General features: G+C 53.5%; 10 protein-coding genes across 20 annotated transcripts; 5 read left to right on the top strand and 5 right to left on the bottom strand.

Annotated features, from left to right (window-relative positions):
* Window positions 1-23404: 23404 nt before the first annotated feature.
* LOC128848902 (D(4) dopamine receptor-like) lies at window positions 23405-35884 on the top strand. The gene is made up of 2 exons (XM_054049165.1): window positions 23405-31027; window positions 33458-35884. The coding sequence occupies exons 1-2, from the start codon at window positions 30112-30114 to the stop codon at window positions 33766-33768; spliced, it is 1227 nt and encodes a 408-aa protein (XP_053905140.1). The 5' UTR covers window positions 23405-30111; the 3' UTR covers window positions 33769-35884.
* A 2315-nt stretch (window positions 35885-38199) lies between these two features.
* On the bottom strand, window positions 38200-43887 carry LOC128848986 (sulfotransferase 2B1-like). Its single transcript, XM_054049294.1, has 6 exons — window positions 43716-43887; window positions 42247-42455; window positions 41442-41568; window positions 40665-40759; window positions 39956-40136; window positions 38200-39361 (listed from the first exon to the last, which is right to left on the bottom strand). Exons 1-6 carry the CDS (start codon window positions 43852-43854, stop codon window positions 39246-39248), a joined length of 867 nt encoding a protein of 288 aa, XP_053905269.1. The 5' UTR covers window positions 43855-43887; the 3' UTR covers window positions 38200-39245.
* Window positions 43888-54663: 10776 nt separating this feature from the next.
* On the top strand, window positions 54664-80525 carry DPEP1 (dipeptidase 1). Its single transcript, XM_054049043.1, is given in 11 exon segments — window positions 54664-54776; window positions 64113-64245; window positions 64926-65058; window positions 73584-73734; window positions 74011-74080; window positions 75869-76045; window positions 77679-77766; window positions 77850-77925; window positions 79486-79621; window positions 79971-80060; window positions 80062-80525. Coding segments are annotated over 11 exon segments (1248 nt in total). The 3' UTR covers window positions 80143-80525.
* A 2350-nt stretch (window positions 80526-82875) lies between these two features.
* Window positions 82876-96264, bottom strand: CHMP1A (charged multivesicular body protein 1A). The gene is made up of 7 exons (XM_054048761.1): window positions 96194-96264; window positions 93668-93687; window positions 91848-91925; window positions 90571-90717; window positions 89245-89373; window positions 87096-87283; window positions 82876-85543 (listed from the first exon to the last, which is right to left on the bottom strand). Exons 1-7 carry the CDS (start codon window positions 96198-96200, stop codon window positions 85522-85524), a joined length of 591 nt encoding a protein of 196 aa, XP_053904736.1. The 5' UTR covers window positions 96201-96264; the 3' UTR covers window positions 82876-85521.
* Window positions 96265-114178: 17914 nt separating this feature from the next.
* On the top strand, window positions 114179-121428 carry CDK10 (cyclin dependent kinase 10). Of its 3 annotated transcripts, none has more exons than XM_054048888.1 (14): window positions 114179-114303; window positions 116069-116141; window positions 116507-116578; window positions 116761-116863; window positions 117026-117107; window positions 117718-117785; window positions 118016-118068; window positions 118194-118263; window positions 118420-118479; window positions 118766-118889; window positions 118962-119101; window positions 119729-119781; window positions 119861-119982; window positions 120826-121428. In XM_054048888.1, the coding sequence occupies exons 1-13, from the start codon at window positions 114208-114210 to the stop codon at window positions 119962-119964; spliced, it is 1098 nt and encodes a 365-aa protein (XP_053904863.1). In that variant the 5' UTR covers window positions 114179-114207; the 3' UTR covers window positions 119965-119982; window positions 120826-121428. The 3 variants fall into 3 exon arrangements, with proteins under 3 accessions (XP_053904863.1, XP_053904864.1, XP_053904865.1); XM_054048889.1 differs by having other exon boundaries at window positions 119861-119984; window positions 120811-121428; XM_054048890.1 differs by lacking the exon at window positions 116069-116141.
* A 649-nt stretch (window positions 121429-122077) lies between these two features.
* On the bottom strand, window positions 122078-130164 carry SPATA2L (spermatogenesis associated 2 like). 2 transcript variants are annotated; one of them, XM_054048887.1, is made up of 3 exons: window positions 129890-130164; window positions 127589-127895; window positions 122078-124891 (listed from the first exon to the last, which is right to left on the bottom strand). In XM_054048887.1, the coding sequence occupies exons 2-3, from the start codon at window positions 127892-127894 to the stop codon at window positions 123767-123769; spliced, it is 1431 nt and encodes a 476-aa protein (XP_053904862.1). In that variant the 5' UTR covers window position 127895; window positions 129890-130164; the 3' UTR covers window positions 122078-123766. The 2 variants fall into 2 exon arrangements, with proteins under 2 accessions (XP_053904862.1, XP_053904860.1); XM_054048885.1 differs by lacking the exon at window positions 129890-130164 and adding an exon at window positions 128561-128671.
* A 1108-nt stretch (window positions 130165-131272) lies between these two features.
* LOC128848838 (uncharacterized) lies at window positions 131273-135881 on the top strand. 2 transcript variants are annotated; one of them, XM_054049052.1, is made up of 6 exons: window positions 131273-131455; window positions 133010-133117; window positions 133621-133760; window positions 134193-134289; window positions 134429-134553; window positions 134892-135881. In XM_054049052.1, exons 1-6 carry the CDS (start codon window positions 131371-131373, stop codon window positions 135066-135068), a joined length of 732 nt encoding a protein of 243 aa, XP_053905027.1. In that variant the 5' UTR covers window positions 131273-131370; the 3' UTR covers window positions 135069-135881. The 2 variants fall into 2 exon arrangements, with proteins under 2 accessions (XP_053905027.1, XP_053905026.1); XM_054049051.1 differs by having other exon boundaries at window positions 131362-133117.
* A 3586-nt stretch (window positions 135882-139467) lies between these two features.
* VPS9D1 (VPS9 domain containing 1) lies at window positions 139468-165632 on the bottom strand. Of its 3 annotated transcripts, none has more exons than XM_054049117.1 (16): window positions 165444-165528; window positions 164476-164598; window positions 164174-164249; window positions 162443-162535; window positions 161655-161811; window positions 160729-160840; window positions 160224-160286; window positions 159339-159391; window positions 158340-158427; window positions 157771-157856; window positions 156865-157349; window positions 155922-156051; window positions 155049-155257; window positions 153367-153451; window positions 148767-148871; window positions 139468-143604 (listed from the first exon to the last, which is right to left on the bottom strand). In XM_054049117.1, exons 4-16 carry the CDS (start codon window positions 162498-162500, stop codon window positions 143511-143513), a joined length of 1725 nt encoding a protein of 574 aa, XP_053905092.1. In that variant the 5' UTR covers window positions 162501-162535; window positions 164174-164249; window positions 164476-164598; window positions 165444-165528; the 3' UTR covers window positions 139468-143510. The 3 variants fall into 3 exon arrangements, with proteins under 3 accessions (XP_053905092.1, XP_053905091.1, XP_053905090.1); XM_054049116.1 differs by having other exon boundaries at window positions 164476-164659; window positions 165444-165521; XM_054049115.1 differs by lacking the exon at window positions 164476-164598 and having other exon boundaries at window positions 165444-165632.
* A 1163-nt stretch (window positions 165633-166795) lies between these two features.
* ZNF276 (zinc finger protein 276) lies at window positions 166796-178938 on the top strand. Of its 3 annotated transcripts, none has more exons than XM_054049119.1 (11): window positions 166796-166992; window positions 170015-170324; window positions 170630-170676; window positions 171420-171914; window positions 173090-173168; window positions 174460-174540; window positions 175009-175119; window positions 175197-175272; window positions 175929-176046; window positions 176400-176499; window positions 178151-178938. In XM_054049119.1, the coding sequence occupies exons 1-11, from the start codon at window positions 166818-166820 to the stop codon at window positions 178434-178436; spliced, it is 1878 nt and encodes a 625-aa protein (XP_053905094.1). In that variant the 5' UTR covers window positions 166796-166817; the 3' UTR covers window positions 178437-178938. The 3 variants fall into 3 exon arrangements, with proteins under 3 accessions (XP_053905094.1, XP_053905093.1, XP_053905095.1); XM_054049118.1 differs by having other exon boundaries at window positions 171417-171914; XM_054049120.1 differs by having other exon boundaries at window positions 171417-171914; window positions 176383-176499; window positions 178151-178303.
* On the bottom strand, window positions 178859-236330 carry FANCA (FA complementation group A). 3 transcript variants are annotated; one of them, XM_054049111.1, is made up of 43 exons: window positions 236177-236330; window positions 234913-235022; window positions 233127-233199; window positions 231161-231303; window positions 230246-230341; window positions 227228-227301; window positions 225958-226070; window positions 224003-224085; window positions 223395-223428; window positions 221151-221217; window positions 220375-220487; window positions 219055-219131; window positions 218240-218381; window positions 217409-217542; window positions 216279-216389; window positions 215755-215850; window positions 215606-215665; window positions 214604-214692; window positions 213971-214031; window positions 213838-213887; window positions 212373-212449; window positions 203348-203455; window positions 201809-201951; window positions 200085-200155; window positions 198758-198857; window positions 197123-197313; window positions 196225-196321; window positions 195326-195502; window positions 193828-193901; window positions 193147-193275; window positions 191480-191570; window positions 190181-190347; window positions 189482-189587; window positions 187835-187894; window positions 187236-187340; window positions 185910-186022; window positions 184808-184949; window positions 182678-182740; window positions 181519-181624; window positions 180914-180989; window positions 180130-180286; window positions 179581-179673; window positions 178859-179217 (listed from the first exon to the last, which is right to left on the bottom strand). In XM_054049111.1, exons 1-43 carry the CDS (start codon window positions 236328-236330, stop codon window positions 179110-179112), a joined length of 4434 nt encoding a protein of 1477 aa, XP_053905086.1. In that variant the 3' UTR covers window positions 178859-179109. The 3 variants fall into 3 exon arrangements, with proteins under 3 accessions (XP_053905086.1, XP_053905088.1, XP_053905089.1); XM_054049113.1 differs by having other exon boundaries at window positions 234913-235019; window positions 236177-236245; XM_054049114.1 differs by lacking the exons at window positions 178859-179217; window positions 179581-179673; window positions 180130-180286 and having other exon boundaries at window positions 180917-181624; window positions 236177-236252.
* Window positions 236331-242380: the final 6050 nt, after the last annotated feature.

Below are 242380 nucleotides of genomic sequence, written 5' to 3'. Positions count from 1 at the left end.
CTTTACTGAAACACCATGTCCAGCTCAGGTGTCCACACTTTTAAAAGGCTGTTGAAAAATTAGTGCTCAGCGAAGAGCTCCATGAAGGAGATGCACCTTCCCATGAGAGACTAAAGGAGCTCCAGCTGTTAGCTATCAAGGAAAAGTTTAAGTGGTGACTTGGCCACAGTCCATAAGCACCTACGCACCGAGAAGGCATCTGAAAGCAGAGGGCTCTTTCCTCTAGCAGATCAAGGCAGAACAAGATTCAATGGCTGGGAGGTGAAGTCAGCAAAGTTCAGCCTAGAAATAAGATGCACGTTTTGAAAGTGAAGGGAATTCACCCTTGGAGCTGCCGGCAGAGTCTCCATCTCTTGGACTCTTTAAATCAAGGCTGGACATTTTTCTAAACCGCATGGTGCAGCCCGACCACCGATTAGGATGCAGGAGTGAGCGGGTGGGACTGGCTGGCCTGGCTTATAGAGGAGTCAGACGAGATGCTCTTAATGGTCCCCTCTGGCCTTAAGATCTATGAACATGCCCCACAGATCTTTGCAGCGCTGAAATGGAGACTCCCTCCGCATAGGCCACCTGTGGCTTCCCATCAATGGGCATTAGGTACCCAAATCCCATTCAGGATCTGGGCCTATGGCCCTGCCAGGCAGGATTCCTTCGTATTTTACCGTGACAACTTCAAATCCTGCATCCAACTGGGACACAGATTCAATCTGATTTCATTTGTTATTGCACCGAGATCCCCGTGTTCCGCATGGTAGAAATGCCCCATGTCTAATTGTTTCCTGAGACTTGTTAAACTCAATAATATCCCGCAGCAATGCGTTCCGCTGGTTAATTATACAGTGCAGAAAAGCAGGCTCCGCCAGGCTCCTACTCATTGATTTTGCTGCATGGAGCCCAGCGACCCCAATTAGGAATGAGACTGGTGTTCGTGCATAGCAGGATGAGGACAGCATGTATATTTAACGTGGATTAGTCACATTAAAGCAGCGAGACCTTTGAATTTAAAGCTGCTGCACTTTGTAGCTGTTGCACTTTGTAGCAGCACTGGCTTTAAAGTCACCTCCAAGCTGAGTATCTCTGGCTTTTTCATTTCTCTCTGCCCTGCTTTGCAGCCTGACAAAGGGACCAGGTGGGGTTTGCTCCCGGGGAATCACGGGGTTAATGACCCTGCAAATTCAGGTCAGAGCGGTAGAGCCCCGCCCACAAGCCTTTAAAGTGATGGCTAGGGTCAGAAAAGGGCCCCTGGTTCGTGCCTGTCTCTGCCTCCCCATCCCATCCCTTCTGCCTCCATTACCGACAAACCCAGGAGTCCGGTGCTGCCCATCCGAGGTGACCTGCCATAGAACCAGCTGCATTCACCTCTCCTTCCTGCCTCAGCAACAGCACTTCTGGGTGGTCCCTCTGCCGGGCTCTTTCTTCGTGGTGCTGCGTGGCACAGACAGCGCCCGGCATGCGGATGGATTGCATGAGGTGTCGGATCATGACTGGGACGCAGGCGACTGCCATGCTGAGCCAGCCGAGGGCTACAGGAGTCATTATCCCAGAGCGTGGCATGGGGACCTGCCCATCTACTGCAGAGCTGCTCTAGAGACCAGAGAATGGCCTTGTCAAAGCCCTCTCCTCCCCACTGGAGCTCTGTGTGTGTCTCCCCCTCAGCAGTGAGGTTGGGGCAGGACCCAGCTGTCACAGAGTGTGGGGGAGTCAGGGCCCTGCACCCCCCACTTCCTGCGATTCACCGTGGCTCTCAGCCAGCCAGTAACACAAAAGGTTTATTAGTCAACAGGAACTAGGGTGACCAGATGTCCCGATTTTATAGGGACAGTCCCGATTTTTGGGTCTTTTTCTTATATAGGCTATTACCCCCCACCCCCTGTCCCGATTTTTCACATTTGCTGTCTGGTCACCCTAACAGGAACACAGTCCCAAGCAGGGCTTGTAGGTACAACCAGGACCCCTCAGCCAGGTCCCTTTGGGGGGCAAGGATCTTAGACCCCAGACTTGGGTTCCCTGCCTCTTCCCAGCCAGTCCAAAACTGAAACCAAAAACCCCTCCCGCCGGCTCTCCCCCCTCTCCCTTTGTCCAGTTTCCCGGGCAAAGGTGTCGACTCGCCCCACCCCCATTCCTGGCTCAGGTACCCTCCCTCACCTAAAGTCATCCCCTGCTCTCCCATCCCCCATGCAGACAGTCCAGTAAAACTAACCGATGTTCCCAGGTCAATCCACCCCGCTCCCTACTGCGTCACATCAGCACAGGGCCTTTGGGTGCCACTGCAGGACAACCAGTGACTTCCAGAGCAGAGCTGCTCCCCTGGAATGGGCCACCCCCAAGCTAGCAGGAGCATTGGGGACCACAGCCACCAGGACACGGCTATAATCGGGGATCCCCCCAGGAACAAGTTGGTACTCAGGAGACCCCCCCCCCCCCCCCCGGTATTACATACGCTCTGGGGCTGGAGCTGGGGAGGAGCAGGATTCTGACTGGCCCGGAGGCTGCTCTACTTCCTGGCATTGCCAAAGCTACAGAACAAGTGGCCCAGGAGGAAATGCCCCCCCCCCCCCCCACGAACCCTGCTTGACCCATTTGGCCTCCTGTTTGCTCCAAAGTGCAACCTGCAGCCGTGTGCTCTCCTGGTCCTCTGCAGGGCAGTGGGGTGGGTTTGTACAGCAGGTGTCTGTGAAATGGGGGGGTTTCCCTAGCACGTGCCCAGAGCATTGGGGAACCATCCTGCATGCAGTGGCAGCAGCAAATCCATATCCCTGCACGCCGACCTGCTGCCCGTCTGCCTCACCTGTGCTCTCACCCGCTGTGTGGCCATCCTCCCCCTGCCCCTGCTCCCTTCTGCAGCCTCACTCCCGTGATCTTCCCAGACTGCCCTTCCGGTGCACCCTCCACGCCTGGAATTCAGCCCCCGGTCACTCTCTGCACAACGTGTCACTCCCCACTGCCCTGAGTGCCACCGCGCTGGAGACAGACCCTACCCCCCCGCTGCTGGCATGGGCTCAACACTGCTCTGAGAGCAGCGACAGCTGCTGCGGAAAGGGACAGCATCCCTTTTCCAAGCCCAGCCCCAGAGCTGGGCAAAAAATGTTTGCTTCAAATGCCATTTCTTGGGCCCAGGATGGAATTTCTGGGCACAGAGAAGAGCCAGTGGCCCAGTGCGTAGGGCCTGCATCGGGGCTGGGAGAAAGCCAGGTTCAGTGCCTTGTTCTGGGGCGGGGAACTTGAACGTGGGGCTCTCACATCCCGCATGAGTGGCCTGGCCCCCAGGCTCCAGCTATTCTGGGTGGGGCTTGGCCGCTTGTGCTTTTTTACAAAAAAATTCCAAAGGTCTCGGGTTTGTCCCAGGGGGAAATTTAACAAATTTCACAACCTCCATCATTTTTACAAACCAGAAATCTGGCTTTCTGGCCAGCCCCACCCTCCTGGCTTGGGTTGGAATGGGGCAGGAGGGGGTAAAGCTGGGCTGTGAGGCCATGAACCTTGGCGAACACTTCTCTGCGCTGTCCTGCCACAAGGAGCAACTTTCACCTCTGCAAAAATCCTCACACACCGAGCCCAGCTGGCTAAAATGGCATGTTCTTGGAATGGCTGTGTGTGTCTGTGAGCTTTTGTGTGTCCATCCTTGCCCTCTGCTGGATGGAATCAGGAATCAGCGGTGTGTCATAGGCCCTATACTACCAGCAGCTAACAGAGATTTCCTTTTAGTGATGCAGCTCTGTACTTGAGCAGCAGGACGGCCAGCATTCTCTCTCTGATGTCGGTGAGGGGTTCTGCTGAGCGTGGCGTGCAGAAGTTGCAGTACTGACCCGTCTCCTTTGCTCTGGTTGCAGTTTATTGGGGCTCCTCCCCCCCCCAGCATCCGCCCTCTGTGGGATTCTACTGTGATGGCAGACTCCTGTGTGTCTGGCATCCAAATCTGTTGCCATGGAGATTATTCTGATGCCACAAATTCAACATCTTGCTTCCACAGCAGGGTCGGCAGGAGGAGCCAGGCTGGGAGGCAGCAAACCTTGGGGTAGAGCCCTGAAGGGCCAGTGGAAGGGAGCGCAGCCCTGGCCCCAAAGAGCTTCCGTGTCTGACTCATGGGGTGAGCAAATGCAATGGCTTGCGGGTGAGGCTGATGGATGTGAAACCCTCTCTGCAAACAGTGTGGGCTGAACAGCCTGGCGCTCTGGTGAGCTCTGCACAGGAATCCAGGCTGCCCCGTGCAGCTCGGAGCCAGCGCCTTGCGGGCTGATGGAACACGCTGCTAATCACAAGGGACAGGAGTATTTCCGGTTATGGTAGAGATGGGCACAGCAGCATTGGCCGTGGCAGGCGTGCCATGGGGCAGCTGGAGGGCCAGGCACAAGGGGCAGGCAGGAAGAAGCCCTCCAGCCAGTGGTGGTACTCAGAGGAAGACTGATGGGACATGGGTAGAGGCCCAGGACAGGCAGGGATAGCGGTACCTTGTCTGTGCTCTGTGCAATGTGGGATGGATTCTGATTCCGATGACCAGACTCCTCATCTCCTCCTCGTTACCTGTGGCTTCGAGACGCCGCGCAGGAGAGAGACTCAGCCCCCCATAAATCTCTCCAGCACTCGGGGCTTGGAGGGAAGCTTTTTGAGGAAATTCTATCGGCTCAGCATTCACGAGCCTGCACGCTAAGGGGCTCTGCAGCCTGCAAACCCGAGGGCAGCCGCTCCCGTGCCAGGCCGTGCTCTGCGCGCTCCCCGGGGTCAGCCGGCTCCTGACCGCACTCAGTCCCCGGCATGAGGCTACAGGCCCTGATTCAAGCAAAGCACTTTAGCCCGTTCTTGACGCTGTGGACAGAGCAGCCAGTCGTCGCTTCTCTGGACTAAACAAACCCACATTTTTCAATCTTCCCCCATAGGTCAGGTTTTCTAGCCCTTTAATCGTTGTTGTTGCTCTTCTCTGGACTTTCTCCCATTTGACCACATCTTTCCTGAAATGTGGCATCCAGAACTGGACGCAGTGCTTCAGTTGAGGCCTAATCAGTGCAGAGTAGAGCCGGAGAATTACTTCTCGTGTCTTGCTTACAGCACTCCTGCTAATACAGTAGGGTTACCATTCGTCCGGATTTACCCGGACATGTCCTCCTTTTGTGTGCTAAAAATAGCGTCCGGGGGGAATTTGTAAAGCACTCACAATGTCCGGGATTTCCCCCTCCCCTGGCAGAGCAGAGCGAGCGGCTGGGAGGGCTGCAGGAAAGTCCCGGGCTGGACTCCGGAGCAGCTTCCTCCTCCCACCCCCCCCTCCCTGCATTCTGAGCCGGCCGGCAGCTCCTCCTCCTGCAGCCCGCTCCGGCAGCCCTGTGCAGGGCCAGGGACCGGGTTTTGTGTTGTGCAGGGGAGCTCAGCCATGTGTCCGGCTGGCACAGAGCCCAACACCCTGTTCTGAGCAGCAGGGTAAGGGGGGGCAGGAGAAGGGACAGGGAGGTTCTGGAGGGGGCAGTCAAGAAACGGGGGGGGGCTTTTGGAGGGGAGTGGAGAAAGTTTTGGGCAGTCAGGGTACAGGTAGGGGGTAGGGTCCTGGGGGGCAGTTGGGGGGGGTCTTAGGAGGGGGCAGTTAGGGGACAAGGAACAGGGAGTCTTAGGTAGGGGGTGGGGTTCTGGAGGGCAGTTAGGAGCAGGGGTCCCAGGAGGGGGCAGTCAGGGGACAAGGAGCGGGGGGTAGGGGGCTGGGAGTTCTGGGGGGGAGCTGTCAGGGGGCAGGAGTGGGGAGAGGGATCGGAGCAGTCAGGGGACAGGGAGCAGAGGGGTTTAGATGGGTTGGGAGTTCTGGGGGGGCTGTCAGGGGGCAGGAGTGTGGAGAGGGATCGGAGCAGTCAGGGGACAGGGAGCAGAGGGGTTTAGATGGGTTGGGAGTTCTGGGGGGGGCTGTCAGGGGGTGGGGAGTGGTTGGATGGGGCGTGGGAGTCCCAGGGGTCTGTCTGGGGGTGGGGGTGTGGATAAGGGTTGGGGCAGTCAGGGGACAAGAGGCAAGGAGGCTTAGATAGGGAGTGGAGTCCCGGGGGGCAGTTAGGGGCAGGCGTCCCAGGAGGGGGCAGTCAGGGGACAAGGAACGGGGGGAGGGTTGGGGGTTCTGGGGGGGCGGGAAGTGGGAGGGGCAGGGGCGGGGCTAGGGCGGGGCTCCTCCCGTCCTCTTTTTTGCTTGTTGAAATATGGTAACCCTGTAATACAGCCCAGAATGATGTTCGCTTTTTTTGCAACAGCGTTACACTGTTGACTCATATTTAGCTTGTGATCCGCTATGACCCCAGATCCCTTTCCACACTAATGTTCCAGGCTAGGCTGTCTGGGGTCAATGGGCCTGCCCTATTGGACATACCGGTAACACCTTCTGCACTTCACACTGGTTACTGTCTCCCGCCTGCCTGGGGAGTTACACGGTTGCAAAGGCTTGCAAAGCAAATGCTCAAATATTACTTTACAATATGGGCTACAGCTCTTATAAGCGTGATTAATGCTACAGCAACTCCCAAGCATTCACTAAAGTCTAAGCCCTAAACCCATTCTTAGATCTCAAATACCTATTTTACCCAGCACTAGCGCACAGCGATTCCAGCCGTGTGTTTGTCAGTACCCGGCTGAGCCAGGGGATCTTGGCCTGAGCCGGCACCTGGTCTGCCAGCGGCACAAATGGCTGGAGTTCTTCTGGAGACTTCTCTGTGGCTTTTAAAGAGTGGATTCACACACCAGCTTTTTGCCACTGGCGCCCTGGTTTCACGTAATGATTGGGGCAAGCGGGCCATTGGTTTGCTGAGTCGCAGTTGGGTCACTAGCGAAGCTGCGCTCACTCACAGACACGCCGGGCCGGTGGGGGGACTGGGAAGCGCTGGAATAGTAGAGAGGGATCTGCAGAGCAGGACAGAGGTGCAGTGCAACCTGCAGGTCGGGCTTCAAGCTGGAAGAGCAGGGGCTGCTGCATCTCCACTCTGAGGTGTGAGAGCCCAGGATCACTGCATTAGGACTGAGGTGCAGTGGGAGAATTGGAGAGGGGCAACCCAGGGCTGGAGAGAGAGAGAGAGAGAGAGAGAGAGAGAGAGAGAGTGTGTGTGTGTGTGTGTGTGTGTGTGTGTGTGTGTGTGTGTGTGTGTGTGTGTGTGTGTGTGTGTGTGTGTGTGTGTGTGTGTGTGTGTGTGTGTGTGTGTGTGTGTGTGTGTGTGTGTCCAGGACCCGGGGATGCATGTAGGACTCACACAGCTCTAGCCATGGCTGTTAGCCTGTCACTCACCAAACTCAGCTCCCCTCCAACCCAGGACTAAACGGGGGGCTTTCGCCTGTGGTGAATTCCAAGCAGACGACTGAGAAACCCCCAGGGCCGTACGCGGTGCAGCATGTGAACTATTGGGCTGGGCCAGGTGCCAGGGGAGCCTTTCGACTGGCAAAGTGAGCTTCCTTTTGTTCCACCAGCCGCACCGCTTCGGACGGAGGCTGCTCGGGAGTGGCAGGAAGTAACTAGGCCTGTCAAGGCTGCTTCCCCACTTTGAACTTTAGGGTACAAATGTGGGGGCCTGCATGAAGACTTCTAAGCTTAACTACCAGCTTAGATCTGGTCCACTGCCACCATTCCCAAGTGGATTCCCTTCCCTGGGTAGCCTTGAGAAACTCTTCACCAATTCCCTGGTGAATACAGATCCAAACCCCTTGGATCTTAAAACAAGGAGAAATTAACCATCCCCCTCCTTCCTCCCACCAACTCCTGGTGAATACAGATCAAAACCCCTTGGATCTAAAAACAAGGAAAAATCAATCAGGTTCTTAAAAAGAAGGCTTTTAATTAAAGAAAAAGGTAAAAATCATCTCTGTAAAATCAGGATGGAAAATAACTTTACAGGGTAATCAAACTTAAAGAGCTCAGAGGACTCCCCTCTAGCCTCAGGTTCAAAGTACAGCAAACAAAGATAAACACTCTAGTAAAAGATACATTTACAAGTTGAGAAAACAAAGGAAAACTAACACGCCTTGCCTGGCTATTTACTTACAAGTTTGAAATAGGAGAGACTTGTTTAGAAAGATGTGGAGAACCTGGATTGATGTCTGGTCCCACTCAGTCCCGAGAGCGAACACACTCCCAAAAACAAAGAGCACAAACAAAAAAACCTCCCCCCCGCAAGATTTGAAAGTATCTTGTCCCCTTATTGGTCCTTTGGGTCAGATGCCAGCCAGGTTACCTGAGCTTCTTACCCCTTTACAGGGAAAAGGATTTTGGAGTCTCTGGCCAGGAGGAATTTTATAGTACTGTACACAGGACAGCTGTTCCCCTTCCCTTTATAGCTATGACAAGGCCTTTGGGACAATTGGTGGAGGGAGTGTATGTGGGCGGGGGGTGGGGGGAGGGGTACCCGTGCACATGTGTGTACGTGTGTAGAGACAGATGCTCTGCGCTTGGCCCAGTCTAGCAGCCCGCGTAGAATGAACTGCTCCTGGTAGCTGACAGGCTGCAGCGCGGCTGGAAAGGGTCACACTCCTCAGCCCAAAGGCGAGCTGCTTTGGTTTTTAAGGCCCTCTGTCTTCTAGCAATGGCTCTCCTGTGCCTGGCTGCGCAGACACGGCAGACGAGGCTGTCGGAGCACAGCGGCCGGCCTTGCTGACTGGCAGGAGGAACAGGCGCTAGCCTCGCTAATGAGCTCAGACGCGCTGCAGACAACTTCATTGTCAGGAGTTAATTATTTTGGACAAAACACAACAAATCAGTCAAAGCCGAGCTGCCAGGGGCCCATGCCTGCTCCCAGCTAATTGGCCTGAGGGGGCGCTGGGGGCTGCTGACTGGGAGTGGGCTGGCGAGGACAGGTTCAGCAAATCCACCCAAACGTGGCAGATTCACCCTCTCGGCTTGACGGGAACTGCACCGCCTCTGGGGTGTGTCACATGCCGCGCTCTCAACCCGAGAGCACGCAGGGAGCGGCCCCCGTGCCCCGGTGGGCATGGAACCATCCTGGGCATGGTGCCAGGAGAGGGAGCAGGGAGGTGACATAGAGTAGGACTGTACCAGGTTAAACATATCATGATTTGTGTCTATAACAATACACCTCAGAGCCCCAGCCCTGGACCAGGACCCCACTGCGCTAGGCGCTGTGCAAATACAGACGTCACAACACCAAAGCGCTGACAATCCAAGACACGAGCCACCAGCTGGAGCCGGATCAAGCGGGGAGCACAAGGAGCCGATACCTCGGCAGGTCGCAGCACACCGGCAGCCAAAGCGCTGTCGTTCCTTCGTGGGCGTCCCGGCACAGGAGAGTTTCAGAGCAAGCTTTGAAGGAGGAGGAGTTCGTCCTGCAGAGGCTGGTGTGAGCAGCGGGCAGCACTGGAGAGAGCACAAAGGGGCCGGTCTGAGAATGTAGCAAGGGAGGGATGGAGGCAGGTAGCATGGGCGGATTGGCAGGAGAGATGACAGGGTGGGTCGGGACAGGCTGGGCAAGGCCTTGAGAGGGCAGACAAGCAGCTGCTGTTTGATAGGGCAGAGAAGAGGGAGGCAGGGAGGGACGAGTCTGATGATTACTGTGGCAGAGCCAGCCCCACATGTTCCCCTGCACCCCCCAGCGGAAGAGCCCCCCACAGCTTGTTATAAAGCCACGGGGATAGCAGGGCTCTCGGGGGTGGCTTCCCATCCCAAGAGAGGTGACGCCGAGCCCGTGGGAACCAGAGCGTGGTGTCCCTGGCTTTGCTCCTCCACAGTGATTGGAAGGGTGCAGGTGGGAGGGGCATTCCGGTGACTCTAGGAAGAGAGGCCAGTGCTGGGGTGTCAAAGGGGAGATGTCCTCCACATCCCTGACAGTGCCCTCAGGTTCCCCCCACGACAGCTGTCCTTTGGCATTGCCAGCTCTGCTCCAGCAACGCAACGCGAGTCTCTCCTTCCCCCCAGGAGCTCCAGCTGCCTCCATGGCCCTCCACCCCCCACTGGCCCTGGCAGTGGGCCCCTGGGCCCCTGTGGCACAGCCAGTGCTGGGGGTTATCAGACCGGTTCCCTCTGGGGAGGAGCAGGCAGGGTTTGGGGACCAGGCTGGTGACACCCCAGAGGGTCAGGGCACGGGGTGAACAGCCAGGAGGTGCTCTGCCAACTGACGTCCCACGGACCTCACTGGGTTTGGATCCCTGCTCCCAGAGCTCCCCACTGCCCCCGCCTGCCGTCTAATTCCTGCCAGCTGGGAGCAGGGAGGGAGTTGCCCTGGTGCTGTTGGGAGCAGCCAGGCCATTCCTGACGAGGTGGCAGAGGCAGCTCTGGCCCAGACACCCCTTCGCCCATCCCTTTCCTCCCACTTCACTCTCCTCTCTGCCCAGACAGCACTAGCCGTACCCTCCCTGGGGCTGCAGGAATCCGTCCTGAAGCTGTGCCCACAGGCCCGGGTGGATGGGGAACCAGAGGTAGCAGGCTGCCCTCCTGAAACATCCCCTCGGCAGGATGGGCTGAGCCCGTCCGCCCGCTGCCCTGGCCTGGCCCGAGAACAGGTGATCGGGCTGCACACCAGAGCGGGGAGGCCAGGGCTCCGTGTCTAGATCATGCAGAGTCTGGAAGGGATTCGGAGAAAAGCAGCCAAAGCCCTGGAAGCGCTGGAGGGGAAAGAGCTGGACTGAGCTAGCGTAGCCTGCGGGCGATGCAGGGGGGCCAGGCCCCAGCTAGCAGGTGGATGGGTTCAGACCCAGGAAGGGGAGGTGAGTGTTGGGGGTGGCAGACCCAGGAAGCGATGGGAGGAAACTGAGCACAGGAAGATGCGTGCAGGGAAACCTTTCTAGCCCTGCGTGCGGTTAGGCCGGGGCACTGCCTCCACGGGGCTGGGGCAGGGGCGCTCCCTGCAGTTCCCACCCCTGGCTATAGCTTCGGCCGTGCTCCCAGGGCTGATTGGCCAAGGCTGCGTGTGCGCGGAGGAGACACTCAGGGTTCATTAGAGCATTTCCTCACTCAATGTCCCTGGTAGGGGGCCAGAGTTCCCGATATTATTGGAGCTGTCCTGATATTAGGGGCTTTGTCTTATACAGGACCCTGTTTCCTCCCCCCCATAGGACCCTATTATCCCCCCTCCTGATTTTTCACACCTGCTCTCGGCTCACCCTCCTCCCTGGGCGTGACGGAACGCGCCGCAAACAGGACGCTCAGTCTAATCTAAGCTGTGATTAAAAGGCCATTTTGTAGCCCTGGCAATAAATCCAGCGTAGAATCCCGGCAAGATGGGGGGCAGGTTTAGTGAGTTGTGAGCAGCGAGCGAGCCGAGCCTTCGCGGCACAGAACAACAGCCCACAGAGAGCGAGAGCACTTCGCTGCTGCTCTGCCAAGCGCTTTAGAAATGCCAACGGCTGGATTCCTAACGCGGGCTCAGCTGGGCTCCCATGCCTGGCACCAGCCCCACCCGCCAGGGCCCGGCTGTCAGTTTCAGCACGCGGGACAGCACCATGCAGGCTGCTCTGGGGAGGGAATTTCACAGCATTTCTGCACCCTGGAGAGGAGATTTAGCCTCCCCCTCCCCCCACACACACCATGTGGCCCTATGGAGCAGCTGGCACCTTGTTTCTCTTTTACTTTGGCCTCACCCTGCGAGGCCGGCCGGCCCAGGCTCTCTGTGCAGGGCGGTGACCGCTCCCTGGCTTGGGCCTGGGGCTGTTTGCCTCACTCCGTCCCCAGGGCGCTGGAACAATTTGTATAGAGTGGGGGGGGGAGGTGCTGAGAGCCAGTGAACCAAACTGCAAACGCTGTATATGATGGAAACCACTTCAAGCCGGGGGGTGCGGCAGCCCCCCACTCCCCTCATTCGAGCTCCTGTGTACGCCCTACCCTGCGAAAGCCAATCGCCACCCTAGGAAATCAGCTTCCTGGCCAGTGGCTGACCCAGCTCGCTGCAGATCCCTGGCCGGGCTGCACGTCCATCACGAGTCTGTGCACCGCTCCCCCCGCCCGCCCGGCTCCGGCAGCGCCACTCACCGGGAACAGAGCGATTATTTCTGGCTGTCGGGGTAATTGTTCCAATTGTGCTAACGCTGAATGGGGCTGACGCACGGCGGGCGAGCCTGACAAGGCTGGCGGTTGAGGGGGCAGCACCTGCGGCAGAAAGCCGGCGCTGGGACCAGAGACGGCTGCGCGTTGCTGGAGTCAGCCCTGGCCAGGGCCTGCGGTTAGCTGCTAATGTGGATGGGCCCTGTCGGTGCTCAGGGCACGCTCAGCAGGAGAGAACGGCTCACCCAGCGCTGCCAGCCAGACGCCTGTTTAGACAAGCTGGGCTCTGCCAACGCCTTTATAAACATCACCCCAGCCCCTGCCAGTCTCCCCCCTGGCTGCACCACACCCGGGTGGGGCACCAGGCTGCATGTGCAGTGGCAGAGCCGGGGTGCCAGGCCCGCACCTCAGCGCTCAGCTCACACGTGCTGGGATTTACAATTCCAAAGGGGACTTTCCTCACTGCTGCCAACCCCACCTGGCGGGAGGGGAAACTCCAGGCCGGCTCCTTCTGCCTCCGATGCCAGCTCTGCTCTCCAGGCCCACGGAGCTCAGTGGGGACTCCGGGGCAGGGGGCAGCATGAGGCCTTGCTCACCTCCTGCAGCAGGACTGAGAGCCTGGCTCTGTACAGCCAGACGGGACCCTCCCAGGGGCCGCCTTTCCATGCAGTCGCTGCCCAGAAACAGCCGCACTTCCTAGTGGGCGGGAACACACTTGAGGGCAAGGCCAGCTGCAGAGGAGAAGTTCAGATGTGCACAGCTCAAGGCCAGAAGGGACCGTTGTTCTCCTCCAGTGTGAACCCCCTGGACAGCACAGGCCAGAGGCCGGCCTCAGATCACTCCTAGGGCCGCTTGTTAGAAAACAGCCAGCCTTGCACAGCACAGTATGGACAGGACGGGGGCTGGCCTCTGACCGGGGGAGTGGGGCAGCCAGTCTCCGCAACGCCCCTAGCGAGACCCAGGGGAGAGGTGGCCAGATCCCTTGGCAGCTGCAGGAGCAGCACCCTGCATCGAGCAATAATTGTCTCCTAAACACTTATTGTCTGTCTGTCTATCCAGCTGTCCCATACACCCCCTGAATCTACCTATCCCCCTGAATCTACCTATCCCCCTGAATCTACCTATCCCATACACCTATCCCCCTGAATCTATCCCCCTGAATCTACCTATCCCCCTGAATCTATCTATCCCATACACCTATCCCCCTGAATCTATCCCCCTGAATCTACCTATCCCCCTGAATCTATCTATCCCCCTGAATCTACCTATCCCATACAGCCCCTGAATCTACCTATCCCCCTGAATCTATCTATCCCCCTGAATCTATCTATCCCATACACCTATCCCCCTGAATCTACCTATCCCCCTGAATCTGTCTATCCCATACACCTATCCCCCTGAATCTATCCCCCTGAATCTACCTATCCCCCTGAATCTACCTATCCCATACACCTATCCCCCTGAATCTACCTATCCCCCTGAATCTATCTATCCCATACACCTATCCCCCTGAATCTATCCCCCTGAATCTACCTATCCCCCTGAATCTATCTATCCCCCTGAATCTACCTATCCCATACAGCCCCTGAATCTACCTATCCCCCTGAATCTACCTATCCCCCTGAATCTATCTATCCCATACACCTATCCCCCTGAATCTATCCCCCTGAATCTACCTATCCCCCTGAATCTATCTATCCCCCTGAATCTACCTATCCCATACAGCCCCTGAATCTACCTATCCCCCTGAATCTACCTATCCCCCTGAATCTGTCTATCCCATACACCTATCCCCCTGAATCTATCCCCCTGAATCTATCTATCCCCCTGAATCTACCTATCCCATACAGCCCCTGAATCTACCTATCCCCCTGAATCTATCTATCCCCCTGAATCTATCTATCCCATACACCTATCCCCCTGAATCTACCTATCCCCCTGAATCTACCTATCCCATACAGCCCCTGAATCTATCCCCCTGAATCTACCTATCCCATACACCTATCCCCCTGAATCTATCTATCCCCCTGAATCTATCTATCCCATACACCTATCCCCCTGAATCTATCCCCCTGAATCTACCTATCCCCCTGAATCTATCTATCCCCCTGAATCTACCTATCCCATACAGCCCCTGAATCTACCTATCCCCCTGAATCTATCTATCCCCCTGAATCTATCTATCCCATACACCTATCCCCCTGAATCTACCTATCCCCCTGAATCTAACTATCCCCCTGAATCTATCTATCCCATACACCTATCCCCCTGAATCTACCTATCCCCCTGAATCTACCTATCCCATACAGCCCCTGAATCTATCCCCCTGAATCTACCTATCCCATACACCCCCTGAATCTATCCCCCTGAATCTATCTATCCCATACACCTATCCCCCTGAATCTACCTATCCCCCTGAATCTATCTATCCCATACACCTATCCCCCTGAATCTACCTATCCCCCTGAATCTATCTATCCCATACACCTATCCCCCTGAATCTACCTATCCCCCTGAATCTATCTATCCCATACACCTATCCCCCTGAATCTACCTATCCCCCTGAATCTATCTATCCCATACAGCCCCTGAATCTATCCCCCTGAATCTATCTATCCCATACAGCCCCTGAATCTACCTATCCCCCTGAATCTACCTATCCCATACAGCCCCTGAATCTATCCCCCTGAATCTACCTATCCCATACACCCCCTGAATCTATCCCCCTGAATCTAACTATCCCATACACCCCCTGAATCTATCCCCCTGAATCTAACTATCCCATACACCCCCTGAATCTATCTATCCCATATACCTATCCCCCTGAATCTACCTATCCCCCTGAATCTATCTATCCCATACAGTCCCTGAATCTACCTATCCCATACACCTATCCCCCTGAATCTACCTATCCCCCTGAATCTATCTATCCCATACAGTCCCTGAATCTACCTATCCCATACACCTATCCCCCTGAATCTACCTATCCCCCTGAATCTATCTATCCCATACACCTATCCCCCTGAATCTACCTATCCCCCTGAATCTATCTATCCCATACACCTATCCCCCTGAATCTACCTATCCCCCTGAATCTATCTATCCCATACACCTATCCCCCTGAATCTACCTATCCCTCTGAATCTATCTATCCCATACAGCCCCTGAATCTACCTATTCCCCTGAATCTACCTATCCCATACAGCCCCTGAATCTATCCCCCTGAATCTATCTATCCCATACAGCCCCTGAATCTACCTATCCCCCTGAATCTATCTATCCCATACAGCCCCTGAATCTAACTATCCCCCTGAATCTAACTATCCCATACAGCCCCTGAATCTACCTATCCCCCTGAATCTACCTATCCCCATACACTACATCTATCTATCTATCTATCCCCACACACCCTATCTATCTATCTATCTATCTATCTATCCCCATATACTACATCTATCTATCCCCACACACCCTATCTATCTATCTATCTATCTATCCCCACACACCACATCTATCTATCTATCTATCTATCCCCACACACTACCTCTATCTATCTATCCCCATACACCCTATCTATCTATCTATCTATCTATCTATCTATCTATCTATCTATCCCCACACACCACATCTATCTATCTATCTATCCCCACACACTACCTCTATCTATCTATCCCCATACACCCTATCTATCTATCTATCTATCTATCTATCTATCTATCTATCTATCCCCACACACCACATCTATCTATCTATCTATCTATCTATTTATCCCCACACACCACATCTATCTATCTATCCCCACACACTACCTCTATCTATCTATCCCCATACACCCTATCTATCTATCTATCTATCTATCTATCTATCCCCACACACCACATCTATCTATCTATCTATCTATCTATCTATCTATCTATCTATCTATCTATCTATCCCCACACACCACATCTATCTATCTATCTATCTATCTATCTATCTATCTATCTATCTATCTATCCCCACACACCACATCTATCTATCTATCTATCTAGCCCATATGCACCCTGCATCCACCTGTCTATCCATTTTGCTGAAGGCAGAGGGAAATGGCACCTGCACATTGCAAGCCCTGTAATTAATTTCACCACAAACAAGTGGTACGCGGCGCCTCTGGCTCCCCGGATCAATCCGCGTATTTATAGCTCCTGATTCATCTCCCTATAACGAGGGATAATAGACGTTGCCATAGTAACCCCGTGCCTGATGAATTTCACGCTGGAGCCTGTCCCTCTGATCCCCTCAACGGAGCCGGCGCTGGGGAGGAGCCGCTCCCAGGCCAGGAAGGAACCGGAGATTCCCTCCGAGGCCAGTCCACACCAGAGTCACTTGCATCTCCAGAGAGAGGCCTGAGCTCTCTCCTCCCTGCCCTGAGGCAGCTCTCTCCCTCCCCCCCTGCCAGGAGGAGCCCTCCCTTCCCCCCACCCCGATAAAAATGGTAATAATGGGGCTTTGCCCTGCAATGGCACCTGGCCTCCAGGATCTCAGCGCCCCCTGGGAGGCAGGGCAGTGTTCTTATCCCCTTTCCCAGGTGGGGAAACTGAGCTATAGACAGGGACAGGATCTACCTAAGGTCACACAGTGAGTCAGGCGCAGAGCTGAGCCTCAGAACCCAGGCGTCCTGACTCCCGGCCCGCTGCTCTCACCAGTCTGTTTGATGCCCCGTAACGGAGCAGGGGTGCACCCCACCCTAGCGAGCTCAGTTAGGGCCCCTGCTTGCAGCTGTGCAAGCTCTGCCAGTACCCCTGAGGCCTGCCCCCCGGCCCCTCCTGCTAGCCCGGCCTTGGACTCCCCAACCACCATCTCTGCTGATGCCCCTCAACCCCGACCTGCAGCCCCTCTGCTAGTCCGGCCCTGGGCTCCCATGTGCTCCTGCCCTGGATCTGCCGTGGGCTGCTGGGAGTCAGGGCTTGCCGGGCGGGCAAGGTGTCTGGCACAGGCAGAACCTCAGCCCCTGGGCAGAGTCACTGCAAAGACCAGGCCCAGCCAGCCAGCTGCAGCCCTCAGTCCCCAGCCTGGGGAGGGCCCAGAGACAGGGCCCAGCTCCACAGCCCGGGTAGCTGAGGGTCCCCAATTTACCCACCAAACAGCTGCAGCCCAGGCCCGGGCAGGGCGAGCTGCCCATGGCCACGCTGCTCTGGGGACGCTAGGCTGGGGCAGAGCTGACAGCTATTGTCCCATGGCACAGAGCTCACGGCATGGCCAGCCCGGGCACTCCTGCCTGCAGTACCAGCGGCCTCTGGGGACGGCTCTCACGCTGTCGCCAGCTCATGCCAAGATCTGATTAGGGGCAAGTGGAAAATCAATGCTAAATGGATCCGGCTCAGGCCACGGAGCAGCTTCCTGCTAATAACCTTCACACAGTCACCAGGGGAGCGCGTGGCACCAGCCCAGACGGCGGTGCTCCCAGCATGTAGCACCAAAGGCTCCAGGTGCAGAGAGGAGCGTGGTGAGCAGCAGCGGGTGAGGGGCTCCAGCGGGGAGAAACTGGGGAGCTAATCTGGGGGCCAGCCCTGTGCCTGCAGGGCCGAGAGATTCCATCTCCAGTGCTGGGATACCTGGGGGGGAGCAGCCGGGCGTGAGGGCAATGGGGCTGCCTGCTAAAACTGGCCCCCCCGTGTGGGGGCATGGCTGGCAGAGCAGCTGTCCCAGCCAGGGCCTCACCCTCCAACCGTCCCCCGGGGGCAGAAAGCTGTGGGGAGCGTGAGCCGAGTCAGGGCTCCCTGTGCAGCAGCCTGCGAGGGCCGGCAGCCGTGCCAGACAGCTGGGTTTGGAGAGACTGAGTGTCGCTAATCACAGCGCCTTGCAGAGTTGTTAGAGCCGCGCGGGCGAGAGCGGAGCAGGAACGTTTCTCCCGCCCGCTCGCTGGGGCTCAGCCTCCTTCCCTGCACCAGCCCCCTCTTCCCCAGCGAGCGCGGCCTGTGCATGGGGAAGGAAAACACCTTCCAACGGACCCTCCGCTGCCCCTTCCTCTCCGGCCATCCCGATGCCTCCACCCTCCCCTGGCCCTCCACAGCCAGCCAGCTCCCGTCAGACCGTCACGGCTACCGCGCACCAGCAGCTGCAGAGCCCTGGGCCCCCAGGGACGTCCCCCGCGGGATTCCCCTGCCAGCCCCCCTGCAGCCTGTTCGCCAGGGCACGGGCAGCCCTGCCTGACATGAGCCCAGAGCGACACATCCCTGGCCTGGCCCATATCACTGCCACTATTGGCAGTCTGGCCCCTTCGTTCAGTAGGCCCCAAGCCTGTCCATTGGCTTCCCCTTCCCACATGGCCCGAGCTCAGGCCCTGCCCCAGAGACCATGTCCCCCCCAGACCCTCCCCACTGTCCCTGCCATGGCCCCAACATGCCCTTCCTTCCCCATCCTCCACCTCCTGGGCCCTTTTCTATGCTGGCCTCTCTGCTTGGACCCCCTCCAATGCCGCCACCCTGCCAAACAGGGGTAATGCCCTGTGCCACCCGGCCCCGCCGCCTGTCCCAGGGTGGGCGTCAGCTCGGAGAGCCTGGGAGTGGCTGTGATCTGGGCACTGAGGCCCCAGGGAAGACGCGCTCACTCGCCAGGCTGGATAAATCCCTCTCCAGCAGGCCAGCCCCTCCCGTGGCCCCAGTGCTTGGCCAGGCCCAACGGGCTCACAGGGAGAGGGGCGAGCCAGCCCCAGGGCTGCACAGGCTGGGCTGAAGGAGGCAGCACTGACCTTTGGAAGAGGTCTGTGGGGTTTGGCAGTGCCAGGTCAGCAGGAGCCTGGTGAGGAGAGCTACGGCTGCTACCCCTCGTCCTGTCCCTGGGAGCTGGGCCTGGCCTCGAACACACAACGCAGGAGCCCGTACCCAGTGGCCTCCAGCTAGGGCTGGAGCATAAGAACGGCCAGACTGGGTCAGACCAAAGGTCCATCTCGCCCAGTGTCCTGTATTCCGACAGTGGCCAATGCCAGGTGCCCCAGAGGGAATGAACAGAACAGGGAATCATCGAGTGATCCATCTGTCGCCCATTCCCAGCTTCTGGCAAACAGAGGCTCGGGACACCTCTGTTTGCGGGACAGCGCAGGGCCCTAGGAAGCACTATTCTGAGGCTACCCAGCCTGCCCCCACACACCCTGCATGCAGCTGGCAGGTCTGACCCCTTGCCAGCAATAGCGCCAGCAGGCATGCCCACCATGGGGGGAGGGCGCTGGACTGGGTGAGCTGCTGTGGGGAGACGCGAGGCAGAGCCACAGGCTAGGGAGGTGCAGCTGTACCGTCCTAGGGCCCGGCTGCCACTTCTCAGCCGGAGGGCGGTGCAGAGAGATGGCCTCGCCCGCCACTTGGGCCGGCTCCCCGGGGCTCCAGCCCAAGCACTTTGCAGGCTGCAGCCTCAATAAATAACCAGGATGTTTAATTCACTCGCCGGGTTAATTATTCACTTTGCCTGCATTTAGCAGCCATCTTTTTTTAATGGGCTGTCTTCCTGTGGCTGCAGAGCGACTGGAGGGAAATGAGGGCGTGTGTGTCAGGAGGGCCATGGGCGTGGGTGGCTGCCAGGGGGACGGGACGGACTGTGACAGTACAAAGCATGTCGGTGTTCAGACCGGGACGTGTGTGCATGTTCCAAGTGTGCCAGTGGCTGGGGGCTGAGTCACAGGCTGCACTGATTTGCACACGCACCCCGGTAATGTTGGGTCCCTGACCTACCCCTCTGGGCACCCCTTTCCCTGGACTGTGCATGCACCAGCTGTGCCTTGCACCCCCCGACAGCGCGGGAGCAGGGCCTGACAGTCCTTTTGTATTGAGAGAGCAGCCAGCAGGCCCGGAGGGCTTTACAAAGCGGAATCCAAGCAGATTGCCTCCCCCATCCCGGGCTCGAATGCAGCCCCCAGGGCGGGCAGCCCCTGAGCTGGCCCCGTGACGAGACTGCCAGTGAGCGGAGGGCGGCGGAGTGGAATCGCTTGGCCCGAGGGCAGCACTAACACCCCCACGGCTGCAGGAAGTGCCACAGGTCCTCTGGGCACTGCCAGGGATGGCACCTCTAGCAGCACAGCCCCTCTGGGTCGGCCTTCAGCGGGGACTCAGACTGCAGTGCTCCTCTGGGAGCTCGCCCCACCCAGTGCTGCTGAGCGTGGGCAGAGCCCTGGGGGAAGGTAAGTGTTTGCCCTGGGCCTGTAGCCCCCCTGCAGCCCCTGCGTATTTCAGACCCAGGCAGGAGAGCAAAGCCCCGGCTGGGAGCTGGCTGAGCGGAGGCAGGGCAACGCCGCTGAGCAGGATGTCAGTGCACTCAGCAATCAGTGCAGCAGTGGGAGGCAGGGGCGGTAAATGCTCTGTCTGAGCCTCGCCGAGACTCATGCAATATTTGGTTGAACAAATGTGCCGGCATTTAGGAGGCACTGCCGGGGGGCAAACGCCGCAGGGAACCAGGAATGAAAGATGACGGGGAAGCACCCAGCAGAGCCACAAAGCTGCCTATCAAATATCCATGCCAGGGCCAAGCCGGCAGTGAGCAGCACCAGAGAACGGAGCCAGAGCCCATGGTCTCAGGGTCCCCAGTGGGCAGCACTTGTGTCTGTGCTGAGCCGGCCCTGTACGGGGTCCTCACCCACCCCCCACTCCCAGCGCTGTCTCCACGGCCAGCACACACACCACCAGAGACAGTGTCCCAGGCAGGAGGAGGTGCACCCAGGCCACCGCTAGGGTCCTGGAGGGAGGCAATCAGGGCTGCTCTAGAGGGGGTGCAACCGAGTCCCCAGGAGACGAGGAACCTATCCCACTGTGGCAGGGAAAGCACTGAGCCCCCAGCACTGGCAGCCTGAGAGACAGGGGCTCTGACCCAGGGCCCACCGCCCTGAGAGCTGGCTGGGTGCAGGTCCCATCACCCACCTCTCCACCCAGCAGTGTGGCGCTCACTGCCCCAGGGGCCTCTCGCTGGACACTCAGCTGGGGGGGGGGGGAGTGCAGCTGTTCTCAGCCTGGGAAGCCCTGTGAGATGTTCAGCAATTTACTCCAAGCTGGGGGTCTCTTCTCCCTTCCAGTCACTCCGCCCACCCCCTGCAAGCCCCTGGGGTCAGGCGCGAGTGCTGGGAGCGCGGGGGAGAGGGGGGATTCAGCAGGACAGGGGCATGGGCCAGCAGGGCCGAGTGAGTGGCAGGCACTGAGGGGGCTCTCACGTTCACACCAAGCCCAGGGCTCCACATTCAGACCATCTCCCAAGCGGCTGGGGGCTGGGAGGTCTGGCAGAGTGGGAGCAGGCGCCCCGGTGCCTGGCAGGGTAGGAGGACGGTGCTGAGCGCTGGCTGCTGGCTAGCGTGGGAGGCAAGTGCAGGCTCAGGCCAGCCCACTCGCTGGTGCCCCGCGGGGCAGGCTGCGTTCGCTGCACAGCTGACTGGCAGGCCCGTAATTAAGGCGCTCACCAGAAAGCAATTGCAGCAAGTAATCAGCCCCACGTCTGGGGGCTGAGCCGCTCCGAACAAACAGGAATGATTTCTGTCAAATTGCTGCAATTGCAGGGTTTGCAAAACAAAATGTAGCAGAAAAGGCAGGAAGTGTCCGGGCCACGTTCTGGGGGGGGAGGGCCAGATGTGTGCAGTAGGGTGGGTGTTAGCATCTGGCCTATCCCCAGTGGAGGATTCCCTGACCCCCTGCAAAACCACAGGCTGCAGGCAGGAGGGAGCACAATGGAAGGAAACCGGACCAAGTCACCGGTTCTGGGCCCATCTCTGTCCCTTACTCCCTGGGCTGGGAGCAGTGCGGTAAGCAGCTCCCAGCCCTCCACTGGGAATCAGCCCCATCCCCCCTCTATGGGGAACCAACCCCACCTCCCAAAGAAGAACCAGCACCAACCCCCAAGGGGGAGCTGTCTCAGCCCTGCCCCCAATGGGGCTCCAGCACCCCAGCCCCAGCCCAGCACACACACCCAGTGGGAGCCAGTGAATGTCACAGACAGATGGGGCCAGCAGGGGGCACCCTACTGCACTGGGAGCTGCTTGGCTTCCCTTGTATCCTGTGCCTTCCCGTGCCATTTCCCCCTGGTTCCCCCTTCTATTCCCCCTGAAATCTCAGCCCCCTGTAGGGCAGGAGGTACTTCCCAGGGACCCCAGAACTTGGGGGTCACTGTGGTTCCAGATGGGATGTGATTGGATCATCACCCCCTTTAACAGCTGGTGCTTCACCTGCCGGGAGGGTGCCCCTGCCCATTCCTTCCCCAGTCAGAGACAGGGCACAGTTCCCAGCCTTGCCCTCAGCCACAGGAACAGAGGCGAGGGCAGGGCAGAAAGAAGCATAGCGATGAAGCAGGGGGTGCATGGACTGCAGCCAAGGGATGAAAGAGGGGCAGGAAGCCAGGCTACCAGAAAGGGACAGGGAGACAGTGGAGAGCAGTTGGGCCCCAGCCCCGGGCCGCACAGGGCTGGAAGAGCAGTCGTTAACACAGGTGGGCCTGTGACATTTGGAAGCCGATGGCTTGGCGAGAGAATCGAGCCTGGGAGAGAATTACGTGCAGCCAGCTTCAGGCAGGGCGTGGCTGGACTGGCCCAGACCTCTTGGGGAAGATGGGAATCACACTCAGGAGCAGGTGTGAGGACGAGGGCTACCGGCGCGTTATGCTGCCTGACTGGCACCCCACTGACCAGGGAGCAACCACAAGGAGGGGCCCTGAGCTTTCTAGGTATTCCCAGCTGCTGGAGGTGGGAATGGCTGGTCCACATGGCAGGCCTCCCCAGAGCAGCTCCCGGGCTAGGCCAGGCCAGCTCCCTGCAGGGCACAGGGCTCGCTCCCGGACTCCATCGCTCTCCACTCACCAGCCAGACAGATATCAATAGAGCGCTCGAAAGCCGGCCGTGTCGTTCGGCTGCCACCTGCTGCTTCCAAGCAGCAACATCAGGCTGCTACCGACCCCCTTCAGCTCCAGTGTCAGCTTCGGGGCTGCGTTCCATTAGCTGGGGGAGCAGGGGGCTGTCCTCTAGGTCCCCCCATTTGCCCTCCCTGGCCTCCTGCTCCATTCCAGCCCCCAGAGGATACCTGCTTTTGTCTGCATTCAGGACCCACCTAGGAAAGTCCTTTTCCCTTTCGCACACACACGTGGACTCACCTTAAAGCAACTGAGCAAACAGCTCCCAGTTTAAATGGGAGGAGGTTGGGAGCAGGCTAGTTCAAGGGACAGATATTCAGCGCTGGATCTTGTATCCCAGTGGATCTGGGAAATCCTCCAGTGACAGAGCCCCTCTTTCTTCTCAGTAGGGGGCCCTGTGAGCTGTGCTGGAGGAGGCCTCAGTTCCTGGGTGTGTGGGTGGATCTCAAATATTGGACACTAATCCTGCATCTGTTCTATTGGACAGCTTTTTTGCACACACCTTCTGAGCATCCACAGGGTCCATTTTAAAGTAAACCCAAGCTCTCACCATTCAGGGAGGGAGGAACCCTGACCATTAAAAAGCAACTGATTCAACCTTTAACCAAATCTGGATTCATTTTCATTTATAAACTGCTGGGACTTGACCTCCCAGTTAAGGGAAGATCTTATACATAGAGGTGAGGATAAAACTCAGGTGCAAATACATGCAAGCATGTGCTTTGGTGGGCTGAGAAGGGAAACACTAATGAACAATTTCCAGCTTTGATACATCTGAGAGGTCTGGTGCTGAAAGCAGCGTATTAAGGATGGATCCCTGGCTTTGCAGGATCTCCAGGAGAACTCTTCACCCTGGCGCTTATTAATCATCAATAACTCTCAGCAAGGCAGAGTTTCAAAAGACACACATGGTCAACCCTGAAATGTGACTGGTGGATTTCACCTCAAGGGCAGCATTCAGATGCTAGACCTGCTAACTCTCGTGTGGTGGAACCTGCTCCAAGTCCTCATTCAGTGTAGTGCTCTGACTGTGCACATACAGGAATGCGAGGAGGGACTGCCGCTAATTATTAGACATTGTGAGAGACGGCTCATCAAACAGCAATGAGAAAACACTGTGCCTGACCTGGAACGAAAGGCAGAAGACGCAGAGACGGTAGGCATCACATGATGAAGCTACCTGCCCCGGGATCAGTAATGGACATGGGACCAAACCCCAACACAATCTATAGCTCTGTCCTGGATGGATCGGGCCTCTCTGCCAGAGACGCGAGGGGACCAACTCTTTTTACATTTTGGCAACACTTGCCCTGCTTGTCGTGCCAAGAAAGTCTCATTCAGTTGAGCTGAGTTTGCAATTCCAGAGTCAGAGCCCTCCCTCGGTTTCTCCATCTGTCTCGTGCCTCTTCACTAGAAATGCTTTGCTCCCACGGGTGCTCCATAGTTGAGTGGGGACAGCATTGCAACCTCACCTCCTCTCAAGGAAGTTTTTAAGTGGAGGCAGATTCCCCTGAGGTCAACCCAACAGTGGAAAAGGGACATTCTGGACCCTCTCCCATACAGTTCTTACTCCTGGTTGTATTAAAGGGCAATGACGCTAAGAAAAGTGTCCATGTAAAAGCCGCCTCTTCTTGCTTATCGGTTAACTCCCCGCATGCCTGCTCATCTGCCAACTCCACTGACGGTGGACTCTACTGCCAGTGACAGGCCTGAGTCAGAAGGAACCCAGATTCATTTGGGGATCCCGTGGCAAGTCTGCTCTGTAACGTGAGCAGATCGGTCCTGGGTGCTATCAAGGCAGTCTCAGCATGGAATCCTTTAATGTCATTTTTACAGTCACTTTCCAGCGGATAACCACAACATAAGGATCTAGCTGCACAACTAATAAGGATTATTCCTACAATGTAAGTCTCCTGTGACCCAATCTGCCCCCAAGGAGAAGGATTCAGCATCAGAAACAGAGATATTTACAAACTAGAACTAGAGAGCCTATTTTCTAGGTGCTAACTTGACTCATTATAGACAACTTAACCTTTGGCTGCTGCCGTGTAAACCAAAAGGCGAGCAAATTAGATAGCAGGATAAAAGGGACCAGCTGTGCCGATGAATGTTCAAAAACCAGACAAATCATCCAGCCAGACTTTAAAAGAAACATTTCTCCCATTAGATCAGAGGCCCAGTTCAGACAGACCCAGAAAACTTCAAGCACACATCACACAGGGGACTCTAGCTCTACAGAACAAGGACAGGTGGCTTTTTTTTCATCCTAAGGCAAGTGGAAATCCACACTTGCTATGGAGATTTTTGGAGCTGGTCTGAAAGAAATCTTTGGGGCACTTCAACAGGGTATTGGGAGCAGCAGGGACTCCTTCAGGGACACGGCCCACATCCTTTCTGGTATAACCACCACCAACAAACCAGGCAGAGCGAGTGAGCACTCAGCACTGATGCAGAATGGTCTAGACAAGGGCTGAGGACCAGCCCCATTACCCTGGATTCCTTTGCTAGAGACCATGAGAAACTTTTACATCAAATCAGAACAGAGAGGGTCCTCCAGGGGGTTTTCTTCTTGTTACTGAGCGGAGAAGTGAGCCCTCCTGGAAGCTGGTAGTGGGGACAGGAGGAGCTTTTTCTACAGGCCACGTACACTCCTATTTCAGTACCCACCTGTTGAACTGTACTGGGTCCTGAGCACCTCTCTCCCCCACTGCAATTGCACCTCCGAAGTGCCAGCCCCGTGAACCAAGAAATGTTCTCAGTTCAGACTTGCCTAGAGCCATTTTTTCCATTGGAGGTGTTTGAAGGAACTTAAACAATAGGACTGTCTTTGCAGAGACATAGCTAAGGAAGTGGACGTGGAATTGGAAGCTGATGATAGCCGAACAGCAAGGCTCTCAGGCTGTGCTCAATTGTGCTTCAATAGGAAAGACTCTGATTCAAAGACATCTCTTATGTTATAGGGAACGAGCTTTAAAGAGACTTTAATGAAAGCACCTTTTCAAAATAATGAGTCTAATCTCTCTGCCTAGAGAAGCTAGAGAGAAAAGCAAACAGCCAGGGAATTGTAGCCTATCATAATCACTGCATGGATCACACTCCACAAATCCCTGATAAATTGGGGCTGTCAGACATGTTCCTGTTAATAGGCAATTCCTGCCCCCACACTACTCAGTTAATATTGCACAAGGAATGACAATGCTCACCAAGAATACATGCTTCTCAGACACGGTTGTACAGATTGTCTGGTTCCAAAGCTCCACTGTCCCAGGTTCTCCTGCACCCCAAACAAAGGACCCGAGATAATAAGACTGCATGGGACATGTTTGGCCACATATTCGGCACCATCTCTAGCTGGTTCATGTCAACGGCAGCTTCTCAGACTCATTTCTAGAGAGCACTTCCATTTCTTCTGTTCTTGTTTACTCCACTGATACCCTCACCTATCCATAAAAGAGCTCTCCATAGGTCTTAGTGGGACCCTGCTGGCTGGTAATTCACAGGACAACCCAAATGCTCCTTCCAGTAGCAGGATTGAAGAGGCACACACCATGCAGCCCACTACTCAGATGCTTTTGGAACATCTCAGATGGAAAGGCTGACAATGCCCCAAACCCACACTGCTGCTAACAGGGAATACCCCCTCTGCTCCATCGTATCAGCCATCCTTTCCCATGATGGGCAAACTCCAGGCAAAGAAATCAACCGGGCCATGATGTCTGGATTTGGTAATGGGGGGGGGGAGGGGACACTCCCCTAAACATTTAAGGCTTTAATATAATACATTGCCCTTCCCTAGCATCTGTAATATGGGAATCTGAAAGAGCTTCACAGACACTGGCTGAGCTCCACAACTTCTCAGTGGGGTGGATTACTCTCCCTTTGCAGCTGGGGAATCAGAAGCGAGAGAGATTAGGTGACTTACCCCTCATCACGTGGGAAGTCTGCACCAATGCAGGAAACCAAATCCAAATCTGTTGCAGCAGGTTTCCTGCCTTACCCACAAGACTTTCCGTCCTCCTATACATGTCCTTACACCTGTACCTGTGCCCGCGTGCCTTGTCACTCCAGCTATCCTCTGGCCAGGACGGATCATATTCAGAATTTCCGACCACTCAGCAGCCCTGTTTGGCTAACCAGGCTCAATGTTTGCCTCCTGCGGCATGTCACCTCTGCAGCACTACCAGCCTGGCAACCATCTTTAGGAACCCTACCCTTGCTCTCAATATCACTTACTGCCTCTTCAATTCTGCTGCCAGAACACTGGGAATGAAACCCGCCCAGCGTTGCGCTCTCTTGGCTGCATCTGGTCCAGTTTAATTTCCACTGAATCCTAACAGCAAATTCACACGGAGGTGATAATTGACAGACTCCTTGTGCCAACATAACCAACCACTTTCAGCATCCAAACATTAACCACGCAGGGACTCTTTCCAAGCTTTGTTTGTTACAAAACATGACTGGCATTTTATGGGCACTGGCACATCTGTCTGGAAAATCAGAGCACATTGAGTCAGGCAAAGGGTTAGAAAACAAACAGATATAGGAGCAAGCTCACAACACACTTCGGCTTGACTTAAAACAGCAGTTCTCTTCCACCCAGTGCCAAGGATCCTCAAGGCAAAACTCCATGCCCTCTCTCAGTCACCCAGGTTGTGTCACATATCCAGGGGATACAGCCCAAGTGGCAGTGCTTCCTGTGAGCAGTTTGAAGAGGAGAGGAGGTAAAAACCTTTGTAGGGGAGTTAGAGTACCTTTCCCCGGGGAAAACTCGCTTGAAAACTGTCAATCAGGGGAGTGTGTGTAAAATTCTGGGCTGCAGTGCCATCCACTTATCATCTAGGTTCTCACATTCCCCTTTGCATTGTAGTGTCTTCATACAGGATCAGAGGGTTGATTTGCATTAGAGTGCCTAGAGGCCCCAGTCAAGACCAGAACTCTGCTGTTCTGGGCACAGCACATAGCAAGAGATAGTTCCTGGCTCAAAGAGCTTACAAACTAATTAGACAAAGGATGGGAAGGGAAACAGGGTAAGTTATTTGCCCAAGATCATACAAAATAGGCCTGCTGCAGCCATTGAAATAGAACCCAGGCCTCCTGACTCCCCATCCAAAGTCCTAGCCACTAGACTGTGCTGCCTCTCAGCTCATCTTCTTTCATGGATGCAGACAATGCATTTTCTCTGCTTCCTAGTCTCTTACCAGGATAGGGACTTGTATGACAGGAAACTGTCTCCAATCTCTCCCTAATACCTGGGACCAATACAACTACAACATTGCACACAACAAATGGTCTGAAATTCAACCCGAAAAGGCAGAGGTGACAGGGGAAAGCAGTACGTGAATCTGAGAGGGTGCAATCCGCCCTCTCTCGAGCAAGAGTGCCTCCTTTTAACAGTGGGATGTACCGTCTCCTGGTTCTTTTGGACTCCCAACAGCCTATGGAAGCTGAGGTAGTGGTGATGGACACTAGCATTTTGCACTGGGCTAGGAGGTTATGATTTTTCTTCTTTAATACAACCCCACCACAATGATCCATGCCTTTGTCTCTGCCATGCGAGACTGCTCCAAAGTGGTCTGCATTGGGGGTTACTGAAGCTTCAGCTGGTGCAGAACGCATAACATATTTGCTTGCTGTTAGTCGTATGCACATAATCATCCTGGGCTGGTAGGGAGAACTGGCTTCCTATCCCCTTCAAGATCCAATTCAGAGCATTGATTCTGTTCCAGATCCTGGCTATAAGACAACAGCTTTCTATGAACCATGCCTGTAACTGAGATCAGCTGAAGGACTTCTTGCTGATACAGACCCAGTAATATTGTATGATGGGACCTTTAGTCTCTAAACTCTGTAGTCTCTAAACTCTGTACCCTAAAAGACAAGGGTGGTTACAATCTGTTCCGTTTTAGATAAGAGACATAGCCCTTGGGCTTCGGACACATTGCCAGCATAGCTCTTGGTTGAGCAGACTGGTCAAACCAACGAACATGAACAGGGTTTTTCTGCACAGACATCCATCGCCACAGGGGATACATCGGGGCATGATGATGATGAACCAGCTCAGTGAGTACTGGGCCTTACTAGAGCAGGGTGAAGGAAGCCCATGGATGGGCAGTTGGAGCTGCCTTCAATGCTCCAGTCAAGAGAGGTGGCAAATCTTCAGTGGAAGCTTTTCTCCAATAAATTCTTTCCTTCGGCTGCTACTGATACTGAACAGTTTTTGCCTCAAATATCAAAGGGAAGGATCTTGTGCAGAGATAAGAAGCAGTTACTCCACTCTCACAATTGCTTCCTAGCTAAATCAACTTGGATAAAGACCCAAAAGAGAGCAAACTGCAGAAATTCTTGATTTCATCCCTATTGTTATCCCACATGTGAGAAATCAGCAGTCCATTTCCTGCTGCCTCTTCTGTTCCGGAGTATCTTCACTTATACGAAAGCAACACTGCCTTCAGTTTAATTCACCCGCCAGCTGGGCAAATTCCTGGAAACTCCGATTGCTCTATCAGATAGTCTAACTGAAGAAAAGCATCAAGAATGCAAACAGCTTGATGGGCATCACACTTTCATTTCATCAGCTCAAAGTAAGAGTACATGACCAGCGAGGAAGCATGGGAGTCAGGCTTCGGGTTCTCTTCCCAGCTCCGCCACTTAAATGTGTGACCCGCGGAAGATGACATAGAAAGGAATTTTCAAAAGTGCCTGTATGGCTTAGTCCTGCTGACTTTCAATGGGACTTGTGCTGATAAACTATGCCGGCATTTTTGACAATCCCATTCTTAATCTATAGGTGCCTCAGTTTCCCCATCTGTACAAAAATGGATGATGCTGAGAAATCCACAGAAAGGCAAACTGTTTACACTGAACAGTCAACACACGTTTCAGCGATGTGTTTTATTTAGGGATAATGGCACAATAGGGAGTGACTGTGTCATAGACAGGCATGACTCCAAGGACTCATACTCAGTGTTGAACAGGGCTGGCTGAATTCCTTGCTTCGTATTTAATCTAAAGATGTGCATTTATGTAGTAAGCTCCCTTCCTTGTGGTGTTTCCCTTTAAATCTTCCAGTGGAAGCTGACAGCTGGAGAAGATGTTTGGGGACTGGGACAAAACCTGTCCAAAGTTGCGTGACTTACGTTTTGCTCCGAGGACGCCCTATAGCCCCTCTCTGATACCACTGGGATACTGGTGGACCCCATTTCTACCCACACCCCCAGGCGCCGCTCCAGACAGCGCCCACCTTTCCCTGGGAGCCCAGTCCCCCCGCCCCCAACCCGGCCGGCTATATAACGCCCGGCCCCGGGCGCTAGGCCCCCGGGCGGGAAAGGAGCATGCTCAGGATGGGAACCCGCTTCCCCCTCCTCCTCCTGCTGCTCGCCAGCGTCCCCGCCTCCCGCTCGCGGGGCTGCTGCGGGGGGAGCGGGGCGCCCGGGCCGGCGGGGGCCCCGAGGGGGGAGCCGCCGCCGCCGGAAGCGGGGCCCGGCGACGCCCGGAGCGGCAGCCGGCGGCTGAAGCTCGGCCTCATCTGCGCGCTGGGGGCGCTGGTGATGGTGAGCAACGGGGCGGTGCTCGCGGTGCTCGCCTCGGCCGTGGCGGGCTGGAGCCGCAGCAGCCGCCTCACGCTGCTCTCGCTGGCGGCGGCCGACGCGGCGCTGGCGCTGCTGGTGGTGCCGCTCAACCTGTACGGCGGCCTGGCGCGCGGCGCCCCGCCCGAGCCCTACTGCCGGGCCGCGGCCTTCCTCAACGCCAGCGTCTTCGGCGCCTCGCTCTACTCGCTGGCCGGCGTCTCGCTCGAGCGCTACGTCGCCGTCTTCTTCCCGCTCCGCCACGCGCGCCTGCTGGGCCGGCGCCGCCTCGCGCTGCTGCTGGCGGCCGCCTGGCTGGGCCCCGCCCTGCTGCTGCTGCCCGTCGCCCTGCCCGGCCGCGCCGCCGTCCTGCGCGTGCGCTTCTCGGCCGCCGCGCTGCTCTGCGAGCCGGACTACGGCTCCAACGCCGCCTACGCCGGCCTGCTGGCCGCCGCCATCTTCTGTCCCGCCGCGGCCACCGTCACCTTCGCCAACCTGCGCCTCTGGCAGGCGGCGCGCGCCCAGCGCCGGCGCGGCGACGGGGCGGGGCCGCCCGGCAAAGGGGCGGGGCTGAGGCGGCTCCGCCTGCTGCAGCTGGACGCCGCCTCCCGGGTCCTAGTGCCCGTCGTCGTCGCCTTCTACGTGTGCTGGGCGCCCTGCATGGCCACCATCCTGTACAACGGTGAGAGTCGGCGGGGGACTATGGGAAAGGGGGGAGCGGTAGGGTGGGGCGGGGGGATGGGATGGGGAAGAGGGCGGTGGGGATGGAGGAAGGGGGCGGGGGCAGTGGGGAAGGGGGAGGGAGGAAGGAAGGGCAGGGGGATGGGATGGGGAAGAGGGCGGTGGGGATGGAGGAAGGGGGCGGGGGCAGGGAGGAAGGGGGAGGGAGGAAGGGCAGGGGGATGGGATGGGGAAGAGGGCGGTGGGGATGGAGGAAGGGGGCGGGGGCAGGGAGGAAGGGGGAGGGAGGGAGGAAGGAAGGGCAGGGGGATGGGGATGGAGGAAGGGGGCAGGGAGGAAGGGGGAGGGAGGGAGGAAGGGCAGGGGGATGGGATGGGGAAGAGGGCGGTGGGGATGGAGGAAGGGGGCGGGGGCAGGGAGGAAGGGGGAGGGAGGGAGGAAGGGCAGGGGGATGGGATGGGGAAGAGGGCGGTGGGGATGGAGGAAGGGGGCGGGGACAGTGGGGAAGGGGGAGGGAGGAAGGAAGGGCAGGGGGATGGGGATGGAGGAAGGGGGCGGGGACAGTGGGGAAGGGGGAGGGAGGGAGGAAGGAAGGGGGAGGGAGGGAGGAAGGGCAGGGGGATGGGGATGGAGGAAGGGGGCGGGGGCAGGGAGGAAGGGGGAGGGAGGGAGGAAGGGCAGGGGGATGGGATGGGGAAGAGGGCGGTGGGGATGGAGGAAGGGGGCGGGGACAGTGGGGAAGGGGGAGGGAGGGAGGAAGGGCAGGGGGATGGGATGGGGAAGAGGGCGGTGGGGATGGAGGAAGGGGGCAGGGAGGAAGGGGGAGGGAGGGAGGAAGGGCAGGGGGATGGGATGGGGAAGAGGGCGGTGGGGATGGAGGAAGGGGGCGGGGACAGTGGGGAAGGGGGAGGGAGGGAGGAAGGGCAGGGGGATGGGATGGGGAAGAGGGCGGTGGGGATGGAGGAAGGGGGCAGGGAGGAAGGGGGAGGGAGGGAGGAAGGGCAGGGGGATGGGATGGGGAAGAGGGCGGTGGGGATGGAGGAAGGGGGCGGGGACAGTGGGGAAGGGGGAGGGAGGGAGGAAGGGCAGGGGGATGGGATGGGGAAGAGGGCGGTGGGGATGGAGGAAGGGGGCAGGGGCAGGGGGGAAGGGGGAGGGAGGAAGGAAGGGCAGGGGGATGGGGGCAGTAGGGTGCAGCAGGGGGATGGGGATGGAGGAAGGGGGTGGGGGAGGGAGCAGTGGGGAAGGGGGAGGAAGGAAGGACAGTGGGGGGGCAGGGGGAAGTGGAGTGGGGCAGGGAGCAAGGGGAGGGGATGGGATGGGGCAGGGGACAGTGGGGAGGGGAAGCGAGATGGTGTGTGTGGGGTGAGGTAGGTGGGTGGGGGAGACATGGGGTATAGGTAATGGAAACAGGATGAGCTGCGGTGGGTACTACACTCTTACAAGCCTATGCCCAGGGTTTGTGCTGGGCTCCCTTGGCGAGCAGGGAATGGGACCCTTACACAATAAGGATGGAAGAGGTTAAGTGGAGCTCCCTCGGGTGTGTGGGGGTGTGCGTGTGTTTGTGTCACGCCCAGGTTGGCGCAAACAAACTGCCCATGCTTTTATGATCTCTGAGCTTTTTAAGCCAACCTCCTCGTGTCTTTGGGGATCTGACTTCTGTGTGTAACCTGTGGGGCTGGCAATACTAGGATCAGCCCCTGCTGGGGAGGGGCACCTATTATTAGGTGCACTTGCCCTGCCCTTGGGGGGGGGGGGGAGGGGAGGGGAGAGGAGAGGAAGGGGTAGCTCAGTGGTTTGAGCATTGGCCAGCTAAAACCCAGGGTTGTGAGCTCAATCCTTGAGGGGGGCTGCTTAGGGATCTGGGGCAAAATCAGTACTTGGTCCTGCTAGTGAAGGCAGGAGGCTGGACTCAATGACCTTTTGGGGTCCCTTCTAGTTCTGAGATAGGTATGGCTCCATTTAAAAAAAAAAAAAAAAAAGACCCCAAACCAAGGGGTGGTTGGGAGCCCCGCTTGAAGTGGCCTGGCTTTGAGTGCTTGCCTGGGAGAGGCGAGGGGTGAGGAATCCTTTGCATTGCTTTTGGGGATGGGGATGCTGCAGCAAAAGGGGGCCAGTAAATACCTAGATCTTGCCCCCTAATACGAGGGCCAGGGATTCCTTCTCTTGACCGTTCCCCCTTCCTGTAGTCAATTGGTGCAGCAATTGGGAGACTTGGTTTCCCTTCACCTCTGCCCATGTTACAGGTGAGTCGTGGGCTCAGCTGGGGCAAGTGAGGGTCTAGAATGGGAGCATCACACTAGTGAGCCTGGGTTGGTGTGGTGCAGAGGCTGCCCGCAATGAGTGGGGAAGGACCACCGGGTCTCACCCCTGGGCATGAAGAGCCCTGTGTAATGTGGGGAACGCTCACCTGGTGCTCTCCTCCTTGCAGCAATCACAAAGGACCGAGTCCACGAGTGGCTGGAGTTTGTGGCCCTGTGGCTGCCTAGCGGCAGTGGCTTCCTCAACTGCTTTGTCTACTTCTGGACCAACCGGAACTTCAGGCACAAGTTCCAGAAGATTGGGCACAAGCTCTGGGGGCCCTGCAGCCGAGCCAAGTGGGAGCAGGACGTGCACAGGATGGTCACCATCAGTGCAGCGGTGGAGAGGAGCAGCAGCCAGCCTGCTCTCCCCCCGGACCGCTCCTGCAGTGGGTCGTCCACCAGCACCTTACTGCCCAGAGAAGCACAAACTAGCCTATAAGCTACTTGGACGCTTTCTGTCAGCTGCAGTGTCTACAAAAGGCCGTTGCTGTGCTGGGTTCTAGACAGCGCGTCAGGCTCTTTGTGGCCTGCAAGATGTGCGACCGCCTGGCTTTGTCAAGAGCCTGGACACTGCTGCCTCCTGCTGGGGCTCGGGCTCTGGGGAAGGAAATGGTCAAACCTCACCAGAGGAGACCAAGCATCTTTCCGTGAGCTTCACCAAATGGTGTCGGAGAAATATACAGAGTGTTTGGGTTAAGGAGCCCTTCCTGGGAAGGGGTTTTGTGTGGGGAAACTGGTCACAGCATGGACGTGAGCTTCTGCTGTGAAAGAAACAGGACATTCACTCGGAGCAAAGTGCCCTGAACCATCCCAGCTAGGGGCAGAGAAGGTATAAAGTCCCTGCTGCCCGACAGCCCTACTCTTGGATACTGTAGATCACAGGCAACTCCCTCTCTGATCAGTGCAGTGTGACAAGGTCTCCCTCTAAGCCAAAGGGGACATGGTTCTCTCCCCGGCAAGCCAGGTCACTCCAGAGTACCTGATGGGTTGGCAGTAATGGCTAGTGCCAGGTGTGCAGGAGAAGGCTGGGTGAAGTTTAAGGGCTGAGGGGAAGGGGTGAGATCCTGACTGCAAAAGGGACTGTCAAGCAGGCATTACAGTTCATGCCCCATGGCGATTACACCTGCCGCGTGATCACTTCTGGAACCTGCCCAAGGGCCTGCTGCTCTGCCTGCAGACTTCATACCTCCACTCACTAGGTTCGGATTCTGCCTCCTGCTCTGTTTGCCATCCCAGCTGGGTGATCCTCCTTCCCCTCCCCTCTCACTTCACGGGGACCCTGGACATAGAAGGACACAAACTCACTTGGGGGGGGAAATACTTTTATATAATTTAAAAGAGAAAACTGCAGCTTCTGGTGCGACAGTCTGTCTGGTTTTAACACCGTTTTACCTCTGCCAGCCAGATGTTGGGGGGGGGGGGGGGGGGTGTGGTTTAGAGTAGGTTTTAGTTAAATTGGATAAATTCTCATCGTCTGTGTGTTTGATCAATCTGGACAAAGGACTCAGGTCACGGGGTGGAACTTCAGGGAGCCCCTTGCTGACAGCATTGGGTGCTCTCCGAAACTGTGTCCTGTGTAAAGGAAGAAGCAGCAGGCTGATGGGTAGCCTCACTCCTCCACTGTATGGCTGGGGTTTTGCTAGGCTGAATGTCCCATCCTAATTGAAGTATCCCCTCCTGAAGCTCCCTCTCTTGCACTTTGCTGGCCCACTCCCCAGAAACAGGTGAGGAAATTAACGTTTTGTAATTAGTTAACCAGACTTTTAGTGACTTGGGCTGGTAATGGAGACAGGTCAGGAGATGGAGCTCATCCTCCATTCTCCTCTCACACTTCTAGCCAGACCAGAGGATTAAATGAACAAACCCAGAAAGATGAAGTGAGCAAAAAGAACATGTAGCAATCTGGGAAGTGCAGCTGTGGTTAAGGCCCTGGGCAGTTTCTTTGCTGTTTTGCAAGGTGAATTCTTCCAGCCCCTGAAACCTCCCCATCCAGGGAAAGGCTGGCTTTTCCCCCATTGTCAAAAAATATTAAGTCTTAAAGTGAATGTGTGATGTCACAAGGAAAGCAGTAGTGTAGTAATGCTGTGTTAGAGCAAAACGGCCTCTGCTCTCCACTGTGACTTCAATTAGAGAATTTTTCTCTTAATGTTGGATTGTAAATAGCCATTTTATCTGTTCTCCCTCCCCAGTGTTCCTGCTGCTTGTTCAGGGCAGGTTCTGACCTTCTTCTCCCCCCACTCCCAGTGATTTATACATCAGGGACCAGTGGAAACTGCATCAAATTGAAATAGTATTTGTAACTGACTTGATCAAGTGTGTATTGTAGTGGATTTGGAAAAAGCTGTACTGTGGAGTCTCTTCTGTCCTGTATGCACCAAACCCTCTTTAAATGCACAGTGTTTTTTATTACTGTCTAAGGTATATTTTTATCTCTTGGGTTTGGAGCTGTATGTAGGTAGATTCCCCCCCCCCCCTTTAAATGTTATATTTCTGGGGAAAAAAAATTATTTAAAAGGACTGTAAATACAAAATAAAGATTTAGTTATTTAACTTCAGGCTGAATGTGTTTCCTTGGCTGGCTGCGGACTGCAAAGGCAGCAAATCTGACAAGCCAAAGAGGTCTGGAATAGGAGAGGTGTGTTCTGGCAAGCACCAGTTTTTGGCAGGGGTTGTGGAGTTCTCAGGACTCTGAAGTAGGCCTGGGGAGAAAAGCACCAGAGGTGCTTGCAGTGTAATGTAAAGGACAATAGCACTGCCGGATCTAGAGTACACTTGGCTGGAATTACAATAAATGAAAAGTTATTTGGAGGGGGGAAGCCTCCATGGTCTAGAATAGGATGGAGACAGTTCTGCTCGTGCTTTCAAGCTTGCATGAGCAAATATGGGTATTTTACCACACAAATTAGGTGCACAAAATGCATGTGCTGTTGGGTACCCATCTTGCTCTTAAAAAATCTGGTCCCTAAAACCTCCTTGACGCTTTGAATTCCTGGGCGGGTAAAACAGCCCTGACACTCATGGAACTGAGTGAGTTCCAAACTCTCTGGGAAGAGAACTGACGTTCTAGTAACATCAACCTGGCCACCCTGTGCACGTGCCTCAAGGCTTCATTCTTATTTTTAAATGACCAGCTGTCTTCAGAGAAGGCAAGGCAGCAGCCAAGTTCTGTGCAGCTTCATGTGACATTTTATGTAGAGCATTTAATCAGCTAGTTTGCATAGCCATCAACTTCAGCTTCCTGTACATCAGGGCTCTAGGGCTGATAGGGCAGCTTGGCTGCATTGAGGCCTCTGTTACTCCTGAGGCCATTCTGCGCTTAAACAAATAGTGTGCACAGAATTTTTTAAATTCTGCAAAATTTATTTGTCAAATAAATAAGTGGCGGGGGGAGCACAGGCCACTGGCTGCACAGAGGTGGGAGATCACTGTGTGGCTCCCCCACCATGGGACATGGATTGAGTGATGAGGCAGCACCCAACCCTGACACAGCATAAGGACATGGCCTGCCCCTCCATGCCAGGTGTGGACGGGCAGGCTCAGCAAGGCAGGATCCAAGTGTGTGTGTGGGGGGGGGGGTGTCCAGGTGTAGGTTGAGAGGGTTCTGTGTGGGGCAATCTGGACTGGGTAGGTGGCTCAGTGGGGAATCTGGATGCACAGGGGCTTGGGGGGGGGCAATGGGTCTCTGCAGGGGGTCCAGGTGAAGGTGGTTCGGGCTCAGTGGTGGGGGTCTGGGTGTGGGGGGAGATAGAGCTCATCAGGGGGTCTTGGTGTGTGGGGATCAATGGGGGGGGTGTCCAGATGCTGGAGGAGTGGGGCTCAGTGAGGTGGGGCTCCAGGTGCAGCTGGTTGGAGCAAGGTAGGGTGGGGATCCAGGTGCGGGTGGCTTGTTGGGGTGGTGCAGGGGGAGTGGGGCTTGTCGGGGGGTTCGGGGTGTCGGGAGGGGTGAGGCTCAGCGAGGGGGTCTGGATGCACAGGGGTTGTGTGGATGGGGAGCAGCTTACTGTACAGTGATCTGTCCTCCTGCAGCTGAGGAGCGATGGGTGCAGGAACCTGGGGAGGGGGAAAGGGATTTGCAGAACTTCCTACAGCTGGGGGTGGGTCTGACCTGGCTCTGGATGCCATGCGGGGGTTAGCCCTGCTTTTAGCAGGGGTTTGGAGTAGATGACCTCCTGAGGTCTCTTCCAAACCATATCTTCTATGAAAAGGAAGTCCTATCCTCCCCAGCCCAGCCGGGACTAGCAGGGTAGGAGCCACCAGCCATGTCTTCCCCGGTCCCGCCCCCTCCCCCGCAGTAATTTATCTCTCTCCTGGCTGCTCTGGGCACCCGAAACAGACTGCTGGGGAGGGTCTCATGACTGCTCTTGGGGCTTCCCTTTGCTTCCCTATCAAAATTACTTTTCTGCGGGGAAGCAAAGAAATCGGTGGGGAACATAAATTCTGCACATGCTCAGTGGCACAGAATTTCCCCTAAGAGTTCTGTTTGTCAAAGGCGCAGCCATAGAGCAAACTCCCTTCACCCTGATCTCAGGGGAATAGGGGAAAGCAGCTTCCTTTAGGGCAAAGGGGGGGGGGGCAGTTCAGCTGCCATGGGGTGCCTTGCCTAGGTCTTCCAGAGGTGGGTCTGGCATTGCTTCACATTTCCCCAAGCCTCCCTGCCTTGTTTTTTTCAGTGGGAGGCCATGGCCCCTTGCCCTGGATATGGGTTTGTGTTTCAATGCTGTACTAAGCTCACCTGTGTGTGCTGGGCAGTGCCTGCTGGCCCATGTGAATGCGGTGTCATGTCTCTCCCACCCAAGACCCAGTGGGAGACACTGGCATACCTGTTTGGGCAGTTTGATGGTTCTCCAAAGAATTCACAAGACACTTTCCATAAACAAAACCATTCAATAATTAAACCTAACACTCCAATACAAAAGCCAGCCCTGGCTCTGATGGGGCGAGTGACACCCCTTGCCTCCCGCGTGTGCTCAGCACTGTCACCATAATATACAACTGTGTCAGTTAGACAAATCTTAAACCTCGGGTGACCAGACAGCAAGTGTGAAAAATTGGGATGGGGTAGGGGGGTAATAGGAGCCTAAGTAAGAAAAAGACCCAAAAATCAGGATTGTCCCTATAAAATTGGGACCTCCGGTCACCCTACTTAAACCTGCTGGCTAGGCAGGGCCTGCAGGCTGCCCCTTGAGCCAATGGGGAAAAGCCTGAGGGGAAATCTGCTGCCTTCCTATATATAAATACAGCTTATCTTAAACGCTCTGGTGAGAGTCAGTCTGAAGCTTATCTTGCTTGAAGACGAGAGAATCTTGTGATGATTCACAGGAATTGCACGCTGGCCACCAAAGCTGTGTCCCTCCCCATCCCCTGGGGACGGTTCTTCCTTTTTTGGTCACAGTGGGTGTTTTGCAAAGTCTGAGGAGGGAGGGAGTGACTCCGCCGAATCAACGTCCCCCATCAGGGCCTCCAGCAAGGCTGCTGCCCTGGCTCCCCTCTAGGGGAGTGGCACAGCCTAGGTCGGGGCAGAGATGGGCAGCCCAGTGGGCACTCACTTTTGAGAAGGGCTGGGGAATGGTGCTTGTTGCTGTGTGCGGGGTAACATTCAGCAGGGCGGGGGCTTGTGACCCTGGTTGTGACCAATGCATTGCCCCCATGATGTTCCATCCAATCTTCCTGTGTGCCTTCCCCCCACACACACGCTCCCGGTACCTGCAGGAGAAGCCAGGGGCCTTGGTCACCTCCCTAGGGCTGTGACTGGCACAGCCTTCTCCACTGTCCAGGACTGGCTGGTGGGGGCCCCAGCACACGTTGCCCAACAAAGTACATAGCTTAGAGTTTTGTTCCCCCCATCCCAACGGTGGACAAAGCCCCTGCCCTGCCTGCTTAGCCACACCCCTTGCCAGCTCAGCCCCCCCCCCCCCATCAGTCCAGGAACCAGCGGAAGCGTATACTGGAGTCCTGCATCTCCTTCTGGTAGATCTTGTGGAAGAGCATGTTCTGCAGCGGGGTGAAGTGGTCTCTCCAGTCTCCAACTGTCCCTAAAACAGAGAAGATGCAGAGTGAAGCTGGGTACCGGCCCAGAGCCAGGCGTGCCAGCCTTTCCCTGTCAGGGCCCAGATACCATGGTGATGGGCGCAAAAAGCCTCTCGCGAGGACACGCAGCTGTGGGATTCACTCTGCTCCTCAGCAGCCCACTGGGGATCAGCTCGGGGTGCAGAACACCTGCCCCCAGGAGCACGGCATCCTGTCCCTCCCCGCCCCAGCCGGAACGCTGCCGGGCAGCCCTGTGACGGTTTGCTAGCAGTCCATGGTGGGAGGCGTTACCAGGAGTTCCTTCAGCCAAGCCTAGGTTACATCAGCCCCTACCCATTGTCATGACAGCAAGTGTTGTGGGCACACAAGCGAGCAGGGCTTGCCTGGCTCCTTCTGACTCAGCCCGTCTGCCCGAAGGGGCGGCTCACGCCCATCCTTGGCTCCCATCCAGGGGCACCCACAGAGCAGCGAGCTGGTTCCATCCTGCCGCAGGGGTTGGAGGCTCAAACAGTCGGCAGAGGGGCAGAGGCCAGGGGATGAGCCAAGGCCCTTTACTGCCGTCACTCCCCCGAGGGGAGGCGGCGGGGCTGGGACCGTACCTTTCCTCATGAACCTGCCCTGGCTGTGGTCCATGATCTCGCAGGGGACGAGCGTGTAGTTCACCATCGCATTCTCGCGCATGGAGGAGAAGCTGCAGTGCTGCTGGATTTCTTGGATCTCCTCCGGCTGCAGTGGGCAGCCCAGCCAATCAGCAAGCCGCTCGACCGAGCGCCCCAGCTCCTGCAAAGCCGCAGCGACCAGCACCGTTAGTAAGGGGCACCCCCAGGGCAGGACGGGTGAGCAGCCAGCGACTGGGGGGGGCTGGACCCTTGCTCTGGGGGCTCTGGCTCAGCCAGGAGGTGTCGTGTGAGTGGGTCCAGGTCACAGGTGGGGGAGGTTCATGTGCCGTTGGCTTTGCCCCACAAGTGCCCCATCTGCCCGGTGCTGTGCTGGGCACCAGCCCGTCGCCAGGGGATGGGGCAGCACCCCTGATCACCCCGGGATTCCTGTCAATTGCTGCCACCCAGACAGCTGGGATGCCACAGGCGGTGTCAGGGCGAAGCAGAGGCTGCTGGGCCTTGTGGGGCCTGCGACAGATGTGGAGCCATGTGGGAGTTGGCGGCTGTCGCTGTCCCTCATGCCAAGGCCACCCGTGGCCTCCCGGAGCCCAGACAGAGCTCAGCTCCCAAAGCGCACACCGAGGGAGCGGCTCCTTCAGCCGGGCCATTCGGCTGCCACCCAGCAGACGGAGCCCTCGGGCTAACTCACCTTGTGCACATCCTCGTAGGTGATGTAGAAGAGCTCCAGCTCGGCCTGCTGGCTGAGCCAGCCCTTGACGTGGTCGAACCAGGAGCCGTATTGCACTGCGGGGAGGAGAGAGGGTCGGGATCGAGAGGCGACTCTGGCCGTGGTGCAAACGGCCCTGGGAAAGCTCCTGCTCCCCCCCCGCGGGGCCCTCCTCCAACCCCACGCTGAGAGTACCCTTGGTTCTGACGGCAGGGCCCTGGCAGCCTGGATCTGTCCCTCACCCCCTCTGGCTCAGCTGCGCCATAGCCCCTCCCCAGAGCACTTCCTGGGGTGCTGCTAGGCTCAGGCAAACCCCCAGGAGTGTGCCCAACAGGACCGTGGAGGGAGGGGCAGCCACATCCCTGTAGGGGCCAGCACTAAAAGCAAGCCTGCCTTTGCACAGCAGAAAGCTGGCTGCCCTGGGCTCGCCACTGCCTGTGACTGGGCGGTAGCTAATTCTCAGGCTCCCGCGGACTGCCTGAGCCTCTGAGCCGACCCCCTAGTCACCCTTTGTGTGGTCTGGGCAGGGCCTAGCACAGGGACTACAGAGCCAGGCCTCCTAAGCTCTGAGCCCAGCCACCCCCTTTCCCCCCCCCCCCATTAGAGCTTGGGTGAGTCACGCCCTTCCCCTGACTCGGTTTCTCCAGCTGTAAATGGGGGAGGTGGCACTGGCGAGAGGCGGCGAAGCCTAGGGCGTTTGCAAAGTGCCCGGAGCTCTCTAGGGATGGTGATGGAGAAGGGCAGGGGATGCCCACTCACCTGTGCCATCCAGGAAGCTGATGAGGAAGTCCTCAAAGGAGCCAGGGTCTGGCAGGAACTTGGCCATCTTGTGGAAGTGATAGAAGGAAACCGCGACGTCCTTGGGGTTCCGGGCCATGTAGATCACCTGGGATCAGGAGCAGACAAAGGACATCGGCGTCAGACAGACACGCAGACAGGAGGAGCAATGGCCACGTGCTCTGCCCTGCCCCTAGCGGGGTGGTTCCTCCCAGCTGCTCTGAGCCGTCAGGATTCGACCCCCTTTCCAAGACACCAGCTCCGGGATTGTGTCCTGAACAAGGTGGTGGGGCCCAACAGTGAAGCCTTTGGAGCAGAGAGGCTCCTTACACCACCCCAGGGGCTCAGCATGCAGCCCCCCCCCCCCAGTCCACGCCGTGGGCCCTATGCATGGCAGTAGGGTGATTCCTCACTTGTAAATTACCTGAGTCCACAGAAAGCCCCAGGGCAAGCCCGCTGGCTTGGGGGAAGCCCCTTTCAGCCACAGGCTCACTCAGCCAGGGCAGACCAACCTAATCTAATGCAATCGCCTTGGGGCTCAGACCGAACTGAGGGAAACGCAGCCATGGGGGGTCCAGGCAAGCTCTGGCAGCCATTCGAGTTGTCTCCGTCTAGCCCCACTGCTGGGCAGGCTCTGGGCGCATGGGCAGAGCACTCGGCCACGTCCTCGCCCCACGCTGGAGATACAAGCCACAATAGAGCTGCCCCCAGCAGAGCAGGGTGAAGAGCTTGTATCCCCCTGCCTGGCCCTTCCCTACCCAGCCCGTGTCAGGACGCGGGCACTCACTTTGGCCTTGGATTTCCTGAGCGCGGGGGCCAGGACCTGGCAGGGGAGGTGTGTGGTGATGAGGCGGGGCCCGCTGGTCTCTTGCAGCAGGTCCTTGGAGTACGTGTGCTCCAGCCAGGGGGCTCTGTCCCAGTTCGGGATGGTCTTGGCTGCCTCAAGGTCCCCCTTGCTGTGGATCAGGGTCAGGATCTCCTGCATCCAGGTGGTGCCTGGAGAAGAAAGGCAGAGGTCTGTCCGTGAGCTTCCCCAGGGCTCCTCCCCTGCCCAGAGACAGAGCAGGAGGGATAACCTCGGTCAGTGGGCCTGCCTGGAGCCCGCCCGCCCCTCAGCACCAACACTCCCAGCATATTCCGCTTAGCAGCCCCCAGCCCCTGCGGCATTCCCCCTTCAGAGCAGGGCTGGGTGCTCCAAGAGCCGCCTACATAACGGAGAATTCCAAAGAAGTGGCGCGATGTGAAGGTCAGACACAGGCAGTCATAACACAGCTGGGTTTATTGACATCTGCTGGCCGCCGGCCCAGAGCCTGGAGTGTTTAGTCAGCAGGGGTGGGCTGGCGTCGGCTTAGCGCTGGTGAGGTCCTAGTGGTGCATTCCTGAGCAGCATTCCTCCCAAGTGAGTTGATCCAGGCCAGGCCTGGGCCGAGGAATGCCCAAGCCAAGCGAGGGGCCCGTGGTCCTGGGCTAACCCAGCCAGTTACTGGCCAGCTGGAGCCTCACAGCCTGGGAAGTCAGGTGAATGTGGGGTCCCCACAGCCAGCCCCCTCCCCAGGCGTCTCAGTGCTCTGAGCGGAGCGTGACCTTGGCTGGAGTGGGACAGCGACTGCAGAGCCAGCTCTGTGCCAGGGGCGTGTCTGCACTTGGCTTCGACCCAGGAGTCATTGCAACGGTCTGGAGACCACCCCACTGCCCGTGCTTGCTGGGAGCCCCCCTGCACAGAGCTGGGGGGGCCCAGCCTTAGACACTCTCCTCCCGCCAGGCACCATCCAGCACGCTGCAATGGGCCCCCGGGCTGGACACAGCTGGCACTGGGGGCGGTTAGGGTGGGAATGCCTGGGGCTGGGGGGAGGGGAACTTTGCCAGCCCTGCTGCTCACAGCAGGCGTCGGCAGCGCAGCCGGTGGCAGGGGTCCTGTTACCTGGGCGCTCCCAGATGCTGCTAAACCTGTGGGGAGCAGAGCCTGCAGCCCGTCCGGCTGGCGGCAGAGAGCTCTTCTCCGAGCTCCGGGGCCAGCCGCAGACAGAGCCCTCTTCCCGGAGGCTCTGGCAGGCAGCTTCTGCCCCGTTCACAAGCGGGGCCAGGGGCCGGATCGGTGCCCATACGCCAGCCGCGCTGCCCGGGGGACAGTTCAATGCGAACAGGGTGAGACGCGGAGGGCGATCCAGCCCCTGCCCTGCCCGCCTGGGGGGCAAGTGCCGCCCTGCCCGCCTCCTAGCGCCGGCCCCTGCCCGTCAGCGGGGCGCCGGCTCTTACCAGACTTGGGGTAGGTGACAATGAGCACATCGGTGTCTCGGAACTGGAAGCTGCTGGCGAAGCGCAGGGACTCCTGCGTGTGCAGGTGGCCAGGCAAGGCGATGCCAGCGAAGGTCTCCGTCACCTCCAGCCTGGCCATGGTGAGGGCGGGCGGGGGCGTCTGAGCGCTCCCAGGCGCCAGCGGCTTAAATAGCTGGAGAAAGAGGAACCCTCCCTTCCTCCCCCCCCTCTGACGGGCTGGGGGCGGGGGTGGGGCTGGGGCAGTGTCTCCGGCTCTTCTGTTTTGACTCGGGGCTTGTCTCAGAGGTGAAAGTAAGCGGGTCGGGTCCGGACTGGACCGGCTTCCCCAGCGGCGATTTAAAGGGCCCAGGGCCGGGCTCCCCGCAGGGGTCGGAGCTCCAGGCCCTTTAAATCCCCGCCCGAGCCCGCCGGCCGGAGCCCTCCCGTCCTCTTAATAACCCCGCTCGGCGAGAGGCAGGAGCTGTGTCGGTGGGAGACGCTCTCCCGCCGACAGCACTGTCCGCACCAGCGCTCAGGTCAGTGTAACTACGTCGCCCGGGGGTGGATTACCTCGGAGCGACAACGTTATACCAAAGGAATTCTGCAGTGTAGACCAGGGCTTAGGGTGTGAATACTGACCTCAGGGCAGACTGCTGGACCCTAAATTGCCTGTGAGCTCTATAGGTCCATTTCACCAACCAATTCTCCAGTGTAAACCCCTCAGGCACTAGAACAAGGAGTCAGCCAGTCCCCTTGGGTGCGCTGCTCTGTCTTGCCACCCAGGTGAGCTGCCTTTGTGACAGATGGGCCTTTACACCAAGAATCAGCAATATTCAGGTCAAGGCTAGTCACTTACCGCCCCTCAATTGCACGTCAGATCTCACACCAAAGACAACACTTGTGGCCAGTCCTATAAAAATCCGTCTCAAGATTGATTATGTAGGACAAGGAAACAAGACAGGTATTTACAAGGCTACAGCAGCTAACCATATACACACAAATGAGTTCCAGTTGTAAATTGCAAAAGGTAATAGAAGCTCCTATGCTCAGCAAGGTCTCTATGTTCTCTGGGGCTAACCCTGGCCAACCACTGGGGAGCTTTTCTTACGCTCGGGGATCCTTGCCTCTCACAGTCCAAGCAGCATACACAGGTCCTTCTTCCTATCCCGTCTCACCCTCTGCTTGGAGTTGCAAACTCAGTTGTTGGGAGGAATTCACTTGCAAGACGGCTTCATGGGGGGGTGGGGGAAGAGCAATCAGCAAAGTCTTTTGTCCTCTTTGATGTTCCACAATAGTTCGTCTGGTGTCCACGGCGAGGACATAACCCCGTCTGCTGCGGGTCAGCACTTGACACTAATGTCTCTCTCCTGGCTGGTGAGTTGCACACGGAGGCTTATAGTACAAACACTTAACTATTACCGTACCATATGGGACATGGCTATTATACGTGAGATTACTGTAGGCAGCAACGTACCAACATCCAATAAAATCTAAGCACTAAGCACATAGTTATAAGTCTAAGACCTATTTTAACAATACTGACAGGCCGGTGAGCCAGACTGATTCCAACTGTGTTTGTTGGCGTTCAAGAGAGTCCTGGGGACCTTGGCAGAAGCAGGCACCTGGTCAGCCAGCATCACAGAGCAGCTCACACTACGCTGTCCCATAGACCAGTCACCCCATCAAGATCTGGGCCCCCTTGTGCTGGGGCTGCCCCTGCCCAGCCCCCTGTAACTGGCTGATTCCTCACAGGCCCCATGGCAGAGCTGGGTTGGAGGGAGTGATGGGGGCTCTCCAGGCAGGGGGCTAAGGGAGGCAGGATGACCTGTGGTGGGAGAGCAGGCAGTGCTGGTCGGGTAATGGGAACTTTGGAGGGAAGCTGAGCCCAGAGCAGTGCGGGGGCTCAGTCTGCCCAGGCTGGGAGCCCCAGGTTCCAGCTGGCAATGCTGGGGGAATGCCCTGGGGATGTGCAGGGTCCACCCTGACTGCCCCCGGAGGGCTGTACCCTTCCTGTGAGCCCCCCCCCCCCCCGCCTGGTTCTTGCATTGGCTTCCAGGCCACGCATTCCCCTATGAGGCCCCCTACATCTCTGCTTCCCTTCCCCTGCTCCACATGTTCCCTTTGCCCACTCAGCATGGGACCCCTACACCTGGAACAGTCGCCTGGCCTGTCCCATCCCCGGCACCCCCCAGACCAGCCCTACAGCCAAATCCTCCTGCATTCCTCCCCAATAGCCCCCACCCCTCCCTGGATTGGTGCCAGAGCCCACTCCCCAGAGCGGCGAGGGAGGTGCCGGAGCCCACTCCCCAGTGCGGCGGGGGAGGTGCCGGAGCCCACTCCCCAGAGCGGCGAGGGAGGTGCCGGAGCCCACTCCCCAGTGCGGCGGGGGAGGTGCTCCGGAGCCCATTCCCCAGAGCGGCTGAACAATCACATTCACCACCGTTAGCATAAGTGTCTGGTTTAATTTCACAAACTGCCAGCAGACCAGGCACCGTCCGCCCCCAAAGCCAGGGGTGGGTCCAGGTCAGCAGACCCAGTGCGCCTGCTCCGGAGGCCTGAGCCCAGCCTTGGCAGGGCGAGGGCTGGGTGCACTCGTCTCCCAGAGTCAGGCTGACATTCAGCGCCCATCCCCAGGGAAGGGAGGGTGGAGCAGGGCAGGAAACATGCTGTCCACAGCACAGCCTGGGAAGCACTCGGGGCCTTCAGCAATTCCCAGCCCAGACCAGGGTGGAGAACGAAGCGACGTGTCAGCCTCGGCTTCCCCCACCCATCACCCCCGCCTTGGCCCGGCTCTGCAAGCCACACGGGCCAGGCCCGATACCTCCCCGTCACGTTCCCCCAGCAGCCAACCACTGCCCAGGAACTGCACCTCTGCCCCAACCCGCACCCCCCACAGCAGCCACCCAGTGGTTCTGGGCCTCCCAGCCAGCCAGAGGCAGCGGGTCCCCTTTGCAAGGCAGGCTGCCCTTTGTGCCGTAGGCCCTGTCGAAGGTGGCTCCCTCACTCCCCCACGCTGGGAACATTGTTCACCATTTACAGCAGCGATAACAGTGATTTACGACGGCCCCAAGGTCACAGCCTGCGCGCCTGAGATGCTCTCGGGGCACCAGGCCAGGAGACAGCAGCGTCACCTCAAAGATCCGAGAACTGCTGACACCACCCGGAGCAATGGGACCTTCGGCTCCCTCCAGTGACTGCCATGCTCCCCTCAGCAACCTCCCGCCCCTGCGCTGCTCTGCTCATCGGCCAGTGGTGCCACGGGGCGAGGGCCAGGACTCTCCTGAACAAGCCCGGTGGGTCTGCCAGCCTGGAGGGTGCCAAGGAGTGGCAGCTACAGCAGACACTGGCCATGCTGAGACTGGGTGCCGGGAGCGAGAGCCCATGGCTAGAGAGGGAGCCGGGCAGGATGGAAAGGGCCTAGAATCAAGCCAGTGGGACGGCAGCCCCTGGCTGGGACCAGCACGGGAAAGTGCTGGCCGAGCATTGAGAGTCTGGCAGGAGCACACAGCTGCCTACGGCTTTGCAGTCTGCCCAGCGCCCAGGCACCCAGGAGGGAGCCAGGTACCTAAAGACGCTCCCATGCGGAGGGTGGTAAATTGACATCCCGCGTGCTGGTGGCATCTCCACACACCGCAGCAGGCCCCACCGCGTCTGCCCTGGCCTCGCTCGCACAGCGCCAGGCGCCACCCCGGAGAAATGGATTTCCATCGAGCACGGTGCATGGCCCCTTCGCGGGAACACACAGGTAGCTGCACTGTGTGTGGCACAGACCAGAGCGTAGCCGTCCAACTGCCCTGCGCCCCAGCCAACCGGCAAGCCCTGCACTGACTTTAACCCAGCGAATCTTCACACGCCCCTGCAGCTCCACTAGCCTGCATGAGGTGTGAGAACGGGGCGTTGGCCAGACCACTTGGCAAGCCCCCCGCCACACACACACACAGACCCAGCCCTGGAGTCCCTGGCGGCTGGATTCGATCAGTGCTTGGAGCCGACCACTCCCCGTTGGTGGGGGCAGCTGGTGACAGGCCAGCACTAGCCTGAACAAAGCCTAATGGGATTAAGATAAATGTTATTGGATTAAGTTAAACCTTACTGAATTGGGGTTAAGGCCTTTGGGGTCCATTGGATTAGCCATGCAGTTGTGTGTGCCATTGCAGAATTGCACGTACCTGCTCTCGTAGGAGTGGGGGCTAACGTAATTCCTCCTTTAGCAGCCCCTGGGGGGACGCGCATGTACTGCTCAGACTGGATCCTCCAGGGCCCAACACACCAAGGAAGGGTTTGGGGATAAATAGCCTGGTTTTAAACAGGCTCCAGGCTTTCAGTTCTGCTCTAGCAAACAGCCAGGACCCCTGGTCCAGCGAGGGTCCCAATCCTTAGGGTAGGGTTGGCAGGACTGGGCCGATGGGGCCCCATATGACCGGGTGCTAGTTCTCAGCTGACGCTGTGATGCACTTGTAACCACAAGGAAAGTCTGCGGGAGGCACGTTGAGGACGGCTCCTGGCAGAGTCGGGGTGATCCCTGGGAGGGTTATTAGCATGGGTTTCTTGCTGGTTTGAATATGTTTTCTCTGTAATGTTTTTTACCTGAAGAACAAAGCTGGCTTGCCTGGGTACCATGACCTGTAGCAATGCAAGGCGGCTCTGAAGAGAAAGCTAGCAGGTGTCCTAGGACAGCCTGTCTGTGCTGGGAAGAGCACAGGGAAGGCAGGGAGCTGGCAGTCTGGAAATACCCTGCTCCCAAGGGAGACACAGGTCTCCACCCCAGAGAGGTGTCGGCCAGGGGAGCCGGAAGCCTGGGCCATGGAGGGGAAGTACAGGTGCACTTGCACAGAACTGGGACCAGCGGCTGGAACAGCTTCTTTGTATCAGACACTTCCCAGTGCCAGGCTAGAAAGCAGAAGTGGCTGGTAACGAACGAGTGTCAATGTGCCCCCTCACACATCCCGCACAGGGCAAATAGCACAGCCCTGGCCCTGCCAAAGAGCAAGTGGATGGAGCGTCGGCCGCAGATCTAGGGCCGCACAGCGAGTGCTGGCTGTTTAAAACATTGATTGACTGGGATTCAAACCCTGGGGCCCCGCATTCCCGGGCCCAGCGACGTGGCAGGCAGGGCCTTGCAGGGCATTCCAGGCCGAGCAGCGCCCAAGGCAGCAAAGAATCTCTCTTCTCAGGCCCCAGCCACAGATACATTTCTCCCTGGTGCTCCTCAATTTCCCTGCTATTGTCTGTGGCTAACCCCGTCTCTGCCACACATTTTAATTCAGATTCAGCTGGTTGCTGTTGTGACCATGTGGCAAGTTCTCCAGCTGGGAGCGGGCCCCGCGGAGGAGAAAATCCAGAGCGGAGAGGGCGGCTTTCGTTTTCTCACTGACGTCTGTGCATTTCGCTGTCTGGTTATTTACACTGCGCCCATCACCTTGACATGTCCCCTAGAAACACGCTGCACTTTAGACCTGTGTCTTCCACACGCCCCCGCATCAGCTGACACAGCCGACAAGCCAGCTTGGAGATCAGGAAAGGTGCCATCAGCTGAGGACGGGCGTATGCCCCCACTAGATCCCCGGCAGGAGTAGGTCCTGACTGGAACATGGCACCAGGCCCAGAAGGGAACGCTCTCTGTGTAAACCCGAAACCAAACGAACCTGCAAAGTCTGTGCAAACCCCGGGGGGCTTTAGATCATTAGTGAGGGAGCCCAGACAGTGCAGCCATTAGTACATGGGCTCTGCTGGTTTGCAATCCCTGCCTATGCCCTGGGCGGACTCTGTCTCACACTTATTCTAAGGGGAAGCCCTCCAACTTCCCCTCTCCCTAGCCAAGGTCCCCTAGACACCGGGGTCACCGAGGGAACTTAAGGGCCCTGGTCTCTGCTGGAAGGAGACTGACCAGGTTGGGCTGAAGAAGAGCTCTGTGAAGCTCGGAAGCTGGTCTCTCTCACCAACAGAAGTTGGTCCAATAAAAGCGATTCCCTTGTCTCACTAATGTCCTGGGACCAACACGGCAAACGGCAGCTGGGCCTGAAATGTGTGGAATTAAAGGGACCCTTGAAAGCAGCGGCAGGCCCTGCCCCAGCCGATTTTTCATGGTTTCACCACAACATTTTCCTCTTTCAAAGACTCCTTCCCTCCCCAGCTGATGTTCCGGGAAGAGAGAGTCTCTGACAAGCGACAGTCGCCTGGTGTCACGGAGTATTGGGGGACTCAGGGCCCTGCACCCCCGGCTTCCTGCGATTCACCATGACTCTCAGCCAGCCAGTAAAGCAGAAGGTTTATTTGGATGACAGGAATACAGTCCAAGACAGGTCTTGCAGGCACAGACAACAGGACCCCCTCAGTTAGGTCCAGCTTGGGGTCCCAGGGCATCCCAGCCCACCCCCCTTTGGGGGGTGGGAGCCATCTCTGCCTCCCAGCCCGCTTCCAGCACTCTGCCTTCAGCGACCCCTCCCACCGCCTTTGTTCAGTTTCCCGGGCCAAGGTGTCACCTGGCCTCCACCCCTTCCTGGGTTCTCATGTTACACGCTCAGGTATTCGCCTTCGGGCAGACTCCCATCCTCCAATGCAGACTATCCTAGCCACACTCCCCTGTCAGCATTCACAGACCACAGTAAGAACAGGCCCAGTTCGTCACATCTCCCCCCTTCGAGACCGAACTGAGCAGGGTCACTTTAGCCAGTGACCCGGGGAAGTTCGAACCTACCCCCGTTCCCCTGGATGCCCCCACATCCCTCCCATTCCTTGGTGAGAATTACACCAGGCCCCTCCAGTTTCACGCCCCCCCTTAGGTCGGGGGTGCTTGATGGCCCTCGCAGTTCGCATGTGGGAAGGTTTATGCGGCCTGTGCCCTTTTCCCACCCCCATACCTCTGGGGTTCCAACTGGGCTGTGGTCTTCTCCCAGTGCTCCAGTCTGGAGGTCTGTGCTTTGGGCTCTCTTGGTTTAAAGCCGCCCTTTTAACCTTGGCCACCCTCCGGAAAGGATCCTTTATGCTGGGCAAGGGTCCTAAAGCTGTTTTCCCCTTGTCCCAGGCCTTCCTCCCCCTCTGACAGGGGTCACAGGATCCGCAGTACTGTCGGACAGTAACAAAGACCCCAGGCCAGTAAAAGCTCCGTAGCAGCCTCTGCTGGGTACGCCAGGTTCCCTGGTGCCCTGAGAGGGGAATGTCATGGGCCCGGCACAGCAGCTGGCGGCGATACTTCTGGGGTACCACCAGCTGCCTCCTGATCCCCCCGACTCCATTTTCCCTGGGGGAGCCCATTCTCGGTACAGGAACCCCTTCTCCCACAGGAACCTTTTCCGGCCACCTCGTCCCATGGTCTGTACCGCATTGAGGTCGGCCAGGTCCCTTATCTTCCGCAAGGAGGGATCTCTCTGTAACTCGGCCTGGAACTCAGCAGCTGGGACAGGGATGGCCACCTGCTCTTTCTCGCCCGCTGGGTCTGAAGCTGCAGCCTCCCTGAGCCGTGTCCCTGGGCGTTCCCTCCCCACCAGGTTAGGGTCCTGCGCCTCAGGCAAGGCACCCCCCCCAAGGCCAGGGCGCAGTACCCCTCGCCGGCTCTGACTGCGGGTCACAACCAGTGCCCTTTGGGGGTTGCTTGGCCAGTTCTCCAGGTCCCCCCCCATCAATACCTCAGTGGGCAAATACGGGTGTACCCCCACATCCTTGGGGCCCTCCTTGGCCCCCCACTTCAGGTGTACCCTTGCCACGGGCACTTTGACTGGTGTTCCGCCCACCCCCGTCAGGGTCAGGTAGGTGTTGGGCACCACCTGATCTGGGGCCACCACCTCGGGCCGGGCCAGCGTCACCTCTGCACCCGTATCCCAGTATCCATTGACCTTCCTCCCATCCACCTCCAGGGGAACAAGGTACTCTCTCCGGAGGGACAGCCCCGCGCCCACCGTATAAACCAAAAACCCTGAGTCTGGAGCATCCAGCCCCCTAGAGGAGCTGGCCTGGAGCTCTCCTCCCTCCTTAGCAGGTGGTACTCTGCCAGCCCCCCTTCCCTGGGAATGCTGCCCCTCGCCGGGCTGGGTCTCTACCCAGTCAACCCTCTGTGGGTTTGGTCTGTTCAGTCTGTCCCTGAGCCTGGGGCACTGGGCCCGTATGTGGCCCTTTTGGCCACAGTGGTAGCAGCCCATGTCCCATGGGTCCCCTTGAGTGGGTCGGATGGTCCTGACGCCGGATGTTCCCCTTTGATGGGGTTTTTCTGTATTTTCCCACGGGGAGATCCAATGGTGACTCTCTCCCTGCGTTGTGGTGGGACTGTTCCTTTGGGACTCCTCCCTGTTATCTCCTGACCGGCTCTTTACAAACTCATCGGCCAGCCGGCCTGCATGTCGCGGGTTCTCTGGCTTTCTGTCCACAAACCACAGCCTCAGGTCAGATGGGCACCGCTCATACAGTTGCTCCAGTACCAGCAGTTTGACCAGGTCCTCCTTCGTCTGGGTCCCATCAGCCCACTTGCTGGCGTATCTTTCCATGCGGACGGCTAGTTGCAGATATGAGATCTCAGGGGTTTTATCCTGACTCCGGAACCTTTCCCGGTACATCTCAGGAGTCAGCCCAAACTCTCGTAGCAGGGCCTTTTTGAATAGTTCGTAGTCCCCTTTCTCTGCCTCTTCCAGTTGGCGGTACAATGCCACGGCTTTGGGGTCCAGTAAGGGGGTAAGGACCCGGAGTCTGTCCGCGAGATCAACCCGGTGCAGCTCGCAGGCCGTCTCAAAGGCCTCCAGGAAGTCATCCATGTCCTCCCCCTCCTTGTGTGGGGCCAGGATGCACTTATCAAAGCTCCGTGCAGTCCTGGGTCCCCCCTCACTCACCGCAGCCGGGGGTTCGCTGCCCTTCAATCTCGCCAGTTCCAGTTCATGCTGACGCTGTCTCTCTTCATGCTGTCTCTGTTTCTCTTCCTGCTGTCTCTGTCTCTCTTCATGCTGTCTCTGTTGTTCACGATCCTCCAGCTCTCTCAGTTTTAGCTCTTTCTCCCATTCCAGCCAATTCCGCTCCACGGATGCCGAACGTCACCGGGAGGATCCTCTGCTGGCCGGGGGGGTCACGGCGCCCTCGGTATTTGCTGGGCGCCTCCCCACCCTTCCCCTAGGCATAGGAAGGAGGGGTCTCGGGAAGCCCTCAGCAGCCGGCTGACCACTCCCAGCTGGGACAGACACTGGTGCCTGCGCTGCATTTGCCAGGCTGCTTCCCTGAGACACAGGGATCAGTTCATTCGCGCGATCTTCCGCCTCCAGCCAGGCAATGAGCTGTTCTTTGGTAAGCCTCCCAGTGTGCAGCCCCCTCTGCTTGCACAGCTCCACCAGGTCGCTCTTAAGCCGCTTGGCATACATCTTCCTGCTGGCCACTCACCGGCCTGTGTGCTCACAGCTCCCCACAGTTCCCAGGGGGCCCCCTAGTGTGCCAGCCCTTCTCGAGGTCACCACCTCTCTGCCAGGGTCGAGCTGCAGACTCCTCCGCCCCTGGGACCACTCGCTGCAGTCCCCCCGGGGGACCCTGTTACCGCAAAAGTCCTTCTCGCTGGTCACACACTCCCAGGGGTAATAACCGTCTCTCTCTCACTCTTCAGCACGCCTGGTCCCCGTCAATCCCCCTTCGTTTTACTGCTCCCCAGTCACTTACTGCAGGAAGCGCCGTCCACGGGGTGCAGTAGATCCCGCCGCTGCCACCAGTTGTCACGGAGTATTGGGGGAGTCAGGGCCCTGCACCCCCGGCTTCCTGCGATTCACCATGACTCTCAGCCAGCCAGTAAAGCAGAAGGTTTATTTGGATGACAGGAATACAGTCCAAGACAGGTCTTGCAGGCACAGACAACAGGGCCCCCCTCAGTTAGGTCCAGCTTGGGGTCCCAGGGCATCCCAGCCCACCCCCCTTTGGGGGGTGGGAGCCATCTCTGCCTCCCAGCCCGCTTCCAGCACTCTGCCTTCAGCGACCCCTCCCACCGCCTTTGTTCAGTTTCCCGGGCCAAGGTGTCACCTGGCCTCCACCCTTCCTGGGTTCTCATGTTACACGCGCAGGTATTCGCCTTCGGGCAGACTCCCATCCTCCAATGCAGACTATCCTAGCCACACTCCCCTGTCAGCATTCACAGACCACAGTAAGAACAGGCCCAGTTCGTCACACCTGGCCTGGCCTGGCCGCACACAGTGAGGTCTGCAGCCCGGCTGCACTCAGCTCTTCTAGATGCCTTGCAAATAAGGGATTGTGGAGGCATCTCCCACTTCCAGTCTCCCACCTGGCCCCTTGTGTCCTCAGACTTGCCTCTCTTGGACCGAGCTAATCAGGCCTAGCAGATTGATGCAGCTTGCTCTCCGCCCCGCACCTGAGCAGCTACACGCCTAACAACACCATCCATGGTGACATTCTAAACAGACAGCAGCCATGGCAGCACAGCACGGGCTAGCTCCCAAGAGCACCAACCCGCCTGGACCCCGTAGGCACGGACTCGGGGCAGCTGGCCCATGCTAACACTCGACACTGCCTGCACTGCTTCTGGTGCCCTACTTCACCGAGAGCTCGCACACGTGTGTCGCCTCCCCAGCTCCAAGTGGAGACGTGGCCTTTGCAGGACTGCTGCTTGCGCATGACATTTCTGAGCGGGATGGGCTTCGAGCTTCAAGACCATGTGTGGGGGTTGCCCCATGGGTGCCCTGAACACTTTGTACAGGGCGCTTTTGTGAAGAGCTCATGTATGGCAAGGCTAAGGTGCAGCTGGCTAGAGATGGCTCCGGATTGCTTTATGGTCCTGCATGGTTACTTATTGACTCTGGGCTGTTACCTAAGCCAGGTTCCATGGAACGTGACCTCCCAATCAAAGGAACATCTCTGAGACCTTGGTCTTGGACTAGACAGTCTCACTTACGCAGAGAAGTCTCTGTGCCCAGCCGGAGGGACCCCTCTAGAGCGCGGTGGGAGGTGGAGGAATCAGAAGCCCTGTCTGGCCACCATGAAGCCAATGCTGTGCAGCTACTTGCTTGTATCCATTTTCCCATTCTGCTCAGCGGAGCTTTACCGGGCGGAGGCAGAGAGAATCATGACCGGGACTCCTCTAATAGACGGGTAAGTACCAGCCCCTGCTGCTCCCTGCCTCCTCTCAGCAAGTTGGGAAACTCTCCCCATCGGGAACAACCCTCCCGCCCATAGCTGAGCTCTGCAGGAGAGGAGGGGGGCGAGAGGTTTCACCCTGGAGCTGGGCAGGGGATAGATTCTCAGCACTGCGCGGCACGAGGCCAGGCCCGCCTGAGCACACAGCAGCTCCCGAACTCAGGCAGTGGAAATGCAGGCTCAGGAGTGAGTCCCCACTGGGCGCTGAGGCTCTCCATGGCAGGGGCAGTGTGCCTGCCACCCTGGCACCACGCGGCCCCTGAAGGAGCGCTCGGCCTTTCCAGGAGCTTTTCCTTGCCAATGGGAGAGTCGTCCCTACTGAGCAGCCCCCAGTCAGGGGACGCCAGGGTGCACCAGCTTTATCCAGTAGGAAAGTTTCCCACCCGCTCAAGGATTCTCAGTTCCCTGAGAAACCCCCCAGTGATGAAAGCCCTGCGCGGCTCCATTCCCAGCACGCCCCAGCCCTGGGGAAGCCCCGCGGCTCAGAACTGCACGGGGGCCTGCTCAGTGTGCCACCCGGGAAGCGCTGGGGTTTCTGGCATGCCCCAGGGGAATGGGAAGGCAGGTGGATTTGCATGTGGTGGGTTATCAGGGCCAGGCCATGTTACATTATACCATCAGTTCACTGCAAAACACAAAGGGGAAACCCAGCCCTGCAGGCACATCACAGCCAGGGGAACATGGCTGCTCCCAGCCGGGGGAGGTCAGGCAGGGAGCACCTTGGATAGACCCCGTGGCAGGTGGGAGCGTCGGTCCAAGGACCACGTCCATTCCGTTGGGTGACAGGCACAAAGCTGCCGGGCTGTCAAGGACCAGGAGGAGAAACCCCAGCACTGAGTCATTTTACCAGCATGGGGGGGGTTGGCTGCAGGGACCCTGGGCTGGGCAAAGCCCTGGGAACTGGCCTGCCCCAGAGGAGCTGCTGTCCCCAGAGCGTGCCAGGAGGTCACCACCATCCATTTCCCTTGGCCTCGTTGGCTGGGTCCCTGGAGGTGCTGCAGACAGCAAGCCAGAGCCCAGAGGGGGACGAAGCGCAGGGTCTAGCCTGGCTGGGCAGGTGGGTGTGCGGCATGGGGGGGAGGGGGCTGCTGCAGTTACTGGCTTCAGGGGTAGGAGGGGTAAATGTGATGCTGATCTGCGAGCGGCGCTAGAGGCAAAGGTCAGAGGCGCCGGAACTGAGACGGTTACTGGGATTGGGGGCTCCAGACTCGGGCTCTGGGCTTGCCAAAGATTCAGAGCAGGCAAAAGGCCTGCACACCTAGGGGAAGTCACTGAGGTAGGGGGCTCTTCCACCCATGTCGCTCTGCCAGTGACCAGTGCCGCCCCTCCCCTGCTGGTCTGTTAGTGGGCTCCTGTCCCCAGCTCGGTCACTGCCCCCCAGGCCTGCCTTGGGCCCCTCCAGCAGGTGCACCAAACCGCGTATGCATCGGTTCAGTGGAGCTGGTCCTGCTCACAGGGCTGGCGTTGCCCATATCCATGGGAGACTGACCTGAGCCTGCAGCGGTGAGGAGCCAGGCACGGTCCTGCCCAGCCCTGGGGGGCTGGACTGCAGGGTGAGCCCCTGGTCACCCCCTTCCCTTGGGCTCTTCACCCCATTCAGAGAGGCTGAGGGCTGCCAAATTGGGCACTGTCGCCCCGGGCCCCCCACTCCCTGAGGAGCCTGAGCAGGGCCCTCAGCCCTTCCACACCCTGTCCCCAGGTTACACCAGAAAGAAGGGGTAGGACCCCCCCAGCTATACAGAAAGGGAGGAGGGTCCCCCCCGACTGAGACCCCGCAGGCTGGTGCTTGACAGAGCCAGAGGAAGCCCTGGTGCTAGGCAACAGCACAGAGGGAGCCGTCATCCCGGGTGAGCTCCCAGGCCGAGGCGCAGTGACCAGGGACAGAAATAGCGGCCGAGGGCCGCCTGGTGCTGAGTGACGTGGGGAGGGAGCCGTCTGCGGACTGAAAGGGGAAGACGCCCCCGCCGTCGTGGCACACACCTTGCTTCCCCCGGCCGCGTGACACTTCCTTAAATGACGGCAGCGGCAGACGCATACGTCAGCAAGCTGATGCCGTGCCGCCGGGCAGCTCTCAGGGGCCTGACAGGAGCCAGTTTGAGGTGAAGAGAGACCGCCCCTGAAACCTCACCACGGGCGCATCCTGCGCTGGCCCGCGGAGCGGATGAGCTGTGTCTGAGCCCACGTACCAAGCCGGCCTCAAATGCAGCTAGCCGGGGTGCCGGAGCAGGGCCAAAGGAGAGGAAACTCACAGGCAGCCAGTGCAGTAACTAACACCCCCCAGCCCCAGGAGAGCACCAATGGCAAACGGCAGCTGCCTCCCTCCGAGCAGGAGCCCGCTGCCAACCACCCCACTGTGCCGCGCGGCTCCCAGGCACCTGCCCAGGGCTCCCCAAGCCTTGGAGCAGGTCGGTGTTGCCAGGAGCAGTGCCTGGAGTCGTGGCCTGCGGAGTTCCCTGCGGGGTTTTCCATTGGCTCTCGAAACCCCTCTGCCTTCCTTCTTGTGATTAGTTTCTTACCCAGGAAAGAGAAACACTCAAAACTCCTGGAAAGAAAAACTCCTCCAGCCTCTCAGCTCATCGTGGGCTCGCTGGGGAATTCCCCTCTGGCTCCAGAGGGGCGCAGGGAGACTGTGGCTTGGGTGGAATTTTGGGCGGTAACAAGGGAACGTCTGGCACCCCTGGCTGCTCTCTGTCCAGGGCCGAATGGTGGCTTGGCCTGGTCTCTCTCGCACACTGAGCAGGGGCAGGGGCAGGGGCAGGGGCAGGGGCAGGGGTAGGGGTCTCTGCATACATGTCTGGGACCATCACAGCTACCTCCTAGCTGCTCTACAACAACCCCGAGCAAAGGTCCTGGATCAACCCTTCCCGTGCCAGGGCCACATGCACCTCCCAGGCTGGGCACTGCCCTCTCTCCACGGAGCGATACACAGCCCTGCCTGTACCCGCCTGTGCTCCGGCAGTGAGCGAGTTAATTCAGCGCCCTTGAGCACTGAGCTAGGAAGTCCCCAATCCATTTCCCTGGGGTCAGCTGCTCCCAGGAGCCCCCTGCAGCTCTCCTGGGGCTTCGTTTCCCACTGTGGCTCATGCCGCCCAGTGACCCATTACAGAGCAGCCCGGGGCCGTGGCCTCTGTCACTAGCACACAGCCCCCGCTATTATCCCGCCGGCTCTGGAACGCAGGCCAGGTAACAGCCGGGGCCATCTCTGCTGCCTACGCCTGGGGATTAGGCAGCAGCCAAAGAACATTGGGTTGCCAACGCTCCAGGATGTCCTGGCATTTCCAGGAAGTAATAGTTAATCTTTAATTAAAGTTTATGTCATGTGATGAAACCTCCAGGACCAGGACCAGCCGAAACTGGCAGCCCTAAGGAAGTGAATTGTGGGAAAGCCTGAGAGGGTGAAGGGGGTGTCAGTTCCTGGCAGCTGAGATGTGGGCACATTCCGCGGGCCAGGCAAGGACGGAGCCGCCACCCAAGTGTACAAACGCAGACCCAACCAACTGCCGCGCAACGGCAGCAAACTCTCCCCTAATGCCCTCGTCACACGGCAGCCAGCCAGTCACAGAACAGCCTCCAGTGGTTCCCTGCCAGGAAATGCTTCACGGACCACAGCGTCGCCCTGCAGAGGGAAACAGCCAGCAGGGGAGGGTACGTGTCGGCTGCATCACCTTCCTGACCCTTTTTGTTCAGCAGGGAAGCTTAAATTGCTGCAGAAATGGAACTGGAGGGAACACGTGCGACCTCAGTAAATCCACGTGCCGAGCCGTCCAATGCGAGAGAAAAAACAACCAGCCGGCAAAGAGGCCTCCAAGCGCAGGACTGTAGAGAAGCCTGTACCTCATCTAGAAACCTCCTGCCAGAGCTGGGAAAGACAGCCAGCAGGAGTTTTCAGAGAAAGCCCCTAAATAACCCAATGAGAGTCAAATGTTACTACAGAGATTGACCCGGACGCACGTTACAATCAGTCAGCCTCAGCCACAGTCTTCCAGGGAGTTTCAGCCTGGCTAGTAAAGCACCATGAGAAAATCTCTAGGGGCCTTGTGACATGTAGGGTTGCCACCTTTCTCATCGCACAAAGTAAACACCCTTGCCCCGCCCCTTCCTGAGATCCCACTCCCACTCACTCTCCTTGACCCTCACTCACTTTCACTGGGATGGGGCAGGGGGTTGGGGTGCAGGAAGGTTGTGAGGGTTCCGACTGGGGGTGTGGGCTCTGGGATGGGGCTGGGGATGAGGGGTTTGGGCTGCAGGAAGAGGCTCTGGGCTGGGGCAAGGAGTTGCAGTGCGGGAGCGGGGGGTGGCATGAGGGCTCCGGGAGGGAGTTTGGGTGCAGGAGGGGGCTCAAGGCTGGGGATTGGGGTGTAGGAGGGGGTTTGGGGTGTGGGCTCTGGGAGGGAGTTTGGGTGTGGGAGGGGGCTCAGGGCTGGGGATTGGGGTGTAGGAGGGGGTTTGGGGTGCGGGCTCTGGGAGGGAGTTTGGGTGCCGGAGGGGGCTCAAGGCTGGGGATTGGGGTGTAGGAGGGGGTTTGGGGTGTGGGCTCTGGGAGGGAGTTTGGGTGCGGGAAGGGGCTCAAGGCTGGGGATTGGGGTGTAGGAGGGGGCTTGGGGTGCGGGCTCTGGGAGGGAGTTTAGGTACGGGAGGGGGCTCAAGGCTGGGGCAGGGGTTCGGGCATGGGACGGGGTGAAGGGTGTGTGCTCCAGCTGGGGGGCACTTACCTCAGGCAGCTCCCGGAAGCAACCGGCATGTCTGGCTCCCAGGTGGAGGCGCGGCCAGGCGGCTCTGCGTGCTGCCTGTGCCCGCAGGTGCCACCCCGCAGCTCCCATTGACCATGGTTCCTGGCCAATGGGAGCTGAGGAGTCTGCACTTGGGGTGGGGGCAGCGCGTGGAGACCTCCTGGCCACGCCTCCGCCTGGGAGCTGGACATGCTGGTCCCTTCTGGGAACCACACGGAGCCAGGGCAGGTAGGGACCCTACCTTAGCCCCGCTGCGCCACCAACCGGACTTTTAGCGGCCTATTAATATCTCCCGGATTGCTTTCAATAGTCACCAGGAGATCGATGCCAATTCCAGGAGACTCCTGGTCAATCCGGGAGGGTTGGCAACCCCGTGTACAGGAGGAACCACTACCTTGGCACAACCCCCAGGAGAATTCCTGACGAAGGACAGCATCATCCAACCCTCTGTGCTGGATGGGGGTGGGGTGGGGAATCCAGGCCCACCTACACTAACTAGATAAAACCCTATGGATGCTCCACTGATATCACTGGCAAAACTCCCCTGGGCTTCACTGGGGCAGGATTTCACCCCCCATCTGCAGTTCTGCAAACAACCAGAAACCAAGGCTGCAGAGCAGACCTGGGCTGATCCCCACCCACCCCTAAGCAGCGCCCAGACAGGAGCATTCACCTCCTGGGACTGTCTGCCCCACCAGCAAACACGCCCGGGCCCTTGTGCAGCAAGCACGGTGCACTCCTCCGTCATGGCTCCCCGGGACACAACCAAAGGGGAAAGCGCCGGAATGAGAGTCACAGGGCAGAATGATGGCCAGACTGCTGAGCCCTGTCGCTACGGGGACTTGCCCAGAACTACATCCAGCTCTCACCAGATGGTGCCTCCTGGCTGCAAGCAAGGCTGGCGAGTGGGCGGCAGGGAGCCCAGTCCATGCCCGGGGGCGTGACTGTGCAGCTGGCGGGCTGAGGAGAGATGGAGACACAATTTCTGTTCCAGTGCCCCAAGCCAAGAGAAGAGACTTCCCCAGCCCCAGAATTGGCATCTCATCAAAGAGCAAGGGCAGCAACCTGCTGCCCTGGGCAGGGCTGGTGCAAGGAAGTTTCGCGCCTTAGGCGCCTTGCGCCTCCCACCTCTGCCCTAAGCCCCCCCCCCCCCCCCCCCCCCCATGGCAGTTCCCCACCCCCCACTCAGGGGAGGGATAGCTCAGTGGTTTGAGCATTGGCCTGCTAAACCCAGGGTTGTGAGTTCAATCCTTGACGGGGCCACTTGGGGATCTAGGGTAAAATCAGTACTTGGTCCTGCTAGTGAAGGCAGGGGGCTGGACTCGATGACCTTTCAAGGTCCCTTCCAGCTCTAGGAGATGGGATATCTCCATTAATTATTATAATTATAAATGGAGCAGTGATGGCGTGCTCGGGGAGGGGGCGTAGCAGAGGTGAGCTGGGGTGGGAAGCCCTGCGGCTTCTCTCCCCGCCCCGTGGCAGCTCCCCACCCTCCCAGCCCGGGGAGCTGTGCGGCAGCTCCCCACCTCTGCGCCGCCTCCTCCCTGAGCACGTCGCCCACGCTCTAATTCTCCTCCCCTCCCAGGCTTGCAGCGCCAAACAGCTGATTGGTGCTGCAAGCCTGGGAGGCAGGAGAAGTGGAGCGGCGACCACGCGTTCGGGGAGGGAGCGTAGGAACGCTGTAAAAAAAAATTGGGGGCACCGCTTTTTGGCGCCCCCAAATCTTGGCGCCCTAGGCAACCGCCTAGTTTGCCGAAATGGTAGCACCGGCCCTGGCCCTGGGGGATGGAGCAGCGGAGATGCCGCCGGCCACCGGCTCAGGCTGGGAATGACAAAGGCCCAGCATGTGACCCATCCTCAAGGCACCCCCGCCGCCCCACCAGGGGTCTGGCTCTTCCTGAAACTGGGGCAGGGCTTGTCTAGCTGGTCCTGTAGCGGCGCCTCACTGGAGTGATTGTGATCCTCCAGCACCTTCTGACTCCAGCCACCACCAGCATCCTCCCTCCTGCAGCCCTTGCCTCGCTGGGCTCCTTGGGCACGAGGCAGCTGCCTGCTGTCTATCATGCTCCCTAATCTGCCTGCAGCCAAGCCCTGCTCCCCTCCTGGCCTCCTCCAAGCCACCAGCAACCTTAACAGCTCTTTGTGCCCACCCCCCTCGTTCCAGACACCACCACAAACAGGGCTGGGAGCCTGCAGAAAAAGCCATTCAGCCTTAGGCTAACGATTCCTCGTCCCTGGGCAGCCCTTCCCATGGCTGATCCCCGCCATGCAGGACGCCGGTCTTGTTTGCTAGGCTTCAACGGCCAGACACTGGGAAGAGACGCAAGCCTAGCGGGGCTGGAGACGGCACTGCGAGGGTTAATCAGCCTCAGCTGGGCTGCTGGGACCCTCTGCCCGGCCTCTGCCCAGGCTGGGTTAGTGTAAGGAGGGGAGAGAAGCCCCAGGGAGGAGGCAGAGGGTCGTTGGCTCCTGCGTCTCCGCTCACATGCAGAGAGCAGGGCAGGGTCCCAGAGGTGGGGGAGGCAGATGTTGCCATGCTCGGGACTGGAGCGGTGGCTGGAGGGTTCTACTGAGGGCAGGCAGGTTCCAGGCACCCACCAGCTGGGAGCTGAGGCAGGGGCAGGTCAGCGGGCAAAGGGCACAAACCAGGGAGCCGGTGCCAGCCCTGGGCACTCAGCAGCTGAAGGGATAAGAAAACAACAAGGAGTCTGGTGGCACCTTAAAGACTAACAGATTTATTTGGGCATCAGCTTTCGTGGGTAAAAACCTCACTTCTTCGGATGCATAGAGTGAAAGTTACAGATGCAGGCATTATATACTGACACATGGAGAGCAGGGAGTTACTTCGCAAGTGGAGAACCAGTGTTGATGGGGCCAATTCAATCAGGGTGGATGTAGTCCACTCCCAATAATAGATGAGGAGGTGTCAATTCCAGGAGAGGAAAAGCTGCTTCTGTAGTGAGCCAGACACTCCCAGTCCCTATTCAAGCCCAGATTAATGGTGTTAAATTTGCAAATGAATTTTAGTTCTGCTGTTTCTCTTTGAAGTCTGTTTCTGAAGTTTTTTTGTTCAATGATAGTGACTTTTAAATCTGTAATAGAATGACCAGGGAGATTGAAGTGTTCACTTACTGGCTTATGTATGTTACCATTCCTGATGTCCGATTTGTGTCCATTTATTCTTTTGAGGAGGGACTGTCCGGTTTGGCCAATGTACATGGCAGAGGGGCATTGCTGGCACATGATGGGATTTATAACATTAGTGGATGTGCAGGTGAATGAGCCCTTGATGGTGTGGCTGATGTGGTTGGGTCCTCTGAGATACTTCAAGGGCTAAGGTGTGTCTGCTGCATGGGCTACGGCTCAGGTCTCACTGGCCGCAGGGGGCCAGCCAGCTCCAGGCACTGGGCCTGGAAGTGCTGCTGGCCCCGGCGATCTCCGGGTGCTTTGCTGAGCAGGTTCGGGAACAGTGGGGGTGGCCGTTCTCAGGCTGTGTAGAAGCCAGCTGACACCCGGGCATCGCTAATGCCACAGTGCAGAGACGGACCCGTCTCCGCCGCGCAGAGATGGGAGAAGAGCACGCGGGCGGGTAGGCGTGTGCCAAGCCATCCCTTGCTTCAAAACTCACGTAACAGCAACAAAACCGGGCGTCTGGGTGGGCAGCAGCAATGGCGCTAGCCCAGAGGAGTTGGTTACAGTTGTGGCCCCTGTTCCAAACGCTGGCTGCAGCCGGCTGTGGGGCTTCAGTGGCTGAAAACCCAGAGCTGGGGCGATGCTCAGCAGAGAAGGGGGCCGAGATGCAGGGGAAGGGGTGGGTATCAGGTGCCTCCCAGGCCGATACAGCTCTCCAGCCTGCATGTGTAAGAGCTAAATCTCACCAGGCCTCGTCTACAAATGCAGGTTGTGCTGCTTCAACTGTCCGGGCAGAATGGAAAAGGTACAAGCCCCGAGCATGTGTAACCCACACACCTCCTGGGTGTGGGGTTCTGTCCCATTGGGTGGCACCAAGACCACTGAGCGAGCAATTAATGAGTCTGCTCTACCGCCTTAGCTAACAGCCAGTTGGCTTTTAGCCCATGCAATAGAGGCTCATGCACTAAGCTCCAGACGTCCCCGGTTCGATCCTGTCCGCTGAGGACCGGGGTCTGTTGGCGTTACCCGTGGATGCAGCTACCCTGGGATAAATGTGCTTAGAGGAGTGTGGTTAGTCCTGTCCCGGCAGCGGAATAAAGCTCTGTTACCCTGCATCCACGCCAGGGGGTGACCCGGTGCAACTGTTGGTACCTGGCCCCCCTGCAAACATGGGGCGCAGCCCAGCCCTAGTATCTGTCCCACAAGGAGCTGCCCCTCACACCAGCGTACCCTTTTGGGTAGTGCTACCCGCCAGCCTTGCCTGGTGCCAGTCCATGCCCAGGCTTCCCCTGGGCTGAGGGCTCTTGCCAGCCACTCAGATCCCCTGCCCCGAGGGGTCAGGCAGGGTGGGTGGGGCTTCCCCCCCCTATGTGGGGGGTGCAGGAGCATGGCTCCCACGCTCCCTCACTTTCATCCCTTTTTTTTCCAGACACAACGACCTCCCCTGGCAGCTGCTGAAAAAGTTTAACAACAGGCTAAGCGTGGCACCGGCAAACCTCACCCTGCTGAACGACACCCACACCAACATCCCCAAGCTGCAGAGCGGGCACGTGGGGGGGCAGGTAGGCTGCAGATCCCGCAGGCACGGCCCACACAGCCACGCTCACAGCAAGGCCCCGGCACACACAGATTCAGCCCCCCACATGCACCGACCGGGGGTACACTGACGCCAGCAGCGTGCTGCAGAATGGACTAGGCAGGGCTTTCCAATGCAATCCAGCCGAGGGGTCTCTCTGACTCAGCCCGTCCCTGGAAAGTCCTGGTGGCAGGGGAGCTGGCCCTGGCTCTCGGCTGAGCGAGCGCTGGAGTTTTCCTGGGGCCAGAGGAAGCCAGCCCCTGTCACCCACCTACTGCCTGCACTTCCCCAGCACTGCCGCTTTCACTTCCACCATGCTCAGGCTCCCTGGTGCCAGCTCAGCCCCCAGGCAAAGCAGGGCCTCCCTCGCCACCTTCACAGCAGGTCCCAGAGGCTCTGAGCCCAGGGATGGAGCCAGGAGCTACCGACGCTCTGTGGCCGTCAGCAGCCGCCTGACCTCTCTGGGTCTGTGCCCACCCGGGGGGAGACGCCTGTGGCAGCAGCTGGTTGCTTGTGCATGTCCCCCGCCCCCCCAGGCCCAGGTACCGAGTGAGCCCCACAGCTGGCTTGGGATGGGTGTGGGCTGAAGGGGGCAATGAATGAAGCAAAGCAGCCGTCTGCCCTGCCCCACGGGCGCCTTAACTCCCCCCTTGTCTCCCCGCTCAGTTCTGGGCGGCCTACGTGCCCTGCGATACCCAGAACAAAGACGCAGTGAAGCGAACGCTGGAGCAGATCGACGTCATTCACCGCATGTGCGACAAGTACCCCGAGGCCTTTGCATGTGTCACCAGCAGCACAGGTGAGCGATGGTGCGCGGCCCCTGCCCGGCTCCTTGCGGGGGCTGGGAGCTGCAGGAGCTGAGCAAGGACAGCCAAGGTTGTGTCCCAGAACGGAATGAGCTGAGTGAGGGGGACCTCCCTACCCAGCAGCCGCTGCCATTCTGCACCCAGCGCCCTGCCAGGGCATGGTCCTTGCCAGCCCCTTGTATAGGGGAGTGTAGGGTGTTCGGGCAGGGCTCATCCCCCCTCCGGGGTGGCGGGGAACCAGACGACCTCGCTACTTTGCTCAGGTGCATCGGGGAACTAGCCTGGCTGTGCGGCAGACCGTCAGTAGCTCAGACCCTCAGGCAGGGCTGAGCAAACGGTTGAACAGCAAACCCCAGGCTCCGAGTGGCCTGGGAGAGAGGAGATGGCCACCCGCAAGGTGGGTGGCAGGGGGGACGCAGGCCCACCCACTCCACCGCCCTAGCAGCGGCAGAAGACCCGCTGCATAGTCAGTAAAAACAACAAAGAGTCTGGTGGCACCTTAAAGACTAACAGATTTATTTGGGCATAAGCTTTCGTGAGTAAAAACCTCACTTCTTCGGATGCATAGAGTGAAAGCTACAGATGCAGGCATTATATACAGACACATGGAGAGCAGGGAGTTACTTTGCAAGTGGAGAACCAGTGTTGACGGGGCCAATTCAATCAGGGTGGATGTAGTCCACTCCCAATAATAGATGAGGAGGTGTCAATTCCAGAAGAGGAAAAGCTGCTTCTGTAGTGAGCCAGCCACTCCCAATCCCTATTCAAGCCCAGATTAATGGTGTTGAATTTGCAAATGAATTTTAGTTCTGCTGTTTCTCTTTGAAGTCTGTTTCTGAAGTTTTTTTGTTCAATGACAGTGACTTTTAAATCTGTGATAGAATGACCAGGGAGATTGAAGTGTTCACTTACTGGCTTGTGTATGTTACCATTCCTGATGTCCGATTTGTGTCCATTTATTCTTTTGCGGAGGGACTGTCCGGTTTGGCCAATGTACATGGCAGAGGGGCATTGCTGGCCAGTCAGTGGGGATCCTGGCCACAACACACTGACATGGGCTCTGGCGGTGCTGCTGTCAGACTCGGGTCGGCTGCCCCCGGGCTACTTCCTAACTTCCCGTCTAGAGGTACTTGGTGTGACGGAGCAGGGAGCAGGGCAGATTTGACCTGGGAATGTTGCAGGGGGGTTGCAGTGGGGATGTGGGACTTCCCTTGAAGGAAGCTACCTGAGCTGTAACCTGAGCCAGGAACGGGGGTGGGGAGAATTAACACCTTCTGCCCGGGAGACTGAACAAAGGAGAGGAGCAGCGGGAGGGGCTTGGAGTTTAGTTTCGGTTGGGGCTGGGTGGTGCAACGCAGGGAACCCCAAGCTGGGGTCCAAGCTCCCTGAACCTCCCCGAGGGACCTAATTGAGGGGGTCTGGTCGTACCTACACGCTCTGCTTGAGACTGTGTTCCTGTCCTTAAATAAACCTTCTGCTTTACTGGCTGGCTGAGAGTCACAGTGAATCTCGGGAAGAGGGGTGCAGGGCCCTAACTCCCCCACAATCCGCAACAACTGGTGGCAGCGGTGGGATCTACTGCACCCCGTGGACGGCGCTTCCTGCAGTAAGTGACTGGGGAGCAGTAAAACGAAGGGGGATTGACGGGGACCAGGCGCGCTGAAGAGTGAGAGAGAGACGGTTATTACCCCTGGGAGTGTGTGACCAGCGAGAAGGACTTTTGCAGTAACAGGGTCCCCCGAGGGGATCGCAGCGAGTGGTCCCAGGGGCGGAGGAGTCTGCAGCTCGACCCTGGCAGAGAGGTGGTGACCTCGAGAAGGGCTGGCACACTAGGGGGCCCCCTGGGAACTGTGGGGAGCTGTGAGCACACAGGCCGGTGAGTGGCCAGCAGGAAGATGTATGCCAAGCGGCTTAAGAGCGACCTGGTGGAGCTGTGCAAGCAGAGGCAGCTGCGCATTGGGAGGCTCACCAAAGAACAGCTCATTGCCCAGCTGGAGGCAGAAGATCGCGCGAATGAACTGATCCCTGTGTCTCAGGGAAGCAGCCTGGCAAATGCAGCGCAGGCCCCAGTGTCTGTCCCAGCTGGGAGTGGTCAGCCGGCTGCTGAGGGCGTCCCGAGACCCCTCCTTCCTATGCCTAGGGGAAGGGTGGGGAGGAGCCCAGCAAATACCGAAGGCGCCGTGGCCCCCCCGGCCAGCAGGGGGTCCCCCCGGCGAAGCTCGCCGGCCAGCAGAGGATCCTCCCGGCGACGTTCGGCATCCGGGGAGCGGAATTGGCTGGAATGGGAGAAAGAGCTAAAACTGAGAGAGCTGGAGGATCGTGAACAACAGAGACAGCATGAACGGGAGGAGAAAGAGAGACAGAGACAGCATGAACGGGAGGAGAAAGAGAGACAGAGACAGGAGAATGAGAGACAGCGTCAGCATGACCTGGAACTGGCGAGATTGAAGGGCAGCGAACCCCCGGCTGCGGTGAGTGAGGGAGGACCCAGGACTGCACGGAGCTTTGATAAGTGCATCATGGCCCCATACAAGGAGGGGGAGGACATGGATGACTTCCTGGAGGCCTTTGAGACGGCCTGCGAGCTGCACCGGGTGGATCCCGCGGACAGACTCCGGGTCCTTACCCCCTTACTGGACCCCAAATCCGTGGCATTGTACCGCCAACTGGGAGAGGCAGAGAAAGGGGACTACGAACTATTCAAAAAGGCCCTGCTACGAGAGTTTGGGCTGACTCCTGAGATGTACCGGGAAAGGTTCCGGAGTCAAGATAAAACCCCTGAGATCTCATATCTGCAACTAGCCGTCCGCATGGAAAGATACGCCAGCAAGTGGGCTGGTGGGGCCCAGACGAAGGAGGACCTGATTAAACTGCTGGTACTGGAGCAACTGTATGAGCGGTGCCCATCCGACCTGAGGCTGTGGTTGGTGGACAGAAAGCCAGAGAACCCGCGACACGCCGGGCAGCTGGCTGATGAGTTTGTAAAGAGCCGGTCAGGGGGTGGCAGGGAGGAGCCCCAAAGGAACAGGCCCGCCGCGATGCAGAGAGAGAGTCACCCTGGGACCTCCCAAAGGGGGAATATGGGGAATCCCCTCCCACGGGGAAGGCCCAGCATCAGGGACAACCGACCGGCTCGAGGGGACCCACGGGACCTGAGCTGCTATTACTGCGGCCGAAGAGGCCACGTTCGGGCCCAGTGCCCCAAGCTCAAGGACAGACTGAGCAGACCGAACCCGCACCGGGTTAACTTGGTAGAGGCCCAGACGGACGAGGGGCCGGCTTCCCACGCAAGAGGGGCTGGCAGCTTATCAACTGCTCAAGAGAGAGAAGGGCCCCCGGCCAGCTTCTCTGGGGGGCCAGATGCTCCGGATTCAAAGTTCTCCGTTTACAGGGTGGGCGCGGGGCTGTCCCTGCGGAGCGAGTGCCTTGTTCCCCTGGAGGTGGATGGGAAGAAAGTTTATGGATACTGGGACACGGGCGCAGAGGTGACACTGGCCCGGCCCGAGGTGGTGGCCCCAGATCGGGTGGTGCCCAACACCTTCCTGACCCTGACCGGGGTGGGCGGGACCCCATTCAAGGTTCCCGTAGCGAGGGTACACCTGAAATGGGGGGCCAAGGAGGGCCCCAAGGACGTGGGAGTGCACCACCATTTGCCCACTGAGGTGTTGATGGGGGGGGACCTAGAGGACTGGCCAAGCAGCCCCCAGACCGCCTTAGTCGTGACCCGTAGCCAGAGCCGGCGAGGGGCACTACGCCCTGACCTTGGGAAGGATGTCCCACCGGAGGCACCGAACCCTTCCCGGGTGGGGAGGGAACACCCAAGGACAGGCCACGGGGTGGCTGGGGCTTCCGACCCAGCCGACGAGAGGGAGCAGGTCCCCATCCCTTCCCCAGCCGCCGAGTTCCAGGCCGAGTTGCAGAAGGACCCCTCCCTGCGGAAGCTAAGGGGCCTGGCTGACCTCAGTGTGGTACAGACCATGAGGAGAGGATGCAAGGAGAGGTTCCTGTGGGAGAAGGGGTTCCTGTACCGAGAGTGGGCTCCCCCGGGGGAAGTGGAGTCGTGGGGGATCAGGAGGCAGCTGGTGGTTCCCCAGAAGTTTCGCCACAAGCTACTGTACCTGGCCCATGACATCCCTCTCGCAGGGCACCAGGGGATCCGGCGCACCAGGCAGAGGCTGCTACAGAACTTTTACTGGCCCGGGGTCTTCACCAACGTCCGGCAGTACTGCCGATCCTGTGACCCCTGCCAGAGGGTGGGGAAGGCCCGGGACAAGGGGAAGGCAGCATTGAGACCTTTGCCCATCATAGAGGAGCCTTTCCAGAAGGTGGCCATGGACATAGTGGGACCTCTCAGCAAGACGACCCGGTCTGGGAAGAAATACATCCTGGTGGTGGTAGATTTCGCCACCCGCTACCCCGAGGCAGTGCCCTTATCGTCCATTGAAGCAGACACTGTGGCGGATGCGCTGCTGACCATTTTCAGCCGAGTGGGGTTCCCCAAGGAAGTCTTGACGGACCAAGGGTCCAACTTCATGTCGGCCCTACTCCGGTGCTTGTGGGAGAGATGTGGGGTCCGGCACAACTGGGCCTCAGCATATCACCCCCAATCCAACGGGCTGGTGGAAAGGTTCAATGGGACGCTAAAAATGATGCTGAAAACATTTATGAATCAGCACCCGCAGGACTGGGACAAGTACTTACCTCACCTGCTGTTTGCGTACAGGGAGGTACCCCAGGAGTCTACCGGGTTTTCGCCTTTCGAACTGCTATATGGAAGGCGGGTAAGGGGGCCCCTGGACCTGATGAGAGACGAATGGGAGGGGAAGGCCACTCCTGACGGAGAGTCGGTGGTGGAGTATGTCCTGACCTTCCGGGAACGACTTGCCGAGCTCATGGGCCTGGCCAGGGAGAATCTGGCCAGAGCCCAGAGGAAGCAGAAGGTCTGGTATGACCGCACAGCACGGGCCCGCACCTTCGCCACTGGGGATCAGGTGATGGTCCTCATCCCCGTGAGGAAAAACAAACTCCAGGCCGCCTGGGAAGGGCCCTTCAAGGTTGTCAAGCAACTAAACGAGGTAAACTATGTGGTGGAGCTGTCGAACCGGGCACACCACCACCGGGTGTACCATGTGAATATGATGAAGCCATATTATGACAGGGGGAATATGGTGTTGGCCGTGTGTGGACAGTGGGAGGGGCAGGGAGATGACCCTTTAGTAGATCTATTCCCTGGGACAAGAGTTGGCTTCCCCCTGGAAGCAATTCCCCTCTCTGATCGGCTAACCCCTGCCCAGCGAGCTGAGATCGGAGGGGTGCTGCATCTGTACCAGCAGCTGTTTTCCAACCAGCCTGGACGCACTAATCTGACTGTCCACCGGGTGCAGACAGGATCGCACCCGCCTATAAAATGCTCCCCCTTCCGAGCCACAGGGAAAACTGCTCAGGACCTGGAAAGAGAGGTCAATGACATGCTGGCTTTGGGGGTGATCCAGCCGTCTTCCAGCCCTTGGGCCTCGCCGGTGGTGCTGGTCCCCAAAAAGGACGGGTCGATCCGGTTCTGTGTGGACTATCGGAAGCTCAATGCCATCACTGTAGCCGATGCCTACCCCATGCCCAGGCCGGACGAGCTCCTAGACAAGCTGGGAGGTGCTCGGTACCTTACCACCATGGATCTTACAAAGGGCTATTGGCAAGTGCCGCTGGATGCAGATGCCAGGCTGAAATCGGCCTTTGTCACCCCTCTGGGGCTCTATGAGTTCCTGACCCTGCCCTTCGGCCTCAAGGGAGCGCCGGCCACCTTCCAGCGCCTGGTGGATCAGCTACTGAGGGGGATGGAGAGTTTTGCCGTGGCGTATATCGATGACATCTGTGTCTTTAGCCAGACCTGGGAGGACCACATATCCCAGGTTAGACAAGTGCTGGACCGACTCCAGAAGGCTGGGCTGACCGTAAAACCGGAGAAGTGCAAGGTGGGGATGGCTGAGGTATCCTACCTAGGCCACCGGGTGGGAAGCGGCTGCCTAAAGCCGGAACCAGCCAAAGTGGAGGTGATCAGAGACTGGCCCGCTCCTCAAACCAAAAAGCAGGTCCAAGCCTTTATTGGGATGGCAGGGTACTATCGGAGGTTCGTGCCCCACTTTAGCGCCATAGCCGCCCCCATCACTGAGCTGTGCAAGAAGGGGAAGCCAGACAAAGTGGTCTGGACCGAGGAGTGCCAGGAGGCTCTCCGGGCGCTGAAGGAGGCTCTGGTCAGTGGCCCAGTTCTGGCAAACCCAGACTTTGACAAGCCCTTTATGGTGTTCACCGACGCCTCAGACACAGGACTGGGGGCGGTGTTAATGCAGGAGGATGAAAAGGGGGAGAGACACCCCATCGTGTACCTGAGCAAGAAGTTGCTACCCCGGGAGCAGAACTACGCGGCCATCGAGAAGGAATGCCTGGCCATGGTGTGGGCCCTCAAGAAACTAGAGCCATATCTCTTTGGGCGTCACTTCACCGTGCACACCGACCACTCTCCCCTGACCTGGCTGCACCAGATGAAAGGAGCCAACGCCAAGCTCCTGAGGTGGAGCCTGCTCCTGCAGGATTATGACATGGACGTGGTCCATGTGAAGGGACGTGACAACGTGATAGCGGACGCGTTGTCCCGGAGAGGGAGCCCTGAACTTCCCCAGGTCACTGGTCAGAGTGACCCCGCTCAGTTCAGTCTCGAAGGGGGGAGAGATGTGACGGAGCAGGGAGCAGGGCAGATTTGACCTGGGAATGTTGCAGGGGGGTTGCAGTGGGGATGTGGGACTTCCCTTGAAGGAAGCTACCTGAGCTGTAACCTGAGCCAGGAACGGGGGTGGGGAGAATTAACACCTTCTGCCCGGGAGACTGAACAAAGGAGAGGAGCAGCGGGAGGGGCTTGGAGTTTAGTTTCGGTTGGGGCTGGGTGGTGCAACGCAGGGAACCCCAAGCTGGGGTCCAAGCTCCCTGAACCTCCCCGAGGGACCTAATTGAGGGGGTCTGGTCGTACCTACACGCTCTGCTTGAGACTGTGTTCCTGTCCTTAAATAAACCTTCTGCTTTACTGGCTGGCTGAGAGTCACAGTGAATCTCGGGAAGAGGGGTGCAGGGCCCTAACTCCCCCACAATCCGCAACACTTGGGTCCGGACAGCGTCCTCCACGGGGTCACACACCATGGACTCCTCGGGGTAACTGGCGAGTGGCAGGCTTGGCAGCGTCTCTGGGCTCGGGCTAGCATCAGGCATTGGTTAGTCTGGCCAGTCCTCAGTTTGGCCGCCGATTGCCGTGGTCTCCCCACTGGGAGCTACGCGAGAGGCGTCTGGCCTCTCCGGTGGCTGTGTTCCAAGTGAGCTCTAGGGTTGGGCTTTTATACTTCTGTGACAAAGTGGGAATGTTCATAATGTTTTCTTTGAATACTGTGTGGGTGCCTCAGTTTCCCCTATGCAGTTCTTAAGTATCTAGGTGGTGGGAGAAGGGGGTGTGATTGTTGCAGAGCCCTAGAGGGCAGATGTGATGCTGGCTGGACAGAAAATGGCCAACACCCTGTCTCCTGGCAACTAATGACCTAGGCCCCTCCTCTACAAAGATGCCAACTGAAGGTGTTGGAGAACAAAGAGATCAGGTGACCTCCTGGCCCGGGAAAGGAACAAAGGCCAGAGAGAAGGGGCTGGGGGGGGGGGGTTCAGTTTGAAGCTGGCTGGGGACGGGAAGTGTGGGCAGACGTGGGTGTCTGGCACACTGGGCCCCAGAATGGACCCGGCTGAGGGGTCCAGTTCGCTGTACCTACAAGCTCTGTTTTAGACCGTGTTCCTGTCATCTAATAAACCTCTGTTTTACTGGCTGGCTGAGAGTCACGTCTGACTGCAAAGTGGGGGTGCAGGACCCTCTGGCTTCCCCAGGACCCCGCCTGGGCGGACTCGCTGTGGGAAGCGCACGGAGGGGCAGAGGATGCTGAATGCTCCAAGGGCAGGCCCAGGAGGTGAAGCCGTGTGAGCTGCTTGCCCTGGAGACAGTCTGCTCCGAGGGAGAGGAGGCTCCCCAAAGTCCTGACTGGCTTTGTGGGGAGCAGGTCCAGAGCATCGCCCGGGGACTCCGGGACAACTTCCTGTCCTGCACCTCGACCTCTGAGGGGCGGGTGCAGGGTTCGCTGGCTCCGCCCACTTTGGTGTCCAGAGAGGCTCGTCCCTCTCCGGGGCGGCGGGGAACCAGACCGCCTCGCTACAGGGAGGTAGTTCCCTGGTACCTGCCATGTGTGCGTCTGGGGGGGCGTCTCTCCCTGTGCAAAGCCCGCGGAGGTGTCCAGCAGTCGGTAGCAGGGAGCTGGGCTTGTCAGGAGCCAGCCCCTCCGAGGTTTCCTACAAGGGTAGCCAGGGCCTGCCAGGCAGAAGGGGAGCGCAGCAGGCCTGGGGCAACCCCCCCCTCCCCATGGGCGACCTGGCCCCCATTAGCCGGCATGGCTCTCTGGGATTCCCCCGCCCGACTCAAGGCTGGGAAATGCTGCTCTTGCAGGCATAGAAGACGCCTTCCGAGCAAAGAAGATTGCCAGCTTGATTGGCGTGGAGGGCGGCCACTCCCTGGACAGCAGCCTGGGCACCCTGCGGATGTTCTACCGGCTGGGGGTACGCTACATGACCCTCACCCACAGCTGCAACACCCCCTGGTAAGGACCCCGGTGCTGGGGCACAGGGCAGCTTGCTGGGCCCAGTGGGGTCCGGATGCAGGGGGCAGAAGAACGGGGCCTGGTTGGTTTGGAACGACGTACAGGGCCACAGGGCCCCAGTGCGGGTCCCGGTGCCCAGAGAGGGCCGCGAACGGTGCCAATGCCTCTTCCTGCCCCTGGGCTGGCACTCGGGGGTGGGCAGCAGCCTAGGGCCAATAAGCTCAGGCCGCGTGGGCTGACCAGGCGCTCGCCTGATGTGTGCGCTCTGGCTCGCAGGGTGGACAACTGGCTGGTGGACACGGACCAGGAGCAGCCCGTCCACAACGGCCTGTCGCAATTCGGGAAGGTGAGTGGGAACGACCCCTGCGTGTCCACTGCCTGGGGGGCTGGAGGCCGACCTCCCCACGCCCACACGTGGGGCAGGGAGCTCTCAGCTGGAGGCCCTCGTGGGGATGGGGAGGGGACAGAGCCCCCCCCCCCACTTCTCCAGCCGTTCTGGAAGGGGCACTGCTGGCACATCAGGGCCACAGGCCGGGCTGTCTTCTCCCCTCACCGGGGCTGCTCGTCCCAGAGCGCGGCCCGCCAGGCGTGCTGCGGCAGGGGCTGAACTAGCCCAGCTCCCACCGCAGCAGCTGCCAATCCCTGGCCACATTCCCAAAGCCACTGCGGTGTTTTCCAAGCCCGCTGCAGCCTGGCAGTGCAAACTCCTGACCCCGCTGCCCGGCCTCTCTGGGACGCCTGGTGCCCCATTCTCATCCCCCTGCCCCAGGACCCCGGTCAGCCAATGCTCAGCTCCAGCCCCTGTGATTTGCCAAGGGCAGAGAAACCCGACTGCTGCTCACCTCCAGTGCCCGACGGTTTCCGTGCCAGTGCCCAGCTCTCTGCTGGCACGGGGGGTGAAGTTCAGATCCTGTGGGCTGACTCCCCGCATGTTACCCCAGGGGCCCCGGAGCCCTGCCGTCTGCCCCACTGCACCGTCCCATTCCTAAAGCACCAATGGAGCCCCCAACCCGGCTCACCCCCATTTACCCACATGCAGGGCACAGCCAGCCGGGGCAGCTCACACACACAGGGGCCAGAGGAAAGCATTGTTGTCAGATGCTACCGGTGTGGTGCTTCTGCTTTCTCCTGTTGATATCACTCGGCTGCGTGCGTGTGTTCCCTCTGTGTGCTGCCCCAGCTCTGCACAGATAGCTGACCCAGCAAACCGGACGAGAACCCCCAATAACCACAGAGTCTAGTAAGGTACGAAGGCACCTCGGCCAGGCTTATTGTGATCTCGGACACAATTGCAGTTCCCCGTAGATTACTTAGTCTACCCGGCATACTACTAATAGATGCTTCTTGGCAAGGACCCGGCTCAGTGGCGGGACTTTCCACTGCCCCCGTGGCCGGACAAAGACACCACCCCAGGGATACATTCTTATACACAGGTACAAACAAGTTACACATCACTCCTGACGTATTGAGGTGCAACCCCTCTACATAGCAAGGTGCTACCTCTCACCTTGTACATGCTGGTTCGATCAAAACAACTCTATTAATCATTTTACCCTTTTGCCCCTGTCATGGGGATGGGTCGGCCTGTTCCATGTTATCTGTGGAATGTTCCGGTATAGTATATCTTGGTACCATGTTTATACTTTAACTATGCGAGGTGAATATATATTTATGCAACATCAGCCCTTTTCTTGCCAGCTTCTGTGAGCAGGGCCTGCCTCTTGCTCACAGCTTAACTTTGCTTTATGTTAGCAAAGTCTTGACCATTACTTTAGTTTGGTTCAGGCCTCAGGCCTCATACTGGGCCTTCATTAGGGCCTTCACTTACTACAAGCATGAGCTGGCGGAAGTTGACACGTGGATGGGCGCTCCTGTCCCTGACCTGTCTTACTCCCGGCCCCTGAGTGGGCAGGTCCCCTGGCTCAGACCCCGCGCCCAGGGGGAGGGGGCAAGGCACCATTCACTCGGGCAGGTGGGGCGAGGCTAAGTGGGGTGAGGAGGGGTGCCCAGGAGAACATGCAGGTCCCACCGCTCAGACTCTGCAGGGCCCTGGGGCCAGCATGTTCCTGATGTGGCCTGCGGCTAGCAGGAGGGACGCGCACGCTCAGTACCTGTCTTTCATCCGCTCCCCTAGCGCGTGGTCTGGGAAATGAACCGTCTGGGCATGCTGGTCGACCTGGCCCACGTGTCTGTGCAGACGATGGAGGACGCCCTGGAGGTTTCCAAAGCTCCTGTTATATTCAGCCACTCGTCAGCCTACGAGCTCTGCAGAAACAGGCGCAACGTGCCCGACGACATCCTCCGCAGGGTGGTAAGATGGCCTGGACACGCAGAGCGATGAGCGTTTCCTCCAGCCCACGAGACCTGGGCAAACAGCGCCGACTCAGGCAGAGAGGGACCAGCTCTTGGGCAGGAGCAGCTCCTGCAGAGACACAAAACCCGCACGAGCCTCTGGTGCTCTCCCCCGAGCAGGGGTCAGGAAGGATGTGGTATAGCAGGCCCTGCTGGGAGCCCGGGCGCGAGGGACTGGGGGTGGGATCCCAGGCGCTGGGGCCAGGAGCAGGATCCCAGGCTTGAGGGGCCGGGGGCAGGATCCCATGGCGGGATCCTGGGCATGCGGGGCTGGGGCAGGATCCCAGGTGCATGGGTCCGGGGGGGATCCCAGGCACTGGGGCCAGGGGCGGGATCCCAGGCTTGAGGGGCTGGGGGCAGGATCCTATGGCAGGATCCTGGGCATGCAGGGCTGGATCCCGGGGGCAAGGGGGCGGGGTGGGGGCAGGATCCCAGGCATGAGGGGGCGGGGGCAGGATCCTGGGTGCAAGGGGGCAGGGTGGGGGCAGGATCCCAGGCATGAGGGGGCGGGGGCAGGATCCTGGGTGCAAGGGTCCGGGGGGGATCCCAGGCACTGGGGCCAGGGGCGGGATCCCAGGCTTGAGGGGCTGGGGGCAGGATCCCATGGCGGGATCCTGGGCATGCGGGGCCGGGGCAGGATCCCAGGTGCATGGGTCCGGGGGGGATCCCAGGCTCTGGGGCCAGGGGCGGGATCCCAGGCTTGAGGGGCTGGGGGCAGGATCCTATGGCGGGATCCTGGGCATGCAGGGCTGGATCCCGGGTGCAAGGGGGCGGGGTGGGGGCAGGATCCCAGGCATGAGGGGGCGGGGGCAGGATCCTGGGTGCAAGGGTCCGGGGGGGATCCCTGGCGCAAGGGGCCAGGGGGCAGGATTCCGAGCACGAGGGGGCAGGATTCTGGGCACGAGGGGCCAGTGGTAACATCACGCTGGGAGTGAGAACCTAAGTGTCGGAGCTGGAGGCGCTGACGGTGCCTCGCGCTGCCTGCTGGCTGGATCACTGCGAGGAGGGGTCCAGGGCTCTGAATGGGAGGCAGCATCCTGGGGACCACAGCGAGCAGCACCACCGCTGGCACCCCAGGTCACGGGCAAACGGTTCCTCCTGTGCCGGGGCAGGCGTGGGATCCCTGCCCCGGCAGCAGCTGAGACACTGGCCTGCCCGGCCCAGGGCCCTCGCCTGCTGCAGCTTTTAGGAACCCGCGTGCACAGGCGGCGGGTACCATGGGCCAGGCCAGGCTAAGGCTCCCCTAACCCAGGCCGGGGCCCCGCCCCTGCTCCCCTTCTCCCTAGGCTGGTCCGGGGGTCAGGGCAACTGCTTGGGCTGGCCGGCGGCCCAGTGCTCGGGCCAGTGCTCAGGCTGGCCGGCGGCCCAGTGCTCGGGCCAGTGCTCAGGCTGGCCGGCAGCCCAGTGCTCAGGGATCAGGCCGGCCCATGCAGCCAAGGGTGGGCCAGTGGGCGGCTCGGGGTAGGTGGGCAGGGGCTCCTCCAGTCATGGGGGGTCTCAGGGCTCCAGCAGGTAGGGGGCAGGGCCGGCTGTCTAACCTCCCCAAAACGGGGGTTCACCCGCTGCCCATGCCCGCATGTCTCTGCCTGCAGAACCAGACGGGCGGCCTGGTGATGGTGAACTTCTACAACATGTACGTGTCCTGCAACAAGGCAGCTGCCAACCTGTCGCAGGTCGCAGGTGAGTCTGGCGCCAGCCCTGAGGGACGTGGGGGGGTCCCGCACACTGGGCCTTGCCCCTCACTCTGGCACTTCCCCCCACAGATCACCTGGATCACATCAAGAAGGTGGCTGGCTCCGCGGCGGTTGGCTTTGGTGGGGACTACGATGGCGTGACCACGTAAGTACTGGCCCTTGGGGGAGAGACGGGGGAGAGCTTCCTAACCCCACAGAACAGCCAGCCCGCCGGAGCGCTAGCAGGGCTGTCTGTGAGGCACGCCCAGCCATGCAGGCTGGGGCCCAGGGCACCCCTGAGCAGGCTGACCTGGGGCGTGCCCTCCTGCAGGACCCTTCCCTGAGCTTGTCTCAGAGTCACAGCATCTCACTCCACCCATCGCCCCGCTGGTCTCCAGGGAGACGCTGGCGAGGCCTCCAGGGGCTGCGGGCTGCTTTGCTGCCCAGAAACGGGTCATGGCTGGTTGCTGAGCCTTGGAGAGGAACGTTCCCCCTGCACCAGGACCCTGCCAGGGCCCCCCCAGCTCTGGAACCAGGCATGGGGCAGCTCCTGGTACCAAGGCTCTACAGGAGACAACAGGCTGCAGCTCCCCCGCTGCCCTCCCACCGGCCACGTCAGCCCCTCAGCTCAGGGGCCCTGTGCAAAGCGAGTCGTGTTTGCCCCGGGGGGCAGCGCGCACAGACGAGAGGCCCTGTGTGAGCCAGCTCCTAAGGACACTTGTCTGGGCAGCACTTCCTGGCTGCCACAGCACCCTGGGCTGGGGTGCTGCTTTGCAGGCCTTGCTGCCTCCTCCAGCTGTGGGGTCCGTCTGCTTGGGAGCTGGGGGGAGGGGGCTCCCCAAGGCAGAACCCGTTAGTAAGGGGCCCATGCCTGGGTCTAGCAATAAGGCACATTACCAGTGAGGGGTTCTAGAGGGCGCACACTTCATCGCTCCTGTGGGCTGAGCTCACGGTACATCCCAGGGGCTCCTGGCGTCGCCCCACCAGCTCCCTGTGTGCCCCATCCCTCTATAGTGCCCAGGCCCCTCTAGTGCATGGACTCCCTGCAGCTTCCCCCCAGACCAGGGTTCTGCGCAACCCATGTTCCCCTCCCTCCCCTTACCAGGGTCCCCCATTCTTCCCCCATGCCAGGGGCTGGGCACGCCCCCAGTTTCCTCTTCCCCCCCGTTCTTTTTTCCATGGGGAAATAAGCCATCCAGGCTGGTACCAGTGACACACTCCTGGCGGGACCCGCAGAGCTGAGCTGGGAGAATCGTTAGCCGGGAAAGCGCTGATGGGGGCCGGGAACCAGGTGGGACTGTGCTACAGCACAGGCAGCCCTTCCTGTGTCCCCGTTTGGCTTTCTGATTCCCCCACAATCAATAGGGATCCGCCCCCTGCTGCCTGGGCCCTTGCCTGGGATGCTGGAAGCCATCAGCTGAGGTAGCCAGGCTCTGTCTGACTCGCAGGCTAACCACTGACCCACAGGAACCTTGAGGGCAAAACCTTTGCAAGTTGGGCCAATTAACCCTGGGAACCACGTCAGCAGGGTAGTCCCGTGGCCTGAGTGACGCAGGGGGTCAGAGTGGCTGGTCACCGTGCGTCCGGCCGGCCTGGGAACCACGTCTGCAGGGGAGTCCCGTGGCCTGAGCTCCGCTGGGGGTCAGAGTGGCTGGTAACTGTGCGTCCAGCCAGCCTGGGAACCTCCAAACAAGCTGTGAGCTCGGGGCTCTCCGGCATCCCGCAGGGTTCCCCAGGGACTGGAGGATGTTTCCAAATACCCAGACTTGATAGCTGAGTTACTGAGGAGGAACTGGACTGAAACAGAAGTGAAAGCTGCCCTTGCCCTGAACCTGCTGAGAGTCTTCAAGAAGGTGGAGGAGGTGAGTGAGAAGAGATGGGAGAGTCGCTGCACGGGGTGCTGGTCCCCCCACACCCCGCCTTACTGCAGGGCCAGATGCCTGCCTGGGCCATCGCGTGACGGGGGCACATCTCCATGAACTGGCCTGCAGCCTGGCCCTGACCCAGCAGCGCTGCCAAGGGGCTCTATGCCCCCACCCTGCACCTGCCATGCTGATCCCACCCCGCAGCTCTGTCCCCGTCCCATGGCCCAGTCCCAGCCCTGGCCCCTGGCCCCGAGCCCCGCAGCACAGACCCCTCCCTGGCCCCCGGCTCTGGGCCCCCCCCTCTACAGCACACTGTGAGAGGCTGACTCTTTCCTTTCCCTGGTAGGTGAGGGACAGCCTGTCCCAGGAGCCACCTGACGATGAGCCGATTGCGTACGAGGAACTGGAAGGGCAGTGCAGAACCAGCTACGGGTACCCCCCCCCGTGCCAGCGCCAGCCCCCCCAGCATGCTGCCAGCTGCTCTCATCGTCCCCCTCCTTTACTCCCTCCTCCTGTAGAGCTCTGGAAGCAGAGTCCCTCGCTTGCCCAGACCCCCCCTTCTCACTTCTGAGCCAGCCCGGCAGGCGGGGTGTGTGTGTGCCGGGGACTCCCCACTGCTCTGGGGCTGGCCCTGAAGGGGAGCCGAGCAGACCACTGCTGCCCCGCCAGCTCCCAGGCTCACGGGGCCCACAGGGGGTGAGGTTCAGTTGTCTTGGCAGGACACAGGCTGCCATGATCGAAGCCAGGTGAAGTGGCCAAGTTGCAGCCTAGGCCCCCCTGTTCACCTCTGGCCGGTGGCAACCTGGGCCTCCATGCGGCTTTTCCTGGGGGTTGAACCTACGCAGCTGAGCTAACACGACTTAACCCTGTCCCCACTCCCACCTGCCCTTTGGCACCCGCAATCCTGAATTAAAGCTGAGTCTCCACTCCCTGCTGTCTGTCAAGTCTCTGAACTAGGACCAGCCCCACCTCCCCAAAGCCAGCCCCCAGCTTTCCGCCGGGCTGAAGGCAGGAGCAGGCCACGGCGCCTGGTTAAAAGCCCCTTTAGGAGAGTCCTTTATCCTGGTCCTTCCCAAGACAAAGCTCGGTGGACCCGGAGCAGAGCCCGCCTGTGGCACCAGAGGTGTAGCCGAGAAGCCCTTGGGGCTACAGGGCTGGGGTGGGAGAAGAGCCCATGCCAGGGACCAGCTGCAAGTGCAGAGCAGTGGGGATCTGTGGCAGCCGTTACCGGTGAAGACACTGTGCAGCCGTTAATCATTAGCTAATTAGCTGGCCAATCAATCATCCTGTTAGCAATTTCCTCTAACATTTAAAGAACAGCCTGTCTTTACCACGGGGGCGGCCGCGGGCACCTGGTAAACAGGCCCACAAAAGCAAGCTATCTTCCTGTTGCATTTGCAAGTTGGCTGCGGTACAGAGCCCCCCCCTGCCAGCGAAACTGGCAAGGATACATAGCGATCCTACGCCTCTGCCTACTCTCACCAGGCCTCCCAGCCGGGCCCCTTCCCTCCAGAGAGGTAGGCACCGGCGCCTTCTACCCCAGCTGCGAGATGGAGGAGCGGGGTCTCAGGGGCCAGCTGACTGGATCATGGCCCTTTCATCCCCTGTTCAAACCCAGCCTGGCTCAGGGGCCTGCTGGTGGGGGACCCATCACTGCTCAGCCCAGAGTGGGGGGCTAAACGGGTTGAGTCAGGCTCAAAGTTCACCCACCTCCCCCGGAAGCCATGCTGGTGCTTTCACCAAGTGCCCAGGCCGTGGGACAAGCCAGCAGGGCGCAAGGTGCCTCTGGAAAGAGAGGGCTAAGGCTGAAACCCCACACAACACAGGGGTAGCATTCCCCTGGAGGGGCCAGAATGCCAGAGCTGAGGCCTGGAGCCCTCCAGTATCTGCAGAGCAGGGACCCGTCTGAGCCTGGCAGTGCCAGCATCCCCAGGCTGTCTGCCCGTGAAGGGATGCCCTCAGCTGGGCCATGCTGCATGGACTGGGAGCTGAAGGCACCAACTCCTACTGATGCAGGATTTGGCCCTTCAGTTTGTTTGACGGCCCCTGCTAACCCTAGCGGCCTTCTGCAGAGGTGGCAGCGCTGGTTCGCCGAGCCTGCCTGCCGGGGGGAGCCTTGTTCCCTGCACCGGCTGACACAGACCTCGCTCGGTTATTGATGAGCTGGCCTACAGAGTTTGCTGGCCTAGAGAGTTCTCTGCATTGCCAACCCCCGTTTGCAGGGCTGGGGAACTGGCACCAGTCAGAACGGAGGGTAACAAGGAACAGAGAGCTAGCCCCACGAGCTGCTTCAAGGAACTGAAGTAGCTAAAAGATCAGTGGAAAAAGCCTGCATCACCTGCTCTTGATTACAAGCCAGATAAGGAACCAACTCCACACGCCATTTCCAGGAGGGGCCAAGAAAAAGTTCTCTCAGAACCGGCTAGTGTGTGGAAGTTCCTTCCCCCCACCCAACCATGCCAGCCCCCAGCCACTCAGCCCACAGGTACGCGCGAGCTGCCTGCGAGACCGGGATCTGGAGAAACATCCCGCAAGGCTCAAGCGCCTGCTGCAGCAGTGCTGGATGCAGCAGGTTGAGAGGGTCAGTTCTGCTAAGGAAGAGGAAGAAGTTGCAGCCTCCTGGGATCTGCAGCCAGCAGAGCAGAGGCTGCTGAGCGAGGCAGCAGGAGAGAAGCGCATTGCTTAGCAGAGGGCTCCCCTGCGTGGTACAGCGAATTACAGCACCCACTACACTGTCTGTGAGGAGCAAGGCATGGTGGGGACGGCAGCGTGCTAGAGGACAGGGGGCTGCCTGGATCCTTCGTAACAGTCCCAGAAATCAGAGCTGGAGAAGATAGGTTAGGACTCCTCCCCCGTCCAGCCCCTGGAGCCAGGGCACAACTCTTCCTGACAACGTTTGCTAGTGCTTGGCCAAGCTCGTTTTTAAGCAGAGTCCAAGCCAGGTAAATCTAGCATCAAAAGAAGGGGGGGAAGGCCCAGAAAGCTCCATGCCACACAAAGAGCAGCAGCAGCCTGCCAAGAGCCCATTGAGAGGCAGGGCTGGTGGATTCCCTCCCCGAGCCGGTGTCAGACCGAGACAGCCAGTGTCAGGCCCTCCAGAACCCAGCAGCAGTGCCACGGGACCCGAGACCAGCACAGGACATTTGCTTCTCCTACCCAGGCCGCTTCCCACCTCTGCCGTGACGGCTCCACTGCTCAGCGGAGCCCTGGGCAGAAGCTGGCGCTTCATGGAACGCGGACAGGCTGGAGGCTGATTTTCAGGACAGTTCCTTTATTTAAAACGGCAGAGTGGACTTTACAGTGTTCATTTCAAAACCAGCAAAGGAAAGCAGCGTTGTAAAAACACACAGACAGCACCACACGAAAGAATAGGCTCATTTACAGAGGGCAGGATCTCCTCCCCAGGGCAAGGGCCGGGCCGACCCCTTCTCCCGATTTCACCCAGCTGCCAGGAGAGGAGCTGGGCAGGGGTGAGCCATTTCCACAAAGTAGGAGCCAGGCACGGGGAGGAATAGGGCTAGTGCTCGCTGTGCCTCCTGCAAACACTCCAGCTGGGTGGAACAAGATGTTCACCATTGCCCCAGGTCAGCCTGCCTTGCAACTCCAGGTAAATGCCCCCCCCCCCCCCCCCCGGGGTTGCCCTGGAAAGCTCTGCTCAGATTTTCAGGGGGGCTCCTGCGTTTTACCCACCTGGGTCTGACTGAGGCACAGAGACCAAACACCTGGTCATAAGCAAGTCCAGGACTCCGCCAGGATTAGAAACAAAGCCCCTCAGCTCGCCTACAGCCCCAGCTTCCTCCCGAGTCTGGGAAAGGAGCCTGTGTCTCCTCTGTCAGCCTGTGGGGGGCGGCCACAGCTCAGGGTAATCGCAAAAGGGAGGCGAACGTGCATCTTCCAAGGCCACGAGACGCGGAGGGAAAATATCGAGAGATGTAGTGTGTCTGCACGCAAGTGCTGCAGAACCCCCAGCCTGCTGACTTCTTCTGTACTCCGTACTCCAGCGACATGCCTTCTGCACTGAGAGTGGCAAGGCCAGCCACCGTCAGGCACCAGGCTGCACTGGACGCTCTCAGGGGCGAGGGTGATGGGGAGTGTGTCTGATGCCATCTGCCTCCCCTGCTCCCCAAAGCGGGGATTTCTTGCCCCCTAACCAAAGAGAAGCAGGTCCCTTAGCACATCTGTGAGAAGATACTGGACACTTACCACCTAGAGACACTTAATGAATTGTGAGCCAGCACTCCCTGTGAAACCAGCACTCCAGCCCCAGGGCCGTTCATCACAGTAACCACTCCCTACTTTAGCTGCCATGTTGCTGGGTATGCCAGATGTGCTCTGCATTGACTCCAGCACAGTGGTACCAGACTCCCAGGACATGGCAGCTAGCGTGGAGCCAGCAGGGATGGGGGTTAAAACTCCTCTGAATGGGAACCTGGCTCTGTTCCCCTCCCATCCAGCAGCAAGCCAGGCTCAGATCTCCCCTCGCTCCCTCCCACTCCCCCGGCCCTGGGCTGAAGAGGAGGCTGAGCGTCAGAAGTGACACTGTACGCCTCCCAAAGCTCTCACGCCTGGGGCTGAGGGAAGTGGGGGGGGCTGATCCTTCCTTCTCAGCCTGGCTCCCGGGCCTGCAGTGTGGACTGGGTTAAAGGAAGTGACGAGCTTACACTCAGTCATCAGTGGAGCTGGGGCATCTCGTCAGTGTCAGCCCTGAGGAAGGGAGTGGGGGAAGAGACCCAAGAGGTAAAGGCAACAGAGGTATTTAGGAGGGAAGTACAACATCCGCTCGGACAGTGGAGACATCCTCACCATTCACAGGAGGGGCTGGACGTTTGCTCCGCTGCCCTGCTGCCAGCGACAGAGCTTGGAGACAGACCACTCCCCAGCAGACAGCGCTGCACCTTGAACGCTGTCCAGCTAGAGCACCGCAGGACAGCTTCGCTCGCTGGGGTGGCATGCATGAAGAATCCCAGCTCGCCTGGCCAGATCTCAGTGGTCACAGCGTGTGGTTGTGGAGGCAAACTTCTCAAAGGTCACTTAACGGTGAGAAAATCCAGGGCGGGCAATGTGACAAGCAGTGCCAGGGCTAAGTTGGCAAAGCGAGATCCCTGCATGCTGGGCATCACACTGGGGTCCCTATCGTCTCAATGCTACGGGCGCTGCACCAGGGACTAGCAGATAACTGGGAATATGGATGTTAGAGTAAGAGATGCCACTACATAGATTTGTGCCTGTCCAAGGCAGCTGCCTCACCCATGAAACACTACCAATGTGCAGGTATGCCCTGGGCGGGCACCCCTCCCTCCAGCTACAACAGGCAGTGGGGAAGAAAGGGGCTTGGATGGAAATGGGAAGGATTCATGGCACTACCTGCTGCAAGCTGTTAGTAGCGGGTCGCCCACAGCGGCTAAGAGAGCCAATGTACAGGCTGTGGAGAGAAAGATGCACTACACATTTGCTAGAGATACAGCATCCGGAGATGGTCAGGCACCCAGTGTCCCATCAGAACATGCACTTCCCCTTTCAACAAGATCTCCATGTAGTGTTAGAATCACTCCCCCCTAGAGGTCCAGGATGCAGAGAGGGAGTGGTAGCGCTGCTTTAAAGACAAGAGCCCTGAACACTCTGCCACCAAAGCCCAGAGCAAGATCACGCTCATTCGGCAAACCTCCCTCCAACATCTCTTCCTGCTGCCTCTTCAGGAAGTAGTCATCATCAAAAAAGACCAAAGAGTCCACCGCAGAAGAACAGGCTGCTGAAGGAGTGGCTTGCTGGTTCTGGTTTTGCTAGCAGAAGGCCAAAGCAGGGATGGAGTGGGAGCTTTGGGGGGGGGGTCTCCCCCATCTCCCCACTCGATGCACGATCAGTAGGGGAACAGTGATCATCCAGAACAATGGGAGACTTTAATTCCGCAAGGCAGCCAATCTGGAAGAAACAGCACAAGAGAGTCAAACAGGAGCACGGAACACGGGAGCTGCTTCCAAGTGAACCCAGAGAGCACGGGGGGAGCTTTCTGGAGAACTGGGCAAGGCGGGGGGCACTACGCCCAGTGATGGAATGAGTCTGAACCGGGGAGGAGGCGGTTTGCACGGACAGAAGTCCCCCACCTGGAGCACAGATAACAATTTACGTTCTAGTGGGTGAGTTACCAGCACCTTCCAACACAGCCAATGCATTTCCTGCGCTAAGGCCAGAGCGGCCCCAGCAGTGTGTTTAACAGCACGGCAATGCAACGCCACCGGCCAGGAAGGGACGAGTGTGATTCCGCTGGAGCCCAAAGAGACCCGGGGCTCAGCACATGCACCAACACTCCCTGCAGCACAGGGGGGAGCAGTGCAAACTCTGACCTCAGCAGACAGAGCAGCAGGTGCACTGCAAGCACGTGGGAGGATGGGGAGAAAGCCTCCGTGCTGGAAACACCTTTGGGCTCAGATGGGACACAGGACAAGCCCCTTCCAGCCGCCGGGGGGGAGTATCAGGCAGGGCTCTGTGCGGCAGTTGGGCTGGTTCCTGGGGAGGGTCTGGAATAGCGCTTAGAGCGCAGAGGGAGTTTGAGGAAAGGCTGGATGCTCCGTTTGTCATCTCATAACCTATCTGATGGCCCCACGAGTGAGGAGAAAGAACAGCATCTCCCTCCATCACAGAGCCCTGGAGCCAGGACCACGCCATCTCGTGTGTGCGCGGCGTGGCAGACACTCAGTCATCTTCAGCAAGAGGCACCTTCCAGCCGCACCACACGACGCAGCCAGGGGAGGGTCTCCATTTCTCAGGGTCTGTAAAACACTCCCACCCTGAGGACACCCCTCAGCTCACACCAGACCCACCGCTCCTCTCCGTGCTTCAGACAGCCCAAAGCGAGAGAACCTGGAGAGAGTCTGGCAGCTGTGCAATGACTTCTGGGAAAGGGCCGGGGGGAGAGGGGGCAAAGGGAGGTCTGTACAGCCAGGAACTGCAGGGCTCCGTTCTCGGAGGGGCCCTCTCACGGTAGCTGCATGCAGAGCTGCAGAGACGGGGAGGAGGAAGAGGAGCTCACCAGCAATAGGAGGTGGCCTCAAGCCTCTTCTGGGAAGGTTCCAGAGAGACAGCCTGTTTGAAGGTCAGTGCCAAGCACGCCCAGAGCAGCGTCAACTGCGCAAGGCAAGTATGGGCCAGGAGCACTCCCACCATCTGGTTACTGAGCTGAGCAAGCAACACCTTCTACCACCTCCACTCCCCAGTGCTCCCCAACCCCGATTGCTAGTAGAATCAGGAAGCCCCTCTCCTCTGTGGAGCATGACGAGGTTCGCTGCCTGTACGCAGCTCCGCTGAATCTTTGCTAGGCTCCACCATGCACGGGGACGCGAGAGCCCAGAGGTTGCTCCAACAGCTGGCTTTCCTCCCAGCCATCCGCTGGGCAGTTCAAGCTCCCGGGAGCAGGAAGCCCAGGGACACAATCACACCAAGGGATGTGGGGGAGGAAAAGGGGAAGAGAGAGAACCTTCGGGACAGGTGGTCTTCCTGGGTGCGGACGGAGCTCTCCCCCACTGCCGAAGCCCCCTCGGGGAGCTGGTTGAGTTGGTCCATGATCTCCAAGCCGTTCTCCTCGGCAATCTGCACGATGAGGCTGTCCACCTGCTCCTGCGGCGTGGTCAGGGTGGTAGCAGAGCTCATGGAGTCCTCCATCACCTACAATGGGCAGAGTCAGTATCTGAAGCAGAGCCACCATCTGGCTCCATTGAAGAACCCACCCAGCCCACGTTCCTGCCTGTAGGAGCCCGTTACAGATCTTGAGTTTGGCCCACTGGTCCCCTCCCCAGAGGGTTCTCCACATCCTTGTCAGCCAGACAGCTAGGCCTCAGGACAGGAGGATGGGTTGGAGCCAGAGAGATCCTGAGGCCCCTAGACATCAGTGTACCACCCGGCACCTAGCTGTATGAAGCGTTATGGACCCCATCTGTCCATGTTAGCCCCCACCCTGCCTTAGGTTCTCAGTGAAGCTTTTAGATACTGTAGATATGGTCAGACACTTGCACAGGGGCTTTTCCTTGCCATCCGGGGCAGCTCTGTTATCCTGGTTAGAGACACTGCCCATCCAGGGTCAAGGCAATATTCAAGAATGAGCTCAAGGCCGGCTCTACTTGGGAGCATGGGACGTTCTAGACTGCTCCCAGACTGATCAGGTCAAAGGTTGATCAAAACAGAACATGAGCTACAATCACTCATGTGGCCCAGCCCCTTGAGCATGCTGGGGGGAGCGGGGAAATCAAACAAGCCAGAGACCATCATGATAAGAAGGATGGACTGGCCTGTGACTCAGGAGCTCTGGATTCAGTTCCTAGCTCTGACAGACTCCCTATGTGATCTGGGGCAAGTCACTTAGTTCCTAGTCTGTACCATTACTCCTGGGGAATTCTGCCCCACTACGCGCATGCAGAATTCATATCCCCCGCAGATTTTTTTTCTCTGCAGAAAATGGATTCTATCAGAGAGGCACTGCAGTTACACCTTTCACCCACCAGGGGCTGCTGTGGCACCAGAAAAGAGGGAGGCCGGAGCAGCCAGGCGTGGAGAGGGAGGAGAAAAGGCTGCTTTCCTCAGAGTGTCCTGCCTCAGGGCCAGGTGAGGAGGCACAGGATACGGGGGGGATGGACAGCCCGGGGCACACAGGGCTGCTGGGGGGGGGGGGGGGTCACAGACTGGGGCTCAGAAGGGCTAGTGGAGGTGGCACAGGCACTAGTGGGGTGACAGCATTGAGCTGGGGCTGAATGGGAGTGGGGGTGCAGGACCACATGGGGACAGGGGCAGATGTGCCCGACTGAGTGAGAGGCTAGGGGTCAGCCAGGGTCTGCAAAAGGGAGGCTCCCCAACTCCCTAACAATCCCTCCCCCCCCGCAAAAAAACCCATTCCACACTTCTCCCACCCACACTGAACAATCGTTCCAGTTCGCTACCAGGCTTCTTCCCAGCAACTACTTCCTTCTCCCGCATCTCCTCCGTTACCCGACTCCCCGAACCCTTTGCACTGCTTCTGAGGGGTGCAGGAAATACGTTTCTGTAGTGTGGTTTAAATGAATTATTACTGAATGTTCTGTATTAATATGCCTAGGGAGGAATCTAATTGTTAAAAAACATTTCCTGAATCTTTTTTGTGGTCTGCATTGTTCCAGACATACTTGCTGATGGGTATTTTGAAATAAATTATCACAATAATTGAAAGCAGTGTGATTATATTGTGTTATTTTGACAAATAAAATAAGCAGAATTTTGCTACATTTTAAAATAGTGTGTGCAGAATTTTTAGGCACGGAATTCCCCCAAGAATATGCCATGGGGACAAGACTTTCCGCACCCTTCGCCTGTGTGTCTGCCTGCTCTGATCACAAGCTCTTTGGGATAGAGATTCTCTATGTGCAGCTCCTAACCCTAACCTTGATCTTCCTTGATGAGCTGCTATAGACCAGAGCTCTGGAAACAACTGAGCCATTAATCCAAAGACCACATCTGGGAGCCCGGGAAGGGCCTTGTATCTGAGCCCATGATGGTGGGGCGATACAGTTCTCTCTGCTCCACCCCCCAGCCTCCAACGAGTACAATTCTTCCTGCAGCCCACCAGTCTACCCCCAGGCGAGCGAGTGCCCAGCACTTACCGAGGTGTGAACATCCAAGTTCTGAACCTGGTGCTCAAATTTATCCATCACCGCCGAGACCTTCTGCAGGTCCATGGAGCTCAGAGCTTTGTCCAAGGCCTTGGTCACCTGAGCCATATTTTTAGTCACCTGTAACAGGAGGTTGGAAAATGTACACACCAAACACACAAATGTTCCCAAGCCTGGCCACAAGCAATTCAGTGTTTCTGGCATTTCCACCACAGGGGCCTCAGTCTGCACAGGTCAGCGACGTCCTGCCGGGAATAGCGGGGACTCTCAGCTCAGATTGGCCGCAGGGGTTTAGAATTGTGCACATGCAACCGAATGCACGAATACTGAAAATGCACATGCAAGAGATCCGCTAGCCTTCTAGCTGTCACTGTGCACATCGGAATTGCACCTGGCATCTACTGCACGCACACACGACACACACGCACCGTTTTCATATACAGCCCTGGAAGTCTGCCCTTTAACAGTACAGCAGCAACTTCACCATGACAGTCACATGAAAATAGTAACCATGCCCATGAGCTCTTCTATGCAAGGGCTTCATGCATTTTTAGCGCCTCCTCCTGCTATTTCTCCACTGAACCCTTTGGTGTTCATACCGGAAATGTTACTCCCAACGTTAGTACAAACACCGTGAAGACAGGAGCTCCAGCCCACCAGGCGCAATGTGCTTCAGGGGCTGTTCTTTCTGCCCGTCTCTCTAAGCGGAGCCACATAACTCCAGGAAGTCCAGGTGGGACTCCAGCGTTGGTCATGTGGCTCACAGTGGAGAGAGATTTCAGACAGAATCCCAAGAGGGAACAAGCATCCTCAGCTTCCAGCAAAATCAAAAGGACTTGAGAGTGCTCAGTACCTTGCAGAAGAGAACTCGAACCCCCAGTTCCCTGCACACAAGCATGCATGGACACATGGCTAAGGCAGGGGAGTGAGTCCAGGCACACACCTTCCAAGCCTGCAGACTTGGGCTCAAATATGGATGAAGCCACAAATGAAGCAAGTTTGAGGGTCTCATTTCTGGTCCCCAGTGAAATGTACTGGCCACATCACAAGGCAATGAGACACACACACTGGCATTTCAGCAGCTGTGGCAGTCTCTGCCAATGCCCGGTCTAGCTCCGGGCCCTGACCAAATCCCAGTATGGGGGTGGGAGGTGTCATAGCGCTTGCCAACACTAAAGCCCAGTTCTAACCAAGTTACAAAAGAAGAGAGGAATGTCATCAGGAAAGGGGAGGGATGGGCCAATAGTCTATCTGTACAAGGACAGGAAACAGCTTCTGTTCCTCCAGGGATACACCTGAGACGACACAGCCTCTTACCCCCTTCATGGTCACTGCCGTCTGCACCTTGGAGACCACTGCATCCACTCGGGAAGCCATCCGAAGCCAGTTTAAACCTTCGTTCTTCTTCCGGATTGCATTCTCTGCATAGACGCGAGCACATTCTACGTTCTTCTGCTGAAGGGCCTGGAACATGGAAGGGAAAAGATTTGCAGGAGAAATCCATTTTGCTTCACACATCAAACAAATGTCTCCCATTTCCACCCAAGGGATGTCATGCAGAAATCTCTCTCGTCTGTGTTCTTTACAAAGGGACTTTGGTGTTTGCTTGTATCAGGATTAGTGGAGCCGGTGGTAGCCAAACATGCTAGGACGGCCGGGATTCGGGTTGAGGCTAGGAGATGGCCTATTGCGCCGGGCACGTCAATCAATGATGCGGGGGGAGAACGTGCCTGCTTGGATCTCAGCAGTACATAGACAGGTCAGGGAATGCAGGACAGCAGATTCCGCTTACTAGCAACCCCTCGCTTGCTGTTATCTGGCAGCTGCCAACAAGCAGACGGCAGTTTGCAGGGCTGCAGCCAGCACTGGGACGTGCCTTCCCTGACTGCAGCCCTGAAAACCTGCCTGCGGGCCAGGCAGCAGCAGGGAGCATGGCTGCAGCCCAGATGCTGGGGCTTTCTATGGGGAGTGGGGGTGTTAGGGCCCCACAGAGCCGCACGGTATTGCTCCCTGTGCTCTTCGGGGGCTGGGGCTCAACACACCCCAGTGCTTCCTTGCCTGGGTGCAGCCCCCAGGCAGGACACAGCCCAGAGAGCAGGGAGAGGTACGGTGCAGATCCAGCATCCAGGCTGCAGCCCCCTTCCCCACTACTGCCCAGCCCACAGCCTCCCCTCCCCTCCCCTCCCGTGTGGGCCCCCTGCGCAGGCAGGTTTGGAGGCTGCAGCCAGGGAAGGCACATCCCAGCACTACCTTCCTGGGCTGTAGGCCCACACACCTGCCTGCAGCCAGGGCCTTTCTTCCAAAAGCTGCTGTTAATAGGCGCCATCCCGTTGCCAACATCCACATCCCATTAACATTAAAGTCAATGGGGCAGGGATGGCTCCCAGCCAAGTGTTGCCATTAACCAGAAGCTGTTGATATCCAGGGTGCTATTACGCGGAATCTAGTTAATCCCCCTGATACAGAGCCATGGATTGACGGCACAGGCGCAAGGGCTGAAAAGACCCCTAGCCCTCAGAGACGGTCTGTGTGTGTTACTTTCATCTCCACCAGGGAGTTCCACCACCTCCACAGAGTTCAGCCACACTGGCTACCTTCTTGACTTTGGCTTGCTCAGTCTTCGAGTCCTTCTCGGCCTTCTTGGCTAGCTTCTCCAGCTGCTTTGCTGTGAACTAAGAGAAACAGACTTCGGTGCTCGGCCATGAAAGGGTCAAACATTAACACAATCCGAGGCTCCCACAACTCTCACACAAGCCCACAGGCTGTCCTAGCAAAGCGTGCGTACGGTGCCCGCGCGTCTGCTCACACTGCCTCAGCTGCCTTTTCCTTTGTACAACCCTAAAACCCAGTGAGATTGGCTGGGCAGGCGCCGGAGTTATGGACGTGACTGGGCATAGAGCGGAGGCAGCAAGAGGAAAGGAACTCAGTGAGCTTTGGCTGACTGCTGGAGCAGAGTTGGAGCGCTCGGAAGGAAGGCCTGGCTTCCTTGGCCAGACAGGTAGTACCTATGGCATGGTACTGGCTAAAGCACGTTGTCCTCTCTCTTCTGCTGCGAAATACAGCAGTAGCAAGCGGTGGAGGCACTTGAGATTTCAGCCCCTGGTTTAAGAGGCAGGGACCTGGGGGCTCTCAGTGAGGTGTCTGGAACATACTCCTTAGCGTGGGTTCAGGGACCTTCAGGGCACGCTCACAGGCTCACTTGTCGAGGCGTTTTCAGCGGTGAGTGAAAGGGACTGATTGGTGCTTGAGGGGACTGATGGGAAGGAGTTTGCTTTGCACTTGGCATAGTCTTTCCTTCATGTCCCCTGCCATACATGACAAGTCTGGGTTGGGTTTACACTGCCTGTGTGGCTCCAGAACAGGTGACAAGTGTTCTCTAGATAAATAGCTCCCCCTTCCTGTTGTGGCTGGGAACTGCAGAGGCAGACTTGCAGCTGTTATTTTAAACAGATTTTCATAAAGGCAAAGCTCTGGGGGGTGGGATTTGTGTCTCCCCTCTGGGAACGGAGGTAGGTTTGGTACCATACAGCACAGAGCTCCTGTTACATTTAATCCAATTACCAGGTGAAGGGCCCGTCCAGCCTAATGCACTTAACTGATTTGCAGCTCACACCAATGGAGGTTAAGCACCTTATGCAATCGCGAGCTGCAATGCTACTTCCTTCACATCAGGAGAGACAAGTGCTTGCAACATAATCGATGATGTCTTCAGGGGCTAAATCACAGCATCGCTAGGGACCTCTGCACTGCTCCCTCCCCCAGAATAAGAGACAAGTTCCTGTTCTTTCACCACCACAGCCTTAAATATTGGGATCTTTATGTAGCTGTTGACCTCTCCCTGGCCCCTGTGGACAGAAAGCCCAGTGGCCCCCCCACTCTGGGAGACTCAGTGAAGATACTGCACATCACACCCCTGCTGGAGGGAGAGCACTGGAAGGAGGAGATGAAGCCTTGGGAAGACAGGACAATGAAAGCAAGAGGAGTTGAAGGTAGGAAGGAAGGTTCTGGGAGAGGTTTCTCCAAGTCAGTGAACTCTCCATCAAGTGGGCGAGAGAAGGTCGGAGCAGAAAGCATTTGAGAAGCCAAATTTAAAAACAAGGAATAAACCTAGACCCATAGTAGCTGCCTCTTAAAGATGATCAACCCTAGCCTCCGGCTGTTGGAGGAGCCCACAAAACACCCGACTAGTACAGGGTCTGGTAGTCAGCGAGACTCCTAAGCAGCCTGTACCAGGAAGACAGTTCGGTTTTGTACAGACCTGCCAGCCATACCACAAGACACCATAAGAGGGTCTTAGAGCATCAGTTCAGCTGGGCTTGTCGACTTTCAATTGACCAAGGCCACGCAGGGAGGCATAGAATAATGAATCCCCATGCAGGGGCAGAAAGGGACATCCTGTCATGGCCACACTCACCTTCAGCTGGAAGAGTGTATCTGAAACAAGAGAGGAGGTGACTCAGATCACAGGTTTTTAGAGTCTCTGTCAGTCAGTAACATAAAGGTCACACAATCTTTCACCCAAGGAACTGTGCTTTGGGAGGTACCTTCTATGGTGAGTCTCCCCAGTTCACACACACCCCCCTTCCCCTTAAAAGCATCACACCAACATTCCTTTTGCCTGAAGGGAGCTGGACAGGCTGAGGTTGTGCTGCTCACACATCCCAGTACCACCACCACAACTGTTCCGAAAAGTCTCTTCTGGGCAAGCAGAGACCACAGCCCTCAGCTGCCTCCACTGCACTCTCAGCCTTTGCCTGTGCACTGGGGACTCCTCAGGATACCTAGCTAAGGTACTCCATATGGCCTCCATCACCCTAGTATGTAGGCACCTCCCAACCTTTATCCAGTGCCATTATCCCCCTGTACAAATGGGGAACAGAGGCACAAGGAGACCAAGTGACATGCCCAAGGGTGCACAGAAAGCTGGTGGCAGAGGAAGGACTTAAACCTGGGTCTCCCAAGTCACAGCTAGTGCCCTAACCGCTAGGCCAATCCTTCCTCTCCTATTATACTAGAGCACAGAAGCAGAAACTCCTGTGTTAAAGACCTGTCTACACATAGCTGACCAACCCGTGCTGGAGTCTCATTTGGCTACAACTGAGCTCAAACAACACTGACGCTGATTTTTAAATGTGGTTGTAAGGCCAGTGGTGATTGGATCATTGTACACAGTACAGCACTGAAAAAACGACCTAGAATGGAATATGAGACATCTCAGAGAGCTTGTTAAAAAGGCTGTTGGAGGGTTTTATTGGAGACACTCCCACAGGATTGACTCCTGCTTTCAATTTCATGACTAATCAATGAGGGTCAGGCATATGCATGGATAACAAAGGACCTGAGCACCCAGGGTAACAGGAGTGCTATTGAACTGCTCGGCTGGGGACTGGCTCAGAATACTGAAGGAGCCATACAAGCTAGTGAATTATCCCTTGGATATGGCTCTTTGACATAAATGGACTCACTGAATATTAGGTACTGAAATATTCACTGTAAAAAATTATCTACCATAAGTTAATGCAGCCGTGGCAAGTATCACAGCATCCACGGTACAGGACAGTGGCTTCACTATGCAGTTCTCTCTCAATTTGACACACATCATGTATGGGACCTTAATCCTGGAGTGGAGCTAATAGAAACCACATTCTGTCTTGCAACTAACAAGTGACTCATCAGAAGGCAGCTTCCTGGCTTTTATTGAACTAGCTGTGTCACTTGTCACTGTGGTTTCTCTGATCACAATTACATTGTGACCTTTGACCCAGAACCTGGCACACCCCAGATAGCCCTGTAAATAACTCTCAGCCAGCTTCATGCAAGAGGAAATGGATCAGTTCAGGAATTTGGGGCAATTTTAAATACATTTTAGTTTTCTGAAATACCTGGACCTATTTCAATTCATCAGAAAAGCCAGGGACAAACAAGCTGACCTTGAGTCTGCTCTCCCGGATCAATGCAGCACAGGCCCTCGGGCTGCACTTACCCGCCCCAGCCCTGAGACAGTGACAGGGTCTCCACCATCCTCCTCAGGAGCCTACTGGCCAGGACGACTGAGCAGAGCCCCTGCAGGTAACCCCAGGACTCCCCTACGACCACAGGGCAGGCCCCACTCTGGGCTCACAGGGAACTCCCTCTCCCAGGTCACATCGTCACCTGCCCTGATGTCACCAACGGATTTCCCTCTCCCTTCCCAATGGCCACCCCTCCCCCGCACAACCCCACCTCTGACCCGGCCCTGGCCCCCTCCCTTCACCTCCCCTCCCCTCCCCCCCCCCAGGCCTCAGGCACAGCCCCCTGACCCGGCCCTGACCCCCTCCTCTCACCACCCCTCCCCCGCACAACCCCACCTCTGACCCGGCCCTGGCCCCCTCCCTTCACCTCCCCTCCCCCCCCCCAGGCCTCAGGCACAGCCCCCTGACCCGGCCCTGACCCCCTCCCCTCACCACCCCTCCCCCGCACAACCCCACCTCTGACCCGGCCCTGACCCCCTCCCCTCCCCCGCACAACCCCACCTCTGACCCGGCCCTGGCCCCCTCCCTTCACCTCCCCTCCCCCCCCCCCAGGCCTCAGGCACAGCCCCCTGACCCGGCCCTGGCCCCCTCCCCCGCACAACCCCACCTCTGACCCGGCCCTGACCCCCTCCCCTCCCCTCCCCCGCACAACCCCACCTCTGACCCGGCCCTGGCCCCCTCCCCTCATCCCCCCTCCCCCGCACAACCCCACCTCTGACCCGGCCCTGACCCCCTCCCCCAGGCCTCAGGCACAGCCCCCAGCCCTGGCCTGCCCCTGCCCCCACCCCGCCGGTCCCGGTCCCTTGACCTCCTTCCCCTCCCCCCGGCCCCGCCCCGGGAGCCCCTCCCCGGGGGCAGCAGGAGGGGCTGGGCTCGGCTCGGGCCGGAATAGCGCCCAGCGCCCCCGGAGGGGGGGGTCTTTCTCTTACCGTCCATCTCTGCAGCTACCACTTCCAGGGTCTCCAGACACTTCCGGATTGTTGCGTCATCGCTCCGCTTGTTCTCGCGAGGTTTCCCCTCAGCCCTGCTCCGTTCAACGCATGCGTAAATGGAGGAGGGTTTTCCGCGGCGCAGCCAGGGTGGGGCGTCACATGACCGGAGCGCCGCTCCCCCCACGCCCGCCTCCCGCTGGCAGCGGCCCACGTGGCTCCCGGCGAAGGGGGGCAGTGGGGTTCGGAGCCCGGCCTCCTGTGTGGGCTTGCGCAGTTGGCCCTGCTCTGTGCCTCAGTTTCCCCACCTGTAGAGTGGGATTGGGGAGGGTACTTGGCAGCGGCAATAGAGCGGGCTGGAGGGAGCCCCTGGACTGTGTGTGGGGGGACGGGAACACAGAAAGGCAAAGGGGAGCAAGGGGGAATAGGTGGTGGAAGTAGAAATCATTTCTTGCCGGTACTGCAGTCATGGGAGGGACACAATGGGGAGCATGTGACCTCCCCATGTGACTCCTCCCAGGTCGGGGCCCCCATGCTCTCCCCATCCCCTCTGACACCCCCCCCCCCTTTGTATATACAAACGTCAACATGCTTAACTACTCACTTTGTAGTATTTCAGTCTGTTTATATGGAATATGGGAGTTGGCTGAAGACCCATTTCAGCATATGTATGACTTATTAAGAGACAAATTTTAAGTAGAACTGTATCCTAAACTGCTTTATGGTATTGTACCCAAACACTGCCTTTCAATGCGGGATTCAACTTCCTTTGTAGGAACAGACTCCTGAAACTCTTACCAGTCCACAAAAGCGGTCCATAGTCATGCAAATAGTCCCATTGTCTCCAATGGGTTTGATCAAATGATTAAGGGTTTACAGGATTAGGTTCCAAGTTTATAAATTGTTCTGGATGAAACTGACAATGCCTGAGCTGCCAGATCAAAAGGAGCTTCATTCCAATAAAGGTGGGCAGATGTGTGATGGCTTAGCTCTGTTGCTAAGATGAGGAACGTATTTTCAGCAAAGTTCTTGGCAGATTCCTGAGGCAGCTAGCTGGTTTAAGGCCGTCAGCATTATAATCTTCACTTATAGTTCTCTCACCCACAAAGCTGGAAAATGAGGCATTTGTTTTCTTTGTTTTGCTGCTCCAGTTCCAGTTAACAAAATGCATGTTAGACTAGTTTGGCTGCAAAGAAGAATTCTAGGTACACTGGGGACAACACCTGATTCCCATCAGGCCAGAACTGGGCTGACATCAGTATCCAAACATCCTCTGGTCAGTGCAAGCAGAGGCATTCCTCTAATGATTTGGACTTAATGTGATTCAGTATGGATGTCCTGGATAATTCAGACCAATGGGGAGAAGAAGAATCAAAAACTCTGTTGAAACACCTTCCATCCCCCCACCACCCCTCGCCTCTTGAGGACTCCTGACCAATGTAACAGCACAATACATATGCTAACAAACTTAAACTTATACAAAGCTTTTGTTTAAGTTTGTTAGCATATGTGTTGTGCTGTTAAAGTCGTATAAAGAATGAATATCTTCCCTAGTCCCATTCTGCTCCTTTAAGGAGCAGAGTATGGGGGGGGGGCTAGCCCCAAGTCTTTCCAGTGCCCTGTACCCGCTAAAAATCTCTTGCTGGTACTGCATACCGGAGGGTACCGCCCTACTTGCACCCCTGGTTATGGAATGGATTGAGTGAGGGGGTGGGGTTAGGGTGACCAGACAGCAAATGTGAAAAATCGGGACGGGGCTGGGGGGGTAATAGCCTATATAAGAAAAAGACCCAAAAATCGGGACTGTCCCTATAAAATCGGGACATCTGGTCCCCCTAGGTGGGGTGAAGAGTGTGGAAGAGACAGACCCAGAGGAAAGAGACGGGAGTGCTGCTTTGGAAAGACTGAGGAGAGAAAACAGGAGGGAAAAGACGGACTGTGGAGAGAGGTGGAGTGGAAAGAGAAAAGGGAATACGCAGGGCAATGCTTAATTTTTAATGAGAGAGGTGCTGGGGCTCAAGCAATTTTTTTTACTTTCCTAACGAATGCAGCAAGCCTAGAGGTGCCGTGGCTCAGCCCTGACAACAGATTAAACACCAACGCAGGGGCCCACCATGTTCTGATTAGTGAATCTAATCTTTGCTCCTTTAAATTCATATTGCTGGCAACTCTGGCTTCTGTAGTTAAACAGCTGGAGAAAAAGGCAGGGAAAACAGCCTCAATTAATCAGAATGCACAGTCCCCACCCCAGTAGCCCCCCAACCCTCCAGCTTGTTCCTTGGAAGTTGTTGAAATGTTAGAACACAAGACTGGCCAGACTGGGTCAGACCAAAGGTCCATCTAGCCCAGTGTCCTGTCTTCCGACAGTGGCCAATGCCAGGTGCCCCAGAGGGAATGAACAGAACAGGGAATCGTTAAGTGATCCATCCTCTGCTGCTCATTCCCAGCTCTAGCAAACAGAGGCCAGGGACACCATCCTTGTCCATCCTGGCTAATAGCCATTGATGGACCTCTCCTCCATGAATTTATCTAGTTCTATTTTGAACCCTATTATAATCTTGGCCTTCACAATATTCTCTGGCAAGGAGTTCCACAGGTTGACTGAGGGTTGTGTGAAGAAATACTTCCTTTTGTTTGTTTTAAACCTGCTGCCTATTAATTTCATTTGGTGACCCCCTAGTCCTTGTGTTATGAGGAGTAAATAACTTTCTCCACACCAGTCATGATTTTATTGACCTTTATCATATCCCCCCTTAGTCATCTCTTTTCCAAGCTGAAAAGTCCCAGTCTTATTAATCTCTCTTCATATGGAAGTCGTTTCATACCTCTAATCATTTTTGTTGCCTTTTTCTAAACCTTTTCCAATTCCAATATATCTTTTTTGAGATGAGGCGACCACATCTGCACGCAGTATTCAAGATGTGGGTGTACCATGGATTTATATAGAGGCAATATGTTATTTTCTGTATTATCTATCCCTTTCTTAATGATTCCCAACATTCTGTTCACTTTTGTGACTGCCGCTGCCTATTGAGTGGATGTTTTCAGAGAACTATTCACAGTGACGCCAAGATCTCTTTCTTGGGTGGTAACAGCTAATTTAGATCCCATCATTTTACATGTATAGTTGGGATTATGTTTTCCAATGTGCATTACTTTGCATTTATCAACATTCAATTTCATCTGCCATTTTGTTGCCCAGTCACCCAGTTTTGTGAGATCCTTTTGTAGCTCATCACAGTCTGCCTGGGACTTAACTATCTTGAGCAATTTTGTATCATCTGCAAATTTTGTCACCGCACTGTTTACCCCTTTTTCCAGATCATTTATGAATATGTGGAATAGGACTGGACCCAGTACAGACCCTTGGGGGACACCACTATTTGCCTCTCTCCATTCTGAAAACTGACCATTTATGCCTACCCTTTGTTTCCTATCTTTTAACCAGTTACCAATCCATGAGAGAACCTTCCCTCTTATCCCATGACAGCTTACTTTGCTTAAGAGCCTTTGGTGCGGGACCTTGTCAAAGACTTTCTGAAAATCTATGTACACCATATCCACTGGATCCCCTCAAAGAATTCTAGTAGATTGGTGAGGCATGATTTCCCTTTACAAAACCATGTTGACTCTTCCCCAACAAATTACGTTCATCTATGTGTCTGACAATTTTGTTCTTTACTATAGTTTCGACCAGTTTGCCTGGTACTGAAGTCAGGTTTACCGGCCTGTAATTGCCGGGATCACCTCTGGGGCCCTTTAAAAAAAATCGGCGTCACATTAGCTATCCTCTAGTCATCTGGTACAGAAGCGGGTTTAAATGATAGGTTACAGACTACAGTTAGTAGTTCTGCAATTTCACATTTGAGTTCCTTCAGAACTCTTGGGTGAATCCCATCTGGTTCTGGTGACTTATTACTGTTTAGTTGATCAATTTGTTCCAAAACTTCCTGTAATGACACCTCAATCTGGGACAGTTCCTCAGATTTGTCACCTAAAAAGAATGGCTCAGGTTTGGGAATCTACCTCACATCCTCAGCCCTGAAGACCGATACAAAGAATTCATTTAGTTTCTCCTCAATGGGCTTATCGTCCTTGAGTGCTCCTTTAGCATCTTGATTGTCCAGTGGCCCCACTGGTTGTTTAACAGGCTTCCTGCTTCTGATGTACTTAAACATTTTTTTGCTATTACTTTTTGAATCTTTGGCTAGTTGTTCTTCAAATTCTTTATTGACCTTTCTAATTATATTTTTACATTGCATTTGCCAGAGTTCATGGCTCCTTTCTCTTTTCCGCACTAGGATTTAACTTTCACTTTTTAAAGGATGCCTTTTTGCCTCTCACTGCTTCTTTGACTTTGTTGTTTAGCCACGGTGGCACTTTTTTGGTTCTCTGACTATGTTTTTGAATGTGGGGAATACATTTAAGTTGAGCCTCTATTATGGTGTCTTTAAAAAGTTCCATGCAGCATGTTGACAATGAAGCACCAAACCCGGGAGCTTCCAGGCTCTGCTTGCTTTGCAGCAGGTGGTGGTGGATCAGAAATCCCCTCCCCCTTTTAAATGAAATGTGTTTAAGTACGTGAGAGCCCAAGTACTCTACTGGTTGATCCTCCGCCAACCCCAAGGCTGGATAGGAGTCAGTTTAGTCTGGGGGTAAGAAGGGCCAAAACTGTGTTTCGCAGTCTCACCTCATAGTGCTAAGGTCCCTCTGGCAGCAGCATCAGTTTACTGTGCCTGTGATGATGATGCTTATTGATGAGTCACAAAAGGGGCTTGGTGGTGCAAGCAAGAGAGCTGCAGAGGCCAGTACGTGGGACCCGGCCTGGGGGCTCATCTATGGGGCAATTCCAGAGCAAACATGGAGATGTGAGAGGTAAAGCGTTGTCCTTCCCCAGTGTAGTTTCTGTGCTAACAGAGATTGGCATCCCAATAGGGTAAGAAGGGTTAATGTTATGTGCCCGTTGACATAGTTAGATCCATGCCAATGCAATCAAGAGGTTATTGAGTATGATTTTTGTGGTTAAAGCAGTAGAGAATAGGAGTCAGGACTCCTGTAGTCAATACCCAGCCCTGGGAGGGAATGTGGTCTGCTGGGAGAAAAAGGAACTGCAAGGCAGGACTCCTCCCAGCTTTGTTACGGATTTGCTGTATGAACTTGGGCAAAGTCATATGACTTCTTTGTGCCTGAGGTTCCCCACAGAGGGGCTGTGATTAATTAGGGAAGGCTGGAAAAGTGGTGTTGAGCGCCTCAAGTGAAAGTCACTATAGAAGCAAAAAAAGGTAATTTTTCCTAGAAGAGGACAGGCTGTTGGCCTTTTTGATCGTCTGGAAGTTCTCTTAGATGAGTCTCCAAAATGGAAGGTCCAGGAAGCCAATGGTATCCATGTTTCTACCAATGGAAATCTAAGACCCAACACTCCTTCCTCTAGAATAAGTTTTCATATATCCCTGGATGAAACATGCCAAAACCATTACCTCGTACTGCACTGGAGTTCTAAACCAAGAGCCACCACTGATCGCACGTATCTGAGGAATTAGAGAGCTGGAGTGGACTGAGCAATGGCTTTCAACCTTTCCAGACCACTGCACCCCTTTCAGGAGTCTGATTTGTCTTGTGTACCCCCCAGGTTTCACCTCACTTCAAAACTACTTGCTTACAAAATCAGACATAAAAATACAAAAGTGTCACAGCACACTCTTACTGAAAATGTGCTGACTCTCATTTTTACCATATCATTATAAAATAAATCAATTGGAATATAAATATTGTGCTTACATTTCAGTGTGTAGTATACAGAGCAGTACAAACAAGTCATTGTCTGTATGAAAGTTTAGTTTGTACCAACTTCGCTAGTGCCTTTTATGTCGCCTGTTGTAAAACTAGGCAAATATCTAAGTAAGTTGATGTACCTTCTGGAAGACCTCTGTGTACTCTCAGTGGGTACACGTACCCCTTGCTGAGAACCACTCTGCTACACAATGCAAAAGGAGGGCAGTGCCCACTACTTGAGTCTCTCTGCACCGACCAATGGTGTCATTCTCAGTGGAGATTGCTTTGCTGCACTCTGGGGGTAGAAGGCATTTAGGCACCAAGTGCAAATTCAGCATTTCTACTCTGTCTAGCAATAAAAGGTACAGGACATGTGTTCGACTCTTATTCATCAAATCTGGGCTGCCCCTCAGAGTGGGGGAGTGGTCCCCCCCTTAATTTTTATGTACACGGATTTGTTGTTATAGGGTTACTTGTAAAGGTTGTGCTGTGCACCCTGGTTTGCAGTTGTGGGTTGCTCATGAGGGCTGGGCTGTTGACACAGATTTTGATTTTTTGAAGGATTTGTTTTGAAAACAACCCATATAAAGAATCACACTGAGAGCCCAGGGACAAGAGATGATAGACTTGGGATGCCTACTGTGATGGATGTGGAATTGCTATGTAATCTAACAATAACTGTATGAAGCCTGTATAGAACCTGGTCAGTAAGGTGAAGTTACTGCATAGCTATGGTTGGTTATTAGTTCCTGTATTACTACTGATCGAACAATAGGGGACTGTGGGAAGCGCAAACAGGAAAGCTGTTAACCCTAAGGATCCAAGAAGATGGTCAGCTTGTTTTACCAGGATGGGAACTTGGAGATCAAAAGAAGAATAAAGAGTTAGAAAGGATTTCTCAGCGGGAGAAGGGGAGTCATTTGTCAAAGCTGTCCAGGGAGACAGGCTAAGAGACAGAGAGACACACTGTGGGGGAGTCTGAGGAAAAGAGCCTGCCCAGAGCCTGGGAATGGGAAGCTTAGAATAAAGCTAGACATGTGAACAATCTGCTTTATTGTTTTTAAGATGTGTTTTCTCTGAAATATTTTTGTTCCAAACAAATGATCCTGTGCTTTAAGTAGGCTGGCTAGTATTTACTACTGTCATTGCTCTCAGAAGGAGCAGAATTGCAAGGCAATCACATTCAGACCCACTGAGGCAATCACATAAGTAGCAGGGACTGATCTGAGAGTGGGAGAATCATGTCACTTCACCCAGAGCCAGGCGATGGCTGGGGCCAGAGACCTTGGAGGGGATGCACTCTACAAAATAAGGAGGGGTCAGTTGTGCAGTTTGCCCGGTAACTGCAACCTGCAATTTCCCCAGCTCTGCACCTGTTTGCCTCACTCCATAGCTCCAATCAATTCCCCAAACTCATATGCATTGAGGAGAGCAAGTACTTTCTCCAGTTCTCCCAAAAAAAGGATGAGAAGAGAAAACCCAGCCATTTCCAAGAATTCCGATTGGACTCTGTTCTCTCTAAGCACTCAAGCAGCCAAGTAATAATGAGTGACCGTATCAATAACACTCTCAGATCACTAACAGCTACATTGTAAATAGCCGTGTATAAAAACAAGTGGGAGCAGACTGTGGCAAAGGGCTACTAAAGTTCTGTGTCCAGCACTAAACCACTGACCAGGGTTATCAATGTTTGTCTTTTCTTTTCATCCCAAATTCTTGCAGCTGAAGTCCGGCGTAGTGTGGTTGGTAACCAGAGCAGGGAGTCCCGACAGCCAAATACCCAGGAGCAATCTCAGAAACAGCAAAGTTCTTCACCTTCACAGGAGCACAGCAGACCTGGTCAAGCCTCTGTTTCTAAATCAACAAAGAAACTGCAGCAAAGTCAGATGTCTACTGACAATTCTTACGGGCAAGGTAGGGGACAAACAGCAGGGCCTTCAAACCACAAAACAAAACAAAACAAAACTGACCTCAGGGAGTCACGCCAGGGATGTGCTTGGCCCATTAATGCCCCAGGGATGATCCTCAGTAATCGCACCAATGTTAAACCAGGTCATTTTTTAGGCCTAAACTACTCAACAGCGATGTTCCCTTTTAATATGTGATTTTTAATGGGCCATAACAGGCCACAAATGGTGTGAAGTAGACCCAGATCCCAAACTTTTTGTCCCCTTAGAAGTTAGCTGAGTAAAATAGGTCTCAGGCCAGATGTTCTAAATCCACTCAGAAGACACACTGAGTAGGAAAATGAATGCTGGACATCCAGGAACCCTGGGGAAGCTAGTAACCTTTTAGACACCAAGCAGGAGGAGGTGATGGTACCATCCAATATTGTTCAGTGGTTAGTTGAACCATGTCTTCCTCCCTTTCCCAGAACTTCCTCCTTCAAGAGCCTGCCCTTTTCCAGGCTTTGTCACACTGGCTTTTTTCCCACAGCTGTGTAGGCTACTGGCCATTTCTAAGCATCTTTTCCTGGGGCTTCCCAATCTTTGTCCTCCCCCAGAACATTGGGTGTTTGGGCTGCAGCTGTTTTCTTACTTGCTATCGCAAATGTAGCTTGTAGGAAAGTTCAAGGGAGGGAGGGCAAGTACTGGGTCAACCCAGCTGGCAGTTGTGGCCACTGGGAGAAGGCGGCTTATTGGCAACATTACTGATCTACCTAAGCCACACCTTTGGGCACTTCCTGTCATCCCTAGACTCACTGCAACGCTCCGCCCCATAGAAAGGACTTCTCATGACTGGATACTAATAATCATTGAATGACGGGCTTTTTCAGCTGAGCGATCCCCAATTGATACATATAGTTTCTGGTCTTATCGAAGTGCACAGATACTGGACTAGCAGATTCTATAATGGTAATACTAAGCTCTCACATAATGCTTTTCACTCAGAGATCTCAAAGCACTTTCCAAGGGAGCCCTTTATTGATGCTGGGTCAGCATTCCCAGTCTGTCCAAGCAATAAAAGATGTAGAACCTTGGTGGGACTTTTATCCTCCAAACCTGGGCTGCATCTTAGATTGGGGGGGTGTCCCCAGACCTTTGATCAATCAATGTCATAGTCTGCCTTTTGTTGTTATAGGGTTGCTTGCAATGGTTGTGCTCTGCACTGTGGTTTGCAATTGTGGGTTGCTCATGAGGGCTGGGCTGTTGACATAGATTTTGTTTTTCTGAAACAATTTGTTTTGAAAATATTGCATCCAACATGAGAAAATGTCATCTTGACAAATAAAGAGGAACTGACCATAGAACTAAACATTAGTGGTTCTTTATATTTGTTTTATGAAAACAGAATAATCACCTAAAGTCCAAACCAATAATATATATATATATACACACAATTTCATGAAGCTGAAAATAATGTTGAGCCAAATCAGCTGGGAGAAAGAATTTAAACAGAGAAATGGGAATGATAATTGGGAACTATTTAAGAATATATTACTAGATGCCCCAAAAGCCACAATCGAGACAGAAGGCTACATTGATTAAAAAGCCAACCTGGCTTAGAGGGTAAGTGAAAGCAGCTATAAAAATTATATATATAACAAATGGAAAGAGAGGAAGTTGATAGAAATAAAGATAGATTAGAAGGTTGATAAGGGAAGCAAAAGGACACAAAAGAAGTCTATAACCTGCAGAGTTAAGTGTATTAGGAACAAAAGGAATCCTAACAATGGTACTCATCCATTCCTAGATGGAGATGATAGAACTGTCAATAATAATGCAAAAAAAGAAAAAGGCAGAAGAGCTCAATAAATATTTCTGTTCTGTATTTGTGAAAAAGCGCAGGTGAAGTAGTCATATCATATGATGATGATGAAATACTTTTCATTCCAACAGTAACTCAGGAGGATGCTAAACAGCAGCTACCAAAGTCATTCATTTTTAAGTCAGCAGGTCCAGATAACTTGCACCTAAGAGTTTAAAAAGGCTGGTTGAGGAGCAGTCTGGATAGGTAGGATTGATTTTCAGTAAGTCTTGGAACACTGGGGAAGTTCCGGAAGACTGGAAGAAAGCTGATGTTGTGCCAATATTTATAAAGAATAAACAAGATGACCTGGGTAATTATAGACATGTCAGCCTGATATTGATTCCAGGCAAAATAATGGAATGATACGAGACTTGATTAATAAAGAATTAAAGAAGGGTAATACAATTAATGTCAATCAATATGGAAATTTATTGAAAATACATCTTGTCAAATTAACTTGATTGCGATTTTGGATGAGATTACAAGTTTGGTTGATAAAGGTAATAGTTTGATGTAATATATGTAGACTTCGGTAAGGCATTTTATGTGATACCACATGATATTTTGATTAAGAAATTAGAATGATACAACATCAACATGGTGCACATTACCTGGATAAAAAATTGGCTGGTAGTTCTCAAAATATAATTGTAAACAGGGAATCATCATGGAATGGGTGAGTTCCTAGTGAGGTCTCACAAGGATCAGTTCTTGGACTTGTGCTATTTAACATTTTTATCAAAGACCTGGAAGAAAACATAAAATCATCTCTGATAAAGATTGAGGGAATAGTAAATAAAAAAGAGTACGGGTCACTGATACAGCATGATCTTAGAAAACTGGGCGCAAGCAAACAACGGGTTTCAGTACGAACAAAAGGCCGTACATCTAAGAATACACAATGTAGGCTATACTTACAGGATGAGGGACTCTGTCCTGGAAGCACTGCAGTGACTCTGAAAAAGACTTGGGGGTCAGGTGCATAGGCAGTGCGTGAACCGCCGGCTGGGGGAGGCTAGCCCCCAACCCCGCCCCTTCTGCCCAAGGCCCCATCTCTTCTGCCTCCCTCCGCTGGAGCCCAGAGGCCCCCCCACCATGGCCATTGGCCCAGTCCCACCCCAGGCTAGCATCCCAGCCCCAAAAGCCCCCCCATCCCCGGAGTGCCAGGAAGGCGGGTGGTGCACGGCCCCAGCCCTGAAGTGTGGGAGGGCAGACGGTTGCAGCATCCCCAACCCCAGAGTGCCGGGAGGGTGGGCGGCGCATGGCCCCTAGTCGTCCCAGCTCCGGAGCGCAGGAGGGTGGGTGGCCGCCACCGCCCCAGCCCCGGAGGGCAAGTGGCCGCAGCCCCCCTAGCTTTGGAGCGTGGGAGGGTGGGCGGCCGCAGCCCCCGGAGTGCTGGGAGGCTGCAGCTCCCCACCCCTCAACCCCGAGCCCCAGGAATGCAAGTGGCGTGTGTCCCCAGCCTCCCCAGCCCCAATCGGAGCACTAGGGACTGAAGCCACACACAGGGAGGAGTGGTAAGCAGGGAGCGGGGCCATGCCTGCAGGGACGGCTCTGGCTTTTTTGCTGCCCAAGGCCGGAGCCAGAGCGCCGCCCCGCCCCGCCCCCCTCCAGATGCCGCCCCAAGCACAAGCTTGGTGAGCTGGTGCCTGGAGCCGGCCCTGCACACCTGGCTGTTTGGGGAGGCCCAGCCGCCCATGGTCAGGTGGGTAATCAGCTGAACATGAGTTCCAATGTGGCGCTGTGGCCAAAAGGGCTAATGCAATCCATGGATGTATAAACGAAGGAATACCAAGTAGGAGTAGGGAGAGTATATTATCTGTCTTTGGCACTGGTGCCACCACGGCTGGAATCCTGTGTCTGGTTCTGGTGTCCACAATTGAGGAAGGAGGTTGATACATTGGAGAAGGTTCACAGACGAGCCACGGGAATGATTAAAGGATTGGAAAACCTGTCTGATAGTGAAAGACTCAAGGAGCTCAATCTATTTAGCTTAACAAAGAGAAGGTGAAGGGGTGACTTGATCACAGTCTATAAATACCTACCTGGGGAATAGATGGCTCTTCAGTCTAATAGACGAGCTGTAACAGCTCCAATGACTGGGATTTGAAGCTAGACAAATTCAGACTGGAAATAAGGTGCAAATTTTTAACGGTGAGGGTAATTAATCATTGAAACAACGTACCAAGGGTTGTCATGGGTTCACCATCACTGGACATTTTTAAATCAAGATTGGATGTTTTTCTAAAAGCTCTGTTCTGGTTCAAGCACAACTGCTGGCCTTGAAGCAGGAATTAATTCAGGGCAGTCCTATGGCCTGTGTTATGCCGGACATCAGACTAGATGATAGTAACAGTCCCTTCAGCCTGCCTTATAATTCATGAAGCTATGAAAAGCAATTAATATCAAGAATCACACTGATTGCCCAGGGACAAGAAATACCACATGTGGGGTGCCCACCATTTCCACAGCTCCGTGCCTGTCTGCCTCATATCCATAGCCCCAGTATATCCCCAAAGTGTGTACGCAATGAGGAGAGCAAGCATTTTCCTCCTGCAGTGTCAAGGCTTCAGTTTTCCCCCAAAAGAAAAGAGGCGTAAAGAGAGAGAGACCAGACACTTCCAGGAATTCATGCTGGGCCCGGCTCTCTCTAGCTGATCAAACAGGCAAGTAATGATGAGTGACCTTATAAACAGTGAACATTCTCCAATCTCCAATAGCTGCATTTTCAAAGACCATGAATAAAAACAAGTAGGAGCAGACTGTGGCTAAGGGCTACTAGCGTACTGTGCCGCGGCATTAAACAACTGAAGAGGGTTCTCTTTCTCTCTTTTCTTTGCATCCCAAATGCTTCTTGCAGCTGAAGTCCAGCAGAGCATAGTTGGTAACAAGTACAGGGAGTCCAAACAGCCAAAAAAACAGGAGCAGTCTGAGAAACAGCAAAGTTCTTCACGGGACCACAGCAATCTCTCTAAAGCCTCGGCTTCTAAATCAACAAAGAAACTGCAGCGAAGTCAGATGTCCACTGACAGTTCTTACGGGCAAGGTAGGGGACAAACAGCAGGGCCTTCAAACCACAAAACAAAACTGACCTCAGTGGAGTCACACCAGGGATGTGCTTGGCTCACGGATGCTCGTCACTGGATGATGACAGTTTTAAGCCAGGTCAAGTTTTTTTAAACCTAAGCCACTCAACAGCGATGTTCCCTTTTAATATGTGGTTTTGAATAGGCCAGAACAGGCCACAAATGGTGTAAAATGGGCCCAGATCCCAGATAACAACACACTGTCCCTATTGTAAATTTGCTGGGTAAAACAGGTCTCAGGCCAGATGTTCTAAAGCCACTCAGAAGACACACTGAGTAGGAAAATGAATGTTGGACATCCAGGAGCTCTGGGGAAGCTACTGCCTTTATAGGCACCAACTAAGTGGAGGTGATGGTAGCAGCCAGTATCGTTCAGTGGTTAATTTAACCATGTCCTTTTCCCCTTCCCAAGACCTGTTCGTTCAAGAGGGTGCCTTTTCCAGTCAAAGGTTTAGTCACACTGGCTTTTTATCCAGGTTTGCATGGGCTACTGGCATCTTTCCCTTGGGCTTCCTGATCTTTGTCCTCCCCACAGAACATTGGGTGTTTGGGCTGCAGCTGTTTTCTTACTTGCCAGGGCCGGCTCCAGGCACCAGCTTCTCAAGCAGGTGCTTGGGGCGGCCGCTCCGGAGAGGGGCGGCACGTTCAGGTATTCGGCAGCAATTCGGCGGACGGTCCCTCACTCCGCCTGGGAGTGAAGGACCTCCCGCCAAATTGCTGCCGCAGATCGTGATCGCAGCTTTTGTTTTGTTTTGTTTTGGCTGCTTGGGGCGGCCAAAACCCTGGAGCCGGCCCTGTTACTTACTATCGCAAATGTGGCTCGTAGGGAAGTTCAGAGGAGGGAGGGTGAGCAGCGGTGATGGGGCCGCTCTGGCTGGCAGTTGTGGCCATTAGGAGAAGGTGGCTTACAAGCAACATGGCACTCACCTAAGCCACGCCTCTGGGCATGTCCTGTCATAGAATCTCAGGGTTGGGAAGGACTTCAGGAGTCATCTAGTCCAAGCCCCTGCTCAAAGCAGGACCAACCCCCACTAAGTCATCCCAGCCAGGGCTGTCGTCCCTAGACTCACTGCAACTCTCCTCCCCATAGAAAGGACTTCTCATTACTGGATAGTATTTAGCTTTGAATTACAGGCTTTTTCAGCACCCAGCTCTCCCCAGTTGATACATACCGTTTCTAGTCTTATCAAAATAGGCTGATACTGGATCAGTGGATTATAGAACAAGAATACAGAGCCCTCACAATGCTTTTTGCTCATAGATCTCACTGCACTTTACAAGGGAGGGTATTACTACTCCCCTTTTACAGATGGGGACACTTAGACACAGCAAGGGGCAGGGCCTTGCCCAAAGTCAGACATCAGGTCAGTGGCAAAGGTAGGAGTGGAACCCAGCTGTCCTATCTCCTAGTCCACTGCCCTGGATTATATGGCATAATCCATTATTCCTAGAGATGGGTTCAAATCCTGCACTGAGTCGCAAAGAAACCGGTTTGGTAGGTCCCACCCTCAGTCCTCTTAAAATGGCCATGCAGTTTGTACTAGTGACCTGCGCTCATCAGACTATTCATGGGTGCTGCAGGTCAGACTTGTGATGCTTGGGTGGAGGAAGAGGGGAAAGGGGACCCCAGGTTAGAATGGCACCTGTGCTCACTTTGCCTGAACCCACCTGTACCACCACCCTTGGAAGTGTTTCCTGTGTACCTGTATCTGACTCTCCCTGTGTCCTCTCGTCACTAGTACAAGGGTTCCTGTTCTGTAAAAGCCCATTAGCGGAGATGCCATCTCCCGGACCCATATGCCTTTCCATCTATATTGGATGAACATCTGCTGAAGCCTGGGTGTTTGTCTGGATAAATAATTTACCTGGTTGCTAGATGTGTGCCCCTATAAAGTACAATCACGTCGCCTCAAAATGGGCATATGGCTTTCCCCCTGTGTTTATACTCCAGTGTAAATATGCAGCATGCAGGAGAGAATTCAGTCCTTTACATGAGGCTTGGTTTTCTTTCTCTATCCCTTTCCTGTAGAGACACTGGATAAACTGATGAAGAAAAGGGTTATCCCCAAAATTGTTGTCACTGGGCCCTCGGATGATGAAATGTCGAGTACGTCAGTGGATGATCTCCCTGAGTCCAAAACCCTCAGGGATATAGCTGACAGTGGTGTATACAACGTGCACACAAAACCCAGCACCATAGAGGCTTACCAAGTCAGGAAAGAAGCAGCATGAGCTCTGGCTCTGGAGAGTAGCTATTGCTCATAGTGACAACACAAAGACACCGGGATGTGACGAATGCCACCAAATAGAGCCAGTGACACAACCCTGGACCCCACAATCATTAAACAGGAATCCGACCCAACAAGCTCTTCCATGGTCTCGCTTTCCTCAGCTCTACACGCCATCTGGAGAAGGGCAGGAAGTAGCTACATTTAAAGGTGAACTGAAAAGCTTTCTTCAAAATAAATATATGTAGTCAATGGCTTAAGCGTGCAAGTCAGTTACAGACTATGTGTGTGGGCAGACATATGACAGATAATCATCATGGCACTCTTCACCCCAAATGATCCCACAGTGTGTACGTGCAGCACCCTGGAAATGCAGCCACCTTTAGAGTGGAGGGCAGTAGCCCACTGCAGAACACCGAGGGAGGGGAATTTTGGGCAAGGCCCCATCTTTATGTGAAGTGGCTCAAGCAGTCTTTAATGTCTCCTTGGTTTTGAGGGTCCTGCACACACCAACCTGCATTGAACTCTTTTCATTTACCAGACCTCCGAAGGAGAAGGGCTGAAATGATCCTGCTGCTGGGATCTGAACCTTGTCATTCCAGGGAGCCTAAAGATTTCACACCCAGTTATTATATGACAAACAGACCATCAGGAAACCCTTTTCTCCTTCATTTAGACTCCAAGATCCAAGCTTAGGGTTCTGAGCTACCCCAGCAATAACTGATGACATTTTAAGCACCTAAAATGAAAATACTCCCTACTCTTTGGCTATTAGTGATGCTACCAGCTGTAGCCAAGGAAACACAGAAGAACCTTAAGCTCAGGTTTTGGCAAGTAAAAAGCCTTTCAGTTCACCTTTTATGTAAAAGCTGTATCTGCTAACTTGGCGCCAGAACCACTGAGAGTGAGATTTGTATGAGAATCCTCATTTATAAAATATTTATTTGTAAAAAGTGGGTGAAATGTGTGTTTTAAGGCACATAACTAAACCCCTCATTATGGATCAATTTTAGGTATAAGCAAATATTTGGCAAGAAGTGCTGCTTGGTACTGAAAGCTGATTTTCCAACAAATAGTGTTTTATAATCTCTTCCTTTCCCATCAGGATACCCTATGTAGTAGGAAGAGAGCCTGAGACATAAGCCCTTGTATCAGAGGCTTGGTATGAGGCAGGACCTGCTCACAGAATCTGGCAAGAACAGGGCTGATATTGCAGAAATACACATTCATAAGACGTGCTAGTCACAGAGTACTCATGCAAACACATCCCGATAACTATGTCAGAGGGGCAGTACTAACTTGTTTGTATTGGGGTATAAAGATGTATCTAAGAGGAAGTATCTTTGTATAGCCTAGGGAGGAATGGAAAGGCCCGCCGTTCACTGAGCTGGTCCATCATTACGGGCATACATGTATTAATGGTTCAGTAGAGTCTGCGGTGTACTAATACCATACTTTGTCGACAATAAACCTGGCTGGGTGCCTTCGTCCCTTAACGGACCCTGTGGTCATTGGGCAGTTCGCTAGAGGTCTGCCGTGCCAGCTATCTGCGCAGGGCCAGGGTGGCACACGGAGAGAACACACACACGCAGCCAAACATCTATCAACATCTAACCACACTTTAGTGTTCAGAATTCTCTGCATCTCTGGTCATCACAAAATCTATTTGCTCACCTGTATCAAGAGGATGGTAATGACAAAACTAAGGACATTTTAATGGCCTGTTAAAAAAAATAATTTGCCTCACCTGAGTAGAATTTTGCAAGGCTATCCTACTCAGTTTTAAAAATTTATTAATATTAATTCAGTACTGCTGGTGAGTATGGTCAGCCATCTAATAATAAGTGTACTTTGCACGACTATAGCAACTTCCATTCAAGGATATTAATGTTCTTTACAAATATAAATTAATTTAAGACATACAGTACTCTTGGGAGGTAGGTTGGTATCATTATCCCCATTTTACAACTGAGGAAACTGAGGCAGGTTACTCCGGAATTCGACAGCAGAGCCAGGAATGGAGCCCATGTCTCCCAACTCCAGACAGATTTAAATTTGATATGCTCTGCATTTAAAAGCTTTGCCCAAATCCACAAAGGTATTTAGGCTCCTAACTTCCATTGAAATCATTGGAAGTTAGGAACTGAAACACCTTTGTGAATCTGGGCCTTTGCTCTTAGCTTTTAGTCTTTGTCCATTCCACCATGGTGGAGATCTTTTGGCTGTGGAAAGTGTTTTCATTTTCCAAATATCTAAATTGATTCTGACAAAATGGTCCAGCTTCGGCCTCATGGCACACAGGTGTGCTCATTAAATAATGCAGGTGAACATGATGCTGGTAGCAACTTTTACCACGCCTCGGAGATTTCTTACCTGCCAACTGTCCCTACCAGAGAGAGAATCCTATCAGATTTCCAATCCCTCCAATGAAATGCCAGTGGTGTTAAAATGTCTGCCCCTATTCCTCTCTCCAACAGACAGCTTTCAAACATTGTCAGCTGTAATAAGTCCAGCCACTAGATAGAGCCACCATGATTAGCAGGTAGAGCAGGTTTCTCTGCACTGTATATTATCAGCGCTCACCGGGGCTCTCCCCACCCGGGGCCCCCTCCCCACCGCTCACCGGGGCTCTCCCCACCCGGGGCCCCCTCCCCACCGCTCACCGGGGCTCTCCCCACCCGGGGCCCCCTCCCCACCGCTCACCGGGGCGCTCCCCACCCGGGGCCCCCTCCCCACCGCTCACCGGGGCTCTCCCCACCCGGGGCCCCCTCCCCACCGCTCACCGGGGCGCTCCCCACCCGGGGCCCCCTCCCCACCGCTCACCGGGGCGCTCCCCACCCGGGGCCCCCTCCCCACCGCTCACCGGGGCGCTCCCCACCCGGGGCCCCCTCCCCACCGCTCACCGGGGCGCTCCCCACCCGGGGCCCCCTCCCCACCGCTCACCGGGGCGCTCCCCCACTCCCTCGGGGCCATCCCCGATTCCCCCCCAGCACAGCTGCTCCTCCCAAGCAGCCCCCCCCGTCGGCCTTAGCCAGCAGGCCCTGCATAGCAACCGTTGCTAGAGACTCTGAGGGGAGGGTGGGCTAAGTCACGTACTGCGCCGGCGCGGTGAAAAGGCACCGGGTGCTGCACATGCGCAGTGGTGAAGCGCGAGGCGCCACCCCCGGCTACGGGGATCATGGCGGAGGCCGCTTGCCCCGAGCAGGAGCCGGAAGTGCTGCGACTCAAGCGCCTGCGCGGCGGGGGCTTCTTCCCGGTGCCCCCCGGGGACAGGGTGAGCGTGGGTGGGCCGAGCGGGAAAGGGTTAAGGCAGTGCCCCCCCCCCCCATGGCGCCTGGGGGGAAGGAGGGGGGTGTGAATGGGGAAGGGCGGGGGGAAGGAGGGGGGTGTGAGTGGGGAAGGGTGGGGCAGGGCGGAGTGGGGGAAGGGAGGGGTGAATGGGGCGGGGTGAAGGAGGGGGGTGTGAATGGGGAAGGGCGGGGGGAAGGAGGGGGGTGTGAATGGGGAAGGGCGGGGGGAAGGAGGGGGGTGTGAGTGGGGAAGGGTGGGGCAGGGCGGAGTGGGGGAAGGGAGGGGTGAATGGGGCGGGGTGAAGGAGGGGGGTGTGAATGGGGAAGGGCGGGGGGAAGGAGGGGGGTGTGAATGGGGAAGGGCGGGGGGAAGGAGGGGGGTGTGAGTGGGGAAGGGTGGGGCAGGGCGGAGTGGGGGAAGGGAGGGGTGAATGGGGCGGGGTGAAGGAGGGGGGTGTGAATGGGGAAGGGCGGGGGGAAGGAGGGGGGTGTGAGTGGGGAAGGGTGGGGCAGGGCGGAGTGGGGGAAGGGAGGGGTGAATGGGGCGGGGTGAAGGAGGGGGGTGTGAATGGGGAAGGGCGGGGGGAAGGAGGGGGGTGTGAGTGGGGAAGGGTGGGGCAGGGCGGAGTGGGGGAAGGGAGGGGTGAATGGGGCGGGGTGAAGGAGGGGGGTGTGAATGGGGAAGGGCGGGGGGAAGGAGGGGGGTGTGAGTGGGGAAGGGTGGGGCAGGGCGGAGTGGGGGAAGGGAGGGGTGAATGGGGAGGGGTGAATGAGGAATGGGTGCGGTGGGGTGAAGGAGGGAGACACCCCCCCCCCCCCAGGCTGTGGAAATCGTGGCAGTGACAGGCCGACATTTGCTCACTATTCAGTTTGCACGTTTTCACGCGCAGTGGCGGTAATGGTGCGTGGAAATGACACGTGTGTTTGCAAACACAGAGTTGGGCACATCTGACCAGATGCTGGGCACAGCCCAGTGATAGCTGGTGCGGGGCGCCATTGCTCTCAGGCCATTTCACAGAGCAAATCAACCGCAGGTGGCCCTGCGAAGCGTTGGCTATAGTGTGCAAACAGTAATATTCCCATGAGCCTTACACTAACTCTTTGCTTCTAGCATCATGCCCTGGGCCTTTCTGAAGCTCTTACATTTGCTGTCTAGAGGCTGAAATGCTGTCAGATAGCTCTTCTACCTATAGTGCCGGGGTTCTCAAACTCCATAGCACTGTGCTCCCTCTGGCAACAATTACTACACCACCGCAGGGCGGGGGGACCGAAGCCAGAGCCTGTTCAAGCCCCAGGTTGGGGGGCAAAGTTGAAGCCCAAGGGCTTCAGCCCCAGGCAGGGGGGCCTGTAACCTGAGCCCAGGGCTGAGCCCTGCCACCCACGGCTTGGGCTTTGGCCCCGGGCCCCAGCAAGTCTAACATCAGCCCTGGTGACCCCATTAAAAGAGGGTGCCAACCCACAGTTTGAGAACTGCTGCGGTAGTTGTTAATCATGCTTATCACCCCAGTAGCTGAGCGCCTTCCAGCCATGCATTAAGCACCATAACTAACATCTGTCTTGTGGTGGTTTCATGCTGGTGGGATACAGCTGTGTGTCTGGCTAGCAGCAATGACATATTCCAGCTTCCGGAGGGCTCCAGATAAAACTAACTTCACAATGAAAATCATAAGCCCTAATCATTGAACGCTGCCCCCAAGACAGCTCTGGGGAGGGGGCTGGCTGCTCTGTGAGATGGCTCTCTGCTTTCAGCTGGGAAGGTGCCGGAGCGTGAAGGAGTTTGAGAAGCTGAATCGAATTGGGGAAGGGACCTATGGCATTGTGTGTAAGTGTTGTATCTGCTGCAGGCTTCAGCAGCGGGAGCCGGTTTGCTTCCTGCAGTGGGGGGTGCTGACAGCAATACCTCATGCCCCAGGACACTGGAAAATACTCAGTGGCACAGGTCCCTAGGTGTAAGGGCAGCCCCAGCACAGGCTGAAGCCCATCTTGTCTGTTCCCCAGTGATGAACACATCAGTTGGAGGGGGGTTCACTGTTACCCCCCTTCCCCCTCCCCCAGTGTTGAGAGGTGATGGTTAATGGTTCACTTGGTGACCGGTGTCAGTGGTGGATCAGGCATTCGCTTTGCTGTGAGGTATTCGCTTTGCTTGTGTTCCAGGTACTGACCACATGGTGTGTGTTACTGTTTCAGACCGTGCTCGAGATACCCAGACAGATGAGATTGTGGCACTAAAGAAGGTGCGGATGGACAAGGAGAAAGATGGTAAGGGGAGAGCTGAAGGGGAGTTGCTCTTCCTAGGAAGCTCTGGGGTTTTAGGGGTGGGGAGGGATCTCTTAAAACACTTCAGAAATGAGCTTAGCCCTGCACAGCCACATCAGAGCCTCCGGTCAGGCCAGGGGACTGGAGGGGGAGTTCTAATGCGTGACTCAAGTACCACTCTGCAGGAATCCCCATCAGCAGCCTGCGGGAGATCACCCTGCTTCTGAAGCTTCGGCACCCCAATATCGTGGAGTTGAAGGAGGTTGTCGTAGGGAACCATCTGGAGAGGTAACAGTCCCATAGTACTGGCTCTGCACCTGCTCTCCCTTCGGGAGGAATGTCACAGTATCTCCCTGCCCTGGCCAGGAATGGTAGTTGGATGACGGGTGGGGGTGGTCAGCACAGTGGAACTGCAGTGAGGTGACTGACTGTGGTGTGTGTCTCCTGCAGTATTTTCCTGGTGATGGGTTACTGTGAACAGGATCTCGCCAGCCTTCTCGAGAACATGCAGACGCCCTTTTCTGAGGCTCAGGTACAGGTGGATTGTGCCGGTGCATTACAACTCCCAGCTGTAAGAGGGTGCTGTGGCTCTAGCCATTGCGAGCAGGCTACCAATATACTGCTCCACCTACAGCCAAGGATCCCGATTCCAGTGCAGAGCATTGAGGCATTCTGCATCGGTAGTGTCAGTGGAGCTGGTGGTGGGCACTGGGAGACAGATGCCAGTCTGTAAATTGGCTGCCAGTCATCGTCACATGACCTGATTTCATCATAACTTAACGACCTCTGTCCTGTCTAGCATAGGGTAGAATGATCTAACCCCCGTGGCCCTCTGTGATATGGGGCATGGCCTGCTGCCTGCATTAAACCCTGTTTGCATCGCTGCAGTTAGAACACCCCTTTGTTATAATGTTTTGAGTCTTGAGCTCCAAACTAGGGCGCATGGCTTTGCACTGACCTTGAGCTTCTGCATAAAATGAATCAGGGCATAAGCTGTCAGCAGCTGTTAGTCAGATCGCTTAATGCTCGACTGGAAGGCAACGAGATACTGGAGTGATGAGGGCAGGGTAGGAACCTTTGCAGATACATGTTAAGTACTAATGTGATGCTGTCTTGTTAATCCTGTCTCCCACCATGCGCAGGTGAAGTGTATCATCTTACAAGTACTCAAGGGCCTTCAGTATCTTCACGAGAACTTCATCATCCATAGGTAAGGGGCAGAGTGAAAGGTACTGTGGGTAAAGGGATTCTATGGGAGGGGCACTGGGTAATGGACTGGACATTGGGAGCCAGCTGTGCCACTTGGGCTGTTTCCTTGGCTCTCAGGGGGGCAGAGGGAGGCCCTCTTGGAGCAGCAGGTACTTTGGGCAGCATGGAGCGGCCCATGTGAAGCATTGCCTCTAACACAACCATCAGTAACTGGCTTCTTTCTGATGGCAGGGATCTGAAGGTGTCTAATCTGCTCATGACGGATAAAGGCTGTGTGAAGATAGGTGAGCTCCCTTGTCACCTTTGCTGATGCAACTCCAGAGATGCTTCCAGCTTTCTCATTTTGTAATGCAGAGGCAAGGGCAGTAGGTGGCCTGATTTTTTACCTTGAATCTGCCCTCTCTTGCAGCGGATTTTGGGCTGGCTCGTGCTCACGGAGTGCCACTAAAACCAATGACCCCTAAAGTCGTCACCCTCTGGTGAGTGGGCTCTGCTTAGTCCTGAGTGAGTCACCCTATCATGGACCCCCTCAGAGGCCGTGGGTCAGCCCTGCAGTCAGTCTGGGTGAATGAGACAATGGGAAGCATCTGGGAGCTCCACCGATTCGTAATTCCTGCATTCATTACATTGCACAGGTACCGGGCCCCAGAGCTGCTGCTGGGAACGACGACCCAGACCACGGGCATAGATATGTGGTAAGGGGCTCTCGTATTGGAGAGTAACGCTCTGGCCAGGAATTTGCTGTTATGAATTTGCAGAACTAGCTGGGGGACAGCCAGGGGACCGGCGGGGTCAGGGCAACAGCTCGGTTCTTCAGGAAGCAATGTTCACATCTGTATAAAGATCTCGTACTGAACCAGGGCCAAGGTGGGTCTACAGCAACACGAGGGAGCTGCTGCTGGGGACAAAGGAGGAGGTATCTGATGCAAGGGATTCGTGCGCCTGCTTCCCACTAACCCAGGAGGCCTATTCCCTCCCCAGGGCAGTGGGATGTATCCTCGCGGAATTGCTGGCCCACAAGCCGTTACTCCCAGGCAGCTCAGAGATCCACCAGATTGACCTCATCGTGCAGCTGCTGGGGACGCCCAATGAAAACATCTGGCCAGTAAGTGCTCGCTCTGCATCCCCCACCCTGCCCCACTCTTCCCTGACCCTCTCATGTCTCCCTTCCCCCCAGGGCTTTTCCAAGCTGCCCCTAGTGAGCCAGTACACCCTGCGGAAGCAGCCCTACAACAACCTCAAGCACAAGTTCCCGTGGCTGTCGGAGGCTGGGCTTCGCCTGCTCAACTTCCTCTTCATGTATGACCCCAAGAAGAGGTAAAGAGCCATCTGGCAGGTCCATGGCCTGCGCTGGGCTGCAGAGTGATGTGGGGCCCGGGCTCCTCAGTGTATGGGGTGGGGGGGGGCTCCTGCCACCCTCCCGCCAGGCAGGGCTGTTCCCCTCCGTTGTAAACAGCTGCAGTGCGTGGGGGAGCGGTCAGCTCCCAGGAAGCACTGGGCAGCCCCGAGCTGGGGGCTCATTTACATTGTAATCAGCTCCTCCCCTGGGGCTAGAGCAGATCAAGGCAAACCAGCTGGGCCTAAGGAGCGGTGCCAGTTCCTGCAGTGCTGCCTTCTTCCCGGGGCCGATCCCCCAGGCATTGCTGCCCCTTCACCCCAAACCTGGGGGGTGTCTGGCCGTTATAGGGCCAGGTTGTACTGCTCCCCAGCCAGATGCCATGGGGCAGGCAGGGCCTCAGGGATTATGCAGGAGGAGCCCAGCGTGGGATGTTCTGCGCATTGCCCTCTGGACAGGAAGTGAAAGCGGGGACATGGTCACAGCTTTGCTGAGTTGCTGGGGCGCAAGGAAGGTCTCACGTCTACAGAGGTTTCCTGAAGAAGAAGAAGAGGGGGTGTTTGTGGGGGACAATGGACTTTTCCTGTAACCTGCATTTGCCTCCCCAGGGCGACAGCGGGAGACTGCCTGGAGAGCTCCTACTTCAAAGAAAAGCCCTTGCGTAAGTGACTCCTCTGCACCATTGGAGCCTACGGGACTCTGAGCCCTTCCTGACTCATTTCCTCTCCCCTTCTCCCCAGCCTGTGAACCGGAGCTCATGCCCACCTTCCCCCACCACCGCAACAAGCGAGCCGCTCCTGCCAGTGCCGGGGCGGAGGGCCAGGGCAAGCGCGGCAAGCCCTGAGGCTGCACGTTCTGCCAGGTAAGAACGATCTTCTCTCTCCCCTGGAATCGGACCAGTGACCCAGCCCTTCAGTAACATGACGGGGGAGGATACGCCTCTCAATTCAGGATGAACTGAGTGCTTAGAAGTGCAGGGCAGAAGCCCCTGCCCCAGCCCTGACCTGCAGCCTCCCACGCTGCCCTGCTGATGCTCCTCCCAAACAGCACTACCTGCTATTCCAGCCCTTGGGCCTTTCCTGGCTTGAGACTCTCACAGCTGACAAGGGGTTGTGATGAGGACTGGACAGAACCACAGGTGACTGGAGGCCACAGCACTAACGGGCTGCCCCACTTCACTTTCTGTCCCGGGATTCTCAGGTTAAACTGCTTGCAAAAGACTGGAGCCTAGCTCCTGTTGGGAGGACAGACTGGGAGCCAGTTTCCCCAGTTACTTGCCAGGAGAGGAGCCTTGGTGTACTGGCCTGTCTGGGAGAGGCACAGCCCCATCTGTGAGTGGGGAACAGACCTCCCAGTCAATGTACTGCTCTCGCCCTGGAAGGCGCCCGCTCCGTCCTATTGCCTCTTCAGTCCCTGGGACGTTTAGTTTGTTTTTATGTGCAGACTCTCACGCCCAAAGGCTGCACGTGTCGCCATGCGTTGGGGGTGCTCTTCGCTGCCCAAGTGAGCATGCCATCTGCAGCACTCCCAGCCCGGGGCCTAGCTCTGCTGCCTCTCCCATGCCCCACACGGCTCAGGCCATGCTTTGGAGGCCCCTAAGTTCCCACCCTACTCCCCAGAAGCTGGTGTTCTCCACAGTGGTAACAGCCTCAGCCAGTCTGTGATTACTCACTCCCACTCCTCAACGGGTGTTCTTCTGCTTAAGGATTGGACAAAGATGCGGATAGAGGGAACATCCAAAACAGAGGATGAGAAGGCGCTGGGAGTTGAAGGATTCGTAACTACTTGCTATCGGACCCAAGGCAGATGCAGTACAAGTTCCTCTTGACCTGTCGATATTCTCAGGGTGGTCCAGCGCTGGCGAGGACAACAGTACCCCGAACTTCCACTCAAATGCAGCTGCTGGAGACACCCTCGAGGGCTGTGGATTGTTCTATCATCTTTGCACCAAGAGAGCAGTCAGAGCAAACTTAGTATCTATCCTGGGTCCCTCTCCCCCCAGTGCCAGTTGCATCCTTCATGGCGGCTGGCCCATCACCAGCCCCTGGGCTTGGATCCTTCTAGCTGGCAGAAGCTCCAGGGAAAGGGCAGTGTGTGAACACATTCCTATGGGCTGAAAGGAGCCTTGAACCCTAGGTGGGCAGCCAGGGGCAAGAGGTGCCGGCCGACCCTGAATGGCTGCTGGGTTTGTTACAAGCTGCACTGCAGGCCTAGCCCAGCTCACTGTTGATAGAAAAGTCCCTTGGTTCTTTGTTCCTCATTGTGGTTCATGTGATCCTGCCCTCAATAAAATGTCGTGTTAGTGTCAGCTGTAATGGATAGTCCTGCAGAGCTGCTCTCCTGGCCAGCTAGCTTGTTTACCCCAGGCAGCCGGGCCAGCCCCAGGGAGGAATGGCTGCTGTGTGTAGTGTGTCTCAGCCAGAGCCCTTTCTGGGTGTCACAGTTCTCCCGTCACCTATCGCTGCACAGGACGGGGAGCGCAGAGTCCTGGAAGCACAATGTAGCGACCTAGCTCAGAACTCTCCCCCCTCCCCACCGAGCACCCTGGGGCCACAGTGACAGACATTCCCGGCCCAGCTGCAGGTGAGGGGCACTGCTTGGTGCTCTCCCCGTGTACTGCAGCAGCGACATCACTTCCTCCAGTAACCGTGCCACCTCAGCAGGGGCCTGAGCCAATCCTGCTGGTCTTGTGCTGAGATCTCAAGGCTTCTGACTCATTCTGCTGTGACACACTGCACCCTCAGCAGCTTGGGTAGCCACAGCTTCCCCTCTACGGCATCGCCTGGAGCTTCTTAACAAGATCGCCCTCGGCTAATGAGCCACCGACATTAGCAAGTTAAGGACATGGAAGTCTGAAGCAAGAGCCACTGGTAATGGGCAGGTGGAATTTGTGTGGCATAGGATGAGTTCAGACTGTTCCTGCTCCCACACCCTGCCCGGGAGCCAGAATACCGGGCTAGCAAGAAAAACACTTTATTAGGTAACTGTGGAGGTGCTAGACAACGTTCTTTCTTTGAGGTGAGGTGAGGGTTACCAGCAAGAGCTGAGTTGGGAAGGGGGCCTTACCCAGCCAGAGGAGCTGGGGTACTTGGCCAGTGCAGACTGACAGTGGGCCAGCTGCAAGGTAGGGGTGCCATCCTATTGCACACTCTCCCCGTGCCCTGGAAGGTACAGCACTCATCACCACTGGATTTGACCTGGGGTGGGTTTTCAGGGTGGTTGTTTAGTGCCTGGCTGTTGGCACTGATTCCAGCCACCTCACCCTGAAACTGGGGGCCACCCCCAGTGTTCTCAGCTCCCCCTCCCTGAGTTTGAGCCGGGAGCCCTGGCAGTGCTGCTCTAAACAGCATTGCAAGAGGGGGACATGCCCCCCCAGGCAACAGCAGCAGGCAGCTCCCTTTTTGGCTTTCCTGGGTCCAGCATTCTGCTGCCTTTGAGTTTCCAGCTGGGTTGTGCACATGGGGAGGGGATAGGCTGTCATTTCCAGGAGCCAGTGCCCACGCCACTTAACCCTTGATGCGGGAGGGAGAAGCTTTGCTCTGCCCCAAAGCACTCCCCACCTTCCCAGGAAAGGTGCACGCAGTGACCTAGGCGAAGGAGTAGAGTCCTGAGCCATCAGATCTGAGCGCTGGGGAGATGGTCACTGAATCCCTAAGGCTCTGCTGACCAAGGAGCTGGAGCATCAGCCATAGGACAAGGGAACGCTGAATGCACTGCACCCGTGGGACTAACAGTGTAACCCTTCCTCCAAAGCTCCAGCAACCATTGATTCTGGAGAACCCAGAGTGCCACAGCGCTCCTGAGGATGGGGATTTGGTACTAGGGAATACTGCAGGGCAAGAGCCTAGCTTGCTAACTCCCTGAAGGCTGTGAACTCGCCCAGAGCAGCTGAGGCAGGCAGGGTGCAGGAGACATCACCCAATAAAGGGCAGATGCTCAAAGCGTTTGTCATTTCCTTCTGACCCGTCAGTCTGCTCTAGCTCAAACGCCCACTGCCAGAAACCCAGACACTTCTTCCCCTGGGCACCTTCTGTCCCACCCAGACCCTAAGGCCAGTCAGCCTGAGCAGCAATGGGTAGGACCAGCATGAGCTGGGAAACAGCACGAGATCTTCCCCCCAGCCATCTTCTCTCCTCTCACGGCTGGCCTTTGGTGGACAGTTCGTCGGTGCTTCTCTCCTGGAGCAGGGGCAGAGCTGTCCACATGGGCCATGCCACCAACTCAAGGGAATCGCTTGAAAAAGAGCAAGTCTCTCGTTTCTCCTTGTCCTTACCTAGGTCCTGAGAAGCCTGTGAGCTAAGAGGCCCCAGCTCCTCTGGCAGAGGGACGCTAGAGCTGTGACTAAACAGGGCCAGGAGATCATGCCAGAGCCACAGTGGAGGCCAATCCCTGGAACTGGCTCACAGGAGGTGGGAGGGAAGAGTACTAGTGTTGAATGTAGGGCAGCTACAGCAGGGGAGGATCTGGGGCGAGTCTCTACAGAGCACCGCTGTAGCGGGGTGGGGGGAAATCAGCCGCCATCAGAGGCGTCCCCTAGAACAGAACCGGGTGGCATCAGGCAAGTCCTGATGCGTCCCCCGGAGGTAGGATTTGGTTGACACATCCCACAGCATTTGCAGGCACTGGGGAGGCAGCTCGTCCTGTAGCTAGGGCCGAGCCCCAGAGCCTTCGTTCAGCAGCATGTCCACCTCGGTCCTCTGTAACCACAGGCGCTTCCGCTCCTCGCTCTGCAGCTCCTGCATGCAGTGGCTACTCCTGCAGGTCTGCATGGCATCACAGCAGCTGGCGTGGAGCAGGCAGCAGGTGGCACAGCAGTAGGAGGGGAGAGCACCTCGGACCAGGCATGAATGCAGCTGGTAGCACGGTAACTCCAGCACTTCCCTTTCGCTGCTCTCTAGCCATGGGGCAGCAGGCGGCAGCTCCCGTGGTCTCTCTGCAGGCTTGGGCGAGAAGCTGGCAGCTCTGCACTCCGAGGGCATAACCTTGCCAGCAGAGCGGGGCCTTAGGCAGCTGGCTGCCTCGTGTGACTCGAGCACTGCAGTGTCAGAGGGGGAGCTCAGAGAAGGGCTTGTGCTCCCCATGTTCTCAGGAGAGCCCGAGTCACTGATCCTGCTAAGCGCCCCTCTTAAGGAGATAAAAGAGAAGGCGGCAGCCTCTGAGTCGGGCCCATTTCTATAAGGCTGCTCCTGGCCAGACTCACTAGCCCTCCGGTTGTCCCAGATCCTTCCCTCATTTCCCCCGAGATCCTCAGGACCAGGTCCTCCAACAGCCTCACCCCACAGGTTGGGGGGCCTGTGTAGCTCCTGGGAGGACAAACCCCATAGGGATGATTGCAGCCTGGCTCCCATGGGGTCACCGTACAGGGTCACAGCCGCTGGGCTTTTCAGCTCCTCCCCATAGAGATCAATGCTTTCAGCACAGCCAGGAGCCACCTTGGCTCTGGGCTCTCTGCCTTTCGGCCATCTTGCAAGTCTCCGCAGCTTCTCCACACAGCCGTCCAGGTCCTTGGTGCCCCTCCGCACCTGGAGCAGGTCTTCAGCAGACACTTGGCATGGCTCCAGCTGCCACAGGATCTCCCCCAGGATCTCACACTCCACCCTTGCTGCAAAGAAGCCGCAGGCAGCCTGGACGAGCTCCGCTCCCGGGGGTGGCCGGGACACCACGAGGTGATGGTCGTCTCTCTTCACATACCCCATCCTGTGGAAGCTCTTTGCGATGTCGCTGTCCGACAGCGCCGCCTGCAGGGAGTGCACGTACACCCCCGAGAACATCTGCAACAGCAGCACCGCGTTATTTGCTGAGCACGCAGCTGGCCATCTCCCAGCCAGTCTAACCCGGCGACCTCCCCACCCCGCCTCCGCCCCGCAAACACCGACACAACGAGCCAGTCTAACCCGGCGACCTCCCCGCCCCGCCTCCGCCCCGCAAACACCGACACAACGAGCCAGTCTAACCCGGCGACCTCCCCGCCCCGCCTCCGCCCCGCAAACACCGACACAACGAGCCAGTCTAACCCGGCGACCTCCCCGCCCCGCCTCCGCCCCGCAAACACCGACACAACGAGCCAGTCTAACCCGGCGACCTCCCCGCCCCGCCTCCGCCCCGCAAACACCGACACAACGAGCCAGTGTCACCCGGCGACCTCCCCGCCCCGCCTCCGCCCCGCAAACACTGACACAACGAGCCAGTCTAACCCGGCGACCTCCCCGCCCCGCCTCCGCCCCGCAAACACTGACACAACGAGCCAGTCTAACCCGGCGACCCCCCCCCCGCCTCCGCCCCGCAAACACTGACACAACGAGCCAGTGTAACCCGGCGACCTCCCCGCCCCGCAAACACTGACACAACGAGCCAGTCTAACCCGGCGACCTCCCCGCCCCGCCTCCGCCCCGCAAACACTGACACAACGAGCAAGTCTAACCCGGCGACCTCCCCGCCCCGCCTCCGCCCCGCAAACACTGAGCCAGTCTAACCCGGCGACCTCCCCCCCCCGCCTCCGCCCCGCAAACACTGACACAACGAACCAGTCTAACCCGGCGACCTCCCCGCCCCACCTCCGCCCCGCAAACACTGACACAACGAGCCAGTCTAACCCGGCGACCTCCCCGCCCCGCCTCCGCCCCGCAAACACTGACACAACGAGCCAGTCTAACCCGGCGACCTCCCCCCCCCCCCCGCCTCCGCCCCGCAAACACTGACACAACGAGCCAGTCTAACCCGGCGACCTCCCCGCCCCGCCTCCGCCTCCGCCCCGCAAACACTGACACAACGAGCCAGTCTAACCCGGCGACCTCCTCGCCCCGCCTCCGCCCCGCAAACACTGACACAACGAGCCAGTCTAACCCGGCGACCTCCCCGCCCCGCCTCCGCCCCGCAAACACCGACACAACGAGCCAGTCTAAGCCGGCGACCTCCCCGCCCCGCCTCCGCCCCGCAAACACCGACACAACGAGCCAGTCTAACCCGGCGACCTCCCCGCCCCGCCTCCGCCCCGCAAACACCGACACAACGAGCCAGTCTAACCCGGCGACCTCCCCGCCCCGCCTCCGCCCCGCAAACACTGACACAACGAGCCAGTCTAACCCGGCGACCTCCCCGCCCCGCCTCCGCCCCGCAAACACTGACACAACGAGCCAGTCTAACCCGGCGACCTCCCCGCCCCGCCTCCGCCCCGCAAACACTGAGCCAGTCTAACCCGGCGACCTCCCCGCCCCGCCTCCGCCCCGCAAACACTGACACAACGAGCCAGTCTAACCCGGCGACCTCCCCGCCCCGCCTCCGCCCCGCAAACACTGACACAACGAGCCAGTCTAAGCCGGCGACCTCCCCGCCCCGCCTCCGCCCCGCAAACACTGACACAACGAGCCAGTCTAAGCCGGCGACCTCCCCGCCCCGCCTCCGCCCCGCAAACACTGACACAACGAGCCAGTCTAAGCCGGCGACCTCCCCGCCCCGCCTCCGCCCCGCAAACACTGACACAACGAGCCAGTCTAAGCCGGCGACCTCCCCACCCCGCCTCTGCCCCGCAAACACTGACACAACGAGCCAGTCTAACCCGGTGACCTCCCCACCCCGCCTCCGCCCCGCAAACACTGACACAACGAGCGATCAGCACCACCAAGCCCACGGCACCGTGAGAGCAGCTTGAATTCTCAGCCCCTGCCCAACAGCGCAAAGCAGAGTCACCACCACCACTAGCCTCCAGCCTGCCCTAGTGGGGAGGGCCTCCAGGCACCACAGCCACCAGAGGATGCCACAGCTCCCGGGCCTGCCAGGCAGGGTAGGAAATTCAACTCCCAGGAAGGCAGTGGAGTCAGACCGGGGTGGTGCCCCTCCTCACCTTCGTTCACCTTCCTAACATCAGCTGCGGGTGCCTCAGGGACGTTGGGGTTCCTTCGGAGACATGGCCCGCTGCATCAAGGGACTAGCTGGTCCCAGGTCCTACACAGTCCTGACCCCCCAGCCCATTTCTGTGACTGTCCCAATCACATTGCTAAGATCCTTGAACCCGAGACTGTGTGATGGCCACACAATCAGTGACGCTGCCCAGAGACGAAGTACCTCTGCCCCTTGGTGTTCTAGCCACTCAGGCACAGGCGGGGTTTCCATCGTGGTGGGATCCCTTTGTCTAAAGGCCCAACACACACGTATGCTGCTGCCGGAGGGATCATTCCTGACTCCCCGTCCTGGGGTTAGATCGGGGGTGGGTCTCTAACAAATCCCAGATCTGTCTGGGCACGAGTGTAATCATCCGCTACACGAGGGACTGGCCCCAATATTCTATCCCCCTGGGGAATTTGCACCCCAGGGAATCTGTGCTGAAGTCCCTGGAGTGACCCTCTCTCTCTTCAGTGATGTGCTCGGCATGGCCCCGCACTCTGTTTCAGCAGCTCCCTGTCTCTATCCAGCACGCCCAGGAGAGACACCGGTGCAGCCAGGCGGCACCCTGACCACACACCAATGCTCACCTTGATTGTGCTGAACTCCTTGCGCCAAGGGAGGAGATGCAGATTGACAGCTGCCAGCTCAAGGACCTCAAAGGCCCTGGCCAGCCCCCTGAGTGCCAAGGGCAGGGCCTCCCATCCCCGAAGGCTGCTGGCGAGCGTGGCAAAGACATCGTTCCGCAGGGCATAGTGCAGCTCCGGATCCGCCAGGAGGTACTGCCGCAGCAACTTCCTCAGAGCCAGGTCAGTGCAGACTCCAGAGTGGCCCCTTCGGAAATCCCTCTCCAGACATTTGCGGTACTCCTGCTGCACCAGGGAGCTGGAGCCCATCCTAGAGTCGCGGAGAGGGCAGGGGTGAGCGGCTAAGAGCCCACGAATGGCAGCACCCACCCAGGGCCACTAGAAAGTCCTGTGCAACCCAAACAGGGGCAGCTCTGCCCTGCTCCAACTCCATCATCGAGAGTCAGGACAGCTTCCCTCCCCCTTAGCGGTTCACTCAGACGCTGCCAGCCACTCCCGGCTCTGCAGGGGTTCTTCTGCCCCACTTCTCAGCAACCAGTGCCCAGGCTGGGGAAGGGGGCTGGGCGGGGTGGGGCCAACCCTTGGCCTCTCCCTCCAGGACTGTCCTGTCACCCCCAAAGACACCTTTGATACACAGACATACCCAGCCCCTCCCCCTGGTGAAGGGGGGGGCAGAGAGGGAGACCCCTCTCAAAGCCTATGGGGTAAAGGGGGAGGAGACTCAGAGACCCCGCCCCCATCCTTAGGGTAAGGGGGAGGAACTGAGACAGAGGCCCCGCCCCCTTCTGTGGGTAAGGGGGCTGAGAGATTGCCCCCCGTGGGGTAAAGGGGGAGGGGCTGAGACATAGATATCCCTCCCTCCGTGGGGTAAGGGGGCAGAGGCCACGCCCCTCCATGGGGTAAGGGGGGGCTGAGAGACAGAGGCCACGCCCCCTCTGTGGGGTAAGGGGGGCGGAGGCCCCCGGCACCACTCACCTGCCGGCCCAGTATCTCTCCGCTCCTCCGCCGGGCAACAACTTCCGGTTTCCTCTAGTTCCGCCCCGTGGGCAGTGGAGGTCACGTGCCGAGAGGCGGGGCTTCCCGGCGCCCCGCCCACTGGTGGGTTAACCCCCTCCCTGCCGGCCCAGGCGGTCCGTCTCGCCGGGGGGCCCCCCGGGGTCAGCACTGGCCGGGGGCGGGGAGCTGCAGGGAGGCCTGGTCCCCCGTGTGACCCCTGCGGAGCCCAGAGAGGGGGGCTGGGCCTGGCCAGAGACCCCGCATAGGGACCCCTGTCCGGAGCACCCTGGGCACCCGCCCACCTGCCCCCTGGGCAGGGCTCCCCCACGCCCAGGGCACCCCCAGCCCTGGGGCTTCTTCCCACACCCCTGTCCCACCCAGAGCCGCCCTCCCCAAGCCACCCCCAGGCCTGGAGGCTCTGCCTGCCCATCTGCCCCGTCCCACCCCAGAACTTAGCTGGGCCAGTAGGAGGGCAGGAAGCCACTGGCCACACTAGTGGTGCCCAGCAGGCCCGGGTCTCCCCAGGGCACCAGCACCTTCCCTCGGCCTCCATTCCTGGCCTCCCCAGAGGCCTCGCTAGCTGCTGCCACCCCCGTGGCCCATGGGCACAGCACGGCTCCGCTGACTGCAAGGCACAGTGCCCCAAACCCTCCGTGCAATGGGGGTGGTTGCAGGTAGGGGGTAAATGCACCCACCACAGGGGAAACCCAAGCACGCTGCAGCCCCTTCCCCACCCAGCCTTGGCCCGGGTCCCAGCTCGAGACCCTCAGCCTGCCGTGGTGACAGCCTGCCAGGCACCAAGGGGGTACTCTTGGTTCGAACGCTAGATGGTGCCGTGGGGCTAGAACCAGCCCCACTGAGCACAGCGCCGGGGCCGGGAGCTGTGGCCACCGGAGCAGGGTTATGCCCAGGCTTTGCCCACCAGGGATGCAGCCTATTGGCATCATAGGAGCTGGCTTCAGCTGCCCTTGTCTTCATAGTGAGCTCCTGGGGCGGGGCCAAGCCTGCCACAGCGGGCACTGCCTGAGAGCAGTGCTAATGCACCCGCAGCGCAGGCCGGCCAGCCCACGGAGAGCGCAGGTCCCAGGCTGGTTCTGCTGCAGGGCGTGGAGGGGCTGTGGGCAGGAATGTTAGGTCGGCCTAGCCGTGGGAAGCACGCTCACATTGGAGGGGGCAATGTAGGGGGCTCTCCGGCTCCAGGACTGGCAGTGCTAACCTCACTGAAAGACAGACCCCCCTCCCGCCCCAAACACAGGCATTGCTGATCCCATTCCTGGGTGTGGGGAAGGGATTGTCTGTGGCACACACCGGGGTCAGGCCCTGGTCATGCAGCCGGTCCCTCCAGAGTGCCTTGCAGCAGAGAGGCCCACGAAGAAGCAACGAGGTTGGATATTCCCATGGCAGAGATCCCGCAGGGCCATTCCACACGGCAAGAGCGACCGAGGAGAAGGCTCTTCCATCGGTGGTGGAGAGGCAGAGAGGAGGTGACTGGGAGCTGGAAGAGGAGCAGAGAGGTTGGCTGGACCATTTTGAACCAGAACCTGAAGCCCAAGGGGAGCCCTCGGCAGCCGGTGGGCACATGGCTATGCTGCTCTGGGTGGAAGGAGGCAGGCAGCCCGCAGGGCAGGCTGCACGGCATGGAGCTGGGGCGCTGACGGGACTCGAGCGCAGGCCGCAGCACGTGTGGCCGGCGTGGCGAAGAGCTCGGGAGTGGGGAAGGGCTGACGGAGAGTTCAGGCTCATGGGGCTGGGGGTGAGAGGAACGGGAGCTCGGCTCACGGCTGTTCCTGGTGCTCAAGAGAAGCAGTTAAGTGAGGGAAGTGGAGGGGAAGCCGGGAGCCTGCCCTATGACACGCAGACGGGGGCAAGGGGGAGCCAGGGACGAGCCAAAGGAGTGTAGAGCCGGGCAGTTGCCTCCCAGAGACGGAAGCTACGAGCCCGAGTGGAGGGAACGGGAGCGAGAGGCAGACGGGTCTGTGGCTTGAACAGAGCAGAGGGCAAAGGAGTCAACGGGACAGTGGTCTTGGTGCAGAGGAACCCCACCTTGCCCCGAGTTAGCGCCCGGTCCCCGCTGTGCAGCCATGGGGGCATCCCGAAGGACGGGGGGGCCGTGTCAGAGGCTGCCCTGCCAAGAGAGCGAGGAGGGGGCAGTGGGCGTGTCGGGGAGCTGTCTGTGCAGAGCCTGAGATCAGAGGTGGCAGCTCCCTGGGGCACTCCCAGAGGGGGAGCTGGACACAGAGCCCAGGCAGGGGAGAGGAGGGAGCGGGCAGTGAGGAGCTGCAGAGGGAGCGAGCGGGGAGGGCCTGGCTGACCTCGCTAGCCACAGCTCTCAGCTAAATGACTGCCAGGAGGGGGCAGTGACCGAGGGAAGGGCTGGCATGGACCACACGGGCCGGAGCTGAGTGGGGAGGAATGGGCCCAGGAGACTGGCAGGGTGGTGGAGTCTCCCAGAGGCAGGGGTGGGAGCTCCATCCCTCAGACGCTTATGGCTGGACTGGCCGAGGCACTCAGCCCTGCGTGGCATCCAGGGTGGCCCGACAGGGCGTTTGTCTCAGGCCCACTGAGCCCGAACTGACCCTGAGCAATAGTGAGACAGGAGGCAAAGGCCGGGTGGGGGCAGAAGCAGGAGGCGGGGCTAAGTGGGTGGTGGGTGTGGCCGTGGGAGTTGGAGGTGGGGCTAGGTATGCACCTTCCCTACTTATTTCCCTGCCTGGGAGCAGCCACAGCCTGGCTGGTGGCTGGTCCTGGCGTGGCTCTGCCGTTAGCCTGGTCTCCATCTGGCCGCCGGGATGTCTGCCTCGGACAGAGTGGTCGTGGTGCTTGGAGGGGCTGGCACGGTGGGATCCGGGATAGTGAAGTCACTGCTGGAGAGAGGTAAGGGCAGCCGGCTGAGTGGGGCGTTTGGCAGAGGTGACGATGGGGAGTTGGTTGATTTCTTTTCTAACCACAGCACATGCGGGCTGGCAGGTGCAGCGTGGGCTTTGCCCTGGCTGTGAAACCGGGTCCCCTCCTGCTGAGACCAGCCCCTGCCAGCTCCTGGATGATTGCAGACCCTTGGATCTGGGGCAGCAACAGGGCCAAAAAGCTGCTGTGTCCCGGCCAGGCAGCCGGCTGACTCTGGGGTGGAGCTGAGCTGAGAGCACCCTGCTGGGGGGGGGACAGGACCTCGCCCGTGAGTGAGGGGAAACCCGCTGTGGGTGCCTGCTGCCCCGGTGTGTTGCTCAGCCCAGCCTTTCTCGCCTGCCCCTAGCGAGCAAAGGGCATGGGCCGGCTTGGGCACGCACTGCTCCCAGCTCAGCCACGGCCGTGCAGGAGGGGCAAGTGCCCTGGCAGAACTGCCTGTGTGAATTCTGCCAGCGATGGCACGGTGCTGGGCGGCTTGCCTGCCCTCGGCGCTCCGGTGCCCCCTGCACCTGCATGCTGCACCTCCTCTCTGCCTGGCTGGAGCCTGGCTCTGCCTCTTACTGCCTGGCATCTCACCCCACGGCAGCCTGGCTCGTGCCCCAAATCGCTCTAGGACGCCAGCACCCTCCAGCCGGGGGTTAGTTTTAGGTGTAGAAGGCTCCACCCAGACCCATGGGCAGGAGGCGGCTGGGGCCCAGCGTGGGCAGAGCTGTTGCTCTATGGGTGCGATGCCCCGATGAACAGCTCTGCTTCCAGCCCCGTGTTTGAAGGGAGAGCCACGTGCCGAGACAAGCAGAAAGGGGGGAGAGAGAGATGACTCTGGTGTTTTCTCCCGACAGCGCCACGCCCAGCCGAGCACCCAGATGCCTGCGGTGGGGGTTGGTGGGAGCAGCGTGGCGCTGGCACAGCCGCGTTTGCACGTGTTGCACAGAGCTGTGGTGAAGGAGGAGATCTGGGGCAGCTCCCCCTCCTCACCAAGGCCCCGTGATGTGGCATTGTGTGCGCAAGGCCGGGTGCTGGGCGGGTCACGAGACAGGGAGAGCAGCTCCCTTGCAAGAGGGGAAGGCGAAGGGTCTGGCTTTACCAAGGCTCCTTCCATCACCTCCCCGCGCCCCTGTGCTAGCCCGGAGCATGCAGCAGTTTGCCCTCACCCCAGCTCTCCTGACGAGCTGCTACAGGGAGGAGTGTCAGTATCACCCCCTCCTCTGCTGGGAGATGGAGATTCCCTGTGGCAGGCCTGGAGCGTCTCCCTCCCTCCCTAGCCCAGGGCACTGTCCCTGTTTCTGGAGATTCCCTCACTCACCAGCACAAGCTGCGCTGCCACCCCAGGCCTGGTCCCAGGGCCGCCCAGGGGACAAGCCGCGACCCCTCCCTGCTAACAGGACAGTGCTGGTATGCGAGGACCCAGGAAGCCCTGGGCAGAGGCTCTGTATGCTGGGGTCAAGGGGCTGTGCTCGCGAGCTCCCTTCCAGCCGGCTGCAGGACGCTTCGGGCTGCGTCTCCCCGACACCCTCTCGCCCACAGGTTTCCGAGTCGTTGTCGTCTCCCGCGATGGAGCCAGGCTGGAGAAACTACAAAGCTTTGTGCCGGCGCCGACCCGTGACCGTCTGCACACGCTCATTGGGGATGTGGGTAAGGCCCGTGGCTGGGCCCAGCCCGCAGCTCTGCCAGCAGGATTCCCAGGGACGCTGGCCGAGGAGCTGTGGGGCTGATAGTAGTGCCCGGGGAGACACTTGGTGTCAGGCTGTCCCTCCAGGGAGCCCCTTATTCCAGGGCTTCCCCCACTGGAGGAGAGGACAAGAGCCCCAGAGGAGGGTCCAAGCCAGCTGGCCTCTGTCGCATGTTGGGAGCTCCATGCTAGAAGACCATGTTGCTGCAGCCAGCTCCACTCAGGCTAGTTATGCCCGAGCAAGGCCCAGTGGGCAGTCTGGGCTTCCCCCCACTCCAGGGCTTCTGGTCAGACTCGCTCCCCAGCGGGCAAGAGAGAGACACGTAATCGGCCAGGACCCTCCTGCATGGAGCCCTCTGCAGCGAGGGCAGGGCTGGGTTCTGCCCACAGGCCGTGCTCTTTGCCCCGTGCGGTCGCAGGGCTGGGCCCAGTGCCGGGCACTCACTCGCCGCTGAAATCCTTCCAGGGTCCGAGGAGGGAGCAGAAGCCGCCAAGGAAGCCCTGCTGAAGAGCGTTGGGAAGGTCACGGACGTGGTGTCGTCGCTGGGCTTCAGCTGGTGGCAGGGAGGCCCCCCCCACACTCAGACGCTGCAGGAGCTTCAGCGGGTGGGTGTGGGCAGGCGATGCAGCTGGCTCTGGGGAGGAGGCGGCAGCGAGCCTGTAGGGAGGGCCAGCGGGGATGCTGAGGGAGCTAGGCTGGGATCCAGACTCCACTGTGCTCTTGTGAAACCACAGCCAGGGAGTGCCACCCTGTGCAAGGCCTCAGGACAGGAGCTGCTGGGAGCGCTGTGGGGGAGGGAACAGCCGCCCCCCAAGCTCCGTCCCAGGACAGGGCTGAGGACTGGCTCACCCAGAGTTGGGTTAGCGGCGTGCTGTGCTGTCTCCAAAGGACGGCCGTCCCCGGGGCAGCAGCCAGGCCCTGTTGGCCCAGGGCCTTGTCTCGGGATGCCCAGATCAGCAGCCTGCAGCGGGGGGGTGATGGGGACGGGGGGGGGATGCCGCTGCAGGAAAGAACACAGTCGTGTCCCCCCCTCCCAGGTCCTGGAAACGCTGTTGCTGAGCACTTTTACGTCCTGGAAAGCGTTCTTCCCTCTGGTCCAGGAGAACCCCAGTGGCTCCTACACCTTCATCACAGGTGAGGGGAGGAGATCCCGTCCCCTGCTCTGCCAGCGCCCCTCGCCGCCCACTGGGCCAGCAGGGGCTGCCATGTGTGCGGCTGTGGGGTGCTGGTGAGTCCTAGCGTGCATCCCCCGCCCTATCGCTCTCTGTTCCAGGAGGGGCTGGCGAGCGTCTCCTCATGCCAGGCACAGGGTTCCTGACGCTGGGGGCTGCGGGTGCACTGGCCTTCTGCCAGGTGGTCCGGGAGGAGTACCCAGACGTGCCCTGCAAGCTGAATGAGGTCAGTGCCCCCTGGCCGGGGTGGGTGGGGTGGAGGGGCACTGGCTGGGGCAGAGCCCAGCAAGGCCTGGCCCCCCTGCTGACCTGGTGCTAGCGTCTCATGTAGGTCAGCAAAAGCGCCCAGAGCTGCTGCTCACAGGAGCTGCTGCTCGACGGCCCCTCCATGTGTCCTGCTTCAGGAAGATACAAGTAACACGGGGCCCCTTGAGGCTGGGGCAGGTTTGTGGGTATTAACGCGGGCGAGGGACTCTGCTCCACTTGCTCCAGGGCGAGGGCACCCCCTCCTGGCCAGCCGGTGGTGGACAGCCTGGGCGTAACTGGCTCCGCTTTCCCCTGCAGGTGAAGATTGACATGGGGGTGGCGACCCCGGAGCGTTTGCGCCCCGGCTACGTGAGTCACCTGGAGGTGGGCGAGGCAGTGGCCTCTCTGGTCGAGAAGGGGAGTGTCTCCCACGCCGTGCTGTGCGCCCACTCGCCAGCCGACCTGAAGACACTGACCCTGGAAGGGAAGATCTGAGGCCTTTGCGAAGCCCTCTCGAGCTGTGTCCGCTCTTAGCCCCCCCTGCTCCCTTGTACAGGGCTCCTGGGTACGTCTGCCCCGTGCGCCGATCCCCGGCCGGGATGGGTGGGCTCAGCTGGGACTCAACTCTGAGCGGAGCTGCCGGCACGGCCAGCACCGCATCACTCTTGCTCACCGCCTAGCGAGAGCAGCTGATGCCTCCTTTCCCTGCTGGGGACCCAGGATCTCTTCTCTCCTCCCTGGCCCAGTGGAGGAAGGGCTGGGCTAGGCGAGGGCAGAGCAGCTGCTGTGGCTGGCAGGAATTCAGGCTGGGGCAGCAGGTCTGGGAGGAGCAGCCGTGGCCCCAGCGGAGGGGGAAGCCAGCCCCGAGCACCCTGCAGCCATAGGGCAAGCCCCACATTTCAGCTCCTTCTCCAGCCAGTTGCCTGCTCTGGTGAGTCATGCCCAGCTGGGCAGGTCCGTCCTTCCAGCCAGCAAGTGGCCTGCCCTCCACAGCCTGCCCTACGTCCCCTCCACCGCACAGAGGCTGCGATTCTATCAGGCCCCTTCCACGCTGCTCTCTCCTCCGCACGCCCTTCCGAGCGGCCGGGCCCTGTGCTGTGTCCCATCCCTAGAGCGGGGAGCTCGGGGTGCTCGCGAGACATGCAGCCCTGGGCCCCGGACCCTGTTGTTAGTTTCTCCATCACAGCGAAGCTCTGAAAAGTCACGTGCTCCAGTTGGCACCAGACCTCCTGCCCCAGCCTCAAGGCTGGGCACATTCTCTGCCTGGCTCTCTGCTCCCACTAGATGTCTCGTGGTTTTGCATGTTTTAATAAACGTTATTTGTACAAACGCTGTCCCGTGTCACTGCGCCAGCAGGAGTCTGCTCCTGCATGGGAAGCCCCTGCCAGGCCTAGCAAAGGGATGCAGCTCGGGCATGGGGGCGAGGGGCACCACAGCGCAGGCCTAGAAGAGCAGGGGCTGCTCCAGGCCAGAATGAGGCAGTGCCCTGGCTGGGGGGGGGCTGGGCTAACCTGGGGGCTCTGTGGCTATTGAAGTGCTCTGGAAGAATGGCAGGAGGGGTAGCAAGCCGCTCCCCAGCCTTAAGGACGGGTCGTTCTGAATCCTCGTCGCCTTCACCAGTGCCTGGCTGCTCTGCCAGCTCGCTCTCCCCACCGCACCGAGCACGGGGGGCACGGCCGGGGGGGGAGGGCATTTCACCACTAGCCGGCGGCTAGCTGCCAGCCCCACCCCCCGCAGCCTGGAGAAAGGGGCCAGCGCCAATGCCATGGACAAGGCTGCGCCTAGCGAAGAGCTCCCCAGCCCCCGGCGCTCTGTCGTGAGGACACGCCCAGTCCACGCGGGTGGCGTTAGGGGAAGGCACATGACCAGCTGCAGAGCTCTGGTCGGGCTGATGTTACGGAGGCAGAGGGTGTCTGCCTGGGGTCACTGCTGTCCCAATGGCTGTCAACACCCCACCCCACTCCCTCCACCAGCTCCTCAGGCCCCAAGGCAGAGCTCCAGCTCTGAGATCTGCTGTCTTCCCAGGCCCAGCATCCCTCCCCTAGCAGTGACCCACCCTCTCAGCTGTGGGCCTGGCCTCAGCTCTGAGCTGGACCCCTCAACCCAGGGTGCAATGCAGGGCCCAGGGGAGCAGGCGCCAGGCCGGCCTACGTTGCTCTCACACTCGTTTACTTACTGCCTTGGGGCCTCGGCCCCCCGGGCCCTGAGAGTGACCAGTTCTTGCTGCCCCCTGGATAGGCCCCGGGTGTGTGACGGCTAGAAGGAAAAGCCATGAGGTTTGGCACAGTTCCCCGGCCCCAGGAGGGGGCACCTGCAAGGGAGTCCATGGGGCCCCACCATGTGTTCTGCCCCTGCAGCAGCTCGCCGGGGAAATGCACACACACGAGCTCTGACGTGGGCACCAGGAGGTCACTAACCTCAGCCTGCTCCTCACCCCCACGTTCCTCTGGGACCTCGCTCCCTTGGGCATGGGGCTCCCAGATGAGGGGCGCAGAGTGGACACGAAAGCAGTGACTGCATTGGGACCAAGCTCAGCCTTGGCCCTGCACCCAGGGCCGGCTCCAGGCACCAGCTTACCACTTCGGGGCAGCCACTTCGGAGAGGGGTGGCACATCCAGCTGTTCGGTGGCAATTCGGCGGACAGTCCCTCACACCTGCTCGGAGCGAAGGACCTCCCGCCGAATTGCCACCGCAGGTCGCGATCGCGGCTTTTTGTTTTGGTTTGTTTCTTTTGTTTGGCTGCTTGGGGCGGCCAAAACCCTGGAGCCGGCCCTGCCTGCACCTCCAGCCGAACCAGCGGTAACGGGCTGGCCTGAATCCCTCTTTCTCTGCTGCAACAAGCCTGGCTGACTCCCTCCCTGCCTCACCCAGCACCTCGTCCTTCATTAGCCACAGGGGTCGGGCCTGCTCTGGTGAGCTCCAGGGGGGCGTGGCACCCACTGACTCACACCACGTTGGCCTGTGGGGTTCAGGGGGTTTCTGATCCGTGCCCTGGGCCGGCCCAGTGCTGCTGAGCTGACACAAGGCCAGGCAGCCCCCGCCGGAGAGGGTGTTCCCACAGCCCCGGGCACCAAGCCAGCTGCCCTCACACAGGGCCGCTGGAGAAGGGCACTGTGCCCTCTGCTTGGCTCCGTCCCTGCCTGCCAGCACCACACAGCGACGTCTCCTCAGCACGCAGGCCAGGCCTGGGAGGTGCCTGGGGTGAGGACAGAGACCCCAGGGGTTCCAAGCTGCCCCCTTCTTCCCAGCCTGGCTTCAGCCAAGGCTCCTGCTCTCGCCGCCTGCGCCCCATAGCTCGGCAGGGTGCTCCTGGCGCCCCAGGGCTCAGCACAGCTGGGAGAAGGGCTGCTGCTCCGGGTGGGTGGGTGGCTCGTGCAGGACCAGGGCTGCCCCTTGGGGTGGCTCCCCCCAGGACTCAGTCCCCTGCCAGCCTGAACCTCAGAACGGCCACATTGCATCAGACCAAAGGTCCGTCCAACCCAGGGTCCTGTCTGCCGACGGTGGCCAGTGCCAGGGCGCCAGAGGGAATGAACAGAACAGGGAATCATCAGGTGATCCATCCCCTGTCGCCCATTCCCAGCTTCTGGCCGGGGGTACCAGGAGGTTGGTTTGCTCCGTATCTCCTCGCAGTACAGCTCAAGCAGCCACTTGGGACCCCTGCCTGAGTGCACAGAACACGAAGCGAAGGGCGGGATGGCCCCCCTGCTGCTGCGGGGCCCGCGGGCAGGATGCAGGGAGGGACAGGGCCATGCTCCCGCACCTCCATGGCCATGTGCCTGATGCGGGCTGGCATGTTTACCCCGGCACCGAGCGCTCCTTCGCAGCCCGCCCCACGCTGGGAGCGGTGAGCGTCGTCACGCCTGCCAGGGCACATCAGCGTCAGGCTCCAGCCCTGAGCTCAGCTCCCGCTTCACACTGGCCCAGTCATTCTGCAGCCTGTCTCCAAGCCCAGCCAATGCTGGATGCTCCAGGGGAAGGAGGGCAGTCCCCAGAACGCATCCCCTGCCAGCAGCGCTATCCCCCAATGGCGGGACTTTTCCTTCCTGAGTCCACCTGGCCGCCAGCTTCTTCCACAAGCAGGAGGAGCAAGGCCTGCTCACCCTAGTCTTGCTGACCTCACCACGGTGCTCCTGTCAGTGTCTAAGCCTGGCTTTGACTCTTGCTAAGCTACTTGCCGCTAACATCCTGCAGCAGTGAGTTCCATGGGTCACGTGGGAAAAGATTTCCTTGTATCCTACGCTCCCTGGTCACACCCCTGAGTTACAGCACAGGGCAACTGAGAGCCCAGCTAGCTCCTTGCCAGACAGACTCCAGGCCTATTGCCTTCTCTCTCCTCCTCGGCTCTTTGCAGACAAGGCAACCAAAGCCAGGCAGAGGACTCCAGGTGAGGCTATAGCAAGCTTCACAATAGCACTGTAGCCACTTCCACGTTAGGCTCTAGCTTTTTCCAAGCACAGACCAGTCAGCCAGCCCCAAGCCTTTGCTACTCACCACCAGGGACAGGCCGCAGCTTCACCTCACCACACCAGCCCCGCCACGCTTTGAGCTTTGTCCTCTCGCCACTGGAGCCACTGAGCGATCCCCAGGAATCTCCTCACTGCCAGGCAAAGAGCTTCCCAGCAGGGAGCTCTCAACACACCTCTGGCTGCACCTGTGTCGCGGACTCACAGCGGTCCGTGGGGGGGTGCCCCTTTTAGTGAGACAGCCCTTCTCAGGGGTCCACTCTCTCCCGGGGTCAGGCCCTCCACCTCCTGGATCCGCACCTCTCTGAGCCTTAGCACGTCTGTCTCTGCCGTGGGCCCCCTCAGGGAGTCCACTCGCTCTGGACCCCCGGGGCCTCCACCCCCGAAGGGGTTGATGCAACCCTGTTCCCTAGACCGGAGTGACTCTCAGCCAGCATGAAACAGGAGGGTTTATTGAGAGTTGAACACAGCACAGGAAGCTCTCTGACCCTCAGGCCTGACCTCCCTCAGCCCAGCACATCCCAGTCTCTCTGCCACCAGGTGGGCTCTGCCGGCTCCCCCTCTCCAGCCCAGAGCCCCACTGCTCGCAGCTGGGCATCTGAGATCCCCGGCCCCAGGCCCCACCTCTGTCCATTGTCTTCTCTCCAGGTAAACACGGTTGGTCGTAAACCCGGGCCTCCGCTCCTGCTTCTGTCCTCTGGCTGGAACCGGCTGGTTAGGTCACTGGGTCCTCACTCTGCAGCCCATTGTCCACCCACTGGCCAGAACCGGCTGCGTCTCCTCAGCTGGGCCTCTGGGTCATCAGGTCACCGGTCGCTGGGGTATCCATCCTCCCGGCCATCGGCTGCTTCCCCACGTCCTCTCTCCGGCCCTCTGCAAAACACACTCCCTCTCCCCTCCCCTCGTTAAACCAGTAACACCCAGGGAAACTGAGTCCCACCCCCTCCGCATGCAAACCATTGAAACTCCACAGAAAACAAGAAAACCCCCTTCCAGGCAGCTGCAAGCATCTCCTCTGCCCCCACCCGGGGTGGCTGCCAGCCGGCCACCTCCTCTAGCTACAGGACCAGCACAGCCATGAGCTAAAGGGGGATGGGAGCTTTGCCTCCCAGGCCCACTCCACCCTGTGCTGCTCCAGGGCAGCTCCCAAGGGACGGTCAGGATGGAGCTGGGGCTGCAGCTCCCGATGTCGTGCCCTGGAACCCAGGCGAGAGGAACCAGCCCAGACACACCGGGGGGAGCAGCCACGTTTATTACGCTACAATCCCTCCACTGCAGGAAGGTGTTACAGTAAAACAAAGCAGCCTTGAAAGAGAGAGTGGAGCGGTGAGCAGCAGGGACAGAAAACACCCCACTGCACACAAGACTTCAGCGGCTAGAGCGGGTGGCTTCTAACCAGAAGAAATCTCTTTTTCGGCAGCCCAAAGAACATGCTGGGTGGAGGTTGCCACTGCGTGGAAGAGGGCGACGGGCAGCTCCCATTCTTCCCTGCCCTCCCATGTAGGGCAGCTGCCAGATGAGCACAGATCAGCCACTGCTACGGCGGAGCATGGCGCAAAGGCCCCAACCGACTGGAGCGTGGCCCAGCTCTTCCCATGGAGCTGTGCCAGTCCTACCGTCGGGCCCCAAGACACACACGTGGCTCTGCTGCTCTCACCTGAGCACCCAGGAATCCAGGCCCCAGGAGCTGCCGTGAAGCAGATTGGCCCCCGTTGGGATAACTGGGCCCACAAATGTTCCCGTTCGGGTGAGCTCAGCTGTGACACGTGCAGGAGTTCTAAGCTCTCACAATCATAGAACAGGTGTTGGTGGGAAAAGGTGCAATGGCGACAGAAAGGCCGAGTTAAGTCTAATCAAGAGGCCTAGTGCTGTAACTCAAGGACTGTGTTAAGATCATGCCTGGTGAACAAGAGACCTGTGCACCCAGAAATCAGGGAACCAGAACTGGTGTGTAGGAAACTAGGCCTAATGCGCAGACAAAACAACAAGGGGATGAGTTATTCTGCCCACCACTCCCTTGGCAGGGCCTTAAAGAGACAGTGGGGAGAAAAAGTAGGTACTGGAGTAAGCTTCACCATCATGGCTGACACCACCTGTCTCCTGGGACCCCGGGCATTCGTCAGCCTAATCCTGAGAGATCCTGACCGGGCTGGAGAGAGGGACCCAGATGACGTCAACCCCTCTGCCAGCACCAGGGTAACCCCCACCTGGGATGTGAGAATTTATCTCCTCCCTCCCCCTGGATCCTTTCGCTTCCCCACCTTATTTCTTCTTTCTTCTCTCTCCTTTTCCCCCCGCCTGGCTTAGCTGGCCAAGACTGTATATTCTGCCACAGCGCTGGGAGCCTGGGGGCCCACAGGCAGCTAAAAGCAGCGCCCCACCCAGCCCAACGCTGGAAGGAATTTGCTGGGTCTCGCCGGAGCTGGGCAGCCCGTGTGCTGTGCCAGTGGTTTTCCACCAGCGAGGTTCTCAGAGGTCAGCACTGGAGACAGAGGTTGCATTGTCTCTTTGCTGTTCCTTTCCCTCCCCTTTTGTGTGTTCGTCTTGTCTTGTCCTTAGGAAACAGAACAGGAATAACCGCACCCAGCTCAGCTCACTCCTTTCCCCAGCAGGACAGCTCTCCCCGGCTCTGAGCCTGGCAGCTAAAATCTCTCCAGCGATAGGGACAGCAAACAGGGTGTTGGTAACATGAACCCCCTATTCAACACTTCCCAGGGCAAGGCTTTATCTGCTTTTCCTTGTCTTGAACACAAGGGCCGAAGGATTTTCAGGGTTGTTTGCCATGGTGCGAAGCAGGCCAAGGTCTCTGTATACCAAACCCAGATCGCGTTTGGCACTGTTCAGAGTTGGACAGCAACAGGGTCTTGTTAACACCCGTGACTCTTTGGGTCCTGCTATTCCATCTAAATTAATACAAGCCCCTTCTGCTCTGCCTGGCCCCCCCCCCCCGGAAGATCACAGCTCTCCCAGCCACGCCCAGGGCAGTGCCACCACCCTGCCTCCAATCTCCCTGAGCCTGAAGCGGGCAGGGATGGCCAGGACAGTCTGACATTGCTCCTGGGAGACATCAGGTTCTCCACTCACCTCCCCGTTGACAGGCACTGCGGCCGGCTCAGCCGCCCTCTCCAGGGAGGATTTCAAGTAACTCCAGCAGATCCAGTAGTTTTTCACCGCCAGGGATTTTGCCCCATGGTCAGTAGCATTTAAAGCTCCAGCTGAAATGAACCCAGTATCTGAGGTAGGGGAAATCGCTGCCCTGCAGCCCTAGCTCCCACGGGCACAGCACTCCCCAGCCCGGGGGGTAGCGGTGCCACATCCCTGCCCCCCCACCGCTGTCTGGTCAGAACTGAGCATCCGTGCAGAGTCATGGAGAACAAACACACGGGTTCCACCCAGCGCTCCTCCGGGGACGAACATGCTGCCCCCCAGCCCAGACACCCACTAGCCTCTGGCTCCACTGCCAAGCGGTGTGCACAGAGCCAGCTCCGCATTAGCTGGCCCAATCAGACTCCAGCACTCACCCAGAACAGGCCCCAGAGGCAGCCTATGGGGCCCCTTGGTCAGCAGCTGAAATGAGACGGGTGCTGAGACGCGGTATCACAACCTCTCTCTCTCTCTCTCTCTCACACACACACTTTAAATACATAGTTCAAACGCTGGCGCAGCCCGGGGGGCGGGCGAGTAGATGCTACCGCTTCAGCCGCAGGATGCTTGGTGCCGGCGCCCAACATCAGCTCCTGGCACCACGCGGTCAATGTCCCTGATAGGATGAAACCGCCCGTGTCGGAAGCTGCAGCGCCCAGGGACCCTGCAGTGGCCACAGGGCAAGACCAGGCAACATTCGAGACGAGGAGCCACAGAGCTGGGGCCTGTTCCAGGCCTGCCCTCTCCAACAGCCACCACTCACCCTGGTCAGGCGGCTGCCGGAGACTACACAATGGGCCAGGTCTGGTGGCCCCCAAGGAGACTCTGTGCTCAGCTCAAAGCAAGGGCAGCTGTCCGGGCCAAGAGCCCTCCAGGCCATCCCTCCCAGTTGGGGGCTGGGACCCCAGGGCAGTAACCGCCCCCTGCAGCCCCCCGTCCCTGTGCACTGTGCTCCAGGGGGAGGCTGGAGGAAGCCCTGCACAAAAGCAGCAAAGACAGGCTCCTAAAAAGCATCAAGACAGGCCCGAGCAGCAGCAGTTACTGGTCGAAGCCTGTGGGCCGTTCTCCCCTCGCTCCACAGTGGTTACACTTAGCATGACAGGTGCAGAGCAACCCACTGCCACCCCAAACCATTGCACAGAACATGCCCTGCCCTTCACAGCAGGCAGGACAAAGGGGTAGGGAAGGGGGGGAACGTCTGGTCCTTTCTCTTCAAGTCAGGCCCCAGGTAGTGTCTCCGGAAGACGTGTCAGCGCCATCTCCCAGCCAAGGAGGGGTTTGAGTGATCAGGGCGGGGCCCATCTGCTCAGCAGGCGGACGCGAAGCCCCATTACTTCACCGTGGCTCCTCTGTGCAAGGCCTCCACGTAGGCCAGCGCGCTCTGCAGGGAGGTCAGGCAGTAACCCTCCTCTCCGATCAGGTACCTGGCACAGAAACGAGAGAGATCAGGGCACCCCGAAAGCCACAGGAAGGGATTTCAATCAGTAGCACGACCCACCTTGGAGAGAGCCCCACCCCATCTCCTAGTGGGGCACCACCCGCCTGGTCCTGCAGACACAGCTCTAACCCCTTTCCACCGCGATCTCTGAGCCTCCCCAGCATGCACTAACCACCCCACCCATGGGCACAGAGGCAGCAACTTATCCAAGGGCACCGCACAGTGTAAGCTCAGCCCTCCCCTCCTTTCCCAGACCGCTGGCCTCCACACTACCCCGGCGGCAAGTGCTCTGGCTTAACAGCCAAGCAGGGGATACAGCAAATACAGGGTTCTGTTTGAATCTCAAATTGACAACCTATGGTAAGGCCTCAATTTATCATCATGTGTTACAATCATTTACATTAAATGCAATATGAAGCAATACGCGTCGGCTGCCAAGTTTTAAAGAAAGTCAAAGCCCTGAACTGGAGGAAGTGCCTGGAGCCTGAATTTGTGGAAGGGTTAAAGCAGCTTTTGACAGCAGCGGCCTCTTCTGCAGGTGCAGAGAGAATATTGTCTTCGTGTCAGTTTATTCAACCAATCCAGTTCAGTGACTAGCTCATTCAGTTCAGTGACTAGCTCATTCAAAGTTAAGAAACCAGCCAGGACTGAAAAGGCAGGAAAGCTGCTTTTCCTCTTCTGTTCTCCAAAAAAAAACTAGGTGTGAGAGGATGCGATCTACTAGTTCTATCATCCTGGAAGACACAGCGACCAGAAACAATCTCTTCAGTTTACTAGCTACAGACAATACTTCCTTTGTGTAACAAATCAGTTAGTTTAAAAAGTTGATCAAAACAAATTTTGCATTTCAAATAACTCTTCTTATGTCTCCAGAACTGTTACGAAAGTTCTACTAAATAAATAAAAAAAAAATTAAAGTGTTGGTTTTGTGCATTTTTAATTGAATTTGAATTTCTAGCCAAATAGAACTTGACACAAATCACAAGTAAAATAATATTAATCATCCAGTAAATCAGAAATGTATCGTTGATCATTTTCTAACAATGAAAAATTAAGAATCTAAATTAATGCAAGTTAAGCTACATAAATGCTTAAATAAATGTTTCTAGATACAGTGCATCCTCCTGATTAGCAAAAAGCAGCACCAACTGTAGTGTAAAGGCTATATTTAGCTGCAAATCAGCGTGTTTTAATGGTTACCAACCAATGAGAATCAACCTTTCTTTAGGAAAATAACTAAAAGTACAGATACAAAACATGATTAAAATTGGTGATTTCAATCGCTTGGATTTCAATCAATTCTCCCTGAGAGTAAGGCCTCTTCCCGCCAACAGGGAATTCTGCAAAGTCAGAGGGTTTTGGAAGGACGGGAACCCTGAATCCCAAATGGCTCAGTGGGGGTACGTCGCTTGAACACTCCCAAGGAGGCATCGTCAGCCACCTTCGGATGCAGCCCTGCCAGGGGTCAGTGCCCCAGGTCCTTTCGAGCTGTGTCCTCTGAGCCCAACAATTCCCCCTTCCACTGCCAGGGCCTGCTCTTCCCAACCCCCTTCTGCACACAAGCCCAACAGCTGCTGCCAAAGGCCTGGGGGGACCGGTGAGAGCATGAGGGGGATTAAAGCCCCTCCATTCTGCAGCCCCTTTCATCGCAAGGCCCCCACCCTGAGTCTCTTCACGTTTGACTGGCGCTAACAGGATCACAAGGACGGCTCAGTAGGAACAAGGCAAGAGCTTCTCCGCGGCTTGGCGGCCTGCCTGGAACCCTGACCGCACGGAGCAGAGCCTGCTGGGTTAGCGCTCAGTGCCCGGGCAGCAGGATGTGTGAAAGAGCAAGGATGACACTGCTCACAGAAATCCACTGCTCTGCTTTCCCAGGGCCACCAGCAGCTTCGTCCCCTCCCTCCCCCGCCACGCCGAGAAAACACCATTAACAACTTGGGCTCTGGGGTCCCCCTGCCACTCCCCACCAAGGACATGGCCCGATTGGGTACAGGGCACCTGGCGGGGAAGCTACCTCATCCCAGGGCTCCCAGCCTCTCAGGGAACCACCAGCCCCTCTCATGTGATGTCCCATCCCAGCACAGGACGTACCACCCTCGCCAAGGGGCACATGTCCCCTAGCAAAGGGACAAGCGAACCCCTGGGCACACCAAGGGGGCCAGGGCCCCGTGGGGGGTGCTACTTCCCTTCCAGGATAACCCCTGGTATACAGCTCTCAGCTGGCTGCTGAAAGGAAGGGGGCAGCAGCCGTACTGGGCCAGGTCAGCCCAGCTCCCCTCAGCCGCCCACTCTAGGGGGCCCAGGAAGCTCGTTCGGTTTTTGAACTCGCTGTGACAGCTCCCTGGCCAAGCTGAGGGGCCTGGCCTCGGCCAGCAGCTCTGCCCAGCCCTGGGGCTGCAGCAGGGCCAGGGGAGTGGGGCGGCCCAGCGGCTCGCTCTGGCTTAGTCAGAAGGGGCGGCCGGAATCGGGCTCTAACGCTAGCTCTGCACTGACTCGCTGGGGCTGCAGGGGAGGCCCTGCTCCTTGGTCCCCACCCATGCCCTGGGGCCAAGGACACCAGGCGGACGGTGTCTGAAGTGCCTTGAGAGCCACGGCAGCAAGAGACCAGCTGGGGGCTCTCCACTGGCTGTGGGGGCAGAGACCAGGCCTGGGGGTCAGAGCGGGGTTTGCACGCTAGGTCCCCCCCGGCCCAGGACAGCCAGCCTGGCTCCCACCACTCTCCCCCTCAGCGCCAGCCAGGGCCGGTATCAGGCCTGCGGAGGGGAACGTACTGATCACACCACGGCACCCTGAAGGGCAGGGCCAGCTCTAGGTTTTTTGCCGCCCCAAGCACGTGCTTCGTTTGCTGGTGCCTAGAGCCGGTCCTGCTGAAGGGTCCAGCTGGGCACTCCTGGGGCCACACCGTGTGAATCCAGCCAAAGCAGCTGCCCCATGCAGAAACCCCTCCTCACCCCTGGCTCTAGGTGGGGCTGCGGGCAAGGGGCTGCAGGCACCAAGGCTGCCTTAGGAGGCCGCTCCCCGGGATCTCAGCAGAGGTGGCCGCACTGAGGGGAGGGTGCTTCGCAGCCCTGTGACAGCAGCAGTGCAGGGGGCTGAGGGGCCAATGAGCCAGAAGGGCCCTTCCAGCAGCAGCTCTAGGGCTCACACTGCTGAGTTCCCTCTCAAATACATCCCAGGCTGCCCCGGGCTCTTCTCAGCCGCCTGGCCTGTACCACCAGGGCTCAGCCGGGCCGCCCACCTCGCCCAGACACTCCCGCCTTGCTCAGACGTGTTCCACGCCAGGGCGCGGCAGAGACTGCTGGCTCAGCTCGGCTGTGGAAAGCAGGGCGTGAGCGGGGAGGCCGTGGGCTGGTTTGCACAGGGCTTGTCATATTTCTAAGGCCTCTGGCGCGCGCTGCCTTTGCCAACACAAGACGCCACTGGCACTGACAGGGTCAATGCTCCTCTCCTCACCATGGGGATTCCTGAGGGGAACAGGCCTCGGAGGGAGCCTCACAAGCAGCTCCTCAAACCACTCAGAGCAGCTGCAAGGTGGCAGGGCAGGCCCGGGCTCCCACTGGACTTCGGCGACTCCCCTCTCCGGTGCTTGGAGGTGAAGGGAGTGGGGCCAAGGGGCTTAGGGCATTACTTTCTCTGGTACTTACAGGGCTCCCCGCACTATAGGTGGGGAATGGAGACCCTGAGGGTTACGGCATTTACCTGGGGCCACCTAAGAGCCTGTGGCAGGGATCAGAACTGAACCCACATCTGCTGAGTCCCAGCCTAGTGCCTTACCCACAAGGACACCCCAGCTGTGCCCTGGGGCAGACTCAGTCTAGGAAGCCGGGCAGCAGAGACGCGGTCACCTCTCGTGGCGAGACGCAGCAGCTCTGCAGTCTAAGCACCTTGAGGTGCTAGCCACACACAGCTCAGGCTAAGCAGGGGAGCCCACGGCACTGCGGGGCGAAGGAACACGTGGGCGTTGCAGGAGGGGATGCTGTCGAGTACCCGGCACTGCCCTGGGGGCCCAGCCTGGCGCTGGAGGATGCTGTGTGAAAGGAGCCGGAGCCCAAACGGAGCCCCTGGCTAGAGCTGGTGCAAACTTACCCGCTGGAAAGTGCCGATTTCATGGAATTGAAACATTCTGCAGGAAAGTGTCCATTCCAACAGGCAGCTTCCCGCTGCTGCACCTCCCAGCTCCCTGCCAGCCAGGCTCCCTCCGTCCCCAGGCTCCCGGCTCTGCAGCCGCTCCAGATGGAGCATGGCATACGGGACGGCCACGGAGCCAGGCACAGAAAGCTTTGAAAAACTCCATTTTGGTGCTTCCAAACCAGACTCTATTTGGACGGGTCCGTCCCGCAGAGAATCTCACACCCAGCACCTCGCTCCAATCTGGAACCAACACTTGCTTCGAAATGTGAAATATTCACAGGATGGAAGTTGTGGTTCCAGGACAGCTCTTCCCACGGCACTTTTCGGCGGCGTGGCCCCAGCGCCCAGCCCAGTCCCTCTGCCTCAGTTCTCCCTGCAGCTTCACGTAGAAGGGCAGGCGAGAGCAGATCCAGTCCTGTATCGTGGTGGGTTCTGCTAAATCCCCTTAAAGTGCTGCCCCCTGCTGGAGGGAAGTGATTGCTACGTAGCTGTAGAGCGTAGCTGGAAGGTGCTCGAGGGGGGTGACAGGTGTCATCACAGCTGCAGGAGAGAAGAGGCCACTGGCCCCAGACTCGCCAGGCACTGACTGCTGCTGTGGACGGGACACTGGGGGAATCCAGTGCGTGGTGAAGCCATCGGCGGTGAAGCCAGGGGTCTCGCTGGGAATCAGTACCGGGGGAAAGCCAAAGCAGCGCAGGAGAGGGGAATTGTGGGTGGTGTCCCGGCTGAACAAGTGGAGTTGGGGAAGGGCAGGAAGTATCTGCTGCCAGGTTCCCAAAGGCCATAACCTTCCCATATCGGCACTCCCCACCCTCCCCGGCCCCGCTCCGGTGCCAGCCCCTTCCCAGCTCACCCACTCACTGGCCTATCACCTACTGGGATGGGGCCTGGAGGAGCCACCTCCAGCATCTGGCACAGAGCAGCCAGGCGTTAAGTGCCCGGAAATGCAGACTGGGTGGCGCACAGAGCCACCAGTGCCAAAGGCACTGAGGCAGCAGGAGGAATCCCCGTTCCTACCCTTCGTGGATAAACTCCTCCAGCGCCGCGCACTCCGCCACCAGCTGCGGGAGGTTACTCTTCAGCACCACGTAGGACAGGATGGGCAAGAGGTCGTCGGCACCACTGCAGGGGGCACAGGGCACAGGTCAGCATCAGGTTACTCTCCCGAAGGAGCTGACACCTCCCCCCCTCGCCCCGCAGGTCCTTCTCCGGCTGGCGGCGGGTTTGCTGCAGTGCCCATCGGCACTGACTCTAGGCGGATCATTAGTGCACAAATCACTTCCGGGGGACTGCCGGGAGCCTGTGTGCTGCAGCTGGTCACCGTCAGGAGAGGGGGGCCTGGCCAAGGGGCAGCAGGACAGGGAAGGTAACTTACCAGCTCTAAGGGGTAACAGGATTCTCCTCACAGGAGATCCAGATCCAGGGCACTGACTTTACAAGTCAAGGACAGGAGCAGCATGGCCCGGCAGAGGCCTGGGTTCTGTGCCTGCCTCTGCCAACAGCGCCCTGCGTGACTGCAGGACATCCCCTCCCTTCCCCATGCCTCAGTTTCCCTGTCTGGGGAGACTATTTACCTTCCTCCCAGAGGTGCTGCCTTGCCAAGTGCTTTGCGATCCCCAGGAGGAAGGGGCCAGGGAAGGACAACACGAGATTCAGCCTCCCCAAGCACCAACACTGCCAGCTCACTCTGGAAACCAAACCAGCCAGGGTTTCTGTTCCACGCGGCATCGCCAGCAGAGACTCAGAACGCAGGGGCAGAAACCCGAGCAGGCAGGGCAGAGGCAGAGGCGCTGGAACGAGGCGTGCGGCTGCACCCCCGGCTTGAAGTGGTTTCCATCATATCCAGGGTTTAGTTTGGTTCAGTGGCTCTCAACCCCCACACTGTACACATTGTTCCAGCCCCCTGGACAGAGGGGATGCCTGGAGAGCAGAGATCAGCTGGGCCAAAGGGCCCTTTCCCAGCACAGCCCATGCCCGTCGCTTCCAAGCAGCAGTCAGGACCCAGGTTAGCGAGGGCTAAGCAGCGAGACCACAAGGGGTGTCCCTGCCGATACTGGGCAGCTGTAAGTAAGCTGGACCATCGGTTCCTGTCAGGCTGGACAGCGGCTGATCTAGGGTGAACACCTCAGGAGCAGCTGACGTCCAGTTTCAACGTCTCTAGTTTGGCATCTGTCCCCCTACAGTAGGTGTGAAGGCCCCGCACACGTGAATCACCAGGGCTTGGCAGGCAGCGGTGACACATGCCGTGGGTAACTGCCAGCAGGCTCCATTCCCACCCAACACTCACTGCTCTGCTGTCCACCGCCCCGGGACGGTGAGTCAGTGTTACACAGGAACAGATTTCATTCAAAACCCCCTTTCCATTGGGCTGGAATGGCGCCAAGCGGGTGCCCACAGGGCAGCGGGGCAGGACTGAGGGGCGCTGGCCGAGAGGAGGGGGGCCCAGGGCTGGAATGGCGCCATGCGGGTGCCCACGGGGCAGCGGGGCAGCACTGAGGGGCGCTGGCTGAGAGGAGGGGGTCCCAGGGCTGGAATGGCGCCAAGCGGGTGCCCCAGGGCAGCACTGAGGGGCGTTGGCCGAGAGGAGAGGGGGCCCAGGGCTGGAATGGCACCAAGCGGGTGCCCACAGGGCAGCAGGGCAGGACTGAGGTGCGCTGGCCGAGAGGAGGGGGGCCCAGGGCTGGAATGGCAGGAAGTGCTGTAGGCCGGACGTGGGGCTGGGCAGATCACACCTAGGACGCGTATGCTGACACCTGTGGCTCTCCCGCTCGGAGACTCTCTGACAAGCACGGATGCCAGCACTGGGCAGCCCTGTGGAGGGATTTGCTCGGCCCCCCCAGACAGCCTTCATTGCTCCCACCCCAAACACTGAGCTGGAAGGAAGCCGAGCCGGGGCAGGGCACAGCGAGAGCCCAGGCCCTACCCACAGCCCTGGGAGTCTCGCGGAGAGCAGAGGGAGTTGGAAGCCCCACAGTGAGTCTCTCAGCTCCTAGAGGCTGCAGTGCAGGGCCCTGAGCTAACCGGCCCTTAGCCGGGGGGAGGGGCAGGAGCGACACCCACCGGGCAGTGCTGGGGGTGTGTGGGGGGGTCAGACATCCCCAGGCAACAAGGGATTAATGAACAGCAAAAGCTGATCGCCCTGGCTTGGGTCCCTGGGGCACGCCGGGCATGGGCAGCAACAATCAGATCAGTCGCTGACAAGCCATGCTGGGAAGGAGCCCCTGCCAGCTTCCATCAGCTGCATGTGGTTCAGTTCTCAGCAGGCGGCCCAGAACAGCCTCCGGGGTCAGTGCCCGCATGGGGACGAGATGACCCCAGCTCGCCGTGAAGAACACACACCGCCGGAGGGAGGCTGGCGTGACGGGAGCAGAGGCGCCCGGGCGAGGGGGTGCGTGGAACCAGAAGAAAGGCACAGACAGGCCAAACAAACTCCCTGCCCCACAGCACCGGGCCAGCTCAGTGCGGCACGACGACGCGCACAGGCCCCGGAAGCTGCTTCGGGATCATTCATCGCCTCAGAGCTGGGCTGCCCCAGACGACGCAGGAGGAGCCCCCAAGAAGCCAGGATGGACGGCAACCTGGCATAGGGTGGAACATGGGGAACGAGAGGAGCAAGGCAGCTGCCCGGGGCTCCAGCAACCACAGCCCAGCAGAAAGGGCGTCGTCCTGCTGCAGGGGTTTTGTACCATGCAAAGCGGGGGGGGGTGGGGAGACAGAAGCTGCAACGTGAAGCAGGAGGGCGCCACCTACAGGCTACACTGGGAAAGGACGGAGCTTGGCCACAATGGCTTGGATGGGAGCCTTGGGCCGGGGGGCTCAGGGCGCTCACACCTGGCTGGTTTGCAGAGCTCCCCACTGCCTCGCCCAGCTGTACGGTCCCCAGCCCAGTGCGGCCGAGAACCAGGCCTGACCCGGCGCTCACTTCTGCTACTTCCAGAAGCGGGGGAGGCTGTGGGCCCCTTCCAGTTACAGCGAGTCACGGCCGTTCGGCCCAGCCTCAGGGGCTCCGGGGGGTGGGGGGGGCGGGGGCCGTGTCTGAACACCCGTTCTGCTCAGCTTCCAGGTCCCAGAAGCCCGGACCCCAAGGGTTCCATCCAGCCATCTCAGGGGCGGAGGTGTAAATGCATTCGGGGATACCCCATGGCAGGAGACTGTCCCCCGCCAACCAGCACTGCCAGGAGCCCGCTCTGCTCCGGGGACTCTGCCATGGGGTGCCTCGCCCCAGAGGGGCCTGGGTTGTGAAGCCCGGGGGCTGGGAAGCTGGCTTCTCCTCTCCCCACTGAAACCGGAGGGCCAGGTTTTTAAGCACAGGTTGGACAACCACCTGTCTGGGAAGGTCTAGGGACATGTGGCCCTGCCTCAGCGCAGTGGACTGGCCTGGAGAACCTCTCCGGCTCCCTTCCAGCCCGACGCCGCTCTGCGGCTCCCACAGTGGGGAGCAGAAAGGGACAGAGCCGTCGTGGGCAGGGTGATCTGTGCCACACACCAGCAGGTTGCCAGCTTTCCGAGGGCAGCACTTCCCAGTGGGCCCCCACAACTGTAACACAGCCTGGCAGGAGGAGCTGAACAGGACCCACGGGCTGGGGACGGGCAGAGGAAGCTGGGGGGGGGGCAGCGCTGAGGAGGACCAGCCGGGCCGAGAGCGACCCATTTTACACGACCAGCGAGCTAAGGAGGGAAAACAGCCCGGCAGTGAGTGTCAGGGAGTCTCCTGGCTGCAGCCCCTCGCAGCCGGGCACCTCGGCCTGGCGTTCCTCGCCCCCCCCCCCGCTCACTTTATGGGGAGTTTGCACCTTTGTTTGAAATGTCCCAGCCCAAACTCTGCACAGAAGCTGCTGCTATCGCTGCCTCTCCCCGCGCCCGCCCCTCTGGAACAAGGCAGCTGAGACAGGCCTGTCTCCCTCCTTCCGCTGCAATGCCTTTGACAGGCCTGGCGCCCGCCCCCCCGAGAGCTGCCGCCGGAGTGAGCCGCTTGCCCCAGACGGCGGGACGTCCGCGGCTCGCTGGGACTCAGCTCCCTGCTCTCACTCCCCGTCTCCCGCTGCCTGGCTAAGTCCGAGTGACAGCTTCGAAGCTCACGAATTGCCAGCCCTGGCCCAGCGATTCTGTGCCGCAGAGCGAGCTCCGAGCTCTGCCCCGGCTCAGCAGGGGAAGCCGCGTGGGGCGGGAGGCGCTGTCGGAAGCTATCCATCAAGGCCCAGCCCTCCTACAGCTACAGCTAGTCCACGGACGCCTGGCTGACGGGCAGGATCTGACTTCACGCAGAGCTGTCCCAGTGCGGCCCAGAGACCCCCGCCACGGGATCTGGTGAGCCTGGCAGCAAGGGGGCAGCCCAGAAAAGAGTAACACCCCCAAAGCAGCTCGCAGGCAGGGACCTGGGCTCCTCACTTGTTGGGGGAGTGTCTGGTGTGAACCCACCACGCTCCTCCCAGCCCTGGGGGTGCACAGAGCTCTGGGGCTTGGACTGGGGGTGCTCAAGTGCCTCAGCTGCCCCCCAAGTCTTCTCCACTGATGCTAGTTTCTACCGCCCTCCCCCGCCCCGGTCTTCCCTTCCAGCTAGGCTCAATGCCCTGCCACCATGCATCCATCTCTGGTGTGTGTCCCCTTGTGTACTCACATGGCCGCGGACGCGGGCTGGGGCCGGCTCTCCTGGACAGCGCAGTACTCCTCTGCGCACTCACAGATCACACGAAGGGCTCGCACTGCAAGTCGCAAACCACAGAGCGTTAGTGACAACATGCACAGGGGAGGGGGGCTCGTACTGCAGTGGGAGGTGGGGGTGGCTCTCTCGGGCCATGCTGGAGCCCAGAGCAGATCCTTTGTATTTGCACCAGGGGTCAATGATTAGGAGCGCATATCTCTTCCCACCCCTGGCTAAGCGGGGATGGCTACTGTACGGGGCCTCGAGCACCCACGTCTTCAAACAGATTGTCTCACAGTCACCTCTCCTACTGCTCCCCACCACACGGGCTGGCCCGTTCGCCATCACAGCTCATTCCCTGACTCTCTGAAGTACTTCGATGGCCCCAGCATCTGAGCACCTGACAACCTCGAACGGATTTACCCTCCCTGCCCCGTGCCATTATCCCCATGGCACAGATGTGGAACTGAGCACCAGGGAGGCTAAGTGACATGCCCAAAGTCCCTCAGGGAATCTATGGCAGAGCAAGGAACTGAACCCAGGTCTCCCAAGTGCCAGGCTAGTGCCCGAACCACTGGGCCACCCGTCCTTCCTCTCTACCATCCCTGTGGCAACTCCAGCCATTGCTGCCACAGAGGACACCACTAGGGACGGAGTCCACGTGTTTCTGGTTTCTTTGAGGGTGGTTTTGCAGACAGAAATGAGGAGCAGCCGATATCGTGTAACCAAACAGCTCTCTGCTCCTCCCAGCAAGCAGCGTGGGACCTCTAGACAGGTGGTTAGAGAAGGGCACCGGGGTCTAGGGCTCCCAGGTTCTATTCCCGACTGCCACCCTGGGTGAGTCAGTCTCACTCTGTGCCTCCTGCTGGCTCCCTGTGAACTGGTGCTAGTGCCAACCAGGGACGGCTGCAAAACGCATTGTGGTCTCCAGACGAAGAGAAGGCCTAGGAAGGGTTCAAAGCTGCTGGCTGCCCAACGCAAAGCCAGGCCAGCCAGACTCCTCACTGGTCGATTCCTGGCAGGCAGATTTTGTATCGTGATCCTGGCTTGGAGCGCGGCCTCCCGGCGAAGGGAGCATCAGGGAGAGGCACAGAGAGGAACTAGAGCCCGCAGGACTCAAAGAGCCGCATTCACAGCCTACGGCTGCCTCGGGTAGAGAAGCTCAAATTGCTGGACGTTAACGGTGCAAAAAGAGAACACAGATGCACAAAGTAAAGACAGACGGTTGAGATGAGCCAGCTAAGGGAGGGGGTGAGGACAGGAGATCTCTGCTCTTGAGACAGGCAGCGTGTGACCCTACCAAGCCTCTAAGATCCCAAGTCATGGGGCTGAAAGCAGTTCTCTGACAGCGGCGCCCCCTCACCAGGGAGAAGAGCAGAAACAAGTACATCACAGTGGCTCTTTCATTCTCTAGTGCTTCCTTCCAGTGAAGGGTCTTGTGGGGGAAACCGAGGCACGTACGAGGGACATGATTTTGCCCAAGGTCACAGAGGAAATTGGTGGCAGAGCAGAGAACAGACCCCAGGGGTCCGGGGCTCTCCTGCTCTACACAGACCCAACTCCTGAAAAATCAACTGACAAGTTCATAAAAAACAAACCAAACGAGCCAGGTTCCTGGGGTGCCCCTGCCTGCACCCCAGAGGACGAGCAAGCCTCACCAATGCACTCCAGCTTCCTCTGCGGGCAGCTCTCCAGCAGGATCAGCCCCAGCTCCTGCACCGCCGTGCTGTAAGGGTAGGAACCTGCTGCATGGCCTTTGCTGCCCTGGGGGAAGAGGTTAGCGGAGACTCCTAGTTCCGAAGGGGGCATGTTCCTGTGGCGCTCCATGCTCCTGGACAGGGCCACCTCCCGGGCCTGGTAGACCCTCCTGCAGGGTGCAGAGCAGAGAGGAGGTGGAATGCACGGCAGGGCGCTGTCTTCCCAGAGTCCTGCCAAATCCCGCCCACGGGGCTGGGTTCTATGGTGCCGCGCCACACCAGCCAGGCCCCACAATGGCACTGCTTGCACTGGGACCAGCAGCGGAGGCCACACCCATGCCGACTGCTCCACTCACACGGGAGCCAGGAATTAACAGGCCTGGGCTAGAAACCCAGGCGCATCTGACCTCTGCCAAGCCAAGGGCTGCCCTGGTATCCCTAGGAGCCCGCGGGCTGCTCCGAATTCACACCGGGAGGAGAGAGGCTGTAGCCACCCTGACCCCACCCACCGTGCTCCACGCCGATGCACAGAGACATGTGGACGGGTTCAAACCCCACAGCCCGGCCGCCTGCTCCCCGCAGCACCTGACGCTGTCTGTGGGAAAGGGATCGGGCAGCCCCACCAGAGCCACCACTGGCCTTTCCACGGCTCCGCACACGGAGCATCACACTAGCACCACACGCCCCGAGAATTCGGTCTGGAGAACCGGGCTCTCCCCAGGAGAACCTCCCAGGTGGGTAAAGCCTTGCGCCTCGAGTCCCCCATGCAGCATTCCTTCCCATCCCACGCCGGCGCAGCGTGGGCCAGGCCGGAGGGGCGGAAGAGTGCGGTACCTGTAGAGGGCCAGCAGGGGAGCCCAGAGAGGCGAGAAGAAGGCTTCCTCAATGCGCGCCAGGCACTGGTCCTTGGAGGAGGCAGTGTTCAGGCCCTCGAAAGCCAGCAGGGTCAGGGAGAGCAGCCTGTCTGGGGAGGAAGTGTTACAGGCAGCACGCCGGGTCAGGCTCTCGAAGCACTGCCAGGCCCTTAGACAAGCATCTCCTGAAGGCGCTGACAATGAGAGTGGGGTGGGGCCCAGCAACGCACGCTGCGTCTGCATGCGTTCATTACGGACGAGCAACGCTGTGCCACTTGCCTGCCCGGGATAGAGCCCAGAGCCTGCAACAACCTGGCCTGGGATGGGCAGGGGCAGGTGAGCAGAAAGCAGATACGTCATGGCGGAGCCCCCAGTCCTACCAGCACGACGGCCGCGGCTCCCAGGAACCCACCACCGCAGGTGCCAGAAACGCCAGGAGAGCCTCGCACAACTGCCTCTCGCTGGGCCACCTCCAACCCCCATGCGGGGAAGTGCAGGGAGCTTTGCCCCACGGCTGAAGAGCCGGGCAGCCCATGCTGCCCTCTGGCCTCCATGAAGCTTCCAAAGGGGACTCTGCCCGGCACTGGCAGGCCACGTCCTCGCCCTCCCGACAGGCTCCAGCCCCGTCCAAGCTGCCAAGAGCGTGGAGCAGGACAGGGCGCTACATGCTGGGACGCGGCACGGGCCGTTAGGTCTATGGGCGGTGGGTCTGCACTGACCGGGAGGACACGCTGGGTAACTGAGGGGTGAACGGGGCCGGCACTTTGGGCTATCTTCATGGCTGTGGCATTACCCTCCCTCCCCCAGGACAAAGGCCTGGAGGGAACAATCCGCGGGACCCCGTGTCTCTGACTCGGATATCCAGACCCCATGTGACTGTCCCGTGGACCCATCGCTCACACCTCTCTCCGCACGCCCCTCACCCACTGAGTTGTGAATGTCCTTCACGATGGCTTTCAGCTGCTCCCGCAGAGAGGCCTTCTTCTCAGCTGGGGCCAGGGGCTCCACTGGGGGGCCAGTGGGCCAGCTCTCGGGTGCTGCCAGGAACCGTTCCAGGTCCTCAAAGGAGCTCTCTCTGTTGGCCAGGTGGGCAGGCGCCTCTTCCTGCGGGCTGCTCTCTGTCCCCAGGTCCTCGCTCAGGGGCGTCGTGGACAGGCTGTGTCGCAAGTTCACCTTGTTCTCCTGGACGGAGGCCATGCAGTACAGGCTCTGGGAGGACCTGAGTTTCTGGCCCCCAGGCGCTGGGGTCAGCAGTCCCTCAGCATCCAGCGAGAGGGAGGAGAAGCCCCTGGAGGTCCTGGAAGCAGTGCTGAGGTCAGCGAGGTTCTGGCTCACGATGGGGTAGAGCCTGCTGTAGATCACATGCTGGAGCATCTTCAACAGCTGGGCAATGGGGTGCTCGGGGAAGCTAGAAGCAAAGGGCAGATGCTCACTGCAGGGAGGGGAGAGGAGCCAGGCCTTCCCTGGGGTGTGCTAGGGGCCGGCCCATGAGGATCTGCAGTTGCCTGGCTGCCAGGACAACGGGAACTGCAGACCCACGTGGCGGGGAGCACAGCACCACGCCAGGGTTAGGAGCCTCATCGGGATCCCACCGCACCTCCCTCCGGGGACAGGGCACAGTTCGGTGGCCAAGCGCGCTGCACTCTCAGGCAAGCCCCTCCTGTCACTGTCTGGGCAGCCGCCCCCTCTGCCTGGGGCCAGGAGAGCCAAGGAGCAACTCGGCAGGACACGGCGCGTTCTCAGCCACCTGGCACCCCCCAGCGCAGAGCCCCGGCCGGGGGAGGGGAGGGGCCCTTCGGCCCGCGTCAGCTCTCCCTCTAGCTCGTTACCTGAGGAGGTGGGAGATGAGACCGGACACCAGAGCGAGATCTGTCGGGTTCTTCTTCAGCTTGGCTTTCCAGAGCCTCGGCCACTCCTGGGGGGGACAGCAGCAGAGAGCAGCTGAGGCTGCGGCTCCCACCGGGGGAGCCCTGGATAAGGCAACCCCAAAAGGTAAGTGACCCCTCCCACCCAGCAAAGCTCCCAGCGTTCCCAACCTCCTGGTTCCCGAGCCACGGCCTGGCCAGAGGGGCACTGCTGCCCAGACGCAGTCACACAGCAGGGGGGCCTGTGCCCTCTCGACTGTTGGAGCCAAGCAGCAGCACCACTCCTCTCCTGCCGCCATCGCCACAGAGACCAGAACGCCTGCATCAGGGCTGGGCACTTTCTGTCACCCCCACCACAGCCTGGCTCCCAGCTCCGTCCCCTTCCGGCCGACCCAGGGCAGATGGCTGGCGGGGCAGCAGGCAGGCATCGAGGGCTGCGTGCTGGGGAACGCCCCCCAGACTTCAGGGTCCAGCCGGCTCCTGAACGCTCCAGCCAGAGTCACTTCCCAGGGCGCTGCCGCACCGGTACTCACATGGTCCTGCTCGTACTCCAGAATGGCAGCATAGAGCGCCCTCTGCTCCTGCTCCTCGGGCGTGAGGGCGATGCTGCTGGAGAACCTCCTGCCCAAGAGAGACCAAGGGCAGGGTGAGACCCGCTGCTGCCTTTCGGTCTGGAGCCAGGGCTGGGTGCCACCCAGATGGGCAGGAGGGCAGACTGCAGGGCACCAACTCTAGCAATACCCAGAGCAGACCCCTTGAGAGCCCAGCCAGCTCCGGCCGCGATGCAATAACCCAGCCAAATGGGAACAGGCGTCTGGAAACGGGGCTCCTCACCCGCAGAGCTGCATTGCAACACCCTGCACCTGAAGGCTGGGCCCTGAGCAGCGCTCAGAGAGGAAGGGAAAGGGGCCCTGGGATGTCACAGGTGGCATGTTGCAAACAGGCCATAAGTTTGGGATCGAACCTGAGCGCCAGCATACGCCACCATGCCAGAATACTTTAGCTGTATGGGTGCCTCCATTGGGGGCGGGGAGGAGGGGGGGGGGAGAGAGTGTGTGTGTGTGTGTGTGTATATGTGTGTCCAGTCGCGTCTCTGCCTCAGCTCTGCTTGTTGTCGGGCACAGTAGCAGTTGGCACTACTCGGAACCCAAACGAGACAGGCCGGGAGACCACGGCTGGAGAAGCTGCTGGTTCGGAAGGACACCGACGACAGCCCCGCGGACTCACACCCACACCTCTCTCTCGGCGCTCCCAGAACCCTGCTCCCACTGGAGGGAGCTACAAGATGGGCGACCATGCGGGGTAATGACATGCAAATTAGCACACCCATAATCCCTCTCTCCAGCACTGCCACAAACAAGCAGCCTTTCCTCCCCGAGGCCGGCTGAGGGGAGCGGGAGTTCTCCCCACTGGGGGGATCATTTAACCAACAGAAGCTTTGCTGTTTCCCTTCCTCACCCACCACAGCTGGGTCTCCCGCCCCGGACAGGCCCCCGGACAAGGGCCCTTCCCCAAGCCCTGGCCTTGCTCACCTGTTGGCAGCTTCCTGCAGCCGCAGCCTGCGCTCCTCCATCTTCCTCTGAAGCTGGGGCAAGCCGAGTCAAGGCTCCACAGTTGTGTCTCCACCCAGCCAGCCATGGCCATGCACAGGGGCAGGGCTTGTCCTGCACCTACCGGCCGCAGCGCGGCCCAGCCAGTTCCAGAGGCACACGCCTCTGGCCGGGGGCTCAACAGAGAGCGTGCACAGAGGCAATCAAAGCAAACTCAGCACCGGGCAGAACCCGCAGCCCCAAGAGGCAGGGCCAGGGGCCCACTGACACCCCAGCGCAGCCCTGCATGGAGCAGGGGGGGGGGGGGGAAAGAGGGCATGGCTGTGTCTCAGTGACAGGGCTGAGAGGGGCCCCCTCCCCTTTAGAGCATCCCTGGCTGGGACACGCTGCGGACACCCCCGCCCTGCTTAACAGGAAAGTTTGATCCGCTGTTCGCCTGACTTCCCTTTCACCAAGGGCAGGAGGGTATTTGAACCAGCCTCCCGGGGCGGGGGGTACGCGCTGGGGTGGGGGAGCAGCAGCCCCCTGCTCTGGGGGGGCTGGGCAGGAGACACAAGTCAAGTCGATGCACTGGTGGCAGCAGCTGTCTCTAGGGCATTAGTGCTGCTGTTGTTACGTCTAAGAGGTGCCGTCTCCCGGCCTTTCCCCTGGGATTCAGACTAGGTGGTGACCCTCTGTGCCAGGAACTGAATTTCTCCTCCCCCTGCCCCCCAGGCAGCAAACGCTCTAGGCCCACTAACCCAACTCTCCCCTGGAAGAGAGGGTGAGCCTGTGCCCCTGCCCCCCACCGTTCTGAATACAGGACAATAAAATAGCCCCATGGCTCTGTGCTTGGGGAGCCCTGCCAGGGCAGGATGGGAAGGATACCGTCTCCTCCCGGGCTTTGGCAATCACCAGGTTCTCCATCATCTGCCGCTGGAGGGACAGCGTCTGCAAAGCAGAGACAGGCCTTGTTGGCATTCCCACAAGCCCGCTGTGACCTCTACCTCATCGGAACGTCAGAGTGCTGGGGCAGAGCACGGGCTGGGCCATCCCTCGCGGGCAGCGTGCTCGGAAAGGAACCGGCTGCATCCTAGAAACGCCCAAGCTTCTCCACATGCTCCCAGAGCCCAACGCAGCTCGGGGACGGCCGGGAGTTGCAGGGCACTCTGGGGAAGGACATGCAAATGAGAGCACCGGGTGGTGGCAGTCTTAAAGCACAGGGCCAAGGGCCACACAGCTGGCGGGGCAGGCCCCTCTTCAGCTCCAAGGGGCTGTGGCAGCAACTTGGAAATCAAGCTCATTTACGTGCCACTACCCGGGGCCGGGGGAGGGGAGGGGAGGGGGGAGACCCCCCCCCACTCCTTGCCCGCGCCGGGGTGTCTCCACTTGCCAGGGAAGTCTTCTGCACAGCCTGGCTGGGGTTCAGCCGTGCCACCCGGGCCTCGTACGCAGCTCTCAGCTTCTGGTTCTGCAGCGATGCCTCCTCCAGCGGGGTGAGCTCCCTGCGAGGGCACAAGAGCTGCGAAGTTACCCTGGGAGAGGAAGGACGCCCCGGCGAGGGCTGGCCCCGCAGTGAGCATGAGGCCTGGATCAGCCCTGCCCAGATCAAGAGGCTGCAGCAAGAGACAATCCCGGGTCTCTCTTCACCCATGTTCTGGCCCAACCTGGACAGGCTCAAAGGCCACACAATTCTTCCCTTCCTCGCCTGGCACAGCAGCACCCGCACCGGGAACCTCCATGTTCTCTTCCGCCAGGGAGGAAACTACTCCCCTGGCAGGAGGGGCTCACGGAGCGACACCCCATCTCCCTACCCCGCGCCCCAGGTCCTGCCCCTCAGCGTCACAGCCAAGCTCCATGCAGGCAGCTGGAATCAGGTGACTCATCGTGGGCAGAATGGCCTGGACCAGAGAACTCCCCTTGCCAAGCTGCCTCAGGCCTGAACGTCTGGGAGCCTTGGCCAAAGGGCTGACATCTGAGGAGGCTGCTAGAGGCCCAGCCCCCAGATCCTCCTTGGAGGCAAGACACAAAACCGGGGGAGCCCAGAGCTCTGCAGGGAAGTCCCGGGCACGGCCCGAAGCTTCCAGAGGTCTTGGCAGGCAGCATCTATCCCCTTGGCTAGCCGCCATCTGCCAGCCTGAAGCAGGAGCACAGTGAGTGGAGAGGAGGGAACCTCCCTACTTGGCCCAAGCTGGCACTATGGCACATGGTTGCATTGGGAGGAGATGGTTCTTCACCTCACACGCAGCACCCCCAGCCTGCAGCCCCTGGAGGGCTGGGGAGACTCCACGCCACATGCCCCAGCTCCACCTCACTTACTTTTTAGTGCCCTGAGCTTTGGTGATCTGCAGTTTCTGGAAGATCTCCGGGGGGAGGAAGGGAGACAGCTTCCCCCCCTCATCTGAGAAGACCCTGCGGTGCCTAGAGATGGGAGCAGGGCTGGGGCCCCTCTCGTGGGCTGCTGGCTTCACATTCCCTGGGGTTGGGGGAAGACGTGGGTCAAAGCAAGTGTTTTGTTTAGAAGTTACTACAAGCAGTGAAGGCTGGCAGGGAAACCTGGGGCTGCTGGGTGCCTTGGAGCAGCAGGGCCAGGCAAGCCAGCCCCAGCCCCTTTGTGCACCCACAGGCCTCCACAATGGGCACCTGAACAAGACACTGGCGGGGATTTGCTGCCCTGATGCCTCCTGGGTCTCAGCACCAGAGGCGAGGGAAGCAGGCAATGCTGCATTCCTGCTAAGGAAGCCAGCACCAGTCTCCCCTCCCTGGGGACTCTGCCTCCAAAGGCTCCCAGCTCCTGCTGTGCGGGGAGGGGAGGGGGAAAATCAATGAAACCCACCCCCTCCCTCCCGCCCTACAGATAATGTTCAGCCGCCTCCTGCTGCCACTCCCCTGACCTCAGCAGAACCACCCACTTTCCGGGCCGGCCCTGGCCTGCTGCCTCCCATTCACGCTCGGTGCGTGGCTCTGCAACAAGGTGTGTGTCTGCCGGAGAGAGGCCCCAGCTCCCAGAGGCGAGAAGCGCTTTGTGCCTCAAAGCATCCTCTTTCCCCAGAGCTCAGCCCAGCAGGCCGTGTCCCGTCTGCACCCTGCGGCCGGGGGCAACTCACCGAGCACGGCGGCGCTGGACTTGGCTCGCTCCAAGCACTGCTCGGCAAGCTTCAGCATCTTTGGGGTGTCAGGCGTCACGGCGTCGCTCCCACCTGGCACAGGCAAGAGGTGGGGTCACTGGGTGTCCTTTCCCCGACAGGAAGGTGTGGGGGGGGAGGGGGGGGCAGCCAGGCCTCCAACTGGCACCGCTTTCCCGGTGGGCTGCTTTGTGTTGTAACCAACGGGCAGGGATAGCTTGTTCTGTACCCCGCCCTCCTCCTCGGCCAGCCGGGACACGGGGCCATGCTTCAAGGGGAAGCGTTCCCTGAGCACTGCAACCTGCCTTTCTCCAGGGCCTTCTAAGACAAGAGACTTTCCAAGCTGGGCCCCTCCACCGGACGCGGTGCAGCCTCCAGCAGTCTTTACCAACGCCACCTAACAGGACCCCAGAGGATTCTGGGTCCAACAAACTGCAGGAGGCATCCAGGGAGGCCGCACCCTTTCTTTCCTGGCTGCAGAGTGCCCCAGGTGCTCTGCTGACAGACTCGGAGGGTGCAATAGAACCTCGGAGTTATGAAATGACCGGTCAGCCGCACCCTGCCCTTGGAACGGGAAGTATGCAGTCAGACAGCAGAGGCAAAGAAAAGCAAACACTGTACAGAACAGTACGGTGTTCAACCGAAACTATTAAAAATAAAGGGAAAGTTTAAAAAAAGATTTTGACAGGGTAAGGAAACGGTTTCTGTGCCTGTTTCATTTAAATGCAGCCTTTTTCTTCTGCCTAGTAACATTTCAAAGCTGTATTAAGTCAAGGTTCAGTTGTACATTTTTGGAAGAACAACCACAATGTTTTGTTCAGAGTTACAAACATTTCAGAGTTACGGCCAGTCTCCATCCCCGAGGGGTTCATAACTCTGGGGTTCTATTGGATTTGCTGATCCACTCACTCAGACTGCGGCTACGTGAAGGATGAATACGGTTATCCGTACTTCCAGCACAGAGGCAGCCAACAATGTGAAGTAGTCCCTTGTTCCTTTAGTCCTTGGCACATGGATGCAGTCACATGGTGCACTACACAGGGCCAGTCTGAAAGCCCACAACTGTGCAGCGGGCCCATGGGACAGGCACCAGGCCATGAAGGAAAACGAATGTTTCAGGACTGTGAAGCCTCTGGAGAGTGAGGGAAAAGCAGTCCAGTGTCTGCTTTTCACCATGGAAGTGGTAAGTCTGGTGGTTACTGCTGGAAATTTTTGCTAGACACTGCCTGATAGTGGGAATCTTCAGGGTCGGCAGTTCCCTTCCACCAAGGGATCTCCTGCGTGCATGTGGGTGGAGCGCAACACCGCCAGGTATGTGACCGTTCATCATCCGCTGCCCACCCCCACACAATCCCTGCCACCTTCCAAGTGGCTGGAGGAATGAGGGCAGCTGGGACTGGAGCGTGGAGACGGCTACTCGGTGCCAGAGAGCTGTATTTCATTAATGAGTTGTACAGCACTCCTCCCACAGCTCACTTTTACAGTAATTAAACAATCAAAATAACCCCTAGGAGCCAAGATTTGAATTGCGGGTTAAGCCACAGAGCCCCACCCCTGCTGGGGCAGAATCCCAGGCTGGGGGTTCTCGCGGCGTTACAGCTGTTCATCTCTGGGGGCTCCCCCCAAATATCAGGCGAGTGCGTCCAGGGAGGTAACTAGGCCGTGACCCACCCTTCAGAGGATGGGAGAAAACAATGTGAAGCTGTTTTGTACCTTTCGCTGCTGCTGCTTCCTCCAGCAGGGCCTCGGAAATGTAGCTGATGCTCTTCAGGTACTCCACGTAGGCCTCCTATCAACCAGAAGGAACAGAGAAGTGGGGGGCTAAGGAGCAGCTGGTTCTACCAAGTTCACCTTTACCAAGCACCATCCGCCCACCCATTCACCCAGAAATCAGAGCCACAGAACCTGCAGCCCTGACCCACTCTGCAGACGAACTCCCAGCTGAAGCACATCAGAGAGTGCTCCGGGGGGCCTCTTTTAGGAGATAGACTGGGGGAGGTGGTGAGTCTCCTCACCTTGGTCTCGCAGGGTTCTGTACAGCACCAGCACTGTGGAATCTAAGGATTCGTTCCCCCCCAGGCTCCTAGAGACCCTCACGTGGTCACTTCTTACACCAGGCACTCGGAGCTTGCCGCATCCTGCAGCAGGCACCAGAAAGACGCTGAGATGCAGTCCCTGCAGCAGGTTCGTATGGGGGCCCTGGATAATGAATGTTGAAAAGGCCTTCCAATTCCTTCTGGAGAAACTGTCCCCCAGTGCGGGAGGCTCCCAGCCCCCCTTCCCTCCCCCCAATCTGGAAGGCTCTGTGTGGTGTGGGATCTGGAAGAACAACCACAATGTGGTTCCAACTTGAGTCCAGCATCCATCCACACACCCTGTACAGCGAGTGTGCAGGGCCCTGTGCAGGGCTGGAGCTGGGCGTGGGGAGAGGGTTGGCAGGCCCCAGACCATGCCTCCCACATGATTGCCTTGATCTCGGGCTGGAGTGAAGGAGTGCCCTGGTTGTCCTGTCTTAGAGTGAAGTCATTGTGTAACATCTGTAGGGCGGTAACACCCAAGAGCCCAAGACTCTTTTAAGGCAGTGCACTGTGGGAGCCCTGGGCTGGATGCACCCCGCACCTAGAGAGGGGTCACCAGCTAGGGGCTGTTGTAGGAGCCTGTGGCCCTGCCCCATCCGGCGCTGCCAACACCACCAGGCCCAGGCGCGGAAGGGAAAGCCCAGCCCAGCCCCCGCGTGCAATCCCTGGTGGGAAGAACCCCGCTGGGTCGTGGGCCCCGTCCCCGAGCCCCGGCCCGACACAGCCCCGCCTCCAGCCTGGACACGGGGGGGGGGGGGGGGGGGGAGGACGTGGCCCAGCAACGCCCCCCGAGCACGCGAGGCCGCCCCCAGCTGCGTGCCAGCGCCGGGCACAAGGCCCCTCCCACGCGGGGCACAGCGGGGCCCACGCACGGGACACGGGACGCGCCGCCCGGCCCCGCTCACCCGCGGCCGGTTCCCGGTGTCCAGCTCGATCGCCCCGGCCGCCAGCTTCATGGCGGTTTGCAGCGGCTTCGCCGCCCCGTCCCCGCCGGCGGCCATGGCGGGCCGGGGCCGGGCCGGGCCCCTCCGTGCTCGGAGCCCACCGGGCCGGGGCGGGGGCTGAACCGCAGCCGCAAGCAGCGACCATGCTGCTACTGCGCATGCTCAGTGACGTCTCCATCCAGCCGGGAGGGGGGCTCGTGGCGGCCGGGCTGAGTCGTGCAGCGCCGGGCACCTCTGCGGGCAGCTAGCTCGGAGCGGCCGGGCTGGAGCCGAACCGTGCCGCTCTGAGCTGTACCAGGGCTGGCCCCTCGGGGACCCGGTCCCCCGCTTTCCCTGGTTGCTCTGGCGCCCCCGGGGAACCATCTTCGCAGGCTGCACCGTGCAGAGAGCCGTGCGGCCGTGTCCGAGCACCTCACAGACACCACTGGGCTTATCCGTGCAGCCCTCCTCCGCCCCATTGGGGAGTGACCTATCTTGAACCCATTTCTGCAAGAGGGGAAACTGAGGCACAGAGCCGTGGAAGGACTCGCCCAAGATCACGAGTCTGCAGCAGAGCCAGGACCAGACCCCGGCTCTCCCGAGCAGCCCCAGTGCCTACACACCAGCCCATAATGCTTTCTGTTAGTTCAAAGACCGTCCGAAAAAATAGTGTTAAATCCACTCCCCTCCTTTGGCTCTTTGCAAGAGAGCGTTGGGCACCTCCGGCAAACGAGTGGAGCTGGTCCCTGCCTCAGGGCGTGGACAGACCCCGCGGGGGCCCGCTCGAGTCTGGCCTGGGATGGAGACCGGTGGGTAAAGCTGGCCACCTTTCCAGCCTGAAGGGAGGCCGGGGGCCCGGCGCTGTAGCTAATACCCCGAAAGGAAGGGGCTGTCCAGGGGAGAAGGCGGGCTCAGGGGAAGGCCCCTCCACGCAGGACACGACAGCCGGCTGCGGGGAGGGAATGATTAGGTCTCGGAGTGAAAGAAAGGCCAGACGGAGCCCAGCACGCTCTGGGCGCTCCCCAGCTGTAGCATAGGCCAGTTCAAACCCCTGGCCCGCGGGTGGCATCAGCCTGCGTGGGGCTAGCGTGGCACACTCCAGTTCTGCAGAATCCTCTAGCCCCCGGGGCTGCAGAAATAAGCTCCCAAATGCAGCCCGGCTGGCGGCACGAGGACAGGTGGGGGCGCGCGGCCGTGACACGCGTGGGGTGGCTGAGGCGGAGCCCGGGCTGGGACAGGGGGGGGTCGGCTGCGCTCGGCTCCTCCGGGCCGCCAGGGGGCGCAGTGCCCCGCCGCCACCCCGCCAGCCCCAGCGCCGAGGCGGGAGGCGCCCGCAGCGGGCCCTGGGCGGCGGCGATGAAGCGGGATCGGCGCGGCCGGTTCCTGTCTCCCGCCGGCGGGCGCAGGCCGGAGCCCCGGGCAGGGAGCGGGCGGCGGGGCCGCGCGGCCCGGGAGGAGGCGGCCGGGGCGGGGCAGGGGGCGCGCGGGGCCCCGGCGCAGCCCGAGCCGGAGGACGGCGCCGAGGAGGCAGGTGGGTGTCGGCGGCGCAGGGACCGGACTGGACCGGACCGGGCCCCCGCGGGCTTGGGGGCCGGTGTCCGGGCCGGGGCTCCCCCCGCGCCCGCCCGTCACCGCGGCCTCTGAGCCCCTCGGCGGAGCCAGACGCTCGATGGGCCCCGGGAGCCCAGACGGAGCCGGACCCCCCCGGGCCCCGCGCGCTCCTGCCCGGCCACACCCCGGGGGCGAGCGGGGCCCGGTCCCACGGGCGGGGGATGCTTTGGGGCTGGAGTGGCTTCTCCGAGCCCGGGCTGCCGGCTGACACTCCTCCGTCCCCGAAATCACCTGCACAAACCAGCCTAAAATGGCAGGGCGGGCCTCGGCTCCCGGGAGCTAGGGCCAGCTGGCCTCGGACCAGGGACAGAGTTGGCCGGGCCTGGGAAAGGCACAGAAGGGGGGCCCTTGATCTTGACCACCCGTGGGAGTCCCTGGCCGTGGGGGCAGCAAACCAGCCCCTGGGGGCTTGGAGGCTGCCGGAGTCCAGGGCTGCTGGGCCAGCGCTCTTTAGCCCAGGAAATGCGGTTTCTGCTAGCAGGGGTGATGGGGGAGGAGCTGAGAGTAACTATAAATCCAGCCCCAAACAAGTACAGAAAGTGGCAGGAAACCCGTCTTCTGTCAATTCTCCTCACAAGAGAAGTGCTGGGAGTCCCTTCCGATCCTGATCTTCTATCTTCTTGTCTGGGGGACTACTGTGAGCAGCTCTGCTTCTGACACAAGCACCCAGTGTGCCTGTCTGCAACGATGTTTGGAGGGGTTTATCCCCGGGCAGGGTGACACTCCATAGTAAAAGAAGAGAGGAAAAATGGGGAAAACATCAATGAATGTTCCAGATTGTGGGATTTGAAAGCTGCTGAAAAAAGCAGAATTAGAAAGTTGGCTGTTCAAATGAAATGTAGAGTCTGCAGTAAGTTAAGGCCACTTATTTGTGTGACAGAATAAAACGAGCAGGTTGGGGCACAGATGGTCTAAACCTTTCAGCATTTAAAGATTACCCCCCTCCCCCTCCCATTATACGATAGCTATGAAAGGTTTCTACTGGCAGCTACATGAATGAGGATACACATTAGAAGCGTTATCATTGCCATGCTTCCAGGCATGAGCTGGTCATCGCTACAGTCAGGAAGTAGTGGGCTGTAGTCCATGAAAGCTTATGCTCTAATAAATTTGTTAGTCTCTAAGGTGCCACAAGTACTCCTGTTCTTCTTTTTGTGGATACAGACTAACACGGCTGTTACTCTGAAACTTGTCAATCTCTCCTTGACAGTGCATTATGCTAAGTGTGTGGAAGAGAGGGAGGGTTGTTCTGAAATACCAGAGTACTGGACACCATCGACCAGTGGCTCTCAAACTTTTGTACTGGTGACCCCTTTTACATAGCAAGCCTCTGTGTGCGATCTCCCTTATAAATTAAAAACACTTTTTAATATATTTAACACCATTATAAATAATGGAGGCAAAAATGGGTTTGGGGTGGAGGCTGACAGCTTGTGACCCCCTGAGGGGTCCTGTCCCCCCGTTTGAGAACCCCTGCCCTAGACCATGGGCCTTTAAGAATGCACTGATTCTGTATTAACTTGTCTATATTTGTGGGAGTTGAGGGTTGTACCTGAAACAGCTACATTGTTTGTTTGAAAGGGAAACATTTTTTTTTTAAAGCAGACAGTTACACATGAAGTCAAGTTGCAACATTTGTAATAGAACTAGTGATAAAACCCTCTCAAAGCCCCAAAAGCCATCGGTAGTGTCTGAGCTTTCTCCTGCCTGTAAAGAAACTCCAAATTGAGCAGGGAGGGCTTTTACTGCCCTGTGCTGCTCCTCATCCACAGAGAATCGTGCAGGGCAAGGCCGTCCGCTCTTCAGCTCAGACATGGGTGAGGGGAGCGGCCTAGGGTACTGCTTGGATTCCCTGGTATCAGAAGGGAGTGCAGGTCCCCTGTACACCCTTCTAGTGTCCATTGGTACATACTGCCCTCTGGGTGCAAAAGCCCAGAGCCTGTGAAAGGACTGTGCACTCAGATGAGCATGGTGGGGGCGTCAGAGGCAGGAAAAGCTGTAGTACAGGGATGGTGTAGAGAGGCCAAGGATAAGGCTGACCAGTTGGGGAAGGTCCATGGGCTTTCCTGATGGAGCCTGTGGTTCTGGCTGGATGACATCGCTGTTGCAGTGACATAAACCCAGTTTTAAATGCTGTTAATACTGTTCTGCTAGGGCCTGACTGATTGTTGAGTGCTTGGTTTCTGGGCACACTGGGTGCTGCGCATTGTGAAGTGGTAAGATTTGAAATGTGCTGGCTTCTCAGAGGCGTGTGCCTTAGGGTCAGCAGACAGAAATCTCTTGTGTTCCCTCGCTGGGTCAGGCAAGCCCCCGTGGACAGGGGGCAGTCTGTGATCTGTATTCAGCTGGGGTAGAAGTGGATACAGTGGCACTGTAGTCACCCACCCCCTGCTGCCAGTTAGTAACTGTCACTTTGTGTAAGGGCAGAACTGAAATCCTCTTTACAGGGTAGTTCAGCAGGAGTGCAGTAGGCTGCCATGGGAGGGTTGGAGAGCCACACGCCGGCATGGTGCTGGGCTGGCGAGGTGTGTTACTTTGAAGTAATCGCTTGTGGGTTGATGAACTCTAGAGGGAGAGGTTTGTGTCCCCTCATGCTGCTTAATCCCATTTCACTGGTGCCCTTGCTGGTCCTGAGCACAGGTTTACACAGCAGTGGTTGCTGGCTTCTCAAATGCAGCTGTTAACTTAACTCCTCAGGCATGCCTCCCACCTGATTACCTTGATCTTGGGCTGGAGTGAAGGAGTGCCCTGGTTGCTCTGCATCCAAGCCTCTTAAGGCAATGCACTGCCTTAGAGTGAAGTCATTGTGTAACATTTGTACTGTGGTAACTCGTAAGGGCCACAACCATGTCTGGGCCGGTGTGCTAGGTGCTGTACAAACACATGACAGTCCCTGTACATTTGTAAGAACTGACTTATTTTCATCCTTCCTTCTTACTTAGGAATTGGTAGAGCCCTAAGCGTAGGATATTGCCGACTCTGCCATGGGAAGTTTTCCTCCCGGAGCTTGCGGAATGCTTTTGGCAAGGTTCCTGTAACGGGAGAGAACTCGGAGAAGCAGCGACGTGTGGATCAGGTGTTTTTCACAGATTTCCAGCGACTGGTCGGAGTAGCAGTCCGACAAGATCCTGCTCTCCCGCAATATGTCTGCAAGAAATGCCATGCCCAGTTTTACAAATGTCGCAGCGTCCTCAAGACGTTTATTCAGAGGGTGAATGCATCACCCACAGGCCATATAAAATCAAAAGGAAAGTATGTATTGCGCTTTTTTATTCATGTTCATTTTTCAAGTCATACATTTCTGTATATTTGTATATGGTAGTTTGCTTGTGGAATTTCCGGGCACTGAACTCCCAGGACAGGATGTATTTTTAGCAGCTGTAAACAGCTAATGACGGAATGGGTTTTCTCTGTAGACAGCATGTGCTCCTTTATCTGTTACTGCCAGGTTTAGATACATTAGTTTGGTTACTGCCCTGGCTCTAGCTGCTACCATGTTCCTGGTTTTCTGTCTTTCTGGAAGAGATTCTTCATGTGCTGCTTTGTTTTGTGTGTAGGAACAGTGATGTGCAGCCACAGCCAGATGCAGAAGCCCCCTGTTTGGGTAAGTGCAGGACAGAATTATTGGGAACTATTTTTTGTTTGTTCTGGGATACTGTCAAAGGAGGGTTTGGGGTTTTCGACTGGACACTCAGACGACACGCCACTAACTTGAAATCTAGTCATTTAAAGAAGTTCCCTTCAGTTTGTTCCTTTAGTGCATTTGACAGTTGTGTCACTGCTTCATGGTCCTTTGTACTTCTTGTGTCATGCACTAGACGAGGACATCAGACTTGTGCACTGCTCCGGGATCTCGCCTGTTCGCTCTCCTAGCAGGTTCCACACAAGGGAGTTTTCCAGTAGTGGCATCAGCTGAAGAGGCAGCAGGGCATTCAGACAGGGGAAGGGGGCTAGGACGGAGTATATCTGGTCACGTTCTTGGGCCTGCCCAAAAGTCCCTCAGACCCAGCAGAGAAGCAGAAAACAGCTTTGTAGTATTCCCGATTTACCAGGTTATTTTTTAAAACCAGACCATTAAAAAATTCCCGTAGAGGTGTTCTTTTAAAAAGTACTTTTGGGGCCTCTGCCTGCCCGAGCTCCCCCATCAACTCTGGATGTTTTACAGCCACTCGTTTCAGGTGTCTTTAAATGGTTCAGCTTAGCTGTTGGGCATGGCATAAAGAGCCAGATACATAGCATGGTAATGGGTTGTTTTGCTATCTAAGTGGGGATAAGCACCGTTCGACAGCCTGGGACTGCCAAAGCGACTAACTGCTGGCATGCTCTTCTTTCCCATTTGAACAGTAGACTTGATCACATCCAGCCCCCAGTGCCTGCATAATTTGGTTACGTGGACCCACAACCATGCGGGGAACTGCCAGTCTGTGCCAAGCCTGCAGAGTGTGTTATCTTCCGAGTACTGTGGGATAATTCGAGCCGTGTGGGGCTGTGGAAACGGGCATGACTATGTTATGGATACAGATTCTGATTGCAGCACGGTGCTTGTCGATAATGCCTTGTCTGTTACATGGGAATGGAACAAGAGCACAGCACAGTGTTTGACTGACAACGGGGCAAGTGCAGACAATGCTGGGGCTGCCTCTGCTCCCAGGCCCCAGCTTGCTCCAGCAAGGACAGGCACTTGCGAGCAGCCAGTAAACAAAGGGACCACATCGGAGCCACTCGGAGCTGAGAATCAGTTGCCACAGAGCAGGAATTCATCTCATTCACAAGAGGACAGTCCAGTCTCTTTACAGGAGAAAAGTCTGCCCCAGTCAGCCTCTCCACTGAGCAGTGCCCCAGGTAAGAGTTTTGCCTAAAAAGCGACCTCCAACCGTATGGGGAAAGGTGAAGGCCCTTTTCCCCAGACTCAGAGGCTGGGTCCATGCAGAACTTTCTGACTGTGCTATCACCTCCGGGATGGGTGGTTTTCTAGGATGGCATAGACAGCAATCAACAGCACCTAAACCTCAGTCCAGGTTGACGTTAGAAACTGAGCATTGCAGAAAGGAAGCGTATTTAAAAATAAACCGCGGAAGCTGGGCTCTGAGCACAGGGCTGGGGCGTCAAATCATGGCTTTGCCACGCACTTGCTCTGTGGCCTTGAGCAAGTCACTTTGCCTCTTTGTGCCCAAGTTTCCCAGTCTGTTGATGGGGATGACACTGCTTCCGCTCCAGTGGAGATTCAAGATGAAAAGTGCCGAGTGAGTGAAATGGGCCGTGGTGGGGAGGACATTTCAAAGAACCATTTGTGCAGGGGGTTGGACAATTCAGTGCAGTTGTTAGCACTTCCCTCCTGGGCTACACTACCACAGTTTCCCTTATTGCTAATAAATACAAGGTGGGCCCCTGAGCTGCTGGGTGGATGGCCTTGCCTCCTCCCTCTCCAGCACCACAGCAGGTGTATGAGGAACCAGGGAGAGCCTGGTCACTACCCTCAGACATTCACGGGAAACTTTCCAGCATGATTCCAGCAGTGGACCAGTAAGTACTTAGAGAGCTGCTTCCATTCACCCTGCAGGCTTGATTTGGCACCTTCATCTCTTGTCCCTTCTCAAGATGATGTGTGACACCACTGGGGATTATCTCCTGACTTTAAACAGGTGGGCTTGGGTGACTCCACCTTGTTTTCTGGATCATGCATCTGAAAAAGGCGTGAGCAAGACTTCCTGGTGCTGACAAGAGGAAACGTAATTGAAAGCTACTTAGTCTCAGATATATTACAACCACAAATCAGAAACTGGTATGGGTCAGAATCAAGAGTGTTTACATGGGCATTGGGGCAAAACGGATCCATAACAGTTCCTGGCGTGTAGGAGGTGAAGGCCCCAGGTCTTGTGAAGCCCTGCAGTCACATATGTGGTTAACCCATCTTCAAAGAGAGTATGTAGCTAGCTGCTGTGAGTGAATTCTCCGTTTGCGGGCTTCTTTTAGCTGCTTTTTGTTTGTAATATGCAGTGTTCTCCTTTATTTCCTAGGACAGTTGAGTGGGAAGCAGGTTCTGTCTTCAACGTCGGATGAGCGGGTAAAAGACGAGTTCAGTGACCTTTCTGAGGGGTGAGAGAAGAGTGGGTTTAAAATAGCCTAAATATTCTTTGCAAGCATGAAAATGATCAGCTGAGGGGAATCTAATTCTCCAGTGTGACCGGTCATGGGAGACCCCTTCCTCCCTTGGACCAGCATCTGACAGAGACTGGTTTCTTTGTAGTGATCTTGATAAAAGTTCACTGAGCTGACACCCCGTATTCCTTTTTCCTAATCGTGTCCCGTTTTTCTTTAAATGGCATTTGGAATCCCTGATAGATGTTTTAGCAGCTTCTGAAAAAGTTTCCCAGCAGAGCTGCCCTGTGTCTTTCAAGGACCCAGTTTGGTATTGCCCAGCTCTGCGCTGGGTCTGGTGAGATGATTGCCAGCACTGCAGGCCCATATAGCTTCTATTCTGTCTCATAGTTCATTCTCATTTCCAGCTACTGAGAGTCTGGATTCCACAACAGTCATTGGTGTGGATATCTAAAGGAGAATCCATCTTGGTTGTCGGATATTGCACTGCACTTAGCGAAATCTGCTCTTTACTTACAAAAGGAGCATGTTTGATGGGAACTTGCCGAGTGGCAGTAAATGACACTTAAAGCCTATCGATTTTTGCAATCATTATAACCCCTCGTAACAGTGGAAGAAAATTAGGCCAAGATTCCCAAAAGAGGGTGTCTAAAGTGAAGCACCTAAATAAGTGACCATATAGCAGTTGTTCTGGGTCAAAAGTACGAGCCTGCCTTTTGCAAGCGTAATTTAAAATGTAGCTGGGAGCCTGAAAAATGTTGCACAGAAGATGCCAGAATGTTCTGTTGTCTCCTTCTTGACCCCGGAATTGTTTGTTTCTATAACTAGGATAAAAAGCCCAAGCCTATTGGCTGCTGTTAGGAGAATGTGGAGTGAGCTGCAGAGTAATTAACTTTGTGTCAGAACAATTGTATTATGTTCTTGCTCTGCAGAATTGCCTGTCCTATTGCAGAGGTTGGCTGTGACAATTCCACTCTTACAACTTCCAGTAAATCTCTAACTGCATGGCCAGACTTTTTTCTCATTACAATCCTCAATTTATTCTTGCTGGGCTGTAATCTCCAAAGAAATCGATTTTGCAGTTTCAAGTGTTCCTTGGGGTGTGTGTTTTTTTCTTGCTTTAAGAGATGATGTGGGAAGAGACTGTTTTGCACCTCAGTTGCCATGACTTTTTGTGCAGGAGATTGAAGAACAAAGATTGAGGACTGCTAAAGAAACCAGCAAATTGGAGTGTTAGTGCTGAGGTTTCATCCAAACCAGGTATTATAAAGTTTCTTCTCTTTCTCAGAGACTTCTTGAGTGAAGATGAGAATGATAAGAGAACCGTGCAATCTTCAGATGACTCCTTTGAGCCTTATCCAGAAAAGAAGTAAGGGGCTTTTTTTACTTTGCTTTTTTAACACAACTTGGTTCTTTATCCACAGAATAGGTATAGCGCAGGCATTAGCATCAGCGTCCCCTGACCCACTTCTTTGGGTTTTCTGGGATGGGGGAGGCCAACCCAGGGAAGAAGGTTTTGTTTGCTCTCACATGACCCGGAACTCAAGCTCCCCACATCTCCCTCACTCCCTTCCTGACCTGTTGGCACCTAGAGACGTGATTTACGGTGCCTCAGTAGAATGGTTCACTGAGCTGCACAGCAGGTGAATGTGATCTATCAGGGGCTGCATTCCTCCTCCTCCTCCCCCCGCACTCCCACGTGCAGAGAGCACCCGTGTGTCTCCAGACCTTCGCTGAGCTAGTTGGGCCATTTCAGGTGAAATTAGACTTGAATTCAATACAAATGAAATATCAAACATTCTCATTCATCTCTTTACATTGTTGTTCCTTGCCTTAGGGGGTCCAACAAAAAGAGTGAAAATAAAGAAGCGAAGAAGGCTGAAGAGCCCAAAATAAGAAAGAAGCCAGGACCCAAGCCAGGCTGGAAAAAAAAGATCAAATGTGAAAGGTAACTGAACTGAGCACGGAGGCGTGAGACTCTCCGAGATTAGCACAATCTCACTGGAGTAATTCTCTGCTTTTCAGGGAGGAGCTGCCTACCATCTACAAGTGTCCTTACCAGGGGTGCACAGCTGTATACAGAGGGGCCGATGGCATGAAGGTAAGTTAAGAATTAACATGCGACTTCTGTTAGTACTTCTGTTAGACTTCCCAGTACTTCTGTTAGTCTCAAAGGTGCCACTGGACCCGCTGTTGCTTTTAACATGCAACTTGTTATTTCCAGTGTAGGTGCTGTGAGCTATTAAAGGGGATGAATCACCTTTCATGCGAGTAGAGAATTAAGAATGGTATCTGGGCATTCCTTTCCCTCCTCTTGAAGGACAGGGATGGGTCAAAGTGAACAGTTCAGCTGCGTGACCTGTGTAGTGTCTGAGGTCTTTGTTCCGTTTCAAGTGGAAAGAGGAACTGGTCTCTTTCCAACTCACGCTGTGCTTCATCTTCTGTCTTGAGATTCAGCTATTGCCTTGCTGGGGAGCCCTTTTGGAAACGCTGCAGGCTAATGGGCTGCTTGGGGCCTAATGTTGGTGGAGAGAAGGTTTAACAATGTTTTATTAAAGTCCTACAGAAGGATGGACTTGCAGGCTTGGATGCAAGCTTGAGTCATTTCACATAGTGAAACTAGAGGTGATGTGTAGGCCTGCACTACTGCCTTTTTCCCTTGAGTCTTCTGGCTTGTGCTATGTAAGCTATTGATTAGGAGTGTGAATTAACTTCTGACCCCTACTAGGGTAAAGAGACTCCAATCCTTATTTTTAGAAACACATAAAGGAGCATCATGAAGAAGTGCGGGAGAGGCCTTGTCCCCACCCTGGCTGCAACAAGGTGTTCATGATCGATCGGTACCTACAGCGCCATGTGAAACTCATTCATACAGGTACTTCCTGCTGACAGTGGCTGCTCCCAACCGAAGGGAGGGTGTTATGCAAGAACAAGATGATGACTTCACTGTGCCAAGACCTTGTGTTGGGTATGAAACTGCCCTATCACTGTGGTATTTGCTTAAGACCCCCTTTCTCCCCCTTCCCACTGTTTGTTTGGTACTGAGAGGCCTCCAGGCCCTGCCATCTTTTGGGAGGATTTGAGCTACTTCCCCCATCAGGTGCTAGTGAAGGAACTTCATGGTTTAGCTTAAATTGCTTGTGGTAAGCAGGGGCTTCTGTGTATCAATGAGGTGTTAAGGTGTCAACAGTGCCAATGACTCCTTCACCAGGTCTGTTCTCCCTGCAGAGGTACGGAATTATATCTGTGATGAATGTGGGCAGACCTTCAAACAACGCAAACACCTCTCAGTCCATCAGATGCGCCATTCAGGAGCAAAGCCCCTCCAGTAAGTGCACTTGGGCCTTATGCATATCATAGTGATGTAATAAAGTAAATGAATAGACAGGGTCACCGGTTAGACCCCCTTTAAAATATGAATCTGTATGATCTCCTTCCACTAGTCAGAGTGGCAAAGAATTAGTGTGTATAGTTAAATGTTTAGAAAAAGGCCCCATCCAAGAGTCTCGCTGTAAGATGTTGGCGTTTTCATCAGAAAATCCAGATTGGAAGCTGAGGAGCCAGGGTAAGGAATTCATTTAAAGACACACTTCTCTGAAGTCAAGTTCAGAAAAGTTCAAATAAACTGGGGCCTGCTGTACTGGAAGGAGTCACGTGGTGTCTGGAAAACAGACCTGCTGCCTATGCTAGGAAGTGTAGGGATTTCTCTGTCCTCTTAGCTACCAGCAGAGAGGTGATGTAACTAAGGGAGACATTTCCTAGTTGTACATTGGGTTTGTGACTAATCATGATCCTGACCAATTGGGAGTCTCCTTTTACTGGAGAAACTAGCTCAACTTATCTGCTTCTAGGATTCCTTTTAGCTCCACCCCGGTGCGCTCCCTTTGCAGGCTCACTCTCACGCTTTCTAATTTGCGTTGCCTCAGCTCCCAGTAGATGCAAAAACTGGGGAATTGGTAAATAATGAGGACAGGTCATTGATTCAGAGCAATCTGGATTGTTTGGTAAAATGGGTGCAACCAATATGCATTTGAAAATAGATCTGGGAACAAATGGGACTCTATCCTGGGAAGCAGTGACTCTGAAACAGATTGGTGGGGCATAGTGGATCATCAGCTGAACGTGAGTGCCCACTGTGACCAAAAGTGATCCTGGGATGTATAAACAGGGAAATAAATAGAAGTAGAGAGTTATTTTACCTCTAGTTGGCACTGGTGCAACTGCTGCTGGAATCCTGTGCCCAGTTCTGCCATCCACAGTTCAAAAAGCATGTTGATAAATTGGAGAGCCCTGCAAACGAGTAATGGATTAGAAGTGATTGAGTTCTGAGTCAGTCTGTTTAGTTTAACAAAAAGGTGGTTAAGGGATGACTTGATTATAATCTACATGGGGAACAAATATTTAGTAATGGGCTCTTCAATCTTGCAGAGAAAGGTACAACTTCTAGCCATTGTCAGACATTCAGACTGGAAATAAGGTGTACGTTCTTAACAGTGAGGGTATTTAGCCATTGGAACAGTTTACCCAGGGTTGTGGTGGATTCTCCATTACTGGCACTTTTTAAATCAAGGGTGGATGTTTTTCTAAAAGATATTGTAGGAATTATGGGGAAGTTCTAGGTCCTGTGTTATATCATGGTCCCTTCTAGCCTTGAAATCTATGAACGAGAGGCCTTCAGTAGCTTAGCATTTCTTGTACTGTGCTGCTCCAGTATCTTCCCTGCCCCATGCACAAGAGATGTTCCATTGAAGTGCTGAAATAGTATTAGCTGTCACCAATCTTATTCTCCATATTCCTAAACCCATTTACCCAGATAGTTGCTGTGCAGGAACAGAAGATTTTTTTAATACAATCTCTTGAGTTGAAGCCTTTTTGTTCAGTGAGCATTACCCTACTTTCTTACCAGTGATGAACTACTGCCAGCCTTACCTGTAGCTGGGGCCACTGTAGTGTTGCTCTAATTGTGTTTTGCTTTCCAGATGTGAAATCTGTGGTTTCCAATGCAGGCAGCGAGCGTCTCTCAAATATCACATGACCAAACACAAAGCTGAGACCGAGCTGGAGTTTGCCTGTGACCAGTGTGGAAAGCGTTTCGAAAAGGCCCATAACCTTAATGTCCACATGTCCATGGTGCACCCTCTGACCCAGACTCAGGACAAAACCAAGCCACTGGAGCCTGAGCAGATTCTCATGTTGAATCCTTCAGGGACTGTGGAAAGCCAGGCTGTAAAACCAGAACAGACTGCACAACAGGAGCCCACTTGAAGGTCTGCTGGAGGGTGTGCTGATCCAGCCTTGGATAAACCATTCAGCAGTGAGGATTTTTAATATACATTTTAATAGATTCTCAACAAAAAACCCACCTCAGTGCAAATAGCTTCAGCTTGCTCAGAGAAAGAAAAAAAAAAAAAAAAAAAAAAAAAAAAAGCTTTTACTGTGCTGTGATTCTCCATGCTTAAATCAAATTCAGCGGTGTTGTACTGAACAGTCTCCATCGAATGTAAAGGACCTGGATGTTCTACACTCCCCCACGTGGTGATAGAAACCAAGTTGTACCACATCAGTTAAGTAGTTTCATAAACTGCAGGCATGTATGTAGTTCCTATTCAGAGGGGTCTACAGTTATACGGGACAGTGGAGTGACTTAAAACTAGGCTTTTTTTAAATTACAATTCCCCAAGCAAGTCTAAAGTGAAAAATTTAACCTACTTTTTATTATTAACAAGAGCTTCAAGGTTTTGCTTGTAATAAATTATTTACAAAGTAATTTGAATCGAGTAGTCCTGGTTACAAAGATGGAGGACAGCTGAAAGTTTTTCCTGTCAATCCATTTCTTTGGATTCCACAAAAAATATCTTAAACACTTTCTGCAGCTGCAGAGTTAGACACATCTTTCTCTGCTGCCCTTGCCCGGGCTACAGTTCTCCACCAGTATCACTCAGAAGAGGACTGGTTCATCATAGACATCCTCAGCTACAGTGGGCTTCCAGGAATGGAAGAGGGCAGCTTTCACCTCTGGGTCAAACTCTTCACAGGGATCCAGTAACTGGGAGGAAAAAGAAAGCAACTGGTATTAGCTTGCTTTGAAGAAGCAGCAATTGGCTTCTAAGATCAGCACCAGCTCAGCCTCTCTGTTTATAGTAAAGTTCCCAAAACATGCCTCTGCTAGAGAAAAAACAGCATGGTTTGGGGTCAGACAACAGCCAACTCCACACAAACAGTGGATCTGTACTACCAGGAAAGTACTATGAAAGGGGCATTTAAATGCTGTATGGTTTGGGGACAGCACTAGTTCATGATTAGTCTTGCAAAAAAGACTGAGGGCTGCATGCATGCTGACACTAAATGGAGGGTAGGCAGGAGCTTACAAGGACTTGATAAAAGTGAAAAGGAGGTGGACTTAGCATACCTGTTGTATATGTGTAAAGCTCTTTTTAGGGCACCATGCAATTGAATGTAGCAGAAATTGACGAGCCTTAGTTATCACCTCTAAAGAATCCACCTAGTGAAAAGACATCAAGTTCAGGACAGAAAGCAAAGTCACTTGAAATCCTCACTTTCATCTTTATTAAAAGACTGTTGACTTTTACAAGTGGCTTAGGTACTTTAAATTTATCCTATTTACAGATTAGGTACAGAACTTCACCATGTTTAAAATTAAAGTGCACTCTAAGGTCCTCTAATAGCAAGGTTAATGGGCAGGTCTATCTTATGATGGCACTCCAACCTGATCATTCTTTTATGCCACACTGGCAATTATTTGTATGACTTTGGCACCTCCAGGCCTTAACCAATCTCAGAGCCCCCCTGGGTTGGGTACTGTACAAGTATCACCGGTATGTCAGCCATTTCACAAAGCAAATCTACTTTGTACAGGCAAGGGAATAAATGGTCTTGTGGCTAGGAGGCTTTCAAGTAAAATTCAGTTAGGTAAGAGAAGAGAATGACCACCACTCACGTGTTTCACGCTGTGTAGGCTTTGTCCCCCCTGATCTGATCTCCGAGGATTCTCCCCTTCTAGGTAGAGTCGAAGCAGCTGGATATACATGTCAACAGCAACATAAAGGAAGGTTTGCTCTCGGTTAAGTAGGTTTTGGTGAAAGCAGGGGGTAAGGCTAGAGGGAATCACACAAGATATAGAATGAGTACAGTGCAAGAGGAAGCCCCTCAACAGCATCTCACCATACATCTTTAAACACATTAGGGGCAAAGGTGCAACCAGCATTTTCACCATCAGACTTGCTGTATTCGGCACTGGACACTACTCCCACCCCTTGGAACACTGGGAAGTGTGAATGGACACTTCTAGCAAGAGAAGATGGAATCACACCATCTGGAAATCAGTTCTGCTGAGTTGATGAAAACAGTAAGATTTCAAGAAGGTCCTGAAGGGCAGGGAAAGCTTTCATGGACTATCAAACAGAAGTAGCATTGGCTTTCAGAGGGTTACAAGTGTTCTTAGCTTAGCAAGTTAAGAGTTTGTTTCACCCATAAGACACTGGCTGCGCCTGAAGTGGCCATCCCAGCCAGGTTGGGTGGAGTCTCTTTGCCTTGGCATAATACAGCCATCCCAAACTCATGGCAATCACACTATCCCCATTAGGAATTCTCTCCCTGCGTACACACTCGTCTAAGCTCGACTCAATCACAGAACATGACTAGAATTGCTTAGAAATGGGCATGTGAGCAGCCAACTACTTTCTTCTCCCATAAACAATTCCCTTAACATTTTTTGTTGTTACCTGTAAAATGCAATAGGTAACAGGCTGATGTATTGGTCTGAGGCTGCCCTGTGTAGAATTTGATAAGGTCCACGGTCTGCAATATCCAAAGACAGGAGAAGGGTAAAATGTCTTAGATCATCATTAGGTCTCTCCAGGTACTTCTACAGCAGTGCAGATGCTGGGCATAGTTCCTTCCAGGCAACAGCTGGAGACAGTACATAATCTGACGTTTGGATCAGGTCACTCCTGTGGAGGAGTGCGTGATGGTTTTCAAGCCTGTCTCTAGCAGGTGGCACAGTATTCATACTGATTGTCAGCTACTGTGAGGTTTAAACTGTTTGGACTCGAAACAGCAATTTGTTACATTCAGTGAAGATCTGGCAACCCTTCACTGGGCTCCTGCCTCGACACAGCAGCTGATAAAAGTCAAAGTGCTACCATGTGAAAACCTAGAGTCAGAAGAGTTTCTTTATGCCCCAAAGGGGACGGTTTTCTCTATGTTGCTTACAGGGTGGAGAGGCTCTTTCAGACAAATATATTCACCAGACCCAAAAGGTAATCCCTTAAAGCACCTGGTACCAAATTTTGCATTCCCATAAGTTGGGGAGGAGAGTTCTACTCACCTTTCTCTGCTGAATGAAAGAGAGCTAGCCAGGATATGCCTTGCTCTTCCAAGCATCCAAGGATCTCCAGGCAGCATTCCAAAGATTTTTGAACCTCTGTCCCTTGCTGTATATTTCAGAAAAGAACATGCACACCCCTTCCTGAATTGTGGTTACATTTCAAACAAAGAACTGCCCTAGTAATAGTGATGTTTATCAAGTGCGGTGTCAGTGCCAGCATTAGTACAACTAAAGGCACAGATAGAGCCTTCCTCCACCTCTCTACAGTCAAATGCATTGATGCTAATGCCAGAGGCTCCAGATCCCCCTGGACCAAGCAGAAAGCATGCTGTAACCAGCGGTTTATCAAAAGCTGTAGAAAAAGTAACAGCAAGGACCAGCCTATGACCAAAGCATTTCCAAACAGTTCTCGGCACGTAGCCTTGGGCAAGTCACTTCCCCTCAGCATCTTTCAAAGGGGGAATGTCACCACTTATTTCACAGAGCGTTATGGGCATTAGTTAACATTCAGACAGCATTCTCCAGTTCTACCCCATCTTCTCCCACCGTTCATGCGTCTCTCCTGACCAGTTTGTCTCCAAGCCTCCTTTCACATCACCCCTCTGCTTGGAACAGCCTCTCAGATCAACCTTTGCCAAATACCTTCCCTTAAAAATAATTCCCCAAAACCTTGTTGCACAAAGTAATCCAGCTGCTATGGTCCCTAACCTCTCTGTTTGGTCTGCGTTGTTAGATTGTCAGGACAGGGATTCTTCTCCCTCTTTGGGACATTATCTCCTGCCCTATGGAAAGTGACCAATAATAAATGCAAAATGCTAGACAAAGGCTAAGCCGCATTATTTGTATTAGTTCAAGCAGTAGGTAGGTGAGTGAGGCATAAAGTCCACTGAATGGGAAGGTCTATAGACAGTGAGTCACCCAGGAAGACACACATTAAATACTAACATGGTGGGGAAGGTGGTGTCATAATTAAAGGAGGGCTGCTGTGTTTGGCTTATGAACAAGGCAGGAGAGAGCAAGGACTTCCATCATGCTCTGCCTGGGACATTCTTTACTCCCTCCTCCAGCAGGCTTGGTAGTGCTGGCTTAAGGGATTTTTAGGTGGCAAACCAGCCTTTTTAAACCCATACAGTGTAATGAGACAGGGATTGGGATTTACCTTTGGTGCTAATCTGGTCAAGATGAGATCCATGAGTGAAAAGAACAGCAGGCACACTAGGAGCTACAAGTGAAAGAGGCTGTACATTACTTATAGCATCAGTATTGACTTGAAGGGTGTACATTCCATTCATGAAGGAAGCCCCGCAAACACGTCCCGAGGCTTTCCTGGGTTGGTTACAAGCAGTGGGATTCTTTCCAGGAAGACTGTGGCTCAAGAGGGCCCCAAGGCTACACAGCACTCTGGAAGCGGATACAGCAGGTGAAACGGGGGTAGCAGTGACTGGAAGTCTTGAAGCCACAGTCCATTTCTTCTTAAGAAGAAACTCCATATTCATCACATAATTCTTAACAGCAGGAATGAGGCTCATTGAAAGTCAGAATCGACAACCTTCCCCAAATCCACAGATGTAAGTGATCTTCAACACTCTGGAAGCTGCGGAAGGGACAGTACTGCCCAAGCAAAGGCATATTGCAAGCACATACTAAGCACCTCTCCCACCTCTGGCAGTACCCTCAGTCCTACCATACAACAAGCCTATTAGTCCTGTTCTGGGGCTCTGCCATTCAGATAAAACTGGGGGGTGGTTTTGTGATCAGGACCCAACCCTGATTTTCACTTGTGTCATTATTCAAATAGGAACCCAGGCCTCCTCCCTTCTAAGAAATTTGACAGCTGAACCAGCCAAAAAGATTTATGTACAACATATGTAGACTAGGATATCTGAGGGGAAAAAGCAGGTGTGCACCTTTTAACTCCACTGAAATCCAACAGACCCAGAGAGACAGAATGAGGAAAAATATAAATAATGTGCTAACAAGCCAGGACTAAATAGGAATGAGGTATATGGAACTCCCCTAAAATTAACACCACACTGTTTCATTCCTAGACGGGGCTAACTGATCCAACCACCACACTCCAGCTTCACATGACAGGATGGTTCTCTAGCTGCACAGCACAACGCCAACCCTGTACACAGTGGAAACAATTCTTCTCACAATTACACCTGAGCAACTCCACTGAAGTCAGGGCAGTTGTCCTGCTGTAAGAGAGGAGGATTTGACCCTAGATCAGTGGCTAGGCAGTTTGTTTTGACTGCTATTCATTTAGCCAAACTCATTCACTGCACTGTTACCCTGTTCTTCCTCCTGTTTGTCTTCACCATATGTTTAAATTGTGAACTCAGACAGGAGGTGTCTTTTATTTCATGTGTGGTCAGTACGCAGTGTAACGGGGCTCTCATCCCTAACTAGGGCCTCAGAGCTACCACAATGTACGTAACTAGCAATAGTAGTAATCATTGACCCAATGGCAGGAAAAGGCAGGACTGCTCATTTCCCACTCATGTAAGTTACTACCTGTACAGGGATAATTTTGTTGTATATTTTGAAATGCAAATTGTCAATATAAAAAGATTTTGCCAAGAACTTCACTGCATTGAGAGAACACACTGTAATTTAAAAAAGGTCGGGGCAATAGCAACTCCTTTCCCCTGAAAAAATACTAAACTGCTCTGATTGTGCAGCTGTTTCTTTTTCCTCTCCACATGGAAAGTGACCATCCTTGTGCACCAAGGACACCGAGTAAATTGGGGGAAATGGCAGCCACCCATGGGAAAATTCCTCCTCTCAGGGTTGCAGAGTGCCCCTATTCATGTGCTGTGTACACTTCTCAGCCATCAACCTCCTAGCGGAGCAGGCCAAGCTGGAAGTCCTTTCAGAATTCACCAATACTGCCTTAAACAGGCAGGAGACTTGCAGCCCCACTGGTCCCAGCTATCTTCTCAGCACTCTCCCCTGGCTTTTGGTTTTGGAGTGTGTGGGGAAGAGTTTTCTTCCTTCTTTTCACTTATCAGAAAATTCCAACATGCTGATTTATACAAATGGACACAACTTTACCCATGGGGGTGGGAGGGGAAGAGGAGGGAATTGAGCACCACATCCCTCCCAGAAACCAGATTTAACAACAAGGTTTACAAGGGACAAGACAACAGCACTGGGCAGTCATTTCTCTTAGTGTTATAAAAAATAAAATAGATATAAATAAATAAAAATCAAGTTTATATTTACTAATGGTTTAAGAACAATTGCAAATAGAGAACTGCAAAGAATTAAAGCTGTCTAGTCTTGCCTGCTCTGTGTCGGACCCCACTCTCTTCAGTACGTCTCTCATTCTTCCATGTGCTGCTTGCTGTTGACAAGTGAAGTGTAGAAAGGCCGCAGAAATCCAGGGTGTATCAGAGAGGGAAAATTCTGCTTCTAAAGAGAGGAAGCTGGGGATGAAAACAACGTAATCATTCAGGAGAGGGAAACGCATGGGTGAGAGTGAGGAGAGAAATCATGGCCTCTACTCAAGGCCACAATAGAGTAAGGGATCAAGAGACAAGGTCTTTCTGCCTGGGAGACCTCTTTTCCCCAACTTTTGTTCCTACATATAGGCAGTTGTCCAAAATATTTGACCAAGGGTTTGGTATGGCCACAATCCCACCTGCCCAAAGATCAGGTCTGGGGATGGTTCAGTCACAAACTTTCTAATTCAAAAAAATCTATTATTTTAGCTTTTAAGACTAGTACGATTATCAGAATGGGAGCATCCAGTTATTGCCTACAAGGGCCATCAACTAGAAGTGTCAAATATATGAGTCTCCACTTCTGCCCATCTATTGCTGTAAGTCAGGAAAGCCTCGGTACCCTGAATAGGAGGGAGTAGTGGTGTTTGGGGGAGAGTCAACAGATGTGCAGCACAGCACCAATATGAGGGTTCATGAAAACTGGGAGGATCAGAGAGAGGATCCACCAAATCACAGGTAAAAAGGGCACTATAATGTCAATGAATTTGACTCACTGCCACTGCACAAGGCTATTTTCCCGTCTCTGTTGTCTAACAATAACTCTTGTCTTCTATTCTATTCCACAAAGGATCTATATTTTCCTCTACTGCTTGGCACCCTCCCAAGATGAAATGGTGAAATTCTCTAGCATGCATTATGCAAGAGGCCAGACTAAGAGATTATAATGGTTCCTTCTGGCCTTAAAATCCACAAATGAATCTATGTATAAAGCTGGCCTGCAAACCCCCTGTCCCCCTTAGCATGTCATACTGTCAGTGGAAAACCCAGCAATCGGTTTCAGAGAGTCGGCTCGCACACTTCATTTTTCCACAGAAAGATAAATTGCCTCAAGAGCATTCTCATTTCTGCCTACAATCCGATATTCAGGCTCCTCAGCCTTACCTAGTAGCAGAATGCTGGCATTTCCTCAGTCTCTGCAATTCCTGTGCAAGTGGAGCCCCAAACAGCCTTTTCCACTGGGAGCAAAGCACTGGCTCCAACCTCAGCCACCACAGCTGGAAAACATTGGAAACCAAGGAAGTTAGCAATCGCAGCACAGGGCGTCAGCAGAGTGAGACCAGGGTAGCTACGTTTGGTAGATGGGCCAGGATATATTGCATCTAGAACACCCCTGAAGATACTTTTTTGCAATTTTGTGGTCTTGTGTTTGTTAAACAGCAAGTTACTAGCTGCCCATTCCTGCTTCTTACAACAGGAGTCACTGAGAAGGGATTTTTTTCCTCAGCCTACCTTCAGCCATACAGAGGATGATGCAGTCTGTCCTGAGGTTGGCACTCATGGTCGCAAACCACTCCAGACAGCATCACATCCTGGTGAGGGCATCACCAAGGAAATACTTAAACTAAAGCTAACTAACACTAACACTATATTAAGGATACTAATTAACTATATACAACTAGAAACAAATTAATCACTAAAATAGAGGACTTGTGAGATGAAAAACAGACAGAGCTGACAGCCCCCATGGGTGGTAAGGAGGAACTGAAGGGGGTTGAGTCAGTACAGCCTCATATAGCTAGGGAAGGGGATATAGCCATGAAGCATGAGTGCCACCCCCTCTATGAGTACTGGGAGGCAAAATTCTCCTGCATTGGTGCATCGGGAGTGAACCCACCTAATGGAATACACGGCTGCATCTACTTGAACTTAGAATGGTTGACAATCACTCTTATCAGTTTCTGAAGAGAAGGCAAACAGATGTACTTGGGCAGCCTGTCTCTGCTGGGAATAACACAAGGAAAGCAGAGAACTTTGCAGCCTGGAAATATCTGGTCCGAAGGGAATGAGATGGAAAAAAAAGGCAACAGCTGCGGAGCCAGATGCCTCAGAGTGGATGCTTTTGCTGGACCACTGGGGGGGAAAATACAGGTGCAGTTGCCCTGAACTGTGACAACACACACACACACACCCTCCATGTTAAGGTTGTGTCTAAATAATTCTAGGGAAAAAAGGAAATGATAGAATAATATATGGTCAAAATGCAATACATTGCTGAATATTGTTAATTTTGTATTACGATATGTACCTATGTGTGTCAAGACAATGTAATGTCTTCTTGTAAATTAACCAAAATATCAATACATAAAATATTCCCTTCCATCTCCCATACCCCTCGCCCCCCCACCATCACATTCTAAGCTAATTTACAGTCGGCATCATATTTTGGAGCCAGTACTTAAAATAGGAAATATAATTAAGAACATTTACCGCTGCAGAAGAAATGATAATGGGACACTTGGTTCGACATGTTTTCAGAACATCATTAACCGCTTGTGCTGATTCCTCATAATCCAAACTGGCATTCAGCAGACCCTGGAGAAGTGGAAGTACAATGTGACTGCATAATAATCTCTCTTTCCTATACATTTCAAACCCATATGTTGTCAACGAATAAAAACCAGCTGTAGGACTCAGCATTATTCAGAAGGGAAATCACCCCCACAAACCTACCCTGAACCTAGTTTTCTCCTACTGTGAAAAATTAGCTAAAACTTATAATAGTTCAATAAAACTTCAACACCTGCAGACCAATCCCTCACACGTTTCACCAGTTCCTATGCAATATTTACAGCCATCACTCCTCTTCCACAGCCACAGTTCAGAATATTTGTTTGTGGACTTTACATTTACATAAAGTTCCTATTTTGGGTTCTCAAAACCATTGCACAAATAAATGCACATTCCAGTTCTAGTAATAGTGGCAGATCAGGGTACTAGTGTGAAAGACAGCAAACTGTTTCCTTGCAAACAATTTCAGTCTTTGCATTGTGTGAGAAATGGAGGGGAAAGATTAAACTACCAGTTACCCTTAAGAAGTGAGCCGTGATGTCATAGGAGAGTGCACATCCTCTGTAACAAATGTTTCTCTGTAACAGAATAAGACAGACAAGAATGTACTCAGTGGGTCACAGATTTGGCAGTATTTCACAATAGGGGTAGGTCTGACAGTACAGAATAACCCTTTCTGAAAGCCCAGTTACTTGTTCCCCTTAGAGTCCCCACTCAGGACTTCATTTCTCCCGTGAAGCAATGTCAGTCACCAGACAGTAACACAGATAATGCTGCTTATTGCACACTGTAGATGCTAGAACTGCTTTTAGGCAGAGTGACATTGTTTGGATGAGTGGATTTCTCTTGCTCCACCTATGCAGGGACAGAGATACAGGTGGTTTGCAAGGGATCATTAGCCAAGTAAAGCAAATAAAGCTGATTAACACCAGAAGAATATAAAAGGAAGAGACCCCCCCAGAAGCTGATGGCACAACCATTATGAAGCTATTGTTTTATGTCAAATACTAAGATGTTTAAAAATCTCTCACCGTTTTAAAGATGGAAAATTAGCTTATGATAGCTCTGAATTTCCATATATATGGCAGGGACCTGGCTCAATGCCCTGAGGTATCAGGGAAATCAGAGACTTCGGGCTTGTCTTCACTATGGGGATAAGCTGATCTAAGTTATGCTACTCCAGCTATGTGAATAACATAGCTAGAGTCAACGTAGCTTAGGTTGATTTACCCCGGTGTTTTCACTGTGCTGCGTCGATAGGAGATGCTCTCTGGTTGACTTCCCTTACTCTTCTCAGAAAGCTGGAGTACTGGGGTCAACCGGAGAGCGCTCTGCCGTTGATTTAGCGGGTCTTCACTAGACCCGCTAAAAATCGATCCCTGCTGCATCAATTCCAGCAGCGTTGATCTCCCCGTAGTGAAGACCAGCCCTGGGATACAAGCTCAGTCTCTCACTTCCAGGCCACCAGGGAATGCTGCAGATTTATCTACTTCAAATGCTCTTAACGACTCTTCTAATGGCAACAAGAAGAGTTGTTATGGCTCCTGGAGCCTGTCAACAAGTGACCTATAATTGAGGGATGGAATAAAAAAAATAAAATGGGTATAGCCCGAAGGACTCCCCCTTCTAAAATTCTTTGTATACTTTACTCTACTCAACCTGACTTAAACAAGGTCACCAAACTGAAAATAGTTGTCCTATTGTTCACAAATTGGTTAAAACATTGTGGTCAAAAGTCTAAACTGCTGATCAGTGATTTTACTCAGATATGCACCCATCTGTGGGATATTCACTACATCCAACAAAGTGGCAGATGACTTCATCAGACCAAATCTTTATATAGTATTTCCAAAGAGCCCTCTCTCATCAGCATAACATACTCATTGTGCATCCCGACAAACTTACTCTGAGTGCATTCTGCCACAGAGAAAAAGCACACAAGGAATACTATAGTATCAGTCATTGGCAAGGTTCACAACACCACAAAACTTTTCCAGGTATCTGGACATCTGCAGCATAGGTTGTCTGAGGTTCCCACACAATGACAGATTTCCTGCTTTCAAGTATGATGGTGTTTGATCTCCTCTCCATTCCCTACTCTCAAGTTTAAGACCCCTATGCAGAGCAAATACCAAACTTGCTACTGTTGGAGAAATTGTACACACCAGCTCAGTGTTTACAAAATGAAAGAAATCTTCACAATCCAAGGTCATTTTCTTTCCTCTTCGACCCATCATGATGAGAATTGATGGAGGGAGACTCAACAGAATCCTAAAGTAAAATTTAAAAACATGCAGTCAAGAAGAGGACAGAACAGAGCTCTGGTCATATTAAGCCTGACTTTGATTTTCAGTAGAATTTAGAGAACTTCCCAAGACTCAATTCCTTAAACATCTGCTAGTAGGAAATGTAAAGATTACTCATTGGGGATTTTTCCATGTGGCCAGAAATGGATTCGGTGTTTCAATAAAATATTCAGAGCATTTTGAAGACACACTAACAATAACTTTAGAAACTGTGGAGTTCCCTTCTCATCCCCAGTGGGAAGTAAAGCCTGTTATTGTGACCAAAACAAGCGGTGATGGTTGTAAATAGCAGGTCCAGGAGGTTGAATTCCTTTAGCTAAGTGTGTTGTGTTGAGTGAGAGCTCAAATACCGGGGGGGTGTTAGGGAATAAACACCTCACACCACAAGATTATCACACTAAACCAGTAAACATATGCAATATATTCCCACCTGAATTATCACCCCTTAGGAAAATGGATGTACAATTATTTCATTGCTGTTGTGCAGTGTAGTTGAGTTTCTGAAAGTAGCTTTATCAGATAAGTTTTTCTCATTCTGGCATCCTGTTGGTATTTTACCTTTTTTGCAGTAGCACTTCCTGCTGCCTCAGTAGCCGTTCACCAACAGCAGAGCCATTTCCTATAGTTTTTAACCTTTCCTGGAAAATCCTAAATAGGAAGTGTCCCTTGTCATTCCAGCAGCCAGGGGGTGAAGTCTTCCTACACCCCAGCTCCAGTACCATTTCCTGGATGGGAGAAAGAAATTGGTCAGAATTTTACATCAGTCTGCATTTCAAATCCTCTTTCACCCCACGGTATCAGTGACTCAGGTGATTTTAGATTTACAGCAACTGCACAAGTGCCCAGAAATCCCAGCCCTGGATATATACACAATGAAGTGACAGAACTCCCTCAACAACCCCTGAAGTGAGAGAGTTCACCCTTCTGAACGCTACATCTATCCAGCATGCAGTTTCCAACTTATTCTTCTGAACCTACTTTGTTTCTTTACGTTTTGGCTTTGTAAAGCACATTGGTGCTTGTAAAACATACTCTACTAAATTTGCATTTCTCGGAAGTTTGATTCCCCAGTTTCAGTGGAAAACAGTTTTCCTGATTATTCAGTGCCTGAAGTGATTAGGTGGCTATATGAATTACATTTCACTTTCCAAAAGCCAGATTCCAAGAGTGCTTGTGTGTGTTCTGTCTTGTTTATATTGATCTGTGGGATCAGGAAGGACCAGATTAAAAGTTAGTTTCTTTGACATCTTCAGTGGAAAGATAGATTTGTACCTTTGAATACCAGTCAGGTGCAGGCAGATATGTAACTTGACTAGCTTGAGAGCTAATTAGAAACAATACGAATAGAAGAGCTGCCATGGTACTAAAATGCCTAGTAGAACTCACTTTATCTTTGCAAGATGGAGACCTTGCTTCTCTGCAAGGCTAATTTGGGAAACTCTACTTCAAGAACCTGCATGTAAGTATATTAATAAAGGGGGGGAAGAGGGGGTGAACCAATGACCAAAAATCAATTCTTTTAACAGAATTCCACTTTTGTAAATGTAATTCAACATGTAATGCAAACTGTCATAATCTAGAATTCAAGACTGGCTGCTTGCACATTTTCAAAAGCTGTGTTTTTCTCACAGCTTGTAACAAGGCAGGTTGGACGGTTCTAGCACCTTAAGGACATGTGAATTAACACACTAAAGCAGTGGAGAAAATATTCTGACTGATTTATCTTTGGGTATCCAGACCACTAATCATAATATCTAAACATTGAGGACTGTCTTCTGTACACTGAAGTTTTAGAAAAGATTTTGTCATGCCAAATTCATGGATCTGGCATATGGATTTGTATCAATCTAAAATCACCTGTAATCTGCAGAGAATATCAGGATTGACTGTCCTGTTATGAACGGAAAACTCTGACTTCTCCAATTGGCCACAGTTGTCCAACTCTGACCTGGAATTAAGAGAGACTCCTGATGACTATCCCTGTTTATATATTTTCAGTGACCCTACCTGTAACAAACTGGGAAAATGTCTGCATTATTTCTCATTAACATTATGTAAACTTGGTTTCCCTGTTCGATTTTATATTTATGCCTAACTGAATGCATATAGTAAAATGAAAGGAGGCTGGAAAGAGGAGTTGTTAAGGAACCCAGGAAGAGTTAAACAATGACACAGATAAGACAGTCTCTCTGGTACCCACTTCAAACAACAGTGGCTGAGCCATCAATGGAGGGAAGGAGGCTATCTGGCTGGCACCATCCAAATTAGGACCGTTTTCCTCTTCCCAAGGCTAGGGAAGAGATCAAAAGGTGGTGAGGGGATTAAAAAAAAGGGGGGGGTGCACTTCTGGCAGAAAGAGAGGGAGGAAATGATCAGCTCAGCTGAAGCCGACAGAGGGACAGAGCCAGGAAGCAGCAAGGCTGACACACAGATTTATCTGAGAGCCATGGTTTGCAGCAAGCTAGCTGTACTTAGTGCCCAGAGAGAATGAGACACACCAAATCTAAAGTTATGTCTACCTAGAGGCTTGAGGGGAATGCCAAACATAGGTAAGACAATATGCTTTATGAGGTTTAAATCTATTGTTCTCAGTTCTGTGTACCATTGGGGCAAAATAAATCATACTTGGTTTTGGAGAAACTGCTTTAGTGTCACTGCATATTGTTACTGCACTGGCTACATGGCTGGCACCAGGAAGGTGTAACCTGGAGACACAGTGGGACAGTGGTTGGAGTGCAGCATCCCACCTCGAAGAGAAGTGGAGGTGCGGGTCTGACACTTGAAACGGGTGCACTTGGGGGACTGGAAGAGCATCCTGACCAGGAATATGACACTATCATGTGCTGCAGAGACTATACAAGGTGAATGGCAAGATCCGTGCACAGTATTGAGTGGTGTTCTGTGGGGAATAGCGAGGGAAGAGGCCTATTTCTTGTACTCAAACTTTAAAGGGTTTCTGCAGCAGCCTTTGGGATTCCCATCTCAGCAATAGTCACAGGAGGGGATTATGCTGGCTGCCACAGAAGCGTCCTCGGATAGTACAAAGTATTAAATCGTGGGTAAGTACTTTAGTACTAAGAAACAAGGTACTTCTTACCCAAAAGCAGGGGGTTCAAAGCGTTCAGCTAATCAGGTGAACAACTTTAAATGTTTAATTATGAAATGAAGTATTAACATTCATAAGATTTTATAAAATTAATTTTTTTTCTAAAGAAGTCTTAATGATAGTGCAAACACATTGTGGTGTACAGGAATGTATGCTCTAGTCATACAGATGTATAGAATCACCCCCCATACCCATTATGAAGAAGTGAGAGAGGGGCAACATTCTATGACATTGCTCTGGCTTGAGTCAATGAGACTCAGCTAGAATTAAGTGGCTCTATGTGTGCATTAAAACCCAACATATAAACCTTTCCTAACTATGCTATGGGTACAGAGTCAAATGCTGCTCCACCCTGTTAGGTTCCATACTCACAGTAAAACCATCACTGCTGTGCAAGTGTATTCATGTGAGAAAGTACCTTTGGGAGAAATCCAGAATTGTACCAATAAGAATGGCACATGCCTTTTCCAGGTTTCCATCACAGCCTCCAGAAGCAGAGGATGCTGGAAGATACCACTGGTACAATGCCCAGTAATGGAAGTCCTGCCTGCAGTATTGAACAATGGAAGAATTTTAGTGCTTCCTGTCCATTGTTCTAAAGAGAACACAGTACACCAAGTCAAATGGAATGACAGAAAGAAGGTTGCCCCACAGACCTGCATATATGATAAATCTACATGAAACTAGAAAGTGATTGCCGCTAGAGAAACAGATTAAAAACTAACAGCTCCCTTGAGGGACTTTTAACAATCCAGAGACGTGACGAGGCTGGGCATATAGTGCTTGCAGGCTGGCCTGTAACAACCATCTCTTGCTTCTGGGCATGGGAAAGTCCTGAGATAGAAAGATGTTCTAGTGAATTCTGTGGAGGTCAACGGTTACCTTGGATAACTTCCTCAAGGGAAGCCAAACCCATCATTTCTAACATACTTTGAGCTCTTGTTTGAGATGTGGGGGCATTAGAAGTTCACACCCCAAGCCAGACAATTTATTTACATTGTCATCAAACTCGAGGCTTAGGACCTTCTCTAATATTTCTGACTTAACTGGAAACGCTTTTCAAACTACTTCCATTTTTACAGGACCGTTCTGCACTTACCTTTCAGAAGCAGAAAGGATATCCTTCTCAGGCTGGACTTCTAGCTCAAACAGCAGCCACTCTTGGAAAGATAACTGGGGAAAATGCAGAGATTCAGCACAAAAAAAAAAGAAAAGATCAGCAAGGAAACATGACTTCTACAGCTGAGTTACCAAAAGGAGGTCAGCCACCCTCTCTCAATTATGAAGATCTCTCTGTCTCTCTCACATGGCAGCAGCATAGGAAATTAACAGTTCCCATTTAGTCTCAAGAACATTTCTGTTCCCGGAGCATTCTCCTAGCAAATCTAAACCAAGCCACCACTAGTTTTCAGAGACTACTAAAAGCACACATCTTTAACACTGCTAATGTGCCCAGGTTCTCAATATCTGGACACCAGTGTGGAACATATGGCAATATAAATCAAAGGCGAAAACAACAACCACCAAACAACAATTAAAAAAAAAAAAAAACCCTGTAAGTAAGGCAGCCTAATCAAACACATTCCGTTCAAAGTCAAAATATTACACCTGGAAATGTACTTTACTGTATTGACCATTTTAACTAATAAAATATGTGAAATAAACCTAACAATACTCCATTCATGGTCTCCCGTGACTTCTCTACATAAAGAAGAATCTTTTTAATGAAAAATCAGATAAAAGAAGAACTGTCACATCAGATACTGTCCCAAGCGGAGGTAAAGGGAATAAATCTATGAAATGTCAAGTTTCAGAGTAACAGCCGTGTTAGTCTGTATCCGCAAAAAGAAGAACAGGAGTACTTGTGGCACCTTAGAGACTAACAAATTTATTAGAGCATAAGCTTTCATGGACTACAGCCCACTTCTTCGGATGCATATAGAATGGAACCTACAGTGGGCTGTAGTCCATGAAAGCTTATGCTCTAATAAATTTGTTAGTCTCTAAGGTGCCACAAGTACTCCTGTTCTTCTTTCTATGAAATGTGTTACCCTATTTTTTCTTGATACAGGGACACATGTGCTGGTGTGCACAAATAATCCAATGTTCATGTGCACTTCAAGGGATTGCGTGATTTAAATTGGGTGCCAGGAAAAGTTCATGAGCATTTTTAAAAATTTGGCCCTCTCATAGATCTGTTTCTATAAAAGATTAAACTGTTAGGCATACATCTGAGATACAAATATATTTATTGTACAGTTATAATTAAAAAGCCTCCACCGTACTATTTCTGCATTATCACTTTATATCCTACTCTACTTTTTGTTGTCAATTTCTCTATAAAGCCAAAATGCCTCATGTCTTTTCTCCTATCTGCACCTTATCTGTAGATTACAGGGATGATGATAATGATAATTTTTAATGCTTAGATCTGGTTGTACACATCTTCAAAGTGTTGTACAAGCACTGACTAAATAATAAACTTTTACAGGGAGCAGCTATTGCTGCTAAAGAGTAGTAATATTGCATCTATGCTGGGAAATCCCAAAGCGCAGATCTGAAGAGTTAGCATTATGGTATGATGGTAGGACTATTACCTGAAATGGTTTCTCCTTCAAGAGTTCTTGAAAGCGTGTTTGCTTCCATAAACAGAGGCTGGTTTGCGTGTAGTTTACAGAGGGACAGGAGAGGGACCTCCAGGACAATTCAGGCGCTTCCTCCTCACAGCCAATTCCTCGAACCTCTAAGCTCAGCCGTGGCACAACATACTGTAACTAAAATAAAGACAGCAGAAACTTACATATTGCCATCAATTAAAAAAAAAAAAAAAAAAAGCTCCTGTGCAGTACCAATTACGTGAAGTCGTGAGTGTGGAAAGAAACAAGGATACTCTATCAAAAATGTATTTTATTCAATTATTTGGCAAAAATGTGTTTGCGAAAATGGAAACAAAGTTGAGGTGTCACTAAAAATTAGGCCCTAAAACACAGAGTTCATGAGTCCAGTCCTTAGAATTGGAGCAGTATGATTGTTAGTCTTCTCTCTAATAACCTCCAAAACAGACCAGGATTTAACTTGGTAGAACTAAAATGTCTCAGTTACATCGGTTTAGCTGTTCCTCATGCTACCCAGCTACTTGACACACAAATCTCAAACTGTAAAAAAAATATAGGTTGTGTGTGTGGAGGAGAAGGGGGGGATTAGATCAAGAAAATCATGGAATCCGGGACAAAAATGATAGGATGTAATATTAGACTTTTAAACCTTCCAATGTTCTGTTAGGAAACAAGAAAGCAAACAGAGTTGGCTACTTAATATTGTACATCTTATGAAATGAATAAGCAGAGAGCTAAGGCAGCTCCCATAAAGGATTCAGGATAAATATTGTAATTAGTACTAATATATTACAGTATGGATACCTGCAACAGAAAGTTCCAGTGGTACTGCCTTTTTAATAAGTGATGGCAACGGATTTTTTCTTTATTAAAATGGTTACCTTTTTTAGAAGGCCAGAGGGAAGCAAGTTGCATAAATCATCATGAGAGAGGGAAGGAAACTTGCACAAAAAATAAGCAACAGCTGCAGTACAAAACCTGAGAGAAGAGAAAAAGAGAGAGCAGTTATTTGGTTTGGTTCATCTGTCAGATCTACCACATCTTCAACTGCTGTTGCTTTCCGTCCAGAGTCCAGGGCCAAGTAAAAATCAAGAATATCATGCTTCAAAATGGTCTAAATACAAACTGCAACGATATCCAGTCCAAAAGCGTAATCATATTGGAACATTGTGCGAGCTTTGACAATGGATTTTAAAGAACAAGGCGATAAAAGTACCTACTAAATCATTTCAAAAGCTGGCATAGGAAGTCTAGAAAAAGATGGGAATAAAATCATAAACATACCTGGGAGAGAGACTGCAGTCCTATTTTGTGTAATTCAGGGCTGACCCAGAGCCACCCTAATTTTTAATACGGGGACGTAGCCTGCAAAGACCTCAAGTGCCAACAAAAAAAAAGCTTCACCTTGATTTGAGGCTAGGTAGGATTTGGAATGTCCACGGATCACACCTCCATACTGAAAGATGAGGGTGGCTTCAATCTGTTCTACATCATGCCACTTAGATGCAATCTCTGGGCTCCTCCCAAATTTCTTATGCAGCCCACTGGTGGGCAAAGTTGGGGCACATCTGGTCTAAAGTTTCTACTTTTAAGTTTCATTTTCAAATAAAAACGTTCTAAACCTAAACACTAACATGCCCAATAGTGTGAGTGCCACACATTCATAAGATGGGAATCGACTGCATGATAGGATGTCCTGTTCCATATCCCTGCCTGTGCCAAATGCAAGTCATCCCTAGCAACAGGGAAACCTAGTATATGATGAAGGAAGAAACTCACCTCATGCAGAAGACCAAGGACTCCCCTGTCCTGCACACTAGTAAATGGTTCCAGTACTCAGCAACAGAAAGGCCCTTTGCAGCGGCAACCTTGGATCCAATGTTCACTTCAGGAATCAAAGATTTGGATTCATTTAAATGAATCATAAAGGCAGCTAGTCCTAAAACATGAGCATCATTTAGGGAAGGACCCTGCAGCCAAACAAATAAATAGCTCAACGAAAAGATGCATAGCATTTGTAACAGAGCAGCAAGTCTCAACTAAACCTGAAACTAATCAAGGGGCAGAATACTGCAACTATCCAGTGACTAATCCAGTGTAAAAGAGCAATTTAGCAGATAGAAGGCACCAATTAAATTAGACAACTTCCTCCTTGTCTGGAATTCTGAAGTTGTTTCTGGTTAGCTTCTACAGCAGAAATAAAGATAATTCTACAACAGTAACTTGGCATAACTAACTTTAATTATACCCTTGCAGAATTTTAAAGGCCAATGACTTTTCAGATCCATGGCATTTAGATTCATTTATCAGCCTCATAACTTAATCCTTTCAGTACAACAGGGTGAAGAGCACAAAACCAAGAAAACACTAAAATAAATAAATCAAACCAATGAACACAAGGCATAGCTCTGGATCTTGCACCTCGGTATTTAGAACGACTCAGGGTCTCAACTGTCTCTTAAAAGCTGACTAAGGCTGGTAACAGTGATGGATGTGCAGTTCCGCACCAGGTGCTACATCACAACCCCTTTACATCACTCCAGCCAAGGGGCTTTAACAGCTCCTGGGGAAATATATCCATTCTAAAGCATAGAACATATGGAAGCATAAAAGCATCTATACAGAGTTCTGTGCTGCCTCCCCCATGCAGCTTGCAGCATCGGGGATTGCCAGGACCGGTAGGAATGCTTTAACATACAAAACGGCCTGCACTTATCCAGAACACACAAATATAATATAAAGCCATCTCTCTCTCTCTCACACACACACACACACACACACACACACACACACACACACACACACACACACCTTCCTGGAACAGACCTTCTGTGCTGTGCCTCCTCAGAGATGCAACACAGAATCTAGCTGCAGAACTTAGAGCTGTGGTCTGAAAAATTACTAGGCATGTAATACTGCCTGCACCAGTTCAAAATGAAAATTAGAGGGGGCAAAAATGGTCTTGAGGCTGATACAGCATTTACTCAGTATATCTAATGCACAAGAGCTCTTTTTAAGTCAACATCAGTGCCTCCCCCTTATACATTAAATGCATACGTCTCTGTTAATAAGGCTGTAAAGTTAAAAATTAAGAAGTCTGAAAATACAAGAGTTAATCTGACCGTATTACACCTTTTCTGCTTTTGTACATAAAGTTCGTATATTTCAGTTCATGTTGTTAAATGTGCATCATAAATGAGCAACATGGCCAAGTTAACATTGCTGCAGGATCACTATTGTTTGCATTTTCTGAGACCAGGTTTGAAAAGTTTGTTAAAAATGAGAACAAGCTAGTGAAATCCCTCCATTGTATAGTACAGTACAGAGAGGTACTCCGTGTACATGTGGAGAGATGAGGCCAAAGTAGCCCTTATCACATGGTTACCATCAATTTCTTTATGTTGGGAAACTAACCTGATGATAAATAAGCTGACAGAGCCTAGTCAACAGGGCAGGTAAGAGATGCCTGTGTCCACAAATCATCTTCAGAAACAGAGACAAACAGAGGCCCTGCCTACAGAAGACACAAGCCACGTGATCAAGTTACTGCCAAAGATCACTGTTATCCTGAATATAGAAGAGGGTTTTAGAAATGGTTAACCAGAATGCATCTGAAGCACCTTTGAGTGTAAATGCATCACTCAACTATCACTCCATCAATATAATCAATTCAGCACCATAATAATTGCTATTTATATATCACCATATGTGCATGGCACTATATGACATGTAAAATCAGAAGGTCCCAGCCTCAAGTAGCTTATAATCTAGTCAAAGAAGAGTTTTTGAGAGAGATCTGGAGAAGAGGAAGGTTGCTGAGGGGCACAGAAAGGAGACTGTTGCAGGCACAGGAGTCTTCTTTCTGGATAATTATTTAAACTGTGGTGAGAAAACTGTTCAGTACTGCCATGCTGCCAAAAGCATTTAGGTTACAGGATTGTAAACAGCTTGGAAGTTGCCAGAGAAGTTAATTTTGACCATAACATTTACAAAATATTTGCGCGCACCCCCCCCTCCCCCCATTCTTCCAAAGAGGAACTTCCGGTAAAGCCCAGTAAAAGTCTAGTCATACTCGCACCATTTCCATTTGTCAGTATAAAGATATATTTAGTTTCTGAAATAAAAAGTGAGGCATGCACAAGTTTAAAATCAAAGTGAAAAAATAAAATGCTTTATTCTTCTCTTGATCTCATGTCTTCAGCAGTAAGCTTTGTGCTCCATCCATTTAATGTTGGAGATGGCCCTAAGGCTAATGGCAGGGGCGCCTAGACCCAGAACAGCACTGGATGTACCAAAAATAACCCAGAAGACACTTTGCCTTTGTACATAAAACATTAAAGAAAAATATTCTTCTTGTGGTCTGATTTGTTTCAACAAAAAAATGCTAAAAATAATCAGAAACTTTGTTCCAGTGTCCGATCTTAATAATCCCATCCTTAGAAACAACGTGGTGTCAGTATTACAAAAAGGCAGCATTAGACAGAGGGATATTTTAAAATGGCTGTCACATAGTGGGCAGCTTATTTCAAGGAGACTCAATGATAGTGGGAGAGCACATGGTATTTCTACTCTCATCTATTAGTTTTTGCATCACAGTGGCTCATGATAAAAGTGCCTGAAAATGCCAATATGATATATCCCGCATTATCAATAAGGAGGTCTTCACAGACGCTTGCACTGTGCAGTTATTATGGGGCACTACACAGTTTTGACCTGCCTGCATGTATAGTATGCATCTTACCTGTCAGGAGGGTTAAAATAGGAAGCAGCTATTAGATTCTGGCAAAAGGATGTCAGTAAAAGATCAATGACCTGGAAGAAAATACATAATTCATTTCTACTTTGTGGAGTTTGTGTCTAGATTTAGTTTTAGGATATACATACATATACATATATACATACATATATATACATATATATACACACACACACAATTACCCAACACAATATTAAAGAAAATATGTTAATGTTTATAATGGGTACACCAGATCACTGGTGCCAAAAAACTGAAATTAAAGTCCTGTGTTATAAACCCAGGAGTGTTTTATATCCTCCAATTAACATCCAGACATATTGTGATGTTATTAACATGAACTGTGATTGTATAGATCATTGTTGCAACCAAGGTCCAATAGTTGTGCCAAATCTTGTACAAAGGGGGTCAAGTGAGGTGTCTATGAAAAGATTATAATTTGCTGGTTATAATTATGCTGTCTGTATGTGTGCAACATTTTTGTATTTGAAGTTATGAATATTGGCTATGTACTTGTATCTCAATGTGTTTGATTCTAAGTAGCATCAGTGAAGCATTTGGTGAACTTCTTGAGAATGGGCACTTACTCAAAATAGTCCTATCAAGAAACAAACACTCAACTGACAATGGACCTTGGGAGACTCCAATCCACATCTGAGGAGCCTTCCTGGGAATGTTCAAGGTAGCATGTGAGCAATGGCTGCCGCCTGCAAACTGAGTCATGCATGGACATGTGACTTGCCCATGAGACTCCAAACTCCATCTGCTGTGTGATTTTTCCACAGTAAGAACAAAAGGGGTCCTTCCACATGGCAGAGGATATAAAAGGCCCTGGAAACCCCTCCATTTTGTCTTCAATCCTGCTTCTGACCTCTGGAGGAACTGTGTTTGAAACAAGCTCTGAACAAAGGACTGTTCCAAGCTGTGATGTTTGTACTCCAGAGACTTGATTGGTTTAAATCAGCAGGAATCCCATCAAGCCTGAACTAAGAACTTTGCAATTGTGGTATGTACTTGATTCCATTTTAATCAATTTTAACTCATCTATATTTCTTTCTTTTTATGAATAAACCTTTAGATTCTAAAGGATTGGCAACAGCGTAATTTGTGGGTAAGAGCTAACTGGTATATTGACCTGGGTCTGGGGGTTGGTCCTTTGGGATCGGGAGAACCCTTTTTCTTTTACTGGGGTATCGGTCTTCATAATCATTCATCCCCATAAGGGGTAGTGCTGGTGGTGATACGTACAGGGAAACTGGAGTGTCTGAGGAAATTGCTTGTATGACTTCTGGTTAGCCAGTGGGGTAAAACCGAAGTCCTCTCTTTTGGCTGGCTGGCTGTGCCTTAGTAGTGAAGGACCCCCAGCCTTGGGCTGAGACTGCCCTGCTCTAAGTAATTTGTCCTGAATTGGTACTCTCAGTGTTCCGCCAGAGGCCGCTTTGTTACATACATGTCTTGTAAAGAAAGCCTATCCCATCTGAAAGATTTACATAGCATACAGTACACCCCTAGGTCTCTTCACCAGACATCCAAAGATTTCTGAAAGGCTAAATACAAGTTTATATTCTCTGTAGAGCAATGCAAGAGGCACAGATTGGAAATCAATTGACTGCTCTTCACAGACAAGAAAGCTTTTGACAAGCAATGTATATGTATTTACATTGATTCAATCAACTCCATTTGCTTATTGTTTCAGGCTCTACAATACTCACACACTGATCCTGCTGTTCAAGTCTTGGGGCACCAATGTTAAGTTGGATCCGAGAATTGAAAATGAAGCTGCATCCTTCATTATTGCTGCGTCCCAGGACAGTCGTCAGTCTCTCAGAGATCAGTGCAATCTGGGCTGGCACAGCTGCGGGAAAGAGCAGCGTGAGAAGAAGAAAACAAGAGTGAGCAAGTGTGAAGATAGGAAAGGAGCTGGAATCAAGAGAACACACCCATTTCCAAGGCTGATGGATGTCCATTTTTAATGTAAGGGGGAGAGGAAGGAGTGTATGCCTCATTCACTGCCTTTAAAATTCACACCAAAAACTCTAAAATCCTGAAAAGCGGCAAAAGAGATTTGCCCTCCTGATGTGCTCAAAATGCAGAATAAATTACATCTTTTGGCTTGGAAACACCCAAAATGGCTGGCTAGAATGAAGGAGTGGATGAAACTCCAGCTCAGACCAATATGTTACATGTTACTGCCTTGCAGTGCATCTCCTTGGTATCACTCCAGGAGTTTCAAACCTCAAGTATATGGAAATGATTAAGACCCAGAATATTCCCTGCTGAGGGATAGGGAAAGATAAGTCACTTATCTAAAGGCCTTGGTCACAAAAGTAGAGATCTTCCCATCCTCTTCAAAACAAACTCAAATGTTCCTGCCAACCTGCTTGTAGAGTGCTGGGCATATTTACATCTTTAGGAATAAATTACTATGATGTTTAGGGTGGGAAATACAGAATCCCAAATTTTTAAACAACCAGAAAACTTATGTACTGTCTCCAAATCACTATGTTTTATTTTATTTATTATGTTTCAGCAAGTGCATCTTCTTTCATTTGCTAGGATGATGGATTTCCCCATACATAAAAACTTGACCAATGCATCCATCCTGACTGCCATTTAGAATTGTTTTCATAAAATGTATTTCATAGTTTAAGGTATCTCAAAGCACTTTAGATAGTAGCCCAACGGTAGTAACTGTGCAGGCAATGGAGCATCCACTAGGCATTCTATGATAGTTCAACACAGTGCTAAGTACATTAACTTACTTTATGGATCAGAAGAACATTAGTCAGGACACGATAATTATTAGTTATTTTTTTGAAAGAAATTAATGCGATCTTTAACTCCCATCAGAGACTTATGACAAGAACCATATTTCATCTTCCATCAGAGGAAGTGTATCCCAATGGCAGCTCCCTTGTCCCCAATACTGCACTAACAGCTTTTATGAGCACAAGTGCAGGAATGGGGGTGGCCCCCCAACCTTTTGACAGAGATGAATGAGTTGTCTAGGGATCTTTACTGACTTATTCTTTTAAGTTAAAAGAATAACTGTCAAACTAATTAGGTACTCAAAAAACAAAACAAAACAAAAATATCAGACCTGAAGAAATTATATGAATCAGAGGTTACAGTCCTCAACCACCTTTGGCATGAAGCCTAACACTGCTGTTTCTGCCAGTATTAGACACTTTCTTGTAGTGGCCTTGTATGAACTTTATTTTAAAGTAATTGCTACATGCCTCCCTACATACCTTCATGTTTGCTTTGGTCTGTGATCAGCATTATCAGTTCATCCAGTTCAGCCTTCAGCTGTTCAACAGGCTCTTTGAGATGGTCAGTCTCTAATTCTATTGATCCATCTATATAAATAAGAGAGAGGCTCTACATTATTTCTGTCTGTATTAGAATACTAGAAATATAGGGCTGAAAGGGACCTCAAGAGGTTATCTAATCCATCCCTCAACACTGAGGCAGAGTCAAGTATACCTAGACCATCCCTGATAGATGTTTGTTCAATCTGTTCTTAAAAACCTCCAATGACAGGGAATCCCCAACCTCACTCAGTAACCTATATTCTAGTACTTAGTTTTTCCCAAATCTAACCAAAATTTCCCTTGCTGCTGATTAAGCCCCTTACTTCTTGTCCTACTTTTAGTGGGCATGAAGAACAGTTGATCGCAGTCCTCTTTATAACAGTCCTTAACATATCTGAAGCCTCATCAGGTCCTTTCAATCTTCTTTTCTTGAAACTAAACATACATACCCAGGTTTTTTAACCTTTCCTCATAGGTCAGGTTTTCTAAACCTTTTATCATTTGTGTTGCTCTCCTCCGCACACTCTCCAGTTTGTCCACGTCTCTGAAAGCGTGGCATCCAAAACTGGACACAGTACTCCCGTGAGGCCTCACCGGAGTCGAGAGAGAGGAACAACCACTTTAAATACACAAAACCTAAAGCACTGATTCACTGATCTCTACTTAGGGTTAACGTGAAAGCAGAATTCACTTTGGGATATAAAATAGTATACAAAGAACATGGATCTGCCACAATGCACAGAATCATTTTTATCCTCAAAATCATTTACTCCTGGGGGAATTCCGCACTACTGCGCGCACATAATCAGCCACGCATATTTTTAATTTTTTTGTGCAGAAAAAAAGCTTCTGCTGAAAAGTTGCTGCCGTTCTGCCTTTTGCCCAACAGAGGCACTAGAGCACTGTGGCACTAAAGCACAGCTGCCACTCCCAGCGAGCTAGGGAAGAGAGAAAGCCTGCCTTCTTCACAGCGCCAGCCGGGTCAGGTCAGGAGACAGGGGCTATGGGGAGACAGACAACATGGGGTTGCTTGGGGGGGGGGGGGGGGGGGGCAGGAGCTCATAAGGGCTAGTGGGGGAGGACAGACTAGGGCAGGGGCTGAATGGGATTGGAGGGAGAGGGCCATATGGCGATGGGGAGGGGGTGCAGAGCTACCGGGGGAAGGAGGTGGCTGAGTGGGGGCACAGACACACCTGGGGACAGGGGGAGGGGGTGCAGGGCCACTTGGGACTGGAGGAGTGGGTGTCTGAGTGGGGGTGGAGGGACATGTGCCTGACTGAATGGGAAAGGCTAGGGTTATCTAGGGTCTGCATGGGGGAAGCTCCTTAACAGTCCTTCCAGAACCCCCCCCCCCCCCCCAAAAAAAAAACCCTTTCCATACTTTTCCCACCCACACCCAACAACTGCCCAAGTTCACACCCAGGCTCCTTCCTAGCAATTATTTCCCTCTTCCTCAGCTCCTCCATCACCACTGACTCCCCCCGGCCTTGCACTGCTTCTGGGGGGTGCGGGAAATATGGTTCTGTATTGTTGTTTAAATGAATTATTACTCAGAGTTCTGTATTAATGTGCCTAGTAAGGAATCTATTTGTCAAAAAACATTTTCTGAATCTTTGTCATCTGTATTGTTACATACTTCCTGACAGCTATTTTGAAATAAATGACCAAAAATAATTGAAACTGGTGTGATTATATTGTCTTATTTTGACAAATAAAAGACACAGAGTTTTCCAGAATTTTTAATGTTTTGTTGCAGAATTCCCTCAGGAGTAAATCATTGTACCTTTTGACTAGTCAGTTATGAATTTATATCTAGTTCAGGAAGGAATTTAACTTTCAGAACCAAGAAATGAAGAAATCTTACTTCATATTTTCCTTACTATTCTCCTTTGCTTCCAGCCTCCAGAAATTCTCATAAGCAAACTATAAGATAGGTACACAACTGGTTGAAAGACTGTACTCAAAGAGCAGTTACAATGGCTGTCTCTCAGACAGGGAGGATATAGCCAATGTGGTCCCACAGGAGTCAATCCTGGGTCCAGTACTATTCATATATTCATTAATAACTTGGATAGTGGAGTGGAGAATATGATTATAAAAGTTGCTGATGACACCAAGATGCAGAGGGGTTGCAAGCTCTTTCGAGGACAGGTTTAGAATTCAAAAGAATTGGCGAATTGATCTGAAATCAGCAAGATGAAATTCAATAAAGACAAGTGCAAAGTATAACACTACACTACAACTAGGAAGAAAAAAAAAAATCAAATGCACTACTACAAAATGGGGAATAACTGAGTAGGTGGTCCCTACTGTTGAAGAGGATCTGGAGGCTAACTTCATCCTGGGGTATAGTAACAGTGTCATATGTAAGACACAGGAGGTAATGGTCCTGCTCTACTCAGCATTGGTGAGACCTCAGCTGGAATAGTATGTCCAATTCTGGGCACTGCACTTGAGGAAAGATGTGCACAAACTGGTAAAAGTTTTAGATAACTTGATGGATGAGGAAAGGTTAAAAAAACTGACAAGTTTAGTCTTAAGAAAAGACAACTGCGGGGGGGAGGGGGAGACGCACCTGAGACCAGTCTTCAACTATGTTAAGGGCTTTTATAAAGAACAGTGAAGGATTGTTCTCCATGTCCACTGAAGGTATAACAAGAAGTAATGGCTTGAATTGGAAACAAGGGAGATTTAGGTTAGCTATTAGGAAACAAATTTCTAACTATAAGGATTGTTAAATTCTGGAATAAGCTTCTAAGGAAGGGTGTGGTATCCCCATCATTGAAGTTTTTTAAGAACTGGTTGGACAAACACCTGTCAGGGATGCTCTAGGTTTACTTATTTCTAATCGGTGCAGGGAGCTGGACTTGATGACTTCTCAAGGTCCCTTCCAGCCCTTCATTTCTGTGATTCTATGAAGTGTCTGTTCTCCCAGCAAGGCTGGGAAAACATTCCAGAAATACAAAGTTAAATGCTAAAGTTTTAAGTACTAAGTAATCAGATTCTCCTCAAACAAGAAAGCAAGAACTCTATAGAAATCTCCAGATGGGTACATTGGGTTTATTTTGTTTGAATCGCAAAAGAAGGTAAGTTCCCACTTGTCACCACAGAGACGCTGCCACCAGCAACATTCCAGCCCCCCTTGAGCGCTGCTTTACCGCGTTATATCAGAATTCGCATTATATCGGGGTAGAGGTGTATTAGGGATAACAAGGCTGGTGCATGATCATTTTCCTTTGAGGAAATGACAGTCTATGAGTTTGTACTGTTCAGAAGGGTACTGAGCAGTACAAGACACATTTCTGGGGGACAAGGCTGGGACTGGGAATTTGAGGGTGTTACCTGTATGTAATTCATGAGTGACTGCTCAGAGTTCTCATGTATTTAGCTGGGAGTGAATTTGCATCTGAAGGCTATGTAAACAGGCCAGGAGTGGATGTTCTGACAGCAAAGCAGCGTAAGAGGCACCCCAGGCTAGAAAGTTAAGGGACAGCTGTTCAACAGTCCAGATTGAACCCTGGATAATGTTACATGCACCAAGGAGGAGTTAGGCCCTATTGAATCAGCTCTACTAGGCTGAGCCACTAGAGGTCATTATCAACTCAAATGATTCTTTATAAGCTTTTTATTTTCATTACAGAGACCTGCACAGCTGTCACCACTTAGTACTTCTGCATCTCCTGGAAACCAGGAGGACACTGAGCAGCCAGACTCCACTGAATATCAGATAATTAACAGCATCTGTGTCTTCATGTTAAGCAAAAGGGGTTGAAACATCCCTATATACCTGCTGTTTCTTTGTGAGACTTTTTTCATGTTTAAAGTGGCTTTAGCAGGAGTCATTTTCTGTGTACGAACTTTTGAGCACACTTGTTAAACAGGAATATTTTACATTAGCTAGTCTGATCTGCATTACTTCAAAATCATGAAGTAAACTTTCTTGCATTTGAAGATATTGCCAATTTGAAAATGTTAGTGTTTTGAAAATCTATTTGCTAACAGAGAATACATAAAAGCCCATTCAAAAAATCTACAATAGCACCAACATGTTGGCTGTGGTGGGATCTTAAATTAAATCCACCTCAAACAGGTGTGGATTGGCAACTGCAATTGTTACATTTTCAGATCTATTTCTCACTCCCTCCCACATCCCCTCTCCTTGAGCATGCACTTTATCCTGTCCTTTGAAAGGCAGGACCACAACAAAGCCTGGATGCAGAAGACCAGGGCTTAGGTTCTCACTCTTCAGTCTAGTGGGGACTATGTTACTCAGGGCTGAGAGCACTTAGTCTCTGAAGAAGAAGAGATGAAGACACTAGGGTAATGACGGTTTACAGAAGCACATACATGGCTTTGTAGAAGTCACATTCTCAATCACAGCAAGTGCTCATATATAGAGTTAGCAAGGAATTAAAAATGGTGGCAAGAGTAAGGAGGTAAAGAAATCCAATAAAGTATCTCTACCTCAGTTCCTTAACCTTAATTCCTGCTCCTGTACAGAACATGGGTCTTGCCTCCCCCCCCGGCACCCAAAGGGTAGCAGAAATCCAACTGCCTGCTTGCTAAATCTGACCTAGCAATTAGATGTAGTTTTGGAATTGCCATTGTAGCAACTGACTCCTTGTCTGCCACAAGTGTGCTGCATTCATTGTAGATGGTCCTATGCTCTCACATTCCAAGAGCCAATACCTGACTGAGTTTGGATCAACCCTATAGCAATAAAATTACCAAGCTCGGCCAAAAAGGCACTTAATATAGTTGCTTTCTTGAGGCTCCACAACTGCAGTCTATCACCACAAAGACAGCTGATAAAGTTTAATTTAGACGTGGGGAAAATTTCTCTTGATGACAGAAAATGATTTGCAGTAGAAGCTGTAACAATAGATATACCTCTCTGCAGACTCTTCCATTTGCAAAGTGACAGCCACCAGATTTTTAAACGTGATATCTAAATGACCACTTCTCTAAAGAGTAATATGTGCCATTGTGTTCTTGTTGTTCGTCCTTAGAGTTCGAAGATGACCATGACATCACTGATTGGTTTGGTTTCTGTGAACATGTGAGTGGCTGATCAGGCCAACTTGAGCTTTGAACTGTCTGTGGCACACTGAGCAAGAGATGCCATGATGGGTTACTTGATAACAGCGGACATGCTGCTGTTGAGAGATTTACCCTGCCGGCGCGTCTGCTCTGCCTCTGTGGTTCTCTTCTGCTCACAGATTGTAGAGCTCCAGTATGGATGAGACTTTTCCAGGTAGAATGATTATGAGCGAGACCTTCTCAAATATCTGGGTCAATGTCTAGTCTTTGAAACATTTCTGTTTGTCTCCCTGAGCATGCTTTCCCTCCTTTAACTCAAAGTAAAAGATCTTCTTTGGCAGTTGTTCATCTGACATTCTGGTGACATGGCTTGCCCATCTCATCTGCGATTTCATCAAGAGAATGGATGCTTGGAATACCTGCCCATATGAGAACCTCAGTATCTGCAACCTTGTCTTGCATCTTATCCTCATCAGTTTCCTCAGACAGCCCATGTGAAAGTGAGTCAGTTTCATAACATGGCGTTTGTACACGGTCCGCATTTTGCATGCATACATCATAGTTGGCAACACGATAGCTTTGTAGACTTCAGTTTTGTTTGTTGACTAATGCCTCTGCGCTCCCACACATTTTCATGTAGTCTGCCAAAGGCCAACACTTGCTTTAGCAATTCTGGCATTGGTTTCATCATTGATATGAATTGCACATGACAGCGTACTCCTGAGATAGGTGAACTCGTCCACTGCCTGGAGGGTTTAGCCATTCACTGTGATAGTAGCTCTATGTAAGGTTTTCCTGGCGCAGGCTGGTACATCATTTCTGTTTTCTTGAGGTTGATTGAGAGACCAAAATTATCACAAGCTGAAGAGAAACAGTTTATACTCCGCTGCATGAGAGACTCAGATTTGGCAGTCAGGGAACAGTCATTAGCAAACGGAAGATCACGAATTATCACTTCCTGTACCTTTGTCTTTATCTGTATCTGTAGGCAAATTTTAAATCTGAGGAGACATCAGTCCGGTATCTGTCACTGTCACAAAAGGCATCTGTAAACATAGCAGAAAACCTCATACTGAAGAGGACTGGGGTCAACACACAGCTCTTCTTGACTCCACTGATGACTGGGAATGGTTCAGATGACTCATCGTCATCCATAACACAAGGGACCATGCCATCATGGAATTGCTGAACCATTGTGATGAATTTTTCTGGGCAAATGAATTTTGCCATGATCTTCCAAAGGCCCTCCCAACTGATTATAGCAAATGCTTTTTTCAGGTCAATGAAAGTCATACAGGTTGGAGTTCTGTTCCTGGCATTTCTCCTGAAGTTGACGAGCTGCAAACACCATGTCTATGATCTTGCATCCTTTCCTGAAGCCACACGGTCTCTCAGGCAGGAGTCCTTATCCAATGTGTTGCACAAGGCAATTCCGCAGGTGCCCTAGACATTGTCTGCTTCACCTTAACCCTGGTCAGAATACTGTGGCTGATGGGGATCCTGCTACAGCGGTCGAAAAAAATCACACAAAAAGACAAAAAAAAAGAAAACGACAAAGGTGACACCACTCATCATCAGTGTTTGGAATGCGAACACATTAATGGACTGCACTACAGCAGACAGACCAGAGAGAACAGCTCTAGCTGGTAGAGAACTGGCCAGAAGTAACATCCAGATAGCATCCCTGAGTGAAACCCACCTAGCTAAAGAACAACTTACTGAAAAAGGAGCCAGTTATACCTTCTTCTGGAGTGGCTGTAGCAAAGAAGATGGACATGAAGTTGAGGTTGGGTTTGCCATCAAAATACAGCTAGTTCATAGAATATCAGGGTTGGAAGGGACCTCAGGAGGTCATCTAGTCCAACCCCCTGCTGAAAGCTTAGTTAACAAGCTTACGAATTTTCCAAAGGGTGTGAATGCTAGAGTCATGCTAATGAGACTCCCACTGTTCGGCAAAAGATGTGCAACTATCATCAGCGCCTATGTAACCACCATGACCGACCCAGATTTGATCAAGGATAAATTTTACGAAGACCTGGGGTCACTTATTGAAGAAGTGCCAAAGGCAGACAAGCTCAACATTCTTGGTGACTTCAGTGCTAGAGTTGGCGCAGATTATCAGGCATGGCCAGGTATCATTGGGGAAAAAACGGCCTTTGGAAATCAACAGCAACGGGCTCCTCTTACTGAGGAAATGTGCTGAACATGACTTCATCACCAACAGTCTTCTACCTGTCAAACTGTGACAAGATGTTTTGGATTCATCTGCGCTTCAAGCACTAGTATCATATTAACTAGGTCTAGGTTGGATATTAGGAAACACTTTCACTAGGAGGGTGGTGAAGCACTATAATGGGTTACCTAGGGAGGTGGTGGTGGAATTTCCATCCTTAGAGGTTTTTAAGGCCCGGCTTGACAAAGCCCTGGCTGGGATGATTTATTTGGGGATTAGTCCTGCTTTGAGCAGAGGATTGGACTATCTGACCTCCTGAGGTCCCTTCCAACCCTGATATTCTATGATTCTATGTCATCATCAGGAGACGAGACAGACAGGATGTTAGAGTGACAAAGGCCATGAGAAGTGCAGAATGCTGGACTGATCAAAGGCTTATAGTCTCCAAGCTGAATATCCAGATACTTCCTAGTGGAAGACCATGAGGTAAAAAAAGCACCCGAAAAGCTTAATGTCTCCAAATTAAAACAGGAGAATGTGAAACAGGCTTTTGCTGAAGAACTGTGCAACTTGTAAGAATTGATGCAAACTAACATCAAGGAAAATTGGGCATTGGGTACTCAGCTGCATCAAATACCCACGGTTCCATCACACGTAAACATCAACATTGGTTTAATGAAAACAATACTGACAAAGGGAGACTATTGAACGAGAAATATTGGCTCCATAAGGCCTGTTTAGGAGACAGCACTTCAACATTTAAGAAGGCAGTCTTCAATGACTGCAAGAGGATTGTCCAATGCAAACTTAGAGAGATGCAAAACTGATGGCTGAGCAGGCAGGCAGGCGAGAGTCAATCTTATGCAGACAGCAATGGTATGAAGAATTTCTATGATGCTCTAGGGACAATCTATGGGCCATGGTCATCAGGAACATTTCCAATACTGAGTGCCGATGGCACCACACTGCTCATTGACAAAGAAAAGATACAGCAAAGGTGGGCCGAACAGTTTAACAACATATCAAGCATCTATTAGCAAGGAGGCAATTGATCAACTGCCCCAGATTGATATTAACATCTCTCTTGCTGATCCCCCAACACTCACTGACACTGCAAAAATGATGGACCTGCTGCCAAATGGTAAAGCACCTGGAGCAGATGCTATACCAGAAGTCTATAAGCCAGAGGCTTGCACATGGCTCTGAAACTGACTGAATTTTTCCAGTCAATGTGGACTCAAGGAACTATACCCCAGGAGTACAAGGCTGCATCCATCGTCCACTTGTACAAACAGAAAGGTAACAGACAATCCTGCAACAACTACTATCAGGGCATCACTTTGTTGCCAATAGCCAGCAAAATTCTCACCAGAATTATGTGTACACACCTGACTACTACAGAAACTGGGGAGGAGGAAATCCAGAGGCCAATAAAGTCTTAAAGAAAAGCAAAGATCACTCTTATTTTTCTACACATTTTTATTGCACGCATCACCCTGGATGGTAGGTATCCAAGCAAATATATTTAATACAAACACCACCCTAATAAAATTCAGAATCAAACGACAATATATTTTGTTTTATGTATTAATAAAACACAAATCACTGTTGTCTATATATAGGGAAAGAATCTGATTTGTAATGCTTGGAAAAATTCCCCATCTAAAAGGGCGTCAGTGAAAACAGATATTTAATCTTGGTTCATTTCTCTAACAAACTAATGCTTAAGTAAATACAGATATTTCTCACCTTGTAACAGTTTCTCTTTCAAAGAATGACAGGCTTGGATATATCTGGAGTACAAGTTTGGTGGAATTTTGTCAGCTCTGCAGCAAGAAAATTTTTTTTTCTATTTACATCATTTAACCTCAGAGTTCAGACTAATTAAAATAAGTGCATAACTAAAGCAGACACTGCACTTGACAACATTTTTATGATACCACCTGTTATAAAGCCAAGATAGTTGCACACTAGAGATTAGCAGTATTATACAATATGTGGGGGCAAGAGTGCACAAAAGGGAGTGCAGTTATGGGACAGAGTATGCACTCATCTCAAGTGCAGGGCGAGACTGAAATCAAAGGCTGTATGACCTCCAAACACCTGATAGGCAGGTATACAATACTAAATGTTCATTACAGCATTAATAGAAGGATTAGATCAATTAAATCAGTTTAAGTTGTAACATGCAGATAGTAGCTTGTCTACACAGTGGGGTAATATGCTCTATGGGGGTGTGATTTCTAAAGGGTACTAACGTGCTTTAATTGGTCCGTGTAGACCCTGCAGGTGTACACTAAGCGTTCCCTAGTGCACTTTAACGTAGTCCCGTTTCAGACAGCACTACATTAAAGAATGCCAGCAGAGTCCATAAGGACCAATTAATGATCAATATATTAGTGCACTTTAGAAATCACACCCACATACAGCGCATTATCTCACCATATAGACAAGCCCTAAGTCTTAGGGTACGTCTATACTTACCTCTGGGTTCGACGGTAAGCAAATCGATCTTCTGGGATCGATTTATTGCGTCTTGTCTAGACGCGATAAATCGATCCCAGAAGTGCTCGCCGTCGACGCCGGTACTCCTGCTCCGCGAGAGGAGTATGCGGAGTCGATGGGGGAGCCTGCCTGCCGCGTGTGGACCCGCGGTAAGTACCTTGTAGTTCGAACTAAGGTACTTCGACTTCAGCTACATTATTCACGTAGCTGAAGTTGCGTATCTTAATTCGAACTGGGGGGTTAGTGTGGACCAGCCCTTAGATATAGTTTGGAATTAAGAGACACGATTGAGGCATTCATACAGAAATGTTTGTTTTAAAGTCAGCTACAGAAAAGTTACTAGTTTTGAAACAAGTTTATTCCGACTGGGCAAGGAAATGTCAAGCAATCAATCTTCAGGAATGATCGAGTCCTTAACATGGGCTATGTCCTCCTTAGACACTATCCTGACAAACCATAAAATCAGATCTTGAAGTATTGCCATTGCAGTAAACCCATCCCCAGCAGCAAGGCACTCTACCTGCCCACTGAATCCAGGTGTCTCGGGGGTGAGAAATCCTACCCGGGAGGTTAGCTAGTAGGTACCATTTTGCAAACAAGGTATCACAGCGCACGAACCTCAGATAACCTGATTCTGTAGTCAAACGTTCCCAACACATAGTCCAGAAAATCAGAAACTCCCTTTGCCTCATGTGCTTTATTTTCATACCTCTTTAAGGAGTCTATAAAAACGATGCGCGAGTCTGGAATCTCAGGGAGCTGTAACAAAAAGCAGCCCAATCAGAAATGCATTTACTACCCACAAACATGTTTCCAAATGAAAGGATAAGGAAAATACTAACCACACGTGGCATGAGTAAAGCAGGAATAAAGTGGGAAACATAATAGGGTCTTCTGAAAATACTAAAACAGAAGGTGAAAAAGATTAGCAACTAAATACAGAGGGCAATTTTGTTAATATCTTAGGAGTGATTTCTGCTTGCTACACAAATAAGAATATTTGAGTATAGTTGCTTCAGTTAAAAACCGAAACAAATTTTATTAACCATAAAAACTCAGCAATTTAAAATGGAGAAATACCATACCCGTGTTAACTATTCTTAGTGTGGGGTTTCCTTCCTATTATTAGCTTCTCAGAGGAGAGAGTCCAAATTCCCAGTTAGTATTCATAGCACGAAAAACTGGGTTTTCACACAGTACATTCTTATAGACATTGGTTTTTTAATTTTTAAACATCCTCAAAAGATGGCTTTTTAACAGACGCGGTGTCTTCCCTTCTGTGTGCATATGGCCTTTTTATCCTCTGAGAATCATCTGCACAAATAGCCTGAGCTTAGATGATTACTGCAGCACTGGATAAATTAACAAGATTTTCTTAAGTGCTTCTTTGCTTCCATCCTAAAATTTTATCTTATTTTTTCTTTGATGTGCTCTTGAAACAGAATCTTTTGAGAAACTTCTAGAAAGATACCAACCTGGCCTCCATCACACTTGTTGGGATCTTCCCTGTATTTTCAAATATCTGAATAGCCTTTTCAACATCTTCAAGTGCCTGGCTCTGGGGCTGGCTCATGTAGGTAACAAGAAGGGAACAATATAGTGAAGTCTTTAGCATAATGGAGTAAATCATTCTTGCCTTTTCTTGCTTAGTAACTGTGGTCTTATTTTTACAGCACAGAGACAAAGCGTGCAACTACATAACTGGAACAGGCTGGTATGGAGAGTAACAGTTCAAGTATACTGGTAAGGCTGCTCTATCTTCTGTGTTTCATGCACTTTGGTTTTGGGGATGGGGTTGAATTCAGTACTCATAACCTTTCACTTAATTGCATTGGCTAGAACTAAACAGAATGCAGGGTATGGCCATCTAGGTGTCCCTCAAGCAGGCTGCTAATCACATGAAGTTGCAACAACTTGTGGCAATCTCCCAATGTGCAAACATATCTAATGCAGATGAGGAGAGACAAGATGACCCTTTCACTAGGGACTTAAACAGAATTTGATCCTTCTAAGACAAACCAGCTGCTGCACCACTGACAATAGCCCTATTTCATGCACTTTAAAATAAATTCAGTTTCTTTACTTATTTCCACAATCCATCTGTATGTCCTATTTTGCATTGCCAACTAATCAAAATACAGAAACTATAGAATAAAGTGCGACTCCAAAGGATCAGGCCAAATATTCCCTTCTTGATTAGTATTATTCAAAATAGATCATAAACAGGACAGTATAAAACTGCAGTCTGTAGACAACTCGCTCCCCTGCATGGATTATTCCCCTTAAATGTGAGAGTCATGTAGATTCTACAGCAAACAGATGCTATACAAAATTAAAAATAATTATTATTTACTGAGCTGATCTATTGCAGAGTTTTTCATGTAGCCAAAAATGCAGTGTAATTTTGTACTGAGAAGTGTTACCACAGTAACAAAAATATAATTTACTGGAAGTCATCCTGGAAAATCCTCCAGTACCTGCACAACTTCCTTTGTTGAAGATAAATCCTCATAGAGCCCCATGTCTTCTATAGCAACCTGTAAGAGTCACAAGGAAAATGTCACAGAGCAGTTGATATTCTGATGGGAAAGGATTTTTCAGGTGGAGGAGAATGCTTTTCACCAACCTTGAGATCAGCCAATCGGGTTTTGGCCAGAGCAATATATTCCAAGAGAAAGGGACGGTATTTTGTTGGCACAAAAGGCGGATGCATTATATGGACCTAAAGAGTAAAATTCAAAGCAAGGTTTACTATTTGGACAGCATACAAAAGCCAGCTTCTGGTTCATCTCCTTACAGATTCCTGGGAGCTTTGAAGCTAGGCAATGATAAGGCACTGTTGCCTGCTTAAGAGCTCACAGAAAAGCCGGTTATATGGCAAAGGAAATCTTTCCACATACAAAATTGCTAGGAATTTTAATTTAGTCCCCTGAGGTATCTTTCTTCATTGTGTCAAGGCATTAAAAAGAACTCTCAGCTAGTTTATTTTATAGAGAAAACTTGGTCCTGCTTCTGAGGTACATATTGAAAGTTATAATAATAATCTGGTCCCGTCAAAGGCCATGTGACCTTAGTTTGATAAGCTGAAGCAGTTTGGAGTAGGCCCCTAACAACTCCACAAGAAAATGATCTCCATAAGATGCGTCTCACCTTCAGATACTGGGGTGCTTCAAAGGGGACCAATTCTGACATGAACTCAAAGAGAAAGACCAAAGCCTTCTTACTGTTACCATGGTAACCACTGGCATTTCCAAAGGAAACCTGAAAGAGGGAACATGCGAAAATTGTCTTTCAGCCTTGAGAAAATTACTACCACTGCACCCTGCTACACTCAATATAGAAATCCCATCTACCCTATAAATCTGTTATCTGCCCAGATAGTGTTTCTGCAAAAAGATATTGAAAGGATATTATTTATAAAAAATCAGTCTCTACCAGAAAAATCTACCACAGTAAATATCAAAGTTCGGTTTAATGCTCTCTCATGAGGACATTTATAGGTAGTTAAATGAGGTAATATACTGAAGGATTTGCAACAGCAAATGCACAGGTTTCTACACAGGGTAAGTACAGCTTTGCTCTGATACACTTAAGCATTACAGGGATAATAAACCTATCTATTGAGATCACACAAAAAGAATCAGTTCATTTTTCAATAAATCCTTAATATTTCACCATCAAAAGCTTCAGGACATATTTTCAGACCTTTCAAGCCAATTTGCATGTACAAAAATGCATGGGAATTTGTATGTGTAAATTGCATACACATTTACAACTGTAAAAGCAAATGATCAATTATCCTAACTGATCAGCACATGCAATTACAAAAACTGCATACACATTTTTGGTAAATGGGAGTACCTTACACATGCATTTCTCTAGCCTACAACTTGTGTTAATGATGATTTCAATTATCACGATTGTAACAAATGTTGTGCAAGGAGAGAGATTTCTGACCAATAAATGGAGAAGCCAATGTGTAGTTAGGGAGGGAGGGAGGGAGGGAGGAAGGAAGGAAGGAAGGAAGGAAAGATCAGAGAAAGCTAGAATGACTAAAGAAGAATTTGTAAATACAAAGGCAATATTTAAGACTAATAATATATAGTATCACCAATATCAGGATCATCAATTGCTGCTCTATTTCTACACCAGGCTGACTGACTGAAATGAAGATTTTCTTGTTCAGGTTTATATCAACCCATTCTGTCTCCCTTGCACACAATTGCTCTTCAGTTAAGGAATAAGATTCCCAGGAATAAGAAGTCCTTATTTATTCTTACCTTAAACCATTCAGCATAAGGCATGAACACAGCAGGGCCCTCAAGGGCAGCCTGACGAGCTATCAAGAATGCAGTGATCATGTTTTCCATATCGTAATTCTCAAAGGCTTTTATCAGCAGACTGCTCAGAAGGTCTAGAAAAGGTATAACAATAGGCCAAAACCACTAAATATCTGTAGTAAAAACTTAATGGAATCTTGGCAACTGTGTTGGAATATTACTACAATAAATGTAGCCGATTATCTGTGATAAAAGACGTCTGGGAAACAGTGACAACTGGCAGCACATAATAGTACACTACAGATTCAAATTTGGGAGAGGCTTTGGGACTCTATCTTAACATCTTTTCATATATAATAAAAAGGCACTTTTGCTATTCAACAAACCCTTTAGACTCTACAGGGCTCCAAGCACTGCACAGAATACAGCAACTGAATGCACAATAGGAAACTCAGAAAAATGGAGTCTAATTACTAGTATCACATTGCAAGCGCACATGTGACGGCAGAAGTCAGACTCTACAACACCCTGCCAAGATGATTATCACATAACCAGTGCTAGCTGAATTTAAAATTTGAGAAATGGGAAAGTCATAGGATGTGGCACGTGCATCAAGGTGAAACTTGGAGTATTTGACTGGAAGAGCAGAGCTCCTGAATTGTTCATTACCTTATAAACACAGCAGACAATTATACAATGTCTGAAGCCATCTAAAAGCAGTGATTATAAATGGAATATTACAATGGTAATTATTGACGACTGTTCAGCATTTGGAAAGCAAGACACAGCAATGCACACAAGTTCCCTACCAAGTTTCTCAGCCCTCTGTACCTTTAACCAGCTGCTCTGCTTCAGTCTGGCAGACTACCAATGTAGAAAAGCAGGACAGCACGTGCTGCCAATTCACCTCATGAGTCTCCAGAATCTGCTGCAAATGACACATCAACTTCTCTGCACTGAATGCCACAAACAGCTGGAAGACAGGAACAGTGAATCACTTTAGCTATGAATTCTAACATTCACTAGAGTGAAATCCACCCCAGACTCTCTTCTCATAGGACACTCCAGACTTCATTAATAAGGCAATTCCCTTCTGCCTGATTTTCTGACAAAGCTACATGTCCAATACACCAGCTTCCCAGAGCCCTAGCCTTTTTTGACCCTATTCCTGCTACAACAAACAGCAAGACTCCCATTTTCTTCAGTGGGAGCAAGGTCAAGTCCTTTAACAAAATCAAACCACCCAAGTGCCCTGTGCCCACCACTTTATTTTTGTAGTTACTGTTATTGTTACATGCTGGAAAAATGAGTGCTTTTACTTCCATTCTCCCTCCTTTATCCATACATAGTTGTGCAAAATTAATCAGAATAAACAAAATCTTATGACAACATTTTCTTTCCACCACCCCGTTGCCTACCACTATTGGATGATCCAGATTTTGAGACTGAAATACACTGTTCTTGAGAAGTCCCATCTCAATCTAGAGTATATTAGCAGCATTTCAACAAGAAAAATCAGTACACAAACTGGAGTAAATATATTCTTAAACCAATTTTAATACATCAAGCAGGGAAAGTTTCAGAAATTGAAGATGTGCAAAAATATAAACAATATTCTCTTAGCAAATCTTGGGAGACAGACATACTTTGCGATACAAGGTAGTAAGCAGTGGGCAGGTTCTTGCAAAGCTCCACTCTCTCTGCATATGAATGGCATCAGATGCTGCATCCACAGGAAAGAAAACAAGTTTTATTACCACCAGTGGGGTTAGATAAGGAATAAAAACATGAAACCTCCCTGAAATCTGGCATCCAGATCTACTTCAGACAGTGATTCACAACCTTTCCTCACACTTTAACTGACAGCCTGCAATTAGTACTGTGGGGGAATAGACCTGGCTGACCCGCCTTTCACCAAACAAGACACCGGCGGAGACTGATCCTATAGGTCCACCCTACGGGCCACAAGCCCGAACCAGACTAGGAGTCGTGTTCTCTGCCGGTCTCAATCATGACCAGAGGAGGGAGGGGGGCCGAGAAGAGAAAGAATAACAGGCCCCAGCAGCAGCACTAATAAAATATAAGTTTGGCTGGCGAAATATAATAAACCGCTTGTGTGAAGAAAGTGATTCTAGTTAAATGCAGCTTCTCCTTTGGATGCTCTGTGCCCCCCCGAACTTCTAGCTAAATTCTAGCTAAATGCAAACTAACCAATCATGCTTCTTCTTTGGGTGTTCTGTGACACACACACACACACCCCGGGTGCACGATCGGTAACACCCCGGAAAAGTAATCTACACCCTGCCGAGAATATGCCTTAACTAGTGCCAAGTTCTGACCTTATCGGAAACCACCTAAAAGCCCTCCACCCAATACGCACCCAATTCGCGGAAAAATAATAAGGAAGGTGCCGGGAAAGGGAACAGACCCTAACTCTTTATTTTTCGTAAATGACGTGTAACTTGTAACGTGTTTGCGGTTTGTAAGAATAAAAGGAGCCTGTGAGCTCAGTTCGGGGGTGTAGTTTCTGACTACAACCCCCGACGTGTCGGTACGTATTGCAATAAACTGGCCTCAGGCTTGAGTCTGTGAACTAAAATCAATGCGTGGGGTGACTTTTTCCACAATAGTACTATGTGTAAACATCTCCCAATTCGCAGGCAAGCAGTGCCACACCACAGTTCAACAGGGCTATTTTCCACATGCTTTGCAGTCCAAATGTATTTCTTCCTGGACAAGTTATACTTTAGAGTAGGCACCAAAGACCAGCAGCCCTCCTGCCTTAAGATTTGATGCAAGCCAATAGAAAATAAACCACACAAATAAAAAAAAGTGACATCAAGCATCGGGGAGGACTGTATTGTATGCTTAGAAACCAAATCTTTCCTATAACTATCACATTACAGCCGAGGATTGACGCACTAGCTACAATATGAAGAGCTAGCCTTTCCTTCCTTGATTCCTACCTTTCAACAAAGGATTGTAGGTAAGAATCTCAGTCAGGGTGTGAATGAAGAACTGTTGCAAAGACTCTGGAAAGTTGGTGCTTTTGTACATTGTCACAGTGAGTATGTTCAGCCTACAAATGAAAACAACAAAAGAACTGTTCAAGAACAATAAATGGGAGCCATGATCCATGATGGATGGAGTACAGTTCATGACTTTTTCCCTTTACATTTGTTTTCACCAGTCAACTGCCAAAACAAAGAAAACATTGACAGACTTTTATAATACATACAAAAAGAGGTTACTGTGTATTCTGCTCAAACTATCAGCTTTACACAATAACACAGGACGGGACTGAAGACTGAAAGATGCACAGCAGGAATGCTAATTGGGAATAGGATCAAAGCAGGACTAAGGGTGTCTGGAAGCAGGAAGTTCAGGAGGAGATCTGAACTGATGGAAGCTGCAGGGGACAGGAAGATGAGAACTAGGGCAGGAATAACTGCCGGGAAAGTCACAGAATGCCATGTGGGGATACCATACAATTCAGGACTGATACCTATATTGCCAAAATATACTTTACTACACTTACATTTATTTTCTACAGATATCGTCTATGGTGTTTGCATATGTATATTTGATGAGGGAGGGGAATGCCAAAAATAAGTAGCCATACTTTTAAATTATTTGTAAACAGGTTAAAATATGCTCATTTCATAATTTTTTATGTCTATAGAAAACAGACCTGCAACAGTGGGAAAAACGCAAACAATATTCACAGGAGGAGATTTCTTACCAGCATTTCACAGCCTGTAATTTAGAAGAATCTTCCTGTTTTTCATTAGCAACAGCATCAAGTACCCCTGATTCCCCAAAATAAAAACACAAATAGTCAAAGAAAGAGAAAGAAAGAAAGATGGAAAGAACGGTGTCATTAAACAACATGGAGGAACTAATTAGAACAAGCAACATGTGCATCCTTTAAGGAGGTGACCCCTTTAGGGAAATGTGCCGCAGGAACCATTCATCTGTGCTTGGTTCTTATGAAAATTTCTCAAAGTAACACAAGGGTTTAAAAGCTACTAATACTAACCTTGAACCACTTTAAAAGGCTCCCCAGCATGCGCTAGAAACTAAACCATTTAAAGATGCACATAAATGAAAATTTAAATTTCCAAATCTTAGGGCCCTAGATTCTGAGGTTTGATGTGCTAGTGTAGATCCTTGCAGCTGTTTGGAGTCCCACTAAAGACAATAGGATTCTGCATAGAGGAAGGTAGTTTATGCTAGAAGATCATATATTCACTTATTCTTTAGTGGATGACTAATTCTCTTCACTATATTAAAGAGAAAGCAGAACGCAGCTTGTTAATTCAGCACTGTCCGTCCCAACTCTGGGGTTTTCCCATGTTATATCTACTAAGTAACACTCAAGTGAAGACTAGGCCTACTGCGTTAATTGTTGTCGAAGACAACAAAGTGCACTGGCAACTCACACCCAGTACTGTCTTGGCCCATCAAGGTACAGTTCTCATTGACCAGACAAAACGCTCATCTTTTACTCTAATGCAGCGGTTTTCAACCTGTGGTCTGCAGACCCCTGGACCCACCTCCATCTGAAATTTTCTAGGGGATCCACAAATGGAAAAAAAGATTGAAAACCACTGCTCTAGTGAATGTGGTAGAGAGAACAGCTTTTCTGTTTCTTGCTCCCTCACATCTTCGAAAGCCTCAAAATTACTGAAGGGAAAATCAATAAAATACTCGAGCTTTAAGGAAAGAGCCCTTTGATTAAGAGTGGGTTCTCTCTTGTGATCCACTTTTAAAAGGAAATGTACTGAGATGCAGGAGAGAGACAGATGCCCCAAACTTGTTCCTTATCTGCCAGACCCTGCTATTTTCTCCCTTCCTAAAGGGGAATAAATTAATGTTAAATAAAGGAGACTAGGGGAGGGGAGAGGAGAAAAACCACTGATCTTCAGACACAGGAGCTCACTATCACTGTATACCTAATATAAACCATAATGCTCCCACCGCTTCTCTCATGCAGACACTTCTCCCCCCGACCAAGGTCTTTGTTAAATCATTATGTTATTTTATATAAAATATCTACATCTGCTTTAAGGCAGTTGATTAGTTACTGAAGTGTAAAGAGCCCAGTAGTGTGTCAGATGTAAATTAAACAAGCTATATTTAAGAATTAGTATCAAGGCCCTTATTATTTTCCCTTTTGTGGAACACCCTGCAATTTATATACAGTTCTGGGCTGTATTGTATTCCACAGAGAAACCAGAGGAACCACTAGTCAACAGCATGACAGCCACATGTGAGGAGTAGGGCAATATACAAGACTATAAAGCATCAGTGGTAATGACTGGGTGCTCACCCTGCAGAGACAGAGCTGTGCGGACAGCACAGCAACAGGTGAGGAAGATCATCTGCTGCTGATCAGAAAAACTGTGACTTCTGTTTGGTCTTTTTTGCATTGTGATTTGTGATGAAAATCCAGGCATTACTATTCTTGCCCACTCAGCAATATCATCAGGACTGCCCAACACAAGATGGATACATGATTCATGGGAAGATTCAGGGAGACTAGCAATTTGAAGATTACACATGCAATTTAAATTACAAGGTCTCGTTCTTGGCTCATTGTTATTAACACATCACTATATAAAGATATTTAAATTTTACAAAAAGTTATTCTGCTAGTTAAAATTGCAGCGTTATGGTGTCACAATGACAGCACCAAGTCACTTGTATAAAACATGCAAATTCCAAGTTCTTAGTCAGGGAGAGCTAGTATAAAAGAACAAGGGGTTATCTGCAATGCAAGAGGAAGCTCATGGGGGAAGGTGCATCAGACTTATCTTAAATGACTAGCAATGTACATGATGCAACACAACAGAGGAAATCCATCACTGGTAAACAACTCCTTAATGCCCTTGGAAATCTCCCAGGAAAGAATGGAGGTATGTCTAGCAAAGTACAATCCTAGTAAATTGTACAAAGCCCCAAATTATAAATAATCAATACTTACATGTCAACATTTTTTGCAGTACAGCATAACAGATCTATTTAAAATTAACAAATTAAGACCATTTAGCATTTAAGAAGGCTGTAAGTATGTTCAGAGACAGTATATTGGCTCAAAAATTAAATTATCCTAAAATTCCTAATTTAAAGATTAACTGTTAAACAACTATTTGTAGTATAAATACAATATATAGGATTTCCCAGTTTTTTTCCTACTACTTCACAGTATTTCGCACTGCACACTAGAAAGGAAGCAGAGCAATCAAGCAAAATCTGTATGTAGAAAAGAAAATGGTGACCCTGAAAAGAGTTACGGTGACAATTCATCATCCCAAAACTAATCTTTACAAAAAGATATTGATTTTGAAAAAAAAGCCAGTTTCATAAATTAGTTCAGGAAGGTCCATGATAAACTCTCAAAGAATCACCTCTGCATCGGTCTCCTCACCATTTACCTCTCTGATTGCTCTCCTGACTTAGTGTCCTGTCTACGTTAAATTGTAAGCAATTTGCAGCATGGATTGTGTCTTATTGTGTGTGCTATAAAGCACCATTGATATCAAGGGTGCTTAAAAAAAAAAAAAAGTATAAATAGTAGCATTTTGCCCTTACATGGGGGATTTTCTGGAATTCCACTTTCTTTCCCAGATCTGAAGTTTGCTGAAATCCATTCTGAAGAAACATGATCACAAAGTCTGCAAATTAAGAATGAACAACTGTTTCAGCATTCTCGTCTACCTACAATGAAAGAACACATCCAGTCTCCCAGAAGGGCTACTACTGGTAAAGTTTCATTTGTTACACAGCGAAGTTAACCTAGTGTTGGGCAACCTCACTATCTCCTTAGAGGTAAAATTATTTCATATACGGAATGACCAAAGGCATCAGATATCACAGAGGTAGTGATAGTGGCCATATAAGAACTTAGATAGATCAGGCAGTTCATTGACTCACATGCAATCAATACAACAGAATGCCAATATGTTGTTTGTTACACATCTTATGCAAAATAATTTTACAAAGTGATTTATTATCTTTTCCTTATGCTACAAATTCAAATGCATGAAGAGCTATTTGGCTCTTCGGAGTTTTACACTCCAGGTGAGCCTCTTCAGAAGAGAAATCCCACTGTGCCTGAGGAGATCTGTGGAAAAGGATTAACCCACACCACTATTAGAAGAGATTCACTCAGTGCAGACAAAAGTCTCAGACTGAATGTTGAATTTTCAAGAATGCATGTATTTGAACAATGAAAATGCAGAAATTTCAACCAAATAACTCAGTTTGCCTGGCAGTACCTGACCAAGTGCACTGGTCAAAAGATCTGACTGGTACTCCTCAGTCAAATGACCAAGCTATTGGCTTTTTCTGAACCAGGAGAGAAGCACAAAAATTAGACAAAAAGGTGGGCAGAGAAGAAAACAGAAAATGGAATCCTCGTTAGTATTAGGATTTTTTTTTTTTAAATAGCCAAATGGATGATGGATACTATGTGGAGGTGACATGATCAGGATGCAGGAAATGAGGGCTGGTGACACACCACCACCAGCGCCCCTTGCTGGTCAAAAAAATGAACTTCAGGCCACTAACGTAATGTAACAGAATATAAAATGCAACAGAGGGTCCTGTGGCACCTTTAAGACTAACAGAAGTATTGGGAGCATAAGCTTTCGTGGGTAAGAACCTCACTTCTTCAGATGCAAGTAGGTTCTTACCCACGAAAGCTTATGCTCCCAATACTTCTGTTAGTCTTAAAGGTGCCACAGGACCCTCTGTTGCTTTTTACCGATTCAGACTAACACGGCTACCCCTCTGATACTTGACAGAATATAAAACGTTTACTTGTAAAGCTACATGCTAGAAGCAATGAAAGACAAATGGAATAGTGAGGACAGGATAGGAGAAAGAAGAACAGGAGATTTTAGCCACCACAACTCTAATAATATCGTGGCCAGTACTGGAATGGACAGTCTCTTAATTATTAAAACAAAGTTATGAAGGAATAAAGAAAGAGAAAATTATGGTTTCAGGTTAACAGTTAAAGAATTCACGTTCTTAAATTCCCTTAACAGTATAGAAATTTAGCCCTCTTCATCAAAACAGATAACAAAGGAATACAAGCTGAAGACTGTTTACATACACCTAAAGTTCTGAGTTGAATGTTGTCTGTAGATTCTAAAGCAGGCGTCGGCAACCTTTGGCACGCGGCTCACCAGGGTAAGCACCCTGGCAGGCCGGGCCAGTTTATTTACCTGCTGACGCGGCAGGTTCGGCCAATCGCGGCCCCCAGTTTGCCGTCCCGGGCCAATGGGGGCGGCGGGAAGCGACGCGGGCGAGGGATGTGCTGGCTGCAGCTTCCCGCCGCCCCCATTGGCCCGGGACGGCAAACTGCGGCTAGTGGGTGCCGCGATCGGCTGAACCTGCCGCATCAGCAGGTAAATAAACTGGCCCGGCCCACCAGGGTAAGCGCCCTGGCGAGCCGTGTGCCAAACGTTGCCGACCCCTGTTCTAAAGCTTAAGTGCTTTAGACCACACAATGTGTTAAATGCCTAAACTCAAAGTGTTACCTGAGAGCATGTGCCCAGAAAGCTCCACGTCTGGGGAAGAATGGTCTGTCTGTTTACACAGCAGACAAAGGCTGCTGCATAGCCACTTCACCACAGCAGGGGTGTCTGAATTGCTGAGAAGACAACAAAAGCAGGTTGGATTTGTTTCACTCTGTTTATTGTGATATTTGTTTTTTCTTCAACCAACACTCATTCACATTCAGGAGAGGACAGATGCCACCACACCTTGACTCCGTGTCTGGTATTTATTTCTTAAAGCTGTGCCACCTGAAAGCTCTATTTCCTTTATAAAATATTTCAGAATGAATGTGCCCACAGAAAGAACTGATCTTGAAATCTCATGTTAAATTAATTCTTTATTTCCACCATAAAAATATATCCATAAAGAACTAGAAGAAAAAAGCTCTCTTTAGTCTTGAAGGAACTACCTAACATCCTGTGGATGGTTTCTTCAGGTCACATGGTTGGTTTTTCAAAGTTCAACTACACCTCTACCCCGATATAACGCTGTCCTCGGGAGCCAAAAAATCTTAATGCATTATAGGTGAAACCGCGTTATATCGAACTTGCTTTGATCCGCCGGAGTGCACAGCCCTACCCCCCCGGAGCACTGCTTTACTGCGTCCTATCTGAATTCATGTTATATCGGGTCACGTTATATTGGGGTAGAGGTGTAATTAAAATAGGCAATGCATGCAATTATCCCACCCAGTATCAGCAACAGGCAAATAAAGCAATATCATTATCGGGGAGCCAAGAAATCTCCAACCTCCTCACATACCATAAGAGAATCATCTGAAGGATTGTTTGATTTTACTTATTACAACACTGTGGCACAATGCTGTGCAGGGTTTCAATCACATGACTGCTACAGGAACTGAATGTGTAAATTCTCAGGATGACAAAGTTTTTGCCACATGATTCTTAAAATGGGACCTATGGAAAGTCTATCAGAAAGCACAATCATTCCAGTATATCTTAACTTCTAACTTCAGCCTATCATCAAGATTTCTGTCCTATATCAATTTATAGCGTAGAGGTAAATTTATTCTCTAAGGTATAACTGTTGTAATACTCTGCCTTGTAAAGACAGAAGTGCACAGCTTGCACTCAGTAAGATCCCTGTTCTAGACCAATTTTGCTTTTTAAAGGCCAAATAAGAACTTCTAAAACAAATTTTAGGCCAAGACACTAACAACTAATCCCAGATAAGGTTTCTATATGTTTTGAGAGAATAAAGATATCTGCAAACGTATAAACCTCTGCTTACCTCTCCAGCAGCTCTCCCAAGCTAACGATGTTGCCTCTGTGCAGGTGCCACACAACTTCCAACACAGGAGGATTCTAAGAGGAATAATGCTACAGTCAGAGGACAGTGGGTAACATTTACAATAGCAAAACTTTCCAGTGGCAAACATTAAAAAAAATTAAAAAAACTGTTTGTCAAATTAAGGATATGAAAAATCTGAGCTCATCATTAAACAGTAATGTATAAAATACCAATAAAAAAAAAAGTTACCATAGACCTATTCTTTCCTACCCACTTTTGAAATGTTTATTAAAAATGATAAATAATTCAGGTCACTTTAGAAGACATGTAATCAGGAATATTCCAGGGACGTAAAGGGGCAATGGACACCTCAATGGATTGGTAATAACCAGGGCTGTCGATTAATCACAGTTAACTCATGAATTAACTCAAAATTAATCGCGATTAATCAGTTTTAATTGAACTGTTAACAAATTTCAATTGGTATTCTATTGTTTAACTATTTTGGATGTTTTTCCTACATTTTCATATATATTGGTTTAAATTATAACACAGAATACAAAGTGTATATTATTTTTTATTATAAATATTTGCACTGTAAAAATTATAAACAAAAGAAATAGTATTTTTCAATTCACCTCATACAGGTACTATAGTGCACTCTTTGTCGTGAAAGTGCAACTTACAAATGTAGAATTTGTTACATAACTGCACTCAAAAACAAAACAAAGTTCACTCAGTACTACTTCTTGTTCAGCCAAGCGCTAAAACAAACAAGTTTATTTACATTTACAGGAGATAATGCTGCCGTCTTCTTATTTACAATGTTACCAGAAAGTGAGAACAGGCATTTTCATGGTACTTTTGTAACTGGCATTGCAAGGTATTTACGTGCCAGATATGCTAAACATTTGTATACCCCTTCATGCTTTGGCCACCATTCCAGAGGACATGCTTCCATGCTGATGACGCTCGTTAAAAAAAATGCATTAATTAAATTTGTGATTGAACTCCTTGGGGGAGAACAGTATGTCCCCTGCTCTGTTTTACCCACATTCTGTCATATATTTCATGTTATAGCAGTCTCTGATGATGACTCAGAATATCTTGTTCATTTTAAGAACACTTTTAATGCAGATTTGACAAAATGCAAAGAAGATACCAATGTTAGATTTCTAAAGATTGCTACAGCACTCAACCCAAGTTAAGAATCTGAAGTGCCTTCCAAAATCTGAGAGGCATGAGGTGTGGAGAATGCTCTCAGAAGTCTTAAAAGAGCAACACTCTGATGAGGAAACTACAGAACCCAAAACCACCAAAAAAGAAAGTTGTTTTGGATTGTTATTGAGCAGAACCCTTCATCAGCATGGACGCGTGTCCCCTGGAATGGTGGTTGAAGCATGAAGGGACATATCAATCTTTAGCGCATCAGGCACGTAAATATCTTGCGACGCTGGCTACAACAGTGCCATGAGAACGCCTGTTCTCGCTTTCAGGTGACATTGTAAACAAGAAGCGGGCAGCATTATCTCCTGCAAATGTAAACAAACTTGTTCGTCTGAGCAATCGGCTGAACAAGAAGTAGGACTGAGTGGACTTGCAGGCTCTAAAATTTTACACTGTTTTATTTTTGAATGCTTTTTTTTGTACAGAATTCTACATTTGTAAGTTCAACTTTCATGATAAAGCGATTGCACTACAGTACTTTGTATTAGGTGAACTGAAAAATACTATTTCTTTTGTTTTTTTTACAGTGCAAATACTTGTACTCAAAAATAAATAAAGTGAGCACTGTACACTTTGTATTCTGTATTGTAATTGAAATCAATACATTTGAAAATGTAGAAAACATCCAAAAATATTTAAATGGTATTCTATTGTTGTTTAATCGAGCGATTAATCATGATTAATTTTTTTAAGTGCTTGACAGCCTTAGTGACAATATAAAACCCAAAGGTAGACAGACATTAAGAGTAAATTACCCTTCCCTATAGAGAAGGATTGAAACTTGCAGAGCTGCTGTCTGTGTTGCACATTTTTGGTAGAAAAAGAGATCTCAGTCTCCAGTGCTGTCAATCTCGCATTTTTTTCACAAACACTAGCATTCACATAAAAAGCAGAATGACAGGTTACAATCACTACTGCTCTTTGATGCCAAAAGCCTGTGAGCCAATGCTAAATGCTAATGCTCCTTTTTCTCATGGCAAGAGTTGAATGCAGAAGCCAGTCAGGAGTCTTAAAAAATGGAAGCTACATAACACACTAGCTATAAAGCAAATAGTTATTAAACAATCAATAGCATATGAAAAGGAGCATTTACTATTCCAGATATCAGCATGCTTCGGAGGCACTGTGAAGCAGAATGAAAGTAAAGTGCTTTCAAACACCCAGGAAGACTCATTAATAAGAATATAACATACATGACCAAGAATTTTCTATTGCTTTTAGTTAAACTCTTTACCAGGAAGTCTACTAATGTTTTTCCTCCCCCATCAGAAATGCTCATCATTTTTTAAAATACTGTCCTACTTTGCAAGCCATCTCCTGTTCACCTGTTGCAGGAACTATCAAACAGCCATTAATATTTGGGGAGGAAGGCTATCCTTATTGGCTTCCTTCCCCAGCATGTACGGCCCTTTTAGATTAATTCACACAGCTTTAATAGATTTTAGTTTTAAAATATTTTTAATGGAAAATCAATACTCCATCACCTTAAGACGGAATTATGCTTTTAAAACGCCAAAAAGGCCATGGTGACTCCCAGGGGAATTCAAGATGGCCACCATCCTTCAAAAAGTAGGACCGATAAGCTCCTGAGCATGCTGCTATAGGCCATTAACAGTACTGGAAGGAGGAAATCAGATTACTAGATTTCTACAGTCTATTGTAGCGTTACCCCTCACTTCCAAGGGATACATAACAAGAGAGTTTAATATGCACTACTGGGTTCCACCCAAATAATCTAAATGTTCTGTCCCTACAGTGTGCAAGACCAGCATTTCTCTTCAGAGGTCTTACCTGCATTTTCCAAAGTTCTTGACAGAAGAGCAAGCAACAGAAGGCATTGTGCACCAACAAATCCTTGACAGTTTGAAGCAAACAAGACAATTTCTTCTGGAATGGAAAAAAAGTCCCCTCTGTAAATATTACATGTAATTATAAAAATATTTTTCTGTTTTTCCTTATTTGTTACATTTTAGTGACGGAATAGCTCAGGGGATTGAGTGGTGAGGAGACACTGAACCTTTCACCTTTGGGCTATGAGTTCAAATGCACCCCACGTCAGTAGTGACTGAAATCACTGTCACATGGCAGCTTTTCAACTATTTTTGTTCACCCAGTGATGGCAGCGCAGCAATGTGAATTCATGAACTCAAGCATCAGAAGCGAGAGTCACCCCTATACTACCAGGGCCTGATGACTGTTCGGTGGCCTTGGTGAAGTGAGTTGATAGTCTCAGTACAGCTTCTGGTGTCCACACACACAAATCAACATAATAATTAGCTACAACTGCAAGCAGGATGCTAAAAATTAAACAATAGACACAATAAAATGAACCCTCTTGGGAAGGACTGGGACATACTAAAGAAAAGTCATATACAAGAAGCTTGTTCAGCCACTACTCACACTGTACTATCTCTATGGATAAACAGAGGATATCATTTCCAGGGCTGTCAATTCAGTAGCTTTCATGTTTAGGAAAAGAATGCTCCATTTCTAATGATGTTACAACATACAGATATGAACCATCAGCTATCTAGTTCCATTACTGGTTTTGTATTTTTTTTTTTAAATCTTTTGGGGACTACATATACATTTATGGAGGCCAGACAGAGTGGGCTTAAAGTGTAAAAACAAAAATAACCATTAACAATGCCTTTTCCCACCCAATGTTCATCTTTGTGGGCATAAGAGAAAAGATTTTCCTCTTACTCTCTGCTCCAAGTTCAACAGTGCAGCTTGGTTGGACTCCCTGGAAGTTTTGCAAATCTGATCAATGTTGGTAGCCGCAGTTTTGGCTGACAAGATTCCTATTGGTACTCCCAGTCTTGAGGCCTGCTCCTGCAGAATGGAGACTAGAACACAAAGCAAAGTTAACAGTGTGAGAGGATTGTGGACTGAGCACTAGACTGGGAACCAACAACTCCTGAGTTTTAATCCTGGCTAACTGTCTCTCCATCTATGGCTTTCGGTAAATCGCTTGATCTCCCTCCCTGCCTCATTTTTCTCCATCCACAAAATGGACAGAACAACATCTACCTCAAAGGGGTGTTGTGATGATCTCTTGTTTGTAAAGTGCTTGCTGACTAACAGTATTAGAGCTCTTGTTTGTCTCTCTGAGGGACAAACTTTGAAAATAACCAAAATATTCAGAAGCCAGGGAACTTTACCTGTCAATATCTGACAGACTTAAGAAAGGCTACTGTCAGAGTTACAGGGCAAGCCATACTCTAGAACAGTTTTTGTCCCTCGAATGGACCCCTCCACTGACAGGCCTGACTTTCTTCATATCTTTCAAGGATGGAATCATATGATTCAACCACTTTGAGACTGGACCTCCAGGGGGCTCCTTAAATCAGATTTTCAGAGGTGGTCACTAGTTGTGTGTACCTCATTTCCTGGGTGCCCACTTTGAGATCTGGGACCTGATATTCAGAAGTGCTGAGCACACTCAATTGGAAATGAAGGCAATGGGAGAGGTGCTTGAATACATAAAATGCAAAATAACGCTAAGTACTCTGAAAAGTCACTGTTTCTCAAATTTGGGCACCCAAAATTAGTTCATACTTTTGATCTTAATCTCTCTCTGCCTTAGCTCCCCATCTGTAAAATGGGATAATACTTATTTCGCAGGGGTATTGTGAAAAATAACTAGTTGTTTGTGAAGCGCTCAGATACTATAGTGATGAGTGCCAGAGAAAAAGCCCTTGAGGCTAGTAATTCTATCCTCACAGCAGAATTCGAATAGTATGCAGTAAATAAGGCCTACGACCATACATTGAATAATGAGGGTAAAACAAAATATTTAATAGCTGCTCATTAATTGAGCACCATCCATCCCATGCACTGAATAAGGCAGGGGGTCTGTGGAAAAAAATAGTATGCGACAAATACGTCAGTTTCCTGCATTATCCTTGGGAATCTTATTGAATTAAGTTTAAGTATCTTTTGGGTCCAGTGTATTAAATGAATTGTTTATGTATTGTGGGACAGGATTGTGTAACCTCTTGAGGGGGGAAATGTGGCAGATGTGAGGCCTGGAGGTTCAAAGGACTAGATTGAACAATGTGTCAGACAAGAATAGACTCCTGGAGCAAGAAGTGTTAAGTGGTTTTCCTTGGGAATATGTAGGGGGAGGTGAATGTAAATTCTCCAACTCTGGTTATGCAAAACTCAGCCTTTCGAAACTATGCCCTGAGGAGTGGGTGCCTTTGGAAGGCCAAGGAGGAGGAATACTGGTGCAGTTGCCCTTGAACTGTGACAGTGATCACATAATTCAAAATCATATCATGATGCATACGCATGTATCCCTCATTTGTTTCTCCGTTCTGACTGTCCCATTTTCACCAAAATCAATAGGTTTCTACCCTTGATGCCTAGAACATTCCCTGACATTTTGGAACCAATTAGATGTAGTGTTCAAAAAAAAGTTATCCTGTAAGACTTTACAAGCTAGGCCAGCAATAGGAAACATGGCTCGCTGCTGTCCTCATTCTACGCAAAAGAGAACCACTGTGCTCAGTATATACTTGCAACTATATATCTATTTCAGAGAAGAACAAACTAGCAGACTGATAGAGAGAACAAGAAATTAAGGGCATATGACAAGTAGAAATTCAGTGTGTCAGACAAACTTAATTTCCATCTCTCGGACAGATACTTCCTCACTCACGCTCACCTACAAATGATTCTGAAAAAGCATTTTGAGGCTCTGGACCACTCTGTTCAGTTGATTTACTGGAACTCTCCACCTAGAAACAAAATAAAGTATTTTAAATCTCTGTGGGTACATGTATATAAATATATTACCTTTATATGGCATGTTCCATCTGCAGCATTCTAGAAACCTGAAGCAACTGAAATAAAACTAATATTAAATAATACAACCTACCTCTTATATACTACTATTCATCTGTAGATCTCAAAGCACTTTACAGAGGTCAGTATCCCCATTTTACAGATGGTGAAACTGAGGCAGCAAAGTAACTTGCCCAAGGTCACCCACTAGGCATATGGCAGAGCAGGACTAGAACCCAAGTCTCCTGAGTCCTTGTCCTAGCTCCTTCCACTATGCCATATATATTTGGTAAAACATGACAAAAAATGTTAGGAACTAGAAAAAGTCATTTCCTTTTAAAAGGTATTATTCTAGAGTATTCCTTAGAAAAAAAAGATCCCAGAGAAAAAATTATAGGACGTACCTAGTCTGCCTATAAAAGTCCTCAAAAGCAAATGCTTTCTCCAGCCTGAGAGTGCAAGATAATGCACAAGGAGTCAGAAACTTGGCATGATGTCCATGTATGTATCTCACATACATGTATAAAGACAGTCACATTATGGAATCATGGGTGGCTATTAAGAGAAAGCTGATAATCTCCAATAACTTTTGACTCTGTTCACTATAGACCAGAGGCTTTTCAAGTGTGGGGCGTGCTCCCTTGGGGGTGGGGAGGGAGTGATGAATTATCAGTAACGAGCCACACAAAGACCAGGGTCAGGATGGGGCTCTGTCTGGTAGTGGAAGTAGATTGGGCTCTGTATAGGCGGTCTTGACTACTGGAACCAGGCTCCCTACCTGTCTTGGTCCCTCACTGCCACCAGCGGGCAGTTCCCCTCCTCTGCCAGATAGGCCAGCAGGGACTCTGCAAGGAGGGAGCCAAAGGCTGCCCCCTGGGATGACTGACCCCCTGCTGGACAGAGCCCCCTCCTGACCCTGGCCCTTCAGCGCAGCCCCTGGGCATATCCACTTCCTCTCCCAGAGGGAGCCTGTGCAAGGGAAGTGGACTGTGCCATGCTGAAGGGCCAGGATCAGAAGGGGGCTGTGTCAGTGCATGGCCCAGTACTCAGAGTGCAGCCTTTGGCTCCCCCGTTTGTTTATTCTGAACAGGATGGGAGCCAGACAAGCAGGAAACTGGGTCCCAGCAGCTGAGACTGCCCAACCCCTGCAGGGCGAGAAGTCTTCTTCAACTGCAACCTGGTGAGTACCCCCTCCCTCCACCTGAGGACAGGACACTCCTCCCCCAAAGATACCAAGCACCCCTCCTCCCACCACACTTCTTAGAAAGAGGTGGGCATACATGGGACACGAATCTCCAAAGGAGGGGCTCAGGAAAAAAGTTTGGGAACCTCTGCAATAGACAAAGCCAGTTCTGATCCCAACAAAGAGGATGGTAATTTACCACCATATTTCAAATCTGAATTAGCTCTATATAACCCTAACCCCATTTTTAGGCCACAGTAATAAAGTAAGATGAAAGTAAATCTCATTTCTAAAAGGAAAACCACTTGTCTTTGAGCTTTCTTTTACACCTGTTTCCCACCTGTTCACTTACTGAAGATATTCTGCTTATACGACATGCACCTTAGACCTATATCAGAAAGACTTGTATGGAGACCAAACTTCAGCAGGGTTCTAGGGAAACCCAGGATATGACTGGTAAGTTCAAAACGGCCAGCTGTCTTACCTCCAGCAAGAGGTCATTCAAGTTCTGATGGCAACTCAGAAGATGAACAGCTGCTTTCTGAAGCTCCTGTCCACTTTCAAATGTGCATTTCTGTTTCTTGACTCTTCCTGCTAAGAAATTTTTTTTTAAATTTAAGTTCAAGGTTTCCTTAATGGCCTGTTTTCTGCTGTTTTATTGCCAGACTGCATGAATGTTGTGCTCATGAAAAGGAATGCTTGACATTGGCAAGAGCCAGACATAGTGTGGGCTAATGCTGCACACAGCTCTGCCAAAGTCTGCCTTCTGATCCCCCAGGCTTCTCCTTCATCCAGACCAGATCACTGCCAATTGTGCCAAAACAGAGACAAAGACAAGGAATACAAGATGATTATTTTTAAATTAGACAGGCTGTTCCACGTACTGCAAACACACCATTTGCACTAACGATAGCAAGGCTAGGAGTACTTGTGGCACCTTAGAGACTAACAAATTTATTAGAGCATAAGCTTTCGTGGACTACAGCCCACTTATGCTCTAATAAATTTGTTAGTCTCTAAGGTGCCACAAGTACGCCTGTTCTTTTTGCGGATACAGACTAACACGGCTGCTACTCTAAAAGATAGCAAGGCTGAAATTAACAGTTTTAGGTTACTTTGAATTGAATCTCACAACGAATCAAGAACCGGGACAGATGTTTGACAGAGGGGAGCCTGATGTGGTTACACTGCTTGGTACGTGTGAGGAAGGGGGCAGCAGCATCCTGCACAGTCTGGGGAACTGGGGCTGGCAAAGGCCAGGAAGGAGGGAGGTGTAACACTCAAGGTAAGGGGGGGATGAAGAGTTCAGACAGGATGGAGCTAAGTGACCAACATCTGAGAGGGGGAGAGAGCAGCACACAGGGGACATGGGGGGAGGAACATCCTCCCCTTAGCTCTGGTTTCATGTCTGGTAAAGCCACCGTAGGGGACACAAATCGGCTTCACGTCGCCCGGTTGCTCGTGCAGCACATGGGGCGAGCTGGGGCTGTGGCCCGGCATCACCCCCTAGGTAGGAAGGGGGTATCCCCCCCGCTGTGAGGGGAGAGCCGCACCCCGCTCTTGTGCCCTACAGAGCTCGCAGCACGCGGGGGGGGACCCCGCCGCCACTGCTCGCGGGAGCGGGGGGTGAGCTGAGCGGTTCGCGCCCACATCCCCGGGACCCGGCGCTTCGCAGAGCGGGGCTGAAGCTGCTGCCGCGGGCCACCGGCTCGGGCGCCCCCGGAGCACGGCCCCTGGCGGTCACCTACCCAGCAGCTCGGAGAGAGCCCGGCTCCCCCTCCGCCCGCTCGGGCTGGCGGCCATCCCCGCTAGGCCGAGCGCCGCAACCGCCTTCTCCTCAGCGTCTGCGCCGGGTCCGGCTACCGCCACTCTGCAACCAACCAGCCCGCCCTGCGCTCCCATTGGCTACGGCGCCCAGAAGTCGTCCCCAGACATTGGCTAAAGGGCTCCGTCTGACCCCGCCCACTGACTTTTCGTGGCTGCCATCTTGGTAGAGGCAGTAATTGACATGGAGTCCGCCATCTTGGTAGTGGCAACAGCCTAGGTATCCTTTCTCCCCACTCCAGCCATTTTTGAAGAGACTCCTCGTTTGTGGTGGGGCTGGAGTTTAGGAACCAGGCCCACAGGGCCCGGTGTAGCTTGGCTAAACAAAGGAGATTGGGTGTGAGGTGTTAGCAACTGTCTGAAGATGGGGCTGTGAGTGGGCTCTGCTGGCTTTGTCGGTGCTAGGAAAATTACCCCAGGCACATCTGAACTGGCTTAGCTGCCAGTGGCAAAGCACATTCAGGTTAGCAGGCTGGTTACAAGCATCAGGTTTAATTAACAAGGTGGGGAAAGTGCTGGAAGCGACTAGAGTTTCATCTCTACTTGGGCTCCCGGGGTGGGATCCTCGGTGGGAATGCTTTGGGAGTGCAGACAGCCTCTGGGAACACGCTTTAGAGACAAGAACATCTGAAGGGAAGCAGCAGAATTATTCATGCTGGACAGCTGGGGGAAGGAGAGTAATGGCCTCCAGCTAGGAAGAAGGGAATTCATGCTGGGTATTGGGAGCCTGCCTGACAGTAAGGGCAGTGGGGCGACTATGCATTATCTGCCTATCAAAGGCATCAAGACTAGATGCAGTCAAGAGAAAAGTGAATGTAGCCTACAGATGCACTAGGAAAGAAAATACCACACTTGTACTGGGATTAGTCAGCAGCTTCTTCTAGCCTAAAAGTTGAGGCTTCTGTTCGAGCCTACAGGCTAGCTGCAAGTGGGAGTTTGGTTTGGGGTTTTTTTGCTTTTACTTTATAAATATATTCTGGGTAGAGATTAGTTTTATTTTCTCAAGTTGGCCCTGTGGGTCTGAAGCCAGTGAGACGACTCAGGTAATCAGGTCATCAGAATGTATTGTATTGTACCTGACTTGACACAGAAACTGCAGAGATTATAGTTTAATTGTAGCTCTCTTACTGAATCACGATAGAGATTCAGTGGTGATGTAGCCATGTTGGTCCCAGAAAGAGAGACAAGGTGGGTGACGTAGTAACTTCTGTTGATGAAAGAAGCAAGCTTTGAAGCTACACAGAGCTTGCCCCACCACCTGTCTCTACCCTGGTACAATCTGGAGCCTGCATCTTCTTGAAATACAATCTTATATTCTAGGACTCAAACACTTCAGTTCCCCAGTCAGGAGGTGATAAGGTTGCCACTGCACAGTGCTTTGGTTTTCTGGGAACAGAAAGCTTATAGAAATTTCATTTCAGGGGTCAGGAGAAATCCATTTTAAAGTGGGTTTTTTTGTTTGTTTGTGTTAAGTGTCTGTTAGCAATACAATCCCACAGAGGGACATACAGCGTGAGGTGTAATAATTCATTCAGCAGCACAAGTGCAGTAAATACCAAGTAAATTAACATTCATGGGATATTTAACATGTAGCAACAACCTTTTTTCTTTTTACAGAAACGGATTAAGAAAATGGCCTGTTAGGAATTGACTGTGAGGCATTTTATTCTTCTTGTTGTTTCCCTAGCATCTTACTCAGCAATCCTTAAGAGTGCTGTGTGCAGGAGAAAACCCTTTCTGATCCTGCTCAATTTGAAGACAAGGCTCATGGTTTAATATCTGGAACGTAAGTAAACTCCTTAGAGAGTCTTCCTCTACGTTTTCTACACCACCATGTATGCTGAAGATGCTTGATAAGTTATAACACTGTGCAGTTACTCTGTTGTCTACGGGTCTGGTAGGAAAGAACTAGATTATAATATCCAGAATGCCTGTCTAAATGTTCATCATCCTTGTGAGTGCCATACTGGTCCATTTAGACTCTGAAGCTGGTTAGCTGGGGATTGAGTTGTTTAAAATAATAACCTCCCTGAGACTGTGGTGAGGTTCAGTCTGGAGTTGAAAGTGAAATGAGTTTGTTGGGCTCAGCTCACTGACGAAGGCCTCAAGTTTGTAGAATTCCATGTTTCCGTGTAACACAGTATACAAGGATGGAGAGTGTTCTTCAGCAGGAGAGTCTGAGAGTTCAGGACTGGGGGCATGTGCAGTGAGGCGGAGGAATAGCTGACTAGATTTTCAACTCAGGAAGCCTGAGTTAAAAAGTGAAAATAAATTTGGCCTCAGCATTTTGTACACAATCACAAAAAGACCTTGGCCTGGGGCAACTGGTATTTTTTATTCAGAAGTGGCTCAAGATTGCAACAGCAGGGGGTGCCACAGGCCAGGGTGGAAGTGTCTTAGCAGAGCTGCGTGGGTGGACTGGCATAGTGAGGAGTGCTGGTCTGAGGTGCATTAGCTGAGCTATGTCGACTAAGCTTTATATGTGTCTCAGCATAATCCTGTCAGGCCACCTAAATTCACATGCCCTTAAGTGAGTCAGTTTCAAACAGGGGTAGGATTGAGTGGGAATTTAAAGCATTAAATAACCGATGAGCTTTACTACTTCTAATGCTGCCATTCTTGTTTCCTGAACATTGGATCAGAGACGTGCAATAAGTATGGCTTGGGGCCTGCATGGAGCCCTGTTGACTTAATTGGGCTCCGTTCAGGGCACAGGTCCGCCTGCATGTAACTGTAAAATTGTGGCCTCCGGGTGGTTGGTTAAAGTCATTTATTGAGTCAGGTTTGGGTTTTTTTTAAAATACAACACTCCATTACCAAGAAATATTTGTAAAAGCCACTATTTTTGGTGGGACACATAAGAACACAGTGGGTGTGTGCACCCTCTGCTGATTCAGTAACGGCAGCTAACTAATCAGCACTGTTCTCAGTGCTGCGCAGGTACCGGAAACTCTGATGGTGGTGCATCTGCAGATAGGTAAATCAAAACCACTGCTAGAAAAAGAGCAAAATGCTGCGTTTGCTAAAGGCAGACTGAGATCTTCAAAGAAAGATATTTCATCTTCACATTCTAAAAATGTTTTACAAATAATGAAGAGGGGTTTTTTAAGTAAACCAGGAAAAGAGTAATCTCTGAGAGAGAGCTGGGGTTGCAGTGGGGCACAAACTGGAGCTCAGTTTGCAATATGATATGACAGCAAACAAGGCTGGTGCAATTTTGGACTACCTCTACAAAGACATTACAACATGGAACAGTCCATTTATAATCCCTCTCTGTATGACTGTGGTGAGATGGCAAGTGGAATATTGAGTCAAATTCAGGGGTCACTGCAAGAAAAATGTAGAAAAAACTGGAGGAAAATTAGAGAGAACAAAATAAATGATCGAAGGATGGGCAGGATTGACTTATGCAGACAGAATCAAATATCTACATTTGCATAGATTGGCTAAGTGACAATAGCTAAGGTAGGATATAACTGCCTACAACTATTTGAAAGATGTAAATATGAAGGGAGGGAAGGAATTCTTTAGCACGGTACAGAGAGATGAAGCAAGGGGTATGAGATTAAATTAAGGGAAGGATAATTTAGGCTGAATATCAGGGAAAATCATTCTGTCTGTGAGCTCATTAATGGCTACATTAATGCAAAACCTGAGTAGCTGCATTTGATACAGGGACCCTCCGTAGAAGTTTGGGAGAAAAGGAACCTTCCCCAGGCCACAGTTCTCTGCTGTTCCTCGGTCCCAGTTCTGCTGGGGCAATTGCTAACCGCTCTGTGTACCTCTAACCCATCCCTTGAACCATGCTGCATGGGGACAGGCAGGGAGCATGCACAGTGATTGCAGACCCCTTGTGGAATGTCCCCAAATTCTGTCTCCACCCGCTGGCCACAGATTTGTGCTGCATCTGGGACCATCTACACAGCTATGGTGGAGGGGGCAGGATTTTCTCCTCTGATTGTGGAATAGTTTCCCTAGGGAAGTGGCAGAGACTTTTAAAACTAGACTGGAGAAATCACTAGAAAATATACTGTAGGGAACAGTTCTGCATTGGCCAGGACAGGAGGCTGGATTGCCTGGGACCTAAGGGGTCATTTCCATGTTTAATGTTTTTGATTCTATGGCAGATATCGCTGCACCAATAGCCTACACTTAGCTGGTTGCCAGTGTAAGTGCCTAACATTTGTACTACTTTTATACTTCATAGGTTGAAGCCATTTCCCCTCATGCTGTCACTCTAAGAATAGATTTCTCTATTTTTAATATTACTAACAGGTTTCCACAGCCTCACTGGCTTACTAGGTTGCAATTAGCACTGCTGGCTATATTTAATCCGGTGCACTATTTGCAAGGCACCCTGAGTTAATGCAATCTGTTCAGAGGATGGGTTTTAATTAAAATATTAATGAAAAGGAATCTAGAAAGGAAATGGGACTTCTTTTTTTATGTTCTGCAAATTAAATATCTTGGCTTTTCACCCCCATATGAAATTTGCCTCAGTCAGTGTGACTCTTAAATCATTTTATTATCATCGGTGGGGATTTAGAAACCAGCTTTTCTACGTGTGGGCAGTGAGGCCTGATTCTCCTTTCACTTAGACCAGTGCAAATCAGGAGCCCAGAAGTCAATGGAGTTACACTGATGTAATGCTGGTGTGAAAGGAGACTCCAGCCCTAAGCCTGTACCATGTGTCCTGCCCCTATAGAAAAGGAGGACAACAAAACTCTAATGGTAACAAGTCCTTGAGTCTATTGCAGAGTGATATTCTCTGGACCCGATTTTGCCCTGCCTTGTACCTCGTCTAGTCATTTACACCTCAGCCCTTATGAAACACTGCTGCACCTTATGGGCTGCAGAACACACTGTCTGGCCCTCTGTGCTGTGATGCACACGTTTTACGTCCTACCTCACTTACATGAGAGACAATCATTTAGGAAGCCTACTTGTCCTCTTCTATCAGGTGTGTGGGTACTGCAGGTGCAGCAAAAACATCGTAACTGACACATGACGATGGAAACAAACGTCCTAGTTGAAGGGACTTGGGCAGATTGGTTGATTAGGGCCCAATATTGGGGTTTGTGGAACTGCAAAGTCTGGCTATAGAGACGTCGTTAGTATAGGAGTGCGACTGAGCATGATCTTGTGTTGCTCTCTATGGCCCATAGAGAGAATAAGGAAGCTATTATTCTTATCCACTCAGGGAGATTTCACTTACCTCCAGTGCTAGTGACCTGTGTCCTAGGTCTGGCTCCCTGGGTGGGTATGTTTATATGGTACTGTAATGGCATCCATTGCTTTGCTACAGTGTTGTCATGGTTTTTCTTTTAACTGAAAATGGAAGTAGTTTGATTTTAAAGGAATAACTTGCCTTGCCGTGTCTGCAGGTGAACACTAATGCAAGGGAACCAGAGTGAAATGGTCTCTCAAGGAAAGAAAAATTGACTCCTGTAGTCTAGTTTCTTTGTCAAATTCAGTTAAGTGCAAAACTAAACAAGCAGCAGAAATGAAAAGTCAATCAGATTTGTAAAATATTTTCCGTTTTAATGGTCTCAGGTGTATTAGTAACACTGGTAAGGATATCTGAATATATGAATTTTAACCAGAAAGACTCCCTTTATGTGAGCATCTTGATTTAGTGTGGTTCTTAGGAATAACCTGTGCATGAAGATATTCATAATTAATGGAGATATCCTATCTCCTAGAACTAGAAGGGACCTTGAAAGGTCATTGAGTCCAGCCCCCTGCCTTCACTAGCAGGACAAGTACTGATTTTGCCCCAGATCCCTAAGAGGCCCCCTCAAGGATTGAACTCACCACCCTGGGTTTAGCAGGCCAATGCTCAAACCACTGAGCTATCCCTCCCTCCTCTTTTAAAATAAACAATATACAAAGCATTCAACTTCTTGCAAAACTACTTTCATCTAATGGTGAGAGCTGGGACTGAATGGGAGTCAGGACTCCTGGGTTCTATTCATGGCTGCTACAGTCTTACTGTAAACTATATAACCTTTCAGTTCCATAGTTTCTCAATTTGTAAAATGACTAGAATACGATGTACCTACCTCACGGGGGTGCTGTGAGCATGAATGTAATGTCTGTACAATGCTTTGAGATCCTGAGTTGGAAGG

This window comes from Malaclemys terrapin, chromosome 14 (assembly GCF_027887155.1).
Source record: "Malaclemys terrapin pileata isolate rMalTer1 chromosome 14, rMalTer1.hap1, whole genome shotgun sequence".
Lineage (NCBI taxonomy): Eukaryota > Metazoa > Chordata > Testudines > Emydidae > Malaclemys > Malaclemys terrapin.
This window is presented reverse-complemented; position numbering and strand designations above follow the sequence as displayed.

Coding starts and splice junctions, on each gene's coding strand:
- LOC128848902 (XM_054049165.1), top strand. CDS start 30,112: ATGCTCAGGATGGGAACCCGCTTCCCCCTCCTCCTCCTGCTGCTCGCC. Junction 31,028..33,457: donor GGCCACCATCCTGTACAACG/GTGAGAGTCGGC, acceptor TCCTCCTTGCAG/CAATCACAAAGGACCGAGTC.
- LOC128848986 (XM_054049294.1), bottom strand. CDS start 43,854: ATGGCCAGGCTGGAGGTGACGGAGACCTTCGCTGGCATCGCCTTGCCT. Junction 42,456..43,715: donor TGTCACCTACCCCAAGTCTG/GTAAGAGCCGGC, acceptor TTTCTTCTCCAG/GCACCACCTGGATGCAGGAG. Junction 41,569..42,246: donor TCAGGAAATCCAAGGCCAAA/GTGAGTGCCCGC, acceptor TCCTGATCCCAG/GTGATCTACATGGCCCGGAA.
- CHMP1A (XM_054048761.1), bottom strand. Junction 90,718..91,847: donor AGCAAGCCAAAGTCAAGAAG/GTAGCCAGTGTG, acceptor TCCATGTTCCAG/GCCCTTCAGCAGAAGAACGT. Junction 85,544..87,095: donor GAAGACCACCTGTCCCGAAG/GTTCTCTCTCTT, acceptor TGTTTCTTCCAG/ATTGGCTGCCTTGCGGAATT.
- CDK10 (XM_054048888.1), top strand. CDS start 114,208: ATGGCGGAGGCCGCTTGCCCCGAGCAGGAGCCGGAAGTGCTGCGACTC. Junction 116,864..117,025: donor GTAGGGAACCATCTGGAGAG/GTAACAGTCCCA, acceptor TGTCTCCTGCAG/TATTTTCCTGGTGATGGGTT. Junction 119,782..119,860: donor CTTCAAAGAAAAGCCCTTGC/GTAAGTGACTCC, acceptor CCTTCTCCCCAG/CCTGTGAACCGGAGCTCATG.
- SPATA2L (XM_054048887.1), bottom strand. CDS start 127,894: ATGGGCTCCAGCTCCCTGGTGCAGCAGGAGTACCGCAAATGTCTGGAG. Junction 124,892..127,588: donor AGGAGTTCAGCACAATCAAG/GTGAGCATTGGT, acceptor CTGCTGTTGCAG/ATGTTCTCGGGGGTGTACGT.
- LOC128848838 (XM_054049051.1), top strand. CDS start 132,880: ATGCGAGGACCCAGGAAGCCCTGGGCAGAGGCTCTGTATGCTGGGGTC. Junction 133,761..134,192: donor CGCTGCAGGAGCTTCAGCGG/GTGGGTGTGGGC, acceptor CCCCCCTCCCAG/GTCCTGGAAACGCTGTTGCT. Junction 134,290..134,428: donor CTCCTACACCTTCATCACAG/GTGAGGGGAGGA, acceptor TCTCTGTTCCAG/GAGGGGCTGGCGAGCGTCTC.
- VPS9D1 (XM_054049115.1), bottom strand. CDS start 165,539: ATGGCCGCCGGCGGGGACGGGGCGGCGAAGCCGCTGCAAACCGCCATG. Junction 162,536..164,173: donor GGAAGCAGCAGCAGCGAAAG/GTACAAAACAGC, acceptor TGCCTGTGCCAG/GTGGGAGCGACGCCGTGACG. Junction 158,428..159,338: donor CTGCAGGAAGCTGCCAACAG/GTGAGCAAGGCC, acceptor TCTCTTGGGCAG/GAGGTTCTCCAGCAGCATCG.
- ZNF276 (XM_054049118.1), top strand. CDS start 166,818: ATGAAGCGGGATCGGCGCGGCCGGTTCCTGTCTCCCGCCGGCGGGCGC. Junction 173,169..174,459: donor TTCAGTGACCTTTCTGAGGG/GTGAGAGAAGAG, acceptor TCTCTTTCTCAG/AGACTTCTTGAGTGAAGATG. Junction 176,500..178,150: donor TCAGGAGCAAAGCCCCTCCA/GTAAGTGCACTT, acceptor TTTGCTTTCCAG/ATGTGAAATCTGTGGTTTCC.
- FANCA (XM_054049111.1), bottom strand. CDS start 236,330: ATGGGAGCGCAGGGCGGGCTGGTTGGTTGCAGAGTGGCGGTAGCCGGA. Junction 230,342..231,160: donor TGTTGAACTTGGAGCAGAGA/GTAAGAGGAAAA, acceptor TTTCCATTCCAG/AAGAAATTGTCTTGTTTGCT. Junction 193,276..193,827: donor ATCCTTTCTGCTTCTGAAAG/GTAAGTGCAGAA, acceptor TCAATACTGCAG/GCAGGACTTCCATTACTGGG.